General features: G+C 40.9%; 2 protein-coding genes, 1 non-coding gene and 1 pseudogene across 4 annotated transcripts; all 4 read right to left on the reverse strand.

Annotated features, from left to right (window-relative positions):
- Positions 1 to 16,111: 16,111 nt before the first annotated feature.
- On the reverse strand, positions 16,112 to 83,665 carry TXK (TXK tyrosine kinase). The gene is made up of 15 exons (XM_004038640.4): positions 83,234 to 83,665; positions 63,319 to 63,373; positions 62,176 to 62,278; positions 61,277 to 61,482; positions 59,504 to 59,569; positions 53,861 to 53,915; positions 44,755 to 44,834; positions 43,690 to 43,817; positions 39,378 to 39,452; positions 36,091 to 36,262; positions 29,585 to 29,801; positions 26,066 to 26,130; positions 23,598 to 23,716; positions 21,233 to 21,390; positions 16,112 to 17,433 (listed from the first exon to the last, which is right to left on the reverse strand). The coding sequence occupies exons 1-15, from the start codon at positions 83,247 to 83,249 to the stop codon at positions 17,365 to 17,367; spliced, it is 1,584 nt and encodes a 527-aa protein (XP_004038688.1). The 5' UTR covers positions 83,250 to 83,665; the 3' UTR covers positions 16,112 to 17,364.
- Positions 55,041 to 55,148, reverse strand: LOC115934540 (U6 spliceosomal RNA). The gene has a single exon (XR_004070310.1). It is a non-coding gene; the product is annotated as a U6 spliceosomal RNA (small nuclear RNA).
- Positions 58,315 to 58,374, reverse strand: LOC115934439 (uncharacterized; annotated as a pseudogene).
- Positions 80,626 to 223,003, reverse strand: TEC (tec protein tyrosine kinase). 2 transcript variants are annotated; one of them, XM_019024963.4, is made up of 18 exons: positions 222,894 to 223,003; positions 179,090 to 179,272; positions 126,895 to 126,999; positions 122,153 to 122,234; positions 121,032 to 121,160; positions 119,393 to 119,433; positions 118,583 to 118,758; positions 114,504 to 114,569; positions 107,477 to 107,531; positions 99,952 to 100,031; positions 98,645 to 98,778; positions 95,433 to 95,507; positions 94,519 to 94,690; positions 94,190 to 94,406; positions 90,464 to 90,528; positions 87,989 to 88,107; positions 87,743 to 87,900; positions 80,626 to 86,576 (listed from the first exon to the last, which is right to left on the reverse strand). In XM_019024963.4, the coding sequence occupies exons 2-18, from the start codon at positions 179,225 to 179,227 to the stop codon at positions 86,493 to 86,495; spliced, it is 1,896 nt and encodes a 631-aa protein (XP_018880508.4). In that variant the 5' UTR covers positions 179,228 to 179,272; positions 222,894 to 223,003; the 3' UTR covers positions 80,626 to 86,492. The 2 variants fall into 2 exon arrangements, with proteins under 2 accessions (XP_018880508.4, XP_063561333.1); XM_063705263.1 differs by lacking the exons at positions 179,090 to 179,272; positions 222,894 to 223,003 and adding an exon at positions 147,401 to 147,553 and having other exon boundaries at positions 85,619 to 86,576.
- Positions 223,004 to 266,836: the final 43,833 nt, after the last annotated feature.

Genomic DNA, 266,836 nt, shown 5'->3' on the forward strand with positions numbered 1-266,836 from the left:
AGCTATTCTGGTGGCTGACACAACTGCTTTTAACCCTTGTCCATCAGTGAACTAGCAGGGAAACTAGCTAAAACATGTGAAGTTAACCAGCGATAGCCTGTTGAAAAGCTGTTAGTCATCGATATCTTTCTCCCTGTGATCCACTTTTTAATAAACCTCACAAGAAGCCTCAACCCAGAGTAAACATTTGTACATAAAGTATTTTATCTAATCTAATGTTTTTGGCCCTGGCTATACATTTACCTTCACCTGCAGAGGGTTTTAAAATCTACTTTAAAATTACCTATTCCTGTTGGGGCGGTGGCTCATGCCTATAATCTCAGCACTTTGGGAGATCTACGCAGGCAGATCACCTGAGGTCAGGAGTTCGAGACCAGCCTGGCCAACATGGCGAAACCCTGTCTCTACTAAAAATACGAAAATTAGCTGGGCATGGTGGCAGGCACCTTTAATCCCAGCTACTTGGGAGGCTGAGGCAGGAGAATCACTTGAACCCGGGAGGCAGAGGTTGCAGTGAGCCAAGATTGCACCACTGCACTCCAGCCTGGGTGACACAGTGAGACTCTGTCTCAAGCAAACAAACAAATTAATTAATTAACTTACCTATTCCTTAGGTCTGTCTGATTCATGCCTGGGCCCCACCTCAGACCAATTAAATAGAACATCTGAGGGTAGGATCAAGATAACAATATTTGTTAAAATCTCCCCAGATGATTTGAATATGCAACTAGGGTTGAAAACCACAGATCTAATCTAAGACCTCGCCTATTAGAAGTCACATCCCAATTTCAGAGTTCCTTTCAAAAAAAGTGCTGAAATAATGATATACACATTCTGTGGTTGTGGTTGTTCTCAATTTCTTAGATTTTGACCATCTTTGAAATAAGGTACAAAATCTGCTCCCACCCTCCCCCAACAATGATAGTTATACTTTCTTGAAAAACATAGCGAATTCAACAATGTTATTAATAAAATATACCTAAGATATTTACATGAAAATTGACATAGAATATCTTTACGTTAGTCAGCTTGAGCTGCCATTAACACAATACCATAAACTAGGTAGCTTAAACAACAGAAATTTCCCACAGCACTGGGAGCTAGAAGTCCAAGATTAGGCACCTGCAAGTTTCCGTTCTGGTGAGGCTCTCTTCTTGGCTTGCAGATAGCCGCCTTATTGCTGTGCGCCAGCGGGGAGGGGGAGCTGGGAAGGAGACTACAGCAAGCTCTCTGGCATCTTTTTTTTTTTTTTTTTTTTTTTTTTTTTTGAGACGGAGTCTCACTCTGTCGCCAGGCCAGAGTGCAGTGGTGTGATCTCAGCTCACTGCAACCTCCACCTCCTGGGTTCAAGCAATTCTCCTGCCTCAGCCTCCTGAGTAGCTGGGACTACAGGCTTGTGCCATCACACCCAGCTAATTTTTGTACATTTAGTAGAGATGGGGTTTCACCACATTGGCTAGTCATCAATATAATTAAGGGCTTGATAAAGATTTCTAAGTGGAATTGGATAGCCCACTAGCTGCCATCAGAAGAGTCAGCAGAAATGCAACATTTAGGAATAAGACTTAAGTCCTATTTCTTAAGACTTAAATAAAGCACTCTGATTTCTGGGGTGCTTGGTTTTAAAACCACCAATGCCTTGTCTCATATAACAAGTCTGGAAGTGGGCAACTCAGAATCAGTGCAGCATCTGAAGATCACTAGGAGGGACCAGGCTCCTTCTATTTTTCTACTTCATAGGTGGAGCTGCCAGATTTAACAAATAAAAACACAGGTTAGGACATCCAGTTAAACCTGAATTTCAGTTAAAGAATGGAAAAAATTTAGTATAAGCATGTCCCATAAAATATTTGTAACATAGTTATGGTAATAAAGAGTCTGACTTTGTTTTCCATATTTGCTGACAACTTGCAAGCCCCAGCACACCCCTGCCCCTTCTTCCCTACACCCGGACAAGATGATAAGAAAGTCAAAGTAATTCCCTTCCTCCGTGCCAGCTGAAAGTTCAAACCACACCGCCCTCAGCCCTTTCATAAAACCCCAAGGCAGCCTGCCCTCCCCACTTGCTCAACCTATTTTCAGACCTGCTTGGGAGCCTGCCCTGTGCTCCTCAGAAAGCCTCATTATTTGAGTCATAAACCTTTTCATATCCTCTTGGGGTATGGCATCAATAATCCCAATCTTTGAACCAAATTTGGGGTAAGGGGTTCATCCATTTCTGGGGTTGATGACAATATAGAGGGTGACCACAACACATACACTAAAAAATGATTCATTATTTATCTGAAATTCAAATTTACCAGTTGTCTCATATTTTATTTGGCAACCCTGTCTCCAGGACTTCATCTTCATGCCCTTTTCCTCAGAGTCACAGATGGGTGCTCTACTTCCAGGTCCCAAAGCCATATTCCAAGCAGGAAGACACAAAAAATTTTTTTCCTTCTATTAAGACCTGGGCTTTGTATTTGGGAAAGGAAGTCCTCCCCAGGCACTTCTAGCTATATCTCACTACATGGAACTTTCTCATGTGGTATGCTTGCTATGAGAGGGCCCAAAAAATTGAGTATTTTAGCCTTCCAAAACATGAAGAATAGAGAGTTGTAGGTGACTTTTGGAATATAAACCCAGTGTCCACTGGGAAGCTGTCTGTTGCCATATATTATGGGTATAATCCTTTTGAAAGACTTCTATTTACCTGCAAGCTAGTTTTCCTCTTCCTGAAATCCTGTTAGTTAAGGGAGTTGGGGGACAAATGCCACCCTGGGAAGAATGATATTGTCCAAGGACCAGCACCTGCGTCATTATCTGAGAGCTTGTTAGAAATTCAAAATCTAAAGCTCCACCACAGACCTCCTGAATCAGAATCTACATTTTAACCAGGTCCCCAGGTGACTGTATGTATTAATGCATTAAAGTTTGAGAAGAACTGGCTTAGAAGGACCCTAGTTTTCACATTTGCCATTGGAATAGCCCAAGGAGCCTTTAAAAATGCCAATGACTTCCCTAGATATTTTGATTCAATTGGCCTGGGGTGCAGCCTGGGCATCAGGATTTTTTAAAGCTCCCACAAGATTTTAATAGGCAGGGACGTTTAATAACAACTGCCCTAGAACAGCGACGCTCAACCCTGGCTGCCCATTGGAATCACTTGGGGTGCTTGGTTTTAAAACTACCAATGCCTGGGTCCCCCAAGAGCAGTTAAATCAGAACTGGGGGGATGAAGGAGGATGAGAAGGTAAGACACGGGCAATGGTATTTTTGAAAAGCTGTCAGACCATTCTAGTGTGTGAAAACCACACCAGGAAGAGGAAGTGAAACACTCACATTCTCCAGCCCAGTGGTTTGCGGGCAGAAGAGGGAGAGTGATATTAGAGGGGTTAAAGATACTGCAGGGGCAGGAGGGCCAGGTAGAGGGTACTGGCAAGGGCAGGGAGGCTTGCACTCTGCCTTGTGTTCAGATTCCTGGAGGGAATTGCCCCACGAACTGTCTGGAAAGCAGCCATGGACAAACTCTGCAGCACAGCATGATTAAGCAGGGGAGTGAGGATAGAGGCAGGAGTGCAAAATTGTAAAGTTTTAGCTTTTTGAGCTATTCTCAGTCCCTGTGTGGTATGGACAGGACCCAGAAGCTCCCACATGTGCTCAAGATGGTCCTCTGGAAGCAGCTGAGTTGAATCATTTCCCAAAGAAATGACATGGCACTCACCCTTCAAGAGCAAGGTGATCTGCAGCCCAGGCTGAGGGGCCAATGAAGGCTGTGGCAGAGTCTAAACTTACACCATAAGCCTGCAGTGCCAGCAAGAGCTGGGGTGAGGTCAAATCAGCCAGGGAGAACTCCTGTGCCCTAGCCAAGTCAGGAAAGACCAGTCCACACCAGTCACCAGCTCCACCTGCAAAAGCTAGCTGGATAAGCAGCAACTAGGATGATAAGAAATGTTGTGGAGATCAGAGGTGCCAAGAGACACCGCTCCAATACAAACAGCCCTTCCCCTTCACTTCACCGCTGTGAGGTCACCTTGCCAGGGCTGAGAGTCACAGTCTGCACTGGAAGGGCTGCTAATTGCTAGCTGTTAGCATCCACTCCAGTGGGTCTGTGTCTGTGTCAAATCAGTTAATTATGTTGAATGTCACTCCTAGATAAAGTTCCCCCTTTCCCTGCTCTACCCAGATGCTGTGTTGGGCAGAAACAGAAAAGGATAAGCAAGACCTGAGAGCCTATCCATTTTACCGAATGAGAATATTTTCATCATTGCACTGAGCTAAAGTTATAGGGTTAAAATCAATCAAGTTTCCCCAGCCCTACCCAGCCAGTAGGGACACATGAGGAAATCTACAGAAGTTACGGGCAAAATAAAAGAGCTACAGCTTGTCTGTACATCTAACAGTAGTGTGAGGAAACTTCCATTCCTGCTGTAGACGTAAGGATAATCTGCTTCTTCTACGAAGTATTCTTATTCTTATTCTTATTCTTATTTGAGATGGAGTCTTGCTCTTTCACCCAGGCTGGAGTGAAGTGGCATGATCTAGGCTCACTGCAGCCCCCGCCCCTCAGGTTCAAGTGATTCTCCTGCCTCAGCCTCCTGAGTAGCTGGGATTGCAGGCGCCTGCCACCACGCCTGGTTAATTTTTGTATTTTTAGTAGTGATAGGGTTTCACCATGTTGGCCAGGCTGGTCTTGAACTCCTGACCTCAGGTGATCCACCTGCCTCGGCCTCCCAAAGTGCTAGTATTACAGGTATGAGCCACCGCGCCCAGCCCAAAGTATTTATCTGTTTATAAAATACGGATTTGTATTTCTCCATAGATGTATTCAGGTGTCTTTTTTTTCTGTTAATCTGATATTAGTCCCTAACATAGTGTATTTTTCTTTGTCTATTTAAACAGAGAAAGGGAGATACAGAAAGTTGTGTGTAAACCCAAATTGTTCTGAAAAAAGTAAGATCTATATCAAAAAGAAGAAGGACAATGAGTAGCTGAGGTTGTCACGTGGAACTAGATGAAAAAACAGCCCATTGCTCTATAGAAATGCAATGGGTTGGCCCAGAATCCCGAGAGGAGGCTGCCTACCAGATTGGATCTCACATCTCTGGGAAATGAAGCTTCTGGGTGATCCCACTACTTTTATTTAACTGGGTCGTGCCGTGAATACTTACTTAGCTCAGCTCTATGCCAGGCCCTGTCCTAGGACCTAGAGATGCAACAGTGAATGCAACAGACAAAAATACCTGCCCTCACAAATGTTACAGTTGAAAGAGGGTGGGGATAAAAGACAGACAGTAGGCCAAAGAAATAGGTTAAAAAAAATGTGTATGATTTGTTATATAATGTTAAGAGCTATAGAGAACAATGATACAGAGAAGGGAGACAGGGAATGCCCATGTGGGGTTGCAATTTTAATCGGAGGTGGTCAGAGAAAGCTTCAAGGAGAGGGCGACAGTTGAGCAATGACCTGGAGGAGATGGGGAAGTGAGCCATGTATCCAGAAACATTGCCAGCAAAGGGAACAGCAGCAGGTGCAAAGGCCCTGAGATGAAAGGGACTGGCTGGCATGTGCAGCGGGCAGCAGGAAGGCCAGGGGCCGCATGGGTGAATGGGAGAGTAGCAGGAGGTGAGCTCAGTGAGGTTGTAGACCCAGGTACAGAGAGGAAGCCGAGCACATTGCTCCAATCCAAGCAGATTCTTCAACTTCATCTTCAGCTTTCCCAGACAGCTCCATGAGGTGGAAGCCACCAAATCCACCACTGCTTGCACTCAAGGAAGGTACCTGCATAGGATTGTCAGCTTTTTCTTAAGATCTTCATATATTGTTAAGGCTGTCTAATTTTGAGAAAATTTGCCCCCAGATCACTTCAAAATGTTAAAGTACTAGAGAAAACAGAACCTGGCCAACCGGCACTAAATATTGACAACATTCTCCCAACTTACTCATCATGTTTGAGCTAATTTGCATCAGAAAAACAAAGGTCATAGCTGAAGCATTCCAGTTTGTTACTAGAGAAGATGTTGGGCCAGGTGCAGTGGGTCACACCTGCAATTCCCACACATTGGGAGGCCAAGGCAGGCAGATCACTTGAGGCCAGGAGTTCGAGACCAGCCTGGCCAACACAGTGAAACCCCCGTCTCTACCAAAAAATACAAAAGTTAGCTGGGTGTGGTGGCACACGCTATAATCCCAGCTACTCTGGAGGCTGAGGCAGGAGAATCACTTGAACCCGGGAGGCAGACGTTGCCAAGATCACACCACTGCACTCCAGCCTGGGCAACAGAGTGAGACCTTGTCTGAAAAAAAAAAAAGAAAGAAAGAAAGAAAAAGAAAAGAAAAGAAAAGAAATAAAGAAGAAAAGAAAAGATAAGATGATGGACTGCATGGAAAATGGCCAGAAAGCAAGAGGGAAATGGGAAAAGATGAGCATTTGGTATTTGTTGATTATCATTCCAGCATTTATCACTCCCCTTTCCAGACCCTCTGAATGGCTCTCATTTTCTATTTTCAAGGTAAATGGATTTCAGCCGTGGCTCTTGAGGAAACATGTGCCCAAGTCCAAACCAGTCAAAGCATTCCATGTCCCTAGCTACAGAGATTTGTTCCTGGAGGGCGTGTGGATCTGATCCAGTCAGAGAGAACCTCAGGACTCCGGTGGAAATGCTGGGATAGAGACGTTCTCTCCCTCTGGATGGTATAGTACGTCAAGTTAAGGTATGTGACCACAACATCCACTTTTCATCTGGGAGGGGTGGAAGAGGAGGCAGCCTGAGACATGAGAAATGGAGCTGGAAGGATGATAACAGGGTGGATGTCTGCACCCCTGGACTTCACAGTCACAGGGTCTAATGATACCCCTTTTAGCCTTAGAACTGTTAACATTTTGAGCTGGATAATTCTTTGTTGTGGGGGTATGTGCTCTTTGTAGGATGTTTAGCAACATCACTGGTCTCTACTCACTAGATGCCAGTAGCACACCCTGCCTGGTAGTAACAACCAAAAATGCCAGTTCAAATTGGATTTTGTTTTGTCTTGTTTTGAAAGTGGCATGGAGCCACCCTGCCTCCAGAGAGGTATGATTCACCCACTTTATCTCCCTTTAACTAGCTGGGTTGCGGCTCCAGAGGAAAAGAGAGGCTCAAGTGCCCATCTGAAGATGAACCCCAGGCCAATTGGAGGGGGTGGTTGGAGACAGCTTCTCTCTCTCTGCTGCCAAACACGGGGGCAGTTGAGGGTCTTCACTCATCACGTCTTGGATCCCACCATAGAGGGTTCAAGGCCAGTAGAAAAGGGGACATGTAAACCAGAACCAAGCGCCAGTCCTGACAATATCTGGGGTGAAAAAGGCTTGGCTGGATATGCACATCAGGGAATCAGCTTGCTGGACTGGACAAAATTAAATCCTCATGGGTCTGCTTTGTAGCCAACAGTAAGTGGCTGATTGGTTGTGTGTGGCCCAGCATACATCCCTCCAGATTCAGAAATCCTACTGGATACAGAAGAGTTTTGAATCTTTTTTTATGCTACAGATCTCTTTAGAAGTCTAGGGAAGGCTTTATACTCCTTCTTGGAATAATTTTTGTGTTTTTTTTTCCTTTTTTTGAGACAGGTTCTTGCTCTGTTGCCCCAGCTGGAGTGCTATGGCACAAACAGTTCACTGCAGCCTTGACCTTCTGGGCACAAGTGATCCTCCTATCTCAGCCTCCTGAATAGCTGGGACTACAGACGTGTACCACCATGCCTAGCTGGAATAATGTTTTTAAATGCATAAAATAGAAGTACATAGAACTAAATAGGAAACCAATTATATTGACATAAAGTTATCAAAATATTTAAAAAACAAATGTGTGTTTTCATAATATGTCTTTTTTATTGTGTTAAATGACAAGATCTAGTGACAGTTCTAAAAACTATCGCAACTTTGAAGTAGTGATGAATGTAAATTGAGAAAGTTGAAAAAACTCCCACGATATGAAAATAATAGTTTTTCATATTTTGACAAAGTCACAGAAACTGCTTATAGAAAGTACTAGAGTTTTGTTTTTTCCCACAATTCTAAATGTAAATTCACATTTAGAATTCTAAATATGAATTCACATTTAGAATTATGGGAAATGCTAAAGCGTAGAGATTAATAAAAATAAAGATGTAATTTTTTCTCCATCCAAGTCCATGGACCTCCTTAAACCCAGGGCAAGATCCTTTGGCAATGAAATCAGTGGTTCTCATCCCCCAGGGGACATTTGGCAATGTTCTAGAGACATTTTTGGTTGTTTCTCCTGGGGGAGGGGTATTGGCATCTAGTGGGTAAAGGCCAAAGATGCTACTAAATATCCTCCAACACACAGCACGTCCTCCTACAACAAACAATTATCCAGCCCAAAATGTGAACTGTGCTGAGATCCAAGAACACTTGGATCTGGAGAAACTAGAGTCTGAACGAAGAAGATTCTCCAAAGAGAGCTGAGAAACTGACTCTTGCACATACCACACACCCTGTCCTTAGGAAACCTGAAAAGCATATTGCCCCTACTTGCACCCTCAGTGTTGCTAGTGTCTACAAGATGTTCCCGTGGTAACACAATTCAAGGCAGACACAGGAAAGAGCACAAGTACAGTATGGGTAAAGGAACTGCATATGTTTTTAAGAGAAAAGCAACTCACTGATAAAAAGACATTTCATTTGGTTTTGAAAGTTTGGAAGTTCATCAAAAAGTAATAAAGCCTCTCCTTCCCCACTCTCATCCCAAGAAAAAAAAGGCAGGATTGTGATTCACAAGGTTTGCGCTTCTTATAACACCTAAGTTCCCCAGAAGGAAAATAGTGTTTGAGACTTAGATCCAGTGAAGACAATCTGGATATCATTTTGTGACATCCAGAGTGGGTTGAGGGTGGTGCTTAAAGATGAAACAGAAATGTGCTGATCTGGAGGGGAGAGGCTGGCTTTCCTGAGACTGGCAGCTAATATGAGGGATGGTAACAGATTCCCCTCTTGATCAAATTTTAGTTAACGGTTCTACGAGCCCTCTTCTCACCTAGGCCTTATCTTAGGTCCATCCTTGGCCTGGCTTTAGCAAGAATCCTGCTAACTCAGTTTAGCAAGAAGTCCCCAACCCTTGTTATCTGATAAAATTCCTCATCCTTGATATCTTAATATCTTAGTCCTTGACCTGCCTTTAGTTAGAATCTTGTTAAGCCAGTTTAGCAAAAATCCCTCTACTATTTCATATCTACTGACCCCAGCTGTCTTTGCTGTAGTCAGAGCTGAGTTCAGTCTCTACTATTTGAAATACTCTCAAATAAAGTCTCCCATATCATTTTAACAAGTGTCAAAATAATTTTGTTTTAAGAGTCAAGGCCCAAGCTCCACAGCACCGAGAATGGGAAAGTGGTCCCGGAATGTGTGAGAGGCTGAGCACTAAGGGATATGGCTTTCTAGAGAGCAGTGGCTAGGACCTGGGGACTGAGCCCATGGTCAGCAGGGAGGACTCCTGTGAGGGGGATCTCTATGCCCGACAGAAGCAGAGGACCAGGAGCAGCTCATCCTGAAAGGGAAAGAACAATAGAACTCACAGGGCACTATGAAGAAACTGCACCAACTAATGGGCAAACTAACCAGCTAGCATCAAAAGGACAGGATCAAATTCATAAAAAACAATATTAACCTTAAATGTAAACAGGCTAAACGCCCCAATTAAAAGGCACAGAGTGTAAAACTGGATAAAGAGTCAAGACCCATGGTGTGCTATATTCAGGAGACCCATCTCATGTGCAAAGACACATATAGGCTCAAAATAAAGGGATGGAGGAAGGATGGAGGAAGATTTACCAAGCAAATGGAAAGCAAAAAAAGCAGGGGTTGTAATCCTAGTCTCTGATAAAACAGACTTTAAACCAACAAAGATCAAAAGAGACAAGGGCATTACATAATGGTAAAGGGATCAATGCAATAAGAAGAGCTAACTTCTCAGTGATTATACATATATATACACATACATACATATATATATATATATATATATATATATATATATATATATCCTAAATATATATGCACCCAATACAGGAGCACCCAGATTCATAAAGCAAGTTCTTAGAGACCTACAAAGAGACCTAGACTCCCACACAATAACAGTGGGAGACTTTAACACCCCACTGCCAACATTAGACAGATCAATGAGACAGAAAATTAACAAGGATATTCAGAACTTGAACTCAGCTCTGGACCAAGTGGACCTAATAGACATCTACAGAACTCTCCACCCCAAATCAACAGAATATACACTCTTCTCAGCACCACATCACACCTATTCCAAAATTGACCACATAATTGGAAGTAAAACACTCCTCAGCAAATGCAGAAGAACAGAAATCACAACAAACTGTCTCTCAGACCACAGTGCAATCAAATTAGAACTCAGGATTAAGAAACTCACTCAAAACTGCACAACTACATGGAAACTGAACAACCTGCTCCTGAAAGACTACTGGGTGAATAGCAAAATTAAGGCAGAAATAAATAAGTTCTTTGAAACCAATGAGAACAAAGACACAATGTACCAGAATCTCCGGGACGCAGCTAAAGCAGTGTTTAGAGGGAAATTTATAGCACTAAATGCCCACAGGAGAAAGCGGGAAAGTTCTAAAATTGACACCCTAACATCACAATTAAAAGAACTACAGAAGCAACAGCAAACAAATTCAAAAGGTAGCAGAAAACAAAAAATAACTAAGATCAGAGCAGAACTGAAGGAGATAGAGACATGAAAAACCCTTCAAAAAAAATCAATGAACCCAGGAGCTGGTTTTTTGAAAAGATTAACAAAATAGATGGACCACTAATAAAGAAGAAAAGAGAGAAGAATCAAACAGACACAATAAAAAAATGATAAAGCAGATATCACCACTGATGCCACAGAAATACAAACCACCATCAGAGAATAAATACTACAAACACCACTATGCAAATAAACTAGAAAATCTAGAAGAAATGGATGAATTCCTGGACACATACACCCTCCCAAGACTAAACCAGGAAGAAGCAGAATCTCTGAATAGACCAATAACAAGTTCTGAAATTGAGGCAGTAATTAATAGCCTACCAACCAAAAAAAGCCCAGGACCAGACAGATTCACAGCCAAATTCTACCACAGGTACAACGAGGAGCTGGTACCATTCCTTCCAAAACTATTGCAAATAATAGAAAAAGAGGGACTCCCCACTAACTCATTTTATGAGGCCAGCATCATCCTGATACCAAAACCTGGCACAGACACAACAAAAAAAGAAAATTTCAGGCCAATATCCCTGATGAACTTCGATGCGAAAATTCTCAATAAAATACTGGCTAACTGAATCCAGCAGCACATTAAAAAGCTTATCCACCACGACCAAGTCAGCTTCATCCCTGGGATGCAAGACTGGTTTAACACACACAAACCAATAAACTTAATCCATCACATAAACAGAACCAATGACGAAAACCACATAATTATCTCAATAGATGCAGAAAAGGCCTTCGACAAAATTCAACACCCCTTCATGATAAAAACACTCAATAAACTAAGTATTGACGGAATATACCTCAAAATATTAAGAGCTATTTATGACAAGCCCACAGCCAGTATAATACTGAATGGGTAAAAGCTGGAAGCATTCCCTTTGAAAACCGGCACAGACAAGGATGCCCTCTCTCACCACTCCTATTCAATATAGTATTGGAAATCCTGGCCAGGGCAATCAGGAAAGAGAAAGAAATAAAGGGTATTCGAATAGGAAGAGAGGAAGTCAAATTATCTCTGTTTGCAGATGACATGATTGTATATTTAGAAAACCCCATCATCCTAGCCCAAAAACTCCTTAAGCTGATAAGCAACTTTAGCAAAGTCTCAGAATACGAAATCGATGTGCAAAAATCACAAGCATTCCTACACACCAGTAAAAGAGAGCCAAATCATGAGCTAACTCCCATTCACAATTGCTATAAAGAGAATAAAATACCTAGGAATAGAAGTTACAAGGGATGTGAAGGACCCTTTCAAGGAGAACTACAAACCACTGCTCAAGGAAGTAAGAAAGGACACAAACAAATGGAAAAACATTCCACGCTCATGGATAGGAAGCATCAATATCGTGAAAATGACCATACCACCCAAAGTAATTTATAGATTCAATGCTATTCTCATCAAGATACCATTTACTTCCTTCACAGAATTAGAAAAAACTAATTTAAATTTCACATGGAACCAAAAAAGCACCCATATAGCCAAGACAATTTTAAGCAAAAAGAACAAAGCTGGAGGCATCACACTACCTGACTTCAAACTATACTACAAGGCTACAGTAACAAAAACAGCATGGTACTGGTATCAAAACAGATATATAGACCAATGGAACACAATAGAGGCCTCAGAAATAACACCACACATCTACAACCATCTGACCTTTGACAAACCTGACAAAAACAAGCAATGGGGAAAGGATTCCCTATTTAATAAATGGTGTTGGGAAAACTGGCTAGCCATATGCAGAAAACTGAAACTGGACCCCTTCCTTACACCTTATACAAAAATTAACTCAAGATGGATTAAAGATTTAAATGTAAGGCCTAAAACCATAAAAATCCTAGAAGAAAACCTAGACAATATTATTCAGGACACAGGCATGAGCAAAGACTTCATAACTAAAACACCAAAAGCAATGACAACAAAAGCCAAAATTGACAAATGGTATCTAATTAAACTAAAGAGCTTTTGCACAGCAAAAGAAACTATCATCAGAGTGAACAGGTAACCTACAGAACGGGAGAATATTTTTGCCATCTATGCATGTGACGGCTAATATCCAGAATCTACAAGAAACGTAAATAAATTTATAAGAAAAAACCACCCCATCAAAAAATAGGCAAAGGATATGAACAGACACTTTTCAAAAGAAGATATTTATTTGTCCAACAAACATATGAAAGAAAGCTCATCATCACTGGTCTTTAGAGAAATGCAAATCAAAACCACAATGAGATACCATCACACACCAGTTAGAATAGCAATCATTAAAAAGTCAGGAAACAACAGATGCTGGAGACGATGTGGAGAAATAGAAAGGCTTTTACACTGTTGGTGGGAGTGTAAATTAGTTCAACCATTGTGGAAGACAGTTGGTGATTCCTCAAGGATCTAGAATCAGAAATACCATTTGACCCAACAATCCCATTACTGGGTATATACCCAAAGGATTATAAATCATTCTACTATAAAGACACATGCACATGTATGTTTATTGAACTTAGAGTATAATTTTAAAAAATAGTTAAAAATTGGAAACAACTCAAATATCCATTGAAATTAGAATAGATAAATATGTAAAATAGTTGTACAATTCAAGACAATGCAGAAATGGGAATAAATGAAATACAACTACACACAACATAGGTGGATCAAACAAACATACCACAAAATTCCATTTATAGAAGGTTTAAAAATAACCCATACAAATCCAAGGTGTTGGAACTCAGGATATTAATTACTCTTGGGTTAGTGACTTAAATAGGGAATCAGAATGGCTTCTGGAATTCTAGAATGTTTTCTTTCTTTCTTTCCTTTCTTTTCTTTTTCTTTTTCTTTTTTTGACAGAGTTTCACTCTGTTGCCCAGGCTGGAGTATAGTGGCACCATCTTGGCTCACTGCAACATCTGCCTCCCAGGCTCAAGCGATTCTCACTTGTGCACCTCAGCCTCCCAAGTAGCTGGGATTACACGAATGTACCACTGCACCTGGCTAATTTGTGGGTGTGTATGTGTGTTTAGTAGAGGTGGGGTTTCACCATGTTGGCCACACTGGTCTCGAACTCCTGGCCTCAAGTGATCCACCCACCTTGGCCTGCCAAAGTGCTGAGATTACAGGCATGAGCCACCACACCTGGCCAGAATGTATCATTTCTTGATCTGAGTCTGGTTACAGAGATGTATTCACTTTGTCAATATCAATGATGTTACATACTCATGATTTGTGTACTTTTCTTTATGTATGTGTGAGCAAAGAGTTAATAGCGGGTCTGTACCATTTTTCTCCCAGAACTATACCTGCTTGGGAAACTTTAGGTTTGTCTTATTCCAGCACAAGTTTCTTGTAAATGACCCAAATTAAGATAAATTTGGAATATTGGGTACCAGGGACAGACATCCATTTTGTGCACTGTGAAACCTACAATCTATGGGACAGTACATGGGGCTGGGAGACCTGTGAACCATAGGCCTATATGACTGGTGGGAAACCCATGTAGAAGCTTCTTTGCATCAAGGCAAACCCCCACATACCACAACCTCATCCACATACCACAAGCTCATGCACGCTCTTTAGGCAGGTGAGGAGGGACCCAAGCATCATGCATGCTTAATTTCCTGTCCTGTATCCTACTATAAAGCTAAGCAAATTTACTGCTAGGCTAAATGCTATTGTATCTCATCAGTTTGCTTGCCAGTCCAAACATGTTCCCAATACCATGGTGGTACCATGTATTGCACTTCAATAAAAAGTTTACTAAATTCCTTTATCTATTCTTGCCAAAAGGTTATTTTCACTGATTATATATTCCGCTTGGCCTCCAAATTCCTTCCATTTTTCTGAGCCTCCTCGCTGTCTGTTGACCTCCTATATTCTCCTTTTTAGGACTCTACAATTGACCCCTAAACCTCCTATTGATTTTTTTATGCAGAGCTGTTTAAATATTGCACTATCTCACCTCAAATGACCCAGAGAACCCTCATATCAATAACTAATATTAAGATTGGTTGCAAAACATAGTTCCTTTCCAGGAGAACTTGTATAACTATCTCTTTTTTTTTTGACAGAGTCTCACTCTGTCGCCCAGGATAGAGGGCAGTAGCACGGTCTCGGCTCACCGCAACTTCCACCTCCTGGGTTCAAGCAATTCTCCTGCCTCAGCCTCCCGAGTAGCTGGGATTACAGGCACATGCCACCACGCCTGGCTAACTTTTCGTATTTTTAGTAGAGACAGGGTTTCACCATGTTGGCCAGGCTGATCTCTAACTCCTGACCTCAGATGATCCACCCGCCTCGGCCTCCCAAAGTGCTGGATTACAGGCATGAGCCATTGTGCCTGGCTGACTACCTCTTAAGGAAACTTTTTTGTTTAGTTAGACAAAGAATGGTAAATCTCTTTCCACACACATTCAAAATTCACACATTATCTGGACTCTTAGTTACCTAGGACATACCCCCAGTTATTCTTGTTCCTAATTTGGTACCTCAAATTTTCCCGAGGTGTTAAAACAAAAGGAATAGAGCTTGCCTAGCACCTTAGAAGTGCTGCACCCTCTTAGAAGTGCCAGGCACTGTCATAGTTGTTGCCCTCTTAGAATGATTTGCCTCTGGGTGTCACTCTTTGCTCTGTACCTGGTACATCTATAGTGATGGCAGATGCTCCATACTCAGTCCTAGCTTTTCAGTGTTTGGCTTTGCTGGGTTTTTTCTTTCTTTCTTTCTTTTTGAGAGAAATGGGGACTTCCAAGCTGAGTAAAACCTGCAAAGGGCAACTTACCGCAGCCATATATTGATACTACATTATTTCCTATTGTCATAACATTAACCTCCCTTCCATCTGCTTTTGCTGTTTAGTAGTCTCATGTCTTCTTGAGCTAGACTATCTTATGTAAATTCATGTTATGTGAATTGAGGTCTCAGTAATAAGAGCCTTCTGTCTCTCCTCACCGTAACAGGAGTCATAGGAAAGGGGGTGTGATAGTCCCAGAAACAGCCTAGCATCTCATACAAACTTGTTTCTGTTTTTGAGACAGGGTCTCGCTCTGTCACCCAGGCTGGAGTGCAGTGGCACAATCATGGCTCACTGCAGCCTTGATCTCCTGGGCTCCTGTCTCAGCCTCCCAAGTAGCTGGGACTACGTGCATGCATGCACCACTACACCTAGCTTTTTTTTCTTTTTTCTTTTAATAGAGACAGGATCTCACTTTGTTGCCCAGGCTGGTCTCAAACTGGGCTCAAGTTATCTTCCCACCTTGGCCTCCCAAAGTGCTGGGATTATAGGCATGAGCCACCACATTCAGCCCAAACATTTCTGAGACCACTACTTGAACTATCAAGTCTCTTCTTGTAACTGATTCTCATTAGAAATAATACACATTTATTGAATGTCATTGATATATAAAGATACCATTCTTTGAGTGGGGGAAATATAATTTAAAAGTCACAACTACTGACAATCAACAATTTAAACTCTAATGAGAATCATAAAGCTTGTTCCCAGAGAGCCATGATACAGGGTGGGACAGTACGCAAATAATGGGCTCCTGTTGTCAGACTTCATGGTGATTACACTTGTGCTTTCTCCAGTATCTTTCTTCCTATTGTACTCCTGAAGCACTCAGAATGATAAAGATAAATTTCTGATCATTCCTACAAAGAGTGCAGGCAAAGTTAAGATTTAACTATGATTGCTGATTGTTTCATCTCGAATTCAAAATCCTGGATTTCCGAAACAATGGAGTTTGATGTCACATTTGGCTATCTTCCTTTTGTCTCCTCTTCTGGAAAGAACAAATCATCTTCCTGAAAATTACAGGAGACACTTAGTATGACAAAATAAGGCCTCTGAAACTGTCCAATCTCACATGTAAAAAGTGTAAAATCACAGAACTAAAATCAGGTTCCGGATTTTCCTGGAAATAGAATGTCACCAGGATCTGTTCAAAGGTGAGCTTTGGCTACATTTTATAACAGTGTTTAAAACTCAAATGCAAAAAACTGCTTTCAATATAATCAGATATGTGCAAAAACAATTTGTTAAATAACATGGGAAGATTATATTAACAAAAGACATTTCCAGAATACTAACATTCATGTGGTTTACAAACGTGCATTTTCTGTAAAGAGCTATACAGCCCAAAAACATGAAATTCTTCAAGGGAGTCCCCTTTATCCCATGAGTTGGAAGAATTTATTTTCATATTCTATGCATGGATCACTGAAGTGATGAATGTCACTCGTCTTCAAGAAGGAAGCACTCTCAGCCTTGTGAAGAAGAACCTCAAGGGTTCCTGGGGCTATGATCATGAAGAGCACCACTATGAAGACTGCTGCGAAGTCTTTTTCACTTCTTCACATTTGGGATGTGAAATATTTTACAGAAAAATAAGAGTGTGCAAGTCCCTCTCACACATAGAAAAATGATTGTGTGAATATTCCTAAATTTTTAAAACCTTTAAAAACTGTGATCTTTGCACTGTTTTCAAGAGTCAGCAACTCTGAAGAAAGATATTCACCATAAGTGACCCCATATGGTGAAGATATTCACAATAAATGACAGTTTTGCAAGATGACTCTTTGGGTTGGCATTCCGTTTCCGGTCACCAGGTTTCCGCAATCTCTGTGAGGGCCCGCAGCAGCTCGGCAAACGTAGGGCGGCCTTCAGGTTTCTGGAAAAGGGAAGTGGGGGTGGTTAGCTCAGCTTAACCAACTTATGCCAAGGGTTCCATTTTTGGAACGCTAAACATGTGGGAGTTATTTATATCCCACTGCTCGAGGTCATCGCCAAGGTCTGATTTTCACTCATGCAAAAATTCAAAAAATTGCCACCTGCGGCATAAATGGGCTAAGGATCACTCAGAGACCAGCTCTGGAACTTGCTGGCAGAGACCTGAATCCAGCCTGGCTCTTCACAAAAAGGAAGAGAAAGATATCTTGACTGACATACCACAGCATGATTGGCAGTTGAGTGAGGCGTGAATATGAAAATGTTAGAGAATGCTGCAAAAATAAAATGGCTAGACCTGCAAACACTAGCCACATGTGGCTATTTAAATTTAAATTCCTTAAGATTATATAAATGTTTAAATTCAGTTATTCAGTCGTGCTAGCCACTTTTCAAGAACCCAATAGCCAGAAGTGGCTGCCATATTGGGCAGCACAGATATAGAACGTTTCAGCATCTCAGAAAGTACTCTAGGACACCACGACCCTAGAGATATATTTGAATGACTTGACATGTGTGAGGTAAAGAAAGGGCTGGGAGAAGGGGCATCTAGCATACGAGGCTCCCAAGCTCAGTTCAGGGTATCTATGACACCTGAGCCATTATAGAAAGGAGGATTTCAGTCAGAAAGCAAAAGGCATATTTTCATGAGGGACTTTGAAGGTCTTGGGGCACAGGTTGTGCTTTCAGTCTCAGTCAACAGAAAAATAAGAGTGTGGAAGTCCCTCTCACACATAGAAAAATGATTGCTGAATATTCTTACATTTTAAAAAGTTTTAAAAGTCTGTGATCTTTGCACAGTTTTTGAGTCAGCAACTCTAAAGGAAGATATTCGCCATAAGTGACCCCATATCCCTGGTCATGGAGCCAAGGATTGGAGCATCCTTTCCTACTTCACTTAGGGGTGTGGTTTAGCTCTGATTCCATGAGGAGGAAGAGATGGCACTGTCAGCATCTTTTAAAACCATGGGAAACAGAGCTACTCATAGTAGCCACATTCTCACAGGGGTCATTGACAGCAGGGTCAGCGGAAAGACACCCCTCTTCATGGCTTATAAACAGAGAGCATCAATAAAATAAACAGAGCAGAAGACAGCACAAGTGCAAGTGAGGGTCCTTATTGAGACTCTGGGCTTAAACTGTGGAGCTCTGTGAGGAGCCTGTTTCTGTGCATGAATCCTGAAATTTGTCTCTCAAAGATAGGATAATCACGTTTGACTCTAATGCCCTAAGCACATGAGGTAAAGTTGTAGGCAAAATCAACTTTTGCACCTGACATAATGGCTCACATCTGTAATCCCAGCACTTTGGGAGGCCAAGGCAGGAGGACTGCTTGAGGCCTGGGCAATAAAGTGAGACCCCATCTCTAGAAAAAAATTTAAAAAATTAGCTGGTCATGGTGGCACATCACTGTAGTCCCAGCTATTCAGGAGGCTGAGCTGGGCGGATTGCATAAGCCCAGGAGGTCAAGGCTGCAGTGAGCTGTGATTGTGCCACTGCACTGTAGTCTGGGAAACAGAGCAAGACTCTGTCTCAAAAATAAATCAATCTTTTCTTTTCTTTTCTTTTCTTTTTGAGACAGTCTGGCCCAGTCGCCCAGGCTGGAGTGCAATGGTGGGATCTTGGCTCACTGCAACCTCTGCCTCCCAGGTTCAAACAATTCTCCTGCCTCAGGCTCCTGAGTAGCTGGGATTACAGGTGCCCGCCACCATGCCCAGCTAATTTTTTTGTATTTTTAGTAGAGACGGGGTTTCACCATGTTAGCCAGGCTGGTCTCAAACTCTCAGCCTCGTGATCCGCCCACCTCGGCCTCCCAAAGTGCTGGGATTACAGGCATGAGCCACCACACCTGGCCAAATCAACTTTTTCAAACAAATAAATCAACATAACCACACCATTGTATTAATCAATGTTCTGACTGCAATTTGAGACTAATGTTGTTTACATGATCCTTCTGACAGCATCCTACTTATCACTTCCTTCCTCCTTCTATGTCTCAGTTCCACTTACATATAACATCTCAATAAGTATTATATTACACACATATGTGTGTATTATTTCATACACAACATATACTTCTGAGCTACTTACATTGTTATTGCAAAGATGCTCCTAAAACAGCTGCTTATTACTACTTACTGAAAATTTTTCTGAACATTTTTTTCTTACAGCTTGCTGAGCATTTTTCTATGTCTTTCAAGATTCCTTGTAAAGTAGTTAATATATGTAAAATATTTTCATACATTGGGGCTCTCTATAAATGTAATGCTTTTGGAATATGAACAACCACATCACTCTTAAAATATTCAATATTCTAGTGTTTGTGGATTGATAATCAAGTGCTTTATTTTTTCAGCCAGGAGGAAACTTCTCATCAAGCTGTAATTTTCAGCTGAAACTGTCAGCTGGAAAGAGAGCAAAGCTCTCAAAATCAAAGGGAATTTCACTGAGAAGGGCAGGGGTGTGTTGAGTCAGTGCCCAGAGGTGGAAAAGAAGCCCCTCTGGCTTTATTTCTAAGCTTGGCATTTCAACAAATAGAAAAACTAAGTTCTGGAGAGATTTCTTCCTGAGTGGAAGTTCCTGACACACTTTCTGCCTCCATTCCTATTCTAGTTTAATCTGTAGCAGGAGTCCTGACTGCCAGAAGACAGATGAAACCCATTACTATTAGCGCTGGAAAAGCAAGACAAAGCAAAGTTGAGTGAAGTAAATGGAAACACCATCTTTATTTTTCAACCTGGAAGTTTAACAAACCTGGTTCTACCCTTAGTTTCCACCATTAATTCTTTTATTTATTTGTTTATTTATTTATTTATTTATTTTTTGAGACAGAGTCTTGTTCTGTTGTCCAGGCTGGAGTGTAGTGGCGCAATCTCAGCTCACTGTAGCCTTTGCCTCCTGGGTTCGAGCAATTTTCCTATCTCAGCCTCCCAAGTAGCTGGAATTACAGGCATGCACCACCAGGCCTGGCTAATTTTTGTATTTTTAGTAGAGACAGCGTTTCACCATGTTGGCCAGGCTGGTCTCAAACTCCTGACCTCAAGTGATCTGGCCACCTCGGCCTCCCAAAGTGCTGGGGTTACAGGCATGAGCCACCACACACAGCCTCCATCATTTAATTCTTTTTTTTTTTTTTTTTTTTTGAGACGGAGTCTCACTCTGTCCCCCAGGCTGGAGTGCAGTGGCGCGATCTCAGCTCACTGCAAGCTCCGCCTCCCAGGTTCAAGATTCTTCTCCTGCTTCAGCATCCCCAGTAGCTGGGATTACAGGCATGCACCACCACGCCGGGCTAATTTTTGTATTTTTAGTAGAGACGGGGTTTTACCACGTTGGCTGGGCTGGTCTCAAACTCCTGACCTCAGGTGATCCACCCACCTCGGCCTCCCAAAGTGCTGAGATTACAGGCATGAGTCACTGCGCCCGGCCCATTAATTCTTAAAGCTAATAAAACATCTAATCACTGAGGCTTGAGTAACACCAAGAGTTTCTGCAAGAACCAATCTCAAACAGATAAGACTCAGAAAATGCACTGAATTCCTCAGATAAAAGGCCATTGTTCAAAACAAAATGGATTCATGACTTTGTAGTGAGTTTGAGATAGTACTTCAGACTCTCAGGATCATGACCAAGACACAGATGCCTTTTCCTGCCATGACAGAGTTCTGAAGTAATGTTTGTGATAATCAGGTCTGCTCTCAGATGCTGGGACTGCCAACCTTCATAGGCAAGTAACATATACTTACCTCATGCCAGCAGCTGTACATGACTTCATATATGGACATTGGCGCCAGGTGAGGACGATATAGCCTGAAGCCTTCAGAAATAGCTTCCACGACTTGCAAATTTGACTTATTTTCAAAAGGCATTTTTCCTTCTGTAAAAACTTCCCACATTAAAACTCCTGCAAACAAAAATGCAGGAAAACAAGGGGTTAGAGAGAAATGATTGCTTGGGAACTGAAAGAACAATTTCAAACTACAAGGCATTATTTTTGTGCTCAAGGCTTTGGGCTATAACCATCCTGAATAACAGCGGTTCTATCAAGGAAGCAAATCATGTTCACTTTAGTTTTCAAAGAGGCCTGTAACCTGAAAATAATCTCAGTGAAAACAATGCCTTTCCTTTTCCATGGGTCTTGATTGCCTCCCCTATCAGGAGAAAATGCCGGTAGCATTTTCTTTTCTTTTTTTTTTTTTTGAGACAGGGTCTCGCTCTGTCGCCCAGGCTGGAGTGCAGTGGCATGATCTCAGCTCACTGCAACCTTTGTCTCCCGGGTTCAAGCAATTCTTCTGCCTCAGCCTCCTGAATAGCTGGGATTACAGGTGCCCACCATCACGCCCAACTAATTTTTCTATTTTTAGTAGAGGCGGGGTTTCACCATGTTGGCCAGGCTGGTCTCGAGCTCTGACCTCAGGTGATTCGACCACCTCAGCCTCCCAAAGTGCTGGAATTACAAACGTAAGCCACCACGCCCAGCCTAGCATTTTCATTTCTAAGCAGCAGTCATGTTCCTGCATCCTGAAATCAATGAACCTTTCTGCCATTCCATAGAAACTGACAGGATTATGTAAGCCTCTGTTGCCTACTTAGCCAAGAGTTTCAGCCAGTAAATGGCATGTGTCCACTTCTTTCTGCTAAAAGATTAGACTGATGGGCAGAGCCCCAGAATATCTAGCAGGGGCTCTGTACATAAGTAGGTGTCCAATAATCATTGATTGATTGATTAGTGAAACTCCTGCAAGAACTCCTAATTTGAGTTCATTTAATTATTCACTTATTCTACAAATATTTACTAGACATTGATGAGAGGCGAGGCCTCTGCTGGGGCCTGGAGATTTTATAAGTGTGAGATCAATCCATGTGCCTAAGGAGCTCACTGTTCAGTGAGGGAGACAAGTAGGTAAAATTCAGGGAGTTCTAATTGTTTGGCAACCTTCGATGAGGTCGTTATACTGCTCTTCATTGGTCTCTAAGATGTGGTCTCACAACCTAATTGCTCTTCAGTAGAGCTTCAAGTGTCACCTGCTGAGACTATCATATGTCCATGGAGAGCTAATGAGATTAATGACACAAGCTTAACTTTATTGTATGTTTTTAAATTTATGTTTTAATTTTTTTGAGACAGGGTCTTGCTCTGTCATCCAGGCTGGAGTACAGTGGCACGATCCTAGCTTACTATAACCTCAAACTCCTGGGCTCAAGCAATCCTCCTGCCTCAGCCTCCCAAGGAACTGGGACTACAGGTATATGCCACCACACCTGGCTATTTTTTTTTTTTTTTTTTAAGACAGAGTCTTGCTAGGTTGCCCAGGCTAGTCTTGAACTCCTGGTCTCAAACAATCCTCCCACCTCAGCCTCCCAAAGTGCTGGAATTGTAGGCCTGAGCCACTGTGCCCAGTTTTAACCTTATTGTAGACAATAAAACTGACACCCTTCTGAGGACCCAGAACCCACAAGCCTCCAGGAAGTTTGGGATGAAAGAGGATAGATAGATTTTTGCATATTTATTACCATTTTTTGAAAATCAACCCCGAAACTTCATTGGACGTGGGTCTATGGTGTCTCTTTCTCAATGAAGAACATTATCCAATATGAATATCAATTCACAGATCCCAAGGAAGGCTATGTCTAAATTCCACAAACTTTAAAGTTAAGGAAGTAAATGAGATGCCACCATTTTTTAAACTCAGGTTTTAAGTTCAGGTTAACAACTGAACAACTGGAAAATAGTCAACCTGCTTCACAGTTTAGACAATTAAGTTTATTAATTACACTCTAAACAATGTCATAAGATCATTTTTCCTTCAAGCCTCTGCGGAGTGGAAAACTTATCTGAGTTTGTTTTCTAGATCAGTAGACTCTTTGTTATGGTTTTACAGTGAGTGCCCATGGAGGAAGGAAAAGATGCAAAAGGCAGACTTATGTAAGAAGGTGTGTGACACCACTTGCCAAAGACAGTCGGGATGTGGTTAGAACACACAGAAGGAAGCACAATTACAAGAAGACTTTTTAAAAAATGCTATATCGATTAGGAAATCAAAGTTAAAAATAACATATTGCCCATTTTATTAAATCAAGCTCCAGCAAGTGAACATCAGATGCACTCACCAAATGACCAGACATCAGATTTACTGCTGTACTTATTGAAAAGAAAAACTTCAGGAGGGGACCACTTGATTGGGAACTTGGCTCCAAAAGAACTGACATACTCATCATCCAAAACGTACCTAAGTTTATCAGATTCAAAGCATATTGTGTTAATTACCTCCAAGCTCTATTTACTTCAAATCCCTTTAGTTAACTCTAAGTTGCTAAAAGACAAAGTATTTTACCCCAGAAAGATTGTGGATGCCTTCTTGTTAGTAGAGTGTGAAAGTGTCCCTGATAATGTTTCCTCCCCAAACAAAGTCTCAATTGTATTTGTTTTACGTGGACCTCTGGAAATCATAATGCTGCTTCAGTTCAAAACATGGCTCACTGTTTATGTTAATTATGGTAAATTCTTAACTCTACAAAGAAGCCTGCTGAAGGCTCTAACAACCAAGATTATAAAAAGGAAATAAAAGACCACTCTTCCCAGGGGTGGGGAAAACAAAGACCACTCTTCTTAAAATGGAAATGAATGATTCAAAGTTGGATGTCGAATTTTCTTCCATGTGCATGTTTTTTTTGTGGGGCATAGAGAAGGGGGGAAAGTAAAAGTATATGAACATAATGCTTCTGATATGACAAATCTCTAATGCACTAGAATGGCCCTATATGGAAAGAAACCAAGAATAACTACCGTCTCCTTAAAAAAATAACAAGTTGAACCCTCTCTCTTTTTTGAGAATTGTACGCAGGGATGTCCAAATGTCAGAAACTGAGGAGAAGAGACAAAAATAAACTTGTGCTTGTTGCCCCTTAAATATACAATATAGTGTTTTCACAGCATTTATTAATGCTGCCCCTACACTCTCACTTTTTTTTTAAATACACTACCTCCCTCCATCTGTCAGCACTTTATTGAGTCAGAGGTCATTCTACTTAGGTAAAGAATGACTAACAGAAAACAAAGAGAGAAAAGCCACTGTTTATAGATTTTGAATTTTTCAAGTCTAGGCTCTTCAGAGAAGAAAGATTGAGTTATTAACAAAATATCTTGGAAAATGGGCCGTGAACAGGAGTGAGATCTCACTACCACCACCCCTATTACCACCATTATCTAGAAAAAGATCCCCTGAGCTTTGGGGGGATCTTTTTCCCCCAAAAAGAGGAATGGGGGAAATAGAAGGGAAAGAAAAGGGGGGTACTAGACATTAGTAGATCAGTGGGTTAGGGTCCTGTATCTTGTACCCTAAAGGGCTGCCCAAGTACTTTAGGAAAGAAGCTCCTACTCCCACATTAGGTTGGTGGGATTTAAAAGTGACACAGAACCAGTGCTCTTTTCCCCAGGTGGAGCCCTTGGAAAGGCAGAAAGATGCCAGTGAACAAATGGCTGTGGATGTGCCTAGGTAAATGAGATCTGAGATCACACCATGGAGTTTTGTAATCATAAAGAATGCCGGCCAGGTGAGACTGCTCACACCTGTAATCACAGCACTTTGGGAGGTGAGGTGGGTGGATATTTGATGTCAGGAGTTCAAGACCAGCCTGGCCAACATGGTGAAACCCCGCCTCTACCAAAAATAAAAAATTAGCTGGGCGTGGTGGCATGTGCCTGTAGTTCCAGCTACTCGGGGGGCTGAGGCAGGAGGATAGCTTGAGCCTGGGAGGTCGAGGCTGCAGTGAGCCGAGAGAGCACCACTGCACTCCAGCCTGGGTGACAGATTAAGACTCTGTCGAAAAAAAAAATTGCCAGTTCTGAATGAATCTTGCAGAAAAAATTCAGTACGTGTTAGCAGCTACCTGTTTGAATGGCCAGCCAAAGACAAGACCGGAGGATGGTGGCTGCAATGATGCCATGCACACAGATAACAAAAGGACCAGTAAGCCACCTCCCTACCAGTACTATAGCCCCACGAGACACAAGAACTTGGACTTTGAAGCTTAGGGAAGCTAGAGAGAAACCCCAAATTCCCTGTGATTATATGTCTAGCACCACCCCAAAAAAGGATGCTCAAAATTTAAACTATATTGAGTTGTAGAAAAATATGGTTAAATTTTTCACACTCTTGAATTTTAGACTTAAAGTCAACTACTATACTTAATAATAGAAATGTTTGGTGAGGACACAGAAAAATCAGAGCTGAGCAAATAAATTTATTTATTTTTCTTCCATAAACATATGTATATCAGAAATGCTTTTTTCTTCACGTTTCTCAGTGGATCAAGAAATTCCTTTTTTAATTTTAAGATATACCATAGTTTTGTTAAAAGATGAGAAGAATAGCCCACAGTAAACATTTACCTCACAGCTAAAATTGGTACATGTCCCAAAATTCAAAGTGGGTCAGTAGGCCATACAACCAGGCCTACAACCTAGGAAGATAAAAACACAGCCTGCAGCATCTTCAGTTTATCAGTAAACAAATGTAACATTCCCTCTTATGAGTAAACAAACAAACAAAATACATATATATATACATAGCATGTACCTTGTCATTCCAAAGTCTGAAATTTTTACTATGCATGTTGAACTGACCAAACAATTCCTTGCCGCCTATGGAAAGAAGAAAAGAATCCAAGTTTGAATATAAGCTTTTATTTCAAGAGTTTTTCCTCTCCTTTTCCTTAGGTTATTTGGACCCCACACTACCTCTCTGTGTGTACCGCCAAGTCATTTTTATGGTGATATCCATCAATGGTATAGATTCAATAGTTTGCCTTCACTTTTTTTTTTTTGAGACAGGATCTGGCTCTGTTGCCCAGGCTGGAGTGCAATGGCACCATGTTGGCTCACTGCAACCTTCCCCTCCTGGGGTCAAACCATCCTCCCACCTTAGCCTCTTAAGTAGCTGGTACTACAGGCACACATCACCACACCCAGCTAATTTTTCTATTTTTAATAGAGATGGGGTTTCGCCATGCTGCCCACGCTGGTCTTGAACTCCTGGCCTCAAATGACCCACCCACCTTGGCTTCCCAAAGTGCTGGGATTACAGTCATAAGCCACCATGCCCAGGCTGCCCTCAGGATTAATTCAATCTGAAAGATGATACAACTATGAATCTTGGCATAAAAATAGTGTATTTTTTTTAACATCTTTATAGGAAAGCCCAAAATACATAACAGATAAGGCATAGTCATTTTATATCTTTGGGATCTCTAATACATAATAAAAATTAAGAAAATATATTTTAAAACATATTTCACTAAAGATAACTATTTACAGTGATAATTTCATATTAAAATTATCACAATGAACTGAATATAATGCTATGTAGAAACAATATGTCTGATGCCAAAGCAATTCATTTTCAGCAACTTAATCAAGAAAATCATTGATTTGATTATTTAGCCTCATGTAGGTAAACTAGATAAACTATTTGATAGAATTTTCCTCTTTTCAGCTAATTTGTGGTTCAATTAGTCAAGCAACAAAAGCAAGAAACTTGAAATAATAAATCACAGGTAACCAGTTTAGAAGATGCCAGCAAGTCCTAGCAATGACCAAACCACAAGAAAAGTTTTTGACAGGGAAAAGACTCATTGTTCACGGACATATTTTAAGTAGCATATAGGGAGATAAAATAGAACACAAAAGAAAATGAGCAAACAAGAAAAAAAAAACAGGAATAGGAGGACCTGTGATAAGCCATTTAGAGCAAATAAAATGACCAGAACTTTCACCCAATTGTTATCCGGAAAGACAAACCTGCAGAGACTAGGAAAGTGAGCTAGGTGGAGTTTACACCATATTCATCCACTCAAAAATTTGCTCATTTCTCCTAGGTGCTGGATACCAGGGAATGTGCCTTTAGGGATTTTTTTTTTTTTAATGATCTATCTCTGTAATAGCAATAGTTAGCACCGCTGAGCTTCTCTACATGCTAGACACTGTTTATTAATTCATGTAATTCTGCCAACAAACCCATATGAGGAAGGTGCTATAATTAATACCACTTTACTGGTTAATTAGCTTGCCCAAGGTCTCACAGCTAGTAAAAAACAGAGACAATATTTCGACCCAGCTAGCCTGGCTCTAGAGCAGTTATTCTCAACCTCAACTTCACATGAGGCTCATCAGGGGAATTTTCAAAAACTATTGATGCCTGGGTTTCAGCCACAGAGATTCTGATTTAATTGGTCTGGGGTACAGCCTGGCTATTGCGATTTGTCTAAAAGCTTCCAAGTAATTGTAATGCACACCAAAGTCTGAAGTTTGAGAATGACTGTTTGCAACCTGTGTTCTTAATCACTGCGTGGCATCTCAGATATCTAGGCCTTGATCTCAAAGACTCTAAGTCTCATAAGATAGACTGTAGTATTTGTGTAAATGACGTAAATAATTAACTATTGGGTGAAGCAGTAAATAGCAAATGACCTGAGTGTTCCAAGCCATGGGTGGGATAAGCATACTTCCCAAGGTGTGCTGGGGCCAATGTAACTATGCTCCCTTTTTCTCCCCAAAATACTGCAGCCTGAACAGTGAGTAATATGATCACTTTGATCATGTGTGATGGAAGCACAGAATTACTTCCAAGGGGCGATATCAGGGATTTCTCATAGACTTCTCCAATTCTCATTTGAGTTAATTTTTAGATTTAGAAATGAGACATGGAAGAACATAAGGACATCAAGGGAATAGTGTGAATATCACGAATAAATGTGGAATGAACAGAAAGTGTTACTCAAGGGGAGGTAGCAATGCAGGGAAGCAGTGCTCTTAGCATATGGTTTGGGGCAAGACAATGATTTATTTAAATAGGAATGTTCTGAGCATTACAGAAAAAAATAATTTAGCATCCCTAGTCTCTTCAATAATGCCAGTAGTGCTCTTGAAATCCTGTTAGGACCAAACTACCTCCACATCAGGAGCAGTTATGCCCCTAGGTGACATTCTTTATATAAAGTGGAGACTAAAACTGGAACTTGTTCTTCACTGTTGTGTCTCCAGTGCTTAGCAGAATGCTTGGCATATACTAGGCACTCGATACATGTTTGATTATGGGTTGAAAGAGAGAAAGGTGGAAGGAAAGAAAGAAGAAGGAAGAGAAGGAAGAAGGGAGAATGGAAAGGAAAGGAAATCAGTTTTAGTCACATGATAGGTTAGGTGGTTAATTAGTTCAAAGCATATTTAGAGTAAAGCCTTACTTGGCTATGAAATCTCCTTTGCAAAATTATGACTGAGAACCTAACTGACTCCATCTTGCTTCTAACCTCCAAGCTGTCCTTGTTCATTCCTGGGCATAGGCTAAACTAACTTTGGGAGGAATTTATAGTTTATAGTTTAAAACGAAGATGATAACAGCCCTTTCCCAAAACAAACCTCCCTCTTGCCTGGGGACTAGACTTCCTTTGTAGGACAGACAAATTAGCCACAAGATTAGAAATTATGGTTTAGGGGTCAGACAGCTGGAGGCTACAAGATTCTGACTCTCCTTAAACTGCTCCTAAGATCAGCGCTTGAGATATTTTGCAGACCCTGCACTTGATGGATCAGCTAGCACCACCCAGATCGACTAACTGGCTCACCTGATCTTCTGGCCCCCAACCAGGAACTGACTCAGCATGAGGACAGCTTCAACTTCCAATGGTTTCATCTCCTACCTAACCAATCAGCTCTCCTGGCTTACTGGCTTCCCCCCACCCACCAAGTTGTCCTTAAAAACTCTGATCCCCATATGCTCGGGGAGACTGATATGAGTAATAATAAAACTCCAGTCTCCTGCACAGCCGGTTCTGTGTGAATTACTCTTTCTCTATCATAATTCCTCTGTCCTGATAAATCGGCTCTGTCTAGACAGCAGGCAAGGTGAACCCATTGGGCCTTTACAGCTACAGCATCAATGGACAATTGAAAACAGAGTTACATTTTACAACAAATTGCATGAATAGGTAAATGTTTAAAAATTAAATCAAGGACACATTATTCAAAGTATTGAAAGTAATTGTCACATCCTTCTGAATATAGGTATGATACATAAAAAAAAGTAAATTTGCACCATACTTACCAAATCCCTATGAATATAGCCATTCCTCTCCAGATATTCCATTCCTTCACATATATCCTGGCATACACTCAGTAGCATTTCCTTCCTAAGCTTTCCTTTATTCTCCCTGAGATAGTTAAGCAGGCAGCCATTTTCCATGAACTCTGTCACAATGTAAAGGGGCTTCCGCTGTATACAGACCCCATAAAGTTGCACTAGCTTTGAATGAGATAATTTCCTGGTGAAGAAAAACACACACCAGTGAGCAGAATTGTGTTTGCATTTTTAAATGTTTGAACACAACTGGTAGTATTTACCATCTATTTATCACTCTCATTATCAAGATAAGATAAAAATCAACCCAAACACAGAGGAAGTAGTGCAGTTTCCTTGCCACTTAATGCACTGAGAATGTGGGGTCAAGAGTTTAAGTGGTAATGCCAGAGGCAGAGTGGAGACAGAATATGCACTATATTCTATGCGTTAAGCATTTTGTTTCTCCTCTTCATTTTATAATCCTTTTGTTTCTTCATCACTGTTTATCCTTGCTAGGTCAAGCAGATTTCCTTTCCTGTTCCTTGAATTCCGACTTTCCTACCTGCAGCTGTCCAGATGAAAAATTCTGGACAGACAAGAGGGAGGAAAGAGCGACTAAAAAAGAAAACAAAAATTAAATTCTAAAGCATGAAGTTCTTTAAAAGGAAATTTGTAGATAAAGTTGGAAACTAAAAAACATTTACCAACATGAAAACTTGCAGTGTATTTAGTAATCACACAAACACACACACACACACACACACACACACACACAAAGCCTTGAATGTTGCCTATTAAAACATACCCAGAACTTTTTAGTTATCTAGACTTCAAAAGTTTATTGGTTTTGTGTGCATGTGTGTGTAATACTATATTCAATCTCTAAAAGCCTTTTATGCCAACTAGTCATCATGGAAAATAATATTCAAATTAATGCTTATAATTTTAGAAGATGTACCTTGTGTCAAATGTACCTTGAAAAGTTATTGCTTCTTTTCATTCTTTTCATTCATAAAGGTAAAATAAAATCAGTGACTTGGGAAGACTGTGTACCTTAACACAATGTATATGAACGATTTTTGACTCATTACCATAAAATTAGCTTGTGAAAACACTCCAGTTAATGAGGAAGAGAGGCATTCAGAGAACTTAACATTATCTTAATTTGGAGATATATATATATTATATATATTTTGTCTGATTTACTTTTTGAATTCACAAAGTGTACTTTCAGTTAAGAGATGCAGTTTACATGTATATAGCGTAAGTGCGGAAAAGCAAGTCTTGAGATGAAATATTAATTTGCCACAGGAAATCCACCAAGTTGATACCCACATGGAAGCATCTGAGAATTGAAACGTTACTGCATTTCCTTATCAAGATCACTGGTAAAAATCTAACAGAAATAAGGCAAACCTTTATCAGAAATCAGGCAAAAACAAACTCTCGCATGTGATTCAGTCTAACAAATATGACAAATATTTCTCACAAGCATAGAAAGACGCAAATGGAAAATCTACATTCTTGTTTGTTATAACTCTAGGACTTCTTAATACACATTATTTCTCAGTTTAGAGAAGTATGTGGGATTCACCATAGGGCAAACACACATTTAAATTTATTTAAATTTGTTATTTAAATATTTTCAGACCCTTTGCAGGCTTCTCCAGTTCTCCTTTTCTAATTATTCTCTTTCCCTAAGTAATCGCATTAAGTTTCAGGGTTTTAAATATCATCATATCATTTTGATCACTCTCAAGTTAATACCCTCCACTCTGACCTTTTTCCTGAACCCCAGACTCATATATTTACCTCAACACTTGATCACACCTAATAAATAACAGGCTTCTCAAATCCAACATGTCCAAAGCAGAATTCTTGATTTTTCCCCCTAAACCCGTTTGGTCTTCCCCCATCTTTGTAAATGGTGCCATCCTTCGCCTGATATAATAATGTACACCAAAACCTCAGCATCATCTTTGTTCCTCTGGTTTCTTCCGACTACCTGCCACATTCAATTTATCAGCAAGTCTTGATGACTTTATCTCAAAAATGTATCCTGAAACAATTCTCCTCTTTCCATCTCTTGCCCTCTGACATATATTAGTTTTCCAAGAGTGTATTGATAATTATGTTCATTAAGATCACGGTTTTTGTGCCCAGATAGTTCACAGTTTTGATTTCAATTAGAAGCTCTAACAATGTTTTGTTGTGGGACTACAGGCAAATTACATAATGTAAACCAAAAATAAAATTCTAAGCCCCTAACCATCTGAATGGACTCCTCCTCTTAGCCAAGGGCATTCTAAAGTTAACCTGTAAAACTAGTTCAGGCCACGATGGGAAGAGGGAGTTGGACATGCCTCATAACCATTAACATCAACACAGACACTGAGACTGATAGAACAGACTCTTTAAGTCTACTAAGAAACATTTACAATCTATTTTCCCTGAAACCTTCTACCTGGAAGTTTCATCTGCATAATAAACACAGACCATCTGTGTTGGTCTCCACAACTCTTTATAGTAACCCAGATATTCCTTTCCATTGATTCAAGTTCTTTGGATAATAACTCAACCAATTGTCAATCAGAAAATCTTTGAATCTGCCTATGACTTGGAAGCCCCCACTGATATGGACAGGAGACGGGGAAATACTGGGTAGAAGATGACAGTTTCCCCAGGAAAGTCCTCACCCTCAAGCCTAGATACCTATGGCCTTAAGTGAGAACAGCCATTCCTGTTTTTGTGCCCCAAAAGTTGCTTTTTGGCCCACCACGCCCCCTATCCTGTACCCATACAAATCGCAAACTCCAGGTCCAGAAGCAGATGAGGAGATGAATAGACAAACAGCAGAATGGTACAGCAGAGAAGGGGAGGAAAGAAGGAACGTCAGGAGGAGTTCGGCTGGACCAGTCAGAGAATCGGCTGTTGGATGGCCAAACTCCAGAGGAAGATCATCTTCCTACCCCATCATCCCCTGTCCAGCTTCCCATCCATCCTGCTGAGAGCCACCTCCAACACTCAATAAAACCTCACATGCATCCTTCAAGTTTGTGTGTGACCTGATCTTCCAGGACACTGGACAAGAGCTTGAGATACAGAAAGCTGTCATACTGGCCCCCTGCCCTTGCAAAAAGGCAGAGGGTTCACTGAGCTGGTTAACGCTTAAGCCATCTGCGGATCACAAGGCTAAAAGAACACACTACAACGCAGACCCACTTGGGCTTTGGGAGTTGCAGACACCCACCCCTAGATGCTGCTGTTGGGCTAGAGCCCAAAAGCACTCACCCTGATTCCTGCACCTGCCCATCTGCATGCTCCCCATCCTGTAAAAGGTCATAGTGGCTGACCAGAGAGCCACACCTCTGTTGCATGTCCTGCAAGTGGGGGCCAGAAAACTTTCCTGTTTCACCACTCACTGTTGTCCTGCCTTTCCAGACCAAACCAATGTACACCTTACATGGATGGATTGATGTTTTATGTCTTCCTAAAATGTGTAAAACCATTTTTACATTTTGTAGGCCGATCACCTTGGGCACATATCATCAGGACCTCCTGAGGCTGTCATGGGCATGTCCTTAACCTTGGCCAAGTAAACTCTTAAATTAATTGAGACGTGTCTCAGAAACATTTTGGTTTATAATAAGCCTTCTCAATGTTCTCTTTCTTATCTATAAAGTTGGGATCTTAATAGAAGCTACCACTTGGAGTTGTGGTGAGGATTCATTAATTCATTCAATAATCCATAAATGTTTTTTAAGCACCAACTACATGCTAGTCATCCTTTTAACACTCACCAGGTTAAACAGGAGAAATAAATAAAAGGTTATATTATTAGAGAGCTTGCATGCTAGTGGGAGAGAAATAAAACAACTACACATGAAGCTTCAGAGTATGACAAGTACTTTGATGGAACTAACACAAGGCGATACAACAGAAAGCATTTGGCAGTGGGTATGCCAACTTAAACAGAGTAGTCAGAGGAGACCTCCTGAAAGAGGTAATATTTAAACCACACACAGAAAGGAGCTAATATGTGCAAAGCTATATATACTTGGTAGATAGTATGTCAATGCATGTCAACTATTTTAAAAATAAATATATTTGCAATAGAATGTTAGAATGGAAGATTTTCTGCCTCACTTTTTAAGAAATCAGGGATTTTTGTGTGTGTGTGTGTATGACAGGGTCTCACTCTGTCACTCAGGCTGGAGTGCAGTGGTGCCATCATGGCTCACTCTAGCCTCAACTTGCTGAGCTCAATTGATCCTCCCACCTCAGCCTCTTGAGTAGCTGGGACTACAGGTGCTCCCTACCATGCCTGGCTAGTTCCCCTTTTGTTTTTTTTGTAGAGACAGGGTTTCGCCATGTTACCTAGGTTGGTTTCAAACTCCTAGGCTCAAGTGATCCTCCCATGTTAGCTTCCCAAAATGAATCAGGGGAAATATTGTCCTCAAAGATCCTGACCTCAAATGCCCCATCAGGCTTGTACCTTTCAAGAATTCCCTCATTATGACATTAAACATCTTCAATTCTTTCTCGTTCGATAGATATTCAAATATGTTTTTAACTCTCCCTGAATCACTTGTCTCCCATTCATTCTTTTTTTATTATGCCTATTTAATCCAACACAGGAATACAATTTTTGTCCTTTAGGTATAGAAAAACCACGGTAGGATGCAGATATCTACAGGAAGCAAAGGCAGATAGAGATAGGTGCCTGGGGCACCTAGGGACACAAAAACATCATTGGGAAGCTGGTGTCACTGGGAAATTGTGTTTGTAACAACTTCCCTTGGAATTCATTCTATTGGAAGTGAATGGAAAGGATATTTTGATAGGACCCTCAGGGTATGGGTTGAGAGCCCCAAGGGATATACTCGCTCTGCCTTCGAAAGAGAATGGGTCCAGTTAATCGAAAATGGGTCCAGTTAATCGCCTCTGATTGTTGTTTGCTTGTTTTTTTGTTTGTTTGTTTGTTTTTCTAGTTGGAGTCTGCAAGTGTGGGTCAGAACTAAATTTCTCTGGAAAACAGAGCAGAATCTAAATAATGCCATCTGGAGTTTTTCTTCTTCACAGCATTGCTGTTCCTCTAAATAAATGTTGAACAAATATTTAAAGAATGTTAATTTGAACTATGGTCAAATTATTGGCCTGTCCTGGTCCTGCTCAGGTTGTTACAGTTAATGAGCCACAGAAATGGGTTCAACTGAGTCAAAATGCTGTCCCGGGAAATCACAGAAGAGTTGTGTCCAACGGTCTACAAAGAGCCACTTCTTTTAAAGCTCTGGACCCTTATGTCCTCTGAAAGCAAATACTTTCTTATCCTTAAAAAACCATTAACTCTTTTTGGCCACTGGAGGATGCCCTTTCAAAAGATGAGTAGTATATCACTACTAAGACACAACCATCATTTCTGCTTCTGGGAAAAGGAAAAAAAAAGAGTACTTGTAAAGCACCTATTATTGAGCTGAAAAGAACACACTTGCTTGTCACTGATACCAACAGGAGGCAGGGAAATACTAGGTAGAAGCGGGCAGTTCCCCAGCAAAATCCCCACCTTCAAGCCTGGAAACCTGCTGCCCTAAATGGGAACAGGCATTTTTATTTTTGTGCCCAGATGCTGCCCTTTCCAAGACTGCTCTAGCCTGCCACACCCCTGTACTGTGCCCATATAAACCCCAAGCTCCATTGGCAGGTGACAGAGCAGTGCAGCAGAGAAGAAAAGAGGAGGAGTGTCTAAACATTGAGAGGAGCTCTGCTGGGGGCAGTCAGAGACGAGATCGTCTGCAGGATGGTCAAACTCCCAGGGAAGATCATCTTCCCACTCCATCCCATTTCCAGCTCCCCATGCATCCCGCTGAGAGCCATCTCCATCACTCAATAAAATCTCTGCATTCACCATCCTTCAAGTCCGTGTGACCTGATTCTTCCTGGACGCCATACAAGGACCCAGGTATCAAGAGGGCAGGATGCAAAAGGCTGTCACCCTGACTTTCCACTGAGGTGGTTAACACTTAGCCATCTGCAGACAGAAAAGCTTAAAAGAGCATTGTAACACCTCTAGACACTGTCGTGGGGCCAGAGCCCAAAAGCACTCACCCTGGCTCACCTGCATGCTCCTCCTCCCGTAAGGGATTTGAGCACACAGTGGCTGAGTAAATGAGCCACCCTCTTCACAAGGCGTTCTGCAAAGGTGTCAAGGGAATTCTCCTGTCTCATCACTTACATAAATTCTCTTATTTAATTCACACATTGATCCAGTGAGGTAGGTACTTTCATCCCATTTTATAGATGAAGACATTGAGGCTTGGAAAGGTGAAATAATTCGCCAAGGTCACACAGTGGTCAAATAATGTGCCTGGGTTACACAATGAGCTTGAGCAAAGTTGTGACACAAATCCAGGTGTGGCTGCCTCCAAAGCTCATGTTGTTTCCATGACACCAGGGCATGGTATGATATTTATCAGGGTGTTGTTTATACGTACATCATCACTTTGGCCTCTTCAATGAAATCCTCTTCAGACATGGAGCCTTCATTGATGGCCTTGATAGCTACCTGGATATGTGACCGCCATTCACCTAAATGGACCACTCCAAACTGACCGCTTCCAATCTCCTTTATAAAAGCCAACTCAGATGGATCTATCTCCCACTTTTCTGAAAAAGTAAAACATCCATGTTACAAGTAGAAAGAAAGACTGTTAAAATATTAGGGCTGGAAAATGTTTAGGAAGTATCTATTATTTGACAGAGAGGTTAAAAAATGTATAAAGTGGAGAGGATATGAAGCCATTTTAATACTCTCACTGTGGCTTAAACGTAATTCAAGAACTCAAGTTTCAAAACACAAACTTTATTTATTTGGTGATGTTTGTATAACAAATTAAGGATAACAAAACGCACTCTCTGCTCCCAAAGACAACAGCGAACACACTTCTGTGCCTTTCTAAACTAAACCTACCAAAACTAGACCTGGGACCCAAAATATTTATGTTCCCAGTCTGGTTTTTTTTTTCCTGGTGAGTAAACTTGTAAGGCAAATAAAACTGTGATTTCAGTTCTTCCTTTTGGTCTTCTCACTCCATTCCTAAAGGGCTTTTCTCCCTTGATACTTTTTCTTCTTAGGGAAAAGTCCAATGAAATCATCTAATAAACAAATTCAGTGTTAGAAATCTAACCCACATATATCTAAGAGTATAGCTGAAGTGAAATTTTTACTGTATATTTCTCATTTTATAGAAGCAAATCAGGAAAAAATAAACTGTTTTTAAAATAACCCTCTTGAAAACTGTACCAAACTTAATGGTTTAGTGTCTCCTTTTAATACAGCAATACCACCATCTGCTGGAACTTTTGAATAATGCATTTAAAAGAATTGTAAAATCTGATAGTCCCTTCTACCAGCTATGCAAAGTATTCCCCCTCCCTATAGAAGGTATGTTTTATTTTATTATTATTATTATTATTTTTTTTTTTTTGGAGGAAGGGTCTCACTCTCTCACCCAGGCTGGAGTGCAGTGGCGCGATCTCAGCTGACTACAAGCTCCACCTCTTAGGTTCAAGTGATTTTCCTGCCTCAGCCTCCCAAGTAGCTGGGATTACAGGCACGCCATCACGCCTTGATAATTTTTTGTATTTTTAGTAGAGACAAGGTCTCACCATGTTGCCTAGCCTGGTCTCAAACTCCTGAGCTCAGGCGATCTTCCCACCTCAGTCTCCCAAAGTGCTGGGATTATAAGCATGAGCCACCACACCCGGCCTCATAGGTATGTTTTAAAAGTAACATGGGAGGATATATTCATGGCCTTGGAATTGGCATAAATTTATTCAACAGAATATAACCACAAAGAAAAATATTGATAAATTATACTTCATAAAACTTCTGTTCATCAAAAATACCCCCATTAAGAAAGTAAAAAGCCACAGAAGATATTTCTAAAATATACAACCAACATAGAATTCTTATTCTGAATATAAATAAATCAACTAGAGAAGACATATACCCTAACTATTTTAAGGGTAAAAAATTTGAATGGAGTATTCTCTTATGAAGAGAATATCCAAATGGCCACTAAGCCAAATTGATAAAAATAATTAGTCATCAGGGAAATGTAAATTTAGACCATAATGAGATACTACTACACACCAGATTGGCTAACATGTAAAAAAAACCTAGAATAAAATATTGGCAAGGGCAAAGGTACGGAGCCACTAGAACTTATATATTGTTGATGGGAGTGTAATTTGGTATAAGCTCTTTAGAAAACTGACTGTATCTACTAAATCTAAATATATGCATAGCCTATGACCCAGCAGGTCTACACTTAAGCACATATCCAACATATGCTGGAATGTAAATGTGCACTTAACTTCATCAAAACACACACAGAAATGTTCTTAACAATATTATTTGTAAGAGCCAAAAATTGGTAACAACCTGAAAGGCCATCTACAAGAAGCATGGCTAAATCAGTTGTGGTATGTCATGCAGTGTAGCACTGCACCACAGTGAAAATAAACCAGCCCTACCCAGGACCATGGATGAAACTCACAGATGTAATGAGGCGAGGAGGAAGCCAGACACAAAAAAATGCAGTGTCCGATTCTGTTTATATAACGTAATCAAACCAGGCAAAACAAATCAAGCTATAGACTTATGAGTTGTACACTATTCTATTTGTTTTTAAATTTTTTAAGTTTATTTTTAAGAAATTAAAAAGAATCATGTTTAACTTAAGTAAATTGTTAATGGTAGAACTTTGTATTTTATATACTATCTGTGGGCCAGAGGAATAATACAGACACCAATAATAGCCAGAAATCTTGCTTCCATCCCACTTAACTTAATGAGATCCTGAGTCCCAGTTACGTTTTTCCCAATATATTGTGTTATTAATTTTTTCAGTACATTCTGAATCCCACTATTGAGAGAAGTTTAAAGGAATAAAATGTCACCAAATTAGAAAATAGGATTCCCTGGCACTTATTTATTCTCACAGATTTACAAATACCACATTTGCTAGAAAGTGGTTCAAATTGAACTTTGTGCTTGTTCTATTAGAAACAAAAAAAAAGATGAAGACAATACTTTCAGCAGCTCTTTTTAGTAGCTTCTCTTGGAGAGGAATCATTTCCCAGGCACCCTTGTAACCAAAGAACAACAACCCAAACATCCAAATAAAAAGAACTGTAATTTATCAAAAGGGTGAAGATTAAGGCTCCTGGTAATGTAACAGTGAAATCTGAAGTCAAACGGAAGCATTTCTCCCCAAAGTTTAAATTGTCCTTATGAGATGCACATATTTAAACATCTCAGAAGGGTGATGTAAACTTTGAGAAGAAATGTTTCTAGACAGACATTTCGGAAGTGCTGAGAGTTCAAAGAATCAATAGGGAACTTAGATTCTTTTTTTTTTTTTCCTTTTTTTTTTGAGACAGAGTCTCACTCTGCTGCCCAGGCTGGAGTGCAGTGGCATGACCTCAGCTCACTGTAACCTCCGCCTCCTGGGTTCAAGCGATTCTCCTGCCTCAGCCTCCCAAGTAGCTGGGATTACAGGCATCCACCACCAAACCCGGCTAATTTTTTGTATTTTTAGTAGAGACGGGGTATCACCATTTTGGCCAGGGTGGTCTTGAACGCCTGACCTAAGGTGATCCACCCACCTTTGCCTCCCAAACTGCTAGGATTACAGGTGTGAGCCACCGCACCCAGCCAGGTAGATTCTTTACTACTGGATTTGCTATTTTACTTCAGCATGTGTGCACACTTTACCGTAGCTAAACCCAGCTGTGGCTGGTAAACAACTGCCCATCAGCCCAACTGGATATCGGAGACGAGTCATGAGACCTAAGGAGAAAGAGAAATCAATATTTCAAGCCTAGCTGCTAATATAGAAGAAAGAATGAAATATTATAGAAGATAGTACCATTCTTTAAATAATTAGACAAACAAAATTCATTCTACCAGTTAGTCAGCAGTTTGCTTATTTTCCCACATTTTCCAAAAAAAAATATACTCATTGTATACAATTTAAAGAATCTAAGAAAGTATAAAGATGACCCTAAAAAGTCCCTCACAAAATCTTAGTATTCACAGATAGATTGTTATCATCTTGGTGAACATTTTTGCAAAAATCACTATGTGCATAATTGAAAACATGAACACATCCAATATATTTTGCAGAAATATAAATATTTTGTTAAAAGCTTTTTGCACTATGCACGTAATTGATATATGTCATTGACTATAAACAGAGCTTAAATTTATTTCCAAGATTTCACTATTATAAAATATGCCATATGTCCTTGAACATACATTTGTCTGTACTTCTCAAATTATCACCTTATAAAATGTGATTTCCAGGTCAAAGGGTATCCAGAAAGGATGTACTAATTTATTCAACCACCAACGGTGTTGAAGTGTGCCCATTTTGTATAATCTTTGTTTATTTGATTTTTAATAGCATGGTAGAGTAAATGAGACTTCATTTAATTGGGTTAACTAACATATAGATTTCTATACATCAAATGTCTCTTTTTTTCCTTTCAGTGACCCACTTAGGCATATACCTTACGTTTCAACTTAGTTTAATAATCATTTATTATTTATTTGTTCAGCTAATATTTATGAAAAGCCTGGTATGTGCTTTCAATAAAAGCTTTCAATAAAACACTATCTAGATGTTGGGAGACAGTAGGGAACAAGACTGATGATTCGGTCTTGCTCTCATGATTACATTCTAGTGAGAGGAAGAGAAAATAACAAGTGCATGCACACACAAGAAAAAGTAGATAATGATGATTAAGTGCAAGGCAGACCGGATAACATATAATTACTTTAGAGGGGGTGCTCAGGGAAGGCCTTTCAGACAAGATGACAGCTATGCTGACGTCGATTGATGAAGAGCCTTCCAGGTAGATGGAACAGCATGTGTAAATGCTGGAAGACAGAAACGAGCTTGACCAGTGTAAGAACAAAAAGAAGCACATATTAAGTGCCTATTGTGTGCAAGGCACTCTTCTAGGTAGATTCCCAAAGATCCCAGCAGATTCCAAGATGAGTAAGATGAGGACTCTGCCCACAGGGAGCTCTATCTCAGTGAGAGAAGACAGGCAGAGAGAGGCCATTCTAATGTGAAAGGAATAAGTATTGTGCTGGAGATGCATATAGGGTGCCTTGGGATGTAGAAAAAGAGCACTTGACACATTGTTGGACTCGAAGAATTCTTTGGGAGGAAATGACTGAGATGAAACTAACACATGGAGTTAACCATGGGGAGAAACTATGAAGGACTTTCTAAGCAGAGGTAACGCATGAGATGAAACTTAGAAATGTGAAGCATGATGGTGGGTACTTGAGCAAAACTCAGGAGGTAGAGCCAGACAAATTACACTGCAGAGGTAAGCAGTATTCTGGGTATGATGGGCCTCATAAGCCACGCTAGGAAGCATTACATTTTCCTGCAGGTGAGAGGAAGCTATTGAAAAGTCCCAAGTAGGAGGGCACAGTCAGATTTACCTTTCTTTTTCTTTTCTTTTTTTTTTTGAGATGGAGTTTCACTCTTGTTGCCCAGGCTGGAGTGCAATGGTGTGATCTTGGCTCACTGCAACCTCCGCCTCTCAGGTTCAAGTGATTCTCCCGCCTCAGCCTCTCGAGTAGGTGAGATTACAGGCATGCGCCACCATGACTGGAAAATTTTGTATTTTTAGTAGAGATGGGGTTTCACCATGTTGGCCAGGCTGGTCTTAAACTCCTGACCTCAGGTGATCCACCCACCTTGGCCTCCCAAAGTGTTGGAATTACAGGCATGAGCCACTGCACCCAGCCAGATTTACATTTCTGATAGATCACTCTGGTACTAGCAGAATGGATTAAGGGGAAATCAACATTGGAGGCAATAAGACCAGTTAAGAGGCTACTGCAGTTGTCCAAATGAGCAATGATTAGGGCAGCACTAGAAGGTAGGGAGAGGCAGGGATCTATAGGAGACACATTTAGGATATGAAATCAATTGCATTTGATAATTAATCAGAAGTGAGCTATTAAGAAGCATCTATTTAATTCCTATGCTTCCAACCCCTACAAGGGGCTGGATGATGCTAGTATTACCTGAGAGAGAGAAAAGGAAGAGGACATTTGGAGGGAGAGTAATGGTGTAAGATGAAGCACTACTTCCTCAGTGAAGTTCAGGGCCTGTGGGATTGCAAGTGCCTTTGTCTACCAGACAGAAGATTATGCAAAGGGAGATGCCTGAGGTGAGAAGAGTAGTGATCAGGGATGGATTCTGGAGGAAAACCAATATTTAAGGGAAGAACAGAAGTAGGGCACATTGGGAAGATCCATTAGGAACTATTGAGTTAGAGAAGGCCAAAAAGGGGTGGTGTCAAACATCGAAGGAGCAACAAGTGACACTGCCAAATGTAGCAGAGAGGACCTGAACACAGAAAGCACCACTGTACCGTCAATATAGGGGCCACTGGTCAAATATGGAGTGTTGAAAGCAGAAGACAGATCATAGATGTTTAAAAAGTAAATGGAAAGTGAGAGAGTGGAGACAATGGATGTGGACACATTTTTCCAAAAGTGTGACTTACAAGAGCAATGTGTAAAGGGAGAAAGAGTTAGGGCAGCAGGAGGAGAGTTGTTTTTGTTTTTAGGATAAGAAAGTCTTAAGCATGTTTATAGGGTTAAGAGCTAAAGGGAGACAGTCAGAAGAATGGAAGAGATACAGGAGAGAAAGGAACAGTGGATGGCAGGTAAGGGCAAGAGCACAGGCATGCCCTCACTACTACTGGAGGGAATGAGGATGAGAGGGCATGGGGACAGAAGAGGAGACGGAGGTCGCTCATGCCTGGTGACTTCACTTTTCCTAATGAGGTACACAGACAGGGGATTTGCTAATAAGGCAGTGGTTAATTTTGGTAAAGGAGTCTTGAGAATGGTAAAAGTTTGAACAGGGAACAGGAATGGATGCTCACCGTGACTCTAACACCTAGTTCAGGTTAAAGCCCTCATCTAACCTCATTTAACCTTATCACCAAAACCACTCTTTCTTTTTTCTTTGGAGGAAGGAGAAAGAGGAATGTAAAGGAGAAAACTCAGAACTGACATCTTGACTCTATCTCTAGCTACAACTAAGACCTTTATTGCCCCACCCAGATATTTTACCCTCACTCCTTAACCAAAATTCCAGTGAATAGCCATGTGGATGCATCCCACAAGTGGATAAAAATGTCCTTTGATATATTCCTGATACTTAGAACCAGTGTAATGGAAAAGTGAGCTCTTTCCAAAAGGAATATTTGTCAACACTTTTCATGAGAGAAATCTAAAAAAGAAGTGCATGACAAGCAGTCAAAATAACATGAAAAGTTACAGTGGATTCTGAATTCTGCAATACTGAGATAAGAAGATTCCCCATGGGCTCAGAGTGGTTCAGCACAGGTTGGGCAAGGGCTGAAGGCCAGAGAGGTGATTTTAATTGTGGTGGAACTTTCTGGGATCCTACATCTTTCCACAGATGATAGGTTTGCACAAATAGCAATTATTGCAAACAATGGCTGGGGAGATGGGTTAAATATGCCTCTGGTATAGTTAGGCTAAATTGTAACTGTGAAAGGCTGTGTTCTCTGTGACTTTTTATATTCTCCAAACAAGAAAGAACAGAGAGTGAGAGATATAAGGGTAATTTTCTATTACAATTGTCGAAAGTAGAGAGCAGATTTATGGGGGCAAAGGGAAAGAAGCATCATTATTTAGGGTATTTGAAATCTTATTACATTTAGCCCTATGTAAATTTCCAGAACAAATGCATAATGATTGATGACTATTTGCTTCTCTGTCATCTATCATTTTTCTAACCTGGTAGAAATATAAGAAATTGACCTACCTCTTGCCCCCAACCAACCAGAAAAATGAAGAGGCATCAATAAGAAAGATAACTGCTCAAAAGATAAGTTGTACTTCAAGCTTTTAAACTATTTCTACAGGGAGATTTGCTCCTGTTGAGTGCCTGATACCAAAGATGCATTGCCCATCAAGGGCATGGCTCCCTGACTCACCCAGCTGGAAGTTCCCCACTTACCGGCTGCATTGTGCTGGTGATACCAGATTAACTCAGGGATTGATTGAAAGGCATGTCTTTCAGCCACATACCACTGTCCTGAGTCATTCTTTTTTATCTGATAATGTTTTATGGCAGCCTCCGTACTTCTACAATCAAGAAAATGTGAATTACTAGAAATGTGAAAGATCAATTTGGATCTAAGCCAACTCATTAAACAACAGGACTCCAGTTCTAAAACTCATCCTAGCAACACTACACTGAGAAGCAGATTGGCTAAATTCAACAAGTGCCCCCCCATGCCAAGAAAATTCCTCAACTACATTATTGGGGCCTTAGATTCAAACGTAACTTCAGCCAAAGTTGTCTGAGTGACAAGACCAGTGTTCAAAAAAGTAGATCTCATAATGAATACATATAAGTACATATTGAATATCAAGTATTGGTTAAATGAATGAACACATGCACTGTAAGCAATTGGAGATGTGAGACAAGAAGGGAGGAAAAACCAATGCCAGGTGCGTTAGTTAGTAGGTTACCACTATGGGCAACTGGGGCTCAATACTTGTAGGAACCTAGGAGAGACTGGGGAACACACCTCACAATTGTTCCACTGAAGTGCAAAGAAGCTGAGATATTTATCCACCAACTCCCATTCTCTTTAACCTAGCGTTGCTCCTGGGATGTTACCTCTCAGGCACTTTCAGCCTAGCCACGGGGCCCACAAGTTCCCACAGCCAGAGAACATCCTCAGGCAGACAGACACAGGAAGCTTTCTGAGTGCAAGAGACTTTTCTGCAAGTGAATCCCAGAACAGACCAAGGGATATGAGGAAAGCGCCCAACAGTGTCTACTACAACTAATCTCCCCCTCTTTACTTTATGGTTGAGAAAAGGAAGACGGGAGAGGTTAAGAAACTTATGCAATGTCACACACAGCATGCTGGGATATATCACGGACTGGTTGGTTTTTCTAACTTCCAGGTCAACAATCTTTTCCCTAAGCTAAGCTCTCACTAACATTCTCTATGTGATGGAGACTGTCCCAGGGATTATTTCTATAGTAACTAAAATCACAAGTGCTTACCTTCTAGCTCCCATAAATACGGAAATTGTGTAGGATCCTAAATGTCTTGAATCTCTGACAATAAATGCACCTTCTTTAGACTGCAAAAAAAATCATTTATTGAATAAGTCTGTTCCTTCTTAGAAAGACAAACCTACAACTCAGGGATGAAAATCAAAGCTATATTGACTTACCATAAATAAGTGACCTGCTATATTATTAATATGAAGAATTAGATTGTCTTTACAAGTACACAAAATCTTATCTCCCTTATAGATTTAGAAGTCACACCTATAAAATAAATTGTAATTGGGACATGCATTTATAATCTATTTTAGAATACTGTTACTGATTTTTCTAAGAAAAATTCTCTATTTGACAACCTTGTACCCTACTGCTTATTTTTGTTATATTGACCAGGATAATAGGTTAAAAATCACTGTAGAATAGGAAGAACACTAAGACAGACTGACCGGATTGTACTTTGGAAGAAGAGCAACAAGGTGACAGGGAGGAACACAGCTGGGCAAGCAGGGAGTGGGGAAGGACACCAGAGTTCATGGGAAGTAGAAAGAAAGAACAGATTTGGGGGAGTCTGAAAAGAAAAGCAAAAGGAACCATATTAGTTGCAGTAGGGGTATGGGAAGATAAAAAGAAGTGGTAAAGGGGAGAACATGATAATAAATCTGAAGTTATGTTATAAATTAGATTCCTATTAACATTCTTTGGGAGATGCCAATAAAGCTGTAAATTGCTTTCAAAAAATCTTGAATGTTGGATTGTTTAGATTCGTTTGTTTGATATTGTAAAATGATTTAGCTTTACTGAGTGTGCTTATGCTCATGAAGAGGGAAAATACATCTCAGAATCTTGTCAAACCCATAGAAGCTTACACTTATAAAGTGCTGGCATTATTTACATTGTGCTTGAGAATTGCAGAACCCAAATAGCATGGTCTGACCCTCAAGGTAAACATACTACATTAAGTAGAGTCTTCTCCTTCTCATTCCAGATATTCACCAAGATATAAGCCTTATTCCCTGGTCAAATTGTTTCAACCAAAGAATCTCTTGCAGCCATTCGAAATAATAAAATCTAGCTTTTACTATATTCCTACAATGTACAAGGGTACTGTTACATACCACAGAGGACACAAGATGTAAAAGACAAAGATGAAAAAGTAAAGTTGAATGTATTGTGTATATGTATATAATACACAAAAACAAGTATATATAATATGCATATAAAGTTGCATATGTAGTGATAGCATTATAGAAACAAAGTAGAAAGGGTACAAGCAAGATTTCCTGACTACAAAGCAATAAAACCAGAAATTAATAGCAAACTCAAAAGTAAAAAAGCTCCTATCACGTATAGATTTTTAAATTTTCTTTCTCTTTCTTTCTTTTTTTTTTGAGATGGAGTCTCACTTCGTCACCCAGGCTAGAGTGCAATGGTATGATCTCGGCTCACTGCAACCTCCACCTCCCAGGTTCAAGCCGTTCTCCCTTTCTCCTGCCTCAGCCTCCCCAGTAGCTGGAATTACAGGCACATGCCACCATGCCCGGCTAATTTTTGTATTTTTTGTAGAGACAAGGTTTCACCGTGTTGGCCATGCTGGTCTCGAAATCCTGACCTCAAGTGATCTGCCCACCTCAGCCTCCCAAAATGCTGGGATTACAGGCGTGAGCCACCATGCCCGGCCTTTTAAATTCTCTTTCATATAGCTCAAAGAAATTCAAATAAAAGCAAAAAATATCTAGAAAGTAATAAGGAAACATCACATATTAGCACCTCTGCTATGCAGTTCAAGCAGTACTCAGAAAAATAAATTTATAGTCTTATTATATCAACAAGCAATAGCAATAAAAATAAGCATATTCAACTCAAGAAATTAGGATTAAAAACTATAAAATAAGCCCAAGTCAAGTAGAAGAAATAAATTAATAAAGACAAAATAGAAAATAATAAATTATTAAAGTAAGAATATAATATGACTAGTAAATTCAAAATCTGGTTGCTTAGGGAAAAATAATAGATAAACTGCTAATTAACCTAATCACTAAATAATGGTGAAAATCAATCAAAAATAATAAGTCACAAGGAGAAAATTATCAAGGATCCAGTAAAAATTAAGGAATTTACTTGATTCTATACAATAAATTTGGAAACTCGAATGAAATGGATAATAAACTAGTAAGACATAAAATTTATCAAAATTGAATGCAGAAGAGTTAGGAATCTTAATAGACCTGTTGAGTAGAAAAATTGATTGGGTTTTTAAAAAGCTACCACTTTTTTTTTTTTTTTTTAAACAGAGTCCCACTCTGTCGCCAGGCTGGAGTGCAGAGGGGCCATCTCGGCTCACTGCAAGCTCCACCTCCAGGATTCAAGCGATTCTCTTGCCTCAGCCTCCTGAGTAACTGGGACTACAGGCGCCCGCCACCATGCCCAGCTAATTTTTGTATTTTTAGTAGAGGCGGGGTTTCATCATGTTGGCCAGGATGGTCTCGATCTCTTGACCTTGAGATCTGCCCGCCTCAGCCTACCAAAGTGCTGGGATTACAGGCGTGAGCCACTGCACCCAGCCAAAAGCTACCACATTTTTTTTTTTTTTTTTGAGACGGGGTCTCGCACTGTCGCCCGGGCTGGAATGCAGTGGCGCCATCTCGGCTCACTGCAAGCTCTGCCTCCTGGGTTCACGCCATTCTCCTGCCTCAGCCTCCCGAGTAGCTGGGACTACAGGCGCCCGTCACCACGCCCAGCTAATTTTTTGTATTTTTAGTAGAGACGGGGTTTCACCGTGTTAGCCAGGATGGTCTCGATCTCCTCACCTTGTGATCCGCCCGCCTCGGCCTCCCAAAGTGCTGGGATTACAGGCATGAGCCACCACGCCCGGCCAAAAGCTCCCACATTTAAACAGTACTATAGTCACACATTACAATGTACTGAACCTTAAAGAAAAAAATGGTATAGAGATGAAACTATGCCACAGCACATGACATGAAAAGAAGAAAAACTTTTCAGTTTGTATGTAAAAAATGAGCTTAATATCAATAATCAACAGCACAGCCAGAACTGTGCACAAAAGAGAAAACTACTGACCAGTCTTATCAATGTAAAAATTCTAAATAAAATGTTAAGAAATAAATCCCATGGCACAAACGAATGATATACCATGACCAAGAAGAATTGCATGACGAATGTAAGAATAATTCAGTATTTGGGATTTTATTAATATAATTTATCATATTATTAGGTTTGCGCAAAAGTAATTGTGGTTTTTTCCATTAAAACCACAGTTACTTTTGCACCAATATATATAGCAGCTCTAAGGAGAAAAACCACATGAACATCCCTAGAGATGTTGAAAAGCCATTTGACAAATTTCAACTTCTAGTATCAATTTTTAAAAATTCTCAATAAAATAGGAATGTGTGTGTACTTCCTTAACACAATAGCACTTACTCACTTTAGTCTCAAATCCAGCATCGTGCTATATGTGGAAATCATTCCAAATAAAATCTGAAAAAGGGCCGGACGCAGTGGCTCATGCCTGTAATCCCAGCACTTTGGGAGACTGAGGCAGGCAGATCACTTGAGGCCAGGAGTTCGAGACCAACCTGGCCAACATAGCAAAACTCTGCCTCTACTGAAAATGCCTGTAATCCCAGCTTCTTGGGTGACTGAGGCATGAGAATTGCTTGAACCCGGGAGGCAGAGGCTGCAGTGAGCCGAGACTGCGCCACTGCCCTCCAGTTTGGGCAACAGAGCAAGACTGTCAAAAAACAAACATACAAACAAAAAAAAAAAAATGGGAAAAAAGAAATAATGCCCACTACTATCATCACTGGCATTTCATACTGTTCTGGAGACACTAGCCAATTCAACTAAGTGAGAGGCAAAAATTAAAAGTACTATATTAAAATTATAAAAGAGGAGCTGAAATCATCACTGTTGGCTGCTGATTGTATACTGGAAACCCAAGAGAATTAACTGAAAACCTACTACATAAAACATGAGAATTCACCAAAATTATCAGTTACAAAATTAATTCACAGAAATAAAAAGCTTCATAAGTAAAAACAAGATACACTCATTTATGACACCAACACAAAAATGAAATACTTTAAGATAAACTTAAAAATAAATGTGCAAAAGTTGTACAAAGAAAACTCTAAAATGCTCCTGAAGAATACAAAAATGTTTGCTTTTCTCATTAGGTGTTTAATATACCTGTGGTTATTTTTCCAAGAGGCATGAATCTAATTTTAATTTTTTTATATGAATATCAATATATGGGTTCTAGAAAAATGGATCCCCAAACCTCATTGATTTGTAATGCCTGAAAATTTTTTCCCAAATTAATCTGTACATTTAATGCAACCAACCAACAGGAAGATTTTTAAAAATGAGACAAGGTGATTCTGAAGCTTATATGGACAAAAAATATATATTAATACATTCAGAATATTTCTGAAAAAGAATAATGAGGGAGGCTAGCCACACTAGAGACAGCCTCTGTACTTAAAACAGTGTAGTAGTCCTCTATGAGGACTGATCAGTAAAACCAAGTAGAAAGCCCAGATATAGTCCAAAATAGGGATTTTGTTTATTATGACAGTGGTATCTCAAATCAGTGCAGAAAGGTGGATGTTTGGTAACCATCCAGAAAACAATAAAGTCAGATCCATATCTCACTCCTTACATCAGGAAAAATTACAAATGGATCAAAGATAAAAATGCATAAAATAAAACCACTAAAGCGATCAAGAAACATGAGAATTTTAATAGTCTTCAGGCCAAAAGGCCATAAGACAATAGAAAAACTGCAGGAAATAATGCCACATGTCACAAAGGGCTGATTTCCTTAATATAGCTTCATAGGTCCAACAAATTCTGAGAAAAATATCAAAAACCCAATAGAAAACTATGCAAAGGATATGAACAAAGAGTTCACAGAAAAGGAAATACAGACATATAAAATTTAGCATATAAAAAACGCTTAGCATTCCCAGAATACAGGAAATGCAAATTAAATCCACACTGAGATGAGGTGTCAGAGAGCAAAGATCCAGATGTTTTCTATAAAGTGCTGTCTGAAAAGGTTATGGGAAAACAGACTCGCTTACATTTCTGGTAGGCATATAAATTGATACAACTCCTACTGAGGACATTTCAATACCTGTTAAAATTAGAAATGTATATTTCATTTGACCCAGAATTTGCACCTTTGAGGATTTATCCTATAAACCCATATAAATGGGAAAAGATATGTGTATAGGTTATGGATGGTAGCATTGTTTCAACGGCAAAAGAAATGTATACTATTTAATTTTCATAATGAAGAATTGGTTTTAAAAATTGTGATACACTCAAACTAAGGAACACTATGCAGGTATAAAATGAAGGAGGACATGTTTTGTGTACTGATGTGGAAAGATTCTAAATATATATCCTTATGTAAAAAAATATATATATATAAATATATATAGTATGCTATAGTTTGTGTAAAAGTAACAACACAAGAAAATATATTTGAACTTACTTGTGTATGTATTAAATATCTTGTAAAGGACACAAAATAAACTAATAGTAGTTTTTCTGTGGGTAGGGAAATTGGTGGCTTGCAGACAAGATGGAAGAAAACTTTCCAAAATCTTTCGATTTTGGACCACATGAACATACTCACTATTGAAATATGAAATAGATAAAAATTATAGGATATTGCCATGAATTGTCTGTGCAATAAATTTGAAAATAAATTTAAAATAGGCAGTTCTCTAGGTAAATATAAATTATCAAACATTTCAAAAAGAAAAGGAAATTCAATCAGTAGTCACGTATCTACCTGTTTGCAAAAGCAGCATATCTGGACTGTTACAAGACAGTTATAGTAGCTAACCAACCAATATAAACTATTCCAGAGATTGGAAAGAGAGACAAAGCCCCATCCCTTAACTCATTTTATGATGTTAATGTAACCTTTACACTAAAACCAAAGAGAACAGAAAATTATAAGCCAGGGTCCCTTTTGAACACAACAGGATAAATGCTGAATAAAATATAAGGAAACCCAAACCAGAATATGTATTTTAAATGTCTTATGACAAGTAGGATTTAATCCAGGTGTATTTTTAAAATAAAAATTAGAAAATATATAAATTAGAAAAACATTTTTAAGATACATAGAAAAAATATGTATATTTTAAATATCCCATGCTTTATACACACATACACACTCATTTCTGATAAAGACCCAGATGTGGAAAGCAAATCCTTAATACATTTAAAAGAGGATAGAAATCCATTAACTACTCCAAGAGGAAGAAAAATTTCTTATACTAAGAAAAAAAAAAAGCACAGATAATAAAGGAAAATTTGAGAAATGTGACCACATTAACCTTTTTAAATTCTATGCAAGAAAACAATACAAAGTTTTCCTAAAAGCCAGAAACCAGAAGAATATATTTACAACATATAACTGACAGAAAAGATCGGTATTCAAAATATTACTTTTTTATTTTTTATTTTTTTAATTTATTTTTTTGAGATGGAGTCTCGCTCTGTCACCCAGGCTGGAGTGCAGTGGCATGATCTTGGCTCACTGCAATCTCCACCTCCCAGGTTCAAGCGATTCTCCTGCCTCAGCCTCCTGAGTAGCTGGGATTAGAGGCGCCCGCCACCATGCCTGGCTAATTTTTGTATTTTCAGGAGAGACGGGGTTTCATCATGTTGGCCAGTCTGGTCTCAAACTCCTGACCTCAAGTGATCCACCTGCCTCGGCCTCCCAAAGTGCTGGGATTACAGGCTTAAACCACCACCCCCAGCTATATTTTTAAAATATAGACTTACAAGTTTAAAAGGCAAGCACTATAGAAAAATGGACAAAAAATATTGACAGGCATGTCACTGAAGAGTAAGCTCAACTGGCCTACAGACACTTCAAAAGTAACTCAGTTGCACTGGTAATCAAGAAAATGTTTGAGAAGGTGTACAATTTCTCACCCAATGAATTGAAAAAAAACTGTGAAACTACTTGCCACCTGCTGGCAAGAATGTTGGAAACCAGTTTATCTCATTCACCACAAGAGCGTGAATTAGTATAACCGTTTTGAATCATGTTTTGAAAATATCTAATAATGTTAAATCTGCACATACCCTGTGACCACATAATTCCATCTCGCCCTTGTGTACAAGATGACATTTATAAGAAAATTCATTGCAGCACTGTTTGTAACAGTAACAAATCAGAAACATTTTGAATGTTTATCCACATTGAATACAATTTTATATAGTCATATGAAATATGCTAATACACAGTTAAAGGAATGTATTTGATCTATAGTATATGTACCCATAAAGGTACTTTGAAAACATAATGTTTAACTAAAAAATCAACATACATATGATCTCCTTTCTGTCAAATGGTAAAATAAAGAAAATAATGTTATAGGTTGTTTATGTGCCTGCATATATGATCAAAATACAAACACATGGACAAAACAGGAACATACCCTTCTACTGTGATTGCCTCTAGGGAACGAGAGAGGACCAAAAAGATGAAGGGGGTGGGCTTCAACTGTATCTGTAATGTTTTATTTATTTTTAAAATGTCATGGCCAAATTTTAATATTTGCCATATCTGGGTTGCGGGCCTGTGCGTATAATTCCCTGTTCAAGTCTCTGAAAAGAGATGAGACCCTTGCCTTGTCTGGCTTCTTGTCAGATGCAGAAGCTCTTATACTGAATCTGCACAGCCCAGTGATTTGGGCCATATTACCTGTGACCAGTGTGCTAACTGTGGACCTCCTCTGGGACTTTCCTTCTCTCGTTCTGCCCACCTGTCATAAAATTTTATTTCTCCGTGTTGGACCTATTAATGTCACCTCACAAAAGGCCATTTGCTGTGACCATACCAGGAAAATAGCATATTTTCTTTCTGCCACACTCAGTTTCCTCCAAGCAAGTGAGGCCTGTCCAACCTCCATCCGTGGTCACCTGAGGATGGGCCTGTGTCCCTCATTCTCTGCCTATAGCCCCTGCTATGAAGTAGGTCTTCATTGTACCCTGAGCCATTACTGGCATTGAGTTTTGAGTTACAGAACTGATTATTTCTCATTCGCATTTCTAGATTTCCTCAATATCCAACAGCAGAACAAAATGACACACATACTCTTACCTAGTTTCTAGTTCTGACTCTACTTTTACCCACAGTTAATGTTTACCGACAGTTGGAAATTTAAACTATAGGCAGCTTTGTTTTGGTTTGACCTAAATGAGCAGTTTTGATCTCAGTTTCATATTTTGGCTATTCTACTCTTTCCTTTGTTTCCAAAGAACAAAGAAACTGCAGCAGCCTGTATTTTTCTTTGTTTGTGTTTTTAATGAGTCTAACCTAAGTTCCTGAGGATCAAGTTTATACTTGACTGCCTTTGATGCAAAGGTTATAATGAGCAACTCAAATACAGGACTCCAGACTGGGCGTGGTGGCTCACACCTGTAATCTCAGCACTTTGGGAGGCCAAGCCGGGCTGATCACTTGAGCTCAGTAGTTCAAGACCAGTTGGGCAGCATGGCAAAACCCTGTCCCTATAAAAAATACAAAGAAACTAGCCAGGCATGGTGGCATGCCTGTAGTCCCAGCTACTCAGAGGGCTGAGGTGGGAGGATAGCTTTAAGCCCAGGAGGTCAAGACTTCAGTCAGCTGTGATTGAGCCACTGCACTTCAGCCTGGGTGACAGAACTAGAGCATGTCTCAAAAAATATATATATATTATATATAATATTATATATTATATATATTTTATATATATATATATATAGAGAGAGAGAGAGAGAGAGTCTATTGGCAGAATGCACCTTGGAGTGAATGCAGGAGTCTGCATATGTTGGAGCTGAAATCCTTTCAGGAGAAACGTATTTCTGAAATTATAATGAAAGTTGATGGAAAACATGATCTAATACAAATATATCTGATTTACAACTTCACATAAAATATATAGTTGGGATGTAATGATATTTTAGAACTAGAAAAGACAAGAAATAATATACTTTTTTAGTTGGTTAAAGTCTTTATAAGTACTTCTCAGAAATTTTGAAAATGTCCACAAACACATTGAATTACCTCTTGTCTCAAAAGATGTTCTGCCTGATTTCTGGTAATGTTTCTATGGTACCACCTGTAAAAGCAATAAAAATGATTTTTAAATTTTATATTCAATTTTTTAAAGAAAAAAAGTGCTTCATTTTCTTCATTTTTAAGAACTTACTTCAGAACTGAGCTTAGAAAGTTGAGTGTTTTTTTAAATTCAGATAAACAATAATATACTATTGTGGGTTAATTAAGTTTAAAATAATTTTATTTTCAAGTCAATATCTAGTTTATTCTATCATATCTCAATTCAGCTTCCAATATACACTTAGTATATCATTATGAATGATTTAACTTCTTATAAATTTCCATGAAAGGTATGTGGTAAATCATCTTGAACAAACACTGAGTTTTGGCAGACAAACTAAAAAAATACTCATTTCTGTCTTTCCTCTCAGAAACTTCCTATTTACATGTTTTTATAGGTGCTTTGTTACCCCTTCCAAAAATTAAAGCCCATTCTTACTTTTCTGACACTCCTAAGTATATTACGTCATAGTATAGTCAGTAGTTAGTAGATGTTCTCACTTACAAGCGGGAGATAACAGGGGGAACACACAGCCATAGAGATGGAAATAATGGACACTGGGAACTCCCAAAGCAGGGAGGACGGAAGTGGGGGTGAGAGTTGAAAAATGACTTATTGGATAAAATGTTCACTATTTGGGTGATGGGTACACCAGAAACCCAATACCCACCATTACACAATATACTGTTGATAAAAAAAAAACTTGCATGTGTACCCTCTAGATCTAAAATAAAATTTTTAAAAAATCAAAAAACAGAACATGGAACAACCAATACATGAACTTGCCTCTAACACCCTCTCCTGCCCCATCTCTCTCCTGAGTCTCCCCTCACTCACTAAGCTTCAGTCTCATTGGAATTATTTCCTTCCTCAGATTCACCAACCCCTTTTCTGCCCCCAATCATGCTGCTTTTCTCTGCATGAAACATGTAGTTAAATGACTTTAGAATATCAGAAGTACACACAGTAAACATAATTAACTAATACTGTAAGCTAAACATACAGTTTGATATGATAATACCTAGTCAGTAAGCAAATGTTGTACAGGAAGGAGAAAGAAAAAATGGTAGAACAAAAGAGAGAGAAAGGAAAACTGAAAGGCTTTCATTTCAAAACAAGACTTTAAAAAAATTTTAATGCTTCATGAATTTGTGTGTCATCCTTGCACAGGGAACATGCTAATCTTCTCTGTATTGTTCCAATTTTTAGTATATGTGCTGCCGAAGCAAGCACTCAAAAACAAGATTTTTAAGAAGGTTTTAAACTTAATCTAATATTGCCAGATAGAAGTATGTGACAAATTCAAGATCTTTTAAAATAATTCGGAATTCTATCAGGCAGGAAAGAGATTGAACGAATGGAACTTAGAGGAGGCAAGAACACAGTATTTCAGAATTTCATCTATTTAAATCAGATTATAAAAGTTAGAAGGGTTTTTTTTTTAATATGTAAGTAAAACTGTAACTCTTAGACAACTCTTAAACCTAGACAACACTGATTACAACTAAGACCAAATGATGTGTATGAAGGAGTTAGGGACAGGAATCCCACCGACATTTTTTTTTTAATCCAGCACGTCCAGCTATGGGTGAGTAGAAACATCCTGTATGTTATGTGAACACCTCTGGTCTCATGTCCCAATCTTAGATTTCTATAAGTAAACAGTATTGTGTTCTTGAATTTTTGATCTAGAAACCCCATTAGATCTGAGAATGTAAATCTGCTTCTCTTAGTAAATGACTTTCTAACTGTGAGAAGATTAAGGATTCCGTGTACAGATAATGAGATAAATGAAACTCATGCTTCTGTAAAGTTCAGGAATAATCAATATGTTTGGTATTTAAAATATCTATTATTTTAAGAGAATCTGGCATATTAGATATTTGCCTCTGATTTAAAAGGCATAATTAATTTTAAACTTGTTATCCGAAGTTGAAGGTAATTTGACTTGTTTTTAAAATGACATTTGTACAGTTAAAAGAACTTGATTTCCCACATTTATAAGTTTAGTTTATTAGATTTCCAGGATCATTTAAAGACTTGCATAGGGCTTATTACAATTGTAAATTTGCCCTGTCAGGCATGTGAAGTACTTTGGAAGAAAACTGAATTTATTCAGTTTATTAATGCAAATTAAAAGTTTCCAAAAATTTAATTAACTGAGCTTATAAATAGGACTGATTGTTTAAGGATATCTAGTATGTTGAGTTTGAATTAAGCTGATTGTTCTTACTTCTTTAGATTTATATATAGTATACCAAATTTTATAAGTTGAATTTGAGGACTTTCTGAAAACTAGGTTTTTACATTGTAATGTTGATAATTCGGATATTCATTTAAAGTAGCCATAAATCTTTCTATGCACAAAGGTTCCTCTGAAATATCAGAACTCCACATTGACACAGCATTCCTTCCACCATACCCCACCCTCCCCCCAACACACACTACCTGCTACCACCTTTAGACCTCAAGTCACTTCCTCAGAGCCAACCCAACATCCCCCATCTAAATTACATCCCCTGCCCTGTTTTCTTCCACAGCGTCCAATACTGTTCCTTCAAAACACTACAGTTTATTTTATTTTTTTCTTCAACTTTTATTTTAAGTTCCGGGGTGCATGTGCAGGATATTCAGGTTTGTTACATAGGTAGATGTGTGCCACAGTGGTTTGCTGCGCAGATCAACTCATCACCTAGGATTAAGCCCAGCATCCATTAGCTCTTCTTCCTGATGCTCTCCCTCCCCTTGCCGCCCTCGCCTCACCCCCCGCCCCAGGCTCCAGTGTATCATAACACTACGATTTAAAATTGTACATTTATGGGCCGGGCGCGGTGGCTCACGCCTGTAATCCCAGCACTTTGGGAGGTGGAGGCGGGCGGATCACGGGGTTAGGAGATTGAGACCATCCCGGCTAACACCTTGAAACTCTGTCTCTACTTAAAAAAAAAAAAACAAAAACAAACAAAAAAAAAACCGGGCGTGGTGGCGGGCGCCTGTAGTCCCAGCTACTCAGGAGGCTGAGGTAGGAGAATGGCGTGAACCCAGGAGGCGGAGCTTGCAGTGAGCCGAGATCACGACACTGCACTCCAGCCTGGGTGACAGAGCGAGACTCCGTCTCAAAAATAAATAAATAAATAAATAAAATTGTACATTTATTTGTGGACTTAGGGTTGTTTAATGTCTGTTTTTCCCCAAGAACTGTAAGTTCCATAACTCTGTATATTTCAGGTTGTTATATCTGGTACATCGTAAGTGTACAATAAATACAGATGGAACAAATAAGGTGATTTGAGGACTGAAGTAACGAAGGAGTGTTGAATGCCTGTAAATACCAGGCAACGTAGCCCAAACTGTAAATGTTTTTCCTGTTAGTTTCATAGTTCATGAAATAATAATCACTAGAATGTATTGAACATTTATTATGTAATAGATAGAATAGATACTATTTTCTCTGCTTTTCAGATCATTCAGAAGTGTAGAGACATTAGGTAACTCTGCCCAGAACCAAAGCACTAGTCAGTGCTGATACCAGGATTTGGACCCAGGTTGTTCCCATTTCTACACACATGCTCTAGTACTTCAACCTAGGGCAGTAACTTTTGTACAGTCATTAGAACAGTGCTTGGCACATAGTGATCAATAAATTTCAGTGATCAATAATGATAGCTATTTTATCTACATATTAATAAAGCTGTTTTTAAAAACAGCAATAAAATGAAAAATGAGTTTTCTCATAATTGGAGTCATTTTAAAAAGGATGATTTTTTAAAAAAACACATATATAAATCAAGGCCCAAGGAAATGAGGTAGCAGTTGTAACCCCAGAGTAGTTTAATTCAGATGATCCAACATCCACAGTATAAACAGGCTGTTATAGCCAGAGCCTAGGCCTTGTCTAACAGGGTAATCAATGAGCAAATTAATGAATAATGAAAGGGTGGAAAGTAACATTCCTAGGTAGTGAGTGTCCATTCACTAACCACCAGGCACTGTGTTAGCTACTTTCACAAATGTCTCCTTTAATCGCTTGTAAAATCCAAATTATATGAAAAAAAGTCTCATTTTTCTAATTTTTCTGAGCAAGAGATTTTCATATAATATCTGTAAATACATACAAAATCTCTGACCTGGCTTTGCAAGAGGCCTGTTTTTGTTGGTCAGCTTCGGCTCAGGATAGCAGTGAGACCTCATGAGGACATGCTCTTGAATAGATAGCTGTGGAACTGTTTTTTTTTTTTTTTCTGTCCTTTTTTTATAGAGATAGGGGCTCACTATGTTGCCCAGGACTGTCTTGAACTCCTGAGCTCAAGCGATTCTCCCACCTCAGTCTCCCAAAGTGCTAGGGTTACAGGCATGAGCCACCATGCCTGGCCTCTTTTGTTTTCGATTTTTAAAAATTGCCATGCTAATCTTCTCTGTATCATTCCAATTTTAGTATATGTTCTGCCGAAGTGAGCACTTTGGAACTGTTTTCTAAGGAAGGTGAGTTCAGTCACCTGAGGACTTTGATTTACTGGAGATTGGAATCTCGGGAAGGGCTAAATGGCTCCAATAGAGACAGGAGGCCAAGTGAAGGTGGGAAAAGAGAGAAGAGATCCTATGATGGAGCTGAGGAGAGTGACTGGAGAGAGAACAGAAATAGCTACTGGAGAAATCTCATAGAGTAATGTAGATGAGTCATGTGTCCTGAAGTCATCTCCTTCTCTCCTCCAATAAAGTCTACATTATCCACCAAAGCTTTTGAATTCGAATTTGTTTTAGGAGAGATGTACTGAGTTAGGCCTCCAGTTAGGCTTTATTAGTAGCAAGACCAACCAAGGAGGTTCTCTCATTCAATTGTATTTGCTGCCTGGTTCTCAGAGAAGCACTTGTCTTAATGCCTCAATGCATATTACCTACTGCCACCTGGTGGAAGCATATGCTAATTTTAAGATAAGTGCCCAAGTGGGATGAAGGTAGGGGGAGATGCTCAAACTGAAAATCTAAATTTATTAAAAACATATGACTAGTCTCAGTTCTGCCGTTCTCTACCTGTAATCTATCAATCTTTTCATCTGCAAAATGAGGGGCTAAAAAAGTGATTGCTAAGATTTCCTCCATCTTCCAAATCTGTAATTGTAACAAAAATAGATTTCAGGCAGAACTCTAGTGAACATGCCAAACAGCTCTTCCAAACTACGGCATTAGCCTAGTTCTTATCGTCAGCTATTTCTAAAACATATAAAAACATAAGCCAAAATATAGTAATTTATCTATATGGTTAAGTTTACCACTCACTGAAAATTTAATGTCATTTTTTAAAGTAAATTTTCCAGTTAAGATATATAGTAAAATAAGTGCCAGATGAGTGTTTGGGTTCAGTCTGTCACTGTTAAAACAGAAAAAGTGGCTATACAAAACAGAACAAAAATAAGTTTAAGGAAAAGAAGTTTCTGAATCAACCATGATAAGGATCAAACATCTCTTTATTATTAACGCTGTCAAATGTGTTACTTTCTTTTCCTTCTACAGACCCAAAACAGTATCTATACTTACAAGCTGCCAAAATGTCCCTGATTTTCATAGGTTATATTTTGGAGAAGACTTACTCATATATTTCTAAATTAGTTATTTTGTTTTCAGTCACATAGTTGCTTGGGATTAAGCCTTCATTCCTACAACAAAAGAAAAAGCAAAAATCAAAATGCTTGGCATGTTTGTGGCATTATCATGGCAACAATCCTTTTAAAACCTCAAGGATGTAGGGGGGAAATCAAATTCATTTTACTGATTAAATTGTTAAAAGGAGAAATAAAAAGTTTTTTTTATTTCTAACTCAACAAAAATCTCTGTACAAGGAATGTATTAAGATGCCAACTTGTAATGTGAGTAGTTTAAGAGGTTTTATGACCCCACAATCTTTTCAGAGAGAAAAGGGGGCACTTAAATGATCATCTGATATCATAGTGACTATGTTAAAAATGCAGCAATTACAAAGACATTGACTTCATTCTTTTCAATTGCTGAGGAGTATTCCATAGTATAGGTATTCTAGTTTAGCTACTTCGCTAGTAGAAGCAACGCTGTAAAGAAATCCTTGAACACGCCTTCTTGTACAGAAGAATATTTCTCAAAGACAGATAGCAAAGAAGGGAATTGCTAAGTCACGGGATATGTGCATCTTTCAGGATATGCAACAAATTGTCCTCAAAGGAGGATATACCAACTTACACACCTATCAGCATGGTAGAAGTTTCACTTTTCCTAAACCTTAACCAACATTTGAAATTACAAAAAGATCTCCAAGACATATATTATTGAGAAATAAAAGTAAGTTGCAGAATCATGCAGAAAGTATGATAAGATTTAGGTAAATGAATTCTACAAACAATACCATATATTTTGATATGTGCATGTAAGTGTATTGAAAATAATCTGAAAATGGATAATAGTATTTACTTTTGGGGAGACACTTGGGTTTGGAGGTAGTGGCAAAGCAGAATTTTGACATTAATGTTTGCATATTATATTTTTTTAAAAACTCTATTCACTTACTGTGAAATAAAAAATTCAGTTTTTAAGTCTGAGGCATGCCAATAGTATACCCGCAGGTGTGGCTAATTACACAGTCCTGAACCTACTAATGCCTCTTTTTCCACTGAAAAGTCTCCATCACATGTTGAGAACTGTTAAGAGAGCCACATCATTGAGAAAATGTAGTTGGAGAGGTATGTAATTTACATGCTTATAATACTTAGATACTTAAAATCTCCAAATCTTGGCAAATATCAGAAATCAATGCCAGCCTTCTCTCTCAGGAAGTCCAGATATTCCTCAGAATTCTTCTCAACTCAGGACTCCAGTCAGGCATTAACCATCTGTTGCAATTGGCACAATGAAACCTATCTGCATCCCAGGGTCTTTTTTCTTTCTAATCTAATTCAGCGGCGACTGCAATGTTTGCTTTCAAAACTAGTCGTTGTAGAAACATAAAAGTGAATAAAATACTATTTCTGTTCTTACCTTAGAGCTTAACAGGAAAAAACTGACAAATTCCCAAATGAAAGCACAAATTAGAATAAGAACCTACATTGTCAGAATTATTATTTCCATTGTACAAATAAAGAAACAAAAACTCAGAGACGGTAAGTGACTTGCCCGGGGACACACAATAGTAAGCGGCAGCATCAGGATGTGAAGCCAGGTGTATCTGGTTCTGAGACTCTGCCTGAAATCACTGTTCTCTCATTCTCTCACACATCCTGGGGGAGAGGGGACAGATTCCATTTCATGCAGAGGAAAGAATTATAAGCCTGAGTCACTAAATAGTCTTCTTTGTGTTGGAATAATTGGATACTGACTAAGTCATGTAAGTGTCTTACCCCAAACGGTCTCTTGCCTTCCACCAGTGAGGGTTGTATTTCTCCAGTATCAGGTATTCTTCTGCTCTCCTTAAGGCTAAATTACAGGGTTCTCTGGGCAGAAAATCATAAAGTGCCTTGACTTGGATCTTCTCTTCAGCAACCTCAGAGGGTGGGAGGGGAGGCAGTGGCTTTCGTTTTGACGGCTGCACACGGCCCGTGTTGGACTGTGAAAACCAATAAGTGACGTTGTTTTACTATCATTTAAATAATTTGTACTAAAAAATATAGGGACAAAGCATATTTGCCTTCTGCCTCACTTTTCTTATCCAGCTACACCAAGGCAGAAGCCAGGATGAGATAAATGTAGAAAAGGACTAACTATAAAACTCCTTTACGATCCAGCAATACACTCATCATTTTGTACACTTTTGAGATCACAAGTTCTCTTGACAGTATTTTACTTGATTTTTTTCATATCAAAATTTTCAAAAGATGATGTACTCCTCTTCAATAGTTTTACCTTGTTTTAAGGATTTTTTTCTCCTTAAAAGAAGAAAAATGGACTTTTTCTTTTTATGTGGTGGCAGTTTGTGCTTGGGTTTACCATACTTCCTAAGAATGCTGTTTCTCACTGAAGTGAAAATTAATCTCAGCCTCAAAATGACAGAAGCCAGAATATGTTTTTTCCCACTCATTGCCCATTTTCAAGTTCTGCCTTTAAATATAAGTAGCCTATTTTAACTGGTCTTTTCTTTTTCCTTTTACTTTCTTCTAGAACATTCCTTCACAAATTACTGAGCGCTTATTTTATGCCAAGCAGGATACTAGATTCTGGGCAACAAACAGCACCTCATGAATGAAGACTCTAAAAAGACAACCTTCTCCATTCCCCTCTTGCCTGTCAAAATGATACTTACTTGCTTCTTATTTGACAATTGGCTGAGCCACGGCCTGCGACGCTGGGTGTATTTTTCTGGAAGCTCTTCATCTGTGCTCAGGCTTATCTGTGTTCTCACTTGTCTGACATTGAAAAGCAATCATGTTACAAATAATTATTTGTACAAAAGGTATCTATACATCCACTAGATTTTCACAGAAATAGTAGAAAAATCCAGGTCTCTTTCCAACTCCATTTTCATTTAGAAGGCTTCCTAACTCCATCTCCCTGGGCAAATTACTGGTTTTAAGAACTTAAGTTTCCTTCTCCAGGAACTAGAGGTGCTAAGAGCATAGAGTTGTTATAAAATAAAATTGAGAAAACATGTCACATTCCCAGTAGAGTCTGGTGCATCTTCAGGGCATAAAATTATAATCATTGTAATGAAAACTTACTCCATATCTGGCTCAGTGTTTGTCATTTTATATGCATTACCTCATTTGATGGTGTCTTTTTGTTATAAATAGACATGGTATAGTGATTAGGAACATGAGTTTGAATCCCAGCTCCACCATTTCATAGTGTGGCCTTGGGTAAGCAATGTAACCTCTCTAATCTTCAATTTCCTCATCTGTAAAATGGGGATCGTAAAAAAAAAAAAAGTAGGTGGTTTTGAGAACTGTATGAGTTAATAAACATAAATCTTTTAGCATAGTATCTGATATACAGGAAGCTCCTGTTAAATGTTAGCTTTTTCTGTTAACATGCTGCCTTGGATTTAATTCTTACAGAGTCATTTACTGCCACCAAAGTATAAGATACACTGATAGTTTTGGGGAGATAGATAACTAAGATAGGATTCTTGCCCTTAAAGGGAAAAAATACATATTGGAGCACAGACCTATAAACAACATACATGAAATAAAAATTAAGTGGAGAACAATGCCGCACACGGTGGGAATGCAATGGAATGAACAACTAAATCTAAAGGATCAGGAAAGGATCCCAGATGACCTGACATTTGACCTAGACCTGTAAACAAATAGGCATTCAACAGAGAGAAAATGGGAGAAGGTTCCCAGGTAGAGAGAACAGCGGGTGCAAAGAGACATGGTGACTCCACAAGTAATAAAGAAACGGAATTAATTAATTTTCAAGAAATTGCCCTCGGAAGTAGACTTACCGCTTCTGCACTGAACAGCAACAGCAGCAACAGAAAACCGACTGGATGGTGTTATCTGAAAAGCAGATCATTTCTCAGCTGTTAGAAAGCCATGAGTACGTGATATTGAGGGAGTCTCTAAGGGAAGGGTGAGACGAATTATTATAAAGCGTATGAAAGTCTCGATCGTGCCTTCCTTCACTAGTGGAAGACAAATAACTGTCACTAAAGCAAAAAATAAGTTTCTGGCACCTTGGCCAGTGTGGTTTCCCTTCTCAGGCTCTTCTCCTCTGGCCTGGTTTTTGCATTTCCTCAGTCTGTGAGTGATAAATGACCAGTGTATTCTCTTTTACCTTTGTCAGGGCTAATGTTCGCTAACAAATGTACAAGAGAATAGGATTCCAGAAGTGATGCTCTCCTAGGAAATCTGTTAGCAGGGATTTTGAATTAGATGTCATATTTTTTTAAATTGAAATGTTTAAAACATAGGCTCTTTTTTAAAATTCCATCAACATTTCGGTGGGATTTTATTTATTCTTTTACTTATTTATTGTAATTAAAAATTGTTCTAAACCTTAGCTGCATGTTAGAATTATCTGAGGAGCTTTAAAAAAAATATTCTGGTGTACAGGTCATACCCTGCCTACCCCAGACCAAAAAAATTAGACTGTCTGGGGAGGAATCTAGGTATTGGTATTTCTTTTTTTTTTTTTTTTTAATTTTACTTTAAGTTCTGGGATACATGTGCAGAACAAGCAGGTTTGTTACATAGCTATATATGTGCCATGGTAGTTTGCTGCACCTATCAAACCATCATCTAGATTTTAAGCCCCGCATGCATTAGGTATTTGTCCTAATGCTCTCCCTCCCCTTGCCTTCCACCCCGCAACAGGCCCCGGTGTGTGATGTTCCCCTCTCTGTGTCCATATATTCTCATTGTTCAACTCCCACTTATGAGTGTGAACATGCAGTGTTGGGCTTTCTGTTCCTGTGTTAGTTTGCTGAGAATGATGGCTTCCAGCTTCATCCATGTCCCTGCAAAGGACATGAACTCATTCGTTTTTATGGCTGCATAGTATTCCATAAAACATAGGCTCTTACTATGGAATAAGTTTAAAGATAAACTGAATATTTGAAGAAAGAACTAGCTAGTAAGTCTAAGTTATGCCTAGACTTTCATTGTCAAGCTTCATCTTTATTTAAGTGAGATGATTTTCCTTTTTAAAGACCATAAATAAACCAAGGGTGGTGGCTCATGCCGCTAATCCCAGCACCTTGGGAGGCCGAAGCAGGCAGATCGCCTGAGCCCAGGAGTTCGAGATCAGCCTGGGCAACATGGCAGAACCCCATGTCTACCCCAAAAAACTTTTTAAAAAAATTAGCCAGGCATGGTGGTGCATGCCTGTAGTCTTCAATACTCAGGAGGCTGAGGTGGGAGGATCCCTTGAGCCTGGGAGATGGAGGCTGCAGTGAGCTGAGATTGCACCACTGCACTCCAGCCCTGGTGACAGAGTGAGACTCTGTCAAAAAAAAAAAAAACATAAATAAATTTTGAATTTCAAAAGGATACTTTATTTTCATAGAACCTACATTTCCCCATCAGCTCATACTCATATTGACATCCAAAAATATTCTGGAGGCAGCAGAGTACCTTAGAGGTGAGCATTCACTTTGAGGGGAGACAGACCTGGGGTTTAGCCCTAGTCACCTGGCTGACTACATCTTGGATAAGTCCCTTTACTTCTCTAAGTCTTAGTTTTCCTAACTGTAAAACTGAGGTAAATTGTATGTACTCCCTTTGAGAAGCCCTATAAATGTCTAACTTCGTGACTTTGAGTAAACTAGTAAATGTTCTGTGCTTCAGTTTCCTCATCTGTAAAATGGGAATAATAGGATGCCTAACACGTAAGCTAACGGTGAGGACTAATTGAACCGATTCATGTAAAACTCCTCGACCAATACCAGGTATACAGTAAGAGGGTAATCAAGAAGGCTGATTATAATGGGATCGTGGTGAAGAATCAATCAGATAACATCTTTAAAGTCCCTGGATCATAAAGGTAAGTATTATCAGTCAGGATCCCAACAAGAATCAGAAGGCACACTCAAACTGGGATATGTTGAGAAGGATTTATTTATAAAAGGAAGTATAGAGATGTAGGCAGAGTGTAGTAAAACTACAAGGATAGTGCAGGAATCCAGAGCTGAGCCATCACCACACCTAACCAAGTGAGGAGGGAAGGGAAGGTTACCAGAACCTAGAAGGAGAGGGTATCTGTGGCCCAGGCCACCTGGAAAAGAGCATGTATCATCCATCCAAGGACACAGACTGCCCAAGGAGACTCACAGCAAGAAAATCAGGAGGATAAATATCCTTACTCCACTGTCCTCCCTCCCTCCTTGCTGGGCTCTCCATTGGCCTAACCCAGCAGGAAGCCAGATGGTTGTATGTAAATCACACAGGAGCAAAGAGCAGGCTGGTGAAAGGCAGAGAGTGGACCAGCAGGGAGAGAGGCAGACAGGAAACATCCAGCACAGTCCACCCCTCAGCATCCATTTTTTGTTTCTTTTTTTTCAGACAGAGTCTCACTGCGTTGGCCAGGCTGGAGTGCAGTGGTGCTATCTTGGTTCACGGCAACTTCCTCTACCTCCCAGGTTCAAGTGATTCTCCTGCCTCAGCCTCCTGAGTAGCTGGGATTACAGGCATGTGCCACCACACCCAGCTAATTTTTTGTAGTTTTTAGTAGAGAGGGGATTTCACCATGTTGGCCAACCTAGTCTCGGACTCCTGACTTCAAGTGATCCGCCCAACTTGGCCTCCCAAAGTGCTGGGATTATAGTTATGAGTCACCGCGCTCGGCCCATCCTAAAGTGGAAATCATATATGCCCTCTTCCATTATCCATTCCATTTCCCCTTTGCCACTGCCAACACCTTGGCTGGAGGAGGTGCCCAAATATTCATTCCTGTAGGATTTGGGTTTTTGTTTAGTCTTGTCTTTGTAGGGTTGCTACAGTTTTCCATTGACCAGGACTATTAAGAATATTAAGAAATAAAGCTAATGCATTCCCTAATTTTTAAACAAAGTCCTCTTTGCTGTAATTGTGAAGCACCAACCCAATTTTCCTCTGTTAATTAGGATAATCACCCCAGCTACATTGACCCCCTTCAGGGCCTATAAATTCAGTAGTACAAGGAATCCCATAGTGGCCACAGGGCAGTTCAACTTTCAATATTCCCTAATAAAAGGATTCTTCTCTTGGCAATGGAATCTCCAAACCTACAAAAACCAAAGTCTCAGGGAAAGTAAACAACAATACTCCAGTGCATTATTAGATGAAATGGTGAGAGAGGCTGCTCCAATCTCCACTGCTTTGTTTTCAGACTCATGTATCCTGGCTATGGAAAAACAAAAGCATATTTGCTGATGGTTTAAGACTTTATTGTATCCTACAGGACCCTACCTGAACTTTTCAAGATGTTGTCTTCCAGATGTGATAGTAATTGAGCCTTTAAAAGGCCATTCTTCTGTTTTATCAAGTCAGCTGCTTTGGAGTTATGGGACACATGGTAAGGTATTCGGGGACCACTGAACAAGCACCAGTGAGACTAAGAAAAAGCTAATTCTCTCCACAACATGGGTCATCTTGTCAATCTCTGGTTATATCTTCCTATTCTGTCCCCGTTCTAAGAAATTCAACCACATCCCTTTCCCCAAGATCTCCGTGTCACCAATCTCCCAATTTTGTTCCTTCCAAATTGGCAGACCAATTTGTTTTTACCATTGCCCATGAATCGAGGTAGATCAGTGTCTCAGACTATCTCTTTTCCTAACGAAGTGAATAAACTTACGTGTTTCCTGAAGTTCTGGGAGGACTTTATTTCAACACTATCTATCAGGCTACCTCTGAATGAGGCTATAGTACAATGGCTATTTCCTGTTGGTACACATTTATGATGCAGATCTTCCTGTAAATCAAGCCAGAGATTTTCTCCCATAAGCTGTTGGAGAACTACCCAAGAGGCCACTGGTGTGAATTGAAGTAGAAGCAGAAAGAGTAGGTACAATGTGAATAGATGTTGCATACTTATGAAGCTTTCTTGAAGCCTCTGGATCTGCTAGGGCCCATTTTCATATATGCCACTTCTGTATTAGGATAGAAAACTAGTACGCATGACTGATTTCACAGTCCATTGAATCAGATAACACCCAGCTCATGATAAGCAGCTTGGATCACTTAACTATTTGATGATCCGTGATTAAGCATTTAGTCTTTACCAGTAGAAAGTCAGGAGCTGCTTTTGAGATGGAAAATATTCCCAGGGGTTTGTGCTGCAATTCTCTTATTGGGGTTTTCCTGAAATGCCATAAAGCCAGCATCTTGCCCTCTCTTTGCCCTTTATCCCAAGCAGTACCAATGACAATTTGATTAATTGATAACTGAGTTATTTCTCCAGCAGAGGTTATCTCTGGACCTCTAAATATATGACCAAATAAATCCCATACCCAACTCTGAATCTGCTTCCTAGAGCTACTTCTGATACAAGAGAAAACTTGACATACTTAGATTAACTTTGAAAGGGTTATTTATAAAGGGACTAATTACAAAGAAGTGAAAACCACAAAAGATATACAGGAACCCAGGTCCAGCAGTAGTGGAACTGTCACCATCGCTAGGTTCACAAGGACCAGGATGGGGAAAGAGAGTAAAATAGAGCAGAGATCACTTGGAGGAGATGAAGGATCTGCTGTTTAGGGACACAACAACCTCATTACAACTTCATTCCAGGGTTCCCAACAGGTATAATCCAACCAGAACCCAGAGGGCTTAGGAGGACATTGAACTAACCCTTACAGATTTTTGTTTCCAAGATAAAGTTTAGGATGGAGAGGAATGAATACTAAAAGGTGGGGAACACTGAGCCATTTTGCAGGCTGGCTGCAAAATTTAATCCCTACACATTATCAATACATATTAGTTCCTTTCCTATCAAAGAAGTTGATCTTCTAAACCTACATTCATACATCAGTTACTTACCTTTCTCTGATTTGGACGTCACCATTGCTCAGTTGTTGAGCCATGGACAGACTGATGGTCCAATGGGAAACCTCTCTTCTCTACCATGGACATACAGTTCAAGTCCAAGCCCAGGCAAGGACTCACCTTTGCACCCACTGCTGTTTCATTGCTCCCCCCGATTTCTCTCTTCCTGTCTCTCTTCCTTTTCTTCCATTTCTCTCTTCCTTTTCCTGCACCCAGAAATCACTCATTTTCCATGGTCCACCCAAAGACTTACTTCTGGAGACAAAAATAAAATAAATTACTAATTCCCAAGAATCTACACTACATCATGTTCTTTGGTGTTTGGATTTCAGCTGCTTCTGACTGCCATTTTCATCTGCTGTGTCTGCTGGGATGAGGAACCTGCCCAAAAATCACTCTTCAAAGAGAGGGCACATTAGCACTTAAGGACTCTGTTGACTTTGGCAGGAATGGGTCTCATTTACATTTTAACCAATTTATTCCAGTGCTGTTTTAGAGCCCCAAATAGATCTGTATCTATTCAGGCCACAGGATGCAAAACCAAATGTAGGTTACATAAATGAATGAAGTAGGTCAGAATAGAGTGTAGACTGTGGCAAAATGTTGTGCCCAAGACCACTAGGAGGTATTCAAATTCAAAATTTTAAAAATACTCCCTCCTTCTCCTATATCACCAATTTTTCCCTCTCTACTGGATCATCAGCATATACACACACACACACACACACACACACACACACATATACGTATACGTACACATACATACATATATACATATGTATATACGTATATATGCATATGTATATATGTATATACGTATATATGCATATGTATATATGTATATACGTATATATGCATATGTATATATGTATATACGTATATATGTGTATATATACATACACACATATATACATATATATGTACATATATACATATATATGTACATATATATGCAGTTACTTCAGCTATTAAAATACATATACATATACGTATATATACACATATATACGTATATACATATGTATATATAAAATACATATATACGTATATATATGCAGTTACTTCAGCTGTTAAAAACAAAACAAACTATGCGTGATCTTATTTCCTTCATTGATTTGCTCTCTATTTATTGTAAAATCTAGAAATAAGTCTCTTTTTTTTTTTTTTGGTTGAGACCAAGTCTCGCTCTGTCGCCGAGACTGGAATGCATTGGTGCCATCTTGGCTCACTGCAATCTCCGGCTCCCAGGTTCAAGCAATTCTCCTGCCTCAGCCTCCAGAGTACCTGGGATTACAGACACCTGTCACCATGCCCGGCTAATTTTTGTATTTTTAGTAGAGATGGGGTTTCACCATTTTGGCTAGGCTGGTCTCAAACTCCTGATCTCAAGTGATCTGCCCACCTAGGCCTCCCAAAGTCCTGGGATTAAAGGCATGAGCCAGTCCTCCGGCCCTAGAAATAAGGCTCCTTACTTGCTGTCTCCAACTGCTCTCCTTCCATTACAGTCAGGCTGTCATCTCTACCACTTCTAGAAAATAAAAACAAAACTGCTCTTGTTAAGGTCGCCAGTGACCCATGCACCACTAAATCCAACGGTCAACTCTAAGTCCTCATCTTACTGAACCTCTCTCTTGGCAGCATTGGTACCATATCCCTTGGCTTTGCTCCTTGTCAGTCTCCTTTGCTGCTTTGTTCTCTACCACCCTGACCTCTGAATAATGCTAGATTTCCCGCAAAGCTTTTGATTTCTTCTTTTCTTTGTCTTATTCACTCTTTTGATTATCCCATTCCCTCCTGCAGCTTAAAAACTATCTATCAGCTGATGACATCAAAATGCACACATCTAGCCCAGTTCTAATTAACTCCAGACTCACCTACCCAAATGCATTCTGAAATTCTCCACTTGGATGTCTAGTAGATACCTCAAGTAAACAGGAGATGAAATCTGAACTCTTTTTCTTCCTCCCTCCCCAAACGGGCTCTATCACCCTTCTCCATCTTGTCAAAAGCAATTCCGTCTTTCCAGTTGCTCAGGTAAATAATCTTAGTCATCCTTGACTCCTCTCTCTCTCTCTCACACAGGCCAGTTTATCAAGAAAGTTTGCTGACTGTGTCTTTAAAAAATACAGACTTCCCCAGTGTCCATGGGAGATTGGTTCCAGATCCTCCGACAGATATCAAAATCCATAGATGCTTAAGATCCTTATATAAAATGACATAATATTTGCATGTAACCTACACACTTCCTCACATATACTTTAAATCATCTCTGGATTACTTATAATACCTAATACAATGTAAATGCTATGTAAATCATTGTTACACTATATTGTTTAGGGAATAATAACAAGAAAAAAATGTCTGTACATGTTCAATACAGACACAACCGTCCTTTTTTTTCAAATATTTTTGTTCCACAGTTGGTTGAACCCAGCAATGTGGAACCTGTGGATACAGAAGGCTGTTTATTTAAGAGTTTCCATTTGGGATGATGAAAAAGTTTTGGAGATAGAGAATGGTTATGGTTTATAACAATGTGAATGTACTTAATGCTGCTGAACTGTACACTCAAATATGGTTAAAATGGTAAATTTTTGATATATATATTTCAACACAATTTAAAACACACACACACACACACACACACACATACTTATTGCTTTCCCCATCTCATCCATCACCACCATGGATAAGCCACCATCACCTCACCTGGCTCACACCAAAAGCCTCCTAACTTCTTCCTGCTTCTCCTCCTCCCACTATGCTTTATTCTCAGCACAGCAGCCAGAGTAATTAATTTAAGTCTTAAGTCGGATCATGTTACTCCTTGTCTGAGAACCCCACAATAGCTCCCCATTTCACTCAGGGTTATAGCTACATGTTCCACAAGAGCCTATAAAATGCTCCATGATCTGGCCTCCTGTTCCCTCTCATCTCCTCTGCAATAAGCTGCTCACCTCACTCAGCCACACCCCAATGCTGCTGCTGGAGCCATAGGGCCTGCTCTCACCAGAGATTCTTGGCTTTTGTTTTTTCCAGAGCACTCCTCCCTCCTTTCTTAACTCCCTCCAATCCCTCCAAGTCTTTGCTCAAATCTCATCTTCTAAGTGAATAGCCCCCTGATTTGACATTACGGCCATCTGCACTCCCTAACTTTTGAGGTTCCTCACTCTGCTCTACTTTTTCTTTCTTTCTTGGTGTATTTCTCACCTTCTAACATGCTGTGCAATTTATTTACCTTTTTTTCTTTGCTGTTTGTCTCCCTCACTAGTATGTAAACAAGCACCTTTGTCTATTTTGTTCACAATTATTATATCCCAAGAAGCTACAACACTTTTTGACACAATGAATACTCAATAAATATTTGTTCAGTGAATGAATGAATGAATGAATATGTTTGAAAGAGCATAAAATTATAGGCTTGCTCAGAGGATGTACCTGTCTTGATTCATTCCTAGTGGAAATTTGCAAATAGTATTTGGAACAGAACAAGCAGGTTCAATCCAAAGTGGTGAACAGTGTGACCAGAGAGGAATAACTCAGTCATAAAAGTCCTTGAAATAAAGGAAGATAAGACCTTGGGAGTCTATGTAGTAGGGAGGCTTCATAGACACTAGAGAACAACTTGGCCACAGGCCAAGCAGAGCAATCAGTTCTCAGCCTGGAAGCCATTGGAAAATGGTCCAGGAAGGTGAGCTCTGACCATCTATATAGCCTCCTGTTTTAATATAAACAAATTATTTAATATCATCAAAGCCAAAAAGTGTATGTAATGGCCACTTTATCCTTGAGTAATCACTAGCCTGTTATTTTCTACTTTTTTCTGTATGCTTGAAATATTTCAAAACTTAAGTTTATAAAGAAAAGGAAAAACCCAGAAAATCAAATAGGTCTGTGATTTGATAGTTAGGTACCCGTTCTATGATTGATAGCTTTCTACATGTACATAACTTTTAGTGATAGATGCAAAAGGATTTTTATTTCCCCAATTTGGCCTCTGTCTTACCTTTTCCCCAACAGAATTATCATCTTCCTCACTATCCTTAGTAAGAAAACCATTCTGTTGCTTCCCCTTTCTAATCTCCCCATGTCTGTGAATGAGTCCACCATAGAAAACTTAGATTCTTCCTGAGCCCCACCCTTTGTATTTGATCTGCCATCAATCTATCAGTCTGTTCACAGGGCTTGGCTTTTTCCTTCTTCTACACCCTTCCAATAAGCAAGGCTAAGCCCTCATCAACTCGTACCTGTAATTTTGCATTAATTCGCTTAGTCCTCACAATGACTCTGTGAAGTAGATGCCGTTTTACAGATGAGGAATCTGAATCACAGAGAGGTTACTCCTTACCAACAAAGGGCTAGTAAGCGGGGAGCCAGGATTTGAACCTGAATCTAGAGTCACTGCTCTGAGCTGTCTCCTTCGATTCACCCCATATACCCATTTCCCTAAAAGCCTGCTTCAGCCAACTGCTCTTCATCCTCAGCATTATATCTTCCCCCACTTTCAAGGTCCTCCGTAAGTGACCCCACCCTGACTACTTTAGCTTTCACCAATTCCTGCTGCACCAGCTTTTTCCGTTTGCTCTGTTCTCACAGACACGTCGTGCATTTCTGCCTCCAGCCTGGAAAGGAAGACTTCCATTGCAATACACTCCCATGTACTCTTCCTTTCAGTTCCCAAAGCATCTATGGTCAGTCCTGCCCTGTGGCTCCTAGTTAGGTACCACCTGAGATCGTCATTTAAGTTTCTCTGTGTAGGCTTCATCTCTCACAGGGCTTCTCAATCTCACCACTATCAACATTTTAGACAGGATCATTCTTTATTGTGGGGAGCTGTCTTGTGTACCACTGAATATTTAGGGCATCTCTGGCCTTTATGCACTAGATGCCAGCAGCAACATAACCCCCTCCCTTCTAACACCCACACCACCACCACCTTCCAATTGTGGAAACCCAAGTGTTTCCAGGCATTGCCAAATGTTCCCTGGGGGCAAAATCAACCCCAGTGGAGACACTGGACCAGACTGTAAGCTTCTCAATCTCAGGGACTGCATCTTATCCTTTTTTTTTATTTTTAATTTTTTTTTCTGTCTTCTCCCTAGCTTCTAGCATCAGTGCCTGGCACATAACAAAAGCTCAATAAATAACTGTTAAATAAGACCCCACCAATATCAACACCCTTACATTACATCTGAGCTCTTTTTTTTTTTTCCACTCATTCATCTTATCACCCAGTACTTCACAGTGTGATGCTGGCCACAGAGAAAGCTAAGCTGACCGTGACCTTTTGACTGAGTGGAACGGCAAAGGTGAAGACTGAGCTTCCGGAGCTTTAGCCAGCATTTGTGGGGGCTCATAAGTCTAACCTTTTATTCCAGACATACATTTTTAAACAAATGCTTATCCAAAATAAAGTACCAAACCATGAGATGCCAAATGAAATTATTAAAAACTCTCTGGCATTCAAATGTGTTTGTTTTTTCTTTTCTGTATTAAAAGAACATATGGGGTTCAGCAGGCTTTAGTATCAGGCAGACATGCACTCAAATCACTGTTCCCTTTTCTTGGAGCAACAATGTGATTTTGGGCAATCAAATCTAGAAAATGTAGGTAATAAAAGCTGTCTTCTAAGAAAGGGTTTCCCCACTTCTACCAACACAGCCCTTACCATATGCCAGGCATGACAGATACTTAGCTCTTACTACACTACGCCATGCTAACTTACTCACTATACTAACATTATGATCCCCATCTTACACATAAAGAAACAGAGGAACAGAGAGCTTCAGCCATTTATCCAGTCACATAAAAAGCAGCTGAGCCAGAAGTCAAACCCAGAGTCCTTGAGCATCACAATAGGACTATCCTTGTGGATGAGAAGATTAAATAAGATTGCAGAGGCAAACATCGCTAGAACATACCAGCTACTCGGTTACTTTACCACTTTGTCCCCATCCCCCAGTTCCCTAGAACTCATTCAGCAACTATTTATTGGGTACTCACAAAATACATTTAAGGTAACCAAATAGGAGCAGGTGTGGTTTTCCCTCTGAAGACAAAATGGAGGAAGAAGGCTTAGTAAACTAAAGCGAATCTTCAGCTCCAACTCCTCTCTTCTGAGCCAACTTTATCCCTGACTCAAAGGCAGATGTTTCCCCCATTCAGGACTCCAGGAGACTCTCTCTCCCTGCTATCAAAGCAGGCCTCAGGAGAGGCTCTCACACTTTTTCTCAGTAAGGTATAAATGACAGACACAATGTTAAATAGTAAACATGCTGTACTGCAGCGCTTCAGCAATGTCATGCTTACTGCAGTGCAGAGGCATGTACATATTTGTAAGCATGACATTTCTAACAGTCAGGGTGAACACAGAGAGAGGTTTCTTTTAAGGAACTGGCTCAGGCAGTTGTGGAAACTGGCAAGTCCAAAATCTAACAGGGTAGGCTGGCAAGCTGAAGAATGAGAGAAGAGTTGCAGTTTGAGCCCAAAAGCGGTCTGCTGGCAAAAGTCCTCCTTGCTCAGGGGAGGTCTGACTTTCATTGATTAGGGACTTCAACTGTGGGAGAGACCCACTCACATGATGGAGGGTGACCCACTTTACTCCAAGTCCACCGATTTAAATGTTAATCTCATCCAAAAATTACCTTCACAGAATCATCCAGAATAATGTTTGACCAAATATCTGGGCACCGTGGCCAAGCCATGTTGACCCATAAAATTAACCATCACAACACATTAAATTTAAATAGTTTGACACTTGAGAAACATGGTATAAACATTTACATGAAGATTTTCTTCTGCCTCTGTCACCCCTGAGACAGAAAGACCAATCCCTCCGCTTCATCATCCTTCTCAGACTATTCAACATGAAGATGACGAGGATGAAGGCATTTATGATGAGCCACTTTTGCTCCATGAATAGTAAATCTATTTTCTCTTCCTTATGACTTTCTTAAAGCATTTCTTTTCTCTAGCTTACTTTATTGTAAGAATACAGTGTATGATACACATAACATACAAAATACATGTTGATCAACATTGATGTTATTGAGGCTTCTGGTCAATGTTAGGCTATGAGTAGTTACATTTTGGGGGAACCACCTTATTCAAGTGTCAACAACTTTGTGTGTGTGTGTGGTTTTTTGTTTGTTTTGTTTTGTTTGAGATGGAGTCTTGCTCTGTCATCCAGGCTGGAGTGCAGTGGCATGATCTCAGCTCACTGCAACCTCCGCCTCCCAGGTTCAAGCGATTCTCCTGCCTCAGCCTCCCAAGTAGCTGGGACTACAGGCACACTCCACCATACCTGGCTAATTTTTTTGGTATTTTTAGTAGAGATAGGATTTCACCACATTGGCCAAGCTAGTCTCAAACTCCCAACGTCAAGTGATCCGCCCTCTTTGGCCTCCCAAACTGCTGGGATTACAGGCAGGAGCCACCATGCCTGGCCAAGTCAAGAACTTTGAAAGAGAAATTGCTGGTATCAGTCAGCAGGCAGGAGTATCTGGGACTAGAGAAATGCCTCCTCCAGCTCCCTGACCTCACAACACATGGCCACACCTGATAATATTCCCCTTGGTTGTCTTCGCTGTCTTCTGCAGCCTGGAATTTAGGAGAAAATGTTTTCAAAAATTCTTATGTTTCCTGATTCAATAGCAAAGACAATGGCCTTTAAAGAAAGATACAGACCTACCCTACCACTGCTTTAATTATGACCCAATTTTATTTAATTTCCCCCAAAGACCAAGAACAGTGGTGAGCAGGAAGGCAAACCACTGCTTTGTTTGTGGTTCCATCCTCTGCCCAGCGGAGTTGCTGCCCGATAAATAATCATTGCGAGAAGAAAAATCACACTATGAAAGCCAAACAGCTCCCTGGTGTTCCCTTGCTTGGCATGACCTTCCAAGACAGCAGGCATCTTTATTTACAGGTTGAAGTGTTGGGCCAAAATTCATTCCAATGCAGGTATTAAGGAGTATTCATTTCATGATCATTTTCAATTTACAGCAGCACAGGTGTTCCCAGTAAGTAAATAGACAGCGCCCTTCCACGGGCATTCTGTGATTACAGAAGCCATTCTTTGAATTGTTTTGCCGATTAACCTGCAGAGAGAAAGCTCTTGAGCTTTTAGCAAATTCCCAACTTAGGCAGGAACTCATGCATATCAAGGGCCTTTGCCAGAGTGACAAAAATGCCCCAGAGATAGGCAATGACTATTTGCCTGCTGGAAGGAAACGTGGAAAGAATATATTCGGGCTTGAAGATTATCACTGAAGGAGCTGAGCTTCCTCTCCCAGGCTTACATCTGCGCTGTTCTTTTCATCTACTTCTTATTCCTCAGTAAATATCTCTAATGATGAGCCTCAGGCCAGCAAATCAGAAAAAGGGCATCGCATCAGATGCCTTTAGAAAGGTCTCTGTGACCTTTAGAAACCGGCACATCTGTCATGGGATAGGCAGTTGGCCCTCCCATCTTCGGTATTTGTGTTTTTTCCTTGGAAGAACTTGAGCCCCTCTGTCCTCTAGGATAGGCTCCTAGTGACATTCCTTCCACCCCCAGAGGTTCCTGGGTGGCAACAGCTGGGCTGATTGGGAACAGGTTTCCACCAGGGGGCACTGGAAGAAAGCAAAAGTGAGAAGCACCCCTTCTCAGAATGCTCCTAAGGTCATCTCTGAAGAGGACAAAGGAACAGATGTGAAGAGCTGTGGGGCCCGGGCTGCGCGGGAAGCAAAGCCACTGTCGCTTCCTCATGTCTAATGTTTTGAAGTTTACATCGTCACCTCCAGTTCATCCCCTGGCATTTCCGATGTCAGGGTTTCGTTTTGAATCAGTGCCTTGAGTGAAATGCATTCCTACTGAATTTGGTCATCATAATAACTGGCACATGGCTAGTGATTTTTATTTAAAAACATGGCTTGAAACTGGCTCAGTTTTGAGAGCTGCCTTAACCCAAAGACCAGGCTTGTTGCCCAACCCAGGCGCTCCAGGTTGTGGTTTTAAGATGAGGAATGTCTGATACCGGCTGCTTTTGCAGTTGATGGGCTGTGGTGAGTGGGGAAAGCCTTGAAAACTTGTGGCTTTGGAAAAATGGCTCTCGGTGACCACAGCTGATTCTGTAAGTTTGCTGCAACGTATCATTTTTGTTTTTTTTTTCCAGAAATTTACAGAAAGGCCAAACTTCCTCGTTACTCTGCCATAAATGCCCACCACTATATCCTTTTTTTAATTATTTTTATTTTTTATTTTTATTTTTTATTTTTGGGATGGAGTCTCACTCTGTCTCCCAGGCTGGAGTGCAGTGGCACGATCTCGGCTCACTGCAACCTCTGCTCCCGGGTTCACGCCATTCTCCTGCCTCAGCCTCCCGAGTAGCTGGGACTACAGGCATTGCCACCATGCCCCGCTATTTTTTTTTTTTTTTGTATTTTTAGTACAGACGTGGTTTCACTGTGTTAGTCAGGATGGTCTCGATCTCCTGACCTCGTGATCCACCTGCCTCGGCCTCCCAAAGTGCTAGGATTACAGGCGTGAGCCACCGCGCCCAGCCTATCGTCAAAAGGCCCCATTTCTTAAGGGCCTTTTGAAGATAGGCACGTTTTAGCCACATTAACCCATATTATCTGGGGAGAGTGACACATAACTAGCTTGGCTATAGCATCGATTTCTACCTCTGAACAGGAGTTAGAAAAGACTTCCAAGTTGGAGTTAGACTTCTTGGTTTGGAGTTAGACACCAAACCAAGACCCCACACCAAGGGGAGGGGAAAATAGTAAAATTGGGACATTGAGTTTTTCACATATTTATTCAATTTAGAAAGTTATCCTTTATTCTGAGTTTATGCCCTTTATACATTTGGGGTCTGAAGTGATCCTGTGTCTGTGTTCGCACGTGTGTGCACTTTTCCTTTTGATACTAAAATGTCCATTATTCTAAGAAGCGATGGTTCCCAGAGATGTTAGTTTTTCTAAATGTATGGATAAAATAAGCGAGTAATTTGTGTTAGACCTTGACTGTTCTGTTTTGTTTTTTTGACATACTGCCAGTGAAACCTTAAAGAACGGAGGATAACTACTTTAGGGGAGTCATTGGTAACTAAGAGAAAACAAGTACCTAGCTAACGGGACACCAAACTGATCAATTTGAGTGGAAGAGTGGTGCTTGACCTGTCTATGGCCTGAAGGGGTGCTGTGTGGGGCGAGGAGATTCTAGAAGCCTGGCAAGCTGGATGGGGTCCCGGGCACCAGGGAAGATAATGTTTCTGGGAGTAAAAGGTGCTGTAAGGAAAGGCAGAAATCTTCCTGATGATGACCGCTCATCTGTTTCCCAGCTTCTGCCAGGGCAACTCCCCAGGCACGGACAGCAGCCACCCAAACCCTTGTGTGGTCTATGAGGCAATTTTTCTTTCTTTCTCAGAAGGGGCTGATGTGAGTTGGTCTTTGCAGGCACCTTGCCCACAACTTCCCCACTCCCCCACATCTCAAAACAGTGTTTCCTAGAACACTGTTTTCTGTGAGCTCAAAGTTCATAATAAGCTCGCAGACATCACACCCAAGACATCGAGCCAGCTTGTGATGTGAAGAAGTGCTTGGCCACAAGGCACACGGGCATGGCTGGCACTGGGCCAGAAGCCATACTGCTCACTGACCCTCGGTGGGCAGGGAGTGTGGGCACTGCTGGCCTGGGGAGCTCCACAGAGGAGAAATGTGGGGATCTGCAGTAGTTACAAAAGGCAGCTGCAGTGACGAGTTAAAAACTGAAATGATTTAAAGACAAAAGAAAAGACACATCTAGTGTCCATTTTAATCTTTCAGAAAGGGCATCAAACTCCAGCCCCAGGCAGAAGGGTGGCCAAAGTGGCCAAGTTCTTTTTTAATCTGTGGCTCCTCCTGCTTTTGCCACACACTTAGTTATCTATTGTTGGAAACAAATTATTCTAAGACCAAATGACTTACAACACTTATCTCACACTTTTGTGGGCCAGGAGTTCTGGAATGGTTTAGCTGACTGCCTGTGTCTCCAGATCTCTCATGGAGTTGCAGTCAAGCTGGGCCCAACCAGAGCTGGAGAATACACTTCTAAGCGAATTCCAAGCAGGTCATGGTGCCTCGGTTCCTCGTGATGGGGATTCTCTGCGGGCTGCCTGAGAGTGCTCCCAACAAAGCAGCCGGCGATGCAGGAGACAGAAAGCCCGAGATTGCAGGAATGGGAGCCGCCGCCTCTGTAACCTGGTCTCAGAGGTGACGTTCCATCACTTTTACCATATTCTAATCACAAGAAGTGAGGTACTAGGTCCAATTCATACTCAAGGAGGAGGACTGCCTAAGGGCATGAATATCTGGAGGCAGATATCATCAGGCCATCTTAGAGGCTGCCTACCACAGCTACCCTCCTTATCTTCATATTCATAATAGTAATAATGGAAGGCGTTGACCTAACAAAGTTGGTCTGACAATCAGATACAAAAAGGAGTAAGATAGGACTCTGAAAAGAGAGGCCCAAGAAAGGCAGTGTGACCAATGCGTCCTTACCTTACCCTCAGATCCAGTTATGGAGATGAGCCCAGAAACCTGCCTTTTAACATCACCCCAGGCATGCTTCAGGCACACCAAGACTTAGAAACCACTCTTTCTACTCTCTAAGTTGGGAATAAAGAAAGGCAGAGAAATTAGGCAAACAGGGGAGCTAAGAGGTGAATTCTTTAAGCCCCCAGCTGCTTTCCCTTGCCCTGTCCTTTAAATAACTCTCCTAGGCTGGATCTGTTCTCAGGGCAACTGTGAGTTGATGGAAATACTGGCAATACCAAGTACGTTTCACAAACTGAATCTCACTGGAGCAGTGCCCTGAGACCCCACTCCAAATCTCCCATCAGTATGATCAATATCCCACGCTCCACAATTATCTTCTCCCACCCTATAACAGCCTTTGAAGCCAGGATTCTATGACAATGCTTAAAACAACAAATGTTTTTGGCAAATGACCCTAACAAACATATAAACTTCTTTTTTTTTTTTTTTTTTTTAAAAGACTGGGTCTCACTTTGTCACCCAGACTGGAGTGGAGTGGTGCAGTCACAGCTTACTGCAACCTCAAACTCCTCAGCTTAAGCAATCTTCTTCGCTGGACTTTTTTTGTTTGTTTGTTTGTTTGTTTTTTGATTAACAGTAATACATCTTGAGGCATCACTTAGCTGTCTCCTTGTCAACAGTAAACACTCATTGTTTTACCCAGCAGAAAATGTAGCCACATTCAGCTGCAATATACAGTAGACAACAGGTGATTCTTACCATCAAATCAAATTAACAGAAGCTGGAAAGGAGAATGAGATTTCATCAAATCCATGCCAGAGAGAATAATCCTCAAAATATCCCGCCAATAGGTAGTCCCTTATTTAATCCCTTGGGCAATCAAATCCTTGTCTCAACACTCACAGTGATTTATTTTATATATAACCGAATCCTTCCTGCTGTAATTTACAGCATTTTCTTTAGTTCTGACCTTGAGGGAAATAAAGAGCAGATGCTCACACAGCTTTTAATATTTAAAGATCCTTAAGTCACTGCTGAGCTTGTCCTGCCAGTGGAGGTGGCAGGGGACACAGGTTGCTGCTTTGTCGCTTTTTCTGCTTTGCTCTGCTTGGCCTATATTTCTGTTTACAGGAGGCTTGTTCTTATCTGCGTGAATGGAATACTATGAGTTATTTTCAGGTCAGCACAACTGGAATAACCTGATTTTTTTTTTTTTTTTTTTACAAAATCTACAAACAATTGTTGGCTCCTATGAGGGGATTTCGCTTAAACAGATGACATTTAAAAATTACAATCAATTTTTCCTTAATGCTACCTAAAAGTCAGAAATGTAAAAACTTGACTTTTTTAGCTGGTCTTTGATTGCTTTAATCTGACATGACTGAGCTTTGTTGAAGCTTGGTTCCATCGTCATCTAGTATTAAAATCAGACAGTATTTTCCTTCCTTATCTGCAAAATAAGGCCCTCTGAGTCTTAGAGGTAAATTAATAAGTATTTCCAAAACTGCACATGGGACTGAATAGTCTTCCAAAGCAACTCCCAAAATAAAGTTCTTAAAGCACCTCTCAGGTTTATTGTTTCTTTATATTTTGTTGCAAGGTGGGCAAAAAGGGAGTGGCCTGGGCTAAAGTTCTAGTTCTGATTTCGTCCAGCATTTGTGGATCACAGTTGGCAGCTTTATATGTATACAAATATACACATACACACACTCCCTTTGAGAGCTTATTTATACATATAAACTTATTTATATATGTGTGTATGTGTGTGTGTACATATATATTTAAGGCAAAAGGAAGAGCACTTAAATCCCGAGTCTGGCAAGTCTCATGCTTGGCCGGGTGTGGTGGCTCATGCCTGTAATCCCAGCACTTTGGGAGGCTGAGGCAAATCACTTGAGGTCAGGAGTTTGAGACCAACCTGGCCAACATGGTGAAACCCTGTCTCTACTACAAATAGAAAAACTAGCCAGGCATGGTGGCATGCGCCTGTAGTCCCAGCTACTCGGGAGGCTGAGGCAGGAGAACCACTTGAACCCAGGAGGTGGAGGTTGCAGTGAGCTGAGATCGTGCCATTGCACTCCAGCCTGGGTGACAGAGCAAGACTCTGTCTAAAAAAAAAAAAAAAAAAAAAGTCTCATGCTTAAATCCTGAGTCTGACAACCATATGAGTTTCTGGCAAGATTTAAACTTTCAAAGGCACAATTTTCTTATTGGCTAGATAAGAATAACAATTTTCACCTTGCCAGTTTGTAGTGAAGATTTCAGATAATGAATATAAAGGAACTGGTATAGACCATGGCCCATAGTAGGTGCTCAATAAATACCTTTATAAAGAAACAAACACATTGCAATTCTGATATGACGGCTGCCTTCTTATTTAGAAGACTATTCTGCTTGTTTTTTTTTATTCTAATTTCTTTGGATTTATAAGCATCCCCCACAGCTCTTTCAAACCAAGGATCTTCACAGATAACAGTGTCTAGGGAATCTTTCTCTGTTCTCCTAAAACAAGCACTTATTTTTAACGGTGGTCTTATATTCTATAAAAATATTAAAATAACAACTTCATATGTAGTATTACATATGAGGGAAAGAGACATTTGAGCCAGTGTTCACACTTGACCATGTTCACACTTTTAACCAGGTAGAGACTCGTGACTTTGACTCTTATTTTGGCCTTTACTCAGGCTCTGACTGCAGATAAGAATCAGTTTTGCCTAAATTTCAATTGCTTGGGAAAGGTCCTCGATAACAGAAGTCTACATAGAATTGTGAATAAATACCCCTGTGAAAATAAAGGTTAAGTCTATATGTTTACTTGATAAAGCAGATAATTTCAGAGTATAAACACAGTTGTGTTTTGACTTCTCTTCCTTTTGCCTTAAATATAGATATTTATTTGTGTGTGTGTGTGTATGTGTGTGTATTTATATATATATAAAGTTGCCCACTGTGATCCACCACTGCTGGAGCAAATCCAGAACTAGAACTTGGTCTCCTGGCCTTCAGCCCAGAGTTCATTCCAGAACTAGAACTTGGTCTCCTGGACTTCAGCCCAGAGCTCATTACAGTCTCATTCTAAAAACAAGTACTTCATACTGATTGCATTTCTACACACACATATGCAGATTTCTGGACACTCTTTTTGTTTTTCTTTCATTTATGTTCTCAATGCTGAACCTTTATTAGAATTACATCACCACTGTGGTTCTTTAAATAAGAAACAAAAGTCTGTCACAACATCTGAGGAAATTATCTTTTAATGTTCCCAAGCTCTATGCCTTAGAAAAAAAAACTTCCTCTGCTGTTCAAGAATAACAGGCCCCAGAACAAGCCCCAAAAATAAATGACAAAGCCCATCTTACTCACAGGAGGAAAGGATCATGGCAGCCCCTTCTGCGGGGAGCACACAACAGTCTTCAGTTCTTCTGCGGTGCTCTACTCACAAAAACACATCTTTCAACTGAAATCATAGTTTGCTCAAGATGTTTCTCACGGGCAGAGTTAACCCCACCTATTTTCCTGTTCTGAAAACCTCAGAAGAGTATAAATGACAACCAATGGCATATATAAGAAAGCTCAGTAATCTCCATCCCAATCTCTGAGGGTATCTGCTATTAGTCTCTCATCCCCAAAGGTGTGGGTGACTCGCAAACATCATTTTCAAGAAATCACAAAATTTTGGTAAAAGGCACCTTTAAAATTATCAAATCAAACTGCCCTCTCTGGACTGGGAAGGAAATGAAGGTACAGACAGAATAAGGGACTTGCCCAAGGCCACACCGTGAGTGGCAGAAACAATTAGATTCTAGGCTCTGGAATATTGAGTTTAGAATGTTCCATCCTCCCACTCAGCAGACGCTTTATTTGGGGGAAGTCAATCTAGTAATAACCCTAAAATGTGATTGGGGGATGGCTGAGAAATATAAAAACACCAACAATACAAAACACACTTGGGAGTTTCACTTCATCCCACTGGAGAGCATAACCATGTGTTAACTAATTAACAGAGCAACTTTAATGAAGACACAGCATATTCTAATCGCCCTTCCAATTTCCTGGTTTAGATTAAGGTCTCCTTAGCATTCTGGGTGATGACTGTTATTTTTACTTCACCTTTTGCCTTTGTTATGCTTTCGTATAAAACTTTTTTTTTCTAAGTCTTAGTGAAAAATATTTAAAGATTTTTGAAGGAAATGTTGACAAATGTTGCCAGGTGCTATCTATCTTGTTTTCCCATAAAAAGCATACACTGACCATTAGGACAGGGACTCTATCTTCTCCTCACTCTCTTTCATACCACCTAGTACTTCCCGTAGCTCCTCAAGGTGAAAAGGGAAGTATGGGATGGGAGGAGGGAAGGTCAGGAAGGAAGGAGAAAAGGCTGACAGTGATAGTAAGGTAGAGTGTGCCAGGACCGACTCCTTGAATGAGCTACAAGTCAGTTAAAAGTTGTGCATGGTTAGCAACCAAAATGCCCATCAATGATAGGCTGGATAAAGAAAATGTGGTACATATACACCGTGGAATATTATGCAGCTATACAGAATGAAATCATGTCCTTTGCAGGGACATGGATGGAACTGGAAGCCGTTATCCTTAGCAAAGTAATGCAGGAACAGAAAACCAAACACCACATGTTCTCACTTATAAGTGGGAACTGAACCATGAAACACATGGACACAGGGAGGGGAACAACACACACTGGGGCCTGTTGGGGAGGACAGATGAGGGGAGAGCATCAAGAAAAATAGCTAATGCATGCCAGGCTAATATCAGGAAATATATATATCAGGCTAAGATCAGGAAAAATAACTAATGCATACCTAGGTGATGAGTTTTTGATAGGTGCAGCAAACCACCATGGCACACGTTTACCTATGTAACAAAACTGCACATCCTGCACATGTACCCTGGAATGTAAAAAAAAAGTTGTGCCTGTTTTTGTGATGGGGGTACAGTTAAACAGGTAGACAAGAAGGAATGTGGCAGATTGTGATAAGGCTCGGGATAAGCAGTTTACTTTCTTCCATTATGAGGGGCACAGGAAAAGAATAAACACAGCCTTCAGTGGATGGACTGCCTGGTGCACAGACTCTAGACTGACCAGGATGAAATGAAATGGTTCTCCAGGGTCAGAGTGAAGGCGCTGCCCAGAGCAGCCAGCCTGTGTGTTCACCCAATGCTCCAGAGCAGACCATCGTGGCCTCCAGAGGAGACCCAACTCCTGAAGGGAAGGCGCTGTGTCTTCCTCGGCTAGTTACCCCACCAACAGCAAGAATAACGTGTTGGGCAATAAACGGTCTCTGGATGACTGATACAGTTTCTTTTCGCTGGCGCTCACGTGACCGAGATAGTTTCTTTTCCTTGGCGCTCACAAGGCAAAAAGGAAGGCCCTAACTCCGTTGATGTCTTAGTAGAGCTTCTAAGGGTGAGAAATCCACACACACAGTCTTGACAGCAGGGTCTCCTGAGAGGCTGTACAACAATCCCACCATCCAGGAACCCAGGTCCAACCAGGCCTCCTGAAAAACGTCCGGGAGGCACGGAACACCATGCTCGCTGCTTCTCTCGGTAGCTTCCTGGATCCTCCGCCACAACTCGGGCTGCTTCTGGGTCCTATGTGAGGTGGGGGCAAACTTTGTTGCGAAGGTCACCTGATCCTTCTGCCCCAGAGCTCAGCACTTCCAGTTATAGTGTCTGTGTCCCAGGGAATATTCTTAAGGCTTAGAAGTAGATTACCCGGTTTAATTTTCCATCTGATTCTGATTAGCTGCGGCCACCATGGGCAGGATTACATAGGCCAAATGCACGTGGTTAAGCTGGACAGGCATCCCTAGACACATTTACCTGAGTGAGGAGGGGGCGTTACTCATAGAAGAATCTAGACTTTCTTCTCTTCAGGCATATTTGATGTTCAGGGGGAAATGAATTAACAGCTATAAGGCACAGTCTCTAGTCCTAAGAAGGTGAACTCCTATACTACAGGATTAAAAGTTTCAATTAAAAGACAATTCGTGTTTCTCATAAATATATAACTTTATATATTATATATATTTACAATATATACAGCATACAAATATTGTTCATGTAATACTAAGAGCAGTCTTGAAAACTGAGATGTTTTCAAAACAAAAGATAGGTATTTATCCAAGGTGGGTTCCCGATTTATCTAGAACCCAATTGTAGACAATGTCTCAGGCCCAGATTTCTGTAGAAGTCAAAGGGAAAAAGAAGGGTTGCTTGGTCATGACTCTAATACCCTTCCCCTTCCCAAATACCCTGGCCTTCAACTGGCATCAGCTAGCATGGTCCCATGTGTGCACCCCTGAATGGCCAAACCCTGGGGCTACACACAGTGCCTGGTAAACAACTGTCACTCAAGTGCCTGAGGAATGAATAGAAATGAGTGATTTTAATCACCATTTCTAAGGCAACATTTCCACACTCTGGGAGATTCTGTCTAGAAGCAAGTCTAGACAGAGGCTGCTCTAGAAGCAAATTATTTATGTGTTTCCACTGTATAAGTAAAACGATCTACATGTCCAAGTGCTCAATAAATTAAAAGCCACAAAATGCCCATCCTTCCTTGTGCTTGGGAATCTGGGAGCCACTGGTCACACATCGCTTATCTTCCAAAAGTTTCTTCACATTCAACTAGTTCATCTATTGTGCGCAGCAGATCTTCGAAAGAAGGCCTTCCCTCTGGTTTCTACAATTAAAAGTCAAAGAGAAGCTGTGGGTTCCAGAATCCATTCCAAAAAACCTCTCACTGCTCCAACTCCTAAACACAGCATATTACAGAGAGACTTCACTGCTTTGGGACTAGGACATACAGACATCTCCAAAGGGGTCTTGTCTCTACCCTAATTTACCCTGCATGTACTGCTGCTAGGCTAACGTTTCTAAGACACTGCTTTCACGTCTCTCTTCAAGACCCTGATAGATCTTTTTACTGCCTGTGAAATCAAGTCCTGCAAATTTGTAGGAGCCTCTATAATCTGCCACTTCCCGACCCTCTTGTTACCCAATCTTATTCCCCACAAAATCCCTCACATGGGCTGTCTGTTAAATAGGGCCACTGTCTCCACTGTTGTGCACACTGTGTTTATAACCACCTCCTTACCTTTGCTCAAGCTGTTCTCTCTCCCTTTAGCACCACTTCCTGCCCCGAATGTCTCTGCCCATCCCAATCAATGCTCTTGGGAGGCAGTACAGCAAGTGGTTGAGACTCTGGGCTTTGGAATCAGACAGGCCTATACTGTTCTGTAGCTAAGTGACCCCAGGCAAGCAGCAACCTCATGACCCTTAATCTTCTCATCTACAGAGTGGCTACAGTTAAAGTATCTCCACCTCAAAGTGTTATTTTGAGAACTAAATCCAAAACACTAAGTATAGTGCCTGGTACATAATACATGTGAGCTAATGTTACTGTCTTTCAGAAGTCATTTGGTATCTAATCTCTTTTAGGAGGTAACATTTCAATACTTTCAAAGACCTCGGAAAGTTGAGGTTTAGAGAAAGAAACCAACTCTGGTAAAAAAAATAATACTTCAACTCTACAAGTGAACCAATGAAAGAAGAGCTACTTCTCCAGGCTTATTCCCCAAGTCCCTATCTCAGGCAACCATGGAAGGAGTCCCACTTGGAAGTGAGGAAGCAGCCTGAATGTATCGAGATAGTTATTAGCATTTTCCACATCTTTACATTCTTCTTCCCGTTATTCAGAACTTGAGTTGAGAGGGTTGGCTTCCTACCTAGAGCTTGAAATCACTATAAAGATGCACCACCTCACTAGGCTATAAAGACTGCATGTTATCCATCTACCAAGCCCAATCCCTAAGAGATTCAAAAAGAAAGCACACAAAAAATCTATACCTCCTGCCAACATCTCAGCATCACCTCATACACATAGTTGGACGCCAACTTCGGCTGGTAGAGTCGGTGGCCTCGAGTAACCATGGTTACCACTTCATAATTGGTGTATTTTTCAAAAGGCATTCTGCCTTCCGTGAATACTTCCCACATTAAAACACCTGGAAAAGGATAAGGATTACCAAATGGATGTATCCACTTTCTCCTCAGGGCGGACGGACATGAGGAAACATGGACCATGGATCTTACCAAATGACCAGACATCTGATTTGCTGCTGAAGCGGCTGTAATTAAACACTTCAGGTGGACACCACTTCACGGGAAACTTAGCACCAGAAGAACTTGTGTACTGATCATCCAGAACATACCTAGAGCAAGACACACCATGGGTTTACACCTCTGAAGAACAATCTGCTTTTTCTACTTGCTCTTTCATTTTTTTCCCCTTGCAATCAAAAACACAGTTGACTGAAGTCCAACAAGCATCCGGTTGAAGCTAAATGTTCACCTCAGTGGCCACACCTGGTGATTTCCAACTTCCTCTCAGCTTAATTTAAGTGCATGAGATGGATCCATCACCACGTTACCATCTGCACTTTCATTTTTCTGTTTTTCTTTCTTTTTATAAGGCAATAGAGATAAGGTATCATAAAATAGTTTGCAAGCTTTCCTTTGTAAGCAATTTTGTTCTTTAAATAAAATTTTACCCAAAGGCCCCATATGTAAAAAATCTAAAGCAGAGCTGTTCCAGAGGAAGTGGTATAAAGCATCTAGAAACACACATGCTTTCAGGCCTCCAATTCCACAGAGCACAATTTAAAACTACAGCATATGAAAATAGCAAATGCAAAAAAACAAAAACAAAAACACAACACAAAATGCCACATGTAAATGGTGGAGTATGTATTTATACATAACATCCCCACATACATACATACACTCAAAACAATACTATATAGTTTTTCTATGTGAACATACAATGTCCTTCTGGAAGAACATACAAAAACTGGTAACAGTAGCTAACTTTAGGGGAGAATCCTTGATTAGGGTTGGTAGATGAAAAGACTTCAGCCCTTTCTGTAAGGTGGGCAGCACATATTTACAAAAGGAATGTATCTCTGTATTGTGTGTGAATATATCATTAATTTCTAAAAGGTTCCATGAGAAAATTTTCGAAGAATTGCACAAACATCCTTTGCTATGTAGACAAAGATGGTGACTCGGCACAAAGCCAGCTGCTGGCTGGCAGACAATGCTACTGTGGGCTGGATCAAACTGTCAGCCAGTGGAGTCTGAATTTAGGGTATAAAGAGGTTTTTGAGTGGTTGATACAAAAGTGCAGATTTTCTGAAAGCCTATATGAAGATTGAACGATGAAAGTGGCAGACAGCCTGTCAAATATATAGTATCTGTATATAAAAGCAAATAAAGAGCATTGGGTAATTAATATCCTAAGAATTGGAAGTTCTGGTCCCATTTCTGGCAGTAACAGTTTTCTAATCTCCCTGGGCCTGAGTTTCCTTAGGAGTTAAACTTGGCCCTACATGGCCTGGTCTTTGCCTGCATTTATGAGCATTCCTGGCGCTGCCCGTTGGCCAGCTACCCTGGCGCTTTTTCCGTTCCTTGAGCAGGCCAGACGTGTCCCAGACTTCAAGCTTGAGCAGGCCAGACGTGTCCCAGACTTCAAGCTTTTTCACTTTTTCTTCCTACCTGAAATATTTTATCCTTTTATTTTCACCTACACTGGCTACTTCCTACCTTTTCATCTCCAGTCAAATCTGCCTATCACAAAGAGGTCATCCTGAACATCAGATCAAGTAGCCACCCTCACTCTTGCCCTGCATCATCATTCAGCACCACCCCAAATTATCTCTATTACAGGGATCAGTCAACTTTTATGTAAAGGGCCAGATAACACATATTTCAGATCTGGCAGGCCATACAGTCCCCGTGACAACTACTTGACTCTGCATGTGTAGCAGGAAAGCAGTCACAGGTAACACCTAAATGAATGAGCGAGGCTGTGTCTCAATCACGCTATTTTTATGGACAGCAACATTGGAATTTCAGATTTTTTTTTACATGTCATAATATTCTTTTCATTTTTTTCATTCATTTAAAAATGTGAAACCCAAATGAGGTTTGGGTCAGACTGACAGCCACAGTTTACCAGTATCGACCGTGCTCGATCATGTAACTTTATCAGGTCTTCTGATTCACCCTCTTCCTCAATGTAAGCTGCATGCAGGCAAGGACTTGTAGGTCTTATTCTCTATATGGTTCAGCTTATCATTATGCCTGGCACAGAGCAGGCACCTGATTTTTTATGGGTGGATGTATGGATGAATGAATGGACAGACGGAGGGAGAAGAGAGAAAAAATAAACTAAATACCTTTAAAAGGTATTTTATAATACTATTAAATTATAAAAATTAAGAGAAGAAAAACACTGCAGACATGGACATACTAAGAACCTCACCACCAAATATGTTTTTGTGAAAACAAAAGATTTTAGAAATCTAATCCACACCAGGAAATACAGTGTATTTAACAGGCTATACTACCACCTAGTGGAGAGAATTACAACCATCACAATATATACTTAATCTGAGAACCAGTTAACAAGATTTCCTTTCTGCTTCATCAGTGCAAATTATTCCCACACTTATTAATTCCACCAAAAAAATGCAAACATCACCTAAAACCACGTATATTTGGACATACCTGGCCATTCCAAAATCAGATACTTTTACAACTCCCGCCTCACTTACTAGACAATTTCTGGCAGCCTGGAAAACAACATTATGATGGTATATTAGTTTAAAAATTCTACCATTTAAGTAGGAAAATGTAAGTTCTATTTATATTAAATTTAGTGTAACCTAGTCAACATTTGCAGAGACTGGAAACACCCTTTAATAAGTTGTTTTTACCCCTATGGAAGTATTTCCATTGTGTATTTGAAAAAATGAACAGACAGGCAGGTCAGAAAGTTGTATTTGCAATAAGGCATTATTACATAATCTTTACCAATTATCTTTTTTTTTTTCTTTTTTTTCTTTTTTTTTTGAGACAGAGTCTGCCTCTGTCGCCCAGGCTGGAAGTGCAGTGGCACAATCTTGGCTCACTGCAACCTCCACCTTCCAGTTTCAAGTGATTCTTCTGCCCCAGCCTCCAGAGTAGCTGGGATTACAGGCACCCACCACCACAGCCAGCTAATTATTGTATTTGTTGACCAGGCTGGTCTTGAACTCCTGACCTCATCCATCTGCCTCGGCCTCTCCCATTGTTAGGATTATAGTCACGAGCAACCTCACCAGCCAACTGTCATTCTTAAACAAGGGCTAATAGAAGGGTCAACTCACTTTTCTCCCTCCCAGACCTGTTCTTATTAAACTATCCAATTTTCTTACTGACAATGAGAACATCTCTTGAAGTCCTTAATCCGGTTCTCACTAGGTGAGCTTAACAACACACAACCATCAAAATGACAGGCGACCAATCTCTTATCCAATATTTCTGCTCAGTGATTGGTCATCTCATCCCAGTCAAAGAACAGGCTGGGTGCAGTGGCTCACGCCTGCAATCCCAACATTTTGGGAGGCTAAGGCGGGTGGATAACTTGAGGTCAGGAGTTCGAGACCAGCCTGGCCAACATGACAAAACCCCTTCTCTACTAAAAATACAAAAAAAATTAGCCAAGTGTGGTGGCACACAACTGTAGTCCCAGCTACCTAGGACTGGAGGCAGGAGAATTGCTTGAACCCATGAGGTGGAGGTTGCAGTGAGCAGAGATCGCGCCACTGCACTCCAGCCTGGGTGACAGAGCAAGACTCCGTCTCAAAAAGAACAGCTATGTGTAAATACAGTTTGCTTTTTCATTTATGTTCCCAGTATATTATAACATGATGTACAAAATTGGTCAAATACAATTGTGGATTATTTAATTTATATTTTCTTGCATGTTCTTCAAGGTTACAAGGTTTAAGAAAATAGTTTGATAGAAAGACGTGGTATTTCTCAGAAGGAAGACATGAATTTTTTTTTTAATTTTTTAATTTTTTATTTTTGAAACTGAGTCTCGCTCTGTCACCAGGCTGGAGTCCAGTGGTGCGATCTCGGCTCACTGCAACCTCCACCTCCTGGGTTCAAGTGATTCTTCTGCCTCAGCCTCCCGAGTAGCTGGGACTACAGGCATCTGCCACCACGCCTGGCTAATTTTTTTTGTACTTTTAGTAGAGACAGGGTTTCACCATGTTTGCCAGGATGGTCTCGATCTCTTGACTTCGTGATCCGCCCGCCTCGGCCTCCAAAAGTGCTGGCATTACAGGCGTGAGCCACCACACCTGGCCGATAATATTTTTAATACCATAACCCATAGACCAAGATATGTTTTTCTTCCTGACTGTTCATAATTCTATTTTCTCTATGTGGCAATTCCACTTATATGAGGTTCCTTCTTGCTGAGTGCATTTTAAGAGTCTTATAAAGTGAGAGTTAATGTCCATTCCCTGGACTGCCTGCATCTTCCTATGAAAACACTTCACAACTCCACAATGCCTGCGCTGGATGGTCAACAGGATTCTTTACCAAGGAGACAAGAGCATCCAAAGTTTCCCATAAGGGGTGACACAAACCTACCATAGTAATACCAATATCACAGGCACAGAAATGTAAGAATAGTTTTTGCCAAAACATCATCTGTGTGGACAGGTGTAATCTGCCACACCCACGTAGATACTCAGTTTTTATCAGTTTTATAAGGACATCTATTTTGTTCTTAGTTCTTAGTTCACAAGTTTTACCTGACAGAGATGTTCTTCATCATCCCTGACACAATGATAACAATAACTGATGTTATCTACAGCATGTCTATTTTACAAAGCCCATTGCCCCAGTCAAATAATGTGACCTTTAAAACAGTCCTGGAAGCCAAACAACATTATAACCCACAATTTACAGACACAGAAACTGAATATAAGATAAGGTAAGTATCCCAAAACACACCTAGGAAATAAAGTGTTCCATCTCCAAATCTTCAATTCTCTAATATGTTTTAATTCTAGAGAGCATAGCATAGTAGTTAAGTAGGGACTTTAGAGCCAAACTTCCTGGGTTCAAATCCTGGCTCTACAATTTACTTGCCCATTGGAAGTTATTTTATCCTATTTGCACCTCAGTTTCCTCATCTGTAAAAAGGGAATAATAAGAAAATCTACTTCCCAGAATTATGATTAAACAAGTTTATTTGTAAAATACTCATCAGAACAATGTCTGTCTAAGGTGACTGTTAACTTTAAAAAATGTTTTGCTAAGGCCAGGTGCAGTGGCTCACACCTGTAATCCTAGCACTTGGGAGGCTGAGGCAGGCAGATTGCTTAAGCTCAAGAGTTCGAGACCAGTCTGAGCAACATGGCGAAACCCCTTCTCTACAAAAATTAGCCAGGCATGGTGGCACATGCCTATAGTCTCAGCTACCTGGGGGCTGAGGCAGGAGGATCACTTGAACCCGGGAGGTTGAGGCTGCAGTGGGCCAAGATTGCGCCACTGCACTCCAGCCTAGAAGACAAAGTGAGACCTGTCTCAAAGGAAAAAAAATTTTTTTTTAAGTTTTTCTGCTTTCTAAAAGAAATGTGTCCATGCTTTATCACTAGAAAGCTAAAACTAAAACATGGGAGAAAGTCCCAAATGAAAATTACACTCTTCTTGGTAAAAGAATTATTTTCAGGGGACAGACAGTGCTACTGATATGCTGAAAACAGACATTTTCAGCTGATTATTTTCAGGGGACAGAGTGCTACTGATAGCTGAAAGCATCTGTAAAGAACAGGTAGAGAAGAAAAACAGAACGAAAAGAAGAATGGAGGAGAGAGTGAGAACAGGTGAGAAGGGAAAAATTGTCTCCATCATAATTTAGAACTGGTAACGGATTTCTTTTTCTAGCATTTTCAGAAGTTAACATGAACCTCCATGTTTTCCCAGTGATTTGAGATATTTTTTAAAAATCCAAAGGATTTCTCTTATAGTTTCTGTTTATAGTGTGTGAGGTGGAAAAGAACTTGGGATCTAGTTAGAAAGTCAAGGCCAACCCCAATTTCCCTATTTATCACAGTAGGCGAGCCTTTTCACTTCCCTGAAGCTCATTTTCTCATCTGTACAAGAGTGATGGTAAGAGAATCCACTGTGAGTAGCTATCTCATGGGATTCTTATGGAGATCGAAAAATTAAAACATGGAAACTTGCTTGGAGATATTAACTAAGTAAATCATTAGATTGAATAGAGATCTTTCCTTTAAAATTACAGGACAAGTTAAATTTACCAACTTTAAAAATAATGGTGAAAGATTGTTAAGAACAAAAATTGGCTATTAATACATCATTGCACATTTGCTGAGCCAGTGTTACAAAGGAATTCAGCCAATGAGTGGGAATATGGGTGGCTAGGGTTACCAGATCTCTGTGGATGAAGCTGTTTCTCTCCAGATACTCCATCCCTTCACACACATCCTGACACATGCTCAGCAGTACGTCTCTACTGAAATGACCTTGTCTCTGTCGGAGGAAATTCAGAAGGCAGCCCCTTTCCATGAACTCGGTAACAATGTATATTGGTTTCTGCTGGGTGCACACACCATAAAGCTGCACTAACTTCGGGTGTGTCAGTTTCCTGGGAAGGAAGACATATATATAGTTACTATAGGAAAAGAAACTACCAAGTTTTTGGTGAGGGGCCACTTTTTAATACAAAAAGATGAGCCAGAAAGATGATAGCAACTTACATCATCACTTTAGCTTCTTCTATAAAGTCCTCCTCGCACATTGCACCTTCCCGAATAGCTTTGATTGCGACTTTGTACTGGGCTCGCCATTTGCCAAGCCTCACCACTCCAAACAGTCCACTTCCCAATTCCCTCATAAAGGTCAGTTCTGAAGGGTTAATCTCCCATTTCTCTGCAGGACAGAAAGGGAAAGTGTTCATATTTAAAAAGGAAAACGTAGCATGAATCAGAGAGGGGGGAAAAGAACCTATAACCAAGATCAACCTCAAAATTACAGGATAACACTGTAATAATTCCTGGTAAAACACAGAACAGACTTGAAACCTGCATCTGAACTGCCAAAGGTGGGGAGGATGAATGCCTTCTAACCAACGTGAAATGAAGAAGGCAAGACAATTCTGCATAACAAGCTAATAATATAGCCTGAAAGTTAAAGGTACTTTTGTCAAACAAATACTTCCTTCTTTACCACTCTTCCTTCTCAGGTTTTTTTTTTGTTGTTGTTCTTTTTCAATTCCATCAAGTTGGAAATAATCTAATTTGCTGTTTTAAAGGCTTTTGCCAGAAGCAACAAAGACAATTAAGTTGGAAGCTTGCTTTCTTACCTCCATCCTTACTCACGTTCTTGTAACCAATAAAGCTAGTGAGAACCAGGAAGGGCTTTGATTTATTTTAGATGTTAACATGATAATGCTTATTTTTCACTGACAGAAAGTTTTCTATGGAATTACGAATAATGATGAAAATTGAATACCTAGGCTGCTATGGTCTTAAGTATAATTATCTAAAAACCTATACTATAAACTTATAAAAAACAGTTCCAGTATGTGAAATAGTACACATCCAAATTTATCTTATGACAATGGATTCTTTTCAAGGAAAATTAGCTCATGAAACCACAAAATAAGAGTTACCATAGCTGAATCCTGCAGTGGTGGGTGCATTCTTCCCTTTCACACTAACTGGGTACCGAAGCCTGGTGACAAGTCCTAATAATCAAAGAAAGCGTTGCAGTCAAACTCATTCATAATCATTCTGCTTGGTCACATGCTACAGGAAACTCACTTAGAAAATTCATCATTTATTCATTTACTGCTCATCCTCTGTGTGTACATACAGCACTCTGCTATATGCTTTTATTCATTCAACAAACATTTTCTTTTAAATACTACAGTGTTTAACAGGCACCATGCCAGCTTTCTCTTTTTTCAAATATTTTAAAGGATGTTAAAAGGTTTCTAACAGTTATTTCGTGTTCTTTTCCAATATGAGAGCTGAACTATGAAAGGGAATTAGATTAGTCTGCTAAAAATGAAAGTTATTCACCTGACATGACTCAGTATTAGCAATCTTAGCGGGCTCTAGGATAGCAACAACTGGGAATACCAACTACTGGAAATCAGTGTGGATCTTTTAACCCAAGTCGCATACAGCACTAAATAAGAAACAGGAGGTGTCTCTTCCATAAACACCCACAGCACTCTGTATTTCCTCTACTACAAGATATCTCAAAGCAATTTAAAATCGTTATGTACTTCTCTGTCTCCCCGCAAGTGGTAGGGTCTGGGAAAATCAGGATCAGTGACTCCACCTAGTCCACCACAGTCTCCCCAAAGCCTGGCTCTGTTTCTGGCATGCAGTAGGCACTTGATATATGTTTGTTGAATGAATTGAGATGACGGTGAAGAATAACTTATACAGGAACACGGAAGAAAAAATTAGGGAGCAAAAACACCAAAAAAGAAAACAACAGAATGAGATATAAATTGATATGAAATCAGTTCCTGAAATGTTAAACACAGAGTTACCATATGACGCAGCATACCCATAACTACTAGGTAAATACCCAAAAGAAATGAAAACATATTTCCACGCAAAAACTAGTACACAACTGTTTACAGAAGCATTATTCATAAGAGAACAAATGTGGAAACAACCCAAATGTCCATCAACTGATGAATAATAAAATTCATACAATGAATTATTTGTATACCTGGCCACAAACCAATTTCTAACAATGTGTTCAGGAAGTCCATCACAGCAATAAACATTAATGGCAATTTACATTGTCTAGAATCCCTAGTGATATTGTCAGCAATTTTTTTCCTTAACATCATTATATCTATAGTTTGTACATATCTAGGCTATGTCTTGGCTTCCATAAGTAGATGAAGCATGACTTTCTAATACAACAGGTGGATGGTAAGATAATCCCCCTATATTTGGAGATAGAGGGGTTGATCCTGTCTCACCATTTAGCATTATTATACTCAATTTGAAACTGTTATTTTATTTAAGAGTTAAATGTAGACTTGTATGCTGGCCTGAGAACCTAAGCATTCCACAAATATTGTGTTAGGCTCTGGGTTGTAACTCAATAATAGGTAGAAGTTATTGTGCAATTACTATGTGTCAAGCCCTGTTCATTTTGTTTATATTATCTGATTATTTCAATAAACTTGTGATGTATGTTTTTAAAAAAGGGAATGGAATACATCTACATACTACAACATGACAATGTCAAAAACAGTTAAGTCAGAGAAGCTTAGTCACAGAAGACCACATATTGTATAATTCCATTTATATGAAATGTCCAGAATAGGCAAATCTATAAGAGAGACAGAAAGTAGGTTAATGGTTGCCTGGGGCTGGGCTGGTGAAGGGGGATGGGATGACAATTATTGGACACAAGATTTCTTCTTGGGATGATGACAATGTTCTTTAAAAAAATTAGATTATGCTGATAGTTGGCACAACTCTGTAAATATACTAAAAACCACTGAATTGTATACTTTAAATGGGTGAGCTTTATAGTATGTAAATTTTATCTAAATAACCATTATTATTATCTGAAAAAAAAGTGAACAGTCACAAAATAATAGGCTTTGCAAAGGGTGCCTTCAATAAAATTTCAAAATTTTTCATAAGTTGTATGAAGCACTGGGCTATCCCTGCCCAGTTACATTTTTAAAGTCAAAGGCTGGAAATCTTTCTATATAATCCTGTGGAACTCTAATTTTCATGAATGTGGTTTCTGTTATTTTTTGGTATTCAGTTTGTTCCCACTCTGGTGGTAAGTGTACCAGAGATTCAAGATGGTTAACTTGTGGGACATGATTACTCTAGTCTCTGGAAACCTATAGCATAGGACTGAATCCTGGCTTATATGGCATCTTCTGTGACTATTCTGAAATAGACATATCTTGGACTTTAGTATCAAGGACATATATACCACATAAATGTGAACTTTTTTAACTTTTAAGTTCAGGGTTACAAGTGCAAATCGTTCTATGGGTAAACTCGTGTCATGGGGGTCTGTTGGACAGATTATTTCATCACCCAGGTATTAAGCCTAGTACCCATTAGTTGTTTTTCCTGATCCTCTCTGTCCTCCCAACCTCTACCCTCCAAAAGATGCCAGTGTGTGTTGCTCCCCTCTATGTGTCCATTTATTCCTATTAGTTAGCTTCCACTTATAAGAGAGACCATGTGGTATTTGGTTTTCTGTTCCTGTGTTAGTTAGCTAAGGATAATGGCCTCCAGCTCCATCCATGTCCCTGCAAAGGACATGATCTCATTCTTCTTTTACGGCTTCATAGATTCCATGGTGTATCTGTACCAGATTTTCTTTATCCTGTCTATCACTGATGGACATTTAGGTTAATTCCATGTCTTTGCTATTATGAATAGTGCTGCAATGAACACCCACATGCACGTGTCTTTATAATAGAATGATTTATATTCCTTTGGGTATATACCCAGTAATGGGATTGCTGGGTTGAATGGTGTTTCTGTCTTTAGGTCTTTGAGGAATCATCACACTGTCTTCCACAATGGCGGAACTAATTTACACTGCCACCAACAGTGTATAAATGTAATGTGAATATTTAGTATATACCACTGGAATAACTCATGTCCTAAGGTCAAGACAGAGCTTTTTATAAAACTTGATATTATTTCTAATTTTTCTTTGTATATATCATTCCTTTAATATGCAGTAATTTTAAATCAACCACATTCTACAATGAACTAACTATAAAATAAAACTGCTCAAGGAATTAATCACAGTATCTGATCATTTTAATCACTACCTTATATTTGAAGTAGGTTTTCACAGCTCACTTACCGGCTGCATTGTGCTTATGATATTCAATAATCTCAGGAATGGAGCCAAAAGCATGTTTTTCAGCTAGGTAATACTTCTTTGGAGATGTTGTTGTTTCCTTTATATGATAATGCCTAAAACCCGATGAACCTTCTCTAGAACAAAAATCAAAATGTCTCAGAACCAAGTTGAAATAACAGAACTTCATTCTTAAGATGTTTTCTACAAGGGCAACCACAGTGTCTCTCCATATGATCCCATCTATTCCTGGCACAAATTTTATTTTCCCCTTGTTCTTCTTAGCTTTGTCTTTCATATTAGCATGTCAAAGTTTTTAAATTACTCACTGAAAACATACTTGGCCCTTTGCATGAGATTTTGAAAGAGAACATTTATGAATTCCATTTAACAACAGTTGGAAGTCTTAAAATAGCTATTAGCAGCTACTGCTTTTTGTTCCTGCTGTTGCATAAACTTACAAATGTCTAGAACACTTAAATCGCCAATAGTGAATGAATTAGACTTTTAAATACTCAACTTGAGGGACCTTTCTAGAGCACAGATCTTCTCTAGTCCTCTCTTGCTAAAAATACTTTCAAGATGACTCCTGTTGCTCTTAGGATAAAGCTCGGAGTCACTGACATTGACATGAACTTGCCTCTGCTTCAACTCTGAGGCTTCTCTCTCCTCCCTTCACTCTGTGCTCCCATTCTACCTGCAGCTACCACATACTTTTCAGTGCCTTGAACTCACCATATACTCTCTCCCGTCTAGGTCCAGGCAATTTCCTGGGTCAGAAACACTCCGTCTCCTCCCTCCAAGTTTTTCCTGCTCGCCTATCAGGTCTCAGCCTGGATGTCACTTGGGAGAGCGTTCATGACTAACTCAAGATGTGCCTGGGCTGTGTATGTACCATCCCCCATCCCCAAACCTGCCACATACACACATTACCCTCCCACATGGCACTTACTACCATCACTCTCTGTTACTGGGCTGCAGCATCTACTAACCTACTGGTGGGCAGGGTCTCTGCCTCCTTTGCTCATATTTTTATCCTTAGTGACCAGCACAGTTCACTATAAATGTTTGTTGAATGTTACTAAAGTTATTATAGCCATACTCAACAAATATATATGAAAAACTATAAGGAAAATTACTGAAAATATAAATACAAAAAACAGTATGTACACTTTAGAAATCAAGTTCAGGTTTTCTTTTTAATGGTGAAATGCTGCATATTTTTATGAAAATTAGGAATCCATATAAACTACATAGGAAGTTCATGCAAAAACTCTAAATTATTAAAAAAAAATGGCAGGATTACTCACCCTCCAAACTTGGTATAAAGGGAGACTGTGTACAAGCCTGGTTGACTGGAATCCCTTACCATAAAACCACCTTCTTTATCCTAAAATCCAAGTTCAGAAAAAATTTTTTTACTCTAATTACTAATAGCATTGCCATGGAGAAGACTAAAGAACCTAATATTATAATTGTATGATTATTATTCTTTCTCAGAAAAAAATGCTTTGAAGAAGCACAACTTACCAGTAGGGCCCCTTGGTTTCTCCCACCCACATGACTTTGTACTTCAAATTACTGCGCTAGGAGAGTAGTTAAAGAAATCACACTCAATTCCCCACAATCACAAATCCTCACGAATGGTGAGACATTTCAATCAGATAATCTCTCAGTGCCCTTCCAGAACTGAGAGACAAGATTTTGCAATTCCTGTAAGGCCTGGACATGTAGGAAAACTGTCATGGAAAAATGTATTTCTTAATGATTGGGTTTCATTTCATACATTTTTTGTATTTGTTATAAGCTTTGATTCCTGACTCAGTATGATTTTCAATCCACGCTGAATTTTCCCAAAAATGTCTCAGTGCTTTTTATAAGAATGAATTTAAAAATTCTTAATTCTCTAGAAGTTGAAGTTAAATATCAGTCATATCGGTCTTTTTTTTCTGAGACAGAGTCTCACATTATTGCACAGGCTGGAGTGCAGTGGTGCGATCTCAGCTCACTGCAATCTCCACTTCCTGGGTTCAAGCAATTCTCCTGCCTCAGCCTCCCAAGTAGCTGGAATTACAGGTGTGCACCACCATGTCCAGCTAATATTTGTATTTTCAGTAGAGCCGGGGTTTCACCACGTTGGCCAGCTTGGTTTCGAACTTCTGACCTCCAGTGATCCACCCGCCTTGATCTCCCAAAGTGCTGGGATTACAGGCGTGAGCCAACACACCCAGCCAAATATCAGCCTTTACAAAAGGAAAGATGGAGGCACAAGTAACTTAAACAGAGAAAATCAATAGTTGGAAACAATGCTAAAGCACTAAAGGTCAAATCTTTCTCAGCTTCCAAACTGAAAAGCAAGAAATAGACCCTACGAACCTCAAGTACCTCTCTGTCCAGTAACACTACCATCAATCTCTAGTATTTAAATTGCTTTAAAATGAAAAGTGTGGCTCCCTCTCCCTCTCCCTCTCCATCTCCCCACGGTCTCCCTCTCCCTCTCTTTCCACGGTCTCCCTCTGATGCCAGGCCGAAGCTGGGCGGTACTGCTGCCATCTCAGCTCACTGCAACCTCCCTGCCTGATTCTCCTGCCTCAGCCTGCCGAGTGCCTGCGATTGCAGGCGCGCGCCGCCATGCCTAACTGATTTTCGTATTTTTTTGGTGGAGACAGGGTTTCGCTGTGTCGGCGGGGCTGGTCTCCAGCTCCTAACCGCGAGTGATCTGCCAGCCTCGGCCTCCCGAGGTGCCGGGATTGCAGACGGAGTCTCGTTAACTCAGTGCTCAATGGCGCCCAGGCTGGAGTGCAGTGGCGTGATCTCGGCTCGCTACAACCACCTCCCAGCCGCCTGCCTTGGCCTCCCAAAGAGCCGAGATTGCAGCCTCTGCCCGGCCGCCCCCCCGTCTGGGAAGCGAGGAGCATCTCCGCCTGGCCGCCCATCGTCTGGGATGTGAGGAGCCCCTCTGCCTGGCTGCCCAGTCTGGAAAGTGAGGAGCGTCTCTGCCCAGCCGCCATCCCATCTAGGAAGTGAGGAGCGCCTCCTCCCGGCCGCCATCACATCTGGGAAGTGAGGAGCATCTCTGCCTGGCCGCCCATCGTCTGAGATGTGGGGAGCACCTCTGCCCTGCAGCCCAGTCCGGGATGTGAGGAGCATCTCTGCCCGGCCGCCCCGTCTGAGAAGTGAGGAGACCCTCTGCCTGGCAACCGCCCCGTCTGAGAAGTGAGCAGCCCCTCCGAGCGGCAGCCGCCCCGCCTGAGAAGTGAGGAGCGTCTCCGCCCGGCAGCCACCTCCTCCGGGAGGGAGGTGGGGGGGTCAGCCCCCCGCCCGGCCAGCCGCCCTGTCCGGGAGGTGAGGGGCGCCTCTGCCCGGCCACCCCTACTGGGAAGTGAGGAGCCCCTCTGCCCGGCCAGCCGCTCCGTCCGGGAGGGAGGTGGGGGGGTCAGCCCCCCGCCCGGCCAGCCGCCCCGTCCGGGAGGGAGGTGGGGGGGTTACCCCCCGGCCTGGCCAGCCGCCCCCGTCCGGGAGGGAGGGGCGCCTCTGCCCGGCCGCCCCTACTGGGAGTTGAGGAGCCCCTCTGCCCGGCCACCACCCCATCTGGGAGGTGTACCCAACAGCTCATTGAGAACGGGCCATGAAGACAATGGCGGTTTTGTGGAATAGAAAGGGGAGAAAGGTGGGGAAAAGATTGGGAAATCGGATGGTTGCCGTGTCTGTGTGGAAAGGGGTAGACATGGGAGACTTCATTTTGTTCTGTACTAAGAAAAATTCTTCTGCCTTGGGATCCTGTTGATCTGTGACCTTACCCCCAACCCTGTGCTCTCTGAAACATGTGCTGTATCCACGGAGGGTTGAATGGATTAAGGGCGGTGCAAGATGTGCTTTGTTAAACAGATGCTTGAAGGCAGCATGCTCGTTAAGAGTCATCACCACTCCCTAATCTCAAGTACCCAGGGACACAAACACTGCGGAAGGCCGCAGGGTCCTCTGCCTAGGAAAACCAGAGAACTTTGTTCACTTGTTTATCTGCTGACCTTCCCTCCACTATTGTCCTGTGACCCTGCCAAATCCCCCTCTGCAAGAAACACCCAAGAATGATCAATAAAAAATAAAAAATAAATAAATAAATAAATAAAATAAAAATAAATAAATAAATAAATAAAATGAAAAGTGTGTCCTTTATTAGTTGAAAAATAAAATAAATTGTACTCTTCTTGATAGGAAAAACAATGGAATTAAATAAATAAGGCTCCACAAAAATATCTGGTAACAATTAGGGATAATAATTGTAATTGGTCAGTAAAAAGTATAACAGAGGCCGGACACGGTGGCTCATGCCTGTAATCCCAGCACCTTGGGAGGCCGAGGCAGGCAGATCAGTTGAGGTCGTGAGTTTAAGACTAGCCTGGCCAACATGGGAGAACCCCACCTCTACTAAAAATACCCCATCTTTACTAAAAATTAGCCAGGCGTGGTGGTGCGTGCCTGTAATCTCAGCTACTCAGGAGGCTGAGGCAAGAGAATCACTTGAATCCCGGAGGCAGAGGTTGCAGTAAGCTGAGATCACACCACTGCACTCCAGCCTGGGAGACAGAGAGAGACACTATCATAAATAAATAAATAAATAAATAAATAAATAAATAAATAAATACAGTCTAACAGCAACCCACTTATTTATCGAAAATTTATTCTGTTCTAATGTTCTAGCATATTAATTTATTTAATCATCGAAACAGTCCTATTACATAGGTACTATTGTTATTCCCACATTATTTCACAGGTAAGGAAATGAGAACAGAAAGACTGGCTGGGTAATTTGCACCAGGTCATGCAGCTAGTAAGTAGCAGAGCCAGGATTTGGTCCCCAGGCTGCCATTTAGCTACTCACTCCCCTACATCTGCCTCTCACTGTAGGGTCTCCAGAGAGTCATGGAAGAATCCTGTGGGCATGGTTATGTGTAGTTATCAAGCAAAGTCACCTACTATTGTTTTTTTAACATCAACTACAAAAACAAGCACTCAACAAAATCTTGATGCATGATAATAAGCAGGAGGTAAAATGAGAAAGCATGAGTTTAAAAGGCTGGAAACAATAACTAAATAGAATACTAAATCAGAAATGCAGAGAATTGTAGAGATCATCTTCTAGTCTAACTCCTTTTTCTTACAGTTGCAAAAAGTAGACTAGAAAAGTCACAGGTAGACCCAGGTCCCCTTACTCAGCACACAGTAGTTCCCTCTATACATTTTACCCTTTCATTTTATTTATTTTTAAAGGTATAGCAATTTCAGCACATTTATTTCTAAATGGAATTAAACATCTATTAACGCTTTATAAAAGACATTATGTAATATCAATGTAAATTATTTTAAAATAACTAACTTCAAGCCAAAAAAAAAGAAATACTTAAGTACTAAAAGTCAAGGGAGCAAATGATCAATCAGGAAGAAAGCATTAGAGTAAGCTTGCCCCTCATGCTAAGGAAAGTGAAAGTGCAACAACTGCAGGAAAATGAGGATGAGCCACTACAGGAGACTCTCCCGGCCAGGGAATACACTGCTGCAGAACTCAGAGATTGCAAAGACCTTTAACCAACTACTGGCTGGTCCTAGCACAGTAGTGTTTACTACTAATTGATGACAACCAGTTACAGATTTCTTTTTTCCTTCTCTACTCCCACTGCGTCACTTGATTAGCCTTTAACCCATTTATGCCTAGTGTTCCATTATTGGAACACTAAGCTTGTGGGAGTTATTTATATTCTCCTGCTCAAAGTCATCACCAAGGTCTGATTTTTCACGCACAAAAAATTTGCAACCTCCAGCATAAATGAGTTAAAAACAACAACAACAACAACAACTACCTAGGGAACCCCTGGCTGCTTGGATGGTCTAACTGTGGGACACAGTGGGTGATGGTATTTCCCTAGCCAGGAATGAAGCAGAAAAAAATGAGTGACATTACTACCCACCCAGCCCTGCAGCAACGCCTTCATAATGCAAGGCATACACAAGGGAATTGTAGCCTTATGGCCTGGATCATTCTGGCTGTGACAGAGGTTTGGCCTAATGAAGGAAATTTACCAAGAAGGACAACCTTGTGGTGGTCAGTGGAAAGCCCCAGGGGCTTCTCTAAGAATTAAGAATGAGGTAAACCATCTATGCTCAGGTTTTCATGGGACTTGATAAAGCGATTTTTACTTTCAGGATGAAAAATAAATTGCTACAGGGTATGCTGTGCTAACAAAAGGGAAAATGAAAACTATCTGAAAGCTGGCAGTGACAATTCTTTATGAAAGCTGTAAGGTTTGCTCCTGTGTGCCTGTATGCCTATATGTCTATATGTGTTATGTGTGTGTGACATTTCTATGTGATCTAAGAAAACTTTTGGTAAATGAAACTAGCTTTTAAATTGTTGGTAAAATAAAATAGAAACATCTTCAGAATTTAATTCAGACATTTTGCCTAGACCTACTGGTCAGACAGGTTTAGGTTGTCTCTGCTTAAGGTCATAAAACTGCTGCTTCTGTGACCTTCTTGACACTTGCTTGACTTGCATGTAAGCTTAATTAAAATTAATCACTTCCTAGATTTTTTACTGGAAATTAGTACTACTAAGAATTACAATAGTAGTTAGTGTATGTAATTAAAACTACCAGATGTAAGAGAAACAATTCTATATACACAGTGTATAAAGAAAGGAAGATGAGTTTTTGGTGAAGAAGGCTACATAAAAGATAGGATATGGTTTTTGCTTAAGAAAAAGTAATTTTTTCTAGTTTAGAGGTTATTTAAAGGTTGTTTCCAAATGAAGGAAAAAAATGATATAGATAAAACTAAATGGGTAAAAAGAGAATGAAGAAAAAGAAAGGAAAGAGTCATGGAACTTGTCCCAGCAGGGAGGAAATCTTTGGATGGTTATTAAAAAAATCAAATAAATAAAATGGAAATTTATGGGGTTAAAACAAGGGTCTTAATACAACACTATTGAAGATTGTGTGGACTAAAAGAAGCCCCTGCTGGGTCGCCAACATTAAAGAGCCCAAAATTAGTTTGCTATATCCCCAGTCTGCAGAAACTTAAAAAGCTAAAAGACAGGGATTATAATGATAAGGCTGACCAACAATTGTTTCAGGGCAAAACTGAAGCAGGTTAATCAAGATAAAGACTGACAAAAGGGCCAGGGTCCCTTGGCTCAACCCCCTGCTGGGAACCTAAAGCCTTTTGCACAACAGAGGGTAAAATGTTCTGGAGGTAGAGAAAAGAAGTTCCTAGGACTAAAACATAAAATCATAAGGGTTTATAAGACTATGAAAGTTGGAATGTTTGAACAGGCTTTATGTAAAGTAGCTGTGTCTCCTTTATCTAAATGTTTTATGGGAATGAACATTGTATCTGACTAGGGAATGTTTCTTCTACTGTAAAACAGAGGGCATGTAAATCTGCCTTTCAAGCAATATTAATTGGACATGATAAATGGGAGCCAGTATAACTGCCCAAGCTCATAGCGTAGAGGAAGTTGCAATGCTGGTAGGGACAAATTTTCTACTTGATAGTCCTTTGTTGAGTGTTTAGTAGGTCTTATGGCAAAAGCCAGTTAGCACCTCCCAGTGACAACTACTGGGACTCTGGACTACAGAACTTCTACTAGACAGGCATTTACTGCCTTGCTATGGATGCTAACTATAGCTACATCTATGACTGAAGAATATAAAATGATCTTGACACCTGAAATGTCCATGCTGTCTCAGGTGATGTCAGAGGAACACTCTAATGGAGACAGCAGTATCTAAAAGAGTTCCATCATAAAATGGAAATGGTTGATACAGGATCACGCTATCTGGTGGGTGCAAGGAGGAGAAACTCATGAGCAGGGGGCTTCTCTAACCCAAAGACTGACTCTGGAACTGTGCGAGTAGCTGCTGGATTCTACAGTGCCCAATAAACAGCTCTCAACTGACCAACCAAGAGTTGCTAGGTTTGTGGATGGCGGTTCCAAGGTGAATGGACAACATCCTGTGCAGAAGACTGCTACTCTGAAGAAGAGTCAAGAAAATGTGTTTTTGTGTGTTTTGAACTATTTAAAACTTACAGCAATTGAGTAAAGTATACTTTTGAGAGCCAAACTGAAGCACTAACTATTCTCTCTACCTGATTTCTTCAAAATTTAGAAGCTATTTGTGAGTATTCTTATTTTGTGGCAATACAGTTACTTGCATAAGTTCAATAAGAATATGTTTTCTTTTGTAACAGGACATACTGGGGACACCACTGCTGCAATAACCACACTGGTTATTTTACCAAGGCTTTGGGCATATGAAATTGTAAGGGCCAGTTTCAAGGTGTAGCGTGTAGGAAAACATGGCAAGAGTGACGTAACCTTGAAGTGAAACTGCAATGATGACCAGTGCTCGATCCCCACTTATCAAGGTGTTCTGCAGCAAGGTGTTTAAACAATGCTTTCATAAAGATGCTTATCTAACCTCACCAGTGGTCATGTGTGTTGGTAAGAAAGGCTGAAGACATGTCCAGCTGCACATGTTTCACCCTAAAAGTTTGCTATATAAAGAATAATGTCCAGAGGGCAGGTGTGGGGATAACTGTCCTGAGGCCACCCATGATTACTTCTGTTTGTAAGTCCCTATTAAATATTTATTTCTAGAAACTGAATTTGTCAGCCTCTTTCTTCAGCCTCTCAGCTCCCTCAGCCTCTGGGAATAGTTTTGCATAGACTTGCTCACTGCTGAACACATTTAGAAAGAGAGATATGTGGAACTACTTATTATGGACTCATTAAAATTAATTTGCCCTTAACCCAAACCCACAAGTACAAACACTTACTTCACTGCGGAGGAGTTGCTCTGCCTTGCTTCTATTCATATTTCTGCAATACCATCTGAACAGAAAAAACAATACATTTCAGGCCTCAGGTTTTTAGGATATATTTTATTCTTTTCAGAATTAATAAGGTAATTCTGCTCATCAATAATAAATATAACAAGAACAAGATATCACTCATAATTTCAATAATAGACAACTAATAATTTTGATATATATACTTCCAGACTTTTTCTACCCATATTTCTATGAAAACATGTATGTATGCCCATATTCTTATGTTTTATTAAAGTGAGATCAAACTACATAGGCTATACTATAACCTGAATTTTTCATATAACATTATAGGATATTTTTGCAAATCAATATAAGTCTACATATGATAGTATGCATGTGTCATAATTTATTTAAGTTCTTCTTCACTGTTCAACATAAAAATCATTTTTAATTTTTCACTACTAGAATCATGGCAAGAATGAATTTTACTCCACTGACTAAAACACGCATGAAATGTCCCTTTGTATTATTGTCTGTAATTCAAACTAAATCTTATTCCAAGCCTTCCTCCTATCAATATGGCAGCAGATTTCATCTCAAGTCATAATGGAGGCTCCCTCAATGAATTTCACAAAGGTCCCAGGTGACAAAAGAAACGGCAAAACATAAGCACAGGCCTCCTGGGTCTTCAGACTTGCTGGTTTCCAGCAGAGCCCCAAGCCCTGTGGTTGCCCAAGACTCTATTGTAGAAATGTCTACCATGACCAAGCAGCTGGTCTTCCCTCCCACCAGATCTTTCCACCACCCTGTGCCACATCCCAAGGCCCTGCCAATCTGCACCTCTTCTTCTTTTTTTGAGACAGAGTCTTGCTCCATTACCCAGACTAAAGTGCAGTAGTGCAATCTCAACCCACTGCAAACTCCACCTCCCAGGTTCAAGCAATTTTCCTGCCTCAGCCTCCTGAGTAGTTGGAATTATAGGCATGCGCCACCACACCCGGCTAATTTTTGTATTTTTAGCAGAGACAGGGTTTCACTGTGTTGGCCAGGCTGGTCTCGAACTCCTGGCCTCAAAGGATCTGCCCACCTTGGCTTTCCAAAATCCTGGAATTACAGGCATGAGCCACCATGCCCTGGCCCTGTACCTCTTCTTATCCTTTGGAAAGCCCTTTTCTTGATACTGTCATTAACCACCTCATCCTCAGAGATACTCGCCTCTCTCTACTTTCCCCAGCATAATCAATCCCTCCATGTGATTTAAGCAAATAGGCTATAAGAACATAGACAATTTTCTTTGGTCTTTGGTTTTAAACTTATTTTGTTAGATCCTTACTTGTTGGCAAGGAATTCTCCATCACAGTCATATACCCTGAGAATTCAAATGTTATAAAATCAGCTCAGCTCCTCTGGACATTTAAATTTCCCAGTACTGCTTCAGCCTTCCATAAGAGAACCAGCACCTGCTTTTGGCCCAGCAAAAACCCTAAAACAGGGAAACACAGGCCTTCCCTGACTAAAGAAGGGAAAAAGACAAAGAACAAAAAAGACAATACAAGATCTTTTTCTGTCCAGATTCTTTTATGTAGTAGCCAAATGCAAATTACAGCCTCAATCCAAGCTAAAGACTGTTAGATATTTTATTTGGAATAGGAGGTGTTGAACCAGGCCTCAGAATTGCAAACATCTCATTACATGGATCCCGCTTTATAAAATGAGACCAAGTTCAACAAAATTGCAGTTGTGATCAATACATTTCTGAATGCAATTGAGAAATATAGTAAATTAGGAGAACAGAATTCTGACCCTAACGCTTTTCCACGATATACGAAACATTTGTCAAGTGCCAAAAACGTTCACAAAAATTAACTAAGGAAACACACCTGGAGCTTTAATTATGAATTATAAAGTAGCAGGATTTGAGAGACTGACAAAAAGTTATTAAAAACAGAAGATCCAGTCCATCTTCACAATAAGAGTAAGCAAAGGTGGTTTCATCTTGGGTTCAGATACAAGAAATCAGTGAAGCTAAATTGTAGCTCTCAAGAGGAAACCAAACATAAGATACTCAGAAAAAGAAGGAGATCCCTTCTTCATCTACTGTTTCCAGCTCCTCAGAAGGAGGAGGAAAGAAGGAATCCACTGCACAAAAGGAAGGCTCTTGAAAATCCTGTTCTGAGGGGTCATTTTTATGGTGCTGGCAAGTTCCTTGGAAAGGATGTTCCCTGGAAAGGATGTTCCCTTCTTTGGGATATCAATTCAGATCTTTAAGTGTCTATTGAAAGACAGAAAGGAGGAAGGAGTCATACACAAATAAATAGATGAACTAACTCATGGTCGGGATTTTCTAACAGTTCAGTTCTTGGTGGCTTCTTTCTCCTCTCCTGTGATTATCTATCTCCAGGCAAGAAAAAAAAAAAAAAAAAAAAAAAACAAAGGCTCCCCTGAATTCTCCTGTCAGGAATAACTATACACACAGGTAAAATGTGACACAGATATCACACACCTCTATAAAGGAATACCTGAGGCTGGCTAATTTATAAAGAGAAGAGGTGTATTTGGCTCATGGTCCTGCAGGCTGTACAAGAAGCATGGTGCCAGCACCAGCATCTGAAAAAGGCCTCAGGCTGCTTCCACTCACATCCAAAGATGAAGGGAGCTGGCGTGCAGACATTACATGGCAAGACAGAGAAAGCAAGAGAGGAGAGAGGCACCTGGCTCTTTTCTTTTTTCTTTATTTTTTTGGGACAGTGTCTTGCTCTTTCGCCCAGGCTGGAGTGCAGTGGCGCGATCTCGGCTTGCTGCAACCTCCACCTCCTGGGTTTAAGTGGTTCTCCTGCCTCAGCCTCCCAAGTAGCTGGGACTACAAGTACATGCCACCACGCTAATTTTTTTTTTTTTTTTTTTTTTTTTGAGATGGGGTTTCACACTTGTTGCCCAGGCTGGAGTGTAATGGCGCAATCTTGGCAACCTGCCCCTCCTGGATTCAAGCGATTCTCCTGCCTCAGCCTCCCAAGTAGCTGGGATTACAGGCACCTGCCACCACGCCCGGCTAACTTTTTGTATTTTTAGTAGAAATGGGGTTTCACCATGTTGGCCAGGCTGGTCTACTGACCTCAAGCAATCTGCCCACCTCAGCACCCAAAGTATTGGCATTACAGGCGTAAGCCACTGTGCCAAGCCCAGGCTCTTTTCAACAACCAGTTCTTGTGGGAACTAAGAGTGAGAACTCACTTCCTTGAGAATGGTACCAAGCCATTCATCATGGGGGAGATCTCTACCTCCATAATCCAAACATCTTCCCCCAGGCCCCTGCTCCAAAATTAGGAATCAAATTTCAACATGAGACTTGGCAAGGTCTCCAGATCCAAGCCACAGCAGTCAGGTGCTGCTCTAAGCACGCTACATTTATTACCTCATTTCATCCTCACAACTCTTAGGAGGTTAAGTGGTATTATCACCACTGTTTTGCAAATGAAAAAACTGAGAAACAGAGAAGCAAAATATATCTCAAGGGCATACAGCTAGGAAACAGCAAAGCCAAAAACTGAACCAAAGGTCTGGTCTCAAAGCCTGTGCAGTGCTAAAATGGTTCCTATTGACCTTTTAAAGATGAGAAAACTGATTCTAAGAGGTTAAAATTTGCCTACTGTTATGCCAATCAATGGGGTCCTGAAGTAGAACACACACCCAAGCCTAATTCCAATGCTAGGAACAACCATGTTGCCAGCGCAGCAGTCCAGAGACAGGAGAAAGAGGGCCCAACAATTGAAAGAAAAACCTTTGGCCAGGGGAGGTGGCTCACGTCTGTAATGCCAGCACTTTGGGAGGCCAACGCCAGTGGATCACTTCAGGTCAAGAGTGTGAGACCAGCCTGGCCAACATATTGAAACCCTGTCTCTACTAAAAATACAAAAATGAGCTGGGTGTGGTAGTGGGCACCTGTAATCCCAGCTACCCAGGAGGTTGAGGCAGGAGAATCGCTTGAACCTGGGAGGCAGAGGTTGCAGTGAGCTGAGATCGCACCACTGCACTCCAGCCTGGGTGACAGAGTAAGACTCTGTCTCCAGAAAAAAAAAAAAAAGAAAGAAAGAAAGAAAAGAAAAAAAGAAAGAAAGAAAAGAAAAGAAGAAAGAGAGAAAGAGAGACAGAGGGAGGGAGGGAGAGAGGGAGGAAGGGAGGAAGGGAGGAAGGAAGGAAGGAATTCAAAAGCAGCGGGTTGAAGAGTAGGGATTTAAAAAAAAAAAGCATGCCACAGAAAAGCTTTATTAGAGGCTAATACCTTTTGATGAAGGAACTATACATCTAGAAATTAGGCCCTGAATTTGTAGGTCATTTGTCAGATTCTTCTTAGATATTAAATCCCTAATGTGAATTAGTTTTTCAGATTAGCTAGTTACCCCAAAATAGCAGTGTCAATAAGGAAAGAAGAGGTTTGAGGGCATTTCATCTTTTAACCCGGAAAGGTTAGACCCTTGCCAAGCTTCTTGGTGAGAATGGGTGAGAATAAATCATGAAAAGAAGACAAGAGGTAGAAACAAAGGAAAAACATAAAACCAACCAGTTATACATCTTAGCTTGTTCTCTAATTCTGCCCTTCTAACTATGCCACCCACTCAGAGCCTTTATCCTAAGCTTTTTCCAGTCCTAAGGGCCCTTTCATTTCTGTCACCTTCTCCCTTTACCGTCTTTCCACCAAGAACATCCTGTTATTAACCATCACAATGAATCTGCTTTCTTTTCCAGCACTGATCTCTCCGATCTTCTCCTCCCTACACTGTTGACTGGGTATGGAAATTAGAACTAGGTTACTGATAACACTAGGAGCTGCGGGCCTGGAAATCCTGAGTTCAGCCCAGTGACAGTCTGTGGCCTGGGATTCCTCCTGGGCCCAAGCAAACAGCAGAACTATTCACTCCACAGCTGCCAGAGGCTTTTTTTTTTTTTTTTTAATACTTGAGAACATTTAAGTTGTTGTGATGGTTAATATTGAGTGTCAACTTGATTGGATTGAAGGATGCAAAGTATCGCTCCTGGGTGTGTCCGTGAGGGTGTTGCCAAAGGAGATTAACATTTGGGTCAGTGGACTGGGAAAGGCAGACCCACCCTCAATCTGGGTGGGCACAATCTAATCAGCTGCCAGCATAACCAGAATAAAAGCAGGCAGAAGAACTTGGAAAGACTAGACTGGTTTAGTCTTCTGGCCTACATCCTTCTCCCGTACTGGATGCTTCCTGCCCTCGAACATTGGACTCCAAGTTCTTCAGCTTTGGGACTCAGACTGCCTTCCTTTCCCCTCAGCTTGCAGACGGCCTATTATGGGATCTCACCTTGTGATCGTGAGTCAGTACTCCTTAATAAACTCCCTTTTATATATACATCTATCCTATTAGTTCTGTCCCTCTAGAGAACCCTGACTAATACAATTGTGTTACAGGGTGGGCTTTGGCCTAAACAAAACAAAACAGAACATAGAGTAGGAAGACAGAATAGGGTCTCTGCCTGCCCACATGCGAACAGGTTTCCCCTTGGTCATCTACTGGGCATGGTACAAAGGCCATGTGGATTCCCTGGCCTCTGAACAGAATGCAGTGGCACTCCCACGCTGGAGGCTGAAGTACAGAGTTATGCAGAGGAAGAAAATTTCTTGGAAGAGAGAAAATTTCCAAATTAAGGTACATTTGAAACACTCGAGGCCATGAATCATAAACTTCAATATTGAAAAACCTCAACTGAAATCACATGAGTCATAAAAGGAGTTCTCATAGTTAGATAAGGATTATCTGGCTTCCAAGCATCCTCTTTCCCCAAATTCAATCAGTTTTCCACGCTATTGCTTTAAAACCAGGCCCAAGTTTTCACCTTTTAGCACCTTCCCTAATTCTAAGGATTTTATAATTTTTCCAAAAATCTATTTGACTTAAGGGCAGAAATGCTACTTTATTTATACATTGTTTATACTCTCTCCTACTTCTAAAATTACTTTGAGAGATCACACCCACTGAGCGCTGTGGCTTTTTGAACTTGTTAACCCTTTCCTAGATGTTAAGGTACACTTATGGTATAGCAAGTGACATGAAGAGAGGAACAGCTTGTTGTTGCTGTTGTTTTTAAGGAAGTGAATGAAGCATCAATACACCACCTCAGAATGACCATAAAAGAGCGTTCAATGTACATGAGCCTCACGTTACAACTTGGCCACACACTGCTAGTGGGTATATAAATAATACAAGTTATCTGGAAAGCAATTTGACAGCATGCGTTAGGAACCCTAACAATGTTCATGTACAGCCTATAGCCCAGCACATAGATTTTAGAGATCCAGTTTAAGATAAGAAACAAGAGGTTATCCCATTTTTTTTTTAAATATAGCAAAGGTACCTAAAACAACCTAAACCACACAAATAAGGAAATGATTACATAAATTATTGGACACCCACGTGCCATCTGCCTGGTTATGTCTCTAAGGCCATACATAATGCTTGATACATGCTAAGATCTCAGTAAATATTTAATAAATTTATGATCAAATGAAATAAAATGTAGCTAGGAAAAGGTTTTCAAAGAATATTAAAGTGTATGAGGAAATAAGCATGATTCTATCTTTTCAAAAACAGTAAAAAGATTGAAAGGAAATATACTAATGTTGACAAAGGTCAACTCTAATTAATTTCAGTAATTTTTTCTTATTAACATTTCCACTCTGGAAACTGTTCTGCTTATGTCCTGAATGAATGGACATGATCTGTATTTCAAAGTCAGCTAATCTGTGATTTATTTCAAATCAATTCAATTATGCTTATGTAATTTATGTACATAAGCCTATGTAACTCCATTCACACAGTACCTTCAGGAAAAATATGTTATACAGATTAATTCTCAGTCTTTTACCACATCAGGCAATTGAGTTAAGGATATTTTAGCACCCCCTTCAAAGAATCATGAAAGATATCCATTAATCTTCAAAATGCCTTACATAATTAGGAAAATGAAAAGTTTCTGATTTTCCACATTCACAAAATAAACATTTACTTACTCATATTGATCTAAGTTGTTTGATTTCTTTCCCGTTACATAATTACTTGGGATATATCCTTCATTCCTAGAAATAAGAAAAATACTTTAGGTAAACTTACTTTACTGGGAAGTTATTGAAAGAAAGAAAGATTATTGCCTTTTGAAATAAAGCATAACATTGCTTAAAGCTTATAAGAAAGACTAGCTGACCCCCCAAAATTCAGTATCTGTAATTCACTTGACATTTTACAAAGTACTTTCACTTTTGGTCTCCATGAAAATTCTGGGGTAGGCAGGCATTACTGTACCCATTTTCTGGTGGGGAAACTAAAGCTTAGAAAGATTATAGGATTTTTTTTCCCAAAGGTCTTAAAGTTAGCCAGCAACAGGGCCAGAACTCAAACTCTGGACTTGTGACTAGCTCCTGTGCTCCTCCAACATTCCACAATACTTCTCCAGAATTCACAGTTTTGGTGATATGTGTTAAAGAAACCATTACTTTAGAAAAGTCAAAGTGTTGGATTAAAAATATCCACCACTCTAATACCTCAATAGTTCTTATAGAATAGTTTCACAAAGGATAATTCCTGGCCTTTTGGTCAGTATCATTTGGGGCACCTGTTAAAACAGCAAATTCTTGGGTCATAACCCAATAAATGTGAACTGAGAAGACCTATGTGAGGTCAAAAAATGTCCGATTTTACCCCAAATGACTTTCACACACATCACAATTTAAGATGCACTCTTATGTAAGTAGGAGCTAAGGTTTTCAGCATAAGAAAACAGATACACATACAAAATTTAAAAATTGAGTAGAAACCTTATAATCTTAAATTTGAATTTAAAGTATTAGTAAGAACTCATAATACACACACACACACAAATGTGTGCATACAGGTAGCTCTGTTGCACTCACTGAGAAAGGCCCAGAAGGAACGGCAGTCCAGCAGCAGTTAAAATCTTAGCATTGCAACTGTCTCTAAATACCATTTGTGACTAAAAGGAGCCAGTCCTCCTTAGAAAAATGTCAAATTGTGTCCAGGTGCAGTGGCTCACGCCTGTAATCCCAGCACTTTAGGAGGCCAAGGCAAGCAGATCACTTGAGGCCAGGAATTCAAGACCCGCCTGGCCAACATGGCGAAACCCTATCTCTACTAAAAAATACAAAAATTAGCTGGGCGTGGTGGAACATGCCTATAATTCCAGCTACTTGGGAGGCCGAGGCACAAAAATCGCTTGAACCTAGGAGGCGGAGGTTGAAATGAGCCAAGATCACGCCACTGCACTCCAGCACTCCAGCCTGCGAGACAGAACGAGACTTCATCTCAAAACAAAAAAAAAAAAAAAAGAAAAGAAAAGAAAAGAAAAGAAAAATGTCAAATTGTAAGTTTGGCCAGAAAAATAAATACAAGATAACTTGAGCCATTTCCACTGAGCCAGAAAGTAGGAAAGAAAAATTAACAGGATCCTCTACCAAAAACAGCTACCATCGACATAATTTGGCCAATTCAAGCAAAGAGAATAATGGTGGCAATGGATTGGAACCAAATATATAAGTATCCATAATAACACTAAAAATAAACTGTTGGTTACCATTGTTATCACTAGAGAAAGCTCAGTCATCAACTCATTATTCTGAAAACTAGTAGAAGTTTAAGAATCCAAATTTCATCTTTCCTTTCCTTCATGAACTAAATGAACTGGCAGATGAGGCAGTTCTTCTTTACAGAACTACTAAATGCAGATGGAATGACAAAATTAGGAAATCACCATTTTGTGACCCCTAATGAAATAATGACTCTAAGAAAGAATCATTAATGAACCCCCAAATCATCAGGGTAAACACCGATGAAGAACTTTATGACAGAGGAACAAGTCTGACACCTGAACCACTAAGCAATCTTAGCATTACTAAAAGTAGGACATCCAGAGATCACCTTCTAATGTGATCAAGCCTCTAGCTCTACTTGCCAGTTCACAAGAAATACAAGAAACAAAGGAATATTAAGTGACACCACAAGAAAACAATCCGTTTAATCTAGATTATGGCTCATTTTAGTGTTAAATGACCTGCTTTCATCAATAAATCAAAAATGTAGAATAAGAGAAATGTAAGAGATATATTAACCAAAATGCAGTGTGTGGGTCCCGATTTGAATAAACTAACAGTAAAAATAAGTATTAGAGCTAATCGGGGAAACTGAAATTACATAATTGGTTCCATCCTTAGACCTGGGCCAGAGAAGCTCTTGCTCTGACCCCACACTTTTGAGAGCTCTGCAAAAGTGCGTGTTCCCTCTGACCTGTGTTCCCATGCTCCTTTCTGGGTAACTAGGACCCCAGAATTCCCTGCTCATTTCCAAGGTCTACATGGGCCTTCAACTGGGTCCATCTTCTAAAAAACAAACTGTGCTGGCTGGCCATGTGCATTCCCTTTCACTGAGGCTGAAGGTGTGGCCATGATGCGGGGCAGCTTTTGCAAGCCATGCAGTAAGAGTGTGGGTGTACAGGTTGGAAGATCCATATGGTACATGAGAGACAGAGCCAGGGCAGGAGGGAAGAAAGAAGAGAGGTAGCCCCCAGAGCCAGCTTTCCATGCACTGCAACATTCTGGCACAGAGCTCTAAATCCAAGCCGTGCCTTTCTTGTCACTATGAAAGGGTATTTGTCAAGTTGGAGGATAAAGTTTGTTAGCTTGATTTATAACTCCTAAATACTTAGATATATGTTATGTGGATTTTCATTTGTACTCTTCCTCCAGGTACAAAAATATTAAGGGAAAGTCTACAGACGATCTTATTTAAAATACTATTATTAAGAATGATAATGACATGGTGGTTTTTTTTTAAGTCTTTAGAATTTAGATTTAGGAGTGAAATAACATGATGACTTGAATTTACTTTTAAATATTCTAGAAAAAAATGGAAGGATTAGACTGGCAAAATGTTGGTAATTTTTGAAGTCAAGCAAAAAGAGATTCTATTATACTATTATATACTTTTTGGATGCTTGAAAATTTCTACAACAAAAAAATTAAAAATAGAAATCAATCTTATACAGCATCCAATAAAGAGAAGCAGTGACAACCTTCCTGTAAACATGGAATAAAAGGTTAAGAGTTGCAAATAAGTTAATAATGCACAGCAAAACAGCACTCACATATGCACCATGCCTAGGAATCAAGCAGAAGAAAAGGACCCTGCCTAAACCAGAGGTTTCCACTGTTCTCCAGAAGTGAACTGAGGAACAGTGACTTGAAATTGGGGCTGGGGCTGGGAGGTGAGAGGGCAGATGGAAGAAGAGTGTGCTCTGGCAGGACAAAAAGTTCTCCTCATCCACTGGAACTCAGAGTATAAGTGGGATTGCACTGCAGAGGTAAACACAGGATACAGAGTTTGCTTATGAAGCCTGCAAGATACTCATCCCCTACAGTTACCCCTATCTGCCCATATATTTATCAATGATAGGGTTGAAAGGACTGTTTTCTTTAAATCCTAAATTAACTTGTACAAAAAAAAGCTTGCTGTTTAATTTCCTGCATGTACATATATATATATTTTATATATACATACACAAACACATGCACACACATATAGACACATACATATACATATATATATATTCTCTTATTCCTCCATATATTCATGGAGAGAGAGAAAGAAGTGAGAAGAGGCTTCATTACACTGTGTGTGTGTATGCATACACACACATACATACACATACGTATATATAGAGAGAGAGAGTCTAAGAAAAAAATTACAATAAACTCTTAGAAAAATCTAAGATTACTTACTTATGGCTGGTGGGGACAAAATATAAAATTTAATTTCCCTCAAGGTCAAAATAATCACATTAAACATGTATCAGATGAGAAAGAGACCAATGTATTCTAACTTTGGAAAAGAAGTGATTGATCAATTTGCATTTACTGAGTGACCACTAAGAAAGGACTGTGTTACTACAAAGTAATAAGGTGTGCTTCCATTTATGGCTGGTGAAATTAGTCTCATTGAACGATAGTTACGACTTATCTACTTCTCACTCACACTTGACTCCCACCTACCCACTGCATGTCACACACAGAGAGGGAATACTTACCCATATTTATCTCTTGCTCTCCACCAATGAACATCATTCTTTTCTAAAATGAGATACTCTTGGCCTCTCTCTAATCTGAGATCATGTCCTTCTGCTGCTTGGAAATCATACATGGCTACAACGATTTCTTCACTAGTATCTTCTTCTTCTAGTGGAATTGGTGGGGGAGGCCTTCGCTAGACAAGGAAGATAACATTTGAAAGTTTAGTCTTCTATATGAAAGTGATCATGAATCAAAACACTAAATGAGTCATACATCACCACAGAATAAAGTTAGAAACTTCAAGTCTACTTACTATAATCCAACAAACTCTCATGAAGAAGAGTATTATAATTCCTGTTTCATAACTAAGGTAACAATGATTTAATTAACCCACTCAAAGTCACTCATATCAGATCAAGTCTTGAATGAGTCCAAAGTGCATGTTTCCTCCACTATACCCCACTCCTGAAAGGTATATCATTATATCAGTGAAGTCACTTCTTTGTCACACTGTGGTCTTAAGACTGAAATATTTATCTAAAGTCCCACTCCTCTTAATACAACTCTTTAAGTGAAAATAGAGGCAAAATGCCAGATGATAACAGGATCTCCAATGATAAAATCTCATACAATTAAATTGGTATTATTTGACACTACAAAAAATTGAAATACGCTACAGCACATCTGCTTCTGAGATGGTCCTAGGGGAAAATTGCGTCACATCAATGAATAAACCGCATACTCAGTAAGTCACAAACACTACCAAAACTTAAGACTTAAAGGCTTAAAATGTAAAGATTAACTATCAAAAGCTAAAGACCACCTACCTTCTTTGTTTCTGGTGCTGGAGGTAGTGCTTTTCTTATACCTGAAAATGCCAACAACAAAAACAGGTTAAAATGCTATCTACCAGTAATTGATAAAAATAAGACATGGGTAGTTTTAAGGAAAAGTGGAAGTTAACACATAGACAAGCAGCACACTCTGACCAACTCTGGTGTATGCTGCTTGTATCTCTATTCTAGAACAGAATTAAAAACTGCTATTATAGCTGGTTTGTATTTCTGCCTTTCTGAATGGACAATAAATGCCACAGGGATTGAAGCCAGGCCAGTTCTTTGTATTCCTACCACTGCATAAACTGGGCACTCAACAATGCTCATGGAATCAAACATTGAAATCATGACAACACTGAGAAATTAATCAGGTGTCCATTCCTCTACAGTCCACAGTCCTAGAGTTTTGGCTGACACATGGCTACCCAAGATAAAGAATGTTTCCCAGCTAGGTGTGGCAATGGGGCCAAATTCTAATCAAAGGATTCTGTGTACAAATGGGGTGTGCCATTTTTAGATCTCATCCCTAAAAGGATTTCCCACGGGCATCCTTGACCCCCTTCTTTCTGCTTCCAGGAAGAGAGAGACTGCTAGAGCTGGAGCAACCAGAGGAACCACTGCAGGAATACCCCCAGCCCCGGGTCACCCACCTTTCACCTCTGGGTTATTACATGAGACTGAAATAAATTTCTCTCTAGTTTAAGTCACTGTAACTTTTGGGTCCCTTTTTACAGCAGGTCAGACTGTGCATTCACTAATACCAAACCTTAAGACATTAAAAAAAAAAAAAGGAACAATAACAGCCTTAGAAACTTGGGCTTCCTCTTTAATGTGCTAAGTTAATGTGAGGATATCCCAAGAGAATCAGGGTGCCAGGACTCATAGAACTGAGGGCTAGATGGACTGAGAAGGTCATCTGATCTGGCCTTGCTTATAATACAGCATCCCTGCCAAGTAGTAGTTCTGCTCATATCCAGAAGCTCTGTCAGTTCTGATGGACCCAGTGAGCATTCTGCATGGCACCAGCAGGAAACGGTATATCCAATCATTACTATGGGTGTCCTACTACAGCACTAGTAACTTAACAATCTCCATGTATTTTTAGCTCATTCCCAGGATTTATAAAGGTTTTAGGTGTCAAAATTAACCTTAGACATTGTTCATCTCAACATTTACATGTGAGTATCATTATGACATGTTACTGTTCTAACAGACTGAAGCCACTACTGAAATCCATACTGCTATACCCCATCAAAATGAGAACAGCCCTAATCAGACTGTGGATGCACTGCTACATGAGGTTTCTAGCTCCACATCTTGGTTTATTTGTTGAAGAACATTAACGCTTTTCAAAGCTGCTGACAGTGCCACATTAGGCTCACACTTTCAATGGATTCATTTTGAACAAGATTCAATATTGTGATAAAAGCTTCCCAAAATAGACCTTCTGATTCCACGAGAAGGTCTCACTGTAACTAAATATAATTTTTCTTACAAAACACACCTACCCTACATTTTCACTGTACTAGAAAGTGTGCTGTACTTAATCAAAACCATGTCACTTTCTTACCATACCAATAATATGTTCATTCTAAGCACAATATAATTATGGAATAAAATGAATACTTACTACTCTCAAAAAGATTGTATTTTTCACATCCGGGTGCTAATTTTTCAGTTTGTCTACAACACTGATAACTTCCATCTGTCCAGAATTTAGGATGATATTTAATCATAATATTATTGTTGTTCTTTATTTCTGTAATTCACAGATATAGTAATTAATAGTGAAATACAAAAGCAACTACAGAATGTTTCATAAATAACAGTGTCGATCATTACTTATTTCTTGGATACTATGTTTACTATAAGAATGCCCTTAGATCACAGGACTCAGCATTCAGAAAAGCTCTATAGTTCTCTTTGACCTCTTCTTTTTTTGCGTGTGAAGCACCCTTGTTAGCAGAAATGACTGCTGCTACACCAATGATGGATAAATGCAAAAGTCAACCTGCCACCATTTTGTTCTGCAGGAGAAGCAATGAGGACTATGCAGGACAAATCATCCATTTAAACCCTTCATGAATATGTCATTCCATCCACACCAAATATTGACTACATGGGCACTTCATTAGAAAATACCAAATTCTGGACTGGGTGCAGCGGCTCATGTCTATAATCCCAACACTTTGGGAGGCCGAGGTGGGCAGATCACCTGAGGTCGGGAGTTCAAGGCCAGCCTGGCCAACATGGTGAAACCCTGTCCCTACTAAAAATACAAAAATTAGCCGGGCATGGTGGTGGGTGCCTGTAATCCTAGCTACTTAGGAGGCTGAGGCAGGAGAATCGCTTGAACCCAGGAGGCGGAGATTGCAGTGAGCCGAGATCACACCACTGCACTCCAGCCTGGGTGACAGAGTGAAACTCTGTCTCAAAAAAAAAAACAAGAAAACACCAAATTCTGTTATCATAAAAGCTTGTGCTTTATCACCTTCAGATATATTACACATTAAATGAGAGCGTGCTTTTCTTAGAAACTATATGCTACTAGAAAAAAATCAGATTTTAAAAAGGAAAGTTATCTTCAATATGCTGGTATAACTTACAACAACAGCATATCCTTGGAGAAACACTTACTGTAGATTAAGAGATTACAAATGCAATAGATACATTAGCTGTATTTCTGTCTTAATGATAACAATATTACATCTCCTAAAATTATATACAGAGTAATATTTCATTGAGTTTTACCTTCTTTTAACTTCTTCACCCACAGGTCCCTGCTTTGCGGACTAGGTGCAAAAATGTAAAGTGTGTTAGCATCATGAACAACCTAAAATAAAACAAAAGATGGAATTGGTGAGGAGGACTTAGACACAGCACTTCTGTCTAGCACAGAACCCTTGGTACTACAGACACCAATAAATGATTCTCAAATAACTGAAAGTCAATAACTTCATATCCAGAAAACCCAGGTTACTTTCTTACAAAAGCACAAGTACTTCTTCATTTCTACATTAAGTAGAATACACGTTTTGCAAAAGACCATGTTTTATAGAAAAAAAATATAAAAGCCAGGATACTTCATTAATCTCAGTATTTCTTTCAATCCAATTAACTAAACTGTAACAGAGATTCAGTGTTTCTCTAAATAATATTTTAGATGAATGGACTACTCCTTCAGCATCACTCTTATAGTTTCCTTTTGCCACTATCAATAATTGCAGTAGCTAACTGGATTAAGCACCGACTACGCCAGCACTGTGCTGTGTGCTTTACAGACCTTAACTCAATTAATCCTGCCATCAAGGTGCGAGTTTTTCTATTTTATAAATGAGAAAATAAAGGCCTACCCAGGCCCCCACTCCTGTGTAACTTCAGCAGATACCACTCATGCACCATGCACTGCAGATGCTGTCCCCTGATGTTGCACTGCCTAACCTGCCCATTGCCATTTGGCTGGTAATCCAGAAAGCCAGAATTCAGACTCCAGAGCCCAGCCTCTTAACCACAGTGCCTCACTTAGAGGTAGTCCTTGGTGGGCAATTAGACAGTCTTATTTTTAACATTTCTAATATTATTAATAAGATAACCCTGGGAAACTAAGCCAGAAATTTTGTCATTTTATTCTTCATGGTCAGTCACAAGGCAGAAAAACCGTTTAGTCTGGCTAAAAAGTTAATACATGGCTAGAAACCTCCCTTTGTCATGTCCACACCCACTGGATTGAAAACCAAATAGCTCTTTCATTGATAAATGGTTATCACTGACCATATTCAATAGAGAATTCCTTCTTATTCATTTAAATCAAAGGAATGTACTTTTTTTTTTTTTTCTTAGAGACGGGATCTTGCTCTGTTGCCCATGCTGGATGGCAGGGGTGGAATTACAGCTCACTACCACCTGGAACCCCCTTGGCTCAAGTGATCTTCCCACCTGAGCCTCCAAAGTGCTAGGATTACAGGTGTGAGAGCCACAGTAACCAGCCAGAAATGCACTGTAATAGTAATGTGAACACCATAGAACAAATGATGCTATATACCATTCAGCACCTTGCTGGAACTGCATAAGACACAAAAATGAATCGGACATGAAGCCTGTTTCTAAGACAAATATAGAAATACCTTATTACAAGACAGAAAGTGAGCCGTGATATCAGAGCAATAAAGTGCTAAGGGAGATGTGAAGAGATGTGTTTCCTCATTTGCTCCATGATTTTCACATTTATGCAGGCTTGCCCACACAACCAACTCTGTACAGAAGGAACCATGCACCATGAACTAGTCACTCTGAATTGACATTGAGATGTCTGGAAAAGACTGCTAGGGCCTTGGACCTTCCAGAAACCTGTGGTGTATTGTAATAACAATTTAATTTATTATAATAATTTACTGAGTCCCCACAATTGGGCTAAGCACTTTATATGCACTGCCTCATATCATCCATACTGCAATCCAGTTCTTTCTTAGTGTTAGAATCCTCTTTTTTCAAATGACAAAACCAAAGTGGCTGAGGTTAAGTCATATGAGTAGGATATTTAACCCCCAAATATCCCTTGACTGTTCCCCTCCTAGAATCTGCCTTTCCAGACTCCAAGCAGTCTAACTTCCCCACAAAACTCATCTCGTGTCAGTACCGTGAACCTGTAAAACTTCCTTAAAGTTTGTTAGGCTAGCTAACCGCCTCCCCCCACCAAAAAAAACCTAATCCAAATTCAGTTTCGATAACTAAAACTAGCTTGATATATTACCTAGCTAACTTGGGGCATTTGTATTTCTACGAGAAGTTTCTAGGAATAGCGCCCTGTTTTGGCATCTCAGGTTGTTTGGTAGGCTGAAGAGGTATTTGTGGGCCAGTATCTCCCCGAGCAAACCTCAGATCACACCATGTTGGCCTCTTGGGGAGAAGGATACGGGGAGCTGCGTTTCTCGCTGCCTTAATTCTTGTGCTGAGTCATCCTACCACAGTAGAGGCTGTTGGGAGGGAAGAGCTTTGCAAACTTCAAGTGCAGAAACCATTTAAACAAGGAGGGAATACTCTCCCTCAGTAACACTACCCACTCGTAGTTACCCACCCTCCTATTTATATCTTCCATCCACTCATTCATTTATTCCATAGACTTAATAGTGTGGTGTAGGAGAAACAGCACAGACAAAAGGTAGACAGATCTGGGTTTGAAGCCCAGGGAAGACATGCCAGCTCCTGGGGATCTCCCAGCTGCCATCAGAATGACTCATCTAGAAAAGCATGAAGGAGCAACCATCCCATCTAGGCAGCTGGTGCGGATTCCCCACCATTCTCTCCATCCATCCTACTTTCTTCTCCCAGTGTCTTTTGAAAACGTCTACTTCTACTTTTATTGTTTTCACTTTGCATCTGAACCTAATGTAAAATTTCACTATGAAAATGTGAAACTAGGATCTATACTTTCTTAGTTATACTTGTTATAATAAGAGAGGGTATTTTTCACCTTTTAAATCATGCTGCTTTAAATTGTATAAAGCTCAAGCTTATCCCTTCTTGATTAATTTTTCAGATTGTTTTCAAACTTTTCTCATATTTATTCATCTCAACAATTTTAATAGTTCAGGGATGGAATGCTTTCTGTTCTACTTGTATTATCATTCTTAAAAGCAACCCAAAACTTGCAGAGTGAATCTCTCTTTCTTGGACAGCAAAAATCCTAATGCTGGGTCCAGAATCATGAGAGCCACAGCTCCCCAATGCTGTCAATCCCTAACATGTCTAATAGCCATCAAAGCTGTGGTAGGAGGCCTGGTGCAGTGGCTCACGACTGTAACCTCAGCACTTTGGGAGGCTGAGGCAGGCAGATCACTTGAGGCCAGGAGTTCGAGACCAGCCTGGCCAACATGGTGAAACCCTGTCTCTACTAAAAATACAAAAATTAGCCAGGCATGGTGGTACATGCCTATAATCCCAGCTACTTGGGTGGCTGAGGCATGAGAATCGCTTGAACCTGGGAAGTGGAGGTCTCAGTGAGCTGAGATCATACCACTGCACTCCAGCCTGGGTGACAAAGCAAGACTCCATCTCAAAGGAAAAAAAAAAAAGAAGTGTGGTAGGAATGGTTCTCTGCTAAATTTCCATTATATATGCATTAAACATACTTAAGAAGAAGGTTTAAATTTATCTTACTTCTGGATCCAGGTGGTAGGTGTAATATTAGGTGTAATATTAATAGCAGCAGCAGTAGTAAGAGAATAGCAATAGTAATAATAGCAACTACCACTTACCTTGCTCTGATTATATGTCAAAGCTATTTATATATCACATCAGTTAATCCTCACAACAACCCTATGAAATGAGTACTATTATTATTATTCCCATTTTTCAAGAGAGGAAACAGGCACAGAGAGGTTAAGTGACTTACACAAGCTGACATAGCCAGTAAGCAAATCAGGCAGTTTGGCCTCAGAGTCACCTCTCTAAGCACTTACTGTCCCTGTCCTTCACTCAGAGAAATGGTAGCTATAAAATAAGGAACAGGGAAAAGGAAAATTAAATGTAGCCCTTCCTCCATTTGTGATGTTGCCACTCTAGCGGAGAATAAGCCAGGAGCTTGGATATTTTGGCTCACTGCTTCCCAAACATCTTCATCCCTCAAAACTGGTAAATGTATAATTCCAATGTAATTGATAACTTCATAAGAGCAATTAAAAACAAGCAAAAATTCCACCACATTGAAAAAGACTTTTGCAACTTTCCTTTCAGGACACGGTGAGACCACAGCCATGGGTAAAAGGCGACTTTCACTAGGGACATTCACTGCTCAAGGAGAGCATAAAAACATCCTTGAGCAGGGAAGGAAGTGGTGAGGTGCTGGGGAGGGGCTGAGAGCTCCAGATTATCAGGATCCAACTCCACATTCCTGAGTTCTCAAGGCAGGTGGGAACCAAGATACTGGCAGGAATGCGGAGTAGCTCAGGACGCCCGGACCCTCCTCTTCCGGAGAGGAGATGCGCGTGTGTGTGCTTGGCAGACTTTTCATTTACAAGGTGACCTTGGAGAAGCTATTTAACAGGTGAGCACTTATTTCCTCAGACATAAATGAGAATAATGAGATATTTACCTCCCTTATGCAACAGAATCATTGTCGGGGAATAAAATAACATGATTACCCCAAAGAAGCATAGTTTAATTAATATATGTCTAATATTATTTTTTTCATCACAAGCAGCCCTTTAATCTCATTTCCACTTGAAGATAACTCAAGCCTTTCACTTCTCAGTTTCTCAGATTCATAGGGAACACTTCAACCTCACTTTTCAGTCTTAGCCCCAACTCCTTAAGAATCAGAAAATGTTTCCACAAAGACTTAAGCAGTTCATGAAGAAAAGTCACAACTATTAAAGTGGCAAATGAACCTAGAAATCAGCCAATCAGCCAGCAAAGCAAGGACAGGAAACTGTAATGTCAAAGAGCAAACATGACTAAGCCCAGCACTGCACTGCCACAAAAATACACCAGCTCACCTGAAATGGATACTTATTTTGACAGGGAATGACACCATCATCATTCTTCACTATTTCCACACACTTGATTTTTGAAACATCAATAAACCCCTTTCTGTATTTCTTCTGTTAAAAGAAAAAAAGGAGAAAAATTAGAATCATAAGACATAAAAAAATTAACAGTAATATTGTTAAGGAAATTTTGCTCTGATTCAAAATATTGCAATTTCTTTAAAATTATCTAAATCATGTTTCCCACTAACTGCTAAAATTATTCAAAATACTAACACTATGATTATTGTAATCAAAATTATTAAATCTTTTAATTTATCAAGATGAAACTGTTCTGTCCTGCCCCCCAAAAAAACTCCAGAATGGGCCAGGTGCCGTGGCTCATACCTGTAATCCCAGCACTTTGAGAGGCCAGGGCGGGTGGATTACTTGAGGCTAGCAGTTCGAGACCAGCCTGGCCAACACGGCAAAACCCCCACCTCTACTAAAAATACAAAAATGAGCCAGGTGTGGTGCTGTGCGCCTGTAATCCCAGCTACTCAGGAGGCTGAGGCATGAGAATCACTTGAACCCAGGAGGCAGAGGTTGTAGTGAGCCGAGACTGGGCCACTGTACCTCAGGCCTGGGTGACACAGTAAGACTCTATTTCAAAAAAATACATAACTCCAGAACAGAAAAACTCCCTTTCATTGCTACCTGCCCCTGCCAGATACACAATTTGTTCAACTTCTTCATGTTCTTGATGATAGTCCCCAAAAAGAAAGCGTCAAAGACCAAGCCAAGCAAAATTCCATTTACTCAATCACACATGCAACTTCCAGCCAGCTCTGTTTTCCCCTTCACTGGGGTAAATGCCTCCAGTAGAGGCAGCACACAGAATTGAGAGTTATGTGAGGTGGACTTAAAATATTCACAGAAAGCTTCCATTCAGAGTCTATTATTAAATATTCTAATTTTCTTCCCCATTTGCCTGCCCTCCCTGCCTGCTGTAGATCTGCCTGCAGCAATTAACTAACAGCCCATCAAGACTCCCTGCTCCAAAATCATCCACACCTTTAAGTATAGTTATCCCACACTTGGGAATTTATCCTAGGGAAAAATCTAAAAGAAGACAAAGCAGTATGTGCAAAGATAATATAATGCAGCCATTAAAAATTATTACAAACACAATGTAGAAATAAAAAATATTTGCTGAATAATATTAACAGATGAATTCCACACAAAAGTTGCATAAAGACTAAGGTTACTTTTTCTTCATTGGTAGGTATTCATATGACAAAGAATAGAAGAAAAAGTAGAGAAATGAAGAACATCGTATTTGAGATGCCAGCCATCCCTTGGCCTTAGTCACTGAAAATTCTTTTATCTAATGTTCTGAAACCCCAGCTCTAGCCACAAGCTTTGGGGTCCCCACCCCACTCCCAGGAACCTGCTCTGCATCCTCATTGTCACCACAGGACTTCCACACCTGCCCCATTCACCTGGGCCATCAGCACCTCCCATCTGACTAAAGGACTGGCTGTCATCTCCCCAGTGCATATTTATATCCCCCAACATATGCACACACTAGAACCCCACACCCCCTTGACACTTGATATGGTCTGGCTCTGTGTCCCCACCCAAATCTCATCTCAGCATTGTATCCCCTACAATCCCCATGTGTTGAGGGCAGGACCTAGTGGGAGGTGATTGGATCATGGCCGCAGTTTCCCACATGCTGTTCTTGTGACAGTGAGTGAGTTCTCAGGAGATCTGATGGTTTTATAAGGGGCTCTTTCCCTTTTACTCATTTCTGCTCGCTCTCTCTCTCTTGCCTGCTGCCATGTAAGATGTGCCTCTTTCCTTTTTGCCATGATTGTAAGTTTCCTGAGGCCTCCCCAGTCATGCAGAACTGAGTCAATTAAACCTCTTTTCTTTATAAATTACCCAGTCTTTGGTATGTCTTTATAGCAGTGTGAGAATGGACTAATACAACAGTTTTGTCAGTCCCCAGTTCCGTCCACACCTTTCCCTATTCCCTTCATGCCTGGCTATGGAAGGTCACACACACAATCCTAACTGCCATCTCTATGCCCAGCCAGGCTTTCGCTGCTGCTCATCAGCCCTTGTGTATATCTCTAGTGAAGAGAACCCAGCGGCCTCCAGGGTCACTACCAGTGCCCTCAAAACTACAAACTTCCCATTCCCTTTGCCTCAGTGGACTCACTCCCTCTCTGCTTTACAGAGGAGACAGCAGTTATCCAGGGGCACATCCCCAAATTCTTCCTTCTGCAGTTCAAGAAAATGCTAAGATTTTACCCTTTTTGCTTTTCTTTTACCCTGTCTCTAAGAGAAAAGTTAAAAAGACACAATGGTTGAGACATTATTGTTGGCACTGAACACGTTATCTCATTCTGTGCTCACAATATCCCTGTGAGGTACACATTATTCTCCTCATTTTACAGATGAGGAAACTGCAGCTGAGACAAGTTATGTACATTACCCAGGCCCTGAGCTGAAAGGGTACATTTTGGATACATTACCCAAAGCCAGCTAGACTGTGAGAGATGCCCGAGATGCAAAGCAGTAAGAGGACTCATGGAGCCAAGTCCCACCATGGACAAAAGGGGTTCTAAGCAGCCTTTCCACCAGAGCAGGGAGAAGGAAGGACATCCTCTCTGGTCATTCTCTGCTAAGGGCTTCTCCCACCCTGCCTACAGACGCATTCAGGGCTCTCCTATCCAAACCGGGAAGCATGCTTTTCACCTGCTGCTACTCTAACCCTTCTCCTCTGTTCCTAAAAGAGAAGACAGTGCACCCTCAGTTTTCATTTCTTTACCACCCACTCCCTCCTTAACCACTTGCATCTGCCTCCCACCTCATAGCCTGCTAAGGCTGTTATCGAAAACATTACTGATGATCAAACCAAATGGTCTTCTCTGAATTGTAAGCCACCTTCTGAGATTTGCAAGTGCTGACACTCTTCTGCACCCTTAGTGGCCCTGACTTTGGGTTGTCCTGGTTTTCCTTTTCTCCCTTCCCTTCAGTTTCTCACAGGACAACACCTGTCGTGTGTCAACAACTGTGTGAAGGATGACAAAAAGACAATAGGAAAAGCTCATTTCCTGAGCATGTAGCCTCAGAATTGGGCCAGGTGCTTTTAATCCTCACAGCTGCTCTGCAAGGTAAGGATTACTACACCCATTTTACCGACAAAGAAACTAAAATTAAGTAATGTGCCCAAGTTTACTTGTGGAACAGACTGACATAGCAACTATCATGTAATGACGTGGGTAATATATATATATATATATTTTTTTTTTTTTTTTCAAGACAGAGTCTTGCTGTGTCACCCAGGCTGGAGTGAAGTGCAGTGGTGCAATCATGGCTCACTGCAACCTCCGCCTCCTGGGTTCAAGCAATTATCCTGCCTTAGCCCCCCAAGTAGCTGGGATTCCAGGCGTGTGCCGCCACGCCCAGCTAAATTTTGTATTTTTAGTAGAGACAGGGTTTCATCATGTTGGCCGGGCTGGTCTCAAACTCCTGACCTCAGGTAATCCACCCACCTCGGCCTCCCAAAGTGCTGGGATTACAGGCGTGAGCACTACATATAAAAAAGATGCTAAGAGAGCACAGAGAACAATGGCTTACATTTCAGAAGAGGAATGGCAGGAAGAGAAATCTCAGTGAAATGAACAGTAGATGCAAAGAAAAAACACATTCCACCTGACCTCAGTTTCCTCATCTGTAAAATGGGAATAATAATAGTATCTATTTCCTAGATTTGTTATGAGAATTAAATGAGTTAATATTTGCAAAGTGCTTAGAAGAATGTCTGGCCCATCTGCATGTATTTGGTAAATAACTGTCTAGCTGTAGGAGCAGCAGGCCATGGTCTGCTTTCGAAACACCCATATCTCCATGTACCACCTGGCCTGGCTTCTAAAAGCAGCTGTCAGATGTGGATAAATAGATATAAGAAAATTTGGGATGACTTGATTTTACTTATGTCCCCCCTAAATTCATACTCTGTGATATATAATCTCCTAATATCCTGTACGGTTAGGCTGGTGCAAAAGTAATTGTAATTTTTGCCATTAAAAGCAATGGCAAAAGCTGCAATTACTTTTGCACCAACCTAACAATATTTGGACTGACTTTCTCCAAATATCTTGTTATGAAACTAGCAGATACAGGTTCACATGTAAGTTGATCACTCATTCTTTTATTTATTCTGCCAGCAAACACTATGGGACACCAACCCAGCTGGGCAACAAGCACCATGCTGAGTGCTGGAGTTTCAAAGTTATGAAAGGAGGGTTGAGGGTCTCTTCAAGAGGATTTCACAATATGATGGGTGGAAGGGGAAGAGGGATGATTCAGTCTAGTAATGATCAAGCAATGTTCTCTTGTGGTATCCTACAGAGTGGGGCAGTGATGGGGCCACAAGAAGATGGGGAAGATTCAGGAAGGAAGTGATATTTTGATTTTATTTTTAAAGGATAAGTATGAGTTTTCCTACAGAGATAATGGAGAGAGTTTCAGGCTGCAAAACAACAAACTGCTGAGTATTTAGGGAACAGAAAGAAATTCACTGTGGTTGAAGTTCAGGGTGCTTTAGGAGGCTTGTAGGGAATGACACCAAAGAGGCTGTCTGAGGCCACATTAGGAAGATGCTTCTGCACCAGCCTTACAAGGTTGGATTTATTCTGAGCAGTTTTACATGGAGAATCAGGAGTGCAGTACTGCGGTGTGTTTTTTAAAAATATAATGATTAACGGCAGGTGAAGAGTGAGTGTTGACAGGGAGGCTAGCTGGGCAACTGCCGTAATAGTTCAGGTGAGAGATGAAGTTCTGAACCAAGTCAGTGGCAGTAAAGTAAGAAAAGCAAAGACACCAGATAAGTTAGAAGGCAGAGTTCACAAAACTTTGTGACCACTTAGATATGGGGATTAAGAGTAGAGAAGGACTGAGGGGGGCTAACGGATTTTGAGTTTGAGTGACCAGGAAACACGGACACCATGAATCATGAGAAGGAACACAGAAGGACAATCAGGTGCGAGGAGGCAGGGCTGGGAAATGTTTGAGTGACAATTGAACAACCAGGTGAAAGTTAAAATATGGGTCCAGAACTCAGAAATGCTTAGCACCGTCTTTATAAAGACAATTCTGCTGCAGAAATGCTTAGCGCCATCTTTATAAAGACAATTCTGCTTTTCACAACACATATACAGTATATATAGTGGCAGCTTATTCTAGCCACATCTGAAGGTAACCCTGGGAGGTTAGGCAGGGCTGCGGAAAAAAAGGATTGGAAGGGCTGGGCACCGTGGTTCACTCCTGTAATCCCAGCACTTTGAGAGGCCAATGAGGGTGGATCATGAGGTCAGGAGTTCAAGACCAGCCTGGCCAACATGGTGAAACCCCATCTCTACTAAAAATACAAAAATTAGCCAGATGTGGTGGTGCGCACCTGTAGTCCCAGCTACCTGGGAGGCTGAGGCAGGAGAATAGCTTGAACCTGGGAGGCGGAGGTTGCAGTGAGCCGAGATAGCACCACTGCATTCCAGCCTGGGCAACAGAGTGAGACTCTGTCTCAAAAAAAAAAAAAAAAGAAAAAAGAAAAAGAAAAGAATTGGAAGGGATAAAGGATTCACCATAGGGAACAGAGAGTTACTGAGTGAGGCATGCTATCCCATGCACTTTCTCCCCGAGCCCACTTTAACTCCTGACATGCCAGCTTTTTAAAGCTTTTCCACAGTGGGGCCCTTTAGGAATAAAAGCTTTAGGAAATGATTTCTGAGCAGTTACTGTAGAAGGAACTCACAGTTTTTCCTCCATTTAGACTATTCTTTAGAATTTCTTCAGTAAGAAAATACTTCATGATTCATGGCATATGCTATATATGCTATTGTTAATATTGTGGCCCATCTGGGTGGAGTTGCTCATGCCTGTAATCCCAGCACTTTAGGAGGCCAAGGCAGGCAGATCACTTGAGGTCAGAAGTTTGAGACCAGCCTGCCCAACATGGGAAAACCCCATCTCTACTAAAGATACAAAAAATTACCCAGGCTTGGTGGCAAATACCTATAATCCCAGCTACTCTGGAGGCTGAGGCACGAGAATCTCTTGAACTCAGGAGGTGGAGGTTGCAGTGAGCCAAGATCGCACCACTGCCCTCCAGCCTAGATGACAGAGCGAGACTCCATCTCAAAAAAAAAAAAAAAAAAAAAATTGTGGCCCAAGGGGAAATATCCAAGGTCATTACTTTTTTTCGCGTTATATTTCCTTTCTATTCTATAGCCTTTGCCCTGTTTACTAGACTGAAAATCATGATAAAGCTGAGACTTTCCCTGACTCACCTTTGAATGTTCTATGAATCTGCCGAGCTAAGAAGACCACCTGACACTTAGTGGATACTAATTCAACAGTGTGCTGACCCAGTATGCAAAGGACCATGGGCAATACTGTGTGTGTGTGTGTGTGTGTGTGTGTGTGTGTGTGTGTGTGTGTCCTCTCTTGCACACTTTGCAAAGCTTGAAAATGGAAGTAAGCAATGACCATTTTATATATTGTAAACCAGCGTATATGGGAAAATGAGGCATTAAGATGAAATATAACTTGCTTTAAACTACACATCAACTGAATGGCAGAACTGGGAGTTAGACGGATGAGATTCTGTCCCCCAGCAAGACTTACAAGGTACACTGTTTTCCTTTAATTTCCAGAATACTCTGTATTTTAATAATACAAATATCCATCCTAATTTAAAGAAATTAAGTGAGAAAAAAATGTATACAAATAACCAGGCTGGTCTCAGGTGATCTGAGAAGTCATTTATCTCAGGACACCCTCTTGTCCTTTTCCCAAGGCATCCAGAGTCCCCACCACACACAGGGAAAGGCTTGCCAGGGTGTCCCTCCAATATTCCAAATGATTCGTCCCTTTCCCACATCACAAATTTTATTCCTGATGTGGCTGTTCCCAGGGTCTTGTGGCAGAGGAAATCTCCTGGGTGAATCATGTCTGCATTGCAAGAGGACCTCAGAGAAGGAGCATGAGCTTTGGAGACAAGCAGATCCTGACTTCTAGCCTCTGCTTGGCCACTTATAAGCCATACAACCTAGGGCAATCCCAGTTTTCTCTCTGTGCTTCAGTTCCTTTCTCCGTAGAAATAGGACAATGCTGCTCTCTTTGCCAAGCTATCAGCAGGATTAAAGATAATGTTCATAGGTGCTTAACAGTGTCTGACACATGGAACTCTGTGATGGTTAATTTCATGTGTCAACTTGAGTAGGCTAAGGGATACTCAGACGGCTGGTAAAAGGTTATTTCCAGGTGTCTGTGAAGGTGTTCCTGGAAGAGATTAGCATTTCAATCAGCTGAGTGAGTAAAGAAGATCCACCTCTGCCATCGCAGATGGGCATCATCCAATCCGATGAGGGGGCAAATAGAACAAACAAAGGCAAAGGGAAAGCGAACTCTTTTCTTAAAGCTGGGATGTCCATCTTCTCCTGCTCTCAGACTTTGGTGCTCCTGGCTCTCCAGACTCCAAGGCTTCCACCAGCAGCCTCCTCCCCTACTCCTGGTTCTCAGGCCTTTGGACTTGGTCTGAATCACACAATTAGCTTTTCTGTGTCTCCACATTGCAGATGGCAGATTGTGGGACTTCTCAGCCTCCATAATCTATTGGGTGAGCCCATTTCCATAATAAATCTCCTCATATACATCTATATGTATCCTATTGGTTCTGTTTCTCTAGAGAACCCTGATTAATACAAACTCACTCCCCAAATGGTAGCATATACTGTCAGTTTTCACAGTAACCCTAGGAAGTTGCAGGAAACTGAGCACTGAGAGGCTATGAGACTGGCTAAGGATTGTAGAGGCTGAGCCAGAATTGAACTAAAATCCCTCAAAAACAGTAATGCTTTTACCTGACTCCAGGTCTGTAAAGCTTTAATAGTTATGGACTTTTATTATTAAAAAAAGAATATTATCATGTCCATAGCTAACAATTATAGAACACTTACTATAAACCAGCAATACGTTAGCCTCTTAATGTGGATAATCTCAATGAATCCTCACAGCATTATAACATGAGAATTACTGTCACCCCCATTTTGCAGATGGAGAAATCAATACATAGAGAGTATAATTAACTTGCCCAAAGTCACACAATAATCCAGGATTTGAACTTTAATTCCAATCCTGAATTTGTAAGTGCACCTATACCTAAGTAACTTGGTATCATTTAACTATGTGCAAACATAAATTCAGTAGAAATTTCTTAAACTTATAGCTTGTATACAACTATAAAATCAAAGCAAGTTCACAAATTAAATACAAACAAAACTATACAGCAAATAAAGTGAAATTAACATTACTTGGATGCGACAGATGGGGTGTTGGCTGGAATTGAATCTCTCCCTAACTAGTTCTCTTGCCATCCACATGCTTATATTACTGTGTGCCACATGACACCCTCTCCCACCTCTTTTCTCAATTCAATTATAAAGAACCTCTGTTTGTACATATATTGCTATCCTATCATTAGGCCTCATTTTGCACCACTGAATTGTTTTGTGTTCAGTCTGTCTGTGTTCTTTCTTAACAGGCCACAACAATTAAAACAGATCTCAAACACAAACCCAAAGCAGACTGCTGAAATGGCATGTTTAGCAACAAAGGACCAGGCAGACAAAAAAAATACACACACACACACACACACACACACATTAAATATTATTGGGGGATAAAATATTTCATCAAATTAAGACAAAATTTAGAACTTGCGGTCTTCAACACATGCATAGCACTAAACCTGTGGCTAACATTCACTGCATTCCCTCACGACAATTTGTATTTAGTTTGTGAACTTGGTTTAGTCCTTCAGCCATGTTCATTAAATATTGACTGCAGTGTCCTTTTACCATCTGCAAAGCACAGATACCAAAGTACCATAATAGAGATTTGAAAACACACACACACACACAATCCGTTGCCCTTATGGAATGTACAAAAACCCAACATCTTCTAGGGTTACAGAGACAAATGATCATATTTACAATGAAAGTTCGGGTGAGTCAATAGTGAAAGACTAAAGAGTTCCAGTGAACTGTTTAACAGAAAAGAAAATGAATGACGTATTCTACTAAAAACACCAAATGACCCTAAAAGGCCTATTCTATTCATACATGTAGTCTTTTCCCTTTCCACTCAGAACAGATTTAGAAGAATGGGTCTTAAGTACAGCAGAACACATTAATTAAGAGAAATGAAAAAAGTCTCAGGATGGATTTGACATTTTTCTTGTGAATACTGGGAATAATTTTTTACATAGAGCTTTCTAAGAGAAGTCAAATGAATAGAATTTAGAGGCACTTCCAATTTGATGATTCTATGAGAAACTGCCACCTCTTTACCAAGGACAAAATTCTAACAAAAACTTGGCATTCCATTACTTGGTATCTCATTGTTTCTTCCTCCCTTTAAACTAGCTTATAATAGTAACTTATATGGGTGATTTATATTTTATAAAGTGTTTTTACACTAAGGAGAAAAAGAAACATATTAAGAAACCAGTAATATATATATAAGCATGGCATAATATATATATAAAAGCATGGCATAATTTTAAAGATTATAGTTTTTAAAGTAATATCCAGAATATAAACAGGAAGAGGAAAATCTCTATAAGAAATATGAAGGCTCTCCCTCTCCCTCCCCCTCCCCCTCTCCCGTCTCCCTCTCCCTCTCCCTCTCCCGTCTCCCTCTCCCTCTCCCCAGTCTCCCTCTCCCTCTCCCCAGTCTCCCTCTGATGCCACCAAAGTTGTGAAAGCGGAGGCTGGACTGTACTGCCGCCATCTCAGCTCACTGCAACCTCCCTGCCTGATTCTCCTGCCTCAGCCTGCGGAGTGCCTGGGATTGCAGGCGCGCGCCGCCACATCTGACTGGTTTTTGCATTTTTTGGTGGAGACGGGGTTTCGCCGTGTTGGCCGGGCTGGTCTCCAGCTCCTGACCGCGAGTGATCTGCCTGCCTCGGCCTCCCAAGGTACCAGGATTGCAGACGGGAGTTTCGCTCACTCGGTGCTCAATGGTGCCCAGGCTGGAGTGCAGTGGCGTGATCTCCGCTCGCTACAACCTCCACCTCCCAGCCGCCTGCCTTGGCCTCCCACAGTGCCGAGATTGCAGCCTCTGCCTGGCCACCACCCCCTCTGGGAAGTGAGGAGCGTCTCTGCCTGGCCGCCCATCGTCTGGGATGTGAGGAGCCCCTCTAACCGGCGGCCCAGTCTGGGAAGTGAGGAGCGCCTCTTCCCGGCCGCCATCCCGTCTAGGAAGTGAGGAGTGTCTCTGCCCGGCGCCCATCGTCTGAGATGTGGGGAGCGCCTCTGCCCCGCCGCCCCGTCTGGGATGTGAGGAGCGCCTCTACCCGGCTGCAACCCCATCTGGGAACTGAGGAGTGTCTCTGCCCGACCGCCACCCCATTTGGGAGGTGAGGAGCGTCTCTGCCCGGCCGCCCCCTCTGGGAAGTGAGGAGCCCCTCCGCCCGGCAGCCGCCCCGTCTGCGAAGTGAGGAGCCCCTCCGCCCGGCAGCCGCCCCGTCTGCGAAGTGAGGAGCCCCTCCGCCCGGCAGCCGCCCCGTCCAGGAGGTGGGGGGCAGCCCCCACCCGGCCAGCCGCCCCGTCCGGGAGGGAGGTGGGGGGTCAGCCCCCGCCCGGCCAGCCGCCCCGTCCGGGAGGGAGGTGGCGGGGGTCAGCCCGCACCCCGCCAGCCGCCCCGTCCGGGAGGGGGGTGGGGGGGGCGCCTCTGCCTGGCCACTGCCCCGTCTGGGAGGTGGGGGGCGCCTCTGCCCGGCGGCCCCATCTGGGAAGTGAGGAGCCCCTCTGCCAGGCCGCCACCCCGTCTGGGAGGTGTAGCCAACAGCTCATTGAGAGCGGGCCATGATGACGATGGCGGTTTTGTCGAATAGAAAAGGGGGAAATGTGGGGAAAAGAAAGAGAGATCAGATTGTTACTGTGTCTGTGTAGAAAGAAGTAGACATGGGAGACTCCATTTTGTTCTGTACTAAGAAAAATTCTTCTGCCTTGGGATCCTGTTAATCTATAACCTTACCCCCAACCTTGTGCTCTCTGAAACATGTGCTGTGTCCACTCAGGGTTAAATGGATTAAGGGCGGTGCAAGATGTGCTTTGTTAAACAGATGCTTAAAGGCAGCAAGCTCGTTAAGAGTCATCACCACTCCCTAATCTCAAGTACCCAGGGACACAAACACTGTGGAAGGCCGCAGGGTCCTCTGTCTAGGAAAACCAGAGACCCTTGTTTACATGTTTATCTGCTGACCTTCCCTCCACTATTGTCCTATTACCCTGCCAAATCCCCCTCTCCGAGAAACACCCAAGAATGATCAATAAATACTAAAAAAAAAAAAAAAAAAAGAAATATGAAGGCAAAAATTTCATTTCCAAAATCACAGAATAATCTTCATATAATATCGTGTTGATGTAGGCAATTATAGTTTCTGAAGACATATTTTCACTGTATTTAAAATTCAAGTGTTGTTTTCTCCCCCTAAGTGATCTTATGACCACTTAAGACTTTTCCATACCTCCCGGCAACCCTCTTCACAACTCTCCTTTGTGGCCCCAGAGCTAAAACCTATCACCAGATGTGTTTTATTACAGTTGAAAGCAAAACTTACTAACCTATGTGTTTTGAATTAAGTCTAAAAGTGATTTAAATGGTTTAATTCTTAACATTAGTAGGAATTACAATACATTGTGTAAAAATAAATGTATACAGATCTCTTACTGCCTAAGTTTCATGTAATAGACTTCTGAATTCAAGGAATGTCAAAATTAATAAATTCAATCCAAAGATTACAAATTCCCTTGGAGCAAGGACTATGCTAGTGATCTCTGATTGCCACATTTTTCCTCCCCTTTCTGGGGAGTTGGCTCAGCTAGATTGCACTTCCTTATCTGCCATGCACTTAGGTGAGGCCATAAGACTGAGTTCTAGCCAAGGGGGGCACGGAAAGAAGTGACATAACATTACTTCCCATCCTCCAAAACCTTTCACACTATCCTCCCTGTTCCATCCCCTTCCTTGTCACCCTATTGGACTCAAAAGATCCACTGAAAGATTGTGGGGACTGAAAGACAATGAAGCCATTAAACGGAAAGGCCTGGGCCCCTGAATCACCATGTAGAAGGCAGTTATATATAATGTAAGGAAGAAAGAAACTTTCTATTGTGGTACGGCAGGAGTTTCAGGGTATTGTAAGCTATAGCAGTTAGCTATCTTGAAGAATATATTCTAGATTAAGAGTACTCCACACCTCAGCTACTCAATGCCTCAGATTTTTTATTGATAAAGAGACATGCTGAACTAAATCAGTGTTTCCCAAAGAGTGCTCTGGTGGTTTCTGAGGGTTTTTTCCTTTATAATCTTCATTATTTAATTTTTTCCATGCTCACTGCCAACAAGAAGAAGCAAACCTTCTTCCCAGTCATTCCAATACCTCTCAAAAGTAATTTAACAATTCAAGTGTTCTCTCTACACTGTATGAGTATTTAGAATACTCATACAAGCATATGTATGTATGTATGCTATACATACATATACACAGACATAAACATGCACACGTATGTGTGCATTCACATACTTATACAAGTACTTTCATTTATATTTGGGAGTGTGTTGCATTTTTTTCACTTTTATATACCATAGACATCTCAGGTCAATACATACAGGACTAAAAGGAATTCTTTTTAATAGTACTAAAACTTTAAAGAAAATGTTTTCTTATGATGATGCTTGATGGAAAGTACACAGCAATATAACAAGGTGTGTGTGTGCGTGTGTGTGTGTGCGCGCCCATGCACATGCACGCACACACGCATGAATTGCCAGGAAAAAGATCAGTTAAATATCTCAAGCTGAGGTGGTTTTAGGTGGAACTTGGATAAACATTTGTAATTACTGTATATAGTTTTATGATTACCTTTTATTCATGGTTTTTCATTTACTGACTGATACAGTTTCCTTTTCAAATAATTGTGTCTAAGGAAAAAAACATTAAATTATTTAAAGGAAAACATTAGATAAATAGTGCTTTACAGATGGCACATATATGGCAAATTCATCTAAGTAGTATATGTAATGGCTGAAGTTTAGGCAACACTGGCTGAAATTATCTCTTTATTTTGAATTCTAACATTCCTTGACATTTGTTATTTTGTACCTGTCACTGTATTCCTCGACCACCAGGCCTGCCTAACACACTCCCAACACATGTGTGAAGAGCACACTGGGAACACTGACTTACACATAACAAGATTCAATCTATAGGGATATGTTCAGGTAAAACCCCATAAAGGTTACACACACTAACTCTCAGCCACCTCTCCTGAGACGTAAGCATTTCCAGACAAATCCAAAATGCCTACTTATTCCCACCCCCCAGGTTTCAATACATTTTACTGAAAAGATACAGAAAATGCAGAAATAGACAATGGATTTTTATGGCAACATTTGGCTTCTGGAGATAGATCTCCCACCTGGACACATTTTCAGCCTAGAATGGTGCATGGGGAAATGTCTCACTAGGAAATAAGAATTTACATGAAACTCAGTGTTGGCATTTGGGATCTGAATCTGGCAGCAAAGATGCAAAATGATCAGATTCCATGTGGTGAATGGAAATATACTAAATCATAGTATCTGATTTAACCCATATTCAAATAATAAAGAATAATAGGTAAGACTTATAATAGCACTGTGTGCCTGGTGCTGTCCTATGGTTTACACATATCAACTTGTTTAAGCCTTCCAATGACCACTATACCATGTTACCTCTCCAAAAACAGCAAGAGCAAAAACACCTGTGGGAAACTGACACTAGGTGACAGCAACAGAAAGGACTCCCACTTTGCAGATCTGTGAGGGACGACAGTCCCTGGCCATATCTAGTATATGAAATATCTACCATCTGTTTAGCACTCGGAGCTAAGCATCATGGGAAGCAGGGTGCTAACTACCACCACAAACATTAATATTTAGATTTGAAAGCAATAACATGTAAATACTTCATTTGTCTTAAGTACTTTTCCTGCAATTCTAGTGAGTATGTATGCTGACTGGAGACTTGTTCAATACTGTCTGAAATGCCAGGTGAGTATTTATCAGATTATAACTATGAATGTTCCCATTTAAAAACCTAAATTAACTCTACTAACTGCCACACCTAAAGTTTAAGCCTTCATGGAGCCAATTTCTAAAGAAACAGAAGCCCACAGAGGCACTCTCTACAACAAATTTCAATTTATCATTACACATTAACAAAACCCTCTTACTCTCCATGTGTCTGCTAAAATTATCTTCCCAGGTTCGCTTGGAATTTTACTGAGAGGCAAATTTCTCTGACTCCAGGATTTCAGACCAATGTGATGTCAGAAACCTCTTTAGCAAGAACCAAAGAAATATGGGATAGATTTCCTACCTACAAAGCATTTATAATCGAGGTAGGAAATAAGTCATGGACAGCATTTTGACACCCTAGCAAGATGAATCAAAGTTCCCAAAGTTATTTAAAATTTCAGGCAAGAAATAGAAAGATAATCATAGAGCATTATCTGTGGATCACAACTGGATCCAGAGTGCCAAAGAGCCTCAAGTGCAAGAGACAATGGTGATTTGATTGTTAAAGGAAAAAAGACTGGATATTGCTGTCTCCTGAGACTAATAAGAAGTGACTAGAAACAGGCTGGAAAATGTAAATGATGGGAAAACTACAAAAATGTTACCCTAAATATAAAATCAGAAGTTATTAGGAAAGTTTAAAACTGATGAAGAACTTGTAAAGTTGACTGACTTTCAGAGACATGTATGTGAATAATATACAGAGCAATTGGCTATGCTGCTAGGGGACTTTTTAAAAAATTTATTGAACATGCCACAATATTTTCAGTATTGTCTCAATGTTTTAACACAGCAGAGTCAATATGACATAATGATTGAGCACCCAGGCTTCAGTGACCAGCAAGCTGTGTTTAAATGCCAGCTCCGTGGCCCCATGCAAATTAAATAACCTCTTCTAGTCTCTATTTCCTTATCTGTAAATGGGGATCTTAAAATTATTAGATTAACATAACCTATCTCCTAGATTATTTTCAGGATTAATTGTGAGATGCTCACAGGCACATAGCATAATTTATCTGGACCCTCACAATCACTTACTGTCAGTTATTTGGTTTGTTTTTGCCTTTAAATATAAGATTTATACAATTTTTCAGCCTTTAAACTTTTTTCCCATATATACAGCCTTAACTTTTAATATTATATACTCTCTAATTTTGTTACACAGTTCAATAAAAAAAATTTAATACAGATCTTTTAAATATTTCACTGGCATTTACATTGTTTCATTAGGTAACATACCAATAGTTTTTCACTTTTTCCTTAAGGATGAATTCAGTAAATATTCCAGGAACTCAATAAATATAGGAGTAGACAGTGAAGTTTGACTATAATGCATAAAATATCACAGAACAAACTAGGGAAATAGGATAATAGCAGAACCATTCTTTCTCTTAAAACAGAATAATATTTTAAATAACTATTTTTAAAAGTAATTTGGTCTTATTTATCAATTACCATGGAAATGTAGGCAACGCAGGGCACAGTGGCTCATGCCTGTAATCCCAGCAACATAACACTTGCTATGTTGACCACCTTGGGCAACATAGCAAGACTCTGTTTCTACAAAAAAATTTTTAAAATTACCCAGGTGTGGTGGTGTGCACCTGTAGTCCCAGCTACTCGGGAGGCTGAGGCAGGAGGATTGCCTGAACTCAGTTCAAGGCTGCAGTGAGCTATGATGGCACTACTGCACTCCAGCCTGGGTGACAGACTAAGACCATAAAAGATATGCAGGTGAAGTCTAACAACCACTCAGGACAATATTTGCTCAGTATATACTATATGCTAGATAATGCACTAAGCACAAAAGGCATGGAAGCATATGTCCACACAAAGACTAACACAAAAACTTTCATAGTGGCTTTATCTATAATAGCCCAAAACTGGAAACAACCCAAACATCCATCAACAGGGGAAACAAATTGTGGTACAGCCATACAATGGAGTACTTCACAGTAATAAAAAGAAATGCAATATTGTTATAACCAAATGAATATATGTCAAAATAATATGCTGGGTGATGGAAGCTAGTCTAAAAAACAGTACCTGCTATATGAGTTTGTTTATTCTAGAATTCTAGAACATGCAAACTAATCTATCATGTCAAAAATTAGATCAGTGATTACCTAGGGATGGTGGGCATGAAGATAAAGTGGCATGAGAAAACTTTTAGGGGTTATGGGCATACTCAGTGTTTCAGTTGTTGTAGTGACGGTTTCATGGATGTATACCTAATGTGAAAACTCATCAAATAATGCAATTTAAATATGTGCAGTCATTGGAGCATACCTGTATAATGCTGAAAAAAATATGGCCCCTGCTCTCGGAAACCCTGAAGTCTGGGGATACTTGGAAACTATAAAATTCTTTGGTAATAATTTAATGTTCTAAATCATAAGCTTAAAACTGCAATAACAACAATGGTAAAAGAAAAAAAAATGAGTAGAAAGATTAAGCAAAATAACTCTGGTTTATAGTGGGCCAGAAGTAGGTAATTGATCAGCTCTCATTTAAATGAAGGCTCTGCCCTAGTATTTATTCCGACTTAGAAAGAACTCACCCATACATTTGATTCACTCAGTCTTAAATGAAAATGAGTAATAAATAAAATAAACTCAACACCTCCTACCAAGGCTGCTGCTTGGTCCTAGCCTTCTCTTTATCACCCCTTCTTCAAGGCAGGTCTAATAAAGGTCACCAACTGGAAGCTCAGCAAAGGCACAGCCACTCCCTCTCCAGCACCTGCAGCAGAGCCTGGCACCTGGCAACCTGGCACCTAGCAGGTGCCCAATAACTCTGTTGAATAAGTCAATGAATGAATGAATAAATAAATAGGAAAGGACTCAACTAAGTGGAATTGCTGAGCAGTTAGACTTTTCTCAGGTCTAATTTCACAATATCCAGTTGTAGCCACCACTTTTTCTTTTCCTTTTTTTCTGATTTTTTTTTTTTTTTTAAGAGATAGGGTTCTTGCTACATTGCCCAGACTGAACTCCTGGGATCAAGCGATCCTCCCACCTCAGCCTCCTGAAGAGCATAACCAGCACCACCACTTTTTCTTAACTACGCCGTTTTCGAGAAGAGTTTTTGCTCATATTTTTTATCTTCTATCTTTTTTCTTTCTTCTGCTGCAGCTTTCTCAGACCTATACCACACCAGGTGGGCACAGGCAAGCCAGGAATCTCCAGGACCTGCTTCCTGGAAATAATCCCAGACTCTGCTTCCTCTCCTCTCTATTCCATCAAAGTGTACTGCTGCACATATGGTTATCATTGGATATGTTAGTGAGCATCTTTTGGCCTGTTTTTTTGTTTGTTTTTGTTTTGTTTTATTTTTCTTAGCAACTAAAAAGAAGGAAGGCCCTTTAGCCTAGGTTTCAGTCAGTTCTTAGGTTTCTATGGTTAATACTGACTAGTAGCACTTTGTTTCTCTAGTAGGAGTGTGTGTGTGTTCTGAGGCTGTCCAGTAAGCACTTCATGTGTTAGGGTTTTTTTTTTTAATGATACTTTATATCTTTATGAAAGTGGAAATAACTAGAATCACATAAACATGATTTCTTATCAAGAGGAACTTGGGAGAGATAAGCTTTGTAAGTTTCTGGTGGGTGAGAGTTACAGATGGCAAATGGGGCAAGATAGAAAATGCAATTTCTGCGATAGATGGTGGGTGGCAGGGGCAGCAAGTAATCCAAATACGCAATGGCCAAATCTGTGGAACAAAACCTACCACTGCAGCCCAAGGGGGAACACCATTCCCACCCCACCTCCTGGTATCCCAACCATGACCAATGGATTGATGAAGTGATAACCCAGAGCAATGACAGCCCTGAGGGTGGGAAACCCTGTGGCAATTCTCCTAAAGCCTTCCCCTGGGGCTGGATTTCTGGAAAGGTGCATCGAAAGGCTCACAGCCTCTTGGAAACTTTGCCTCTACCCTGCCCATATCTAGCCAGTTCTTCTACAAAGAAGAGCCCCACTCCCTGCTTATCTGATGTTAGTGGAGGGCACACAGGCATGCACACAATTATGAACTGGAAATATAAATTACTTAAAACTGAACTGAGCTTTGCTAGGGAACTGCGAAAGCAGAACATTAACCTGGTCTTTAAATCAGCTGCTACTTAGCCCTATATATCTCTCTCGTTCTCTTCAATGTTAGACAGATCACATTGCAGTTTGTTTTCTAGATGTCTTTAAAATACTAAACTGCATATAATGGCAGCTTTCCTATACCCTTTGCTACCCCCTAAAAGAGAAACATTCCCTCCTTGTTTTCAATGAATACAGTCAGCCATACCAGGTAAAGTTTCTTCCTCTCGCTTCTCTAATGGGAAGTTTGATGAGTAGATGATGAGAGTTGGGGGGAGTGAGGAAGTGGGCACAGGGAGAAGGAATCACCATAATAACACCCACAAGAAAGAGAAAATGTATTTTGGAGCCAGGTCTCTAGTAGCAGACGGTGAATTGCCCATCAACTCTCCCCTCAGTAAAATACTCAAAGAGAAATACACAGAATTGCTTCATTATGTATTCCATGGGTTTTTGTGGGTTTAATGCGGGCCAATCACTGCTTTTACTACAGTTTCTACAGGAATATTCATTCAACTGGTGTTGCAAATAACCAACTTACAGCAAACTTTTGTAATACAACCCATCAACTGTGAACATTCTGTAGATAAAATTATTTTTAAAACAATTTCTTCCACTGACTGAGTGCTTGATGATATTAAGGAAGTTCTGTTGATATTTAGGAGTGTGGTGATGGCACTAAGATTCTGCTTAAGCTGGGGGCTCCCTGACTTCTGCAGATGAATACTGAACCATCTGTAGAAGAAATGATGTGGTTTCTGCAAGACAATGGGAGTAGAAGGGATATGTTATAGATAATGAGGTGGGAGGAAGTGTGACTAGGGTTACTTGGTTGGGTAATGGGTACACGGGGTTCACTGTACTATTCTGTCTACTGTTCAGTAAGTTGTAAATATTCTATGATAAAAGGTTAAAAAACACTTCTAAAATATTTTTTAAAGCCTGATCAAAGTTGTAACTGAATCTACTTACAAACTTTTTTTTTGAGAATAGAGAAAGAGCCCATCATAAACCAGTAAAAGCAGAGATGGCACATTTCTTAATTGCTACTAATAGAGCTTTTGCTGTCCTTTGTGGTAAAGTGCACACTGGGCTCAGAACAGGAAGCAAGCCTTAGAAACAACAACAATCCTGATGTTTATACAACTGCTCGTACAGGTCGTGTGTGCACAGCTCCTTGCATTCATCAATCTTAAAGTGCTCCATAATTAATTACAGAACCAGTGACTCTGCCAAAGTAATGAGTCATTTAGCTTCTGCAATTTACTGTTGGGTAAATGGGGCACTGAGTTAAACAAATTGATCAAGGTCAAATGAATAAGATACAGAAATCTAGGCTGCAATGTTGTACTCTTTGCTGGCTATCACAGCTAGGAGCCATAATTAAACTATTTGTTCCCTCTTAGTTTGCTCTTGCTAATGCAACTAACTCTCAATTGCTCTAGTGAAACTAACTCTCATTCATCCCTGTTGCAGAATATCTGGCCATTCTGAGAGATGCCCCCACAGTGCAAAATACAGAATCCCCACTGTCCAATAGCCACGCCACTCACTGAGTGCCACCAGCACCTGCAACAGAAGCTTTATCTGTCTGCTTTTCTCTTCCTTACCCCCGCCTCACCTCCCTTCTGGTGGTACAGGGATACCACATTATAGCACCTATGCAGCAACCAGTCTTGGAAGGTGTGATGGTTAACTTTAGGTATCAACTTGACTTGAAGAAGGACTGCCTAGAGAGCTGGTAAAGCTTTCCTTCTGATGGTGTCTGTGATGGTGTTTCCAGAGGAGACTGGCATGCAAGTTAGTAGACTGAGTGGGGAAGATCCCTACTCAGTGTGGGCAGGCATTCTGGTTTACACGTCTTAGATCTCCCTGGGCTAAGAACCAGCAGGCCTCTATAATAGAGCTTACTGCTTAAAAGCAAAAAGTCTGAAGCCCAACTGTCTGAGTTTGAATCTCAGCTCTGCTACTTACTCACTGTATCTCCTTGAACAAGTTACTTAACCTCTCTGTGCCTACACTTCATTAGCTATTAAATGGGATGAATAATAGCACCAGAACTTCATATGATTGCAGTAAGAATTCGAAGAGTCAATTCATGTAAAGCTTTTGGAAGAACGCTGACAAACGGTTTAAGTGCTTGATCAATTTAGCTACTAATATTATTTTTGAAAAGCATACTAGCCCTTAGGAAACCTAAAAGCGAGAGCCACTAGTTTTGATTAAGGAACGATCCTCACACCTACCTTCTAGACTCCAAGAAAGATCTTCTGAGAATTGATGTTGAATTTGACTATGTCTTATAAAAGCCATGAATGAGATGTTTCCTCAGGTCATGACAAATATCGGTTTTCTAAAATTACAGGAGGCCGTAATAGAAACGACCAGTGTCTACCAACATCCACTCTTTTCAAACAGAAAAAGAAATTAACCTTTCCTCATGGGTCTTAAATTCTGTTTTTAAAATGACGGTTGATGCTTCATGTGACTCCACTATTTTTACCCTTCGAGGCTGTTATTTTAGTTCTATCTTACAGTATGAAACCAATACTGAGCCAGCCAGTGACTAGATTAGCACTTCCTTTTTACGTTAGGAACAACTGATCTCTGGTAACTCACAGCATTTAACACACGATAGCAGGGAGCATCTTTGGTCAAAAATTCCTCTTCAAAGCATAAGAGTAATGTTACAAAGATATATTTTGCCAGTTTGTCAGGCTGTCTTGACAGCTAAGTCATATTCCAGTGAATATAAAGATTAATATATGTCTGATCCTTCTATAAACACACAATTTGGTCACCCAAAAAATATCACAAAGCTATCCAGAGGCAGTGCAGTACAATGGTTCAGAGCTCTGGGAATCAGGCTGCATGGGCTGGGGTCCCAGCTCTGCCACATGCCCACTCTGCAACCTTGGGCAAAGTACTCAACCTCTCTGTTCTTTAGTTTCATCATCTGTAAAATGGGAATAGTAACTGTATCTGCCTCATACAGTTCACAGGATTAAAGTTAATACTTAAAAAGCACATAAGACCATGCTTGGCACATGGTAAGCACCCAAAAATATGCTACTTCGGCATATGGATTGAGTTAAAGGCACTTAAAAAAAACAGCACATGCAAGAAGGGCACTGTGATCTTCCTTGTTCTTCTTGAAAGCATGAGATTAACTCCCATGAAAAAGGTGCCCTCCTTATACCAGGAGGACGAAAGACATTCATTCTTATCACCAGAGATGGGGAGCTGAGGCTGAGGGAAAGCTGTACAAACCTTGTTATACTAGTCCTTATCTTGCTACTTTTCCACAATTAACTGTCCTAGTCCTGAAGTGAATTCTTATACTTTCATGTTGCCTCAGCATCCATTTTGAATAGATTCAACTTTTTCATACCCAAAGCAGGGCTCAGTCACCCTTGACAGTTCTAGTTCCACACCACACCCAAATGGCTCAGGCCAGCAGCCAGAGATAAGAATTTAAAGGCATCTCTCCTATCTAGCAGACGGGGTTCCCCACTTTATCGAAGCTTCCCTTAAAAGCACCATTCAGGCCTTTGCCCAGGAACTTAAAGTGACCCCACACCCTACCCCTTATATATACTGCCAATTCCCACATGCATTTTCTCTCTCTGCCTGACTCCATTCCTGCCTCATGCAACCCGGAGATGGAGGACTGCCCTCCCAGCCCATTCCACCATTCCTGTCCAAGATCTGTACATAAAAATCTCTGAACTCATTTCCTACCTGGTGATGTATTGAGTTTCCACCTTTCATCTGAAGAACCAGTGGCTGCAGCTGCCTCAGGCCATGCTTTCCCAGGGATCCTGGGGGGAATATCAAGTCAGGCTCCCGGCGCCAGGGTGATGGTCAGGCAGGTGTAAGCTGGACATGGGTCAGACAAGAGCCACAACAGCGGCTGCCAGATAAATAAGATAAACAAGTTCCCCATGTGAGGGAGTCCCCAGGTTCCAGGTGGGCTAACTAGGCATAAAACCATCCTCCAGGCTAAAGAAGCACCCCAGGAAAGGGACACTGTAGACATTCATGTCCAGCTACCCTGCATTTCCCATCAGGACAGGGTTGCTAGCCAACCTGGTACTGGAACCCCATTAGCTAGAAGCTCTCAAAATAGCCCCAACTCCTTTTCCCTGTCATATCTTTACAATTTACCAATTTACTACTCTTTGTCCAACATAATATATAAGCTTTCAACCCTTACAACTTCCCTGGGTCTTTATTTTCCTGGTGAAGGCTCCCACATACATATAAAAATTACTAAATAAAAATTATATGCTTTTCTCTTGTTAATCTCTCTTTTGGTGGTCTAATTTAAAAGGCCCCAGCTGGAAAAACTAAGATAGGCAAGGGGAAAAAATATATTTTTTTCTCTCCTTCACACAATAGAAGTATATTTAAATTTTTAAAAAAAGAAAAAAACTAAACTAAAAAAGGCCACAGAGCCCTTCTGTTTCTAATCCCAGAAGCCAGTCTTGATTTTCACTGTGCAAAATGTATATTCAAAGGTACCAAGGAGATGATAAAGAAGGTAATGTTTTCCATTGTCTCTGTTTTTAAGGTAGAAATGTTTTCATTCTTAAAACATCTTTGAAGCCAATGGACAGAAAAGTTTCTAATATTCTATCGGCCAGAGGCTTACATACAAATGGCCTGGCAGGGCAGGTATTTTCTCCTTTTACAGGTGAAGAAACTGAGACTTAGAAAGTTTCATCAACTGCCCAATTTCATAGCTGGTAATGACAGATCCAGATTCGGAGCAGATCTGCCTGGCTTCAAAGCCCACAGCATGTCCTCTCAGGAAGCCACCTCCTTTTAGGATAAACAGCATTAAATGAACCAGATCCAATGATTCCAAATTTACTTCTCTAACCCCAACTTCTCACTTGCGTCTTAAATCTGTATCTCTAAACTACCCAGGAAAACATCTCTCCTTATCTCTTTCATTTACATCTCTTTCACATGACACAAAACAAATCTATCATATTTTCCTTGAACCTGGATTCCATTCAATCACTCAACAACCACTGCACTCCAGTCTGGGCTACAGAAAGGATTTTCTTTCTTTCTTTTTTTTTTTTTTTTTTTTGAGACAAAGTCTCACTCTGTTACCCGGGCTGGAGTGCAGAGGCACGATCTCAGCTCACTACAACCTCCGCCTCCCGGATTCAAGCAATTCTCCTGCCTCAGCGTCCCGAGTAGCTGGGACTACAGGCACGCACCACCACACCTGTCTAATTTTTGTATTTTATTAGTAGAGATGAGGTTTCACCACACTGGCCAGGCTGGTCTCGAACTCCTGACCTTGTGATCCACCCGCCTCGGCCTCCCAAAGTGCTGGGATTACAGGCGTGAGCCACCATGCCCGGCCAAAAAGAATGGATTTTTATATCTTGAAACTTAACAACAATGGCAATATTACTAACTTTTCTTCAAGGTTTACCATATGCCAGTTTTGCTTTAAATTTATTTAGTGCATGTTGTAGATGTATCATTTCAACTGATCCCCATAACAACCCTCTGAAGGAGAATGAGTACTGGGTTAAGTGATGCCTTCACCTGCTTTGTGAAGTTTATAAATGAGAATGAGAGAAAGAGACTGAAAAACTAATTGTATTAATAATGTATTAAAATAAAATAGAGATAGGTGGTACAAAGTAAAAGTGCAGAATGACATTATACAGGGAAATCTAATCTAATCTGGAAGATCACAGCAAATATACCAAGGAAGTAATAGTTAAGCTGAAACCTGAAAGAGGGGGAGAAGTTAGCCATTCAAGGGAGGGGATACATGGGTTCTAGAGAAAGGACATAGGTAATGTACATGCTTCAACATAGGAAGGAGGTGGTACCTTCGAGGAACTGAAAAACAGGTGGGCTGGGGGGTGGGGAGTGAGGAGAAAGAATTGCAGATCAATGTGGACAGGCTGGCAGGCTGCTGGACCACACAGTGTCCCATAGGCCATGTTGAGGACTTCTGAGATTAAAATTGGGATAATAATTTCTTGTAGGGTTTTAGGCAGGAGAGATACATGATCGTATTTGTGTTTTTAAAAGATCACTCAGCCATTGGGTACAACAGACTGGAGAGGAGCAAGAGTGGAAAGAGGAGCCCATTAGGATGTGGCAGAAATTGCTAGCTGTCTGCTTATGACATCCATTTCCCACTAATAATGGAACCCTGATTTTTAGGTGGGTACCTTGGTACTCAGAATAAAAGACTGTACTTCTCAGCCTCCCTCTGCTACTAGGTATAGCCATGTGGCTAAGTTCTGGTCAATGAGATATTGGCAGAAGTCTTGTATGGAACATAAGGCAAAGCTGCTAAAGGGATCTGACTCTGGTGGGAGATGTCCCTTCTTGCTTTTCTGTCTTTCTTCCTTCCTCCAGCTTGCAAATCAGACAAGATGGCTGGAGCCATCTTTGGCAAAAACAAAAGATAAGCTAGGACTATGGAGAGGAAAGACAGGATCCAGGATCCCTGGATTGTATCCACCACAGCAGTTCTAGACAGCCCACTTCCAGTTTTTGGTTTGGTTTTTCCACACTGAGAAAAAGAAGAAACTTTATCTTGTTTAAACTATTACTTAGGGATTGTGTGTGGTACATAGCATAACCCAATCCTAACTGATACAGAGGCTACTGTATTCACCCAAGAAGAGGTAATGGTGGTTTGGATCATGGTGGTGGCACAGATGGGAGGAGAAAGAGCAGGACTGAGATATATTTAGAAGGTGGAACCGATAGAACCTGTTGAGAGTCCAGACAAGAGAGGGTGAAGAGAGGGATAAGTTGAGACAGACTCTCAGGTTCCTGGCACAAGCAACTGGGTAGACCATGGTACCAATTACTGAACTAGAGATTACAGGGGTGGGGGACATCTTGAGATTCTTTTCAGACGTTTGAATTTGAGATACCTGTGAGAACTCAGACCTCAGAATAGATATCAGGCTGGGAAACAAAGACTGGGAAAGTCATCTGCACACAGAAGTTAACTGAAGCCACTGGAACGGATGATGTCTTCTAAGGTAAGCACAGAGCGAGAAAAGAGGCCCCAGGCAAGAACCCTGAGGAACACGCACATGTGAGAGGCGGGCAAAGAAAGGGCAGCCCTGGAAGGAGACAAGGAGTGGCCAGAAAGGGTGCAGGAAAACCATGGATTTCACAGGAAGAGATACACACTAATTATTTATCGCACAAGCAAGAAGGGCCGTGGGCTACCGAAGCAGTAGGGAGAGAGAGCTGCTCACTGGAGTTCTAAGAGCAAGGACATGGGCTCTCAGAGGAGCATCACAGACAGCCAGAAGGAGGCTAAGGAAGGGGACAGGAAGCAGAATGTTATGAGTCTGGTGAGGTAGGAGGCATGTTCCGGCCTCCACCTGGAGAGACAAGCTGAGGAAAGACTGTGGAGGGATCTCCATGCCAGAGGAGGGGAGGAGAAATCATTCCCTTTCTCCCCAGAGAACCAACAGCCCAGTCAGTGGTTCCTCAGCTCACAAAGGCAGGGAGAGTCACAGGGGAAGCCCCAGGCTGCCAGATTCCAAAGTACTGTGGCTTATTTTAAGGTGGACAGGTTTCCACCTACCACACTGGAACTTCTTTCAAACAATTATCTTCAGTTTTTCATTTTTAAATAAATAAATGTGTAAAGGCATATGGGGTAGAGAGTAAGAAATTTTATTTACTCAAATCAGTGTGAACCACCAAAAAGAATAGATTTTTAGGCCTGGTGCAGTGGCCCATGCCTGTAATCCCAGCACTTTGGGAGGCTGAGGTGAGCAGATCACTTGAGGTCAGGAGTTTGAGACCAGCCTGGCCAACATGGCAAAACCCTGTCTCTACTAAAAATACAAAAATTAGCTGGACATGGTGATGCATGCCTGTAATCCTAGCTACTTGGGAGTCTGAGGCAGGAGAATTGCTTGAATCCAGGAGGCAGAGGTTGTAGTGAGCCAAAATCGCCCCACTGCACTCCAGCCTGGGTGGCAGAAGGAAAAAACAATGGATTTTTATATCCTGAAACTTAACAACAATGGCAATATTACTAACTTTTCTTCAAGGCTTACCATATGCCAGTTTTGCTTTAAATTTATTTAGTGCATGTTGTAGTTGTATCATTTCAATTGATCCCCATAACAATCCTTTGAGGTAGTAACTATTTATTGTCTCTGTTTTACAGATGAGGAAACTGAGGAAGAAAGTGGCTATGCTCACTTGCCCAGCATCATATAAGCTAGGGAGTGACAGAACCCAGGATTTGAACACTGACCGTCTGACATCAGAACTAGTGCTGCTGGTTTCAGAAAATCTGCTTTTCCTAACTATAGAAAAGAACACTGCTGGCCATTACATTAAAGTAAGCAATGGGAAAATAACTATGCAAAGCTGCAGGCAGGAAAATAATTTTCACTTCACCTGAGAACTGAGGGAACCAGCCAGACAAAGGCGAGGTGAGTTGCTTTTGTTTTCTTTAACTCAGTCTGTCACAGTAACTAAGAATAAAAAGAACTTGGATTTTATGGCCAGGCACAGTGGCTCACACCTGTAATCTCAACACTTTGGGAGGTTGAGGCAGGGGGATCACTTGAGGCCAGGAGTTTGAGACCAGCCTGGCCAACACAGTGAAACCCTGTCTTTACTAAAAATAGAAAAAATTAGCTGGGTACAGTGGTGTGCACCTGTAATCCCAGCTACTGGGGAGGCTGAGGCATGAGAATCGCTTTAGCCTGGGAGGTGGAGGTTGCAGTGAGCCGAGATTGCACCACTGCACTCCAGACTGGGTGACAGAGCAAGACTCTGTCTCAAAAAAACAAAAACAAAAACTTGGGTTTTAGACAGCTCATGGTAGCACCAGTTTGCTCATTCTCAGAACTGTTCCTCTACACAGAGCCCCCTGCAATGTGCTTCTCACAAATGCATACTGCGCAGACCATTCAGTCAGCCTTGCCCATGAGAACAAAGGAAGGTGTAACCCCAACATGATGGTCCCCATGTGACCCAGACACTGGGGTCAGGTGCAGGAAACTGTTCCACTTTTAGTCAAAGCTCACTGATGTATAAGTGAGTCTGAGACAGGGTGTCTGGGGCTCTGGAAATAAAGAACCAATATTTCCACCGGAGACACAAAGAGCAGGCCTCAGCATTTCAAATGAAGGCTTTTTAGCAGAGAAAAGTTACTGAGAATTCATAGTAGGGGTTCATGAAGCTACACTGAGATATCTAAAATAAGCAGTCATAATTCAACAGAATTTGAAAGAACAGCCACTTTGGGCTAACTCAGAGAAACTTGCAAGCACAGAGGCACTCGCTTCACAGGCAGCACAGACACAGGGAGGAGCTGAGTATCCACGGGAATCTGTACAACTCAAGGAGCCATTATTAGAAACCACCACATATCAAGTCCTGTGCAGGCACTGGGGGAAGGAGGATACAATGATAAGCAGACAGGATCTCCTTCTCAATTTGCTTTCCTATATTTGCATTTGGTCAATGTGCAGAAAACAGTTAACATAGCAGGCCTGACACTGCTATTCTTAGCCAGGCTTACTTGCCTTTCTAGATTGGCCCTTGACTGGCATCTGGAAACTTGAATCTCGGGAGGGTCCCATGATTTCTAGCAGTGATGAGTGCCACAAGGGGTCTTAACGGTTTATACAAACAAAATGGTTCATGCTGAACACCTGCTTGCCTTCTGGGAGTCTGGAATTTGGGCACATGCTAGGCAGAGGGGCCTAAGTGACCAGCTCCCAGTTAAAAACCGTGGACACTGAGTGATGAGTTTTCTGGTAGGCAACATCCCACCTGTTGTCACAGCACATTGATGGAGGTTTTAAGCCCACCCTATGTGACTCCACTGGGAGAGGACTCTTGTAAGCTCTGGAAGCTTGCACCTGGTTTCCTCCAGACTTCACATGCCTTTTCCTTTCACTGATTTTGCTTTGCATCTATCTCTTCACTGTAATAAATGACAGTCATGAGTACAGCTATTATCTAAGTCCCATAAGTCAGCAATCTGCAACTCTTTTTGGCACCAGGGAATGGTTTTGTGGAAGACAATTTTTCCATGGACCTGGGGTGAGCGGGATCATTTCAGGATGAAACTATTCCACTTCACATCATCAAGCATTAGGTTTTCATAAGAAGCACAAAACCCAGATCCCTCACATGTGCAGTTCACAAGAGGGTTCGTGCTCCTATCAGGATCTAATGCCGACACTGATCTGAAAGGAGGCGGAGCTCAGTGGGTAATGCTTGCTTGCTCACTGGCTGCTCACCTTCTCCTGTGCAGCCCAGTTCCTAACAGTCCACGCACCAAAACCGGTACCAGTCCGTGGTGCAGGGGCTGGGGACCCCTGCTGTAAGTCCTGCTAGCAAATCATCAAACCTGGTGGTGGTCTTGGAGATCCCCACCCCTGACACAGTTGGTGAACTAGAATGAGCTTCACTGTAAGAAAGACCTGGTTTAAATGCCAACTTTGACACTTATTAGTTGCAAATCATTGACTTAGTTAATTAAGCTCCCTAACCCTTGGATTTCTCTGAAAACTAAGATAATACAACTTGCCTCAGAAGACTGTGGTCAAGATTAAATAAGTTGTAGACACTCAATAAATGTTATATCCCTTTCTCTTTAGACTAACATGTGAATGGCACCCTCTAGGGTTATGCAGTGCCTGGCCTGCATAATAGCAGGCAGCCTCAGTGAGGCTCACTCCACCTGATTCTCCCTTCCACTCACTGGTTTGCTGGAGTCAGCTCATGACAGCTCATGAGAGCCCACTGTGCATGCCGTTCCCAGCTCTGTGCTCCATGACATCATGCAGGGGCCGGAGATCTGCCATAGTGGGAGTACTTAACACCATGAAAATTGGCAAATGCTGAAAATCAGGGCTTCTTCCTCTACTCCCAGTTGCTAAATATATACTATTATTAGCACATCACTGTCCCCTGCATTTTAAAAATCAAATAAAGAGGAGGTTCCCACCAGACAGGAGGTTTTACAGCCTATATGCATTTTTTAAAATAAGCTACTTATAAAGATGCTCAATGGTATTAGCCATAGGGAAAGGCAAAACCACAATGAGATACCACTTCACACTCACTAGGACAGCTACAATCAACAAGAGAGAAAATAACAAGTGTAAAGAAGGATTTGGAGAAATTGGAACGCTTGCACACTGCTAATGGGAATGTAAGAAGTCACAGCTGCTTTGGGAAACAGTCTTAACAGTTCCTCAAAAGGTTAAACATACTCAAAGCCAAAGCAATTCAGCTCCTATATCCCAGAGAAATGAAAACATATGTCTACACAAAAACTTGTACATGAATATTCATATCGGTTCTATTTCCAGTAGCCAAAAGGTGGAAACAACCCAAATATCCACCAACAGACGAATGAATAAACAAAATGTGGTCTACCCATGCAATGGAGCCATGAAAAGGAACAAAGTACTAATATATGCTACAACTTGAATGAACCTTGAAAACGTTATGCTTAGTGGAAAAAACCAGACACAAAAGTAACATATTGTATGATTCTACTTATACAAAATATCCAGAATAGTCAAATCCATATAGACAAGAAGTAGATTAGTGGTTGCCAGGGGCTGGGAGGAAAAGGAAATGGGGACTGACTTCTTAAGGGGGACAGTTTCTGTTTGGGTTGATGAAAAAGTTATGGAACTAGATAGTGGTGATTTTTAAACAACATTATAAATGTACTTAATGTTACTGAATTGTACACTCTAAAATGGTTACAAGAGTAAATTTTACGTTATGTGTATTTTTCCACAATAAGAAAAAAGAGATATTAAGAGAGTTAGACAAGCCACAAAGTACAAAGCACACACAGATGAGCTTCATTCAGAATATATATATTTTTTATACCTTTTAAAAACAAATAAGAAAAAAACAGAAAACCTAAGAAACAAAATGTAGAAAGAGGTATTTCGATAGAGACTAAATGTCAATGGACAGTGAACACATGTAGACTTGCTCATTTTCATTCGTGATAAGAGAAATGCAAGTTAAAAATATAGTGAAATACCACTACACACACACCAAAGAAAGCAATATTTAAAAGTGTAAAATATCAAAAGTTGGCCAGGCGTGATGGCTCACACTTGTAATCTCAGCACTTTGGAAGGCTTAACAGGTAGACTGCTTGAGCCCAGTAGTTCAAGACCAGCCTGGGCAACATAAGGAGACCTCGTTGCTACAAAAAAAAAAAAAATGAAAACAATTAGTTGGGCACGGTGATATGCACCTGTAGTCCTAGCTACCAGAGAGGGTGAGGCAGAAGGACTGGTTGAACCCGGGAGGTCAAGGCTGAAATGAGCCATAATCACACCACTGCTCTCCAACCTGGGTAACAGAGTGGAACTAAGTCTCAAAAACAAAAACAAACAAACAAAAAAACCCCACAAAGAAAGAACGAGGGGCAAGGGTTCAAAGGAAGGAGACAGAGATCTTCTGCACCGTTGACAGGAATCCAAGAAAGGTAGAATTTGAACTATGCCTTAAAGAATGTGTAGGGTTTAGGTAGGCAAAAAACGATGGGCATTCCAGGTCAGAAGAATGGACCAGGTGGTAGGAACATGAAAATAGAGTTCAACAGGAATCAGACAGTTTGACTGCAGCAGCAGAGAACCATGAGGAAAAAATATGGAATGAAGCTGAAAAGGTAGACTGAGGCCCCAGAAGACAGCCTGACAGACTAGTGATTCTGGAATTTATCTGGCAGGCATCAGGTGCTTTAACCCTTCACGTCTTGAGTTGCTGGGATACTGCTTGTAACTACAAACCCTGTGTGTCTCATTCCCAAATGTCCTTTTAGGCTCCTTGTATTCCTCTGAGGAAAGGCATTCTTCAAGACGTCCTCAAGGAAAATATGTTTTCAACATTATAAAATAAACATGTTAAAGAATTTTCAGGCCAGGCCTGGTGGCTCATGCCTGTAATTCCAGCACTTTGGGAAGCTGAGGCAGGAGGGTCACTTGAGTCCAGGAGTTCAAGACCAGCCTGGGCAACAAAACAAGACCATGTCTCTACAAAATAAAAAAAAAAAAAAATTAGCCATGCGTGGTGGCACATGCCTGTAGTCCTAGCTACTTAGGAGGCTGAGGTGGGAGGATCACCTGAGCCCGAAAGGTTGAGGCTACAGTAAGCCATGATTGTACCACTGCACTCCAGCCTGGGCGACAGAGTGAGACCTCGTCTCAAAATAAAAAAACAAAAATCCAGAATTTAAGCATAATGGATTGATCACAAGCTCTTAACTCCTTTCCCTTATTGCACTCCACTAAAATGATAGGAAAAGGATTTTTTAAAACGTATAAATCCCAATAGAAGAAAAGAAGAGGAAATTGAATCAAAGGGAACAACACCATTTGGAAGAAAGAAGACCAAGGCAAACAGAGTAAGTCAACATGCCCACACCTACGGATGAGGACCCCAGTGAGAACAGAGTGATACGTCCATCTGTGGTCCAGGCAGGCTCAGAACTTGGCTTCCCAGAGGCAGGGGTGAGGCAAAGAGCCAAAGTCTGAGCAGAGGGTGGGAGTGGCAGGTCTCCTCCATCCCACTTAGCCAACAACTGTGGCCAGCACATATGAATGCTTAATAACAATTTCTCCATCTGAGAATCATAATATTTGGCCATGAAAGGGATTCTGGTGATCACAGTCTAATTTCCTCAATTTAGGGTGGAAACTGAGGGACTGACCTCTCCAAGATCACACTGGCTAGCAGAGCCAGAACTAACTCCAAGCTTCTAACTGCCAGTTCATGTTTCACTGTGCCCTGGCATGGCAACATACACGAATTAGCAACATCTTGTCTCTCCCATCTCAAAACCCTCCAAAATCTGCCTGTTACTTAAAAAACAAAAACAAAACAAACAAAAAAATGAATTTGCCCAGCTCTCTGGCCTCCTCCCCTCCCATGCCCACCCCATTCCACCTCAGTTCCTTTCCCTCTCTGCTGTTCTTTGAGCAATAAAGCATTTCCCACCTCCCTGGGGTCCTTTGTACTCTTGGCTTCTCCGTGGCCTGCCCTGCTCTTCCTAAGGTCTCTATTCCCTACCTACAGAAACAGCAGGCAAGGCCCCATCTCTCTCATGCAGCTTTACTTTTCTCATGGCAGGGGGATATTTACTGGTATCTGTACGTTGTCTGCATCTCCCCTTTAGAAGGTAAATTCCAGGACAGCAGGGCATTTACCTTCTATACTGTTGTGTCCACAGAGCCTACAACAGTACTTGACACAAAGTAGGTGCTTAAAATATTTTTGTCAAATAAACAGATTCAAGTAAAAAAGAATTGGGGGTGGTGGCTAAGAAATTCAAGTAGAGATGTCTGTGGGTGCCTTCCAAGTTAGATAGGCTGGGTTTGAATTCAATTATCCCACCGTGGTAGTCACTATGAATTATAAATCTAGATTTCTCTATTTCTAAATTTGTATTTCGGTCAATTCAGAAAATTTAAGCTTACTGGGTAGATATATTCCTCCACCACTCCCCATCAATGCCTCCCTCCAGAACACACAGCTTATAACTTTCTCAGCATAGAAAGTTTTAATCCCATGCTTTTGAATGTTCTTGTTTAGCACTTAAAATACCTTTTTAATTTTTTTCTTCTCATAATTTGGATTAAATTCAGTAGAAAATAACTCTTCCATAACAAAGTTGATGATAGAAAACTATGTCTCTATGTAACAGTCAGACGTAGCAGAGTATAATGGTTGGTTACAAAATAAATTTGTAGGCAGGCACAGCACCTCACTTTGGGAGGCTGAGGTGGGAGGACTACTTGAGCCCAGGAGTTTGAGACCAGCCTGGCAACATAGAGAGAGCTCATCTCTACGAAAAAAAATTAAAAATAACAAATAATTAGTTGGGCATGGTAGCAAATGCCTGTATCCCAGCTATTTGGGAGGCTGAGGTGGGAGGATGGCCTGAGCCCAGGATTTTGAGGCTGCAGTGAGTTGTGAACACACCAATACACTCCAGCCTGGGTAACGGAGTGAGACCTTGTCTCAAAAAAAAATAGATTTATAAAAAATCAAGCTTGATGATATATTAACAATAATTACAACATATCATGGGGGGAAAAAACCTATTCACAAGAGTAGCTAAAACTATAAAATACTCAGGAATACATTTAACAAGAAAAGTATAGGACTTCAAAAACAACAACTGTTTAACTCTATTCAGGGAAATAAAATTAATAGATTAAAGTAGAGATACACCACTTTGTTTTTCAAAGGAAGAACTTAGAGAACATAAACCAATTGTAAACATGCTTGTTTATTAGCTCTTTTACAGTGGAAATGTTTGAGAGTATTTCACTGGCAGAGTTTGCAGAAATTGTCAGATATTAGAACAAATGAAATGTTATGTGCTCTACAGAGGCAGATCCAGATTTTGAGGGATCTGAAGCTTAAACACTTTGGAGGAGAAATCTTTGTCAATTAAAAATTAAAAATTAAAAATAAAACTAAAATGCAAAATCATAAATGCAAAAGCTCTGGGGCCCTTCTAGAAGCCTTAGGAAGGGCTATGGAATTGAAAGAGCCTAAAGCTTACTTTTCTTTAACTCCATAGCAGACCCACCTCTGTTGTCATAAAAATGTAAAGTTGGCCAGACTCGGTAGCTTATGCCTGTAATCTTGGCACTTTGGGAGGCTGAGGCAGGAGGATCCCTTGAGGCCAGAAGTTTAAGACTAGCCTAGGCAACATAGCAAGACTCCATCTCTACAAAACTAAAAACCAAAAATTAGCAGGAATAGTGGCACGTGCCTGTCATCCTGGTCCTTAGGAGGCCAAGGTGGGAGGATCCCTTGAGCCCAGGAGTTTGAGGCTGCAGTGAGCTATGACCACACCACTGCACTCCAGTCTGGGTGACAGAATGAGACTGCCTCTTTATAAAAAAAATGGAGGAGGAGGAGGAGGAGGATGAGGATGAGGAGGAGGAGGAAGAGGGAGGAAAGAAAAACTAAAACTGAGAAAGCAACACCACAGTTACCACAACTGGCACCCTATCGATACGTGTACCACTGGCAAACATCCAGAGAAAAACATCCACAGCAGACGACCCCCAACAGAGTTCCATGAACATGGTTCAGAGATGTCAAACACATGAACCTACCCGAGGTATGCATTTCCACCGGTTACCAGAACTCCAAAACATAACCAGACTACCAGCACCACAGATCAATTTAAAGAGTGAATCACCTGTGATTAGTGACCTAATAACACAATGACACAATTACACTCATTGCAAATGCATTGATATCTGGGAAAAAACAGAGGCAAGAGCAAAGACTGAAACATGTAAAGACACAATGGGCAACAATGCAACCTACCTTATGTATATAATAATAACAGCTGCTTACATGCACTTACCTACCAGGACCTATCCTAGCCACTTTATCTATACTGATCCATTTACCCCTCAAAAACACCTATGAGGGAAGTATTATTATTCTCCCCAGTTTAAAGGTGAGACACAGAGAGATTAAGTAATTTGTCCTAGGTCATGCAATTAATAAATAACAGATTTAGAATTTGAACCCAGATAATCTGGCACAAGAGTCCATCCTCTTAGTCTCTCACTCCCTAACTTCACAGAAATTCTGTAAACTCAGAGATGGACCTAGACCACAGCTAAAGTTTCCTACAACTAAGAAGGAACAGAATACAGCTGATAAGCTGATTCTAGAACTTCAAGAAATATATTATCTCATCCAGTGAATTTTGGTCTTGTTTCCTGCAGATATTTTCATCAGAACACCTATCATTAGAAAGTGATTGTGAAATCTGAAAATAAAAAAATCACTCTGAGGTTCAAAAAAATTTTTTTTAATTATATCTGATCATTAGCATCAAGCTGCTCATCATTTTCCAAGAAAATTCAAAGTTTTACTATTTGTCCTTATATTGTACTACAATCAGTCCTAGTCAGGATAAGTTAACCCAAAAATGAGCTTACTTTACTATTTTCTAAAGTGTTAAACTAAATTACAAATATATTGCAGTAAATGTCCAGGAGTCTTCAACTGTGACAGTTTCTCTGCTGTTGAGATAGACAATGAACGTGAATAAATTCATCTTTGAGTCACTTGTGAGTTTTCTTTAAGAAGAATCACTTAAAGTATATATGAAATGTACCATTTAACAAAACTCACTTTAAAGTTCTTGAGCCTTACCACCTAAGTATAACCCTTTTCAGCTTCTTTAATATAAGCATTCACAGGCTGGGCACAGTGGCTCATGCCTGTAATCCCAGCACTTTGGGAGGCCGAGGTAGGTGGATTGTCTGAGCTCAGGAGTTTGAGACCAGCCTGGGCAACACGGTAAAACCCCATCTCTACTAAAAATACAAAAAATTAGCCAGGCGTGGTGGCACGCACCTGTAGTCCCATCTACTCAGGAGGTTGAGTCACGAGAATCACTTGAACCCAGGAGGCGGAGGCTACAGCAAGCGAGATCATGCCACCGCACTCTAGCTTGGGTGACAGAGTGAGACTCTGTCTCAAAAAAAAAAAAAATATATATATATATATATATATATATATAAAAGCATGCACAGAAATTTTTTTTTCTGCTGGTCTCTCTTTTCTGCACAATTCTAATTTACTTAAATGCACAGGGTTCCTAACACCTCACAGGGGTACAGTGCGGAAAAAAACAAACATAAATGAACCACTGGTAAAAGAACACCCGTTGCAAGGTTTGTTATCTATACAGCCAAAGAAGGGAAGGAGGAAGGAAACATATGAATAGAGGTGGTCAGTGAAGTTACTGTTTAAGGAAGTCCCCCTCTGTGGGAAGTAGAACAGTGTGGTTTAACAGTACACTTGCCCGAAAGATAAGACATCTTGGTTCGCCTCCTCAGATGGGATGTCACTTCAGAGAACACTGTCCCCTAGTTTCTTCACTTGTAAAATAGTCCATGGGCAAATCTGTGGGTTGTTTACAGTTATACTTTATGGGGCACTGAAGACAACAGAACAATGCAAGTATGTATACAAAACACTGATATTTCTGTGGGATCTGTGCTATGTAAAATGTATGAACAGGAGGAAACCTTGAAATCCTCTAGGCACAACTGCCCCATATTACACCTGGAAACCCAATGTCCAGTGAAGTTGAGAGTCCCGTGGGCAAGTGCAAACAACGGTGGCACACAAGGTAAGAACGCCAGGTCTCAAGAGACCCCCTTCATAGCACAGCGGAGGTAGCATAACAAAGTATGTCATTATGAACCCACAGAGGTAGAACTATAGCTTAATCAGATTGTAAGCTTAATGAGGCCAGAACCATTCATCTTTTAATTACTCCATCCCTAGCACTGGGTACACTCACTAAATCTTTGTTGTACAAGTGATGAAGAAAGTACAACAAATGAGCTGAGTCCCATATTACAAATAAAAGACACTTCTACCAGGGAATTATAAACATATTCCTCTCAAAGGCACAAAATTTATATTTTACAATCTTATGAGTAAGGAATTACACCTATCCATGTGACTTTCGAAGTCGCAAATAAAATTAACAGCAATGCCTATGTGATTGTTTGGAATAAAGATAGAATAAGAAACATGTCATCTAACTAGGTAATGGGGAAAAATTCCTTTCCAATAATCTATTAAAAATCATTTTGCAATTTCATCTCAGTCTCTTGCTTACTTGTTTAATTTTATTTAACAAACAACATTGCACATATTTTGTAGTATTTTCTTTTCAGGTGCTTACCAATGTAGAATCATGCAAAACTTTGAGAAAGTTTTCTAATATGAAAAGTAAAAAAGGTAAATGAAGAGCTTTGGTAAGAAGACCAAAATGGTATTTTTATCTGAAGTAGTAATCAGTGAACATTAATATTTATTTATCTCAGAAGTACAGTATATCCACAAAACTAAAAGGTAATAACATCAGAAGTCCTCCTAAAAAAGTAATAATAGAATTAATTGCTGAGTAACACAAGTGTTTCTAAGCTCCTTTCCGCATATAATTTTCTACATGTACCTGACCAGCATCAACCTATGGCTAACAGTTGGTGTGTCTGAAATAGTTTTAGAAACAACTCAAAATGTAGTATCACTTTCTTAAATTGTCATGTGATTTCTTTTGACAGTTGATAACTTTGTTTAAATAATGTCCACATCTAGTTTGGGGGAGAGATTAATACTAATAAATACTGAATTAAAACATACCCTTGTTTTAGATTTTTTTTAAGAGATAGTCTTGCTATGTTGCCCAGGCTAGACGTAAACTCTTGGACAACATAGCAAGACTCTGTCCCTGAAAAAAAATCTCTGGGTGTGATCCTCTGACCTCAGCCTCCTGAGTAACTGGGATTATAAGTGCTAGCCACTATGCCCAGCTGTTTCTAAATTTAAATAACGCACCACTTCAAAAAATAAAATGGAACAAAATTATGTGGGGAATAACTCTCACAATGTGAGATCTTTATATTAAAGATCTTTTTGCTTACTTTAAATATTTACTGATCATCACCATTGTAATTACTACCAACAAAAACTTTTTTAAAAGGCTAATGGGTGCGAGGTATTGTGTGTGATATGTTTAAATTACAAAACAACTTCTTCCCTCAAGGAGATTATTATGTAGCCGGTGAGAAGAAAAGGCAATAATCATAACACATATACATTTAACAGGAAATTACATTTAAACAAGAATTCAGAAAGGGCAAGGCATGTATAACCAGAGGGGTGTACAAAGCCTCCCACTTAAAAGGATTTGGGATGAGACTTGAGTAAATAGACAGGAGAAGGAGAACTGCTAGGCACAGCAGGACCAAAGCTTCAAAGGTAGGAAAGTGACAAGCACAGACAGTCCCAAGTTATGGTCTGACCTAACGATTTTTCAAATTTATGATAATGCAAAAGCAATACATATTCAGTAGAAACCATACTTCATGTACCCATACTACCATTCTGTTTTTCACTTTTAGTACAGTATTTAATAAATTACATGAAGACTGGGTGTGGTGGCTGACACCTGTAATCCCAGCACTTTGGGAGGCCAAGGCGGGTGGATCACTTGAGCTCAGGATTTTGAGACCAGCCTAGGCAACATGGCAAAACCCCATCTCTACTAAAAATAGAAAAAAAATAGCCAGGCGTGGTGGTATGTGCCTGTGGTCTCAGCTTCTAGGAAAGCTGACGTGGGAGGATTGCTTGAGCCCAGGAGGTGGAGGTTGCAGTGAGCTGAGATCACACCACTGCACTCCAACCCAGATGACAGAGCAAGACCCTGTCTCAAAAATAAAAATAATTAGGCCGGGCATGGTGGCTCACTCCTATAATCCCAGCACCTTGGGAGTCTGAGGTGGGCAGGTGACAAGAAGTGAGGAATTCAAGACCAGCCTGACTAACATGGCAAAACCCTGTCTCTACTAAAAATACAAAAATTAGCCAGGCGAGGTGGATCATACCTGTAATCTCAGCTACGTGGGAGGCTGAGGCAGGAGAATCGCTTGAACCCGGGAGGCGGAGGTTGCAGTAAGCCAAGATCATGCCATTGCACTCCAGCCTGGGCTATGAAGCGAGACTCCATCTCAAAAAATAAAAATAATTAAAATAATTTTTTAAATTACATGAGATACTCAACACTTTTTTTATAAAGAGGCCTGTGCCGGATGCAGTGGCTCACGCCTGTAATCTCAGCCCTTTGGGAGGCTGAGGTGGGTGGATCATTTGATGTCAGGAGTTCAAGACCAGCCTGGCCAACATGGCGAAACCCCATCTCCACTAAAAATACAAAAATTAGCCAGGCGTGGTGGCACGCATCTATAATCCCAGCTACCTGGGAGGCTGAGGCAGGAAAATCACTTGAGCCTGGGAGGTGGAGACTGCAGTGAGCTGGGATTGCGCCACTGTACTCCAGTTTGGGCAATAGAGTGAGACCCTGTCTCAAAAAAATAATTCATTAAATAAATAAAATAGGCTTGTGCTAGATGATTTGGCCTAACTGCAGGCTAATGTAAGTGTTCTGAGCACATTTGAGGTAGGCTAGGCTAACCTACAATGTTCAGTAGGTTAGGTGTCCCAAATACATTTTCAGCTTACAATGGGTTTATCAAGGGGTAACCCTATCGTAAGACAAAGAGCATCGGTATTTGCAAGCAAAGGAGTCTGAATAGTCACTAGATGGTATCCATTATAACAACCATATTATTGACACTGTATAGAATTAGAGTCCTTATCCACTGGGCAACCCAGACACATCCTTTCCAGAACTAAGGCAGTGCACTCAGAGAGCATGATCCAGAAATATTCGATATAAGCTTGGGTCCAGGCTTAACAACCAGCTCACTAGGTGACCTGGAGCAAACCATCTCCTTATCTTCAGTTTTCACAAGTGAAAAATCTGGAGGTGATTCTTTAAAGTCTAAGCTCTAAAATTGCATGATTCCTCCTTATTACTAACAAATCAACTATCTCCTTGTATTTATCCTCTTGTAATTATTTGCTTTATAAATCTTTATAGGCCTCAGAACAGAACAGTTCCACAAACACACTAAGTCCCCTTTCACCCCAGGGCTTTTGCACCTGCTGTTCCCTCTGCATTGAATGGACTCTCTCTGCCCATCATTGCTCACATTCTCACCCTTGGCCAAGTGGCCTTCCCCAACCTCTACGCCCCAGGAAAAAAAGAAAAACAAAAAACTGTATACAGGTCTATACTCTTGCCACCAAGGATTCCTCCACTCATAATTTGGTCTCTTTTTAAACTGTCTTCCAGTGTAAATGCTATCATCCCTATCTTCAAAATAAACACTTTCTAGAAACTATTAATTACAAGGAAGTAATTTCAAAGATTTCTAAGAATTCCTCAGCCCAGTAGTTCATAGCATAAAAGGAGAAATACAACTCAAGTTACACAAATTGTGATGTCAAATGTAGCTCTTTTTTAAAAAAATGCAAGAAGTTACATACATTTCAAATTAAGACAATTTTTTTTCAAGGTAGACAGGTAGGAGAAGAGGGGTGGGTGGAAACACTGTTTATTTCAACTACAATGCCATTTTCCAAATATTCTAGGAATCATTCTTTTTGTAATTGCCTTCAGTTCCTATGTCACAGTCTTGAATATGTTCAGTGGAAAAATAGCTAAATAAAACTTTGCTTAAAACTCGACTTTCTGATATCACTAAAAATTGCTGACGGACAAGTTTTATGACTAAATTAAATTAAGTAATACCATTTCTGAACAACAATGCTGATTTTTAATATAGCCTTTCTCTCATCATAATACAAATAACCAAATGAATAAAACACAACTATCACAGCCAGATCAAAGAGTGTTTTTCAAGATCTAGAATATGTCTATTGTTTCTACTCTTAAGTTGCAGGAGGACCAAACCTTTGATTAAACTCCTCTCTTCATTTAGTAGTAATTACCCCATAAAAAGCTCTGCATGCCTGACAACTGTTTTAATACAAAATAATAAAAAATTAAGCTAGAAGGGGATGAAACGAGAGAGATGGTAAACAGTAACAAGTGATTTTTTTTTTTCTTGAGATGGAGTCTTGCCCTGTCACCCAGGTGGGAGCGGAATGGCATGATCTCAGCTCACTGAAACCTCTGCCTCCCAGGTTCAAACGATTCTCTTGACTCAGCCTCCCGAGTAGTTGGGATTACAGGTGCCCGCCACCATGCCTAGCTAATTTTTGTATTTCTAGTAGAGACGGGGTTTCACCATGTTGGCTAGGCTGGTCTCGAACTCCCGACCTCATGATCCGCCCAACTCGGCCTCCCAAAGTGCTGGGATTACAGGCGTGAGACACTGCGCCCAGCCAGTAATAAGTGATTTTTACTCATCCTAGTGAACCATGCTACAATAATTTCTTTGGTGGGGAGGGACACCTTCAGCTCCTAATGATAACCATGACAATGAGAGTAGGAGAATAGACTACACTGATTTTTAAGTTTGTGGACTCTTACCTGAAGTCATTGTATGGACTCTTACATGAAATCATTGAGTAGTCATGAGATAGCTGGCATTTTATAGTATGTAACAAAGGACAGCATTTCTTCCGTATTATCTCTTCCTCTCACTATAGATATTTTAAAACTTTATGTCTTGACCAACTGAATGCAATGTGTGATTATGGATTAGATCCTGGACTTGGGGCTGGAGGGGCAGGGAGGGTGAGGAGTAGCTATAAAGGCATCAGTGGAATAATAAATGAAATGTGCTCTGGATCTCCGGATTCAATAATAGTATATCAATGTTAAATGTCCTAATTTTGATCACTGTACTGTAATTATAAAAAAGAATGTCTAGGGGTATGGATGGAGGGAATGTTAGTATCCCCCTATTCTGTCTTAAATAGATTTCAGCTTCCTAGAGAAAAAAAAAAAAGACAGTGAATATCATTAAAGAAAGGTAAACAATTTGGCAAATTAAAGGAGTAAGTAAGACCCTTGGACTTCGGACCTGGCATCATGGCCTCTTGAAGTGATTAATGACAAGAAAGGTCAGATCTAGGAGAGTAGAATAAAAACACAGATATGAATCAGAAATGGGAGAAGAGATACAAGAAAGGAAATTGAGACACAAAGAAGAAAGTTGATACCACCTAATTTCAGAAACAAAGAAACTCAAGTGTCTAAGAATATGAGTTTTCAAGGCATAATATAGTTGAGAATTTCCAGAGCCAGAATAATCCCATCACACACTAATGATTACATGGAGTATTTAGAGTCATGTCACTTTTTTGTTGTTGTTGTTGTTGTTATACAGAAGATGGCTTGCTATGTTGCCCAGGCTGGTCTCAAACTCTCTACCTCCTTATGTGTCAGGACCACAGGCCTGAGCCACCACACCTGCCAGAGTCATAGCACTTTTTGCAAGCTGGTGGACTGCCTGGTAATCTCTAACATTTGATGCAGATACTTCCAATTGCCCGGTAGTACAAGAAATTATTCTTTTCCCATTCCACACCAACTCCCCAGAACCCTAGGAAGTGCTGAAAGATACAAACCTTCAGGTAAAGATTAGAAGGACCCAATAAACCTACAGTTTCCACTGCGGGAACCACCTAAGATACGAATATAACTAAGGGAGAAACATCAGATCATCTCAGAACCTCAACAGGCTCTTATCCCTGTATCACTAAGTCTCCAGGTTCCCAGGATTGGTCAAGAAAAAAACCAGTATGACCCAGGAGAGCCTATACAAATGAGAGATTTCCCAGGGTGTTTGAGACTCATGTCATCATACTTGTAACTGATTGCCTGCCCCCACCATCATGTTTGTTAACCTAGGTAAAATATTAAAGTTTCAAGCATCTCGTAACAAGAGAATGCTCAATGTTGGTACAACCAGATTAAATAAGAGAGGCACTGTGGGTGGAGGATTACCTAGGTGCCAAGGCAAGAGACTGAAGGCACAAAGTGTTTCAGTATAATAAAGAAAGTAGTTAGAATAAGAATAGTCATAATACAAATTAGATATAGAGAGGACCATGAAGAATTATCAATCATTATTATAAACATTATTAATCATTAGCTTTTAATATTACTCTTTGTTGCATTACTAATATAACCTAGGAATAACCAGCGGGTATAGGGTCAGGTGCTGAAGGGACATTGTGAGAAGTGACCTAGAAGGCAAGAGGTGAACCTTCTGTCATGCCCGCATAAGGACCGCTTGAGGGCTCCTTGGTCAAGCGGTAACGCCAGTGTCTGGGAAGGCACCCATTACTTAGCAGACCGCAAAAGGGAGTCTCCTTTCCTTGGAGGAGTCAGGGAACATTCTGCTCCACCAGCTTCTTGTGGGAGGCTGGATATTATCCAGGCCTGCCCGCAGTCATCCGGAGGCCTAAACCCCTCCCTGTGGTGCTGTGCTTCAATGGTCACGCTCCTTGTCCACTTTCATGCTCCTCCTGTACTCCTGGTTCCTCTTTGAAGTTCGTAGTAGATAGCAGTAGAAGAAACAGTGAAAGTCTTAAAGTCTTTGATCTTTCTTATAAGTGCAGAGAAGAAAATGCTGACGTGTGCAGAGAAGAAAACGCTGACGTATGCTGCCTTCTCTCTCTCTCTCTCTGCTTCAGCTACCTAAAAGGGAAGGGCCCCCTATACTGTAATCACGTGATTTGCTTCACCTTGTCAATCACTTAGAAGATTCACCTTCCTTACCCTGCCCCCTTGTCTTATATGCAATAAATATCAGCAAGCCCAGCCGTTCGGGGCCACTACTGGTCTCTGTGTCTTGATGGTAGTGGTCCCCCAGGCCCAGCTGCTTTTTCTTTATCTCTTTGTCTTGTGCCTTTATTTATTACAATCTCTCGTCTCCACACACGGGGAGAACACTCGCTAAGCCCCATAGGGTTGGACACTGCAAGGCATCTGTGGCATTTTGGGAAGAGCACTGAACTTAAGAGTCAGAATATCAAGGTTCGAATTCTAATTCTTCTACCTATTAGCAGTGTGACAACCTTTCTGATTGTCTTGGTTCACAACATACATTTATGTCTTGGTTCACAACATACATTTATGTCATGGTTCACAACATACATAAATCCTAAATTTATCCTAGAGATGGGGAGATGGGGAGAACTCAATCCTAAATGTATTTAGGATTGAGTTCTCCCCATCTCCCCATCTCTAGGATATCCAGTGCATCCAGCCATGCAACATGTTCTGAGTACTCCCTCTGCCCTAGGCCCATAGAAATACAAAAATGGATATGAACCCTGCCCTCAAAGAGTTTGATATGGTTTGGATATTTGTCCCCTCCAAATCTAATGCTGAAATATAATCCCCACTGTTGGAAGTGGACCTGGTGGGAGGTGGTTTGGGTCATGGGGGGCAGATCCCTCATGAATGGCCTGGTGCCCTCCTAGATGGTAATGAATGAGTTCTCACTCTGAGTTCATGTGAGATCTGGTTGTTTTAAAAGAGTATGGCATCTCTCTTGCTTGCTCTCATCATGGAATACGCCAGGTCCCCTTTGCCTTCCACCATGATTGTAAGTTTCCTAAGGCCCCATCAGAAGCAGATGCTGGCACCATGCTATTTGTACAGGCTGCAGAACAGTGAGCTAAATAAACCTCTTTTATTTATAAATTACCCAGCCTCAAGTATTTCTTTATAGCAATACAAATGGACTAATACACAGCTAAAAAGAAAAGAAAAGAAAAATACCTCTCCTATACTCTCTCAGCACTTCTGACACCAAATATGTGGCAGGGAGTGGGGTTTCCACAACAGCCAACTCTCCAATTCTTGGCACACACCAATTGAGTGTCCTACAATTTAACTCAATTCTGACACTAACTGCTCAGAATTAAGACAGACCCCACAGACCAAAGGATCACTCCCAGAACACTGCCCTCTGCTTCAGATGTCAATCACAAGTAGTGGATCCCCAGGTTACCACAACTCCTGTCTGACTTGGCTACATATGGAGGTTCCCACAACCCCCTCCTTGGGTTCAAGAATTTGCTGGAACAGCTCATAGAACCCAGGGAAAGTGTACTTACTATTATCAACTTATTACAAGGATATTTTAAAGGATACAAATGAACAACAGGATGAAGAGATACACAGGGTGAGGTCCAGAAGGGTCCCAAGCACAGGAGCTTCTGTCTCCATGGAGTTTGGGTTATACCATTTATATGGTTTGGCTGTGTCTGCACCTAAATATCATCTTGAATTGTAGTTCCCATAATCCCCAGCGTGTTTTGGGAGGGACCCAGTGAGATGTAATTGAATCCTGGGGGCGGTTACCCCCATGCTGCTGTTCTCCTGATAGTGGGTGAGTTCTCACAAGATCTGATGGTTTTATAAGGGGCTTTTCCCGCTTTGCTCAGCACTTCTCCTTGCTGCCACCATGCGAAGAGGTATGTGTTTGCTTCCCCTTCCGCCAGGATTGTAAGTTTCCTGAGGCCTCCCCAGCTATGCTGAACTGTGAGTCAATTAAACCTCTTTTCTTTGTAAATTACCCAGTCTTGGGTACGTCTTTATTAGCAGTGTGAGAACCAACTAATCCAACCATCCTCTAGCACATGCACACATTCTTGTTCACTAATCTGGAAGCGCTATGAACCCCTTCTGTTAGGGTTTTCATGGAGGCTTCACTACGTAGGCATGATAGATTAAATCTTTGGCTATAAATGATTATTAGCTCAACCTCTGGTGCTTCTGCCCTCCCTAGAGGTTGGAGGGTGGGGCTGAAAGTTCCAACCCTCTAATCACATGGTTGGCTCCCCTGACAACCAGATCCCCCATCCTAAAGTCAACCTATTACTTTCCAAAAGTCACCTTATTAACATAAACATAGCTACGGCTGAAAGTGGCTTGCCAAAATGTATATTTCTTATTATACTATACTATCACAGGAGCTTAAAATCCAGTAGGTAACACAGATATGTAAATAGTCAGGTAGTCAAGATACCATAATAAAAATGTGTACAGAGCACAAAGGGGAGGAGGATCCATTCTACTTTTGCCAGGAGGGAGACAGAAAAGGCTTCTGAGAAGATGGGGATTGAACTATGTCAGAAAAGATGAGTAAGTGTTCCCCAGGCACTCAACAAATTTTTGAAAGATAAAATAGATGGTGGCTGGATAGATGGATCCTGGCAGGCAGGCAGAGGAGTGTGTCACTCCAAATAGATTGAAGAGTATTAGCAAAAGGCACGATGTGAAAGGGCAACTGTAAGTAGGAGACACAGCCAGGAGAGGAGGAAGAGGAGAAGAAGAAAAAATTGCATCAAGTACTTCGTATCCCAAACTAAGGAATTTTAACTTGATCCTAGAGAAGCTATGCATTTTGCAGATGAAAGATGAAGATCCAGGAATTGAATCAAGTAGGGCAGTAATCCACCTAAAACCGGGGTTGGGAGCTGCAATAAGCCTGCAGTAGAGAAAATTCACCGATATGATGCTTAATTTTATGTGTCAACTTGAATGGGCCATGGGGTACCCAGATTAAACATTGCTTCTGAGTGTGTCTGTGAGAGTGTTTCTCGGTGAGATCAGCATTTGAATCTGTGGACTCAGGAAGCAAACTGACCTCCCCAATGTGAGCAGGCATCATCCAACCCTGAATAGAACAAAAGGTAAGGAAAGAGGAATTTACTCCTTTTTTCTTGCCTCACTACTTGGGCTGAAACATCCCATCTCATCATCTCCTGTCCTCAAACTGGGATTCACAGCACTGGCTGTCATGGTTCGCAGGCCTTCAGACTCAGACTGAACTACATCACCAGCTTTCCTGGGTCTCCAGCTTGCAGAGAACAGACTGTGAAACCTCTTGGCCTCCACAGTTGTGTGAGCCAATTCCTCACAATATATCTCCTTTTATGTACATACATACACACACATACACATATATATACATACCCATACATTATATCATATGTATATATCCCACATATATCCTTTTGGTTCAGTTTCTCTGAAGAACCCTGACCGATACAACAGGAACTGGTAACAGATCAGATGTGTGTTGGGGTTGAAATGCTGATGAAACGGAGGAGCTAAGAGTTTGAAAAGATATTATGTGTCAATTATAAATTTAAAAATTAATTTGAAGAAAGTATAAAGACAATATATACACAAAAAATGTTTAAACTATAGATTGGAGAAAATTATTTTATAAAGTCAAATGAGAGAGTGGTAGATCCAGGACAAAAACCCTCTCAAGTGTTAATTCTCTTCCATCACAAAGAAAATTTTTTTAAAGAAGTTATAACTGAAAGTAACAAACAAAAATATCCATAAAACTTTTAAAATGTTATCTGTATTATGGGGTGCTAACTTTAAGATGTTTAGATTTTTTTTTCAAATTTTCATTGGAATATCAAGATTATTTCAAAGATAGGCTTTGAAGAAATATACCTGCAATTTCTGGAAGGTGTGCGCAATCTCTTGTAAGCTGTATGTTGTGCAGGTTTTTAATTTTTCTAAGCCTTAGTTCTGCATTTTGAAATTAAGTCTAACAAGACTTAATACAGAATTGTTTTGAGAAATAAGAGAAATAATGCATGTAAAGTACTTAGCACAGTGGTTAATTTGTAGTTAGTGCTCAATAGATTGTATCATTTTTACTACTAATGTGCAGAAAAGAGTTAACACAGCAGGCTTGAGGCTGCTGTCCCAAGAAAGGCCTGTTTACAAGGCTGATCCTTGCCTGGCATCTGGGAACTTGGACTTTGGGAGGGTCCCACTATTACCAACACTGATGAGGTGGCTCACTGTACCTAAACTGTACAATGCAGTTCATGCTGAAGACCTGCTTTCCTTCTGGAGTCTGGAACCTTGGTACACTAGGCATAGGACACCTGTGTGACCAGCCTCCAACAAAAACCTTGGGCACCGAGTCTCTAATAGCACATTTCACAATTGTCACAATTGGATGCTGGAGGAATTATGCACATCCTCTGGGACTCTACTAGGATAAGATTCTTGGCAGCTTATGCCTGGCCCCATGTGTCTTTTCCCTTTACTGATTTTGTTTTGTATCGTTTCGCTGTAATAAATCTAGTTGTGAGTATGACTCAATGCTGAGTCCTGTGAGCTGTCATAGTGAATCACTGAATGTACAGGTGGAGTTGGGATCCCTGGCACAACGAGTTTCCCCATTCCTTTAATTTTGTAAGTTATTTGCCAGCTTCCATGCGGGGGCAGTACAGCAGACAAAAAGCCAACCAAATTAAGAGCTCCAAAGTCCAATTCTAAAAATTCCTGATTTCTTAGCTAACGATAGTTGCAAATTTACATACTACTTCAATTTTTTAAATTCAACATCTCAACCTATAGAAATCAATTCCTCATTTTCTCTCTCAACTATTATTTGTAGATCTTTTTCCTGATCAAACTCCAGTGCTGCTCTTCCTTGGTTCCCACCTCATTATCCCATGGAGCCTCCACTGAAACATCGGGTGGTCTGTCCCCTGTGTCATTTAGCCCCGTGACTAGAAAGCAACATCACTTATGAAACCTCCAGTGTCCTTTGCTCTGTGTTATCCTGAATAGGATCAAATAATATAAACTTCCAGGAAGATCTTTTTTCAGTTCATTTGGAATATGTGGAAATACACATGAATTAACTAACTACCATAGAGAAAGGAGGACAAACTAAAGAATGACCCACAGCGGAAACTGAAATGCAAGTTTTGCAAAATTAGACTGAGGAAATGGTTTGAGTGAATTTCTCATCATCTAGAACAGGATTTTTCAGCATATTTCAACAAGCACAGAAATGTTTATTACATAATAGGAAGAATTTCAAGAAAAGCTTGCTGTCATCGTGTTGAAGAAGCTGTCCAGAGAATAAGGAGAAGATGGATGTCTTCTGTCTGACATTATGAACTGAGAGTTTTAACGAGTATTAGTGGCACTTGGTAGCCACAAAGAAACCACACATCATAGTTATTAGATCAATCGACAGCCTCCTCATTGTTTTTCTATTGAAAACAGGAGAACTATGAACAATAAAAATAAATATCTCTAGGGCTATTTTATTTCTGAATGGCCCCTGTGGTTCTAATTTACTTCTAGAGTCACTTTTTTTTAACAAAATATTACTTTTAAAAACCTGTTGATTTGCACAGATTACTCATGTCACATCCTTTTTTTCTCTTTCTTTTTTTCTTTTCCTTTTTTAGATGGAGTCTCGCTCTGTTACTCAGGCTGGAGTGCAGTGGTACAACCTCAGCTCACTGCAACCTCTGCCTCCTGGCTCCAAGCAATTCTCTTGCCTCAGCCTCCCGAGTAGCTGGGATTACAGGCACCTGCCACCACACCCAGCTAATTTTTTTGTATGTTTAGTAGAGACGGGGTTTCACCATGTTGGCCAGGCTGATCTCAAACTCCTCACCTCAAGTGATCCACCCACTCAGCTTCCGAAAGTGCTAGGATTACAGGCATGAGCCACCACGACCGGCCCTCACATTCTTTTCTGAATCACAGCTTCCAGGGATAGGGAGATGGAAATCAGAAGATTGATCCATGGCAAACAGTGAACTGAGCACATTAGCGCAAACATGGAAGGAACATAGCAACAAGGTGTTGCTGGCCACGCCTAGAAGCCAGGCAGAGTTGTTGGGGAATTCAGCCCAGCACTGTCAGAACTTTTGTTATTTTAAGAAGCCCGATTCTTACAAAGTTTCTTTTTTTTTCTTTCTTTTTTTTTTTTTTTTACTACTGACAATTATTTTACTATGAGAGGCAAACGAATCTGTGACCACATTTCAAGGCATAGGTCACAAGTATGCCAGTGAATGTTGGTCCATGAGAGAAGAAACCAGAAGGGATCAAAACGCCCAGCTCATCAGAGGAGTGGGGGTGAAGGCGGGAATTAAGTAACAGGACTAGGCTCTCTAGCCCAGGCAGCAGCAGCCAGAAAGGAAGTGGATTCTGCCAGGAAGTGTTAGAGGCTGGGTTTTTCTGCGTTGTGACTACCTCCTCATTCTGTCCTTTCTGGTTCTCAGGGTGGCTGAGGCTGCTCCAAGGCAAGATGGTGAGCGAGGTTTTGAAGGAAGAGGGATGCCACTGTTGTCCTTATTCCCCTTAAGCTAAACCAAAAGGGGTACTTTAAACTCAATATGTTTATCTTCTTCAAAGTGATTTAGCAATTGCAATATATTTCAATAGTAACTGCCCATACTGAGAACCAAACAACGTCGGTTTCTGAGACTTTTTTCATTAGTAAAAAAATCGCATTTTACCACTTTCACTTCTTTTCTTAGACTTACTGCAGTTGACCCTTAAACAATATGGGCTTGAACTGCATGGGTCCATTGATAGAGGGATTTTTCTCTCAGTAAAAGTTACACTGAGTGTGCCTCACTCTCCTGCTTCCCCTTCAACCTCCTCCACATCTTCCCCCTGTCACCCCTGAGACAGCAAGACCAACCCCTCCTCTTCCTCCTCCTCAGCCTACTCAACATGAAGATGGCAAGGAAGAAGACCTGTATGATGATCCACTTCCCGTTAATAAATAGTAAATCTATTTTCTCTTTTTTATGATTGTCTTAATATTTTCTTTTGTCTAGCTTACTTTATTGTAAGAATACAGTATATTATATATATATAACATACCAAATATGTGGTAACCTACTGTTCATGTCCTCAGTAAGACTTCCAGTCAACAGTAGGCTATTAGTAGTTAAGTTTGAGGGGGGAGTCAAAAGCTATATGCAGATTTTTGACTGCACAAGGGTTGGTGTCCCTAACCCTAATTGTTCAAGAGTCAACTATATATTAAAATCAAATTATAACAAATTATTACCATACAGCAAAAATGTGTAAATGTTTCCTTTAAAATCTGTTCTAGGTTTCAAAATAATTCACATTTCTGGTAACAGTTCTTGTCTAAAACACTTTTGGATTTTTAAATTTTTTAGATTTAACAAAGCAAATATAGCACATATATCATATGTTACATAATAGTCCCAGCAGGGACTAGGGCAGCTCCACATAATTAAATACATTAATATTTCTGCACACATATACATGTACAGATACACACACATACACACACACAAGTTTTGTAACTAAGAGTTTTGAGGTTTTGGTTTTCAGCATTTTGGGGACTTAAGGATAAAGGAGTATGCTCCTAAATTACATGAACCTGCAGAATACCACAGGTCACAATGGCGAGCCACAGCAGAAATTAAGAGTTGAGGACCATCATGAGACACAATGCCATTCTATCTAAATTGGGGGAAACCAAATCACAGAGAAATCAGTGGGAGAAAAAAAGTACAACTAAATCAACGTCTGAGGAAGATACTCTAGAAAAAAAACAGAATGAAAACTAAACCAGGGCCGGGTGCAGTGGCTCACGCCTGTAATTCTAGCAGTTTGGGAGGCCCGGGTGGGTGGATCACTTAAGGTCAGGGGTTCAAGACCAGCCTGGCCAATATAGTGAAACCCCATCTCTACTAAAAATCCAAAAATTAGCCGAGTGCAGTGGCATGCACCTGTAAATCCCAGCTACTCGGGAAGCTGCGGCAGAAGAATTGCTTGAACCGGGAGATGGAGGTTACTGTGAGCCGAGATCGCATCACCGCACTCCAGCCTGGCAACAGAGCAAGACGCTGTCTCAAAAAAAAAAAAAAAAACTAAACCAGGATCACCAACAGTCCACTGAAACCAATTGCATAACAGCATATGGTTAGCCATGGGCAACCCAGCCCCTGGTCATTTCCTGGAAACCAGGGATATTTCTAGCAGAGAAGGCAGTATGTGGCAGTACTAGCAAATGCCACACCCAACATGTCAGGAGCAAAAGAACCAGAGGTGATTGCACATTCAAGGCCTCATCTAGCAGTGGAAGGAGAAGCTAAAGCCACCCACAAGCCAGGAGTGTGCTAACCACACATTTGTCTGTGCCACGTGCTCACTGGCCAGGTGTTTTAGTGAGCTGCTTTCTCCCTGCTGCCATCGAAGAAACTTTGTAGTAGCCGCTTATCATAAAAAAAATGAATGTTTAAAAACTCTGCTTCAGGTCAACTTCGATAACGTGTTGAGTCCACCAAATCACTAACCAGTTTTAAGTAACTTCTACTTAATAAAGAAGAAATATTCATATAAAGTAATGGACTTGGATACAATTTATATTTGCTAAAGAAGACTTTGATACATAATAGGTGGTTTACAGGAGAGAGCCATATGTACAATGCACCTTACAAATTCCATGAGGATCTAAAAGTAATGTAATCTAATAGATTAATTCATAGGTTAATTATAATAAACCTATAATTAACAGATTTGTTAATTTCTATCCATACTCTAAAATTCATCTTTCAAGTCCAAATGATAATAAATCATTACTTCATTAACCCAAAGCATTTTCAATAAGATTGGAGAGGCAGACAATATTATAAAATCGTTATCCACATAGAAAGCAGCAAAGTAAATCGTGATTGTCTCTTACCTCTGCTCGACCCTCATAGTAGGTTAGCATGGACTTTGTAAGTACAAAAAGTCTCTCTTTGTAGTTTAAGGGCGATGTCTTCTTTTTCTGCTGTGACCTTTTAATAAGAATCTCCTCCAAAATAGTGTTAAAATTCATCTCCGTCTTCTGATTACTCCTCCTGCCACTGAAGATCCCAGTATTCTACAGTGAAAAAAGAAACAGTTAAAATGTGACAGTTTAATTTTCTATGGATGTTGCCATTTCCAATTACCAAAATCGGCTTCACCCTCACCCCTGCTGGAGCAGATGAGTATTGATCTCTGTGCCCAAACTGAGAATGCCTGGGGCACAAAAATTCAATCTCCTCTCCTTTTCCAGTTTCCATCCTGCTCCTCCACATCTCATCATTTCATGAGAAAAATCTAATCAAGGTTCTTCATGATGATGATTCATTCCTTTTTACCTCCTAGTACCCTTAGCTTTCTGGTGCACTCCTACTATTTGATTGCAGGGAACAAGTATCTCATATGCAAAAGCACATTTCGTCACCTGTGTGGCTGATTTACACTGGCATTTGAATTGCTTCAGGATCTTGGTTCACAAAACAGATGACCTTACAGACACAGCCAACTCATGAACAAAATGAATTAGCATGGTGGTGGATACGATTCATACTCCAGCTCTGATAAGGATGTAATCTCAATGAAGCATCCTAGTTACCAGTGCCACAGGGATGTTCTCTGGTGTCTACACTACCATGCTCCAGAGTTCCCTTCCCTATGGCTCCTGTCTCCACCACAAGAGAAATGGAAACCTACCAGTCATAGTTAACCTGCTCAGGGCAGAGTCCACCTGGATAAGAAAGTCTCAGCCCTTTAACTCCAGACTATTCATACCTAGACTAAGCCTTTTAAAATTCAACACAATTTAACTATCTGAAAACCCAAAGACATTCAAAAAAGGCTTGAAGATTCATATTTGAGACAAGTTGAATTAACAACAGCCTCTCCTTCTCTTGCCTCCACTGTGCCTTTAAAGAAGTAACTGTGGCTGGGCACAGTGGCTCACGCCTGTTATCCCAGCACTTTGGGCAGATCACTTTAGGTGAGGAGTTCAAGAGCAGCCTGGCCAACATAGCAAAACCTCATCTTTACTAAAATGACAAAAATTAGCTGGGCGTGGTGGCGCATGCCTGTAATCCCAGCTACTCAGGAGGCTAAGGCAAGAGAATCACTTGAACCTGGGAGGTGGAGCGCGGAGTGAGCCAGACAGCACCACTGCACTCCAGCCTGGGTGACAGAGCAAGACTTCGTCTCAAAAATAATAATAAATAGGCTGAGCGTGGTGGCTCATGCCTGTAATCCCAGCACTTTGGGAGGCCGAGGCAGGTGGATCACCTGAGGTCACGAGTTTGAGACGAGCCTGGCCAACATGGTGAAACCCCGTCTCTACTAAAAATACAAAAAATTAGCTGGGCATGGTGGCAGGTGCCTGTAATCCCAGCTACTCGGGAGGCTGAGGCAGGAGAATCGCTTGAACCTGGGAGGTGGAAGTTTCAGTGAGCCGAGATCGCACCATTGCACTCCAGCCTGGGCAACGAGAGCGAAACTCCGTCTCAAAAATAATAATAATAATAATAAATAAATAAATAACTGCATATTAAAGGACAGAGGCAAGAAGAGTCACATGAACACCATGAAGTGGCTCTCAGACAGCACGGCCAGTGACTGGACAGGGTTAGCCACTGAGGAATTCTACCATCTTCACACCCAATCCAACACCTCCAATGCACCCTTTAATTTCCTATTACTGATTGGTCATCATCCAATCAGGCCCCTCCATTTTCTATAAGGTTGCTTTACAACAGCTTCTCTCTGAACATCAGTTCCTTCATTTGTAAAGTATGGAAGGAAAGACCACAAGGTCAGTGTGAGGTTTAAATGAGATATGGGCAAGAACTGACTATGAAAATACTATGCAAATGTTTATCATTTTTAATTCCACGGCTATTTGCCTCGCTCAGAACATTATGACCCCACAACTGGACCATGAGAGTAGCTTCCCAATTGGTCTTCATTTCCTCAAGTTCTTGCCTCCTTTTATTCAAACTACCTATCCATCACTCCCATTGCATCAATCTTCAAAGATTCAGCATTGCCATTTCACTCATCAGAAATCCTCAATGCCTCCCCACGACCTGCAGAGTAAAGCTAAAATTCCTTAGTCTGACACTAGAGACTGTCCACATTCTGGCTGCAGCCTACCAGCCCATCTTTACTTCCACCACACTCCAATCAAAATAGTCTTCCAAATCTCCGGAGATTCCCCTCACAGCATTCATTCCCTGGCCTAGTGGACTCTCTGCTTTCCACCTATGAAGACATACCAGCTCAAAATTCCCCTCCTTGATGTAGTCTCTCCTAATGGCTCCTATTAATTAAAAGCCTTCCAACTCCTGGGCCATAATTTCTATCACTCATCATAGAGCTAATCATATTCTGCTATGTCTACAGCAATTAATGTACGTATTTTTAATTCTCACTTAGCTGTTAAAGAATGGTTCTCAACCTTAAGTGTGTATTAGAATCTAGGGAATTTCATTTTAATACAGATGTCTAGGCTCCACTTCCAGATTTTTTTATTCAGTTGGGCTGGGGAGGAGCCCTGAGCATCATGATTTCATGTACAGATAGAATTGAGAGCCACTATCTTAAAGGAAGACACTGAACTCTAGTACCTCTTTATCCCACTCCCAGTGTCTACAGTAGCCTCTCAGTAGCAGCTAAACCACAGAACTAATTAACCCAATAGCCAACTTAAGCTAAGGAGCCACAGGAAAGCTCTTGCCCTTTTTGCATCTAAGTTGGTCTTCCTTTTTCCATATTAAAATTTTGGCACTCCATCCTTCTTTCCTAAGAAACTGTCAGAATGTAAATACCATTTCTCTGGAAATTATATTTTCATCTTTGTGCAACACATTTTCAAGGGTGAAAATGACTACTTATAAGAACAGAGGCCGGGCGCGGTGGCTCACGCCTGTAATCCCAGCACTTTGGGAGGCCGACGCAGGCGGATCACGAGGTCAGGAGATCAAGACCGTCCTGGCTAACACGGTGAAACCCCGTCTCTACTGAAAAATACAAAAAATTAGCCAGGCGTGGTGGCAGGGGCCTGTCGTCCCAGCTACTCGGGAAGCTGAGGCAGGAGAATGGCACGAACCCGGGAGGCAGAGCTTGCAGTGAGCCAAGATCGCACCACTGCACTCCAGCATGGGCGACAGAGCGAGACTCCGTCTGAAAAAAAAAAAACAAAGAATGGATACCAGGGAAGAGCAAGCGATGCTCTCATAAACGGGCCATGTGTAGACATGTAGTTCCCAACACAGTGAGCAATACCATTGTAAACAAATGGAAAGCAGACTTTTGGAAGGCCCCAAGGATAAATGGGGCGGGACTTATATGCAGTTCTAGAAGCAAAAGGTCTCAACATCAGGGGCAGAAAAAACATTCATGTTGAATGTCCTGGGGAAAAAAATCACCTTATCTGTCCATGTGCGGTGGCTCATGCCTATAATCCCAGCACTTTGGGAGACCAAGGCAGGAGGATCACTTGAGGTCAGGGGTTCAAGACCAGCCTGGTGGAAATGGTGAAACTCCATCTCTATTAAAAATACAAAAACTAGCTGGGTGAGGTGGCGGGTGCCTGTAGTCCCAGCTACTTGGGAGGCTGAGGCAGGAGAATCATTTGAACCGGGTAGGCAGAAGCTGCAGTGAGCAAAGATCACGCCATTGTGCTACAGTCTGAGCGACAGGGCAAGACTCTGTCTCAAAAAAAAAAAAAAAACCCACCTTATCTGACTTATATGTGTGATTACTAGTGTTATACAGAATCACACCATTTAAGTTGAAAGGAATCTTAGTCACCATCTATCTCCCTCAAGAAACTGAAGTTCAGAAAAGTTAAATGGCTTACTCAAGGTCACAAAAGCCAAGACTAGAAAAAAGTCTCCTAGTTCCTACTTACGGGCTTTCCCTATCCTTCTATCCCATACAATTAAAGTTCACCACTGTTGTTATAATTCACTGGCCAATGCGAAGTCCTGGCCAAGAAATCTACTAAAGTTCACAGAGATACAAATGAAGGAAAAGTCTCCTCATGTAGACTTCCAGCCAAAGATAAAGTGTTGAATGCACACTTCGCATTGGCTCCTTCCTGAAATTCCATTAAAAACAGTTACGTTGTTGTTGTTAAGGAACTGACTCTCAAGGAAATAGAAAACAAAAAAGGAAACAACAATAGAATTTTGGAAACTGGAAAACAAATAAATATGTGCCAGGTCCCGCCGAGGGGGAAGCCGGAAACAACCCAATTTCTTCTGCAAAACACCCAAATAGCTCAAGAATCAGAAGAATATGGTATCTCTAGAAGTGGTGATGGAGAAGGAATTAAAGCAGAAGAATTGTTGGCAAATCAGTTTAATAAAGAGAGTCCCCGATCCTCTCTACTTCCATGCCATAGATCTAGGTGACTAACCCTCCTCAACCCTGGAAGAAAACCAGAGGTTTATTTTGGAAGACTATAAAACACAGGGTCTCTATCCTGGGAGAGACTAAGTGCAGCTGCAGCTGGGAATACCACACTGAAAAGGAGGAGCTTAAGTGAAACTGTACAAGTGTCCATATCAATGATGAGGCTAGTCAGCTCTCTTCTCCCATCTGGCTCCAGGACATCAGGACTGGACTAAGGGAAAAGTCTTGAAGACACAGACACAGAAGTGTCCCCAAAAAAATGGCACAGCCAGACTACCCCATAGTTAAGCCCACAGTCAGCAAGGCCCACTACCATGCATGAAGCTTCCAATTGACACTTTTTTGTTTTTTTGTTTTAAAGACGAGGTCTGGCTATGTTGCCCAGGCTGGACTCAAATTCCTGGGCATAAGTGAACTTCCTGCCTCAGCCTCCCCAAGTAGCTGAAACTACAGGTGCACATGACCACGCCCAGCTCAACTGACTTTTTAAAGTCCCACTCTGATAAATGAGAGAAAGCCAAGGATCACCAGACAATTGAGGAAAAATCATAATATGAATCTAAGGTCAAAGAACAAATGCAAAAAAAGGGCAAGTTGGAAGAAACAAAAGTTGTACAGAAAAAAAGAAATGTTAAAAAAAACAACTCAACAAAATCAAAGAATTAAGTGAAATACATGCATGAAACAAGGTCAAGATACAGCCAAAATAAGAAATAGAGCCAAAAAAACAGGAGCTACTAGAAATCAAAAATAAAATAGCAGAACTTAAAAACGCAATGGAAAAGTTAGAACATAAAATTGAGGAACTCTCCCAAAAAAATAAAAAAATTAAGACACAGAAAACATAATGGAATTACAGAACTCACTCAGAAAGTTCACCATTTAAAAACCAGAAGTTCCAGAAAGAGAAAGCAAAGAAAACTGAATGAGAAAACAATCAAAGAAAATTTTTAGGAAAATTTCTTCAAACTGAAGGTTATTTTCAGATTGAAATACTACCAAATTAAGGCAACTCTTGTAAAATTTCACAGCTATGGGGATAAGCCAAATATTAAGCAAGCTTAAATGTAAGTTTCATTGAAAGCATCAAAATTCAGAATGGTAATTATCAAGGGTAATGCCAGAGAGTAGAAGACAATGAAGAAAAACTCAGAAAGAAAGTGATTTCTAATCAAAAATTCTATACTCAGCCAAAGTGCCAATGAAGTGACAGGAGAACGAAGACGTTTTTCAAATATGCGCAAGGCTTTAACAATTTTATCTCTTGTCCACCTTTCTCAAAAAGCTACTTGGGGATGTAGCCAAAATACCAAAACAAAGCAGGAAGCCAAAAAAGCAAAAACCACAAGAATTTAGGAAACAAACATTCCAACATAAGAAAGAGGTAAAGGGACCCCCTCCCCCAATAGATGATGAAGGGAAATCCCAAAATGAATGACACTGAGCAGCTGGCCAAGAGTACAACCAGTCCAGATTGGATCAAGTAAGGAGGTTCTTCCAAAGAATTCTTCTAGGAGACAAAACTGAATGTATGGGGAGAAGATTTATGATAAGTTAGTAAAATTTAGCCAATTTTAAAAAACAAAATAATTCCAAAGGAAAACAAAAAATTGTTTAGAAAAGGAAAAATAATCACAGGTATGCTACAGAGTTCTGCTACAAATAACAACTACACCATCATAATCAGGTAAACAATAGTGATAATCTTACTACTAATATAAATATATTGGGTGTGAGAGCAGGAAGTATGCTCCCGTGTGGGTGGGGGAGTACTTTATGAAAGAGAGCTATTTCCTCCATGGTAGTAGGAGGAGAAGGAGGAAAAGGTAGCAGAGGAGAAGGAGGAGGAAACCAATAAATAATATCTACAATTGAAAAAGCAAGAAGTAGCAATGTAAAGCATGTTTAGAGACTGTCAAGAGACAAAATTACAACAAATTTAGTAAAAGTGACTTTTACTCACAATTCATGAGTCAGGGTAGCCTCTATTCTGTAAAATAGAATGAGAGCTCCCACTGGGCCAGGGCAGAACCATGGATTTTATAAGGTGGGAACAAGGAAACAGAATAATAGAAAAAAAAAAAAGCTGATTAGTAACATCAAGTTACTTCAGGTTACTTTTTTTGGTAAAGATTAAAACAGAGGGGACTTCCTTATTACACTGATTCACGTAGACTGTAATCTTCTGTTTTCAGGGGGAAAAATGGTCTATTTGGGGATCTACCTGCTCCCTTAAAGCTTCAGTATGATTATGCAGCATTTAGCATGGGTGACTCCATTTCTGTTTGGTCTGGTTTCCTGGGGCCTGGTACAGGAGCTCAGTCCAAAACAATGGCCTCCCATAATTTTTGTTTAATAAGATACAATGAGATGAAAAAGTTTGAAAAAATGAAAATGATTCCCTCTGAGAATCAGAATATCACTGGAGAATAGCAGTGGAAAGGTATATGTTCTACTCTTCTACCCTAAATAATAAAACATAAAAACCAGAGGAAGAGAATCCCATCTTCAAAGAAATAAAAAGACAGCCTTCAATCCCAAACTACAAACTATGAAATACCTGCTAAATGCTGTGAAATCTGGACCAAAATGGGGGAGGAGGCTGAGGGTAGATTTTCCTAAAAGTAAACATCATTGTCCTGAGAGGTCAATCTAATAACCTTTTGATAAGATCAGTGAAATCCGGAGGAATATGCAGACCATAGGGGAATCCAGGAGTATCCCTATGGAATTACTATTCACACAGAAAAATAATAAAAAATCATTATCATTATCATTATTAAGCTTTTACTACTTGGCACTGTCCCAATCACTAAGCACTTTCAATGTATTGAATCACTTCATTCTCTCAACAACCTTCTGAAGTACGTACTAGTACTGTCTACATTTTACACATCACAAGGTAAGAATAAGAGCCAGGCTTTAATTTAGGCAATACAATTGCAGGGCCTACACTCTTCGCTACACTATACAACTTCTCTAGTGGAAAGGAAGGTGGAATGGAAGGAAAAAGTTTAATGAGGTGTCACTTCCAGTCTCCTAAACTAGGAGACTGCTAAGTGCAATTGGATTCAATCTCCAGATTTCAACAGAGATAGCCTATGACTTTCAGGGCATCATTAAGAGCCACACCAAACTCTTAATACGAAAATTGAAGGGAGATGTCCTCTCTGAGCAAGAAAATAATAGGTTTGATGTTCTAAATTTTAAAATGAAGATGAAACAAAACTTCAGGATTCCAGCTTTCTCTCCTAGCCGTTACTAAGGATTACAAACAGCTTTTTTTTTGTTTTTTTTTGAGACGGAGTCTCGCTCTGTCGCCCAGACTGGAGTGCAGTGGCGCAATCTCGACTCATGGCAAGCTCCACCTCCCGGGTTCACGCCATTCTCCTGCCTCAGCCTCCCGAGTAGCTGGGACTACAGGCGCCCGCCACTACGCCCGGTTAATTTTTTTGTATTTTTAGTAGAGACAGGGTTTCACCGTGTTAGCCAGGATGGTCTCGATCTCCTGACCTCGTGATCCACCTGTCGCGGCCTCCCAAAGTCCTGGGATTACAGGCGTGAGCCACCGCGCCCGGCCACAAACATCTTTTTTAAATAAAACTCGACTGCAACATAAACCCCTTTTCTATCTCATTGGAGTTGAACACAAGAGTACTATTCCGTTTGCCTTGGCGGCTAACTGCTAAAATTCTGAATATTTTAACACATTGTCTTTGAACACTAATATTCTGAGGTAGACAACAGAAACTGTCACTGTATCACCAGTGAGAAACACAAACCACCAAAGTTATACTGTCTATCCAGCGTTGCAAATCTGAATATCTGACTAATACTCAGTTTCACAGTCCAGCAATTTTAGCCAACAGTTCTTAAAACCTTTTTCATCATGAAAACTTCTGCCTAAAAACAAATAATTTTTTATGGATATGCCAATGGCCCTGATCTGATCGCTATGCATTGTACATATCAAAACATCACTATATACCCCACAAATATGTACAATTATTATGTCAATTAAAAAATAAAATTAAAAAAAGAAAATAGGCCAGGTGCGGTGACTTACGCCTGTAATCCCAGCACTTGGGAGGCTGAGGTGGGCAGATCACTTTAGGCCAGGAGTTCGAGACCAGCCTGGCCAACATGGCAAAACCCTATCTCTACTGAAAATACAGTCGTGTTGGCATGCACCTATAGTCCCAGCTACTTGGGAGGCTAAGGCATGCAAATAGCTTGAACCCGGGAGGCAGAGGTTGCAGTGAGCCAAGATCGTGCGACTGCACTTCAGCCTGGGTGTTGGAGTGAGACTCTGTCTCAAAAAAAAAAAAAGAGAGAGAGAAAATAATAATTTTTAAAAAAATTGCTGGTGACTAGAACAGCCTATCCTAGTCAATATGACTTTTCATACTATTTTAAGTCAAGGGAACAGAGGTGCTAAATGGGAAAGAAAATCAGAGACAAAAGAAAACAAAAGTGACTGTGAGTTACCACATGATATTATAGAATGGACTATAGTAAATAAGAAAAAAAGGGCCCTGATAACAGAGTTGGGAAAGGATGGACTATTTATAAGAGCAAGCAAAGAGTGATTAGAGGTTGTTGAAATTCTCATCTTATTAGGTTAAGTCATTTACTATGTGCCACATTTTGCCAATATCCAGCAGTATTTTACCTACAGGATTAGCAATATTATATAATTCAGTTTAATACTTGGTGATGTCCTCATATTATTAAAACTTAGTTAAAGCCCTCAGTTCACAAACTTCTACATCAGGTGACCTTATTTCACATCTCATCACAGGTTTATGACAAAGTTACCATTTGCAATCTCATCACAAGTTTGTGACAAAGTTACTATTTGTTTGCAATTTTAGGAAATTTGTGCAAGTAAACATCAAACCGACCTTAATCTGAGAAATCAAATGCTGTGGTGCCTGTCAAGAGTATCAGGTTATATTTCAATTCAAAAGTACCAAAATGCGTAGCTATTACATAAGAATAAATCTTACCACATACTCTTCTGCAATATATACCCTCAGCTTAAAGCCCCAAATTTCTTTTGTAAAAGGGGATTAAATAGCAGAAATACAACAAAGGAAAAAAATACTAGGATGAGTTCAATCAAAATAGAGTACATTCTAGGCTCCCCATTTAACGTCATGAATTGGAGCTATTCCAGGATTAGGCAAAGTTTTCGTGCTCAGAAGGAAGTAACACTGTACACCTCTGTCTTCCTGAGCTATTAAACAAAAGCACCATGTGATAACCTGTATTTTCTTAAAGTCTTATATATTTCTCCTTTCAGCCAGTTGATATGCAGCAGGCTATAACGTTTTGAGTATTCATCTGCTAACCTGTTGAAGGTAGACACATTAAACAGCACCAAGAGATCTGCATAAAACCCTTATCTTTCACTATCAATAGCATCTAAAGAGAGGATAAGAGAAGTCCTCTTAGGACAAAAGGCAAAAGTTGAAAGGCCGGCTGATTTCTCATCTCTCCTGATACTATATCCCCCACCCCAGTCCACTACCATAGGGTAGGTGATTATAGCACTGGATTAGGGGACATGTGAACCTAGAAACAGACTGAGAGTGCTGCCCTAGGAATAGTTGTTTCTTATTGTCCATATGCAGATATATGCACTGATTTAACTCCTTTAAGACAGGTTTGGGTGTCACACTGCAGGTCTTCCCTGTGGGTCTTTGGCTATAACTAGGAATGAGGGCCTCCCCTCTCATAAGAAAGAAGGAGATAAAAAGAGCAATGGATGCAGAAGGAAGTTTTAGAAAAGATACTATGTGCAATACCTCCAAGAATCTAACAAACTTATTTATTATACACAAGATTCATAAGTAAGTGGTTCTAGAGAGAAGCAAAAATTGTCATAATATTAAAATATCCATTAATCAACTGACCACTTTGGTCCCAGTCAAGTATCCCTTCCACATTACTAGGTTTTGCTTCTTTGCTGTCATCATCTCTCACTGAATGAGAAAGGCAACAGTCAACAATACAATTGCAAATAAATACAACTGCAAATCTTCCAAAGATGAGGCATTTCAAGAAGTGCTGTTGGAGAACGACTCCAACCACACTCAATGACTCTGGGAAATAAGGATCTTAAAGTTAGCTAGTTAAACATAATAATAATAACACAATAGGGGTGTCAAAATCAGACTAATTTTTATAATTAAAATATTAATATACACTGTGGCAGACTGCTTCTTACCTCTCCCCACCCACGCCCCCCACACACATCCCCACACACCAATTCATTCTCCCCTTCTTTCTGCACATAGGCTGGAATATATTCATATATATTTATATGAATTTATATATTTATATACATTTATATATTTATATGTATTTATATATTTATATTTCCCAGCCTTCTTTGCAGTAAAGTGTGGCCATCTGACTAAGTTAAGACCAAAAAGATGTGTGGTAGAAGTTATACGTACTCCTTCCAGGCCATTTTCAACTTAAAGACAAGCTACTTCCGTGGATTTAGGGCATTTTCCAGCCTCCGACTGGCAGACTCGACTTCCCTTATGCATCCCAGCATTACTCTGAAGGTGGGGAAGAAACAAGATGGAGCCTGATCCTGGAATGACTTAATGGAGCAGAGGCTAGACTAGTTCACTTACTTTGTAAGAGACCAGTATATTTCTATCTTATTTTAGAAATTATATATCATGGTATCTTTGTTATAGTCGGTTAACATTTATTCTATGGAACAGGAAAACCCTTGCAAAAACTGGTAAAACTTTCTAATGCTTTTGAAAAAAAAAGCTCTCTTTCAAATTGTGCTGACAAACTCACACGTAAAAGAAGTCAAAATTTTGATTAAAATTTTGTCAGAAAATGGTATCAAGAAAATACTAGATTCACTCTTTTTCCTGTGAATTAGTTATAATCTAAATGGTTCTAAATATGAGATAAACATATTTTCACTTTAGTTTTCAGGATAAAGTCTGAATCATTCCAGGTTTTTTCTCTTTTACTGTTTACTGTGAAATGTAACTGGATTCACTTTAAGTGGCAAATTCTGACACCAATTCTCCTCTGATAAGGGAATTTCTTGTATAAAACAAATATTTGTCTATTTCTTGCTACTGCAGAGGGAAACAATACAAGTGAAAATAAGACAAAACAAATTTCTCAGTGGGTACAGTGATTTTCAGGGCCTTTTACTAGGAGAAAGCATCAGAGTAAAGAATGTTTGGAAATTATATATAAGATAATCAAATGCCAATGTTTGTTCCCTGGCCACAGTATTCTGTTATTTTTAATATGAAACATTCATCCATGTCTATATATTCTTTTCTCAATGTTTTTAAAATAGGAATGAAGAGTCCAAGTCATTAGTACATTCAATTTTTTTTACAAATGAGAAACTTTCTTTAACAAAAAAAATTTAAGAACAAAAATAAAAGAGAGAGATTCAGGAGGGTCTGACATATATTTAGTCTTAAGAGACCTCTCAACTGAAATGTATGAGACAATTACGGCAACTTGAATACTAATTCAATATTGTTGATATTAAGGTTCATTGGTAATATTTGTTTGATGATATGAGGATTTGATGATATTAAGATAGTGTTCAGTTGTTTATGATTTGCTCTGTGAGTGTGTGTGTGTGTGTGTGTGTGTGTGTGTGTGTGTGTGATGGTATGGTGATTATATTTTTCAGAGTTCTTATCTTTTAAAGATATATACTGAAAAATTCACAGATAAAATAATGTCTGTGATTTGCTTCCTAATCTGAAGGGTATGGAAGAGTATAGACAAAATAAAATTGTTCATGAGTTGATAACTACTGAAGTTTAGTGATAAATACTAGGGGTTCCTTATATCATCCTATTTTTACTTATGTTTGAAATTTTCCACAATAAAAAGTGTTTAAAACATATTTACAGGAATAACATAGTTTTCCATGTCCCAGTCATCAAACACTTCAGAGTTGATAAGAAAAAAGAGAAAAGGGTAAAAGGAGGAAGAGAAAGGAGGGAGGGGGAAAAAAGCACCAAAACAGACAAACAACACAAGAAAAAGGTGGATGGGCTCACCTTCCCCAAGGACCATTATTACTGCCCTACCTACCTCATCACAAATACCTTCCAATGGTCCCGGTGATTCCTGTGAGCCAGCAGAGCCTTGTGCTAATGTAATCTGCGCTACCTCTTCTCAGACATAAAGGAATATGTGATTTCTAGCTCCCAAAAATAAAACCACAGTCTAATGCAACAGTTGTCCTCATTATAACTCCTCTCTTCCCTCTATGTCCTTTCCATTTCCCTGTTCAAGTTCATGAAAGCTGAAGTTTTTCAAGTCTACATCATGATAAAAAGATTCTCTACAGACCAACAAAGTGCCAAAGCACAGTGGGCAGTCAGGCAAAGTGAGTATATTCAAATGGCAGACTTTTTATAAAAGAATCATTAGAAAGATTACCAAAGGTCAGCATCATAACTGGAACTGCAGAACACACTAGATCATAAAGGCACATTTGACCAGACAAGTATCTGCCCTTATTTCTAAAGCTTATGGAGCTCAGTTAATGAAGAATTTCAAAAACTGAAATGCCAGCCGTTACATACCTGATCCCTAACAGGAAAAAAAAAAAAACTGTTAAAAACACTAATTTGATAGAAAACATTCTCATAGATGATTTGTAACAAATAAAAATTATCAGCTATACTCAAAAAGTATCATGGATGTATGTCATAATCTAACTACTGTTTGGAAAGTGTCTAATGACATTGTCATATGTCCCATCTCTGAGGAAGTAAATTGATAACGAACTTTCCTGTTCTTTGCTCTATTCATCATTGTCATTATCTGGTCCACTTATAATATGTAGTGCTGCTGTTTCTGTTTTTTTTTTTTAATACCTGTAAATTCATTGACACTCTTCTCATGGGTCTATGTCACCTCCCCTTGAATTGGAGTAGGCTTGTGACTCCTTTGACTAATACAGTACAGTAGAAATGTCTTGAGACTAGGACATAAAAGCCCAAGTAGCCCTGCTTGATTTTTTTGGACATCTAGCTCTTTGAATATTCTCCCTCTTGGAACCCAGCCACCATACTGAGGAAAGCTCACTGCAAGGAGAGAAATCACATACAGTTCTATTGCAGAATTACTGCTGAGCCCAGCCTTCAAATCATCTCAGCCTAGAAGCCAGACACATGAGTGAGAGACCTTCAAATGATTCCAGCCCTTTGTGGTTCAAGTCACCCCCAGCCACTAAAGTTTTCCAAGATAAGAGCCTTGACATCCCCACTGTGCACTAATTCTTAACCTCCAGAATCCATGAGGGTGATAAAATGGTTGTATCCCTTTAAGTCTTGGATGGTTTCTAACACAGCAAAAGTTTACCAGGACATATAATATATGATAGCATTCTTGACCACCTCATTCTTGTTTCATTCATCTCTTATCCTCGTCAATTTTCTTCCTTCCCTCAAATGTTTCCTCTTCTTCACTCAACCATCTTTTTACCATTTTCAGTTCATGAGCTAATTTGTCCACAGAAATAATTTGAGACATTCATGATTATTCATTCTGACATTTATTGCACAGTCATGATGTATTAGGAACCATGCATGAGGCACTAAGGTGGTTAACAAAGATGAACAAGAAATGATCTTTGCTCTAGAGAAGAATGGGAAAAGAGTACCTTAAAAACAACGCATGACATTACAATCTATTAAGGACTTTAAAAGTGGTAATGCGCAGTGTCTTGCTACATTGGTAAAATAAGTCAATGTCCAATTTCTTCCAGTGCTGTGTGAAATTCTGAAAATCAGATTTACTTATATAAGCAATATGGACCCACAACAAAATAAATTAATGTTTGTGTACATGTTACACGTATACATAAATCTCAATTCCATTACATATCAATTTCTCAAAAGCATATTTCCAAGTCTTCTTTTCCCTCTGAGTATTCTGTCTTACACAAGCCACACAAAATAAAATATAATATTTGGCCTGATCTAGCACCCAGAACACTGCCTGAAATATACTGGGTATTCGGTAAGTATTTATCGGATGACAATGATTTCACTTTATCTAGCTTGCTGGTATTTACTTCAGAAGCCAAATCTCAAAGGTAACAGAAGCGTCTACTTCAGATCTTTCACCATGTGTAGTTTCTCCTACTATCAGTGGGCAAATCTGAAAGAAAACTCTTATTTCAAAAGCCACACAGATAAGGAGGGACCATTGTATATTCATTTGCATCTTAAATTAGCAAAGTCTTGGAATCATAAGTTAACAAACAACTTACAGGATCCTTTTTTCTCAGAGATGCCCCTGATGATGAATTCTGTCCTATGCAGGAAGTTCTTTTTTTCTGAGGGGGGCCAGAAGCTCAGAGATACTATCTCCAATGTGTGAAGTGATGGTATTTCAACCAAGCTCTCATGTTCTTGTCTCTTTAATATGACAAGTTTTTATCTACCATTATTCTAAATTTTCTATTAATATATAAAGTGAGCCTCATGATGTAAAGGAACACTCTCTGCCCTTAACTGACAAAGCAACTGAGGACCAAACTTACAAACTCTGTGGGCCTTGTGATATCTGTAAGATTAATGGGGCTGAGGCTGATAAGCTCTAATGTTGTCTTTAGCCCCCAAACGTAATTATTCTACGTAGCTTGATCTAGAAACCCACTTGTTCCTCATTTTACTATGGTGTTAAACAGAAAATTCAACCACTGAGAGGGCAGGCCTGTACCTTTTGATATATTAAAAGACCCAATTTTTAATCTATTTCCTGAGACTGCTGGAGAAGACATAAGCAATGGTTCTTTAAACATCATCCCGAAGATCTTTTTTTTCCTGATGTCACCTGATGTCCAGTATCTTATTTCACTCATTATTTTTACTGGAACTTCTGGCCAAGAACCCTGATTTTAGTGGAAGGAACTTAAACAGGTAAGTCTGCTTAACCTGGCTGTAAATCTTAGCTTTGTCATTTATTTGCTGCATAACTTTACACAAGTTACTTAATTCCTTAGAGACTGCTTTCTTATCTGTAAAATGAGGATGATGATGATACCAACCCTAAAGGATTGTCATGAGAAGTAAGAGAAATGCACATAAAATTCCTTACACACAGCAAACACTCAGGAAAGCAATTGGTCAGTTGGTCATTGCCTCATCTTTATTCTGTATTGGTTCACATTTACACACTCAACAACTGCTAACTGAACACCTGCTAAATGCCAGATATGTTATCAAAATAAAACATAAAACATGGCCATTAAGGTACTCATACCCTAGTAAAAGGGACAGACACAACAGAAGCTAACAATTTCATTACCATGTGATCAGTGCTAGACCACAGATGGTTACAAGCTTCAACTCTGCCTGGAGATAAGAGGTGGAGAGATCACTCTTAGGTGGGAATTGAACAATGAGAATGGTTGGACACAGGGCGGGGAACATCGCACACTGGGGCCTGTTGGGGGTTGGGGGTCTGGTGGGGGAATAGAATTAGGAGAAATACCTAATGTAAATGACAAGTTGATGGGTGCAGCAAACCAACATGACACATGTATACCTATGTAACAAACCTGCACATTGTGCACATGTATCCTAGAACTTAAAGTATAATTAAAAAAAAAAAAAAAAAGAGGTAGAGAGATAACCAGCAAAGGTGATGCCTGGGCTGGGCTAAAAAGCTGAGTAAGTTGGTAGATGGCAAGGCAAAGGCACATCCCAGGCCAAGGGCTCAGTGTTGTGAAATACAAGATGAGTATGAAGAAATACAAAAAGTAAGAAACAGCTTCTATTAATTTAAATATATCCATTTTAATACTCCTTCCTCTCCCCACACTCAATCCACATATACACGTTTCTACTATTTAAAAGAAACTAAAACCCTGTATTAGTCCATTTTCACACTGCTGATAAAGACATACTCGAGACTGGGCAATTTACAAAGGAAAGAGGTTTAATTGGACTTACAGTTCCACGTGGCTGGGGAAGCCTCACAATCATGGCGGAAGGCAAGGAGGAGCAAGTCACATCTTACGTGGATGGCGGCAGGCAAAGAGAGGAGCACTTGTGCAGGGAAACTCCCCTTTTATAACCATCAGATCTTGTAGACTTATTCACTATCACAAGAACAGCATCGGAAAGACCTGCCCCCATGATTCAATTACTTCCCACTGGGTCCCTCCCACAACACGTGGGAATTCAAGATGAGATTTGGGTGGCAACACAGCCAAATCATATCAAACCCAAAATGACTTCTTTCCAGTCTTATGTTTATTTCTTCACTCATTTTTCAACAAAACATTTTATTTAAACTCTACTGTATATAAGGTACTGTGACAGGGATATAACATTCCACATGGAAAACACAAGCTCTGCCTTCCCCAAGCTCACACTTCTGTGGAGTTTTGATCTAATTCCTCAAAGAGCCTTCCCCTGCAACATCCTTCTTCTCAAATACCACACACAGGACAGAGAGATATCGTATCTAAGCCATTAAACAGCTGACTATGAGAGCTGGGCACTCTAAGATTAGAGATCACTGGATTCAAACTTCTCAATTGAGAGGTGAAATAATTAAAGCCCAAACAGGCAGAGTTGAGAGATATCACTTCCCTCCCTTTGTTCATTAATACAGTTATTAATATCTTAATCTTTAAAAATTAGGCCGAGCACAGTGGCTCACGCCTGTAACCCCAGCACTTCTGGAGGCTGAGGCAGGAGTATCATGAGGTGAGGATATTCAGACCATCCTGGCCAACATGGTGAAACCCCATCTCTACTAAAAATACAAAAATTTGCTGGGTGTGGTGGTGCGTGTCTGTAATCCCAGCTACTCAGGAGGCTGATGCAGGAGAATCGCTTTAACCAGGGAGTCGGAGGTTGCAGTGAGCCGAGATCGTGCCACGGCACTGCAGCCTGGCAACACAGCGAGAGTCCTTCTCCAGGTAAAAAAAAAAAAAAAAAAAAAAATTAAACATTGACCATAACTATTGTTTGAGAACTCTAGATTAAAATTATGAGTTTTCCAAATGTCATCCAAAAAGACTTCATGTACACGTGTATACACACATACACATACACACACAAACACACATACACAAAAAATCACACAGTCCTTTAAAGCTTCACCCCACCCAGTATTTAATTTCATTAAATAAGTTTATACACAGAAAACACTTAGAATAGTTACGTGGCACATAGATGCCATTTAAGTGTTTGCTATCAGTATTACTGTTTTAACTTAATCTTCATAGCATTACTATTACTATTAATCACTAAAACATTAAAATGGACAGAGTAGATGGCACTTTGACAGGTACAATTTTATAAATGAATAAATAAAAGCTAAGATAATATAGCCAAAATTATAAACATAATAATAACACCTTTGAGACTAGAAATCTAGTATCCTCATTCCCCGACTTCTAGGAAAAAAGTCTGGCTACATTAAAATAGCTGAAGAGCTACATTAAAAACATTTACTTTGGGCCAAGCACGGTGGCTCATGCCCGTAATCCCAGCACTTTGGGAGGCAGAGGAGGGTAGATCACTTGAGGTCAGGAGTTTGAGACCGGCCTGACCAACATGGTGAAACCCATCTCTATTAAAAATACAAAATTATCCCGGCATGGTGGCACACACCTGTAATCCCAGCTACTCGGGAGGCTGTGGCACAAGAATCACTTGAACACGGGAGGTAGAGAGTGCAGTGAGCCGAGATCACGCCACTGCACTCCAGCCTGCGTAACAAGAGTGATACTCCATCTCAAAACAAGAAAAATTATTTTTACGGATTTATCATTTTTATCTTGTCTACCTACAGAGAGAAATTGAGACATGTTTCAACAAAAAAAAATGCATGAACAAAATTTAACCAAGGAAGAATGAGATTTTTGCATGGCAAACTACAAAACATTGTAGAAATAAATTTAAAAAGACCTAAATAAATGGAAAGACATCCCACATTCATGGATGAAAGACATGATATTGTTAAAATGGCAATGCTTCCCAAATGGATCTACAGATTCAATGAATTCTCTATTAAAATCCCAACAACCTTTTCTGCAGAACTGGACAAGGTGATTCTAAAACCCACATAGTAAAATTAACAGACAAAACTATCTTGAAAAAAAAAAAAGAACAAAATTGGAGGACTCACACTCCCAATTTTAAAATTTACTCTAATGGCATAGCAATCAAAACTGTGTAGTACTCCAAAAGGATAGATAAATAGATCAACAATACAGAATTAAGGGTCCAGAAATAAATTCACACAACTGTGGTCAATTATTTTTGACCAAGATGTCAAGACCATCCAATGCAGAAAGAAAAATATTTTCAACAATGGTATAGGGATAACTGGATACAAATAAATTTGGACCTCTACCTCACACCACATACAAAAATTAACTCAAAATGGATCAAAGATTTAATTAAAGAACTAAAATTGTAGAACTCTTAGAAGAAAACATAGATACAAATTTTCATGACCTTAGATTAAGCAATGGTTTCTTAAATATGACATCAAAAGCATAAGCAAGAAAAGAAAAATAGGTAAGTAGGACTTCATCAACTTAAAAATTTTTGTGTGACATTATTGAAGAAGGTTACAAAAAGCTCCCACAGAATGAAAAACATATTTGCAAATGATATATCTGATAATGGTCTAGTATCCAGAATATATAAAGAACACTTACCGTTAAACAAGAAAAAGACAACCCAGTGTTAAAATGGGTGAAGGATTTGAATAGACATTTCTCCAAAAATATATATGAATGGTCAGCAAACATATAAAAAAATTTCAACACCATTAGTCACTATGGAAATGCAAATTGAAACGACGAGATACCACTTCATACACACTAGGAGGAATATAATCCAAAAAATAGAAACTGAACAAGTATTAGCAAGAATGTGGAGAAATCAGAACCCTCACACATTGCTGCTGGAAATGTAAAACGGTACAGGCACTGTGAAAAATAGTTTGGCAGTTCCTCAAAAGTTAAACATAGAATTTTCATATGACTCAGCATTTCCACTCCTAGGTATATACCCAAGAGAATTAAAAACACATTCACACAAAAACTTGGATGTGAATGCTCATGGCAGTACTACTGACAACAGCCAAAAAGTGAAAACAACCCAATGTCTGCCAACTGATGAATGAATAAACAAAATTTATATATTCATACAATGAAATATGATATTATTCTACCCTAAAAAGGAATGAAACACTGATACATGGTACAACTTGAATGAACCTTGAAAACATTATGTTGGATAAAAGAAGCCAGATAGAAATGGCAACAAGTTGTACTGATTACTTTTACATTAAATGTCTAGAGTAGGTAAATCCACACAGGCTGAAAGTGGGTTACTGATATGGAGGTGTGGGGTTTCTTTCTGAGATAATGGTAATCTTCTGGAATTAGATAGTGGCGATGACTGCATAACATCATAAATATAGTAAAAATCACTAGACTACTCTGTAAAATGATTTAAATGGCAAATTTTATGTTAATTGAATTTATTCTCAATAAAAGTAATTTAAGAAACAATACATGTACAACATGTAAATATACAGACGAGAATTAAAACTAAAAGGAGGAGTCAGAAACCAAAAGGCAGAAAGTAGAAAACAGAGTAGAACTCAGACTTATGCAGGGGTTGGTTCTCAGTCAGCACATAGGGTAAAAACTGAACACAGTCAATTAGCCTTGAGCCTTCCACAGGAGACACAGGTCACACTGCAGACTGACACATTCTCTCTGGATATGTCCAACACAGTATCAGCAGAAATGTCCAGAAGCACTGGAAGTTCCTATCAGTTAGCTTTTGATTAGAACAAAAACAAAACCTACTCCATAATTAGTGGTGTACAAATAATAAAAACATATTGTTTCTCATGATTCTGCAGGTCAGTTGGGCTTTCCTGGCCTGGATATCCAGGGTGGCCTCATTCACGCTTCTGGCAATTATAAGCTATCAGCCAGGGCACACGTGGCTTCTTGAACAGGACAACTTGGGCTTGCTCCTACAGTCCTCAGGGTCCTAAGTGCAGTAAGAGAGAGCACGCACCCAGTACACAGCACATTGCATGTCTCTGAATGCTTTACATTTATTTGCTCTTGTTTCACTGGCAAAAGCAAGTCACAAGCCCAGCGTCAGTACGGGAGGTGACTACTCAAGGTGAGCAGACACTGGGAGGGGAATGATGCAGGCCTTTTTGCAAACAATCCAGCCCACAGAATAATCAATTTTAGGTTTTTTGGTTTGGGACTAAAGTATCTGGCATGGGCCTAGGGGTCAGTTTGTATAACAAGGTATGTATCTTTAACCACAAATCACATTGAGCACTGTGAGATGCTCATGGATATCCTCTGCAGACTCAGGCAGACAAAGAGAGCACTAGGTTCACATGCCTCCAGTACACACCCCTTCTGGGGTGTATACTCATCAGGTGGAAAGATGAATAGGTTCACCTGCACTCTTTACATTGTTGTTTCTCTCTCTTTGTCTCCTCTTTCTTTTTTTTTTTTTTGGCTGGCCCACAGAGTTGAATTCCCCTAATTCATATATGCTTCAATTCTACTACACACTGAAAACCAGAAATCTGAAACATTTTGTGTAATCGTGTGTCACGTTTGGAGCTTCTCAAAATATCAGAGATTAAAGAATTTTTTGAATGCTTCATAGAATAATAATGTTTATGATAAAATACACACCAGCTTATCAAAAGAAAAATTTTCCCTGTCACTAAACTCCAAAGAGAAACTAGTTTATGGGATCATAAAAGATAATGAAAGATATTACAAAATATCTTCAACAGCAGTTTGGGCAGAAATCACAAAAGCGCTCCTCAACAGGCTACTTCTTATATTAACATTTCATAACGGCTTAGTAAATAAAGCCTTAGTAAAGGCATTCCTACCTGGGCTGAGCTAAATAGGTTACTATCTGGTTAATTCAAGAAATAGGAGCCCTCTCCCTCCCCCTCCCCCTCCCCCTCCCCCTCTCCCTCTCCTTCTCCCCACGGTCTCCCTCTGACACCGAGCCGAAGCTGGACGGTACTGCTGCCATCTCAGCTCACTGCAACCTCCCTGCCTGATTCTCCTGCCTCAGCCTGCCGAGTGCCTGCGATTGCAGGCGCGCGCCGCCACGCCTGACTGGTTTTCGTATTTTTTGGTGGAGACGGGGTTTCGCGGTGTCGGCCGGGCTGGTCTCCAGCTCCTAACCGCGAGTGATCTGCCAGCCTCGGCCTCCGGAGGTGCCGGGATTGCGGACGGAGTCTCGTTGACTCAGTGCTCAATGGCGCCCAGGCTGGAGTGCAGTGGCGTGATCTCGGCTCGCTACAACCACCTCCCAGCTGCCTGCCTTGGCCTCCCAAAGTGTCGAGATTGCAGCCTCTGCCGGGCCGCCACCCCGTCTGGGAAGTGAGGAGCGTCTCCGCCTGGCCGCCCATCGTCTGGGATGTGAGGAGCCCCTCTGCCTGGCTGCCCAGTCTGGAAAGTGAGGAGCGTCTCTGCCCGGCCGCCATCCCATCTAGGAAGTGAGGGGCGCGTCTTCCCGGCCCCCATCACACCTGGGAAGTGAGGAGCGTCTCTGCCCGGCCGCCCATCATCTGAGATGTGGGGAGCACCTCTGCCCTGCCGCCCCATCCGGGATGTGAGGAGCGTCTCTGCCCGGCCGCCCCGTTTGAGAAGTGAGGAGACCCTCTGCCTGGCAACCGCCCCGTCTGAGAAGTGAGGAGCCCCTCTGCCCAGCAGCCACCCCGTCTGGGAAGTGAGGAGCGTCTCCGCCCGGCAGCCACCTCGTCCGGGAGGGAGGTGGAGGGGTCAGCCCCCCGCCCGGCCAGTCGCCCCGTCCGGGAGGGAGGTGGGGGGGTCAGCCCCCCGCCCGGCCAGCCGCCCCGTCCGGGAGGGAGGTGGGGCGATCAGCCCCCCGCCCGGCCAGCCGCCCTATCCAGGAGGTGAGGGGCGCCTCTGCCCGGCCGCCCCTACTGGGAAGTGAAGAGCCCCTCTGCCCGGCCAGCCGCTCCGTCCGGGAGGGAGGTGGGGGGGGTCAGCCTCCCGACCGGCCAGCCGCCCCGTCCGGAAGGGAGGTGGGGGGGTCAGCCCCCCGCCCGGCCAGCCGCCCCGTCCGGGAGGTGGGGGGGCCAGCCCCCCGCCCGGCCAGCCGCCCCGTCCGGGAGGTGAGGGGCGCCTCTGCCCGGCCGCCCCTACTGGGAAGTGAGGAGCCCCTCTGCCCGGCCACCACCCCATCTGGGAGGTGTACCCAACAGCTCATTGAGAACGAGCCATGAAGACAATGGCGGTTTTGTGGAATAGAAAGGGGGGAAAGGTGGGGAAAAGATTGAGAAATCGGATGGTTGCCGTGTCTGTGTAGAAAGAGGTAGACATGGGAGACTTTTCACTTTGTTCTGTACTAAGAAAAATTCTTCTGCCTTGGGATCCTGTTGATCTGTGACCTTACCCCCAACCCTGTGCTCTCTGAAACATGTGCTATATCCACTCAGGGTTGAATGGATTAAGGGCGGTGCAAGATGTGCTTTGTTAAACAGATGCTTGAAGGCAGCATGCTCGTTAAGAGTCATCACCACTCCCTAATCTCAAGTACCCAGGGACACAAACACTGCGGAAGGCCGCAGGGTCCTCTGCCTAGGAAAACCAGAGAACTTTGTTCACTTGTTTATCTGCTGACCTTCCCTCCACTATTGTCCTGTGACCCTGCCAAATCCCCCTCTGCGAGAAACACCCAAGAATGATCAATAAAAAATAAAAATAAAAAAAATAAAAATAAAAATAGAAAAAAAAAAGAAATAGGAATAAAGTACAGAAATAGGTAAATCAGGAATATGATCCTTGGTCTGTATCTGTTAAATATTATCTCAAGACCACTTTTGGCAAAACTTGAGTGAAATTCAGTTTAAGATACACTCTCCAGTATGTGACAGAAATGTAAATCTTATGTTCATGGTAATATTGTGTAATATAATTTAAACAGCATGTTTGTAAAATTTTTTAAATGCTAGTATGTGCCTTCCTGATAGGCCAAGTATTATATAGTGTACTTGGCTGAATGGCCCAAGGTAACAGGAAACAGTCCCAAAGACCTATGGCTTCACACAGGAAGTAATTACCTTTGGAGATTCCAACTTCATCTGATTTAAGCCCTGCTTCTTGACTTCATGATCTTTCTGCTAACCCTGAGCTGAAATGTCTCAGATTACTATAACTAAGAATTACTAAGACCCTGGCAGGTGTCCTTTCAGTATTATTTCTGCCAAATTAGAAGGCTGTACATGGCAGAGTGGGAAAACTGTAGTTTTCAGTTCACAGCACAAATTATACAAGTAGACACTAATATTTTAAACTAGTGAAATAGAAAAGCACATTCAAAGCACAATGTGAGTCTTATCAGTTACGCATAGACTAGAAGACTTCAGGGTGACTGGCTGATGGATTTCAGTAGATCCCAGCCAAGGCATGCATCCTGGAATTCCAGCTGAGCCATCTATAGGCTGATAACTCCAAAATCTACATCTTTAGCTTTGACATTCTCCAGAACCTCAGATTGCTGTATCCAACTGCAACCCTAACATCTTTATTTAAATATCTAGCAGGTATCTCAAACACAACACCACTTAACACAGAGCTCTAGATAGTCCCCTAAATTTTGCTCTTCATCCAGTAACCAAGTAAATGGCCTCATCATCTCCCCAGCTGCTCAGCCAAGTATCTAGGCATTAGCTCTGATTCATTCTTTTCTCTCATACTCAAATCTAATTCATCAGCATGTTCTTTGGACTGTACCCCTAAATATTTTCTGAACCTATTCAAGATTCTCATTCTTCACTACTCTCCCATTAGTGCAATAGATTGATTGGAATAATGGCCCCAATTTTTCATATCTCCTTGTATCTTTTCACACCTGTCTGAATTCCTGTCCTTTGGCAATGCCCTCCCACAGTGACTATGGATATACCTATGTAACTTACTTTGACCAATGGGACAGTAGCAAACTTTACACAAGCTGAGTCCTTAAAACGTGTGTGTTTGTTTCTACTTCCTCTCTTGCTTCTTTGCGATCACCATGAGAATACAACTGTCCAGCCTGAGGGAAAGCCCAAACTAGCCTACTAGAGGGATGTAATGTACATACGGAGGAGAGCAGAGTTGATCCAGACATCTCAGCTGAGACCATCCCTATACCAGTTGACAGCCAGCTGGCCCCTCAAACATATCAGAGAACCCAGGCAATATTGCAGAGCTGCCTACCTAACCCACAGTGGATCACAGACACATGGGCAAGCCCAGTCAAGATCAACCAAGCCCAGCCAAGATCAGCAGAATTACCCAGACATCCTATACTCATGAGCAAAAATAAATCCTAATTGTTGTATGCTGCTGAATTTATGGGACTGTTTGTTACACAGGATTACTGTGACAATAACTAATATAGCCATCATTATCCCTCATCAGGACTACTGGAATATCCTCCTAATGGGTCTCAGTACTTCCTTCTTATCTCCTTATAATCATTTTTCCATGCATCAGTAAATACAATCATTAAAAAACATAAATCAGTCTATGTCATCAGCCCTGCTAAAATCCTCCAACGCCTACCCAATGCACGTAAACTAAAACCCATACTCCTTAACCTAGTATATGACCTACTTCTCTAACCGCATCTAGTACCACTCCCCAATGGCCCACTATGATTCAACCACACCAGCCTTCTTCCTATTCTTCAAACACTGCAAACTCATGGCTGGGGTCTTGGCACATAATGTTCTCTCTACCTGGAAGAGTGCTCCATTTTCTTTCTCCCTCCTCCCCACCCATTTCTCTCTTGCAGTTTTCTTCTTATAACTCAAATTTTAGTTTAAATTCACTTCCACAAAAAAAGACCTTCCTTTGACTACCCAGTCTAAAGTAGACAGCCAGTTATTCTCACTATGTTATCCTGTTTTAATTCTTTCCATGGTACTTATCTCTGTGTGACACTTTTCTTAATTATGTGTTGTTTTTCTTGTGCACTCTCCCCACTGGTTGTAAGTTTCACAGGAAAGGAACCTGGTCTGTGCATTCACCACTGGGTCCTCAGCTCCTAAAGCAGTTCCTTCACATATTAATCATTAAATACTCAGATTGAATTGGACATGATTGTATTTACTTAGGATTGAGGGAGGACTCTAAGGAGTATGCAAGTGGAAGAATGTAAGAGAAATAACAGCCTTTATTATAAAAAGAAGAGGGGTGGGATGATATTGTAAATGACAAGATCAAAACTTTATTGGGGTGACTGCAAAAGGGGAGGAGGAGTAATTAAAATGGTTTCAGAAAGCTCATAATAAGACTATGGGTTTTACAGAGAAGAAATAGTAGAAGCAAATATTGGATGAATGCTACCTGACATAGAATAAACAAATCAGATCCTTTCTAAGATCTGGTTTTTACTAAGACAAAGAAGCAAGGCAAGCTAAAATGGAAGGGAGAAAAGACCAACTGATTCTGAGAGGAAAATACTAAAGCAGAAAAAATATTTCACTAGATAACAGAATGCAGTTCACAGCCTGGACTCTGAAAACAGCCTAAAATGGAAGCTTTGCTCTGCTCCTTATTAGTTGTATAAACACCGACAATTACCTCTCTGAGCTCGCTTCCTGATTTATAAAATAGGGTAATAATTATGACTTCATAGAGTTGTAAGAATTAAATAAGCAAATATACATAAAGTGCTTAGTATGGCACATGGATTATAGTAATTACTCAGTATTAGTGATGATGATGATAGTGGTAGTGGTGGTGCTGCTGCTGATCCTTAAGTCAATCCTGCTATTGTTGATTACATTGGCAAAGGCCATAGTATCTCACTGAGTCTGTTGAGTCTGCTTAATTTTTTTTTAATTTTCAAGCATTTCAAGTTGTCCCTTCTTACCAAGAAAGAAATGAGCACAGAACCAGAACCTAGGGCCAGAAGAGCTGGGTTCTGTCCCTGGTTCTGCAACTAACTAGCTGGGTGATCTTGGGTGAGTCACCAACTTCCCAGACCTGAAAGTTTCCTTGTCATCAGCTCTATCCCTGCCCAAGGCAGCAGGTCTAAGAAACATTCTGTGAAGAGGCAGAGGTACTGACGTGAGATAGAGACATAAAGGCAGAGATATAGGCAGACAATCACTCCATGTCATTCCATTCCAGAGCACAAAAAGCAATATTAAATACCTTAACTCAAGGCTTCCCAAATCATGTTCCTCAGAACACTAGGAGCTGTGGGATGATAACATGTGCTTATATTAGACCATAATCTCATAAATGTAGGAACACTGGGTGACTTTATTCTACTCTAGGACCAGTGGCCAGCAGAGTACTCAAAACATACTACCATAGCACATGTTTACTGCATGCTTGTTGAATGAATGAACAAATGAATGAATGGACAAGTATATTTGGGAAAAGCTGGGTTAAACAACATCAAATTGGTTCCTTGTATGCATTTCTCAGGGGCTTTAATAGGTGAATCATATAGAATGCAGCGCTTCCCAACCTCATTTGATCATAGAACTTACTCTATTTCCCCTGAACCTCGTTAACATCTCCCAGAGTTGTAGTCTATAAAACACAGTTTGGGAAACATCTGAGGCTTACATAATGTAAGTCATTTTTACTATCATGAAATACGTAAGTTATCTTACTTTTTATTCATAAGGCAGTAAAAAGGCTAAGTAACTTGATTCATACCTAGTATGTAGCTGTCGTCTCCTGGCATCCTACCCTTTCAAAATCTCCCATCACCAGGCAGGGCCTCAATCTCTCCTCTCTCCTAAGCAGCATCTGTCCTGTCTCATTCCTCTGCCCTTCTCCCTGCTCCCGCATAACTACTCTGTCCTGAAAATCCTTCCACCTCTTCTTCTATTATCTCTTCTCTCTAAAGCCCGTAGTCTTATTACGAGCTTTCTTTAACTGTTTTAATTACTCCTTCTCACCTTTTACAATCACTCCAATAAAGTTTTCATCTTGTCATTTACAAGATCATCCTGCCCCTCTTCTTTTTGTTCTTTCTCTTGCATTCTTCCACCTGCATACTCCTTAGGGTCATTCCTCAATCCTAAATAAATGTAATCATGTCCAATTCTTTTTTTTTTTTTTTTTTTTTTTTTGAGACAGAGTCTCGCTCTGTTGCCCAGGCTGGAGTGCAGTGACACAATCTCAGCTTACTGCAAGCTCCTCCACCTCCCAGGTTCAAACAATTCTCCTGCCTCAGCCTCCCGAGTAGCTGGGACCACAGGCACGCACCACCATGCCCGGCTAACTTTTGTAGTTTTAGTAGAGACAGGATTTCACCATGTTGACCAGGCTGATCTTGAACTCCTGACCTCAGGTGATCCACCTGCCTAGGCCCCCCCAAAGCGCTGGTATTATAGGCATGAGCCACCGAGCCTGGCCTAATCATGTCCAATTTAATCTGAGTTCCCTTTTCCTTTCCTACCACTTGTTTTCCAGGACTCAAGCAAGCAAATGTACCAGGTCTTTTCATATCCCCATGTATCTGCTCGAGTTGTTCTCTCTGGAAGGCTCCTCCCTCTTTATCCACCTATTGAAATCCTATTCATTTTTCAAGGTCCTGATCATAGGTAATCTCTTTTATGAAGTCTCCCTTATTTTCCACTCCTGCCATAATTAACGACTCCCATTAACCCCAAGACAACTGCACAACTAACGCAAACATAAAAAGTTGGTTGTATCTATGAATGCAGAGATAGCAGAGCTGGGAGAGATGACCATGAACCAGGTGAGTCAATCAGGGAGAATGACAAAGAGGTTGGTGGCAAAAGGAGAGACCAGGAGGGTACCTGCATGAATGGCTTGAACCCTAAAGGACAAAGGGGTTTTGCAGGAAGGCAGAAAAGTGATGCCCTAGAAGTGGCAAAGGGAAGCTAGGAGTAGGCTACAGCAGAGAGAGCTACAGGGAAGGCAATGCTGTTATTCTGTGAGGAGGCTGTGGTGTGGGAGAGTTGATTCACAGTGGAACAATTCTCTCAAAGGGCCACCGGAAAGATTTGGGAAGGCAGCCAGCAGAAGAATGGAAGTTCAAAATCATAGGAGGCTTGAGAGTACATAGAAAGACAGTTGATTAGAAAGGCTGGTGGCCAAAAAAACTGGGGATAAGAGGCAAGGCCTCCGCCTACACTAGCTGAGATCCCAGATGGTGTCAGAGGCCAAATGAGGTTAGCATTCAATAGTCTTTGATCAGCATCCAAAGAGTAGGTTGACGAGTAATTTTTCCGATGTCTATGAAGAACAGATTTCTCTAATGTTCCACTCATGGCAAAATCCTTTTCCCACCCAGATCCATTTGTGGGCTATGCCATAGGGCAGGATGGAGGGGCGGGGGCTGTTGGTGAGGAGGTGTTGGGTGTGGCACCTCCTTTCACTAGGGCAGGGCTTACTGACCTAAAAGGGACACAGCAAGCTGAACATGGTGCAGAGTCTACAGGGATGAGAGGCCTGCAAGGCACCAAGTAGGCACGAAGGCCAAAAAAGTAGTGGATGACCAAGGGCAGACAGACAATAGCATAGGGAATCCAAGACAAAAATACTCATCTTCTGAAAACCCGGTATAAGCAGGGTTCTTTCAAATGCACATAATTAGATTTAAGCAAACAACAACAAAAGGAACACATCGGCTCACATAATCGAGAAGTCCTGGCACAGCTGACTCCTGCAGTTCAAACAATGCTGAGTATGCTCTCACCACCGTGCAGTGCTGCTTCTCACTGCACGGTCCCATCTCTTGTATTGCGGCTTCCTCCATGGAGCAGGGAAAAATGACCACCAGTAGCTCCAGGTTACATCGCTCCAGGTTAAATCCCAGAGGAAGAGCTCCCCCTTTCCTAAATGCCAGCAGAAGAGTCCCATTAAGCCAGACTGGGTCACATGCTAACCCCTGAGCCAATCACTTGGTCAAGTGGAGGGACTGCTCGGATTGGCCAAGGCTGAATCACATGATCATCCCTGGGTAGTGTCAACTCCACCCAAACCACATGAATTGGACAGAGTAGCTGCCCAAAGGAAGAAAGTCTGGGCAGACAAATAATCAGTCCACTACAGCACAGTCACTTGTCAGGAAGGCCCCAGATAACCAAAAGGGCACTTTAGAGAGCTTTGAAGTCAGACAGAACTGGTTTTAAAGGTCAGCTTTGACATTTACTAGCTGTATGACCTCAGGTAAGTAATGTAACTTCTCAGTAACTCAGGTTCCTCATTGTAAAATAGCACCTACCTCCTATAGATATTGTGGGAGGATTAAATGAAATAATTTACATAAATTGCTAAGCACAATGCTTGACACAAAGTAAGTGATCAATCAATGGCAGCTATTATTATCAAAAATAACAATAATGACAATTAGTATTATCAGAACAAAGGTACCACATGAAGGATGATCTGTGACTCCATGAAAGAGAGGGCAAGGTCAGCATTTGGATAAATCAGCCCTGGGTCATGTATCATTAAGGACAACTGAGGACACAATGCAGAGGCCCAAATACAGAGTCAAAGCTAAGATAACAATTCAAATCAATAAACATGCTGAGCACCTATTGTGCACTAAGCACTGGGAATACAATTATGAATAACACACATATGACTCCAAGGTAAACTACCATGAAGAATGACTATGGCTCTGTGACAGTATTTCTGGGGGAGGAGAGGTTGACTGAGGCTGCTTCTACACTTTCAGCCACAGGCAGGGCACTGGAGTAGTGCTGAGCATACAACAGAACAATGCCATGGGACCAACTACCAGAATGCGAGGAAGAGACAGAAGGGCTACAATCCACCGCCCACCCTGCTAAAAACAATGCCTCTGTGGCCGGGCACGGTGGCTCACATCTGTTATCCCAGCACTTTGGGAGGCTGAGGCAGGTGGATCGCTTGAGCCTAGGAGTCCGAGACCAGTTTGGGCAACATGACAAAACCCTGTCTCTACAAAAAATTAAAAAAAAAAAAAATTAGCCAGGAGTGATGGTGCCTGCCTGTAGTCCCAGCCACTAGAGAGGCTGAGGAGGGAGGATCGCTTGACCCTGGAAGGTCGAGAGGCTGCAGTGAGCTGATATTGTGCCACTGCACTCCAGCCTGGGCAACAGAGTGAGACCTTGTCTCAAAAAAAAAAAAAAAAAAGTCTTTTTGCATAAATTAGGAAAAAGTGTCTCTTCTTTTAAAAACTTTACTTCTATCTTCCTAAAACCTGTTGCAGTAAATAAGCAAATCCACTGGGTCTACAATATAAATGACATCTCAGAATTTTGTAGTGTATAACCTGCACATTATATATAGCAGTTCTGGGCATAGGCAGGGAAAATAAGATGGATGCTGAGAGGAGTCAGGAGTCAGGGATGGGGATAGAGTGTCTAGGAGTCCCCGATCCTTAGGAGACAAAGAATACCTTTTGCTATAGAGCTGCGCTGTTCAATATGACAGCCACTTGCCACCAATAGCTAATGAGCACTTGAAATGAAGCCAGTGCGAATGGCGAACCACATTTTTTATTTTAATAAATATGAATTTAAAATGTAAAACTTAAGCAGTAAATAATTTTTTTTTCCATTAATCCCAACTTTGTTGTTTGGTAGAACTACATTTCACTCTATCTGCTGCATTACAAAAGATGTCCTGTACTGTATTTTTCCTGAGTTATTTCTAGTATCTCAATAATTTTATATGATTACACGAAATTATAATATTTTTATATATGGCTTACATGAAATATATTATTAAAATTAATTTCACCTGTTGCACTTTCCTTTTTTAAGGTGACTACTAGAAAATTTTAAATTACATATGTGGCTTACAGAATATTTCTGTTCAACAGTGCTGCTATGAAGACATCTTAAGATTTATATAGTTAAGGGGCTTGGGGTGATATCCAGAGAAACTAACTGCTTGGTTTTGTTTGAAGTAGACCTTCACATTTCCTTCTAGGTTGTCCAGCTCTGTTTACAAGGAGGGAAAATATGAAAGAGAGAGGAGAGGAGCATACCTCAGTGAGTAGAGCTCAGCAGACTTCTGGACTCCAGCTCCACCACTTACCACTTACCAAGTGTTACAGAACCTCCCTGAACTTCAATCTCTTCATCTGTAAAATGCTGAAAGTAATCTTACCCACCTCAAAGGGCTGCCTGGAGGATTAAACCTGATACTCTAGGTAAAGAGCTTAGCATGGAGCCTGGCACATCATATATGCCCAATAGATATTTGGGATGTTTATTACTTGGGAATAAAGAAGGTGCAAATGAATGATTTCCTTTGTGTTATTTAGGTCAGTTTGCCACAGTACAAGAGGGTGCACCCTGTCCACATGCCTCCTCATTTACCTTTCTAGACTGAAAATTTGGATGGAAGTATTTTCCTCAATCTTCTATACCATTGATAAATATATTTGCTTTCTTTAAATCCATTAGGTCTTTAAGACACATTAATGAGCAGTGAAAAAATTATCTTAGATGCTGAAGCAACATGAAAATGGGTAAAACTGGCATTTAATGAATTATTTGTGCCAACAGCTAACACTAGAAATTTTTGTTCCAAGTCATATAGTGAATGTTTTCAGTTAAGACTTTATAATATCTGAATCTCTTTCTTGAAACAAGCATTGGAATGTACATCTACATGTACAGATCGATTCATTTTATCTGAATGCATTGTTTTTTTGGTTTTTGGTTTTTTTTTGAGATGGATCTCGCTCTGTCACCCAAGCTGGAGTGCAGTGGCACAATCTCAGCTCACTGCAACCTCTGCCTCCCAGGTTCGAGCAATTCTCCTGCCTCAGCCTCCCGAGTAGCTGGCATTACAGGCATGCGCCACCACACCTGGCTAATTTTTATATTTTTAGTAGAGACAAGGGTTTCACCATGTTGGCCAGGCTGGTCTCAAACTCCTCAACCTCAAGTGATCCGCCCACCTTGGCCTCTCAAAGTGCTGGGATAACAAGAGAGCCACTAAGCCCAGCCCTAAATGCATTCTTTATTTCTCTGCCATTTTGCATAGACTTGAGATCAACTGTTTAGCTTTTTCATGTCCCAAAGGGTTCATGTAGACTGTATACTCCCTCTTGTATGTAATTTATTTTAAAAATAATAACTAGACTAGTTCAACCATATCTGTATTCTGATACACATTCTGAGAAATGTCCAGCTGTGCCTAACCTTTGTTCATCGTTTAGCCCTCTCCTGAGTCCTGATTTTCAAAAATATTTTTCCCAACTTATTGCTGACTGAATTTACTTACCAGACTTTGTGTGGGGTCTTTTCAAAATCACTTGGAAAATCAGTTTATCCCTGGCTTCCCTGATTATTTATTTAATTCTCTTTAAGAACTCTAGCGAATTTGTCTGACATGGTTACCCTCTTTCAAAGGGAAAGACTCTCCTCTAAAATGTTATATTTGCTTAAAACAGTATAAATCCACTTTCCCTACTTCCCTACACATACACTCATGCAGAATTTATTTTAGATTTCATTCATTCCACAAAGTCCAAGGAAAATTCCACAGACACTACATTAAATTTACCGTGAGTCTAAGCAAGCCATTATCTTCTATGAGGCTCTCTTTTCTCATCTACAAAATGGGCGTAATATACTTGCCCTTTGCCAAATAGAACAAGCCATCTCCTTGTTCATGACTGTGTATAAAACACTCTCAGAGAAGCTCAAAGTCCTTTACAAGCATTAGGCCATGAATCTTTCTCAAGTGAACTGTTAATTATGTGTCATTATAGTTTGTTGAATAGATGCAAAACCTGAAGCACAGGAAAATAATTCCAGTTAATAGTTAACTTAGAAATCCATGCAAGGTAATGAAACAATATGTATAAAAACCCCTGTGACTCATGTTTGCCTACGTAACAAACCTTCACACGTACCCCCAAACCTAAAATAAAAGAAAAAAGAAATCCACCCAAGGCTTTAAACATTAGACCATGATATCTAGAAAGATGACAAAGGGGCTGGGCGCAGTGGCTCATGCCTGTAATCCCAGCACTTTGGGAGGCTGAAGCTGGCAGATCACTTGAGGTCAGGAGTTCGAGACCAGCCTGGCCAACGTGGCAAAAGCTCACCTCTACTAAAAATACAAAAAATAGCCGGGCGTGGTGGCACATGCCTATAGTCCCAGTTATTCAGGAGGCTGAGGCATGAGAATCTCCTAAACCCAGGAGGTGAAGATTGCAGTGAGCCGTGATCATGCCACTGTACTCCAGCCAGGGTGACAAAGTGAGACTTTGTCTCAAAAAAAAAAAAAAAAAAAAGAAAGAAAGATGTCAAAGGAAAAATCTGAACAGGAGCTCACTCTGCTGTAGTTCTTTATCAAGAAACTACATTAATGCAAAATTCTCTAACATTGCTGGTTGCCTTGCACACCTTACTGGGCCATGATTACTCAAGCAGTAGAGAAATGGCACAATGGATAGGAAGGCTGGAGTTTCCTGAGGACATAAGATGCCTTCCTGGGTCACACAAAGTTTCATAAACTCTAGACCAGGTACTGAGGTCAAATGTCATTGCACAGTTACATAACAACTCTTCCATGTTTTGTTACTGATCCTTGGAAAGTTTTCCTATAGACATCCAATAAGATGAAATGAGGCTCTACACATTACCAACAAGAACACAGTCTATGCAAATGACCTGTCAGGGTCTTCTAGTTTTATCTGACCTATAACTGGGTACATAACATGGCCTCAAGCGTTCTGGCTCTTCTTGTCCTCACATAACAGAGACACTGTAATTCTAAAAGGTCAAAAAAGAGAAAAAATGGAAACTTCACATTGCTAGTAAGTTATTTTATGACCTTCTAAAACTGATGAATAAAAGCTAGAAATCAGTCAGGTGTGGTGGCTCACACCTGTAATCCTAGAACTTTGGGAGGCCGAGGTGGGAGAATCACTTGAGGCCAGGAGTTCAAGACCAACCTGGCCAACACAGCAAGACCTCATCGCTACTTAATTTTCGTTTCAATGAGCTGGATGCGGTCGTATGCATCTGCAGTCCTAGCTACTCAGGAGGCTGAAGCCAGAGGCTGAAGCTCAAACCTTCTATTTGAGCCCAGGAGTTCGAGGCTGCAGTAAGCTATGGTGATGGCACCACTGTGCTCCAGCCTAAGCAACAGAGCAAGACTCTGTCTCTAAAACAAAAAAAAAGAAAAAAAAAACTAAGTGTCCAACAACTGGGGAGTGGCTCAAAATACCACCGTACGCTAACATGACAGAATTACCCAAAGAAAATTATGCATGGACTAATTACAACATCATAAAGTAACTATCTGTGTATAAATAAAGATTGTAGAATTTGGAGTTACATAAACAGTTGTAACATAATGCTCCTTAATTATTTTCTAGAACATTGCTAAAGATTTATTAAAAGTCAGCTGATAATAGAGATGACTGGAAGGGGATTCACAAAGATTCTCTCTGGAATGGTTTTAGGGTTATTTTTAATTTCTTCTTTGTAAGCTTCAGTATTGTTTACATCTTCTAACAAGGAATATATAAAACTCTACAAAATGACAATTTTTTTTTACTGATGGCAAGGAGAGTCCAAGGAGCACACCAGGTGTCTGAGAACCTCGGTGGCACCCAAAGATCAAACTTTTGCCTGGGGGAAGCAAGACGGTGTGTCAACAGCTCTGAGCCTAAAAAATGTCTTCTGGCTAGGACTCCAGAACTTATGAACAAGAATTATTTCATGCAATGCTTCTATAACTGGTTTAAGTATGTGACAAAGACACTGACAATCCTTAAAAAAATTCAAAAGCATGTATACCTAAATTTACATGTCTGACAGCATTCAAACCCAGTTAAATTGTATTTCTGTTTCCCTGCATGGTTAAAGGATCAAGCATTTTTATCACCCAAGCAGGAAAATGAAGAAATCAACAGCCTTCTACAAATCAAAAATAACCCTAATGGTAAAAACTAACTTTGTTGCATGCTTAAATCATATTGGCAGAAAAATGAAACTTTAAATCACTCTTGTAAGAAAAAAAGCCAGTTTCATTTTTGGGGCAGTCATGTGGAAATCCCACAAGCCGTGGTTGAAACATAATATTGAGGAGTATGTGAGGACATTAAGAGTTTCTAAGGAAATAGTAACAAAAGATATCATTGGAATTCCATGAAGGATAAGAGAAGAAAAATCAAAGGTTTTTCCTACTAAATCACATTATAACGTCACCAAAATTAAAAATAAAAGGAGTAGGATACTTGACAGGGAGTTTCACCTTGTAAGTATCTCATATAGTATATGACAAGTTAAAGTCTGTCGCTTTGATACTCTATTGTAAGCATTTCAAGGTTAAAAGCTTTAACCTTGAAAAACAAATGACATATAGTTACAAAAGGAAAAAGTATATATTGTAGAAATCCAAACAAAAGTGTTCCTCCTTTAGAAACATAAAACTGATGAGATAACATAATGAATACTTACTTCCCTCCCTCCTCCAAAACCCATTCTTTGTAGCCATAAAAACTAAGATAATCATAACACTATGCTAAGAAAAAATATACAGATGGAAAATAATGATAATAATGTATGTTGTCCTTTCAAGAATGTTTTCAGTGAAGAATATTTCTAAATAATACAAGAAACAATACACTTGAGAAAACTTAAATTGAATGCTCTATATTTCAATCCATATATAGACAAGTGATGTGAAAGTCTAATCAAGAATTTAGAGAATTTAGATTGTTGAGTACAACTTGGGTAATTATGACCAAATATCTCTTTTTTTTTTTGAGACGGAGTCTTGCTCTGTTGCCCAGGCTGGAGTGCAGTGGTGCGATCTCAGCTAACTGCAACCTCTGCTACCTGAGTTCAAGAGATTATCCTGCCTCAGCCTCCCGAGTAGCTGGAATTACAGGCACATGCCACCAGGCCCACCTAATTTTTGTATTTTTAGTAAAGATGGGGTTTCACCATATTGGCCAGGCTGGTCTTGAACTCCTGACTTCAAGTGATCCACCTGCCTCAGCCTTCCAAAGTGCTAGGATTACAGCCATGAGCCACCACTCTTGGCCCAAATATCATTTTTTCTTAACTATAAAGTGTCCAAAATTGTCTGGAAAATTCATTCAGTATATTAAGTACTTGCTTGGTACTATGCTTTCCCTAGGAAAGAACTTCTGTGAAGACCCAGCACATTACAGAAAAACTATACTGCCTGGAAAAGGGAGGTTCCAATGACTTCAAAGACTTCGTCTAGAAAAGGGAAGGATGCTTGTGGAAGCACAGTGGGAGGAATGAGCTCTGCAGTATCCCTACTAGCCAAGCTTTTGTTCACAATGGTGCCTAGTGGTACCTGCTGAAAAAGCCTTTTTAACCATCTGTCATCCTCCAAAGATAAAGTAATTGTTGCACCCACTCCATTGTCACAATCGCCAGCATTCCTGTTTTCTGTATTGCCAATGCATAGCTGCCATCATGGGAAGATAGAGCTTTGCTTTTTCTGCACAGATAAGATGGCTTAGGAACAATTATCCTCCTACTTTTGTGGAAACTGACTCTTGTCATCATGTGTGTAACCATAAAGAATGTTGATGTTACAAAGCAACTGGGAGAGCATGCTGGAAGTTCACAGCCCATTAAGGGAGCCTGAGGAATAACTCAACTGATAAAATGACGTTGGGAAAGTCGTGATCATCCACAAACGGCAGGGTACGTCAGCCCAGCCAGAAACAGGAACTTGGTGCACATTCCAAGAAGGGCACAAGTGGAAAGGGAAGTAAGGGTGCTGCTGCTGGTAAGGCAGTTGTGTGATAAACTGGCCTCCAGAAGGAAATAATGATCATAACTTCCATTGAGGCCACATGGCCATCAATGACACCAATCCCATCTTTCAGATTAAAATACTATTGGACTTAATAGAAGCTGCACTTCACTGAAAGGTAAAATGTTCAGAGGTCAAGATGGCAGAAAGAGTCATCCTAAACAAAGTGAATTCAAGAAACAGGAACAATAGGCCAGGTGGTGGCTCACACCTGTAATCTCAGCACTTTGGGAGGCCGAGGCAGGCAGATCACCTGAGGCCAGGAGTTCGAGGCCAGCCTGGCCAACATGGTGAAACCCTGTCTCTACTAAAAATACAAAAATTAGCTGGGTGTGGTGGCACGCACCTGTAATCCCAGCTACTCGGGAGGCTGAGGCAGGAGAATCACTTGAACCCAGGAGCTGAGATCATGCCACTGCACTCCAGCCTGGGTGACAGAGCGAGACTCTGTCTCCACCCCCGCCAAAAAAAAGAAAAGAAAGAAAGAAAGAAACAGGAACAAGGGCTCTATGCCAGTAATCTATGTACCACCCAACCTAAGATATAGGTTTTGCCCCCTATGACAACTATGATCAATTGGTAGTGTACACTTAGAGTTGTATATGAAGGCATCTGAGGTCCAAACTTGGCTCAGCGGCCCAGCCTGATCCGAAAATGTTTCCTGTGGGTAGAGGAAGGGGAAAACAGCAACACACTGCTATGACTGAATGGTGCCAGTCTCTGGATAGAGATTGGTAAAGAAATTATATTCTACCCACTATTAGCAGACTGGACAAAAACCTCTACTTTCTCTCCCTTCTGAAAGCCTAAGACAATGACAATAAAGAAATTTTTTTATTTCATGTATAAATCAGCAAGGATGGAGAGAATGAGTGAAGAGACAATAGCAAAAACATTTTGGTGGAATAAGCAGAAGCTAAGAAATAATCTGATTTACACCATGGAATCTCCAAAAGGTTAAATAATTAAAGGCAATTGAACCCTCTATAAAAAGAGGCGTGGGCTAAAAAATTAGTGACTTTTTAAAGTCTTTTTAAAAAGCTGGATCCCACAGATCCCTTTGGCCACTCCAACCAGTTAGGTGACTGCCCCTTCTCTACCCCAGCAAAAAACCTGGAGTTTCCTCCCTACTCCTTCACCCTTCAGGGGGTCTGTACACAAACAGCATGGAGGGGTTATATGCACATCTGCATACTGGATGCTGAGACTTCCAGTCTTCTTTTCCACTTAGATCCCAGATTACTGACAACCAGGCTCTCTGTCAATCTCTGGGGAAAAGATTGGAAAAGGCTTCTCTGAGGACTCTCACCAGCCCAAGAGGTAACGACCACAGAGGTTCCCCAAATAAAAAGCCCAGCCAGATTCCCCCTACCATGCATTCCCCAGTCGACAAGCTCATCCACATCTTCAGCATTTTTTTTTTTTTTTTTTGACAGAGTCTCCCTGTGTTGCCAGGCTGGAGTGCAGTGGCATCACGTCGGCTCACTACAACCTCAGCCTCTCAGGTTCAAGCAATTCTCCTGCCTCAGCCTGCTGAGTAGCTGGGATTACAGGCACACACCACCACGCCTGGCTAATTTTTTTTATTTTTAGTGGAGACGAGGGTTTCACCATGTTGGCCAGGCTGGTCTTGAACTCCTGACCTCAAGTGATCCGCCCACCTTGGCCTCCCAAAGTGCTAGGATTACAGGCGTGAGCCACCCTGCCTGAACCCCAGACCTTCTGCTTTTTAATCCCCCTCTGAAGTGTGAGTAGATAACCAAGGGCATTAGTTACACAAGGAAAACTTCTAACACGAAAGAGAAGAAACCTAAACAAATGAAAAGACAAAAGCCGCTTGGGAAATTGAATCTGTGCAGGAAGGAAAAAAAGTTGCTCCAAAAAATCATTAAGCTTCTTAGGGAGAAAGGAAAAAACACTGACACTATAAAACAGAAACCAGAAAGAAATAGACACACAAACCACACACATACAAATATATATGTATATATTCAGGCAACCAAAAAAATAGGGATTTTGATTTTAAATATTCATGATTACAGTCATGAAAAACTTATTTTTGGCCCAGTCAAAAATAGCCAATATCTGAACAATATGAGTTTCTCACAGACACAGAAAATAGAGGGGGAAAAATTACCAATGAGATATATATATACACACACATATATACGTATATATATACATATATACATATATATATACACACATATATATGTGTGTGTGTATATATATATGTTTTTTTTTTTTTTTGAGACAAAGTCTCAATCTGTTTCCCAGGTTGGAGTACAGTGACTCAATCTCAGCACACTGCAACCTCCGCTTCCTGGGTTCAAGCAATTCTCCTGCCTCAGCCTCCTGACTAGCTGGGATTACAGGGGTGAGCCACCACGCCCAGCTAATTTTTGTATTTTTAGCAGAGATGGGGTTTCACCATGTTGTCCAGACTGGTCTCGAACTCCTGACCTCAGGTGATCTGCCTGCCTTGGCCTCCCAAAGTGCTGGGATTATAGGCATGAGCCACTGCGCCCGGCCACCAATGACATAATTTAAGAAAATTTCCCAAACTGAAGAATGAAAGTTTCCAGATTCAAAGAGCCCAACACAATGCATGAAAACAGACCCAAACCTAGGCACAGTATCGTGAAATTTTAGGACTGTGGAGGCCAAGAGAAAATTCTATAAACTTCAGGGAGGACCCAGCAAATTGTAACCTGTACACAGATTACAAGAAAAAGCTGAGGAATCAGTAGAGTTCTAAATTTCTCAACAGCAATACCACAATGTGGAAGTCAATAGAACAATGCCTTCAAAATTGCCATCTTAGAAATCTACACTCAGCCAAACTATCAATTGTCAGTTGAAAACAGATATTTTCAGGCATCTACAGTCTCAGAAAAGTAGACCTCTAGGCATCCTATTCCAGGAAGCTCCTTTAGGATGGGCTCTACCAAAAGAAGGGAGTCAACCAAGACTGAGGAAGACACGTGCTACAAGTACCAGGAGATCCAACACAAGAGACAAATGATGAGAATCTCCAGAATGATGACAAAGGGAAGCCTTGGGGTGACAAGTGTGCCGATGTACCGAAGGCACCCAGTCTGGATTATAGCAAGCCAGTAGGCTCAGGAACAGCTTCTTGAGGAAAACGAAATTGACAAAATACCTGGTCAATTGAGGGAGAATTTGGAAAACTGGCCAAGAGCTGTGGGTTTAATCAATGAAGAGTACAAAATAAATAAAATGAACAAACAAATCCATTATTAACTCCAAGGAAAATAAAAAGTTATGCTTGGTCACACCTGTAATCCCAGCACTTTGGGAGCCCAAGGCAAGTAGATCACCTGAGGTCACGAGTTTGAGACCAGCCTGATTAACATGGAGAAACCCCATCTCTACTAAAAATACAAAAATTAGCTGGGCGTGGTGGTGCATGCCTGCAATCCCAACTACTCAGGAAGCCGAGGCAGGAGAATCGCTTGAACCCGGGAGGCAGAGGTTGTCGTGAGCCAAGATTGTGCCATTGCATTCCAGCCTGGGCAACAAGAGCAAAACTCTGTCTCAAAAAAAAAAAAAAAGTTATGCTTGGCTTAGCTGTGAATTTTGATCTAACCATTATTCAATATTCTGTTTTAACGACTGCAAGAATGGGAAAATAGGGAAGCTGTACTTGCGTTGGGGGTTGGAGGGAAAAAGAGAGCCAACTCATCATCTTCCACGGTGGGAAGTCAACAGATAATGCTTAAAATTGAAAAATCAAGAAGTATCAACTATAAGCCACAAATGGCAAAGAATTACAAGTGGTTGTTTCTGGAAAGGGAGAAATGTAACTTGGATAAAAGTTTAAAACTATAAACCATAACAAAACAAACTTTGGCTTCTGTGTCCACACATTTTTACATTTGTTTGCTTTTTCTTTGTTTCCCTAATAACAATCTGTTTTGAAAAAGCCCATCCTTGTTTCTCTAAACAAAAGAGTATGTAATTCTCTACATCTATACTACAGTAGCTGTGGTCATCTGAGCTCTGAGCAGTCAAACATGGTGGGGAAATTAATTGTTACAATCCAATCCCAGAAGAATTGGTTGAGCTGGGGGCAGTGACAATAAGGCAAGCCCAAGCACAGGCGTGTTTGGAGGTGGAGGCAACTACTAGGCCCCTCCCCTCTGGGTTGTTTCTTATTTTTCCACAAACCTTTTATAATAGCATAACCACATCGTACAGGATAATTTTACAATTGCCAGTGACCATGAGCCAATTTCACTTTTTTCCAACAGACTTGAATGCCCAATTTATGATCGTAATTAGTCCAACCAAGGCAGCTGGCCCCCAAGACTGTTGATCTGGGTTTGACTTCAGTAACTCCACTTTGCCTGCTGTAGACTGGACAAGAAGGGAGCATAATAAAGGCTCTGAAGCAGCAGACATCCAAGGAGCATCCACGGGGAACCAGCACCATGCTGAAGATCAACACTCATGCTGACTCTGCAGACCAAGTACCCCTGCCCTGAACAATATGGTGATTTGTCTAGGGGTAAGAATCTGGGAGGGGTGGGGTGGAAGCTAAGGAGCTGGAACAGCTGGGGCAGGGAGGAGAGGCACCAACCTGGTCAACCTGGAGGAACCTGTAGGCAGAGGTGTGGCTGGAGGCCCAAGGCCCTGTCTCCCAGCACTCTGGATACCCGGAGGAAGGCAGAGAGGCCAGTAATTCTTCCCCAAGCGTAAAAGTAGGCCAGACACTGCTCACAACCCTTCCAACCTCCCTATCAAGGGTCATCTTAAGGAAGCAAAGGTTGCCATTCTCTCAGCTTTATTTTCCATGGTTTGGTAAAACATAGCTGCTGCCCTTGAGTAACTAGCTGCTGAGAAAACATGATTATCTTGATAAAGAATAAAGTAGGTTGAAAATGCTAGAGCATACATTAATATTCTATATCCTTTCCTAGTTGGGAAGATGTGAAAATTCTAGTTGGACCTATGTGGGGCAAAGGTATTGCCAACTAGAGTAAAGCACTGACTGCATGAGTTTACACTTGGCCTATACAGTTCCACAGACCAGAATGTACACACCCTTGTGAGAAGAGTCAAGATCATTAACATAAACACACCACAGTAAGCATCTGCGTTGGCAAGAGTGTAATATATGGATCAGATTAACTGGAGTATGGGGAAAGTGTAAGTCTTCCGTAAACATTGAAAATGTAACTAAACTAAAAAATACTTTCAAATACATAATGTGAAAGTTACCCATACTTCTATTTTCCCCTTAGAAATAAATCTTAATATCCCTTACTCCAGGTGATTATTGCAGAGTAAGCAGCTACCAGTGTCACGACCTAAACTGTTAAATCCCAAACTTTATTTGGGAGATCCGCTGGTTTGTTTCTTCCCAGCTCTTTAGCAGAGAATAATCTAGAAGTGAGTAAATTCTCAGAATTTCCCAAGAGGAAAATGAGCATTCACTGGAAAAATACAAGGAATACTCGCAAAACTTATAACTATTTTGGATAATCTTCAAACCCACTTAGCCACCAGCCATCCTGTTGTTCCAAGTTAACATTAAGATCAATCTTTCGAATCAAATATTCCAGTTTCCAAAGAATAGCAATGGATGAGATTGTTTCCAAACCTGGTACACACCACCATGTTACACGTCTACGGGAAAAATAAAATAAAATCCATAAGAAATTTAGGATTAAAGAAAATTAGGAAAGTGTACACTCCCAGGTCAAGGCCCTAGTTTTTCCAAGAAGTACATACATTGGCCGGGCACCTGTTTTCAATATTCAAACACAACTTCCCGGGGCGAGGTGGGCGGGGTATTGGGGGGGTGGGGAAGAGAACGTGAACTTCACTGGGTGAGTCACGTGCAACTGCGGAACCTCTTGGCCGATACTGCCAAATTTTTTTTTTTAATACTTTAAGTTCTAGGATACATGTGCACAACGTGCAGGTTTGTTACATATGTATACATGTGCCATGTTGGTGTGCTGCACCCATTAACTTGTCATTTACATTAGGTATATCTCGACACTGCCAAATTTCAATCAAGATCGCGCCGCCGCCCAACCCGAAAGGAGGCATCAGCCCTGCTCGCCGCTGGGACGTGACCCCAACGCTGAACTTGCCGCGGGGCGGCCTCAAGCCTGGAACTTCAAGAAAAAGGGGCGGGTGTTCCTTAGGAGAGGTCAGTGCGGGAGTTGGAGAAGTGGAGAATCTACTGCCGGCAGGAAGGCGAGGCTGCGCCACTGCGCGCACCTGTCCCTCCTTCCCGGACCGAAGAGGGGACCCAGAGACTGCGCACCCGCGCTCACTGCGGCACGGAGGGGAGAAAATCCTTCCCCGTTCCTCGAGGGGCGTGTGGAAGCCGCCTCTTGCCGCGCTCATCCCCGTCCCCACCCGTCCTCGCCCGGAGTATCGCACTCCCGGGGCCGCCCCAGCCGGCCCGCGGCGCCCTTACCTGGCTGAAGCGCGGCTGCTGGGCGGACCTGGGGAGACTGCGAGGTGCAGTCTGCGCCGCGGAGTCCGGAGCCTGGCGCCCCAGAGTCCAGAGCAAAGCGCCCCGCCCCGCCCTCTGATCTCCCCGTCCCGCCCCCAATCACCCCGCCCCGCCCCGATTGCTCGCCCCGTGGACGCCCTACCCCGCCTCTGATCGTGCAGGCCCGCCCAGTCCTCGATCGCCCCGCCCCGGTCGCTTGGGCCCTGGGTGGCAGGTTTGCGCAGCCCTGCGGCGATTTCAAGGCAAGTGACCGGAATGGGTCGGAAGCGCGTCCCGGTGAGTTTCAGGGAGCGTCCCTTAGATTTCCGGGGGCGGCGTTGAACCTCCCTAGCCCCAGTCTTCCCATCCCAGGAGACCCGCCCCTAGTGGCTGGAACGCCCCTAGCCGGGAGAGCCCCGAGTAGTGCCACTTGTGGAAGACTACGTGCCTGTCGGAATTAGGAACCGCACCTCCCCTTCCGCTAAGCGGTAGGAGGCCAGGCGGGTGACGCGGGGCAGTGGAGCCATGCAGCCCGTTTTACCAAAAGAGTAAGTGATTTTCCTGTGAAACCCGAGGGAGCAGTGCATATCTGATACACTTAGAGGGTCACGTGCACTATTAATGTGTTAACATTAAACTCACTGAAGAGTAGAAAACACATGTAAGACTTAACTGTGTGCCAGGCACTGTTCTAGGTACTTCACATGTACTAAAAGTTCTCTGAAGCATATATTATCAGAATCCCCCTTTTCACATACGGTGCAAGTGAGGCAGAGAGAAGCTAAATAACTTGCCTAATGTCACCCAACTAGTAAATTCAGAAGCTGGGTTGAGAAGCTGGGCTTCAAATCCAGGTCTTCCTCCTCTGGAGTCTCCACTGTTATTCACGGCTATCCTGAATCAGCAAAATCTGTGTGCATCCTATACCAGGAACTGTTCCCATGCCTGGGGAAGATGAGGCAAGGGCTCTGCCATTAGGGAACTTTTATTCTACTGTAGGAGAAAGACAATAAGTGATTGTCGACTAAAATTTAAAAATCAAGCTGTTAAAGAATGAAAGTTAGTTTTATTCAGAAGTCTTACTGAGGACTAGAGATGGAGGCCTACAGCCCTGGAGGAGTCTTTTAGAGAGATTCGCGCAGATCCCTCCAACACAGAACTTCCCTTCTCAATTTAGAAACAGTTGGTGAAGATTCAGTATGTGTAAAAGCACATCACAGTTTGGGCTTAAGAGTACATCTGTTTATAGATTACAGAAGCATAATCACTAACCTCATCAGACTTTATCTTAGGTGCAGTAAAAGGCAAGGGCTCAGGCAAGAGACGTGGGGGATCCTGTGTTCTATCTCGTTTTGTCTTCAAAGCATCTTTCCGCCAGCTGCAGGTGGTCACAGAGTGAGGGGCTGTGTGAAATTATGCTGACAAGCAGAAATGAGCAAGCATGGCTTCTTAACGTTTGTTACTCGTCTCACATGATCAACAGGCAAGCAAAAAATTAAACCACTTCGTAAGTGAGGTGTCTTGACTAAAATAAAGCAGGGTGATGGAATTGAGAGTGAAAGGAAGAGGGAGGCTACTTTAGATATGATGTTACTGGAGGCTTCTCTGGGGTAACAGTGGAGCTGAGACCTGAATGATAGCACAGACGGCCAACCCAAGGCTGAAGCTAAGGGAATGGCAAGTGCTTTGATACTTATCACACCTCATGCTTGCTTGGGACTTAAAAGTAGTGCCTTCCTATATCATTTCTCCTTTGATCACTGTAATAACCCTGAGAAGTCTAACAAGATTCCATTTAATACAGTGGTCCCCAACCTTTTTGGCACCAGGGACTGGTTTTGTGGAAGATAATTTTTCCATGGACAGGTGTCAGGAAGAGATGGTTTGAGGATGAAACTGTTCCACCTCAGATCATCAGGCATTAGATTCTCGTAAGGCGTACACCACCTAGATCCCTCGCATGCACAGTTCACACTAGGGTTTGCACTCCTGAGAGAATCTAAGGCCAAGGCTGATCTGACAGGAGGCGGAGCTCAGCCGTAATGCAGGCAATGGGGAGTGGCTGTAAATACAGATGAAGCTTTGCTCCCTTGCCCACCGCTCAACCACTTACCTCCTGCTATGCGGCCAGGTTCCTAACAGACCTCAGACCGGTACTGGTCCACAGCCTGCGGGTTGGGGAACCCTGATTTAACAGGGAAAACAATAACAGCAACAACAACTGAGGGTCAGAGAGGTTTCAATGACTTTCCGGAAGTCAGACAACTATCTAGGAAAAGGGGAGATGGGAAGAGGGCACAGATTTGGACCAAGGCCTTCTGATTACAAATCCTCTCTCCAGTGAGGACTTTGAGTATAATGACTAGTACTTTGAATGAATCTAGTAAAATTTCTTTTTTATGATCTACTCTCTCCTCTCTACCCCAGTCTCTCCTGCCTCTTGTCCCATTCAGGTACTTGTTTTGGCTAGTTAACGTAATTTCCCCTAGCACAGATGTACCTTGAGGGGACAGGACCATAAACCATCTGAAAATCTATGCAAAAAAACTGTGTTGGGGGGCAGGAAAGAGAGTTATAGATATATAATTATAGTAATACAGTTAATTTTCTCCCAAGAAAGATGCTTATGTACGTATATTTTTAAGTGAGAGGACTTAGAACTTTTATCATATTGACTGATCCCAAAAAGGTAACAGCTACTGCCTTAAGGAATTAACTGATATTATGATGGTTAGAAGAACCAGTTTCCAATTTGCCTTGCCTGTTCTTGGTAGGTGATGGTAGCTAATATTCTTGACAATGGTAATGAGGATCTCAATGTTTATGAAGTTTGAAAAGGCAGAAAACCCAGACCCTTACATAATTTCTTCATAAAGTTTAAATTAAAAGAGAGAAAAGTGTCTGTATTGTCCCTACTAATTCTCAGAAAAGCCAAAGAGAACAGATCTGTAAATGAAACACCTAGATCCAACATAATTCTTAATAGTTGGGGTAATTTTCATAAAGTTATAGTTTTCTAAATAAGACATTTGTTACACTATCAATCATACAATTTAAGTAGGCAATTGCCACAGGTATACCATCCATAGATCACATAATAGAGAACAATGGCAATTTTTTTCAGCAAGGTGTTGAGAAAGAGACAGAGAGACAGAGACAAAAAAAAACAGGCCATTAGGGAACTTCAACTACATTAAGGAAAAGGTGTAAAAACTGAACTCAGAATGTGATGGGATTAAAAAAAAAGATTTAGTCTTTCTTTAATTTTTATTTTTTAGGTGAAAACAGAATACTACATTTGGGCCTGTATAATTCGAACTTTTACATTCGTCCCTAGTCAAAAGAAGGAATCTAGTAGTTGACTTAAAAAGATTTCTCCCCCTGCCTCCAAAAAGAAGACTCAAACAATATTAGTAAAACCATCTTTATTTTAAGAAAATCAAGATACAGAGAAAAAGGTATTAATATAAACTTCTTGGGAGACAAGACTCTCCCTTCTTACAAGATATCGCTATGGCTTCCATAAAGTTTATTTGTTTAGATGATCAGTATCAGGTTGACATAATTTCAGTTCCTTGAGAGATGAAAATGCCTCTTTTTAACTTACATGTAGATTCCACATGGTACAGAAGAAGACATACAGAATCAACCTGGAAGGTTTGCAAAAATATATGTGTGTATATATTTGTATTTATAGCTTCTTGCCTTTTTTTTTTTTTTGAGACAGAGTCTTGTTCTGTTGCCCAGGCTGGAGTGCAGTGGCACAATCTCGGCTAACTGAAACCTCTGCCTCCTGGGTTCAAGCAATTCTCCTGCCTCAGCCTCCTGAGTAGCTGGGATTACAGGTGCCTGCCACCACGCCTGGCTAATTTTTGTATTTTTAGTAGAGATGGGGTTTTACCATGTTGACCAGGCTGGTCTTGAACTCCTGACCTTGTGATCCACCTGCCTCAGCCTCCCAAAGTGCTGAGATTACAGGCATGAGCCAGCATGCCCGGCCAGCTTCTTGCATTCTTTTGTGCAAGTCACTGGTTTTATTTTGTAACCATCTTCCTACTGAAAAGGAAACTGGCCCATCGTAGATAATTAATACATTTGTTGATGAATAAATGATGATGACAATGACGATAATGCAGACCTTATCAGTCTTCCATGGAGGGTCTGTTCCTACATGAAGATGACTTCATTGTGATCCTATGATATGTCTGCTTCTCCTTCCATCATGTGCTGAAAGTAGTTGCTTCTTTAGAACTATTGCATAGAAGGAAGGAGTTTCAAATGTTGGACACAGAATCAATAATCATATTTCTGGGAAGAGATGCTAAATAAATAATTCAAAAGAAATAAAAAGCATCATATGCAAAGTATATTTATAAGATCATTTATAATAATAAAATAAATGTCCAATAATAGGGAAATGTTTAAGTAAAATATATTAACAGTATGGAATGTCAAGCTGTCATTTAAAATTACCTATGTTGGCCAGGCGTGGTGGCTCACACCTATAATCCCAGCACTTTGGGAGGCTGAGGCGGGTGCATCTTTTGAGCTCTGGAGTTCAAGACCAGCCTGGACAACATGGCGAAACTCCATCTATACTAAAAATACAAATATGAGCCAGGCTTGACGGTGCTCACCTGCAGTCCCAGCTACTCGGGAGGCTGAGGTAGGAGGATTGCTTGAGCCCAGGAGGGCAGGGCTGCAGTGAGCTGAGATCATGCCACTGCACTCCAACCTGGGCAACAGAGCAAGAACCTGTCTCTAAATAAGTTAATTAATTAATTAAATAATAAAATAAGATTACCTATGTTAATGAAAAAGAGATAGGAAATAAAACTTATGAACAAGATTATATTTTTAAAAGTAGAACACAATGCTTTGAGTACCTGTAATTGCAACTAAATACAAATTATGTGGAGGAAAACTGAAAAGTAAGAATTATGATTAACAGTTATTGAGGGGATGTGCCAGCATCCTTTCTAAGCATATTAGATTAATTCATCTAATTCTCACAGCTGTGTGAGGTGGACTATTGTTATCTTCATTTTACAGATGAAGAAACAAAGGCAGAGAAGGTCTAAGTAATAGCCCAAAATCATAGTTATTGAGTGGCAAAGCCCAGATGTGAACATAAAACAGTATAACTCCAGAGTTTACATTTTTAACCTTTCAAAGCTGCCAAAGGGAATGATCTTTGAATCATGAATGATGTTTATACGTATATTTCTTGTATAATGTTTTTATGTTGGTTTGATAGTAATTGAAAATTTTTTCGATGTTAGAGCCAGAAAAGAAGATGTAGAAGTAAAACCAGATTGTGCTTAGCAAAAGAGACAGAGAGTTTCAAAGGGGTCCATTATCTCAACAGCTTGATAGTTTATAAAAGCTGAGTTGTTCTGTCACAATAAAATGATATATTGAGTATTATTCCTATAAATAAAAAGAGTTCTCTGGCCTGAGGGCTTGAACAGGCTGTTTCCTCTGCCTGGAGTGCTCTATCTCCAGATCTTTTTGAAGGTACCTCCTTTGCGAGGGTGGCAGCCATGAAAATGCACCCATTACTACGATAGGAGACTGAGAAAACATTGGTGAACAAACCAGACAAAACTCCCTGTTGTAGGGGAGCTTACATTCTGGTGGAAGGTCAATCATTCAGAATTTGATTTAGCTGCAAGTAACAGCACCCCCTTATGGTAGGCTGAATAAGGCCCTCCCAGTGATGTCCATGTCTTAATTCCCTAGAACCTGTGAGTATAACTTATGCTGCAAAACGGTCTTTGTAGATGGGATGAAGTGAAGGATCTTGAAATGAGATTATTCTGCACTATCTAGGTGAGCCCAATGTAGTTACAAGGGTCCTTATATGAGGGAGAAGGCAGGGTATAATGAGATAAGTAGAGGACAGAGTAAGAGAGAGATTAGAAGATGCTACACTGCTGGCTTTGAAGATGAAGGAAGAGACCACGAGCCAAAGAAAGCAGAAAGCTTCTAAAAGCTGGTGAAGGCAAGAAAACCGATTCTCTCCTAGAGCCTCCAAAAGAAACCAGACACCTGGATTTCACCCCAGTGAAACTGATTTTGGACTCTGACCCCCAGAACAGTAAGAGAATAAATTTGTATTGTTGTAAGCCAATAAATTTGTGGCAATGTATTACAGCAGCAATAGGAAACTAACAAGAGCCTTCAACAGAGAGCATCAGGGTCAGGCTGGCATGATGTTCCATAGTGTCAGGGGCCCAGCTCCTTCTGTCTTTTTGTGTAGGTGGAAGAACCTGGAGGGAAGTACGAACAATTCCAGGGACTCATGATGTGAGTGTGCAGCCATGCATTCACTCATGTGGGTATTTCTCAAACCTGAATCAAGTAGGAAGCCCTTTTAAACAAACATTTTCATTTTAATTCACTTAAATATACAAATATAAAGCTACTTATTCTTTATGTGTCTAGCATGTTATACATACTTAAAGCCAAAATAAGTTTTCAAAATAAATTCAAGCAAGATTACAAAACCAGTTATTGAGACCACACACACCCCTACCCCATGTTTTCACCAAAGGCCACACAGAGAATAGTAACAAGACATTCCTATTCCTCCCAGTCAGGGAGGTACCAGTGGAGGCCTAACTTCTTGTATCCATTCATTGGGATGGAACTCCCAACCGCATCCAGCAGTAATCAAGAGCACCCCACCCCCAAGTGTCAATGGAGGAATAGTGGGAAACCTGGATTTTTACCCCTACCTGCCTGTAGATAGAGGAGATGACCTGCATGCCCTCCTTCCCCTGCCAAGACAGTGTCAGAAGAAGCCAGCTAAAACAAAAAGTGTAAATAAAATCCAGAATCTAAAAACAGAATACGCCAAATTTTCTGGTTTTAATTGAAAATAACTCACTATACCAAGAAACAGGGAGATCTCAAACTGAATGAAAAAGATAATCAGTAGATGCCAACACCAAGATGACAGGGATATTAGAATTATCTGGCAAAGATTTTAAATCATCATCATAAAACTGCTTCAATGAACAATTAGAAGCATGCTTGAAACAAATGAAGTAGTCTCTGCAAAGAAATTGATAGTTTGAGTGAAGAAATAGAAAGTAAAAAAAGACCAAATGGAAATTTTGTAAGTGAAAGTACAATAACTACAATTAAAAACTCTGTTCAGGCCGGGCACGGTGGCTCACGCCTATAATCCCAGCACTTTGGGAGGCTGCGATGGGTGGATCACGAGGTCAGGAGATCGAGACCATCCTGACCAACATGGTGAAACCCCATCTCTACTAAAAACACAAAAATTAACCAGGTGTGGTGGCTCGTGCCTGTAGTCCCAGCTATTCAGGAGACTGAGGCAGGAGAATCGCTTGAACCCGGGAGGTGGAGGCTGCAGTGAGCCGAGATTGCAACACTGCACTCCAGCCTGGGTGACAGAGCGAGACTCCATCTCAAAACAAAACAAAACAAAACAAAACAAAAAAACCTCTGTTCAGCAGAATAGATGGTACAGAGGAAAGAATCAGTGAACTGGAAAATTGAGCAATAGCAGCTACCTAATCTGAACAGCAGCGATTAAAAAAAAAATAGTCCTATGGGACTATAACAACAGATCTACCATTTGTGTCTTCAGAGTCTCAGAGGAAGAGGACAGGGCTGGAAAAAGTACTCAAAGAAATAATGGCTGAAAACTCTTCATATTTGGCAAAAGACATAAACCTATACACTAGGAAGTTGAGTTACCCTCACACAGGATAAACACGAAGAAATCCACACTGAGACACATCATAGTCAAACTTCTTAACACTAAAGATAAAGAAAAAGTCTTGAAAGCAGCAAGAGAGACATAACACCTTACCAATAGGGAAAAAAACAATTTGAACAACAGCATATTTCTCATCAGGAAATACAAGAAGGAAGTGGCAGGGAATTTTTTGCATGCTGAAATAAAATAACTGTCAGCCAGCCTAGAATCCTATATCTAGAGAAAATATCCCTCAACAATTAAGGGAAATTCAGCTGGGCACGGTGGCTCATGCCTGTAATCCCAGCACCTTGGGAGGCCAAGTTGAGTGGATCACTTGAGGTCGGGAGTTTGAGACCAGCCTGACCAACAAGGTGAAACCCCATCTCTAGGAAAAATACAAAAATTAGCCGGGCGTGGTGATGGGCACCTGTAATCCAAGCTAATCGGGAAGCTGAGGCAGGAGAATTGCTTCAACCCAGGAGGCGGAGGTTGCAGTGAGCTGAGATCACACCATTACAATCCAGCCTAGGCAACAAAAGCAAAAACTCTGTCTCTAAATAAATAAAGAGAAACTCGAGACTTTCTCAGATAGAAGAAGATGAAGACAACTTATCATTAGCTGATCTACCCAAAAAGAATGGTGAAAGGATTCTCTAAACAGGAAGAAATCAATAAAAGATGGAATCTTGAAAGGAAAGAAGGAAAAACACAGTAAACAATAATACAGATAGAGTAAATATTCATTTTCCTCTGCCTTTTGTAAATTATAATGGATAATTGAAGCAAAAATTTAACACCGAGGCCAGGCACAATGTCTCACACCTGTAATCCCAGAATTTTGGGAGGCCAAGGTGGGAAGATCACTTGAGCCCAGCAGTTCAAGACCAGCCTGGAGAACATAGTGAGACCCCATTTCTACAAAATAATAATAATAATAATTTAAAAAAATTTTAACACTGAGAGGTTCTAAAAGTATGCAAAGAAAATATTTAGGATATTTATAAATGGAGGAGGGTAAATTTTAGCTCTTTTATAGGGAGCTAAAATTTCCATATTTCCCTCAGATGGAAAAATGATAACACCAGTAGAAGTTTTAATAGTGTGGCCAGGTGCAGTGGATCATGCCTGTAATCCCAGCATTTTGGGAGGCCGAGGTGGGTGGATCACCTGAGGTCAGGAGTTTGAGACCAGCCTGGCCAACATGGCAAAGCTCTCTCTCTACAAAAATACAAAAAAATAGCCAGGTGTAGTGGCACACGCCTGTAATCCCAGCTACTCAGGAGGCTGAGGCAGAAGAATCACTTGAACCTGGGAGACAGAGGTTGCAATGAGCCAAGATCATGCCATTGCACTCTAGCCTTGGAGACAGAGTGAGACTCCATCTCAAAAAAAAAAAAAAAAAAAGAAAGTGTTAATAGTGTAAAACTAATCATTTAAAAAGCTGCACAAAGAGATATACTCAGAAGCACTATAGATAAACCAAAGTGGAATTTGAAAAGCGTCCCCATCTCAACAACTGATAGAACAAGTAAACAGAAAACTAGCAAGGGTACTCAACAGTACCACCAATCAACAGGATCTGACTGACATTTGCGGAACACTCCACCTAACAGCAGGATACACATTCTTTTCAAGTATCCACAGAATATTATATACCAAGCTAGACCTATACTAGGTCATAAACCACAACAAATTTAAAATCACTGAAATCATATACATTGTGTTCTCTGATCACAGTGAAATCAAACCAGAAATCAAAAATGGAAGGATAGGTGGCTGGCAAGATGGTTGAATAGGAACAGCTCCGGTCTGCAGTTCCCAGTGAGATCAACACAGAAGGCGGGTGATTTCTGCATTTCCAACTGAGGTACCCAACTTATCTCACTGGGGCTGGTTAGACAGTGTGTGCAGCCCACAGAGGGTGAGCCGAAGCAAGGTGGAATGGTGCATCACCTAGAAGCACAAGGAGTTGGGGAACTCCCTCCCCTAGCCAAGGGAAGCCGTAAGGGACTGTGCCATGGAGTATGGTGCACTCTGGCCCAGATACTATGTTTTTCCCACAGTCTTCACAACCCACAGACCAGGAGATTCCCTAGGTTGCCTACAACACCAGGGCCCAGGGTTTCAAGCACAAATCTGGGTGGTCATTTAGGCAGACACCAAGCTAGCTGCAGGAGTGTTTTTTCATACCCTGGTGGCACCTGGAATGCCAGTGAGACAGAACTGTTCACTCCCCTGGAAAGGGGGCTGAAGCCAGAGAGCCAAGTGGTCTAGCTCTGTGGATCCCACCCCCACAGAACCCAGCAAGCTAAGATCCACTGGCTTGAAATTCTCGCTGCCAGCACAGCAGTCTGAAGTCGACCTGGGATGCTCGACTTTGGTGGGGGAAGGGGCGTCCGCCATTACTGAGGCTTGAGTAGGTGGTTTTCCCCTCACAGTGTAAACAAAGCCACCAGGAAGTTTAAACTGGGCAGAGCCCCCTATAGCTCAGCAAAGCCACTGTAGCCAGGCTGACTCTCTAGATTCCTCCTCTCTGGGCAGGGCATCTCTGAAAGAAAGGCAGCAGCCCCAGTCAGGGGCTTATAGATAAAACACCCATCTCCCTGGGACAGAGCACCTGGGGGAAGGTGTGGCTGTGGGCACAGCTTCAGCAGACTTAAACATTCCTGCCTGCTGGCTCTGAAGAGAGCAGTGGATCTCCCACCACAGCGCTTGAGCTCTGCTAAGGGACAGACTGCCTCCTCAGGTAGGTTCCTGACCCCCAAGCCTCCTGACTGGGAGATACCTCCCAGCAGGGGTCGACAGACACCTCATACAGGAAAGCTCTGGCTGGCATCTGGTGGGTGTCCCTCTGGGACAGAGCTTACAGAGGAAGAAACAGGCAGCAATCTTTGCTGTTCTGCAGCCTCTGCTGGTGATACCCAGGCAAACATGATCTGGAGTGGACCTCCAGCAAACTGCAGCAGACCTGCAGCAGAGAGGCCTGACTGTTACAAGGAAAACTAACAAACGGAAAGGAATAGCATCAACATTAACAAAAAGGATGTCCACACAGAAACCCCATCTGAAGGTCACCAACATCAAAGACCAAAGGTAGATAAATCCACAAAGATGAGGAAAAATCAACACAAAAAGGCTGAAAATTCCAAAAACCAGAATGCCTTTTCTTCTCCAAAGGATCACAACTCCCTGCCAGCAAAGGAACAAAACTGGATGGAGAGTGAGTTTTACAAATTGACAGAACGAGGCTTCAGAAGGTGGGTAATAACAGACTCCTCTGAGCTAAACAAGCATGTTCTAACCCAATGCAAGGAAGCTAAGAACCTTGAAAAAAGGTTAGAGGAATTGCTAACTAGAATAACCAGTTTAGAGAAGAACATAAATAACCTGATGGAGCTGAAAAACACAGCATGAGAACTTTGTGAAGCATACACAAGTATCCATAGCTGAATTGATCTAGCAGAAGAAAGGATATCAGAGATTATCAACTTAATGAAATAAAGCATGAAGTCAAGATTAGAGAAAAAAAAATGAAATGGAATGAACAAAGCCTCCAAGAAATATAGGACTATGTGAAAAGAGCAAACCTCCGTTTGATTGGTGTACCTGAAAGTGACGGGGAGAATGGAACCAAGTTGGAAAACACTCTTCAGGATATTATCCAGGAGAACTTCCCCAACCTAGCAAGACAGGCCAACATTCAAATTCAGGAAACACAGATAATACCACAAAGATACTCCTCGAGAAGAGCAACCCTAAGACACATAATCATCAGATTCACCAAGGTTGAAATGAAGGAAAAAAATGTTAAGGGCAGCCAGAGAGAAAGGTCGGGTTACCCACAAAGGAAGCCCATCAGACTAACAGTGGATCTCTCAGCACAAAACTTACAAGCCAGAAGAGAGTGGAGACCAATATTCAACATTCCTAAATAAAAGAATTTTCAACCCAGAATTTCATATCAAGCCAAAACAAACTAAGCTTCATAAGCAAAGGAGAAAATTACAGACAAGCAAATGCTGAGAGATTTTGTCACCACCAGGCCTGCCTTACAAGAGCTACTGAAGGAAGCACTAAACATGGAAAGGAAAAACTGGTACCAGCCACTGCAAAAACATACCAAATTGTAAAGACCATCAATGCTGTGAAGAAACTGCATCAACTAACAGGCAAAATAACCAGCTAGCATCATAATGACAGGATCAAATTCACACATAACAATATAAACCTTAAATGTAAATGGGCTAAATGCCACAATTAAAAGACACTGACTGGCAAATTGGATAGAGTCAAGACCCTTCGGTGTACTGTATTCAGGAGACCCATCTCACATGCACAGACACACATAGGCTCAAAATAAAGGGATGGAAGAATATTTACCAAGCAGATGGAAAGAAAAAAAAAAAGCAGGGGTTGCAATCCTAGTCTCTGATAAAACAGACTTTAAACCAACAAAGATCAAAAAATAAAGAAGGGCATTACATAATGGTAAAGGGATCAATGCAACAGGAAGAGATATATATGCACCCAATACAGGAGCACTCAGATTCAATAGGCAAGTTCTTAGAGACCTACAAAGAGACCTAGACTCCCACACAATAATAGTGGGAGACTTTAACACCCCCCTGTCAATAGTAGCTTAACTAGGCAGAAAATTAACAAGGATATTCAGGACTTGAACTCAGCTCTGGAATAAGCAGACCTAATAGACATCTACAGAACTTTCCACCCCAAATCAACAGAGTAAACATTCTTCTCAGCACCACATCACACATAGTCTAAAACTGACCACATAATTGGAAGTAAAACACTCCTCAGCAAATGCAAAAGAAAGGAAATTGTAACAAACAGTCTCTCAGCCCCTAGTGCAATCAAATTAGAACTCAGGATTAAGAAACTCAAAACCACACAACTACATGGAAACTGAACAACCTGCTCCTGAATGACTACTGGGTAAATAACAAAATTAAGGCAGAAATAAATAAGTTCTTTGAAACCAATGAGAACAAAGACACAATGTACCAGAATCTCTGGGACACAGCTACAGCAGTGTTTAGAGGGAAATTTATAGCACTAAATGCCCAGAGGAGAAAGTGGGAAAGATCTAAAATCGACACCCTAACATCACAATGAAAAGAACTAGAGAAGCAACAGCAAACAAATTCAAAAGCTAGCAGAAGACAAGAAATAGCTAAGATCAGAGCAGAACTGAAGGAGATAGAGACAGATAAAACCCTTCAAAAAAAATCAATGAATCCAGGAGCTGGTTTTTTTTAAAAGATTAACAAAATAGATAGACCACTAGCCATTCTAATAAAGAAGAAAAGAGAGAAGAATCAAACAGACACAATAAAAAATGATAAAGGGGATATCACCACTGATCCCACAGAAATACAAACCACCATCAGAGAATACTATAAACACCTCTATGCAAATAAACTAGAAAATCTAGACTAAATGGATAAATTTCTGGACACATACACCCTCCCAAGACTAAATCAGGAAGAAATCTAATCCCTGAATAGACCAATAACAAGTTCTGAAATTGAGGCAGTAATTAATAGCCTACCAACCAAAAAAAGCCCAGGACCAGACAGATTCACAGCCGAATTTTACCAAAGGTACAAAGAGGAGCTGGTACCTTTCCTTCTGAAACTATTTCAAACAATAAAAAAAGAGGGACTCCTCCGTAACTCATTTTATGAGGCCAGCATCATCCTGACACCAAAACCTGACAGAAACACAACAAAAAAAGAAAATTTCAGGCCAATATCCCTGATGAACATTGATGTGGAAATCCTCAATAAAATACTGGCAAACCGAATCCAGCAGCACATCAAAAAGCTTATCCACCATGATCAAGTGGGCTTCATCCCTGGGATGCAAGGCTGGTTCAATATACGCAAATCAATAAATGTAATCCAGCATATAAACAGAGCCAAAGACAAAAACCACATGATTATCTCAATAGATGCAGAAAAAGCCTTTGACAAAATTCAACAACCCTTCATGCTAAAAACTCTCAATAAATTAGGTATTGATGGGACGTATTTCAAAATAATAAGAGCTATCTATGACAAACCCACAGCCAATATCATACTGAATGGGCAAAAACTGGAAGCATTCCCTTTGAAAACTGGCACAAGACAGGGATGCCCTCTCTCACCGCTCCTATTCAACATAGTGTTGGAAGTTCTGGCCAGGGCAATCAGGCAGGAGAAGGAAATAAAGGGTATTCAATTAGGAAAAGAGGAAGTCAAATTATCTCTGTTTGCAGATGACATGACTGTATATTTAGAAAACCCCATCATCTCAGACCAAAATCTCCTTAAGCTGATAAGCAACTTCAGCAAAGTCTCAGGATACAAAATCAATGTGCAAAAATCACAAGCATTCCTATACACCAATAATAGACAGAGAGTCAAATCATGCGTGAACTCCCATTCACAATTGCTACAAAGAGAATAAAATACCTAGGAATACAACTTACAAGGGATGTGAAGGACCTGGTCAAGGAGAACTACAAACCACTGCTCAACGAAATAAGAGAGGACACAAAGAAATGGAAAAACATTCCATGCTTATGGATAGGAAGAATCACTATAATGAAAATGGCTATACTGCCCAAAGTAATTTATAGATTCAATGCTATCCCCATCAAGCTACCATTGACTTTCTTCACAGAATTAGAAAAAACTACTTTAAATTTCATATGAAACCAAAGAAGAGTCCACATAGCCAAGACAATCCTAAGCAAAAAGAACAAAGCTGGAGGCATCACACTACCTGACTTCAAACTATACTACAAGGCTACAGTAAGTAATGAAAACAGCATAATATTGGTACCAAAACAGATATATAGACCAACGGAACAGAACAGAGCCCTCAGAAATAACACCACACATATACAACCATCTGATCTTTGACAAACCTGATAAAAACAAGCAATGGGGAAAGGATTCCCTATTTAATAAATGTTGTTGGGAAAACTGGCTAGCCATATGCAGAGAACTGAAACTGGATCCCTTCCTTACACCTTATACACAAATTAACTCAAGATGGATTAAAGACTTACACATAAAACCTAAAACCATAGAAACCCTAGAAGAAAACCTAGGCAATACCATTCAGGACACAGGCATGGGCAAAGACTTCATGACTAAAACACCAAATGTAATGGCAACAAAAGCCAAAATAGACAAATGGGATCTAATTAAACTAAAGAGCTTCTACACAGCAAAAGAAACTATCATCAGAGTGAACAGGCAACCTACAGAATGGGAGAAAATTTTTGCAATCTATCCATCAGACAAAGGGCTAATATCCAGAATCAACAAAGAACTTAAATAAATTTATAAGAAAAAAACAACCCCATCAAAAAGTGGGTGAAGGATATGAACAGACACTTCTCAAAAGAAGACATTTATGCAGCCAACAAACAAATGAAAAAAAGCTCATCATCACTGGTCATTAGAGGAATGCAAATCAAAACCACAATGAGATACCATCTCTGAAGGGGTGGGTTGCCCCTCCACACCTGTGGGCATTTCTCATTAGGTGGAACGAGAGACTTGGAAAAGAAAGAGACACAGAGACAAAGAAAAATGGGCCCAGGGGACCGGTGTTCAGCATACAGAGGATCCACACAGCCGGCATTGGCCTCTGAGTTCTCTTAGTATTTATTGATCATTATTGGGCATTTCCCAGAGAGGGGGATGTGGCAGGATCATAGGATAATAGTGGAGAGAAGGTCAGAAGGTAAACACATGAACAAATGTCTCTGCATCATAAACAAGGTAAAGAAAAAAGTGCTGTGCTTTTGATGTGCATATACATAAACATCTCAATGCCTTAAGGAGCAGTATTGCTGCCAGCATGTCCCACCTCCAGCCCTAAGGTGGTTTTCCCCTATCTCAGTAGATGGAGTATACAGTCGGCTTTACACCGAGACATTCCATTGCCCAGGGACGAGCAGGAGACAGAAGCCTTCCTCTTATCTCAACTGCAAAGAGGTGTTCCTTCCTCTTTTACTAATCCTCCTCAGCACAGACCCTTTATGGGTGTTGGGCTGGGGGACGGGCAGGTCTTTCCCTTCCCATGAGGTCATATTTCATACTATCACATGGGGAGAAACCTTGGACAATACCTGGCTAATTTGCTAGAGCACTTGACAGAACTTGGAAACACATCTGCTGGTTTATCATGAAGGTTATTACAAAGGATATAGATAAGGGATTTATAGAAAAGGCATACGGGAAGGTGTGTGGAGCCTTCACGCCCTCTCCAGGCACACCACCCTCCAGAACCCTCCACACGTTCTGCTGTCCGGAAGTTCTCCATACCTCATCAGTCCCCTTGGGCCTTCTGTAGAGATGTCATTGGATAGAAATGATTGAAGCATGGACAGTCCTGTAGAAATGTGATTGGACAAAAGAGGATATGAATTAACACTAATTGAGCGGAGGAACACAGCAAGGCCTGTCTATTTAGATTCTTGGCCTCTCTGTGTAGCATTTCTTCCTTCTGGGTATGGGACAGGACCTCTCCTAAAATGTAGGTCTGATAGTCTACAATCTGATAGGGTAGGTCAGAGGATTTCTTTATGGTCAACTCCAAGACTGAAAGGCAGAGGAAGATTCCTGCCTTGGGGAGAAAAAGGAACAGGGGAAAGGAAGGCAGAAGGTTAGAGAGGGAGATTTTGCTTTCTGAGGCCTAAAGTGCCCCAATATTGTAACAAAAGACTGTAACAAGTGCAATGGGAGTTAGCCGGGAACACTGGATAAAAACCAATATATGTATCATAATATCACAATAGTTACAGGGCTTTTCAACTCACTTATTTCATATTGGTTTAGATGTGGTAATTTGTACTTTTAAAAGGATTGGTTGATTTTATCTGCATTGTCAAATTTATGTGTGTAGAGGTGTTTGTAGCAGTCTCTTATCACCCGTTTGATTTCTGAAGAGTCTCTAGTGATAGCTTCTGTTTCATTCCTGATTTTGGTAGTTCGGGTCTTCTCTCTTTTTATCCTGTAGTATCTTGCTAGATGTTTGTCAATTTTAGAGACTTCCTAAAATAACCAGTTCTTTCACTGATTTTCTCCATTGCTTTTCTATTTTTAATTGCATTGATTTATCTTTTATCTATATTATTTTTATTAATTTTTTATTTTATTTATTCGTTTATCTTTATTATGTCCTTTCTTCTGTTTGCTTTGGATTTATATTACTTTTCCCTTTCTAGGTTCTTACAATGGGAGCTTAGATTATTGAAACTTTTTTCTCTTTTCTAATGGATGCTTTTCCTGCTATAAATTTATCCCTCAACACTATTTAGCTGGTATCCTACAAAATTTGATATGTTATATTTTCATTTTTATTCAATTCCAAGTATTTTTTTCCCTTAAGATTTCCTCTTTAATCCGTGGATTATTTACAAGTGTGTTGTTTAGTTTCCAAGTATTTGTTTGGAGATATTCTTGTTATCATTCCATTTTTTAAAATTATGCCTTAAGTTCTGGGATACATGTGCAGAACGTGCAGGTTTGTTACATAGGTATACATGTGCCATGGTGGTTTGCTACACCCATCAACCTGTCATCTACATTAGGTATTTCTCCTAATACTGTCCCTCCCCTTGTCTCCCATCCCCCAACAGGCCCCGATGTGTGATGTTCCCCTCCCTGTGTCCATGGGTTCTCATTGTTCAACTCCCACTTATAAGTGAGAACATGTGGTGTTTGGTTTCCTGTTTGTGTGTCAGTTTGCTGAGAATGATGGTCTCCAGCTTTATCCATGTCCCTGCAAAGGACATGAACTCATCCTTCTATATGGCTGCATAGTATTCCATGGTGTGTATGTGCCACATTTTCTTTATCCAGTCTATCATTGATGGGCATTTGGGTTGGTTCCAAGTCTTTGCTATTGTGAATAGTGCTGCAATAAACATAAGTGTGCATGTGTCTTTATAGTAGAATGATTTATAATCCTTTCGGTATATCCCCAGTAATGGGATTGCTGGGTCAAATGGTATTTCTGGTTCTAGATCATTGAGGAATAGCCACACTGTCTTCCACAATGGCTGAACTAATTTACACTCTCACCAACAGCATAAAAGCATTCCTATGTCTCCACATCCTCTCCGGCATCTGTTGTTTCCTGACTTTTTAACAATTGCCATTCTAACTGGCATGAGATGTGTGGGGAAAAGAAAGAGCGATCAGACTGTTACTGTGTCTATGTAGAAAGAAGTAGACATAAGAGACTCCATTTTGTTCTGTACTAAGAAAAATTCCTCTGCCTTGAGATGCTGTTAATCTGTAACGCTACCCCCAACCCTGTGCTCCCTGAAACCTGTGCTGTGTCAACTCAGGGTTAAATGGACTAAGGGGTGTGCAGGGTGTGCTTTGTTAAACAAATGCTTGAAGGCAGCATGCTTGTTAAAAGTCACCACCACTCCCTAATCTCAAGTACCCAGAGACACAAAACACTGCCTAGGAAAGCATCTCCAGGTAGATGGCATCAGAATTGAATTGGAGGGCACCCAGCTGGTATCCACGGCAGAACTGATTGCTCACTTGCTGGGGAGAAATCTACTGGTCACAGAAGTCTTCTATGCTGATTGTTTTGTGGTGTGAGAACAGAGGAAAAATAGTTTGAGTGCTTTCCACTCAACTATTAAGGAATTGAATACATAATTTTAAAACTCCCCCAAAAGAAATCTCCAGACCCAGATGGTTCACTGGAGAATTCTAAAAAATGTTTAAAAAAGAATTAACTCAAATTTTTAATAATCTCTACCAGAAAACAGAATAGGAAAGGATACTTCCCAGTTCATTATATAAGGCAGTATTACCCTGATACCAAAACCAGAAAAAGTACCGAAAAATAAAACTGCAGACCAATATCCCTCATGAAAGTAGATGCAAAATTCGTTACCAGAATATTAGCAAATAATATTCTGTTATAGATAAAAATAATTGTATACTATGTGATATAGTTTGGATATTTGTCCCCACAGTTCAACACAATTCTTGTGTTGACCGGTGGGAGGTGGGACTGATGGGAAGTGTTTGAATGGGGGGCTTGGAGAAGTGCTGATCCCTCATGGCTTCGTGCTGTCTTTGTGATAGTGAGTTCTTATGAGATCTGGTCATTTAAAAGTCTGTGGCACCTCCAATCCCCTTGTCCTTGCTCCTACTTTCTCCACATAAAATGCCTGCTCCCACTTTGCCTTGAGCCATGAGACTAATACATTGCTGGTGGGAATATAAAATGGTATTGCTACTCAGGAAAATGGTTGGACAATTTCTTTAAACATTAAACATACAACTACCTTACAACCTAGCAATTGAACCCGTAGGCATTTCTCCCAGAGAAATGAAAACTTATGCTCACACACACAAAAGCTGTACACAAATGTTTATAGAAGGCTTCTTCCTAATAGCCAAAGTTTGGGAAAACCTATGTGCCCTTCTAAAGGTGAATGGTTAAACAAAATATGTGCTGTGCATCATACTAAGGAATATCACCCAGCAATAGAAAGTAACAAACTATTGATCCACACAACAACTTAGATAAATCTTCAGAGGATTATGCTTTTATGCATGTAACTTCACAGTATAAAGGAAATCCAAACAATGTCTCCCTTCTCTAGTTTATTCCACTTACCCCAGTCCTCCTAGGCTTCTGTGAATTTCAGAAAGCAAAAACAAAAAAAAAAAAAAACTTTTTGTTCAAGGCGATTTAAAAAAACAACTTCACAAGATAGGGAGAATTGTGGTGTGCTTGTCACATGTTACCAGTGGTAACAATTTTAATGACAAAAAAATCCACTAATTCCAAATGTATAAACATTTTAAAAAGCCAATAAAAAAGGTTACATGCTATATGATTCCATCTACATAACATTCTTGAAATGACAAAACTGTAGAAGTGGAGAACAGATTCGTGGTTGCTAGGTTTTCCTGAAGGGGTGGGGCAAGATGGAAGTGGCTATGGCTATAAAAGGGTAACATGAGTGACCTTTATGGAGATGGAAATGTCCTTTTTTGACTGTATCAATATTGACCTCCTGGCTGTGATGTTGTACTATAGTTTTGCAAAGGAAAACTGGGAAATGTGAACTCTCTGATTATTTCTTACAACCCAGATGTGAATCTATAATTATCTCAAAATTAAAAGTTTAATTAGATTTTTTAATTAATAGCTAATAATGACAATAGCCAACATTTATTGAGTGTTTAATGCTAAGTGTGATCCTATGCACTTGATCCATTTAATCCTCATAACCACCCTGTGGCATAGGTACAATCATTAGTCCCATTCTACTGATGGTCAGAGTTATTAGGTAACTTGCTCAAGATTACATAGTTAATGTAATTAGTAGACCTGTGATTCAAATTCAGGCTGTCTGGCTCCAGAGTCTGATCTTGACCGCCACGCTAGTATTTAGGAAACTGTGCATACCCAGCCTCCTCAGTTTTCCTTGGAATTCACGTCCATATTCCTGCTTGGCAACTGTTAGCTGGGAATCAGTAGCTGCTGCCCCCTTTAGGCAGGGCATTGTAATACATTTGTTACGGTCCCCACTACTCTAGAGTTTATTTTATTACTCCCAGTTCACTTTACTCATTGATATTTATTTTACCTGTCAGATCCTGTAGGTATTTAAATTTTCAGACCCTGGCATACAACATTCATTACCTTGGGCTTGCAAAATAAAAAAGCCATGGAGAGAAAAATCACATTAAATTAAATATTTAAAATAAAAAGAATATTAAAACTATATTGACTTAAACCTAACACAGAAGAACAACCATTAGAATTAACATTAACTCGCCGGGCGCGGTGGCTCACGCCTCTAATCCCAGCACTTTGGGAGGCCGAGGCGGGCGGATCACGAGGTCAGGAGATCGAGACTATCCTGGCTAACACGGCGAAACACCATCTCTACTAAAAATACAAAAAATTAGCCAGGCATGGAGGCAGGCGCCTGTAATCCCAGCTACTCGGGAGGCTGAGGCAGGAGAACCCGGGAGGCGGAGCTTGCAGTGAGCCGAGATTGCACCATTGCACTCCAGCCTGGGTGACAGAGCGAGACTTTGTCTCAAAAAAAAAAATTGCTGTGTTCCTAACCCACTGAGAAGGATTAAGATGGGTGGTTTTAGATGGACAGATAATATGGTCCAACTTTGAATTGAGAAGGGGTGAAGTGAAGGCAAAAGTATTTGAAGCCCCAACTCACGTCCTTTCCTCCTGTCTCTGAATTCATCTAAATCAGAATCTCCAGTCACTTTACACTGATGAACCCCAGGCCTCCAGGTAACATTTCAAAGGGAAGCTGTGATGGGCTGAATTATGTCCTCCCAAAATTCATAGGTTAAAGCTGTAACCCCCAAAGTGACTGTATTTGTAAATGGGAACTGTCAGGAGGTAATTAAGGTTAAATGACATCCTAAGTGTGGGGTCCTAATCCAATAGGACTGGCGTCCTTGTAAGAAGATAGAGATTACAGGAGTGAGCCACCCTGCCCAGCAGAGACAGGCAGATCATGAGGTCAGGAGATTGAGACCATCCTGGCCAACATGGTGAAATTCTGTTGCCAAGACCAGCTTGGTCAGGGAGACCCTAACCCAGCGGCGCTAGAGGAATTAAAGACACACATGCCCCCTCCCTCTCCCTCTCCCTGTCCCTCTCCCTCTCTTTCCACAGTCTCCCTCTGATGCCGAGCTGAAGCTGGACTGTACGGCTGCCATGTAGGCTCACTGCAACCTCCCTGCCTGATTCTCCTGCCTCAGCCTGCCGAGTGCCTGCGATTGCAGGCGTGCGCCGCCACGCCTGACTGGTTTTTGTATTTTTTTTTTTTTTGGTGGAGACGGGGTTTCGCTGTGTTGGCCGGGCTGGTCTCCAGCTCCTAACTGCCAGTGATCTGCCAGCCTCGGCCTCCCGAGGTGCCGGGATTGCAGACGGAGTCTCGTTCACTCAGTGCTCAATGTTGCCCAGGCTGGAGTGCAGTGGCATGATCTCGGCTAGCTACAACCTCCACCTCCCAGCCGCCTGCCTTGGCCTCCCAAAGTGCCGAGATTGCAGCCTCTGCCCGGCCACCACCCAGTCTGGGAAGTGAGGAGTGTCTCTGCCTGGCCGCCCATCGTCTGGGATGTGAGGAGCCCCTCTGCCCGGCTGCCCAGCCTGGGAAGTGAGGAGCGCCTCTTCCTGGCCGCCATCACGTCTAGGAAGTGAGGATCGTCTCTGCCCGGCCGCCGATCGTCTGAGATGTGGGGAGCGCCTCTGCCCCGCTGCCCCATCTGGGAGGTGAGGAGCGTCTCTGCCCAGCCACCCCATCTGAAGTGAGGAGCCCCTCCGCCCGGTGGCCGCCCCGTCTGAGAAGTGAGGAGCCCCTCTGCCCCACGGCCACCCCGTCTGAGAAGTGAGGAGCCCCTCCGCCCGGCAGCAGCCCTGTCTGAGAAGTCAGGAGCCCCTCCGCCCGGCAGCCGCCCCGTCTGGGAAGTGAGGAGCCCCTCCGCCCGGCAGCCGCCCCGTCTGGGAAGTGAGGAGCATCTCCGCCAGGCAGCTGCCCCTTCCAGGAGGGAGGTGAGGGGCCGCCCCTGCCCGGCCAGCCGCCCCGACCAGGAGGGAGGTGGGGGGGCAGCCCCCGCCCGGCCAGCCGCCCCGTCCGGGAGGGAGGTGGGGGGCAGCCCCCGCCTGGCCAGCCGCTCCCGCCTGGCCAGCCGCTCCGTCCGGAGAGGAGGTGGGGGGTGCCTCTGCCAGGCCGCCCCTTCTGGGAAGTGAGGAGCCCCTCTGCCCGGCTGCCACCACATCTGGGAGGTGTACCCAACTGCTCATTGAGAACGGGCCATGATGACAATGGCGGTCTTGGCGAATAGTAAAGGGGGAAATGTGGGGAAAAGATAGAGAAATCAGATTGTTGCTGTGTCTGTGTAGTAAGAAGTAGACATGGGAGACGCCATTTTGTTCTGTACTAAGAAAAATTCTTCGGCCTTGGAATGCTGTTGATCTTTGACCTCACCCCCAACCCTGTGCTCTCTGAAACATGTGCTGTGTCCACTCAGGGTTAAATGGATTAAGGGCGGTGCAAGATGTGCTTTGTTAAACAGATGCTTGAAGGCAGCATGCTCGTTAAGAGTCATCACCACTCCCTAATCTCAAGTACCCAGGGACACAAACACTGCGGAAGGCCGCAGGGTCCTCTGCCTAGGAAAACCAGAGACCTTTGTTCACTTGTTTATCTGCTGACCTTCCCTCCACTATTGTCCTATGACCCTGCCAAATCCCCCTCTCCGAGAAACACCCAAATATGATCAATAAAAAAAAAAAAAGACACACATGCAGAAATATAGAGGTGTGAAGTGGGAAACGGGTCTCACAGCCTTCGGAGCTGAAAGCCCCAAACAGAGATTTACCCACGTATTTTTTAACAGCAAGCCAGTCATTAGCATTGTTTCTATAGATATTCGATTAACTAAAAGTATCCCTTATGGGAAATGAAGGGATGGGCCAAAATAAAGGGGTGGGTCTGGCTAGTTATTAGCAGCAGGAATATGCCCTTAAGGCAGAGATCTCTCATGCTACTGTTTGTGATTTAAGAATGCCTTTAAGCGGTTTTCTGCCCTGGGTGGGCCAGGTGTTCCTTGCTCTCATTCCGGTAAACCCACAACCTTCCAGCGTGGGCGTTATGGCCATCATGAACATGTCACAGTGCTGCAGAGATTTTGCTTATGGCCAGTTTTGGGGCCAGTTTATGGCCAGATTTTTGGGAGCCTGTTCCCAACACTCTGTCTCTACTAAAAATACAAAAATTAGCTGGGCTTGGCGATGTGTGCCTGTAATCCCAGCCAATCAGGAGGCTGAGGCAGGAGAATCGCTTGAACCAGGGAGTTGAAGGTTACAGTGAGCCAAGATTGTGCCACTGCACTCCAGCCTGGTGACAGAGTGAGACTCCATCTCAAAAAAAAAGAAACACCAGGAGTGTGTACACATATACACGCACAAAACCAGGTAAAAAAGCCAGGTGACACAGCAAGAAGGTGGCAGTCTGCAAGCCAAGGAGACAGGCTTCAGGAGAAATCAAACACCTTGATCTTGGACTTCTAGGCTACAGAACTGTGAAAAAATGTGTTTCTGTGGCCTTAGCCACCCAGTCCATGGTATTTTGTTATGTTTGATATAGCCCTAACAGACTAATGCAACAATCCTCGACAGATAGGGGACAATCTGATGTTTATATATAAGGTTTCCACCTCCAGTCCTTCAAGTGGAAATTCTGAAAGGCACTTAGTATGCTGCTCAGGAGGTTTCAGCAGAATCAAAGCTCTGTGGCACAGTGCATTCACTCCATAATCCATAACACACCCTCATAATGGCATGACCTCCTTCCCTGGCTTACTCCCCCTCCTATCTCACGCCTGCTTTCTGGGATCTCCCTAACTATTGGACACATAGAAGTCCTTAACTCAAGCTCTGCTTTTGGGGGAATCCAACCTAAAACAGAACCTGCCCCTAGACTGAAAATAGGGTCTGGAGTTTGGAGGAACTTGTAGGAATGGCAGCTTTTAAGGCCCCCACTCAAATGTGGTTCCAAATGAGCTCTGAGAGGCACCAAGCAAAGGTCTACTTCATTTACCACAGTCTTGCCCACCAGAGTCCCAGCGACCAGCAGCCACATCAGGGAGAAGAATCAATGGAAATGAAGTCTGTCCATGGACTAAGTATGGGCCCCTATGTTCCTGGAACTGTGTAAGCCTGTGATTCTTGTAGGATTCCATGCAGGGGAGTAAAAGGGCTTGAATAATAACTGAGATTTGATTTCCTGCAAGATATGCAAAAGAGGGCTCAAAGTGGGTGACATATGGCTTAGAATAATAAGGAATATAACCTGTCTTACACTCTGGTATTATGAACTCAGTGATAGCTACAACTGATTACATAAGAAACTGAGAAACTGAGATCAAGGCATGTTCCATGCCATCTCCAGAGGTCCCCACCCAGAAGTGCTCAACCAAATTAATTCCAAATTAAGGAGATTTTGTATTACATGTGTTTATAAAATGGAAGAAATTTTTGCCTCTTCCCTTCCCTTTTCCCCTAAGACTAATTTAAATACAAGTAATTTAAAAGTTAGGAACTTCCTTTTGCTGTGTTTGTTTTTCTAATAGTGCATGTGATTTCATCTCATTGGTAACACAACATCATGACCAAAACCAAGCTAGGCTCCCTTAGTTCAACTTATTTCTTGGCTTCTGAACAATAGTGGTAACAAAGCCCACAGGAAAATTTGGCCTTCCAGACACATTGTTGTGATGATTAGGAAATATGCTAGAACTGATGGCTGCCCTCTGAATCATTTTTAAGAGGTAAAAATTAGTATCTTTTTCCTTTAAAAGGAATTTCTTTCTCTCTTTGCAAACTATGAGTGTCTCTGTTTTGAAGTTTTCAGATATGGACTATAAACTGTCTTCTGTGGGGTTTCTTCTTAATTGCCTGCAAAATTTCATGAAATTAGCACCTACTGTATACTTCTTCTTGTGTCTAGCTGGGAGACTCTCATCACATTGTTGAGTGAGTGAATAAATGAATACATTTCACTTTGTGGAATATGAGCTAATGAACTCAATTATACTTTCAAAATAGCCTTTTATCCTATGTGGCTGAGGCTGTCTGCTCTTTGTAATTTCCTGCATTGTTAACTTTAACAGAAAAAGAAACATCTTAAGACTTGTACCCTATCTATTGAACATCCTTCCATCATAATGCAACTCAATCAACTCTTTGAGGCTGATAGAAACATTCAAATGGACAACTCAGGATATTACCAGCTCCTATCATGGATCCTAAGGGTAGGTATTTTGATTAAGTGTCAAATGGCAAAGTAGCATGAGAATTTGACTGCTTCAGGTATAGGTAAAGTTAGAGGGGAACAGTGCGGGACAGAGAAGTTAGCTTCCCTCCTTCCTTGAATGACCTAGAGCTAGCTAGCTCCTGAGGTCATAGAGAAAATAAACCCCCCACTGTGTTTAGAATGAAATAGAAAAGTTCAGAATTCACAATTAAAACCAGCGAGTCATATCATAATATAGGTATGTACATATATCGATGGTTTTGTTCAAAGAATATTAAGTGAACAGTCACAATGATGTCAATGGTTTTGTTCAAAGAATATTAAGTGAACAGTCACAATGATGTCAATAGTTTTGTTCAAAGAATATTAAGTGAACAGTCACAATGATGTCAATGGTTTTGTTCAAAGAATATTAAGTGAACAGTCACAATGATGTATAGAACAAATTTCAATTGCTATATTTACAAATCCACAGACCTACTCTATTAATACATTTTTTAAATTTACTCACTTCTTTCGCTTAAATCCACTTAGTAAGGAAACCGAAAGTGCAAAGATGTGTTATTTCCTCCCTCTACCTTATCCACTTTCAATCTCCGACTCAGCCCCAGGCACTCAGCACCTAAGTCCTTCACGCAGCCCCCTGCTGTTGGCCATCAGATAAATCCTCCTCACTCAGCTTGGGCTAGAGCTTTCTCTAGTGCTCCCAGGTGTAACTCCCAGCATGCTGTGGGAGTGGAATGTTGTGATGGACAGGAGCTCTGCCAAGTGGTCTGTCCAGAGCAGCAGCTGTCCAATATAAATATAAGATGAGCCACACATGCAGGCCACATGTGTAATCGAAAGTGTTCTAATAACTACATTGAAAGAGGTAAAAAGAAATAGGCAAAATTAATGTTAATAAGGTATCTTATTTAAACCAATTTATCCAAAATATTATCACTTCAACATGTGATTGGTACAAAAAAATTAAGATGTTTTACCTTCTTTGTACTAAGCTTTCACATTTTTGTGTATATTTTATACCTACAGCACACCTCACTTTGGATTCATCACTGTCAAGTGATTAATAGCCATATGTGACTAGTGGCCCCAGATCTAGAGCATACCATGGTAGTACATTCACAGAAGGGTGAGCAGGGAAAACAACATAGTGTTAAATACTCCCAGGCATCACACTTTGGAAAACACTGCCATTGGCATTTCCATAGCCTGAGTTCATGATATAAAGGGATCCCTAGTCATTTTATATTAAATGAGATTCCTTAATTGACCCTAAAATTGCCCACAACCTCTTCAGAGAGATTGATTACCCTGTCCTAGGAAAGATCTTTCATACTGCAACAGATGCATCTAGATTCATCGTGGTCTGAATTGCCATTCCTTTGGGCCATTGCTGAAACTAAGAAAAACTCTGAACTGGAAGCATTTGGTTAGATAATGGTTTCTGTTTTCCCTTCTATCTCCTGGCAAGTTTTGCAATTTTACAATCCAAAGCTTTCAAAGCTGTTGGTTGTCAATTAGCTGCTCCTGTGGTATTTATACTGTACTCTAATTCTCATTTCAGGCCATGTGCATAGTCAACATGGAGTGTGAAAAAGACTATTTAAAGCATATATCCATTTTTTAAAGTTATCCTCACTACATGTAAAAATAGCATACACCCTGTCATCTTGAGTGAGAATTGTTTAGACTAGTCACACAGCTGTGCTATCTGAATCCACTAGGCCACAGAATTGCTCAACTCTGTTTGCCATTGACAATATAGGTCTGCTTAATTATGCATGTTCTGTTTTGTGTTTCAGTTTTTCTGAAAATAAAGGATATGAAAAATAACTGGTTATTTTTTTGCCATCTGTAGGCCAATGAGTTATGAAATCATAAAATAGAATTTCATAAAATAGAATTATAGATGATGAAAGAATTAGTGGCTCTTCAGGCAAAATCTGTCATATTTTAGATGAGGATAGTTCTTTTAAAAATATCTACAAGTCTTGATCTGGATTTTAATCCAGAGATTTTTGAAAAATAAAGATATTTTGAATTATTTATATTCTTAAGAAATAAGTAAAATAATTTTAACATCTCCCTAACTTAATATATTTGCTTAACAATCTTTTTTTTTTTTTTTTTTTTTTGAGATGGGGTCTCACTCTGTCGCCCAGGCAGGAGTGTAGTGGTGCAATCTCAGCTCACTGCAGCCTTGACCTCCCAGGTCCAAGCAATCCTCCCACTTTAGCCTCCTAAGTAGCTAGGACTACAGATGCCTACCATCATGACTGGCTAATTTGTATTTTTTATAGCGGCAGGGTTTCGCCATGTTGCCCAGACTGGTCTCAAACTACTGAGCTCAAGTGATCCACCTGCCTCAGCCTCCCAAAGTGCTGGGATAACAGGCGTGAGCCACCACACCTGGCCCTTAACAATCATTTATTGAATCTCCCAGGTGCAAAGAAGACTGATAGATACAGAGACCATAAAAACAAACAATTTGATCCCTGTTTATATTTATTCTAATACATTATGATGGCAGTTTACATGATTTGTAATGCTTTCAATAAACATCTAATAATATAGCTAACATGTTATTTATAATACATAAAAATACTTTTGTGGTTAACCACAGTGATGACATTAGTTAAATAACAAATTTAAATTTCAGCCAGAAATAAAAGCATTATAATAACATAGTAGAAGAGATTTAATGACAAATAGAAGGAAGACTTCCTTATTAAAACACTAGAAGGGCTTACCACAGGAGAATGGGATCTTTATCTATAAATTTAGGTTATTTCTTCATTATTCAAGGTCTGTTCAAGGATATGTACCTGCAAGCAATAAAAGACCTTTCTCTATTTGTTTCAGTAGATTCATTTTTCGTCTACTTATGAAAGTAACCACAAGCATTTTGGAAAACACAGAGATAAAATCTCACTCCAACCCCACCATCTAAACATAGCCAAGATTAGCAATTTAGTATTCTTCATCCCTGTCTTATTTTGTATATAGACAGTTTTATTTTATATTTTATATAGCTTTAATCATGGTGTAAATACATTTTTCCTATTCTTTTCACTTCCTGTGACATAATTGTTGTTTCACATAAAAAGTAATATTTGGAAGATATGAGATGCAATGATTTTGTGAGGTGTTAGTCCAATTATTTTATTCCCCACCCCACCATTATTCATGGCAATCTTTCCCATTTGGGCTGCAGGACAAGAGGCCACCATCCAGGTGGGGTCAGGCAGTTGTCAGTTCTGGGTGTGAGAATAAAGATGCTGAAGTCTAGCTTTTTAAGTTTATAAGGAATGTCCAGATGTAAGGCTATAAACAAAAATGTGAAAGCAAGTGCATCCACATCCCCATCACCAAAAACCAACCGAAGGAACAAACCTGTAGAGGATAGGGAAGAAAAACTGAAGGGGAATCCATGGGGTTTAAGAGCTGGTCACCTCCTTCAACTCTTACATTTCAGTTCATGTTTGTGTGGGGCTAGGAAACAAGTATTGGCAATGGAGCTCCTCCCAGGGAGATTTAGGGGCCTCTGGTAGAGTATAATGTGCCTTCATGATCCTGACTGAAATTCTGGCAGTTCCAGCAAGTCATGGAGAAGTTGAGGAGAAGACTAGAAGGGGATCGTAGAACCCTGCCAGATCCAAGATTCCCACAGACCTCAAGAACAATGTTTACTTGAATATTGCCAGGCAATGAACTCCAGCGAACAAGCGTGGGATGGCTTGGAGCAAGCTTGGATTCTAGGCAAACAGGTCAGCAGCGGATGGTTCCTCCTTCGCTGAACATTCTAAAAAGACATGCGTGAACCAGGAAACAGCTAGGGACACTGTGCTAGCCATCCTCTAGGAGAGGGACCCCATTCCCTCTATTGCACTCTCTCTTTAAGCAAAGTGATTATGAAAGTGGCAAATGGACTGCTTGGACAGTCTGAACTTAATTGACAGCTATTTTGGGGAGTGCTGAGAAAGCTGGCTGCCCAAAATCTGGAGACTGTGGGAAGATGAGTTTAGATGCAGGGCCTCCTGCTGCAGAGAGAGGGGATCCCTAGTTCTAGCCATTCTCGTTTCTGGGTCTCCAAGGTCATTTATCAAGCATATTTGTCTGCACAAATATCCGAGGTTTAATACTCTGTATATTTGTTTGTAATTCAGGCATCACAAAATTCTGAACTTGCTATGTAGCATATGAAATTGCTAATGGAAGATTGTTTACTTTTTTAAAAAGACTAGAAGTCTTTAAATTTCTGGCACAGACAGGCACTCAAATATTTGTTGAATGAGTGAATGTAAGGATAATAGAATATAATAAATTCCATTTGGGATCAGATTACTAGGCTATCTAACATTTATGATGAATCCAGTTCATGAAAAAATGTTACTTAGTGAAATAATTATATATACTTAACCTCAATTTTATTTTTGATTTAATTTTAATTTCTTTTTTTTTTTTTGAGACAGTCTTGCTTTGCTGCCTAGGCGGGAGTGCAGTGGCATGATCTTGGCTCACTGCAACCTCTCTGCTTCCTGGGTTCAAGCAATTCTCGTGCCTCAGGCTCCTGAGTAGCTAGGACTACAGGCACACACCACCACCCCTGGCTAATTTTTTGTATTTTAGTAGAGACGGGGGTTTCACCATCTTTCCCAGGCTGGTCTTGAACTCCTGAGCTCAGGCAATCCACCTGCCTCAGCCTCCCAAAATGCTAGGATTACAGGCATAAGCCACCACACCTGGACCTCAGCTTTAAAAGTCAATCACTGTTCAATTATCCGTGAATTTATCTAAACATTTTTTATTTTATATTATAATTTCAGACTACAGAAATTTTAGGGATAACAATTCTCAAAAGTTTATATTTTAATGAAAAAATATACTTCTGTTCAAAAACTGCCTTCTTCATGTATTACTGATTCCTCCAATGATCTGGGAGTGTGTGGGGAAAAAAGTATTTTCTTGAATGTATTTTGCAATAATTTGTGGAGAAGTTTTTAAATTTATTTTTCATCTTCATGTAATGCTAGAAATGTCTCACATTAATGGTTACCTAGTGCATGGTAGAGACTTCTTCTGGACAATACTCTAGTAAATGGATGCTAATGGATCAGCGGTCCATTGAAAAACATTAATAAGCTTGATATGCATTGTCTACAACAGGAGTCCCCAATCCCCCAGCCAGACTGGTACCAGTCTATGGCCCGTTAGGAACCTGGCCACACAGCAGGAGGTGAGCAGTGGGTAAGCATTGCTGCCTGAGCCCCACCTCCTGTCAGATCATTGGTGGCATTAGATTCTCATAGGGATGTGAACCCTATTGTGAACCATGCATGTGAGGGATCTAGGTTGCCCGTATGAGACTGTAATGCCTGATGATCTGTCACTGACCCCCATCACCACCAGATGGACCATCTAGTTGCAAGAAAACAAGCTCAGGGCTCCCATTGATTCTACATTATGGTGAGTTGTATAATCATTTAATTATATATTACAAAGTAATGATAGTAGAAATAAAGTACACAATAAATGTAATGTGCTAGAATCATCCTGAAACTATCCCCTTTCGTCCTCCCAAATCCGTGGAAAAGTTGTCTTCCATGAAACCAGTCCCTGGTGTCAAAAAGACTAGGGAATGCTGGTCTACAAAGTAGGGTCAATAAATCTAAAATCTTATCTGTAATAGTAAAAATGAGAGGATATTCCTGTGCAGAAGAATGAAACTAGACCCCTGCATTGGTCAGAGTTCTCTAGAGGGACAGAACTAATGGAATACATATATATACAAAAGGGGAGTTTATTAAGTATTAACTTACATGATCACAAGGTCCCACAATAGGCTGTCTGCAGGCTGAGGAGCAAGGAGAGCCAGTCCGAGTTCCAAAACTAAAGAACTCGGAGTCCAGTGTTCGAGGGCAGGAGGCATCCAGCGTGAAAGATGTAGGCTGGAGGCTAGGCCAGTCTCTGTTTTCACGTGTTTCTGCCTGCTTATATTCTAGCCATGCTGGCAGTTGAATAGATTGTGCCCACCCGGATTAAGGGTGGGTCGCCATTCCTAGTGCACTGACTCAAATGTTAATTTCCTTTGCCAACACCCTCACAGACACACCCAGGATCAATACTTTGTATCTTTCAATCCAATGAAGTTGACACTCAGTATTAACCATTACAAGTCCACTCCTTGTCAACTTGGACTCATACACATCTCCCGAGATCATACATAATCTTCAAATAAAGATAATAATAAGGTCATAATTACACCTGACATAATGCAGCTATCCTTCATACAATGAGAAACACACCAATCACCAACCCAAATACTATTATATAAAGTTAACGATACTTAAATGCTGATGTGAAGTCAATAAATCTTATGTCACGTGATAAAGGAGAAAGGAAATAAGAAGATATTTTCTTAGTACAGGTGTATACATGCACAAACATGGTTTTAACAAAAGAAGGAGGAAATACTCATGCCAATTACAGTCCTCGTTTTTTGCAGCTGGTCACGTGGTCATAGCTGGTATTGATGACTACCTTTTACTACCCATTCTGTATTCCCTTTGCCTTCAGCAAGCACCTCAGCAGGTCGTGGTTTTTTTCCTGGTGGAGCGACTCAAACCTTCATTCCTGAAGTGTCTGGACCATTTGTAGTCCTGCCTGGGTTGGGCCATTGTAGTTTCCCATTGACCTTAATCACAGGGCATGGTAATACTAAGAGACAGCCTAAGGAGACCTTGATTATGGAGTAGTAGACTGATTTCATCTTGATAGTCCAGGTCAGTCACCCCAGCCAAAACTAACTCCCTCTTAGCCTGTAGACTTAAAGGCAGGAGGAGCCCAAAGTGTCCAGGTGGCAATCTTAACTTCCAGTTTAATGGAATCATTGTTGTGTCTCCTGGTGGCAGTGTGCCTCCCTCTGGAACTAAGACTTCTAGGCAAGCAGAACATAATGTCATGGGAACAGGAAGAAAAAACTGTGCTAGTGGATCACTAGGGGTTATGGTGAGTGGTGCCACTTCTACTTCAACCCCTTGATTCCTGGACCCATGAATCCTGGCTATGGGAGAAACAGTACCATATATTGGATGCTGATTCAGAGCATACACGGCCTTCTGGAGAGCTTTGCCCCAGCCATGCAAAGTATTGTCACCCAGTTGGCATTGTAATTGTGACTTCAAAAGGCCATTCTACCATTCTATCAATCTAGCTGCTTCGGGATGATGGGGGGAACTTGGTAAGACCAGGGAATTCCATGAGCATGAGCCCACTGTTGCACTTCTTTAGCTGTAATGTGAGTGCATTGGTCAGAGGCAATGCTGTGTGGAATACTATGACAGTGGATAAGGCATTCTGTGAATCCACAGATGGTAGTCTTGGCAGAAGCATTGCATGCAGGATAGGCAAACCCCTATCTGGAGTAAGTGTCTATTCCAGTGAGGACAAACCTCTGCCCTTTTCATGATGGAAGAGGTCCAATATAATCAACCTGTCACCAGGTAGCTGGCTGATCACCCCGAGGAATGGTACCATATCTAGGGCTCAGTGTTGGTCTCTGCAGCTGGCAAACTGGGGACTCAGCAGTGACCGTAGCCAGGTCAGCCTTGGTGAGTGGAAATCCATCTTGCTGAGACCATGCGTAACCTCTATCCCTGCCACCAAGGCCACTTTGTTCATGGGTCCATTGTGTGATGACAGGAGTGGCTGAGGAAAGAGGCTCAGTGGTGTCCACAGAATGGGTCATCCTATCCACTTGATTATTAAAATTCTCCTCTGCTGAGGTCACCTGTTGGTGAGCACTTACATGGGATACAAATATCTTCACAGCTTTTGGCCACTCAGAGAGGTTTATCCACATACCTCTTCCCCAAATTTCCTTGTCACCAATTTTCCAATCATGCTTCTTCCAAGTCCCTGACAATCCAGCCAAACCATTGGCTGCAGCTCATGAATCAGTATATAATCGCACATCTGGTCATTTCTCCTCCCATGCAAAGTGTACAATCAGGTGCAATGCTCGAAGTTCCGCCCACTGGGAAGATTTCCCTTCACCATTGTCCTTCAGGGATGTCCTAGAAAGGGGCTGTAGCGCTGCAGCTGTCCACTTTCAGGTGGTGCCTGCATATCATGCAGAACCATCTGTGAACCCTAGTCTTCTCTTCCTCTGTCAACTGATCACAGGGAACTCCCCATGAGGCCATCAGTGCAGGCTGGGAAAGAGCAGGCAGGGAGGGTGGCAGGAGTGGAGACCGTGGGCATTTGAGCCACTTCCTCATGTAACTTACTTGTGCCTTCAGGACCTGCTCGAGCCTGATCACATATATACCACTTCCATTTGATGATGGAAGTGCTGCTGTGCAGGAAGCATCCAGCATGGGAGAAAGATGTAAGCTAGGAGCCCAGGCCAGTCTCTCTTTTCACATTTTTCTGCCTGCTTATATTCTAGCTGCACTGGCAATTGGTTAGATTGTGCCCACCCAGATTAAGGGTGGGTCTGCCTTTCCCAGCCCACTGACTCAAATGTTAATCTCCTTTAACAACATCCTCACAGACACACCCAGGATCAATACTTTGTATCTTTCAATCCAATCAAGTTGACATTCAGTATTAATCATCACAACCCCTATCTGTCGTCATATACAAAAATCAAAGTGGATTAAAGACTTACATCTAAGACCTCAAACTATGAAACTACTACAAGAAAACATTGGAGGAACTCTCCAGGACATTGGACTGGGCACAGATTTCTTGGGTAATACCCCACAAGCACAGGCAACCAAAGCAAAAATGGACAAATAGCATCACATTAAGTTAAAAAGCTTCTGAACAGCAAAGGAAAAAGGAAACAATCAACAAAGTGAAGGGACAATTCATAGAATGGGAGAAAATATTTGCAAACTACCCATCTGACAAAGGATTAATAACTAGAATATACAAGCAGCTCAAATAATTCTATAGGAAAAAAATCTAATGATCTGATTTTAAAATGGGCAAAATATATGAATAGACATTTCTCCAAAGAAAATATACAAATGGCAAATAGGTATATGAAAAGATGCTCAATAAGTGCAAATCAAAACTGTAATGAGGTATCATCACATCCCAGTTAAAATGGCTTTTATCCAAAAGATAGGCAACAACAAATGCTGGCAAAGATGTAGTGAAAAGGGAACCCTCCTACACTGTTGGTGGGAAGGTAAATTAGTACAACCACTATAAAGAACAGTTTGATGGTTCCTGTAAAAACTAAAAATAAGAGCTACCATATGATACAGCAATCCCACTGCTGGGTATCTATCCAAAAGAAAGGAAATCAGTATATTGAAGAGATATCTGCACTCCCATGTTTATTGCAGCACTGTTCACAATAGCTGAGATTTGGATACAACTTAAGTGTCCATCAACAGATGAATGGATAAAGAAAATGTGTAGCTGGGCACGGTGGCTCACGCCTGTAATCCCAGCACTTTGGGAGGCGGAGGTGGGCGGATCACGAGGTCAGGAGATCGAGACCATCCTGGCTAACACGGTGAAACCTCGTCTCTACTAAAAGTACAAAAAATTAGCTGGGCGTAGTGGCGGGGGCCTGTAGTCCCAGCTACTCAGGAGGCTGAGGCAGGAGAATGGCATGAACCCGGGAGTCGGAGCTTGCAGTGAGCCGAGATCGTGCCACTGCACTCTAGCCTGGGCGACAGAGAGAGACTCCGTCTCAAAAAAAAAAAAAAAAAAGAAAATGTGGTACTTAAAAACAACAGAGTACTGTGTAGCCATAAAAAAGAATGAGATCCTGTAATTTGCAACAACATGGATGGAACTGGAGATCATTATGTTAAGTGAAATAAGGCAGGCACTGAAAGACAAACTTCACATGTTCTAATTTATTTGTGGGAGCTAACAATTAAAACAATTGAACTCATGGAGATAATGATGCTTACTAGAGGCTGGGAAGGGTAGTGGGGTTGGGGTGGGGGATGGAGCAGTAGAGTGGGGATGGTTAGTAGGTACAAAAAAAAGTTAGAAAAAATGAATAAGATCTAGTATTTAATAGCACAACAGGGTGACTATAGTTAATAATAATTTAATTGTACATGTTAAGATAACTAAAAGAGTATAATTGCATTGTTTGTAACAAAAAGGATAAATACTTGAGGTGATGGATACTTCATTTACCCTGACGTAATTATTACACATTGTATGCCCGTATCAAAGATCGCATATGCCTTATAAGTATATATACCTACTATGTACCCACAGAATTTTTTTTTTTTTAATTTTTTATTGATCATTCTTGGGTGTTTCTCGCAGAGGGGGATTTGGCAGGGTCACAGGACAATAGTGGAGGGAAGGTCAGCAGATAAACAAGTGAACAAAGTTCTCTGGTTTTCCTAGGCAGAGGACCCTGCGGCCTTCCACAGTGTTTGTGTCCCTGGGTACTTGAGATTAGGGAGTGGTGATGGCTCTAAACGAGCATGCTGCCTTCAAGCATCTGTTTAACAAAGCACATCTTGCACCGCCCTTAATCCATTCAACCCTGAGTGGATACAGCACATGTTTCAGAGAGCACAGGGTTGGGGGTAAGGTCACAGATCAACAGGATCCCAAGGCAGAATAATTTTTTCTTAGTACAGAACAAAATGAAAAGTCTCCCATGTCTACCTCTTTCTACACAGACACGGCAACCATCCGATTTCTCAATCTTTTCCCCCTTTCTATTCCACAAAACCGCCATTGTCTTCATGGCCCGTTCTCAATGAGCTGTTAGGTACACCTCCCAGATGGGGTGGTGGCTGGGCAGAGGGGCTCCTCACTTCCCAGTAGGGGCAGCCGGGCAGAGGCGCCCCTCACCTCCCAGACGGGGCGGCTGGCTGGGCAGGGGGCTGATCCCCCCCCCCACCTCCCTCCTGGACGGGGCGGCTGGCCGGGCAGAGGGGCTCCTCACTTCCCAGTAGGGGCGGCCGGGCAGAGGCGCCCCTCACCTCCTGGATGGGGCGGCTGGCCAGGCGGGGTCTGACCCCCCCACCTCCCTCCCAGACGGGGCGGCTGGTCGGGCAGAGGGGCTCCTCACTTCCCAGTAGGGGCGGCCGGGCAGAGGCGCCCCTCACCTCCTGGATGGGGCGGCTGGCCAGGCGGGGTCTGACCCCCCCACCTCCCTCCCAGACGGGGCGGCTGGTCGGGCAGAGGGGCTCCTCACTTCCCAGTAGGGGCGGCCGGGCAGAGGCGCCCCTCACCTCCCGGACGGGGCGGCTGGCCAGGCGGGGGGCTGACCCCCCCACCTCCCTCCCAGATGGGGCGGCTGGCCGGGCGGGGGGCTGACCCCCCCACCTCCCTCCCGGACGGGGCGGCTGGCCGGGCGGGGGGCTGACCCCCCCCCACCTCCCTCCCGGACGGGGCGGCTGGCCGGGCGGGGGGGCTCCTCACTTCCCAGTAGGGTCAGCCGGGCAGAGGCGCCCCTCACCTCCCGGACAGGGCAGCTGGCCGGGCGGGGGGCTGATCCCTCCACCTCCCTCCCAGACGGGGTGGCTGGCCAGGCGGGGGGCTGAACCCCCACCTCCCTCCCAGACGGGGCGGCTGGCCGGGCAGAGGGGCTCCTCACTTCCCAGTAGGGGCAGCCGGGCAGAGGCGCCCCTCACCTCCCGGACGGGGCGGCTGGCCAGGCGGGGGGCTAGCCCCCCCACCTCCCTCCCGGACGGGGCGGCTGGCCGGGCGGGGGGCTGACCCCCCCCCACCTCCCTCCCGGACGAGGTGGCTGCCGGGCAGAGACGCTCCTCACTTCCCAGACGGGGTGGCTGCTGGGCGGAGGGGCTCCTCACTTCTCAGACGGGGCGGTTGCCGGGCAGAGGGTCTCCTCACTTCTCAGACGGGGCGGCCGGGCAGAGATGCTCCTCACATCCCGGACGGGGTGGCAGGGCAGAGGTGCTCCCCACATCTCAGACGATGGGCGGCCGGGCAGAGACGCTCCTCACTTCCCAGATGTGATGGCGGCCAGGAAGAGGCGCTCCTCGCTTCCTAGATGGGATGGCGGCCTGGCAGAGGCGCTCCTCACTTTCCAGACTGGGCAGCCCGGCAGAGGGGCTTCTCACATCCCAGACGATGGGCGGCCAGGCGGAGACGCTTCTCACTTCCCAGACGGGGTGGCGGCCGGGCAGAGGCTGCAATCGGGGCACTTTGGGAGGCCAAGGCAGGCGGCTGGGAGGTGGAGGTTGTAGCAAGCCGAGATCACGCCACTGCACTCCAGCCTGGGCGCCATTGAGCACTGAGTTAAGGAGACTCCGTCTGCAATCCCGGCACCTCGGGAGGCTGAGGCTGGCAGATCACTCGCGGTTAGGAGCTGGAGACCAGCCCGGCCAACACAGCGAAACCCCGTCTCCACCAAAAAAATACGAAAACCAGTCAGGCGTGGCGGCGCGCGCCTGCAATCGCAGGCACTCGGCAGGCTGAGGCAGGAGAATCAGGCAGGGAGGTTGCTGTGAGCTGAGATGGCAGCAGTAGCGTCCAGCTTCGGCTTGGCATCAGAGGGAGACCGTGGGGAGAGGGAGAGGGAGAGGGAGAGGGAGAGCAGAATTTTTTAAATGAATAAAAATTAGAGTTAAAAGGCTCTTAGGTGCATACATTATAAAAGCTTTATCAAGGGAAATTTTGTAGTAAATAGCAAAAACCTTAAAAGTTTGTGTACCATTTGATCAAACAATTCCATTCCTGGAATTGTATTCTATGGAAATATTTAGGGACATGTGTAAAAAGTTATTAAGAATGATTTTCATCAATGTTAAAATGTTTAACATAAAAAATCGGAAATGATTGGGAATATTTATGTGCGTTATGCCCCAACTCTGTGATTAAATATTATGCATGTTTTAAAGAAATATTTAGCAGTATAGCAAAATGTTATAACGAAAAATAAATTTATAAAATCGATGGATTGTATGATCTCATCTTTGGTTAAAATGAATTGCATGCATAGAAAAAAGACAAGTCATGTTCTAAAATATTAATAGTTGTTACTTCTGGATATCTTCATAAATTTTTATATTTATGGTTTTTGTTTTTTTACATTTTCTACAATAGTATATATATTTACTGTGATAAGATTTTCAAAGCTTTTTTAAAAAAACTTTTTTGTAACAATTATACTAAATTTAAAGTCATACTTTTATATAAGAAATAAAAATATAATCGTTTAAGAATAAAAACAGTCCTTAATCCATGTTAGAGATTATCATGAAAAACGAAGAAAGCTGCACATATAAACATGAAAAAGAAAGCATTAAAGGAAGTGATCACTTGATACAAGTTTCTGTCTGCCTCACCTAGCCGGAAGTTAAGCCCTCTAACCATGGAGCATCAGTAAAGTAAGGGTATAATTTTTAGTATTAGTAATAATTAATAGGTTTTTGCAAACCTATTATGCAAACTGCTTTAAAGCCAAAATAATTCTTTGAATATAAATTTGGCTTTAATTCTATAAATTTAAAGAATTAATTTGGAAGCAAGATGGGTATTGTATCAACTTTGTATATATCCTATTATTCAAGCATTCAGCAAGGTGGCATTGGGTACAAGCTATTTCATTTTGGATAAGAAAAGTGGCCAGCCATCTAATCCTTCCAGGAAAGAAATTTTTTAACATATGGCAACGTGTGAGGCATCAGGTGTTATAAATCCCAGCTGTCATTCACACAACTAGCAGGCTGTTATGAGAAATATTCTGGGTATTCCTATTCAGTCGTGTGATTCAAGACTTAGTGTCTTTTTTGTTAATTTCTTCTTATTACTAAAGAGTAGCATATTCCATTATTAATACTTCCCTTTTCCATTAAACACACATTTCTTCTAAGAATAAAGTAAATTATGATCATTGTTAAGCAACAAAAGCCCATCTACCTCATTCAACCCTTGCCCTCCCCAAATAAAACAAAACAAAAACAGATACTAAAACTGTGAGTTGTTCTGAAGTTTCTCCAGTTAGCTCAGGAAAACATTTGCCTAAACTGCAGCTTCTTGTAGTCAGTCTTAAGATTTCCATCTATGTTCAAACTCTAAGAATTTGTCTCAATTTCTTCTGCTACCATAGGCATTGGTAGTGATATAGAACTAGGGAATAAGTAGCACAGCCAAATAGGTCTCATCCAGGTAATCTCTAATGCTGCTTGTCTCATCTTCAAGACACACAAAAATTAAACTATATGGTTAGTAATTTTAGCTATATTAAATTTAAAACTTCTACTTACCAAAAGCACTATAAACAAAGAGATCAAGTAACAGATAGGAGAAAATGCTCACAAGGTACAGAACAAAACATTAAAATTCACCATAAATAATGCTTACAGATGAATGAGAAAATGACAAATGACCCAATAAAAATGGGCAAAGGACATAAACAGGTATATAAGAGAGAAAATCCAGAAGTAAAAACATATCAACAGAAGCTCTGTCTACCACAAATTAAGAAATGCAAATTTAAGCAATAAGAAGAAAAAAGTTCACGTTCTTCTAGTTGTTAACAAAGTAGAAAGTCTGATAACGCCAAGCACAGAAGGATGTGAGCTGCTGATAGACATATAAATAGGTACAACCATTGGAAAACAATTCGATACTACCTAGTAAAGCTGAAAATGTCCTTACACCAAGACTCAGGTTTTTTAGTCCAGAGAAACTTGCCTACATATGCACAAGGAAGAATGTATAATATAAGAATATTTATTACCTCACCATTTGAGGCAGAAATAAGGAAAATAAAAACAGTCTAATTCTTCATTGGTTGGGAAATAAACAGTATGTAAGTATTCATACAGTAGGTTTTCATATAGTAGTTAAAACAAGTAAGTCATAAGTACATGTATACAGTGGATCAATTCCAAAAATATTAAGTAAAAATGAAAGTAAATCACAATAGGATACAATCAATATGTTACAATATATACAAACATTATTTTGGGCATATAAAATTATACACAAATTATATCAAATTGAATGTATCCTATTGTGATTTATTTTTATAAATTTTTTTTTTTTTCAGACAGAGTCTCACTTTGTTTCCCAGGCTCGAGTGCAGTGGCGCCATCTCAGCTCACTGCAACTTCTGCCTCCCACGTTCAAGCAATTCTCCTTCCTCAGCCTGCTGAGTAGCTGGGATTACAGGCACACACCACCACGCCTGGCTAATTTTGTATTTTTAGTAGAGACGGGGTTTCGCCATGTTGGCCAGGCTCGTCTCGAACTGTTGACCGCAAGTGATCTCCCCGCCTCAGCCTCCCAAAATGCTGGGATTACAGGCGTGAGCCACCATGCCCAGCCTGTGTAAAATGTATATATATACACACACAGTATGTATAGAGAGAGCATATATACAGTATCTATATAGAGAGAGTGTGTGTGTGTGTGTGTGTGTGTATGTGTGTCCAAAACATAAACTCATTCATGTCAATGATACATTATTGACAGGAAATGGCTAACCCTGGGGAGAGAAAGCAAAGAGATAGAAGTATGGTTTTAGTTATATCCATAATATTATGTATCTATATTATTTTATTTATTTAGAGAAAAACATTCTGAAGATGGCAAAACGTAAATATCATTTAAATTCAGATGGTAGGTAAATGGTTGTCTAATATTATTTACTGTATACTGGAAATATTTAATGATTAAATTAATTTTTTATTTAAGTTATTAATAAGAAAAACACTCAAATTGTTTTGAGAAATACAAAAGCAAGGCATATTGAAGCCATCTGAAAAGGCTCAAGTTCATTAATAGTTAATTTTGCCCCCATGACAAATACTTGATGTAACAGCTCCAATTAAGCCCGAAAGAATGTCTGTTTTTAAACTTACCTTGGTGGGGAGCAGAACCGTTTCTACTTATCTCCCATGACAGTGTGATGATTAAATTTTAAAAGGTTTTCCAAGCTTTCATTGACCTTACATTTACAAGTCAAAAGACAGATTTAGGCAAGTGAGCAAGTCATTCATACTTCAAATCAGTTTCTGTCATTTATTCAAATTTTTTATTATATTTGCTTCTTGTGTTTTTTGTTTGTTTGTTTGTTTTGAGACAGGCTGGAGTGCAATGGCGTGATCTCAGCCAGGTTCAAGCAATTCTCCTGCCTCAGCCTCCCAAGTAGCTGGGACCACAGGCGTGTGCCACCACGCCCAGCTAATTTTTATTTTTATTTTAGTAGAGACAGGTTTCGCTATGTTGGCCAGACTGGCTTGAACTCCTGACCTCAAGTGATCAGCCCTCCTCGGCCTCCCAAAGTGCTGGGATTACAGGCATGAGCCACCGTGCCTGGCCTTTTATTTCCTTCTTTGGGTTGCTGATTTATTTGTTTGATTTTCTCTGATATTGTATACATTTGATGAAAATGCAAACCAATATAATTTAAGAAATCCCAAACTAAAGAATGTCTTTGTACCATGGGTAACCATCGCAGTAGCAACTGGTTCAGTCAAGAATCATTAATGGGTGCTGAAACTGGTGGGCAAATGTTCAATGGGAAACAGGATATATAGCCTCGAAGTATCTCACCACAAATTACTTTTTAACTTTAAAGGGAAAAATAGTAACTTTAGAGTGGAGAAAACAGGCAGACATCACTTTAACCAAAGTAGCATCATGACTACTGAGACAAACCAATATTAATGTGAACTGATGTGTGTATGACACAACACACTGAGATTACAGCATCACTTCTGTGCTAACCCTAACCCAAATGCATAAGCCGAATCTAAGCATGAGGTGACATCAAACAAACCTAAACTGAGGAACATTCTACAAATTAACTGGTCCATATGCTTCAAAAATGTCAAACTCATGAAAGACAAAGAAAGCCAGAGGAGTTATCCCAGATGAAAGAATACAAGAGCGACATGGCAGCTAAATGCAATAAGTGATCCTGGACTAGATTGGACTCTGTGTCACAAAATTATTTTTATTTTCCTAAGAATGACATCATTGGATAATTGGTGATTTTGAGTAATTTGTTCCATGTTGCTTTTATTGAGAAGCCTCAGAATGCAAATTTAATATAAAATACTTAAAGTCTTGACACCGTATAACAAGATTAAAACTGTAAAAACATTAGTTTCACCTTGCCCCTCTGTAAGAATGATCCAGTTCTAAAAGACGGTTCTTCAGACTTTGCTCTCAAAAATTACAAACAATTCTCATAGTAACATTGACAGAGAATTTCTAATATATATAGGTCCTGAATATGTTACAGATTTCATAAACTAAATTTGAGGACTGTTGGTGGGAGCTCAGTAGCTGATCTATTCTACTGAAAAGCTGAAAAAGGAGAAAGATGATTAATAAGGCTGTCATAACCAAACAATATGAGTTTTATAGCTTATACCAGCTTTCAGAATTGCACTTAGAAACACAGTGGCAATCAGTCCAATACCTTGACCTTGATGCAATGCATTCTATTTCCTGTATCATTAAATGTAGTGGAATTGTTATGAAGATGAGTGTTACACACCCCAGTTTTTTGGATAATGTTCTCCATAAATTTTATATATTGACTGCAATGCCTTATAGTTAAAAGGCAAGCTTGTATCTCATTAACTATGTAACTTCAAGCTAATTACTTGGCTTCTTTGAGCCCTAGAGCCTGAATTTGTTATATGATAGGGTCAGAATCTCTTGTCTCTGAAATTCTTTTCAAGTATAGTTGTGGATCATTCGAGATTTCAGTCAATAGTTAAGTTATCCATAAAAATGATATATTTCTTCTAAAGCCAAAATAGAAAACTGCTCTTCTTTAAGAGCAATTCCTTATGTTAGCTTATTTTATGAAGTATTTTAGATACATGAAAAATGCATAATTAAGAATAGAACAAACTTCTGCGTACCCTCCATCCAGCTAAAATAGAGAACATTACAGTTTGTTATCTACCATGTTGGCAAAAATCCTTGAGTCTGACAAAATGCCTTATTACCAACTCTGCAGGGAAATAGACACTTTCACATATTGTTGGCAGGAATGCAAAAACAGTATGATGGGAATTTGGCAATATCTAGCAAAATTACATATGCATTTAATCCTGGACACCACAATCACCTTTCTAAATCTATCTCAGAGATATATAGGCAGAAATATGAAATGATGTATATACAAACTTATTCATTGTAGTACTATTTGTAATAGCAAAAGATTGCAAACATTCCAAATGTTCATCAATAAAGGACTGGTTGAAGAAATAATGATGAAGTACTATTCCACTATAAAAAATAGTCTATAAGATGCTGTGAATTGCGTATAGCATGCTACCTTTTGTTTAAGAAAGAGGGACTATAAGTGTATGTGTGTGAGTGTGTGTGGAATAA

This window comes from Gorilla gorilla, chromosome 3 (assembly GCF_029281585.2).
Source record: "Gorilla gorilla gorilla isolate KB3781 chromosome 3, NHGRI_mGorGor1-v2.1_pri, whole genome shotgun sequence".
In the NCBI taxonomy this organism is placed as follows: Eukaryota; Metazoa; Chordata; class Mammalia; order Primates; family Hominidae; genus Gorilla; species Gorilla gorilla.

What these genes read in the sequence shown, in the direction of transcription:
- TXK (XM_004038640.4), bottom strand. An exon ending in AACATCTTTTGAGACAAGAG is followed by an intron (nt 44,835 to 53,860) that starts GTAATTCAATGT and finishes TTTTTTTTGCAG; the next exon opens with TCTAAAGAAGGTGCATTTAT. An exon ending in TGTACAGCTGCTGGCATGAG is followed by an intron (nt 17,434 to 21,232) that starts GTAAGTATATGT and finishes TCCCTTTTCCAG; the next exon opens with AAACCTGAAGGCCGCCCTAC.
- TEC (XM_019024963.4), bottom strand. Translation starts at nt 179,227, where the DNA reads ATGAATTTTAACACTATTTTGGAGGAGATTCTTATTAAAAGGTCACAG. An exon ending in ATACAATCTTTTTGAGAGTA is followed by an intron (nt 119,434 to 121,031) that starts GTAAGTATTCAT and finishes TGGCATTTTCAG; the next exon opens with GTATAAGAAAAGCACTACCT. An exon ending in ATCAGATGTCTGGTCATTTG is followed by an intron (nt 87,901 to 87,988) that starts GTAAGATCCATG and finishes ATCCTTTTCCAG; the next exon opens with GTGTTTTAATGTGGGAAGTA.